This window comes from Staurois parvus, unplaced genomic scaffold, assembly GCF_062004578.1.
Source record: "Staurois parvus isolate SC_StPar_1 unplaced genomic scaffold, SC_StPar_1.0 ptg000136l, whole genome shotgun sequence".
NCBI lineage: Eukaryota > Metazoa > Chordata > Amphibia > Anura > Ranidae > Staurois > Staurois parvus.
In genome coordinates, this window is record NW_028317932.1 from 11,822,241 (window position 1) to 12,110,598 (window position 288,358).

The 288,358-nt window shown below is 41.1% G+C and overlaps 1 protein-coding gene across 2 annotated transcripts; it reads right to left on the minus strand.

Moving 5' to 3' along the window:
- Window positions 1–18,123: 18,123 nt before the first annotated feature.
- On the minus strand, window positions 18,124–186,125 carry AHR (aryl hydrocarbon receptor). Of its 2 annotated transcripts, none has more exons than XM_089673179.1 (11): window positions 185,767–186,125; window positions 125,310–125,497; window positions 77,314–77,420; window positions 51,584–51,673; window positions 40,373–40,496; window positions 32,858–32,988; window positions 31,063–31,265; window positions 30,316–30,425; window positions 28,379–28,520; window positions 24,789–26,037; window positions 18,124–20,867 (listed from the first exon to the last, which is right to left on the minus strand). In XM_089673179.1, the coding sequence occupies exons 1-11, from the start codon at window positions 185,820–185,822 to the stop codon at window positions 20,715–20,717; spliced, it is 2,553 nt and encodes an 850-aa protein (XP_089529305.1). In that variant the 5' UTR covers window positions 185,823–186,125; the 3' UTR covers window positions 18,124–20,714. The 2 variants fall into 2 exon arrangements, with proteins under 2 accessions (XP_089529305.1, XP_089529304.1); XM_089673178.1 differs by having other exon boundaries at window positions 18,124–20,870.
- Between the last annotated feature and the right edge of the window lie 102,233 nt (window positions 186,126–288,358).

Consider the following 288,358-nt stretch of genomic DNA (forward strand, 5'->3'; position numbering starts at 1 on the left):
CCATTTTCTATGCTTGGAAATTGTAAAACAGTCAGGGCCAAAATGTGGCACTTTGCCCAGGTCAGAATCTTTTCCACTTCCTTTTTGACTGCTTGACTTCTTGTGCCCCCTTGATGGTTGGCATTGTTTGCTTGAACCTGTTGGAGGTGGAGACATACAATGTCAGAAGGACAGCCAATTGGCTCTGAAATCCAAAATGTTTTTTTTTTTTTGGAATTTTGGATTCCTCCAACAAAATTGTAAGTACTGCTCCCTATTCTGAAAGGTTTGCATCCGCCCAGAGAATGCCAAGTTTTTGGGGAAATTACTTCCCTGACTCCATTGCTGGATTGGAAGTCCAAGTCAGGGAAAGGTGTGCCAAGGGAGACAGATGCATGGGATTGTGCAGAGACCGCTTCCACATGTCCCTCGCAGACAAGATGCCAAGTTGCAGCAGCCTGGAGCAGAATTGGGCATATGGTACTGCCTTGAATACCATTAGACCCATTAGGCTACCATTAGACCCATTATCCTCATGCAAAAGTGTACTAAGGGTTGACGTCTGGATAGGAGTAATCGAGCTTGAGAGCTTAGGCTCCTGATCTGTTCTGAGGGAAGAAAGATCCGAGTCCAGGATCAGTCCCAAGTACTACAGACTAAGTTGAATCCAGGACAGACTTCTGACCTCAAACCTCAGAGTTTGTTGCATGTTGGCATTCAAAGCCTGGATGGGATGATCCTTCAATGGCAGGCCATCCACAATGTGTACACAAGATAGGTCTGTAGAGAGTTGTATCTTGCCAACATTCTTATTGCAACTACACACAATTTTTTTTTTCCATGGGAATTTCAATGGCAGAGCGTCACAAATTTATATGATACAATACATATTTTATTTATATACACCGTTACATAAAAACATTGTTCTTGAACAGGGGTCACATTTTCACGGGGCATATTGTCATAAAAATTCTACAGTTGAGATATATGCTTTAACCCCAGCAGCAGGTAAATGGGTATTATAGTATTGCGTGTCACCAGATTGTAACATGATGCCAGAACAGTGTTGTTTTATGTAAATACAGTAAGTTTTAAAACTGTTGTATGAATAAAATATGTATTGTCTATAAATTTCTACGCATTTCTGAAGAGCAGCATGCAGAAAGAAGGCAGATTTGAAGGCATGAATCTGGGAGGAGGAGCAGCAAAACTACCCCCTCTACCTTCAGGACACAACATGCCTGACCCATAGATCCAAGATTGTGATGAATCTAGGTGTCCAAGAAAGCCAACAGACATCTCCCCCACTTAAAGAAGTTGGGGTTCCACATCACTTGAAGGGAGGCTTAAAGACAGGCTTAGCTGGTTTTGGCATCCAAGGCTTGCAGTGAAAGGAGGTGCTGGACTTAGACTAAGAGGAAGAAATCTGGAAGGGATGAATGGAACTCTATAAAAATCCAGCAGAGAGGGATTTGTTCACATAAGCCTTCGCTTTCTTTTTGCTAAACAAAAGCGTGTTATTTCCACCAGTGACTTCCTTAACTGAAGGGTCCAGATATTTGCCAAAGAGATACTGACCTGCAAAGAACATACACTGCAAGTTTTTGTTTTTTTTTTTTAAACAGGCATGCAAGTTTTTTGTCCACTGCGTCCCTAAAGACCGGGACATCCCCAAAAGCAACTGTAGGGGATCTATTGAGGCAGACAATAGCAGAATCCACAGAAGGAACTGCCCAGTTTATAAAGCTCCTCTTCCACTGCATATTACAGAGAAAAGCATTTCGGATGTATAAAAACTTTTTCCAGATGCGACCATTCGCCATTTAAAGCTTTATTTGCACAGAATGCATAGGAAAGGGCTTGATCAGCTTTGACACCTTTTTAGAACCCACACTGGTACTGGTAACTTTTAAACAGGAGCACGCCTCATCCACCATTATTGAAAAGGAAGAGGAGGCAGGAGGAGGATAGAGGTCTCCACTGTTCGAAGAAGAGTCATTAGCAGGAGAAAGAAACCCTCCTGCATAGGCAGGAAAAATTAAAAATGTGTCATTAGGGAACACAGTGAAAGTCCTATGTAAGGAATCCCTCTGCTGGACAAAGGAGGCACTGTAACTGAAGTAGCTCAAAGCTTCAAGACTTTCCTCTCCCACAATATGAAAAAGGCAGGGATAGTTTCACTTTTACAACAGCCTGGCTTATTCCCAACTTAAAGAATAGAGAGTCATTCCATTCACTGTACTCCCATATAAGCAGAAATGGATTGGCAATGGGACACAAATAGGTGGATTTTAAAAGGAACAGGTCCCTTACTCACAAACCTGCAAAAAAGAACATGGCTGCAATATTTAAAGTGGTAGTAATTTTTTTTTTTTTTTTTTACTTTTACCTACAAGTAAACTTACCTTTAGGTAAAATGAATATCTCCTAAACGTGCACCGTTCAGGAGATATTAGCATTTTTTGTTTTTTTTTAAGAGCCAATCCATGCAAAGGAACAGCATACCCATGCCATGGCCCGGTGCTCCCATGCACATGCGTGCAAGTGACATCATCGCTGCCTGGCAGACAGCCGGAGCTTGCAAAGCCGGAAGGTAGACCAGGTGAAAATGGAAGCATCTGCAGCGGTGACAGCGCACTGTTGGAGGGCTTCGTTTTCAGGTGTTTTACATAACGTGCTAGCATGCGATGCATACTACCAAACTGTGACATTATCTTTTTTTCTTTCCATCGGTTTACTACCGCTTTATGAAGGAATGCGGCACTTCCACTTCACTTGCTTTCGATGAATATACTCCCCAAAGGACTTCTGGGACTGTATAGCTCCCTGTTACTAACTCAATGTGTTGAACAATATCCCAAAAAGAGGAGCGCCTAATGCAGAATCCAGTGCCCAAAGCAACTTTACAAGCTGGCCCCACATCTTCCATCAAAACCTGAAAGACGTGGAAAAAAGAAAAAAACTACCATTCGAATGGATAGAAGAATAGCCAAAATGGCAAGGACTCAGCCAACAATCAGCTCCAGGAAGATCACAGAAGGTCTAAAGTTACCTGTGAGTACTGTTACAATTAGAAGATGCCTATGTGAAGCCAAGCTATCTGCAAGAAGCCCCTGAAAAGTCCCACTGTTGAAAAAAAGACGTGCTGAAGAGGTTACAATTTGCCAAAGAGCACATTGACTGGCCTAAAGAGAAATGGCACAACATTTTGTGGACTGATGAAAGTAAGATTGTTCTTTTTGGGTCTAGTGGCCGGAGACAGTTTGTCAGACAACCCCAAACACTGAATTCAAGCCACAGTACACTGTGAAGACAGTGAAGCATGGTTGCTCAAGCATCATGATATGGGGATGTTTCTCATACTACGGTGTTGGGCCTATTTATCGCATACCATGGATCAGTTTGAATACATCAGAATACTTGAAGAGGTCATGCTGCCTTATGCTGAAGAGGAAATGCCCTTGAAATAGGTGTTCCAACAAGACAATGACCCCAAACACACCAGTAAACGTGCAACATCTTGGTTCCAGACCAACAAGATTGACGTTATGGAGTGGCCAGCCCAATCCCCAGATCTTAATCCAACAGAAAACTTGTGGGGTGACATCAAAAATGCAGTTTCTGAGGCAAAACCAAGAAATAGAGAAGAACTGTGGAATGTAGTCCAATCATCCTGGGCTGGAATACCTGTTCACAGGTGCCAGAAGTTGGTTGACTCCATGCAACACAGATGTACAGCAGTTCTCAGAAACAGTGCTTATACAACGAAATAATCATTAAGTGATTCAAAGGAAAGCAAAATCTTCAAACATTTTTCAGTTTATATAGTGAATGTTTGAGTTTGTAAAGAAGAATACAAACACTGCTATTTTTTTGAAGTCTAATATTCACTTTTCTTCAATTTTTTAGAGGAACAACACAAATTTGATATATTTTTCTTCAGGTTTTGATTTGGAATAGAATGTGTAGCGTTCCCAATGCATTAGTGTGTATGGAAATAAAAGCTATTAGAAGGATTTTGAGCTTTATTCACTTTTTTCAACACACTGCTATTATTTTGAACACAACTGTACATACATGGTGCTGCTAGTAGTAGGAAGAAAGGAATATATAAAAAACAGGTTTTGACAATATGAAAAGGGAAAAAAACCCTCAAACTTCTGCCAGACTTCTACTACATGGGAGGTCTGAACTGTAAAACAAATGATTCTGGCCTGTAGAGAGCTTACATAAATTTATACTTGGCAATGAAAGGCAAAGGAATTAGTGTGTATGTTACTATAAATGATCTTCTAAAATTTCAAAAACTGAGGAAGAATTGTTCCTGAATGCTCATAATTTGTCTATTAATCTGCATCTACGTTATTGTAGGACAGTGTTACATCTACTGTGTAAGGACATTAAAGTGTTACTAAACCCACAGCAGTAAAATTAGTCTGTATATGCAGTAAAGCATGCTGGTTATACTCACTGTGGGAAAAGGATGTTTGATCCTGGCTTCTCTGATCCTCCCCTTCTTCCACAGTCCCCAATCCATCTGCTGATCAAACAGAGCCTTGGGGGCAAGCTGCACATGCTCAGTTTGGTGTGTATAGTTTTTTTTTCCCTTTCTTGGGAGAGTGGATGTGATCCCCACAGGGCCAATAAGCACTGCCCAGACAGAGGGTCAGGGGTCCTGCAGGCTCACAGGACAATCAGGAGAATGAAAACTCCTCCTACAAGCTTTAACCAGTGCTTGACTGGACATTATAGAAGTGACAAGACTGATATATACTGCTCATGAGAAAAGGTATTTAGCAGTTTATATTTACTAAAATGATTGCATTTCTATGTTCTGTGTACTGTGGGAGACCAGATATAGTGAATGCAGGGTCCTGGGTTTAGTAACACTTTAAGTGTCAATGGACAACATACACATATACAGCCTCAAGTCACCTCAGCTAGCCCCATGGCAATACTGTATCAGGCATAGGGGCTGATTTACAAAAACTGTAGAGAGCAAAATCTGGTACAGCTCTGCACACAAACCAATCAGCCTCCAAGCTTTATTGACAAAGCTTAGGTGAACAAGCTGAAGTTACAAGCTGATTGGCTACCATGCACAGCTGCACTAGATTTTGCACTCCAGTTTTAGCAAATCAGTCCCATAATATATTCATGTTGTTCTCCATGTTTGAGTGACTTTCCTCAAGGTGCTCCGCTTTTCTACCAATCCAAACACATACAGTTATTTTAACTGGCTTCTGCCCAAATTATCTCTACTGTGTGTATGTTAGAGAAGGTAGACTGTATGGTGCTTGAGAATAGTAAATGGATTACTGGCATATAATAGCAGTTCTTAGAGATCATTTATGCATGTATATTTGTTGAAGAAAACTAGTAATCACAGAAATGAGGATGCTGGCATTCTGAACACATTCTGAAAATACTAGTTTGACATTGCTTGTTGTTACACATTAACAGCCGCTTACTGATCCCAATATGCAGTGCCTGGCCTTTTTCTTGGCGAATTCTGCATACATTCTTGTGATCCATCAAGTGCAGATCCATCATGAAAGCCTTTGGTTGGGATGATGTGCCTACTATTTTGAGTTACATGTGAGTACATATGCTATTTTACCCCATGCTTTAATAAATGTACACTTGTGCCTTCTGTCTTGCAGTCTTCTGAAAATACTAATTGTTTGGCTATGTATGGTCACTGACCTGGACATTACCATCCAGTGAAATTAGAACACCTGAATGATATAGTTGTTGTAAGTCAATGATTCATAAAACATTAAAGCGACCATGACAGCTAAGCATCTAGCACAGTGGTTCTCAACCTTTCTAATGCCGCGACCCCTTAATACAGTTCCTCATGTTGTGGTGACCCCCAACCATAAAATTATTTTCGTTGCTACTTCATAACTGTAATTTTGCAGTGGGAGGAGTAGTGCCACGTCACTGGTGTCAGTGGGAGGAATAGTGCCACGTCATTGGTGTCAGTGGGAGGAATAGTGCCACGTCATTGGTGTCAGTGGGAGGAATAGTGCCCCGTCACTGATGTCAATGGGAGGAATAGTGCCCCGTCATTGGTATCAGTGGTAGGAATAGTGCCCCGTCATTGGTGTCAGTGGTAGGAATAGTGCCCCGTCATAGGTGTCAGTGGGGGGAATAGTGCCCCGTCGTTGGTGTCAGTGGGAGGAATAGTGTCCCATCGTTGGTGTCAGTGGGGGAAATAGTGCCCCATCGTTGGTGTCAGTGGGAGGAATAGTGCCCCATCGTTGGAATCAGTGGTAGGAATAGTGCCCCCATCGTTGGTGTCAGTGGGGGGAGGAATAGTGCCCCATCGTTGGTGTCAGTGGGGGGAGGAATAGTGCCCCATCGTTGGTGTCAGTGGGGGGAGGAATAGTGCCCCATCGTTGGTGTCAGTGGGGGGAGGAATAGTGCCCCATCGTTGGTGTCAGTGGGGGGAGGAATAGTGCCCCATCGTTGGTGTCAGTGGGGGGAGGAATAGTGCCCCATCGTTGGTGTCAGTGGGGGGAGGAATAGTGCCCCATCGTTGGTGTCAGTGGGGGGAGGAATAGTGCCCCATCGTTGGTGTCAGTGGGGGGAGGAATAGTGCCCCATCGTTGGTGTCAGTGGGGGGAGGAATAGTGCCCCATCGTTGGTGTCAGTGGGGGGAGGAATAGTGCCCCATCGTTGGTGTCAGTGGGGGGAGGAATAGTGCCCCATCGTTGGTGTCAGTGGGGGGAGGAATAGTGCCCCATCGTTGGTGTCAGTGGGGGGAGGAATAGTGCCCCATCGTTGGTGTCAGTGGGGGGAGGAATAGTGCCCCATCGTTGGTGTCAGTGGGGGGAGGAATAGTGCCCCATCGTTGGTGTCAGTGGGGGGAGGAATAGTGCCCCATCGTTGGTGTCAGTGGGGGGAGGAATAGTGCCCCATCGTTGGTGTCAGTGGGGGGAGGAATAGTGCCCCATCGTTGGTGTCAGTGGGGGGAGGAATAGTGCCCCATCGTTGGTGTCAGTGGGGGGAGGAATAGTGCCCCATCGTTGGTGTCAGTGGGGGGAGGAATAGTGCCCCATCGTTGGTGTCAGTGGGGGGAGGAATAGTGCCCCATCGTTGGTGTCAGTGGGGGGAGGAATAGTGCCCCATCGTTGGTGTCAGTGGGGGGAGGAATAGTGCCCCATCGTTGGTGTCAGTGGGGGGAGGAATAGTGCCCCATCGTTGGTGTCAGTGGGGGGAGGAATAGTGCCCCATCGTTGGTGTCAGTGGGGGGAGGAATAGTGCCCCATCGTTGGTGTCAGTGGGGGGAGGAATAGTGCCCCATCGTTGGTGTCAGTGGGGGGAGGAATAGTGCCCCATCGTTGGTGTCAGTGGGGGGAGGAATAGTGCCCCATCGTTGGTGTCAGTGGGGGGAGGAATAGTGCCCCATCGTTGGTGTCAGTGGGGGGAGGAATAGTGCCCCATCGTTGGTGTCAGTGGGGGGAGGAATAGTGCCCCATCGTTGGTGTCAGTGGGGGGAGGAATAGTGCCCCATCGTTGGTGTCAGTGGGGGGAGGAATAGTGCCCCATCGTTGGTGTCAGTGGGGGGAGGAATAGTGCCCCATCGTTGGTGTCAGTGGGGGGAGGAATAGTGCCCCATCGTTGGTGTCAGTGGGGGGAGGAATAGTGCCCCATCGTTGGTGTCAGTGGGGGGAGGAATAGTGCCCCATCGTTGGTGTCAGTGGGGGGAGGAATAGTGCCCCATCGTTGGTGTCAGTGGGGGGAGGAATAGTGCCCCATCGTTGGTGTCAGTGGGGGGAGGAATAGTGCCCCATCGTTGGTGTCAGTGGGGGGAGGAATAGTGCCCCATCGTTGGTGTCAGTGGGGGGAGGAATAGTGCCCCATCGTTGGTGTCAGTGGGGGGAGGAATAGTGCCCCATCGTTGGTGTCAGTGGGGGGAGGAATAGTGCCCCATCGTTGGTGTCAGTGGGGGGAGGAATAGTGCCCCATCGTTGGTGTCAGTGGGGGGAGGAATAGTGCCCCATCGTTGGTGTCAGTGGGGGGAGGAATAGTGCCCCATCGTTGGTGTCAGTGGGGGGAGGAATAGTGCCCCATCGTTGGTGTCAGTGGGGGGAGGAATAGTGCCCCATCGTTGGTGTCAGTGGGGGGAGGAATAGTGCCCCATCGTTGGTGTCAGTGGGGGGAGGAATAGTGCCCCATCGTTGGTGTCAGTGGGGGGAGGAATAGTGCCCCATCGTTGGTGTCAGTGGGGGGAGGAATAGTGCCCCATCGTTGGTGTCAGTGGGGGGAGGAATAGTGCCCCATCGTTGGTGTCAGTGGGGGGAGGAATAGTGCCCCATCGTTGGTGTCAGTGGGGGGAGGAATAGTGCCCCATCGTTGGTGTCAGTGGGGGGAGGAATAGTGCCCCATCGTTGGTGTCAGTGGGGGGAGGAATAGTGCCCCATCGTTGGTGTCAGTGGGGGGAGGAATAGTGCCCCATCGTTGGTGTCAGTGGGGGGAGGAATAGTGCCCCATCGTTGGTGTCAGTGGGGGGAATAGTGCCCCATCGTTGGTGTCAGTGGGGGAAATAGTGCCCCATCGTTGGCGTCAGTGGGAGGAATAGTGCCCCATCGTTGGCGTCAGTGGGAGGAATAGTGCCCCATCGTTGGCGTCAGTGGGAGGAATAGTGCCCCAACGTTGGCGTCAGTGGGAGGAATAGTGCCCCATCGTTGGCGTCAGTGGGAGGAATAGTGCCCCATCGTTGGCGTCAGAGGGAAGTATAGTGCCCCATCGTTGGCGTCAGTGGGAGGAATAGTGCCCCATCGTTGGCGTCAGTGGGAGGAATAGTGCCCCATCGTTGGCGTCAGTGGGAGGAATAGTGCCCCATCGTTGGCGTCAGTGGGAGGAATAGTGCCCCATCGTTGGCGTCAGTGGGAGGAATAGTGCCCCATCGTTGGCGTCAGTGGGAGGAATAGTGCCCCATCGTTGGCGTCAGTGGGAGGAATAGTGCCCCATCGTTGGCGTCAGTGGGAGGAATAGTGCCCCATCGTTGGCGTCAGTGGGAGGAATAGTGCCCCATCGTTGGCGTCAGTGGGAGGAATAGTGCCCCATCGTTGGCGTCAGTGGGAGGAATAGTGCCCCATCGTTGGCGTCAGTGGGAGGAATAGTGCCCCATCGTTGGTGTCAGTGGGAGGAATAGTGCCCCATCGTTGGTGTCAGTGGGAGGAATAGTGCCCCATCGTTGGTGTCAGTGGGAGGAATAGTGCCCCATCGTTGGTGTCAGTGGGAGGAATAGTGCCCCATCGTTGGTGTCAGTGGGAGGAATAGTGCCCCATCGTTGGTGTCAGTGGGAGGAATAGTGCCCCATCGTTGGTGTCAGTGGGAGGAATAGTGCCCCATCGTTGGTGTCAGTGGGAGGAATAGTGCCCCATCGTTGGTGTCAGTGGGAGGAATAGTGCCCCATCGTTGGTGTCAGTGGGGGGAGGAATAGTGCCCCATCGTTGGTGTCAGTGGGGGGAGGAATAGTGCCCCATCGTTGGTGTCAGTGGGGGGAGGAATAGTGCCCCATCGTTGGTGTCAGTGGGGGGAGGAATAGTGCCCCATCGTTGGTGTCAGTGGGGGGAGGAATAGTGCCCCATCGTTGGTGTCAGTGGGGGGAGGAATAGTGCCCCATCGTTGGTGTCAGTGGGGGGAGGAATAGTGCCCCATCGTTGGTGTCAGTGGGGGGAGGAATAGTGCCCCATCGTTGGTGTCAGTGGGGGGAGGAATAGTGCCCCATCGTTGGTGTCAGTGGGGGGAGGAATAGTGCCCCATCGTTGGTGTCAGTGGGGGGAGGAATAGTGCCCCATCGTTGGTGTCAGTGGGGGGAGGAATAGTGCCCCATCGTTGGTGTCAGTGGGGGGAGGAATAGTGCCCCATCGTTGGTGTCAGTGGGGGGAGGAATAGTGCCCCATCGTTGGTGTCAGTGGGAGGAATAGTGCCCCATCGTTGGTGTCAGTGGGAGGAATAGTGCCCCATCGTTGGTGTCAGTGGGAGGAATAGTGCCCCATCGTTGGTGTCAGTGGGAGGAATAGTGCCCCATCGTTGGTGTCAGTGGGAGGAATAGTGCCCCATCGTTGGTGTCAGTGGGAGGAATAGTGCCCCATCGTTGGTGTCAGTGGGAGGAATAGTGCCCCATCGTTGGTGTCAGTGGGAGGAATAGTGCCCCATCGTTGGTGTCAGTGGGAGGAATAGTGCCCCATCGTTGGTGTCAGTGGGAGGAATAGTGCCCCATCGTTGGTGTCAGTGGGAGGAATAGTGCCCCATCGTTGGTGTCAGTGGGAGGAATAGTGCCCCATCGTTGGTGTCAGTGGGAGGAATAGTGCCCCATCGTTGGTGTCAGTGGGAGGAATAGTGCCCCATCGTTGGTGTCAGTGGGAGGAATAGTGCCCCATCGTTGGTGTCAGTGGGAGGAATAGTGCCCCATCGTTGGTGTCAGTGGGGGGAGGAATAGTGCCCCATCGTTGGTGTCAGTGGGGGGAGGAATAGTGCCCCATCGTTGGTGTCAGTGGGGGGAGGAATAGTGCCCCATCGTTGGTGTCAGTGGGGGGAGGAATAGTGCCCCATCGTTGGTGTCAGTGGGGGGAGGAATAGTGCCCCATCGTTGGTGTCAGTGGGAGGAATAGTGCCCCATCGTTGGTGTCAGTGGGAGGAATAGTGCCCCATCGTTGGTGTCAGTGGGAGGAATAGTGCCCCATCGTTGGTGTCAGTGGGAGGAATAGTGCCCCATCGTTGGTGTCAGTGGGAGGAATAGTGCCCCATCGTTGGTGTCAGTGGGAGGAATAGTGCCCCATCGTTGGTGTCAGTGGGAGGAATAGTGCCCCATCGTTGGTGTCAGTGGGAGGAATAGTGCCCCATCGTTGGTGTCAGTGGGAGGAATAGTGCCCCATCGTTGGTGTCAGTGGGAGGAATAGTGCCCCATCGTTGGTGTCAGTGGGAGGAATAGTGCCCCATCGTTGGTGTCAGTGGGAGGAATAGTGCCCCATCGTTGGTGTCAGTGGGAGGAATAGTGCCCCATCGTTGGTGTCAGTGGGAGGAATAGTGCCCCATCGTTGGTGTCAGTGGGAGGAATAGTGCCCCATCGTTGGTGTCAGTGGGAGGAATAGTGCCCCATCGTTGGTGTCAGTGGGAGGAATAGTGCCCCATCGTTGGTGTCAGTGGGAGGAATAGTGCCCCATCGTTGGTGTCAGTGGGAGGAATAGTGCCCCATCGTTGGTGTCAGTGGGAGGAATAGTGCCCCATCGTTGGTGTCAGTGGGGGGAGGAATAGTGCCCCATCATTGGTAATAGTGACACCAATGATTGGGCACTATTCCTCCCACTGACACCAATGATACTTACCTTGCTGACCCCTGCTCCAGCCTGGGCTCGCTCGCTCCCTCCCTCTCCCATAGTACAAACACTTACCGGTCAGATGGCTTCCTTCTCCGGCCGCTTTCCTCCTCTTCACTCGCTCGTGCTTCGCGGTGCCGCTCGGCTCCTCCTTTCCTCCTTTCTTGAGCTACAGTTCCGGCGGCCAATCACCGACGAGGAAGGATTGATCCCGGGGGTGTGTCCAGATGACAGGGACGGCATGTCATCCCGCCCACACCTGCAGACGGATCAAGGAGCGGTGTCTCGGTTCCTAAGGCCATCGGAAATATGTGTTTTCCGATGGTCTTAGGCGACCCCTGGGAAAGTGTCGTTCGACCCCCAAAGGGGTCGCGACCCCCAGGTTGAGAACCGCTGATCTAGCAGATCCTTAATATCATGCGTTTGCTGTTCAGAATACAATGTTCAAAAACCAATGAGGATACAACTACAAATTTCCTACTTATGCTTTTTGCAGGAATACTGGTGTCTTGTGTACTTCTGCTACCACACCCAGACAAATACAATTGAATTAGAATTATTCACATTAGCAAATGTAACATCAAATGTCTTAGACAGCTCATAGGTAGCTGTGCGGAGGAGTCATTGCTATGACTCAATTTATGAGTGCAAGTTTCAGACTGAGCTTATCAAACAGACTTCTTTCATCAAGGCTGATAAGAATGGGCAGGTAAGCATGATAAGAAGACTCTTAGCCGTATAGGAATATACAAAGAGTTCATATTCAGTTTTTCCATATTAGTGTTCCTGTAACATACAGCAAGTATCAAAATGACAGCTGGAAGTCACCAGCAGTAGAGTTCAGGGAGCGGCATAGGGAGACAAGGAGCATGGCATGGGAGATATCTCTTAAAAGTTTTTCAAAGGTTTTAGGACCTCTTTTATGCCCAATGTCCAGAAGTGAAATCATACCTTCTATTGGCCAATGCAAGCTTTCAAGACAGCTCAAGGGCAGGCAGTTACTGATGTCCAGGAAGATGGGAGCACCCTCGCAATTCATTGAGCGCTACAATCCATCTGCCGCAATGACAGATGGTATTTGTAGTCCATTAATTCACCGGAAACTGTGAATGAATGATGCAACCGTTTGTGTGGAGCTCCGCACACGCACTGTTTTCAAATAGCGACAACAGGTGCAGGGCGAGGGTGGGGTGGGGGGAGGTGTTTTAGTAACATGTTACACCCAGAATATGGGTGTGATATTACTAAAAGTGAACGTATCCTCTAAATCTCATTACTTTTAAATATTTTTCACATATCATTCATTTTACGAATTTCTTTTTTTTGTTTTAGTAATGATGATAATAAATTTCAAGTTTACTGTAGGAAGGTGTGTGTATATATATTTTATTTATATATAAAGACTTGTGGTATACACATTAAAAGTCTGCCAACTTATTAAAGTTTTGCCTCTGAAGACATCATTGGTGTGCGACTTTCACTTTGGATTATACTGAGCTATGTGTGGAAGAGTGATGGATTCCAAGCCAATACCTAACCAAATCCGAAAACGTGGCTATATCAGAGAGGTAAAGTATCACAGGAACTGACAGGAGCCCAGCTGAAAGACAAACACCACTGCATGATAACTGCCAGAGGGTAGAGCTAAGCTCATTTGTTTGGGTAGACTCTCTCAGTGCATACCACATAAAGAAAGAGAAATTTCCGTTAGATGTTTTGAAACAGGACATAAGGAGGGAAGAATAATGTCATGATTGAAGTGGAAGGAGGAAATCACCTTGGGGAGAAAGGAGGCCTTGGACCAACAGAATCACCTTATCCTTGCGTAATGATAGGGAAGGAACTTTACAGGATAAGGCTGCAAACCCAGAGGCCCACTGTGCAGAAATGATAGCAACAAGAAAAGTCACCTTGAGAGAAAGGCTGGACAAGGCATATCCTGATTGGGTTCAAAGGGCAGTGTCTGAAGTTACAAAAAAAAGTTAATATCCCATGGTGGCACAGAGGATCGCACACAGAAAGCAATGTGTTCAAAACTTTGCACAAATACATTAACTAAGAAATAAAAGGCCAACAGTCTCAGAAAAAGAATGGCCAGGGCTGAAATTTGCCTCTTAATGGTACTACCAAACTAAGTGGCAGCCTTGAAAATCTGAGAAAGAAATTCTGGAAAATTCACAAGCAACAGATCTGATATATTGTGCCTTAACAAGGAAGGAAGCAATCCTATCCTTTAGATCAGGGTTCTCCAAAACTACAGCCCATATTCAGTTGGCAGCTAGAGTTAGTGGCATTCCCTCAATATGCACAGATTTGAGGATTTAGGCCTCAAACCCCCAATCCCTACAGGCTACTTCAGAGTTTTCCCCTGCTGTGATGTCATCATTCCTGTTGTTGGTTGCTAGGAGTGCTGGCAAACTAACAACCGAGGATGTGCTTGCACCAGCATTCAAAAGAGGATGGAACTACTCAGTAAACCTTACAATGATAAGGTGAGGGGGGTTCTGATGGAGGACCTGATGTAAAGGGGGGAAATTAGAGGGGGCCATGATGTAAATGGGGGGGGGGGGGGGGGGGACTCCAATGGGGACCTTGATGTAAAGGGAGGGTAATCTGATGGGGACCCTGATATAAGAGAGGGGGGACTCCGATGGGTGGGGGACTGACGGTGGGGCGGATGGAGAAGTGGGGGCTGGTTTCTCTGATGGAACCACGATGTAAAGAAGGAGGCGGCCTCTGATGGGGACCCAGATGTAAAAGGGGGGGTGGCTGATGATTTCTAAATTTTAATTGGCCTGCAAATATATTTATGATGCTCACTGATGAAGAAACCACCTTGGGGAGAAAGGAAGCCTTGAAATTTATTGAAATAAATCAACTGAAAATGGATTGAAATCCAGCCAGTTCAGCAGGGGCCAGCCTGAATTTTGATCCCTGTATGGGTAGGCTGGTTGTACAGAAGTCGATCTACTGATCAGCATCTGTACAAGTCTGCTGGAAAATTTGCAAACAGTGCCACCTGAAGCCTTGCCTATTGGGGAGGGGCTATGCCTAGGAGGATATTTCTTGTATTTTTGCCAGTGTCCAAAAACCTGAAGGTAGCAGCATAACTGCATCATAAAGGAGACGAAGGTCCCCTGTGTCCTGAGATGTACGATAAAAAAAAACTACTTTTGTTAATTTCATAGACAATACACAACACACAATGTAATCACTTTAACATATACATTTTTATTATTATTTCAAACATTTTGCACCAAACATTGGCGCATCTACAATTCAAATAATCTTTAAAGATAAAAAAAAAATACAAAGCTGTATTCTTTTAAAAATTTGATTTTTTTTTAAACCTTTGTGAAAGACAGGACTTATGAAAAACAATCAAAAAACAACATTGTGTTTAGAGAAGTCTTGACCTCACAAAAGGTCTCCGGAACAATACATGAACATATATTTGTGTTTAGGTTTTACATCTTACTTAAAATAAAAAAAAAAAAGAATACAATTCAGCAGGTATAATAACATGTAACAACACGCTGGTTATGCTCCACATCAAAGCAGCCTTCACTGTGATTTTTTTTTCCTTTTTTGTTTTAGCTCAGGACTCAACTTTTTTTTTTTACATAGTTAAATAAGAACATTTTAAAGTGTCTACGTCACCTACACACAATGGAGCCAAAAATGAGCTTGATAACTAATCCAAGCCTACCAATTTCACTAGGAACCAATATCAGTCATGCTGTGGTGATGTCACTGGTTCCTACTGATGTTACAGGCTTCTTTTGATTGGTTACCCTGATAAAATGCCTTCATTTTATAGAAGTAACGGCTACACTTTAATATATCTCTTGTGCTAGCAAACTGTGTACTTTGTAAATGGCAAAGTTAAACGCAAACATTTAGTACTATGTACAAGAAAACTCTAGGACGAGGTCATGATTTTATTTTGTTTTCTATTTTAATATATAAAAATGAAAAAAAAAAAAAAAAAAAAAAGTCTTGCATTTGGGCATTTTAGTGTAACAGGCCTAGGACAGAGCTACGTTCATCTTAATGAGGTTCATATGACAGACATCAACAAACAGTGCTGGAAACACAACTAAACTGAAGCTTGGAAGATTTTGCATACTATATGCAACCAGGAATCCTTCATTCCAAGCAAGCAAGGACTCCAGTAAGTGCAATTCTAGTGAAGGTTCCATATCTTAAATTTCAACAATAGATTGCTGCTTTCAAAAAATAGTAAAAGAAAGAAAGAAAAAGAAAAAAAGAAAATTCAGAACATAACACAATGTTTTACTTTCATTCATTACACTCTAACCAAAAGAAAAAAAAATGTCAATACTGTTTAATTTTCTACTGTACAAGCAAACCCTAATGCATATACTGTCCTTGGTGACTGGACAAGTTGACATGTTGAAAAACATTGCATAGAGTCAGAGATATAAAATAAAAAAAAATATTAATAAAAACACAAGATAAGGCACAGGTTGTTTTCCTAGTGCTTGGAAAGACGGTCACTATATCAATGTAATGTTTGGCTTCCCAGGCCGACAAGGAGAAACAAGCAAGCACAATATTAATATATTACAAAACTTTGCTTTCCTCAGCGCAAGTCATTTGACTTTAAACCTTGCGCTGTACAAACACAATGAACACAATCTATACATGAGGGGGGATTTCATTGGGATAAACAGGTTATCATATTAAACAAACAATACAAGTTTTACTTTTAAGGAATACAATGGCCTATGAGATATTTTTTCTTTATATAAATGGGGAACAAAAGGGTTAAGTAGGATTCTATGCCTCAAGCTTGACTGTATGTGGCTAATTCAAACGTATTCAAATCTCAAAGTCACTGTGGAGAAACACATTTAAAAAATAAGTGCAATCTAAAAACAGGACATTATCTGAGTTATTTGTGGTTTTGTCCCCTGACATGTATGAGTTTTATATAACCAGTTTGGGTTTTTTTTTTACCTCACAATTCTATCTATCCACAATGCAGAGCTACAAACATTTCCAGTTTTGTAATCTGTGAAAATATTTTGGGTGCCATTGCTAAAATGAAAATGCTAGTTTATAGGCTGTATCCGGCTTCAATGTTTTCTGATCACTGATCAGCAACAAATAAAGTAATAGTTCCAGCTTTGCATACTTGGTGATCAGAAAGAAATAAATGGCAGAAAATCAAGCACAGCAGCTAAAGAAGCAGCATTTTCAGAAGCAATGGCAGCTTATGCATTTCACTCATGATAGCTTTCTTTTCAGCTTTAGCATGTTTCATAAATGGCCCCCAAAGTAGTGCTATGAAACTGTTAAAGTTAAATTATTAACTAGCTGTACCCATTCCAGCACCAGTTTACTTTTTTTAATGGGTACATTTAAACTGCATGCTTTCACAAAATAGTTTGAAAAATATTTCCAATAAAGAAACATTTTAGTGATTCACTAATGTATATCAGAGGATGTCTAGAATGGTGTAAAGGCCCCCTGTGCCAGTCTTGATTTTAGCAGAGGGTGACAAGGCCTCCTTGCAGCACTGTACTATACATTGTTACTGTAAAAGAAGCCTGTACAGTTGTTTAATTGATAGCAACGGCCCGTACAGACATTTACTTCATAGATGTTTCTACAGCACTGAAGGCCAGGAACTCCTAAGAATGGCCATCCTCCAGAAAACTAGATGTGCTGAACCACCACAGCTGGTATTTCTTTGCATTTCCAAGACTCTGCTACTACATATACAGTTAACTGCTAATCAAGCATGAACCACACAGCTCCTACTGTTTTCTGGGCTGCTGGAAGCCAGCTTTCCACTGGTTCATGTCCACCAATGCAGACTTCCTTTTCTCATAGCAAACTCAGGTTAAAATGCTAGCTAAAGGAATAATCAGTGTTGAATGAATTTATTATGAGACACATGTTCATAGTGCACTGTATACAAATGCATTCAGTTGCTGCTGCATCTAAAAACTTCACAGAAAATATATTAACATGGGTGAGACAGAGCCGTAAGCATGCTTCACTCTTCATTCATCGGCACAAAATTTGTTCAGAACAATTGGCCCATCATTCACCAGTAACAGGACTTAATATATTTTGTAGGGGTCTAGAAAATACTCTACAACTGGACTTCCCATTAATAACCAGTCTAGTAAGATGAGAACTTCGCTGGTTTTGCATTAAAGTTTACCAAATAGGGCCCAATCTGGTTATACATCCCACATCCCATAAATATAAGAGAAAAAATAGCAACAAATAGGGGATTTTAAAGGCAGAAAAAAAAAAAGACAACATTAAAACCAGAACATTTGTTTGTTTAAAAAAGCAAAAAACACCATTCATATAAAAGCATAGCAAGAACTTGGTCCTTAATTATATGAACAAAACCACAGTGAGATACATAAGCATAATTATACATGTAGAAGCCCGACGTGTTTCAATTCTTGGCATGAATCTTCATTGGGGGTGTGCATCACTGTGGTAAATTAGAACCAATGTTTACCTAATCACCATTTCTGAAGGGGGGAAAAACCCCCAAAGCCAAAGAGGTTCAGAAACTTTTGGAACAGAATGGCCACATGGTGACCTCTGTGCTCCAATTGCCTGAACCTCTCTGGTTTTGGGGAGGGGTTCCCTCTGCAGGAAATATGATTGTGTAACCATTGGTCCTAATTTTCCACTGTGATGCACACTCCCTGCTGAAGATTCGTGGCAAGAATTGAAACATGTCGGGGTTCTACATGCATGATTATGTTTATATATCTCACTGTGGTTTTGTTCATGTCATTATGGACCAAGTTCTTACTATGCTTTTATATTTCTATTTTTTTTTTTGCATTTTTAAATAAAATGTTTTGGTTTTAATTTTGTCTCTTTTTTTAGTGCCTTTAAATTCCCTCTTTTATGCCGTCTTCAGAAACAGGTATATCCTAATATTCTATATTTTATGGAATAGGCTATGTTGGACAGGAAGAGTATGACCTGCTGCATTGCAATAAACTAGTTCATTTATTCAATACTTGGCAAAGAAAATGATTGCAGTTTGCACCAGATTATCTTTAAGCACTAGTCTATGTTAGGTGTTTTCCCCACTTAATTGTTATAAAGGAGAGTGGCAGTCTACAGATTTAAGCAGTTCTACAAATAACGGTGGTAAGCGAACTCTAGTAGTTTGGTAATGCACTGGGCAGGAGTAGAAATGTGATCACCTGGAGAATTCAAAATGACTGGTCTTCACTCGACACAGTTTAAAAAAAAATAGAAGGCCTTGCCGCTAAAGTTTATAGAACAACTTCGGAGAAAAAAATTGGGCTTTATGGCACATGGCCAGCTTTAGTGACTGTCAAAGGCTTAGAAGAAATCATCTAAACGGAGCCACCAACGTAATGGATAACCTTGTGCTCAAAAATAAATTCACACCTTAAACTACACACTGGTTGGTAGAACCCTACTGATCAAAAATGCAGTAAATGTCAAGCTAATACAAACCACACATACTGCAATATTGTATACCACACTCCACTTATTACTAAGCCTGTGATCTATAAAGCATTATCCACTGTAAAGATTGTTCTGACATATATAGGGGTTTTAAGAGGTTTGTGGAAGGGTAGAAGATGGCAAATCTAGCCATATACTAGATGTTACTGCCATTAATCAAATGTTCTAAACAAACCAGTGAGACTGGCAGTGATCCAGCCTGAGACTCAAATGCCTGGATCCATCTAGCAACCACATGTAGTAGAACCTGTCATTTGGCCAAAACCAAGGATATGCAACCAAACAGCCTGTTGTTTTACATTGGACTAAGAAAGCAAACATTAAAAATGAGAAACTAATGCTTTAAAAGACAATTTTAAACTAAAGGACACTGCATATGCTCAGACAGTGCACATTTCTTCCAGATAAGTCACTTGCCAGTTTCTCAAACAATAATGCCTTATAACTAAAGTTTAAAGAACAACTTCAGGGAAAATGTGGACTGCATGGCAAGTGGTCATACAACCTGGCTTATAAAACGGTTTCTATGCCTTATAAAGCTCATGTGCTTCTGTTTCTTTGCATTGTATGTCAATTCTGAGAAAGCAATCTGCAGCATATTCAAAACTCTGCCTTTTCCAAAGGAAAGACATGACCTGGAATTTGATAAGACAAGCAGCCATTTTAGTGTTCTTGCCTTGGCTGATACTGAAGAGTAATGAGCCACCTCTTTATTTCTAACCCATGTCTGACTTTATTCTAAATGAAGCATTGCATGGGAGTGAAAACAGACCCCTTGGATTTCTTCAAGAATTTACACAGACTCTGGTAGACTTAGATCATGGTCTGAATAGCAGCAAAAGGCAGCATTGTACTGGTTTTTCATGAAGAACCTCCAAGCTTCACAAGTACTTGGTGTTCTGTCTAACCAAATCCTATTACTGAGTTATCTTTACTGGGCAGAATTATTCTGTATGTAAATATCCTAAAGGGATTATAAAATCAGTTCTGAAGCACTATTTTTTATGGGGTTACAACATTTACATTTTCAGGGGCCCACGGGCATTCAGATGTAGCTACACCCCCTTTTATAAGCATAGCTCTAAAACCACATCCTAGATGTGCAGATGGTCATGTGTGAGGAAAAATATGCACACTGACATGAAAAAATACAACCTAAAGTTCATCAATAAACCTTATACAGTGAATGGAACTGCCATTTTAAGTGCTTCTGTTACACATTTTTTATCTTTGTAGAAGTCATAAAATTATAAAGGTAAGCAAATTTTATATAAAAGTATATATCATGCCATAGTACTCAAAGGGTTTAAGTGCTCTAATAAGAAACATTTTGATTGTACAGCAGTGAAGAGGTAAATAAAATTCTGCCTTATCTTGTTGTTTATGATGTTATATATTACAGAACTGGATAGCAAAAATACGATGACTTAAATTTCACTAAAAATAACATGAACTTTGAATAATGGGAAAAGCAGAGCCTTGCTCTGCTTTATTCCATAATATGCTCTACTTCCATGTATGGCCTGGCCAGCCCTGTCCAATGTGTAAGCCACTTGCGGCCTACAAAGTGCAAATAGCCCAAATAAACTATTTATGATGTAATGTGGCTTTTAAAGCATGTTCAGCATTAAGTCTTCTTTTATTGAGGCCAACAGGGGCGCATCTTATACTCACTATACATGTTACAATCTGACCATACAAATTTTGTACAATTAACTTTAGATATACCAAAACTATGTAATATGAGGACCTACCTAAACTATCCAAACAATATGTATCCAATCAGGCAGACTCTTGAACTACATAGCTGTTGGTAGATCTAAAGGAGGTCATATAGTCAGATCGTATTTTGTGTGGTGAGTTTCACAGTGCGCACATAGGTGGTTCTCCTCACATTAATCCACTTGACGGCATGTCTGGAAAAAGCTTGGAGCTTGCAGGAAGATGTGATGGTAAATGTGGAGCTGTTTGGGTGCTGTTTACCATTTCAATTGGTGCTGTATAGGTTTCATTCAGGTTTCCTCCAACAAAACCATTTTGGAACTGCTAAAATGAAAAAAAAAAAAAAAAAAACATTATGCATAATACACAACAAACAATTAAAAGAAGCATGTAAAATAAGTGTGTGTTGCTGAGGTTAAAGTGACACTAAAGCTTACTTTTTTTTTTACATTTTAACAAGCATGTCTATACTTACTTGCTCTGTGCAGTGGTTTTGCATAGAGCAGCCCCAATCCTCTCAAGCAGTGCCCCCAGAGAAAGTCGTTTGCCCTGGGGGCACAGCTGCATGCTTGTCCCCAAGCTGCTGCTCTATGCGTCCAAAAGACACATACAGGCGTGGCTCAGCCCTGCCTCCCCCTCTCTCCACATTGGCTCACTGGCTGTGATTGACAGCAACGGGAGCCAATGGGCTCTGCTGTCACATCCAATGAGTAGGAAAAGTCCCCAGACAACAGAGGCTGTCAAGAACATTGCTGGATCAGAGGGGGCTCAGGTAAGGATTGGGGGGCCCTGTGGGAGGGGGTGCTTTTTCTTTTCAGCCACAAGAATCCATTGACAGCTGTAACTGGATGTGTGAACCAAACCTTACACTGACTGCACATTGACAGCACAATCTACAATAAATCCACCAACGATTATGTAGTGTGAGGGCCTAAGCCTTTCTGGATGGATACAAAATTTGGATAGTTTAAGTAAGGTTCAACTGCCTCGGATTGAGGGACAGAACGTTATGAGCTGATAAAAGTCATATTCCACCTTTTGCAAAAAATGAGTACAAACATCCACATCTGAGGTTTTTTTTAAAAAAGCGCATTTATTATTTTTTTCCCCCATCATCCATTCACAGATCTTTGTGAATGGATGACGTGGCTGTGTGAGCAGAGCCACGCACAGCTGTTACAACAAATAAAAAAAAAGAAAAAAAAAAAAAGAAGGGGAGCTTGTGGATTCAGTAAGGGTGGGATGACTGTTGGGATTCTGAGCATGTTCCAGGTTACATGGTGTACTGTGAAAAATATGAATTTTGACCTGCCTGTAAATTCCATATCTTGGAATACAATACAAGGCAAAGACAGAATATTTGTATGCCATGGGTTATAGGCACGTATATTCAGGTGATTGGACACTGGCAAACATTTGGAGGACACACCCCCTGGGTGCCTTCCCTATAGGCCTACCCTAGTCCGAAAGTCCTGAGTTTTATAGTAAGCAATGAAGAGTAAACCAAGGAATAGAAGGGAGGGTGGCCTGTATCCTGTACGTCAAGATTTGTAACTTATAGATAAGTCAAAATTCCTCTTTTCTTAATTGTACAGTACAAGACACAGGCTGAATTTTCATGGGATGTTCCATGAAAAGGAAGGGTGGGCAAAAATACGGCAAAGAGAACTGTGCCAACAGGCCCAACAAGGGTCAGAAGACCAAACCTCAGAGAGCCGCTGAGAAAACTTTGCAGCCAAAAGCTGCATCAGCAGAAAATTGGACATCCATCTGGTAAAACTTTGAAAAAGTACAAACAGAAGAACAGGTGGCGGACTTACACAACAGATACTTGGTGCTGAAATGCCCAGGAAACTCTCCCTGTCTACTGGAATGGGAGTGTAAACGAGCTGGAGGAGATTTTTCTTTGGGAATGTAGGCTCTTGCATTTAGATTTCGTACCAAACATGCAATGACGGACTTTAAAGCAGGGTGTCCCTTGTGAGATCCAGAGAACAGGACACACGAGAAATCTGTCAGATTGGAGCAGTAGCCTTCAGGTATATCTTAATGGTTATAACCATGTCCAGGCAACGTAGAGAGCTTTCCTTTGGATGATTAGGAGAAGGGCATAAGGATGGAAGGACAATGTCCTCATTGAGCTGGAATGCTGAGACCTCCTTCAGGGAATGGATGGTCTTGGGTGTAAGACAATGTTGTCATTGTGAAGTATGAGGAAAAGATCTTTACATGACAGGGCGGCCAGTTCAGAAACGCATCTGACAAATGTGATAGTGATCAAAAAGGCTACTTTACACAAGAGAGAACCATTAGGGGGATATCCCCGATAGGTTAAAGTGATACTAAACATACACTGTTTAAATTTAAATTATCACTTCTCTTTCTGTATGTGGATGATGGCACAGTAATTATTTTAATTGAAAAAAAAAAAAAATGTAAGTACCTTTTTCCAAATCGATATACAGCGGTCACATGACCAAGCAGAGTAAAAATAAACTAAATCGTCATAAAAATATATATTTCTAATTTAATTTTTATTATTATGTGGAAATACCATGGTGTGGGTGGATTTCTGCCAGTCACAGGCTGTCACGCCCCTCAAGCCTGTGTCTTAGAATAAGAGGGAGATGAAGCAACCATTAATCTACATGTAATATCCTGCCCCCATTGGGTTAGTGGGCATGGAGGGGGAGGGAGTGGGCTCATTTACCACTCTGTATATGCCCACATGTGTGACTCTATAGTCACATGGGCTGCTCAAATGTTATAGGGAGGAAATGCTCAGCATAGAAAATCACTGAAAACTGAGCATGTGCAGAGTTGCCTCTACAGCTGTGAAGTCCCTAGCTGAATTGGGCACATGAACAGAAGGTGGAGATAGAGAGCAGCAGGATCAACCAGGTTTTTTGCAAATTACAGAAAAAGAATCTCAGTAGTGACTGAGTGAATACGAACAGCATGTAATACAGCATTTATTGATAGTTTTTTATGATGTAGGTTTAGGGACACTTTAAAGGGTGGTTTTTGCAGGGCAGGGAGACCCAAGTTGAGATCCCAAGGAAGCACAGAGTACTGCAAGTGAAGCACAATACGAGATGTGCCTTAAAGAAAAAAATTCTTACCAGGGAAAGTGAAGCTAAAGGTCTTTGAAAAAGAATAGATATGGCAGAGGTCTAAACTTTAAGCGTACTTTAGGCCAAAATGCAAGGTGCAGAGTAATCTCTGGGACTAAGGTGTTTCTTTTCAACACCAGACAGAAAAAGGATTTCCAAGTGAAACATGGAAGAGGCTTTTCTCGTTTTTTGCAAGGGAGGAATCACAGACTCGGAAATCCCTCTAGAGATCTATTTTGTACCCCTGCCCTTGGACAGTCTTTGATTAATTTGACAGAATAAAGCAGTGTAGAGGCCCGCATAAATGTGACAGATGCAGAGAATTGTGCTTTAGGCTAGGTTCACACCTGTGTGGGTGGTTACTGCTGTGGGACCTACACCTCTTCCTGCAATCCTAATGGCACGCCACCCGCACTGGGAGCTGCACTGTACTTGCTGCCATGACCGTGCAAACTGTAGCTCACAGAGCTGCATATATGCGAACCTAGCCTTAGTCAAACAGGATGCTGATTGTGTGCCTGAAATAGAACTAGAACCAGATGCCAACACTGGTGTTAGAGCCAATTCTTGCTCCAGTGCATTACAGGCTGAATAAAAATAACAAAAAATAATAAACTAGTTATGCGAAGGGTGATTTTCTTCATGAAGGAGAAAAGGTCTATCACCTTGAGACACTAGCACAAAACTCATTTTGTGGGGTAGGGTTATAGAGGAGGCATCCAAGGGGAGTGTCCTCTAAAGCTTTGCTACTGTCCAATCACATGAAGGTACACAGCTATAACCCATGGTGTATGAATATTCTGCCGAGTCCTGTACTGTAGGGTTAATATGAAATGCAGACTGCATGGACCCAAATAGGATTCATAGGGTATTTTACAAACTGCACAGCTGAGGACACAAAGGAGGGTATAATTTACACACTACAATGACCCTACTGGATTAATGAATTTGTGCAGATATGTCAATTAAAAGCCAAAAGAAAACCCACTTATCTATACAAATACATGATTATTTCAATACAAGATATTGGTCTATGTTTATGCATAGCTGTCCCCTAATGAATTACTTTGCCAATAAATTTGTAAGAAAGAAGTACTATGTTTTTATATATTTAGACATGTATGCTTACTTTATTTATTAACTGCTGCTGTGCTGGCATGACGGTATTATATTGCATCTGATTCATACAAGATGGCTGGGGTTCCTGGAGGCACTGATACATGGATACAGCACCGGAGTAACAAGGCTGGGCATTCATTAGTACTGTCCGTGCATTTACACCACAGTCTTGCATTTCAGGAGTCTGTGATAAACATCCCATAAGACCATCCATGTTTGCAGGTGCAGAATACACTGGCTGTTCTACATTTCCAAGATCAAAGTCCATCTGTGTAACGCTCGATGGCAGTGGCACTGAGGGTATTGTCTCCTGATAAGGCATATATTCCTGTTTGCAAGCATATGGAGTACTGGTGAGTTCAGATTTATAATAGTCTGGGGCTACACGGTTGAGGCTAGGAACATATTGCTCAGCTGGCTGATCCTGATACGTTAAAGGGACACCACTTACAGAATTCCAGTTCGTTAGAACACCATTGACTTGCATGTGTTTCATTTTTTGACACAGCTGCTGTGGGATCATTTGGTTAGGCTGTTGTGGGCGCATTTGTGCTGTGTTTAAGCTGCTTTGTACTACATTGCTGGAGTCTTGCATGCAAGGTATTTGCTGAACAGGGTTCATAAACATGCAATCTGGTTTCTCGTTTAGAGAATCCTGAACATAATTTAAAATTTCATCTGCCACATCAATTTCACCAATATCTGAATAATCAAATTCATTTCTGAAAAACTCTTCATCTTGCTGTATCATCTCAAGGTCCTCAAAATCAATCCCCAGGCTTCTCATAATGTTGTAAAGCTCGTTGTTTTTGCCCTCAGAGGTGACCTCTGCACGGTCTGACAACATCATTGTACTCTTTCCCTGGGAAAAGGCTGCTTCCCCTTGCTTTATATTGTTGTTTGCCAGAGGTAGCCGACTATCCTGGCAACCACTGGGAAAGCTGTTGCTCAGTTCATTCCTGGTATCTTTGAAAACGTTCTCAAAAGAGAAGGTGTTTGGAGCCGCAGGACAAATGTACAGAGGCTCATCTTGTTGTCTCAGCATGGCACCCAGGAGGGAGGCAGGATTGACGGGTGCCTCATTTGCTGTTGCTTTGGCAGAGGAGCCTTTACTTGAAGAACTTTTAGGTTTATTTTGCGAGGGGCCCATTAGGCCTGGAAAAGGAAATGAGGTCTCATACAACACTGCCTCGCCAGTCGCAAAAATGAAAGGCAGCTGTGTGCTTCGCTTTCTTAAGTGCTCTGCTCCCTCTTCCTCTCTGAAAACAAAAACAAACAAAAAGCATGCTGAGGATGTGAAATGAATTTAAAAAAAATGTGCTTTTAGCAAATCTTTGGTTATAAGTTGTGTATGGAACACTCTCAGACCTGGATATATACTACTTTTCAACGTTGACATACATATGAAAACATGTTCTATATGGGTGACTGTTGCAGAATGGTATACAATGTATCCTGGGTGCTTCTATAAATGCAGACTGACTTGAAAAGAGCAGAAAACAAGATAACTATACAAACTTTGCTTTGTAGAAGTTTAAACTGGTTACTGCAGTGGTCTCTTCCTTCAAGAGTTGTGAAAGTAATGTTTACAGTTACAAAATGCTGTCATAGTTTATACGGTTTCCAACCTGCTGACATGTGGACATGCAGAAGTTTGCCAAAGGTTACTGCTCTGGCTACTGATGGGAATCTTACACTGTAAAAGTCAATGTTACCGTGCACAGATTTGGGGAAATGAGTGTAGTGTTTAACAGTACGCTCACTGCGTATACAAGGACAACCAGTCCTGTTCACATATCCAGTAGGAGTTGACCCCAATGAGGTCTATGCTGAAATGTCCAACATCTCTAGAGAATAAAATGCAGGCTGCAGGTTCCAATCTGACTTGGCATAGACAAGGGAGAAGATAAAAGGAATTTACACAATAAATTTCATAAGTTTGTCAATTTTACTTTAAATGTTAGAGGCTTTTCTAGAGCTATCCAAATTATTTTCTACAAATATGGGATTCTCAGCTCTTAATAACAAATGTAATAATTAAAGCAGTATTAAACCCAACAGCAAACATTTCTTAACCTTACCAATTTTAGGCAGTTTTTTCTATTTTTATCTGGTGATCCAGCTAGTAAGTCATTTAAACAATGGCAGAGGTGCTTACAATGTTTAACTTTTGTTTAGTCATGTAAAACCTTTGGTTTGCTGTAACTGCTTATAAATTAACTGAAATCTGGCTTCAATTTGTTAGAGTTTTTAAATCTGCTAGTACATCCAACACTCCCCTCCCCCCAGACTGACAATGCTACTATCCAAATGTGCCCTCTTGGCCCATTCATCCAGAGCAGGGGCACTCTAAATACAGGAGGTGTATTACTGGCCAGATCACCAGGTGTAAACAGAGGGGAAAAACCTAACAAAAGAGAAACTAATGTAGCCACCACATCTAATGATTTGTAAGCTGCAATATATTACATTCTTAGTTTTGCGTTTTATACCGCTTTAAAAGATTATGGAAAAGCACTAACAAACTGTACTCCAATATAGAGCAGAGGTATAAAGTCCTCACTTCTAATATTTGTAATATGCACCTCTAGGTGCCTGCATGCCCAGTTAGGATCTTACAGAGATCGTCCCCAAATCATTGAGTGCTGTGGCAGATAGCATTTAACTATCTCCCACCCTCCGGCAAATTGTTGTAGCAATAAGCAGATGGCAAGGCGAGGATTTTAACCAAGAAACCAGGTCACAAACTGCATGCAAGAGCACCTTGGGATTCAGGGGACCAGGGGCACTTAATACGATATCTGACTGGATATTCACTCTGATCATACAAGTGAAGGATTAACTCCTTTAAATTAAAAAAAAAAGTTAAAATATAAGTACATAAGTTATATAAAGGCAGCAACTGCCAAGAATTCAGTACAGATTTCTGAAGATATCTGGCCTGCATCAGTAACACTTAAATCTAACCACACATAGCCTGACACTTACAAATATTACCAATTGAAGAATAGCCTGGGGATAATAAGGGTTAACTGAAAGGTGTGTGAATTGCAGACTGCAACTGTCTGAAGCATTGGTTACTGTACAATCATCAAGTTTAAAAATGTGATCATTCAGTAACTGTGTCCTATTCATCACTGAAAAAAGAGAATAGGTATGACTGCACCTTAAACGTACTGACTACACATTAGATAAAAGCAATGGCCATGTCGAATTTCGTGATAAGAAGAAGCACTGGTGGATCTCTCACTACCTGTTACTCTGAATATGAAATATGCCCATGTGTGTGGTCAGACTAATTCAGAAAAAGCAAAGAGCAATAATAATGTGCAAAACTTTAGGATATCATTTTACTGTAGTAAGATGTATGAAGGATGCCTTCTGACTAGTTGTTAGCTGCACAAAAGTTTTTCTCCTGCACACTGTTTTGGTTAGTGTTTGCTGAATGATATGACCATTGACGAGCTAGGCATGGCTTATTAGTCTGGGAATAACATCTAACAAGAACATTCTATTATTAGCTTGCAGAGCTGGAGAAATCCCACATGACATGAAATGCTGGTGACAATGCTAGCCAATATCTCAAAAACAAGAACTCACGTAAGAGGTCTTTGTGTTGCAATGATGTAATCTGGTCGCCCATTCTTATAAACAAGACGTGCATTTGCTTGTACCCAGATCCATATGTTATTTTTTGCAAGAAGCCTGAACACAGTCATACCACTCTCTCCAGTCTTGATCACTGTAATTAAAGAAGTGAATTGCATTGATAATCATAATAAAGTCTGTATTAGGAAACAAATTTCCAGCAACTACAGTGAAAGTAACAGTACAATCCACATTTATTAACAGGGAAACATGCACCTTCCACTGACTAATCTTTTCTGTTTTTTCAGAACACCAAATATTATTTATATTTTATCTTTGGAAACACACACTACATCCCCTCCCTGATAAAGTTCTTAGCTGTCATAATATCAACACCCATTATTAATTTATCTTGTGTTGACACATTCACATGTGACCTGAAAACTGCAGTTTTGTCTTTCTTGCAGCCTAACTAGCTAAATTGTAGAACTTGTGCAAACCTTATACCTTCAATAATGTGAGGCAATAAAGCCTACACTAGATCTTAGGAAGTACACAAAAACAATAAATAAAACAGTTTGCTTTAAAGCCTTAAGACTCGTGTGTATGTGTGACTGATTACTGAATTATAAATGTAGGGACTTTAGTAATGCGCAAGTCTAAGATTCAATCTAGTTATACTGCACAGTGAGAGCAAACTAACAAACCCAAAAACAGTAAACAAGAAGTCACCTGCTACCAACCCTGAACAGTGCTGAGTAAGGGGTTATTTATTGCTTGTCTCTCCATCGACCATTGTAGGTGGCAAAACTAGAACACTTTTTTGGAGAATATGCACACTTTATGGTTACCAAGTGAGAGAAATTAATAAGGAAATTCTCACTGGGCAATTTAGAAAGGCTGTATCCATTATCTGAACACAGGTTTTCTCAGAGGATTACAATACAGATGATATACTTGAATAGGATTTACAAAGAAATTTGGTTTTGGTAGGCCTCCTAAGTAAAGGCTGGGCACAGTAAGGAAATATGGCAAACATAGTTAAAATACTAAAGCAGAACTCCAATATTCAATTCTTTTAATGATTGTCTCCCCTTCTGTATTAAAAAATATTGCCAACTTCTACTTCCCCTCTCCATACTTCAGCTCTGTGTTTGGCTACCTTCTACGTTACGTTTCGCCTGTACTCTTCTAAGAAAGTTTAATCGGTTTTCTAATCATTAATGGGTCAAGTAATTGTTCTACTATAGTAACGGGGTAACTTGGAGTAGGATCGAAAATTTTCACTCAGAAATTATATAGCTCCATATATCACTCATGAAAATCTATCAGCTATAACACTACAACCAGCACTTCCTGCGTATGGCAAGAGCTCTTTGATTAAGCCTGACAAAAAAAAAACAAAAACAAAAACCACTGGAAGCGGATTGGTTTCTCTGCAGAGCTGCACCAGATTTTGCACTTTCCAGTTTTAGTAAATCAACCCCAAAGTGTGAGTAGCAATAGCCCATGGCAGCTTTGTGGCATGAAAAAAAAAAAAAATGACTCAGGTTCCATGCACACTGGGCGTTTTAATAACGCTGGTAATGATAGCTGTGTAAAGTCACATTAAAAACATGAGTTTATTAGTATTTAGCTGCGTTTTGTTGCGTTTTTCGAGGAAAAAAAAAAAAAGTCTAAAAACGCTGGTTTGGCGCGTTTTATCGCATTTTTCAGAGTTACAGCGTTTTTACAGCTAAAAAACTCCTCTAGAAACTCACTAGTACTTTGTTTTTTTTTCCAGCCAAAAAACTCTGATTACAGTCTATGTGTGCATGAACACATAAAAAACAATCTGGGGAGTTTACTGGCTGTAGAAAAAAAAAACCCCGCCAAATGCCAAAAACAGCAACTGTAAAAACGTCCAGTGTGCATGAGAACTAAAAGACAATTTATTTTAGGTGTCTTACTTCGGACATGATTCTCTGCACAATACAGCATATCTGCCGCATGAATAAACTGATATCCAGTTCCTCTAACACACAGCTCTGATTCTGTGTATCCCAGTACCACACTTCCTCTGTAAAAAAAAAAAAAAAAAAAATTGAACATAAGGGTTATACACTTCCAGAAAGAAAGGTCAAAAATAAAACAAAACAATAGCAAAGATGGCAGATTCTAAGATGTAAGCAAATCTGTAGAAACTAGAAATTATTGATTATATATATATATATATATATATATATTTATTACACACACACACACACACACACAGTATATATACACACACACCAACAAAAACAGAAAAAAGCAGAACAAACCCAACCACCTTTAGGCTTAGTTCACATCTGTGCGGGTGTGCCACTGTGGGACCCGCACAAATACCTGCAGGAGCACCACCCACACAGAGGAATGCGGGACCTGCAGGTAGTTGCCATTAATTCATTTAGTAAATATTGCCATATGTAATTAGAGGTGGTCACATTTCCAAGGAAATCTGCCCCCATCCACCCACCAAGAGGTAGTACCAGGATGGGTGAAGTTAGCTTCATGTGGTTGCCTCCTACAACATACCACCAAATGTATCATCAGTCAGTGCCACCCAAAAGTAAGGTTCTAAAGGTCCTGCCACACACAAAGAACAAGGCCTAACAGGGACCACACTGGCTGCTGGTCATTGGTGTAGTGATTTAAAGAAAATCATCTTCATATCTTACTTTGCATCACACCCTATTGGGGTGAAGTCTAGTCTGTGCTTTGTTCTGAAGATAAAGTTTTTGGTTCGGATCTCCAATATGGAAGGTGATTGCAGCGGTGTGGCCAGGGCAAAGAGTGCAAGCTGAGGAGGTACTAGCGCTCCGTCCTTCCCTTTGTTGTTTTGTCCATGGAGATACTTCAGACGTCCTTGAAAGTTCATAGCCTGGAGCACAACATATGAGAATATACTCACTATTACGGGAAACACAGAGGCACATGAACAGTAATTCTATTTTACCCATTTCCTCTGTGAACAGTCTGGCAATTAAAGAAAAACCAGAGAGGTCATAGATTGATATGAAAAGCGCATTCACAGATTTATGCATTTCTGTTTGCTAAATTAACAGTCGGGCATGAAAAAAAAAGGATTTTATTATTTTGCAACAATATGAAAGACATAGTTAAAGGATAACTTAACTGTAAATAAATGTCCATTTTTTTTTTTGCAGTTAAAACAAAAAAATAAATAAATAAAATAATGTGCATTTACCTTTCTTTTTTCTTTTCTTTGAACCTATAAAGCATTGGACTCGCAAGCAGCTGATCGTTGGTGCCATGCAGGTCTCCTGCAGACTGTCAGTGTAATCTGTGTACTGGTAACTCATACGGGCAGACAGCTTTACACTGACAAAAAGACCTGAACTATCACGGCGCTTGACAGCACCATGGTAGTTCATTGAGAACTACAAACCGAAATCTGCAAAGGATGTCAGGACTTGTAGTTCACTCATTCACAGAACTCTGTGAATGAAAGATGCGACCATATGGGTGGAGCCCCACTCTGCAGCACTGTTTATAAAAAGTGACAGCTAGTACAGGGACCTTCTCCTTGTACTGCTGTTACAGGGAGAGAAGGCATTGACTGCAGCATTGCGAACATGTTACATGTTTCACCATAAAAATGGGTGGAACATGTTCCCAAACGTTAAATTATCCTTTAACGCTATGAGGAAAGGTCATATGGAGCTTCTCAACACACAAAAACTTTAGAAAAGTGACGGCAGAAAAAGACAGCGTGGTCCATCGAGTCTGCCCATTTGTGGCTGTTTTGCACACATCTGTGTCATCAGTATAAAGACATACCTTACTCAACAAACCTTTAGTTATATCACTTACATATAGAGCAAATAGAACAGGGCCCAGTACAGAGCCTTGTGCTACACCACTAATGGTTGGTCTCTTTTCTGGGTAAACCCCATGTACAACCACACTCTGGTATCTATCCTTTAGCCACCCTCATATCCACTGAACCACACAAGGGCGAAGTCCTAGCTTGTACAACTTTTGTATTAGATCATTATGTTGAACTGTATCAAATGCCTTGCTGAAATCAATATATGCTATGTCCACAGCACCACCCTGGTCCAAAACATTGGTAATATAGTCAAAAAATCCAATCAGATTAGTTTGACATGATCTGCCCTCAGTAAACCCATGCTGCTTTGGATCCAGCAAGTTGTGCGCTTTTAAGTGAGCAATGATCCTTCTCAGTAGTGATTCCATTAACTTGACTACAACCGATGTGGAGGCTCCCAATTCCAGCAAGAAAAGTAGAAGTCATGCATTAAGTCATCAGGCTGCATCCAAGACATTGCACAAAGTTGGTGTCAAGTAAATGATGGAAAAACAATATGTTATTAATCATGAATAATCTGTAGTTTTCTAACCAACATTATATAAGTGGTTTACATTTTTTTTTTATTGGAAAAGTTATTCTATGATTTGTTTAGTGGCACAATTCGAGAGATCACATACCAAAAATCCAGAAGAATTATCTAAAAGACATCTTAGCCTGCAGACAAAGTTCCTTTCCATGAAGGATGAATTCTCAGGTGGAAGCTGGTCAGGATTATACATGGTCGTTATCATTGAGAACCCATTGTCACCTGGACACAGAAAAAAAAAAAAAAAGTTTTATTCGATTGGTAGACAAAGATGTAATCATAGGGAAATTATTTCTAAACATACAATATACATAGATTTAGTTAAAAAATAAAAGTTGTCCAGGGTAAATGATCACTTCTTCTAACAAGAACCCAACAGAACATACAGTAAGGAGTAAAAAGTTTGATAGTTTCTATGGGAAAACCGGTTCACATATTTAAATATGACCTACTACCACTTTTTACAGTTTCTAATGTTGGGATGGTGATGCTGATGTGTAAATTAGTAGATCTAAACTGCCAGAATAATTTGCCTGTGCCCATGCTGTAGGAAGATCACTGTGAAATAATGGAAGCCATGATGTGGACGCATACTGCCCATCCTTCAGTAGCAATGACAAATGGAAGAGTAGTCAAGCCCAGCTCCCCTTTTCATTCCATAGACATGTGACCAAAACATTATAAGTTTCAAATCAAGTACAACATATTTTACTGCAATTCTTTAAAAAATTCTGACAAAGGAAACCTGTGCTTAAAGAATAAGTTCACCTTTCAAAAAAATAATAAACGCACTTTTTTTGCAGGTAAATGTTTTGTTTTGGGAGCCTGTAAAGTATTGCACCAGCAATCAGCAGATAGCTGATGCCATGCAGGTCTCCTGCAAAACGGTCAGTGTATCTGCTTCCTCGTACAGGGAACCACAAGCTGACAGCCGCAAAGCCTGTAGGGACTTGTAGTGTTCTCATCACAAGGAATTGTGACAGCTAGCGGGAGGACAAGATTTACATGTTATAAAAGGTGAACTTATCCTTTAACTTTTCTTGGTCACAAGCTTAACCCATGGCCAGTGAAGCCTTAGATCCAAATTTGTCAGCATTTGTATGCATCAGTTATTGTGACTATAGCTAGGACTAGTTTTTGTTTGTTTAACAGAGGGGTCTAAACACTAAGACCATGCACAGGTGTGCATTCCTAGTCCCATGTTGCAACACTAATTCAGGTTCTCACAGCACAGGGAATTATGCACGAAGACATAAAAAGGTATATGGCATACATTATGTCGTTACAGAAATAAACAAACATTCTTAACCTCTGCTAAAAAGGCTACTTAACTGGATGCCATGCTATTCCCTTGGTTTTATTCCTTCCTGGGTGACTGAAAGAAAAGTATACATACTGGTTCTGCCTTCACTCTAACTTTGTTGTTGCACATCGGTTATGGGCAATCAACTCCAGAATGTAGTAAAGCTAGAGATAGCCAGCAAACTAGCATTTTCAGAAGAAGGTTAACAATGACAGCCTTATATTTCTCTCAGCACATTTCAGGGTAAACACAAAACATCAATCTTCTGGTGATGGGTAGGATGTGGAACTAGAAGTGACTCTATAGAGTACATCATAGCATCCCAGTGTGTTAAAGAGAACCACAATATATTCATACAAGTCTGAGAATTTATATAACGGAGTATTCAATAGTTAGGGCAGACAGCCATTGGCACTTTCTTACACTGAATCTTTTGTGACAGAATACATCTACACAGTTTGCATGAACTAAACTTCAACCTTCAGTTTTGGGTGTTTTTTCACCCACATACAGCCAAGCAAACCTAAGCAAATCACTTTGTGATTTATATTTTTTTAAAGAGCAAATATGCTCAGACAAACCCACCACACAATTAAGAGTCATTTAGCTATCATAAACAAGCCCTACTTAGTAAAAATATTTATATAGTTTATTGCACACTAAATTCCAGACAAATATGGTTTAAACTTTAAAGTAACACTGTCATCTGCAGTCTATTTGATCAGTCTTGTCCCAGTCCAAAACCAGAAGAAAATAGGAATTTTGATATACTCAAATAACACCATCTATCCCACAAGACTTGCAGTTCTTTAGCAAGCAGTATGGAGTGATCAAGACACTTGAAATTCCTTATAGAGAAGATATTTACAAGCAAAGCAAAATTCCTATAATTTTAATTTTGTAGTACAGTAGAGGACTTGTATTCATAGACCATAGGACATACCCAAACAATAAACTGAGGGGTGGACAACATCATGGCAAACAGAACTAGCACCATGTCCACAATAAAATAAAGGGTTATAGAGCACAAACAAAACACTTAGATACCAGCTTGAAGCACCTTCCAGCCGAAGCTTGATTCAACGGAGGCCTGAACATTTACCTAGTAGAGCTTAAAGAATGTGTGAACAGAGGGCCAGGCGGTAGCCTTGCAAATCTGGGAAGTGGATACGTGATGCTGAAAAGCCCAAGAGACAACAGCAGCCCTGGTAGAATGGGGTCAGAAAGGAAAGAAGGAACTCCTAAGGGCACAAACCCTGGCGATACCTGATCCATTGGCAATGGTGGAAGAGGAAGCAGGATGCCCTCTACAACGGCCCACAGGTAGTACAAAAAGGGACTCAAGTCTTGCATACAGAGGCTGTGGCCGCCAAGTAGACCCCTGACAGCTCTGACCACAATTAGGTAAGGCAGGACAAATTTTTTGTCATGTTTTGGAGCAGGAAAGGAAAAACTATGCTGTCAATTATGTGGAAAGAAGGAACCACCTTTGGTAGGAAACATGTTTCAGTCTCAAAACAACTTTGTACTTGCGCAAGACAAGAAAGGGCGCAAGAAAGAGAGCTGTCAGCTCAAACACCCCTAACAGTTGTAATGGCAACCAACCTTACATGTGAGGTCTTCCAAAGCAATGTCTCCAATCACTGGCTTCTTCTCTTGCACTATTTAATTGCACAGACAAGGTAGAACGCGCACTGGAGGGAAAGCACAGATTAGCCTGAACTGAGACCAGAGGATCATCAAAGCATCCAATGCCAATACTAAAGGATCCTTTGTTCTGCTCACAAACAGAGGTAGCTTGTTGCTGAATCTGGAGGCCTAGATATCCACATCCAAGATTCTCCATCTCTGATACATCAGGTGCCAGCTCAGGGATGATGGGTGTCAAGGAGCTGGCACCTGCTGAAATCCTAGCCACAACTGACTTATCCCTACCCTGCTCTTTCAGCTATTGGGCAGGGACTCCCTGCTGACAGGTGAATGTAAACAAAGCATCAGGGACAGTGCTGAAAACATGGAGCTTCCCCCAAAATCCATACCAGGCCCTTTTGGTCTGGTATGAATTTTAAGAGGACCAAACACACCCCCTCCATTTCCAGGTTTGCAAGACTGCCTGCTTGGATAAGGGCCTGGTATAGAATTTGAGGGATGGGGGAACCTCACACCATTTTTTTTTATATTTTGGCTTTGAGTCTCCCTCCCTAGTCTGGATTATAGGGGAACCCCCACACCATTTTTTAATACTTTCCCTGCTCTTTTGTTTACATTCATCTGTCAGCTGATACCTGCCCGCTGTCATCCGGTGGGTGCCAACTTTTTGACATCCACTTAGGAATACTACTGCTAAATGTTTCAATTCCTGCTGTGGGAGGTTTGGCTTGCAGTAAAATAAGGTGCGTTAAATACTGCAAAATAAAAAAAAACAAAAACAATTCATGCAGTATCTAACGCCTTTATTTTTTTTACGTGAACTGCCTGCTACTGAGATAAATATTGCATTAGTTAAATACTTCATGCATATTTGTGTTAATATATCTCTTCGTGAACTGAACCCTGGGTTGAGAAATCTTTTGCAGCCTCCTTTAACACTGCCTCTGGGTCCTCTTCATGCCTGTCTATGTCCAATTCTTCTAGGCTGAGCATATTGGGATACAACCCATGTAGAGATGACAGAGTTGGGGAAGAAGCCTGGCCTTTTGGAGCCCCAGAGAGAGATTGTTATGTTAAAGCGGAGTTCCAGCCGTTTTTGTGTTTATTAAAAGTCAGCAGTAAAAAAACTGTAGCTGCTGACTTTTAATAAACACACTCACCTGTTCCAGGGTGTAGCGACATGCTCATCCACACCATCTCTTCTCTCCCTCTTCTCTGCCCGACGCCAGCATCTCAACTTGGGGCACCAGGCTGTAACAGCTTGCAGCTTCAGAGCCGGGTACCCACTGCGCATGTGCGAGTCGCATTGCGCATTCTGAATGGTCCGGCAGTCTTCTGAGAACTATGACAGTTCCCAGGAGACTGAGGGAAGAGGGGGTGTGAATGTTTGGCCCACTTCGTCTCAGCAAACTGAGATGGAAGTGGCAGCGGGTACCTGTCAAAACCAGGTATCTGCTCCACCTCCCCCACAAAAGGTGTAACGTATGGCAGTGGAGGGGGGAGGCAAACAAGTGGAGCTTCCACAGAAAAATCTGTCAGGCAGGTCACTTGTTGCGTGCCAGAAATAGCAATAGAGTTGGAAGCAGAAACTAGTGAAAAAAAATTGGGTCCTTCTCTGGTGCAAGGGAAGCAGAAGTGCTACACAGGACTTTGACAGAGCGATAATTCGCTTAAGTTATTGCCATGGCTCCTCTTTGGCTAGTTTTTGACATTGCTAGGAATTAGAGTGATCGCCTGTAGTGTAATCACAGAGTATGGTGCAAAATATAGGGCAAGTGTTCCTGGAAGGAATATGCAGCAACCTGGTTGCAGACTGCCCTGCAGGGAAGTCCTCACATCAGAAGAGGGGAAGGAAGCATCTCAACACCTTAGAAAGGGCTCTAGGTGGAAGTGGCAGTAAAGTGTGTGACGCACATGTGCCACCATAGGAAGCGGCTTCCTATGATGGCACACAGAGAAGAGGAGGAGGAGACCAAAGCACTGGGGAGTGACCCCAAAAGAGGAGGCTCAGGGCTGCTCTGTGCAAAACCATTAGACAGAGCAGGCAAGTATGACATGCTTCCACATATATTTTCAAAATGTTTTGTTTACGTGACTTGTAAGACAGTTTATTTGATTTGTTTGCAGGCTATCCAGTAAGTGTTCTGGGAAATTTTTGTTTGTTTGTGATGTGAATTGCCCTTCCATGTGCACCCTACTGCAAAGGTTAACTAGAAATTGGGGTGGTTGCCATCTTTTTGTATACTGTGCCTTTGAAAAAGTATTCATACCCCTTAAAATATTCTACATTTAGTCATATTACAACCAAAAACTTTGAACAGTGCTCCATGAGATGTTCAAAGCTTGGGATATTTTTTTTATAACCTAATCCTGCTTTAAACTTCTCCACAACTTTATACCCGACCTGTCTGGTGTGTTCCTTGGCCTTCATGATGCTGTTTGTTCACTAATGTTCTCTAACAAACCTCTGAGGGCTTCACAGAACAGCTGTATTTATACGGAGATTACATTACACACAGGTGTACTCTATTTACTAATTAGGTGACTTCTGAAGGCAATTGGTTCCACTAGATCTTAGTTACGGGTAAAGGGGGCTGAATAGAAATGCACACCACACTTTTCAAATATTTGTAAAAAATGTTGAAAACCATTTATCATCCTTCCACTTCACAATTATGTGCCGCTTTGTGCTGGTCGATCATATAAAATCCCAATAAAATACATTTACGTTTTTGGTTGTAATATGATAAAATGTGGAAAATTTCAAGGGGTATAAGTACTTTTTCAAGGCACTGTACGTATGACATGTTTGTTCTTAAACAAAAAAAAAAAAAAATGTTTACCTTTACTATAACTTTATGGGTATTCAGGGCCAAACGTTGGTCAAGACCAAATTGAAGAAAGGCCAAAGTACAAGTGATAAGAGTATTCCCTGGGACTGAGCTTCCTATCCTCACACCAGGCAAAATAAGCCTTCCATGTGTGATGATAAATCATGTAGCAGCTGGAGTTTTTTTTTGTTCTAAGTAGGATGGAAATAATAGTCAAAAATACCCCCATCCTTACAGGATATCATGCCATTAAAGCCAGTGACACAAAAGCAGGATGGAACAGGACCAATTTATCTTGTCTGTTTGGAAGAGGCCAAGCTGGTCCACCAGAAGTTTTGAACACATTTATTACACTTATGTTCAGGAGACTACAGACAAATTTTAAAGCAAACGGTGAAATTGTGCAGGAAAACAGACAACAAACTGAACAGTCTCAATTTTGCACTTAAACAATCACTTTAAAATATGATGAACCAGTCAAAGAAGGAGCATATTGCTTACATTTTCATCAGAGAATTAGCATCTTGAATAATCAGGTTTAAGTAATAAAAATTTAACATGCAAATACAAGCTTAAAGTGTTACTAACCCCAGGACCCTGCATTCTCTCTATCTGGTCTCCCACAGTACACAGAACATGAAAATGCAATTATTTTAGTTAATATAAACTGCTAAATACCTTATCTCATCAGCAGTTAGAGCAGTCTTGTGACTTCTACCAAAAATAATAAATGCACATTTTTTTTACTTGCAAAAATGTGCATTTATTTTTTTGGGTCAAACTGTAAACTTATCCTATTAGACACCGCTCCATTACGCCAAAATGGAGAAGTCTCTTTTGATCAGAAGATTTCTTTAGTTGATCTTAAAGGATAAGTTCACCTTTTGGTAAAAAAAATAATACATGCACATTTCACTTTTTTTTTCCAGGTAAAAAAATGTGCATTTATTATTTTTTGCTGCAGGAGCCTGTACAGCATTGCACCAGCAATCAGTAGATCACTGGTGCCATGCAGGTGCTCTTGCAGATCCGTCAGTATATCTGCTTGCCCGTACGGGATGTATGGGCAAGCAGATATACTGACAGGAAGATTCAATTAACTACCTCGGCATTCCACAGCATGGTAGTTCATTGAGAACTACAAACTGACAGCTGCTAAGGCTGCCGGGACTTGTAGTTTCTCATTCACAGAACACAGTGAATGAGTGACGTGGACGGGTGGGTGGAGCCCTGCACGGCCACGTTTTTTTTTTTAATTTGACAGCTAGTGAGAGGAGAGAAGATCCCCTGCTAGCTGTCAAAGCAGGGAGCGGGGGCCAGTCTGATCATAACATGTTACACCTTGAATATGGGAGTACCATGTTATGAAAGGTGAACTTATCCTTTAAAGTTAGCAGAGATCTGAGCTTCCATGTCAGCGCACACTCAGCCCAAATCTATTTTTTATATTCTAAATCTCAATGGAAGTCAAGTTACTGAAGAATGAAGCAAAAATGGAAACTTCTTGCTTTAGTGGTCAAAATGAAGTCATTTTATGCCTCAGAACAACGGATTGCATAAAGGAAATAGCTTCAGTTTCGTTTTAATATATTTACCAAAATTTGCATAGAAATTTTCATGTCATTCAAGTGGTGCACAGACAACTTACAATATAATGAATATGTACTACTCCTCTTGAACAAAGGTGCTTTCCCTAAATACTGTATTTCTTTATAGTCTTACAATGTATAACCAATTATACCTACACAGTATTTCACACCCAGACCCATTTAAAACACAGTGTTTGTGGAAAACCAACTGAAGGACTGGGTGATTTCTGTACCTGGGGATCTCTGGGCATCTGCTGAAGGCAGAACAGGGTCCAACGCCCAGTGCAGTTGACGCTGAAATTCGCCTCGATCTTCTGTGTGAATCAGCTCAAAAACACTTTGGTGAATTACATCGGACTAAAAGTGAACATAAAAAAAAAACATTTTATTAGTAAGGTGCTGTATTAAAAACAAAGGCCAACTACATTAATATAATTCTTGGAAGGGTGGTAACAAGGTAACAATCAATCGATTTTAAAGTTGCACTAATTTCTGTAGATTTGTGCTATATGACTGCTAAATTGAAGCTCACCATTTTCCAGGGTGAACCATGTATTGCACCACTCAGGGTTGTGAAGGAGACATTCTGGTTGCTGGGCTGCATTATATGTACACTTAACAGTTCAAGTCCAGGTGAAGAATCACAGGCATAGCAGTAAGTTCCAATGTAATGTAATGGGGTTTTTTCCCTAAGGTTATACATTTTTAAACTGCTGTTTTATATCTGCCTTTTCTATACACAAACATATTTTTTTTTCAAATAAACATTAAATAAGAAAGGATTCAGTATGTGTTAGCTAGATAGCATATCAGACAAAGCTTGCTACAAAGCTTTGTCTAATTAAAAAGTCTCAGACTAAAGTTAACCAAAGATTGCTCAATCCACACAAAAGTGCTGCATGCTCCAGCCAACCATAGGAGTTTTGTGCTGGTACTAGGGATGCATTTAAAAAAAATAAAATACAGTAAGACCATTAACACCTACATGGATCCAAACTGACTTTATCCTATATTATATAACTGCCAAGTTCTACTTGTACTATACCACGGGTCGTTCCCCACTGATATCACACCTCTAGCACAAAGACTGGTCTTTCTCCAGTGAGATCCCATTTCTAACATAGACACACACTAGTCTTTCTCCGGTTTATCTTTTCCAGCACACACACTCTAGTTTCACATCCAGAAGCTCCTTAGTCTGCAGTCACAAACTGTAGGGGACAAACCACACCCTGCATGTCAAACACAGAGCACGCTAGAAAGCGAGCCTGCACGCCAGCCCCCATAGCAGGAACCTTGCTATGGGGGCATGCATAAGGGGGGAGGAGCAAGCAGCACCATTGACCCAGGAAGAGGAGGATTGAGGCTGTTCTGAGCAAGTATGTATCCACACTAGGCTCACTTGCTCCTCTAACGACACGAAATATCAGGCCCCAACAATTACAACCGTGGCAGACTGACAACACCAGAAATCTTAAGCGACATAGTCGTGCACTGGAGCGATTGTGGCGTAAAACCAAATCTCACCAAGAATTCACCCTATATAAATCTGCTTTCTTAACATACAATTCCTCCCTCCATGCTGCCAAACAAGCCTACTTTGTCAATGTTATTAATACCTTGTCATCCAGACCTCGTTGTCTCTTCTGTACTTTTAATGCTCTACTTTCTCCACCTCCCCCAAGTAACTCACTCACTGCTTACAAGATTGCAAATCATTCCAAAAACAAGATTGATACAATTTGTACAGGCATCTCCACTACACAAGACATATATCCCACTCAGCATACCTTATACTAACCGTCCCTCAACACTTTCCTCTTTTGACCTTGCTACTACTGAAGAGGTCACTAAAATTTTCTCAGAAGCCTGCCTCACCACCTGCCCCCTGGATCCTGTCCCCTCTCAACTACTACGGTCACCTTCTTCTATCCTATGCTCCCTCACTCACATTTTCAATCTCTCCCACGCCAATGGTACCTTCCCCACTCCTTTAAAGCATGCACACATCACTCCCATACTTGCTGAACTCCACCAACTTGAACAATTTAAGACCCATCTCCCTGCTCCCATTTATCTCTGAACTCTTAGAACGCTTAGTCTACAATTGCCTGAGCTCCTACCTCACTGACTACAACCTTCTTGACCCTTTACAGTCTGGCTTTCGCTCACTCCACTCCACTGAAACTGCCCTACTAAAACTCACCAATGATTTACTAACTGCTAAAACTAATGGCCACTACTCCGTACTCTTACTACTTGACCTCTCTGCGACTTTTGATACTGTTGACCATCCCCTCCTCCTAAAAAAACTCCACTCTCTTAGCCTCCGAGACTCTGCTCTCTCCTGGTTCTTCTACCTATTGCAGTGCTCCTTCAGCGTTCCCTATAACTGGGTCTCCTCCTCTCCACTTCCTCTTTCTGTCGGGGCCCCTCAAGGTTCTGTCCTTGCACCCCTTCTCCATCTACACCTCCTCCCTTGGTCACTTGATAAACTCCCATGGCTTTAAGTACCATCTCAATGCTGATGACACACAAATCTTTCTACTCCTCACCTCACCCCTTCAGTCTCCTCTCATATCACTTAGTAGGTTAGTAATGCATCAGCATGGATGTCACTCCACTTCCTCAAACTAAATCTTTCCAAAACGGAGCTCATACTATTCCCTCCAGCCCTTGCCCCCTCCCCTGACTTCTCCATCAAGATCAATAATACAACCACCAGTCCCTCCTCTCATGCCAGGGTACTAGGTGTAATCCTGGACTCCCATCTGTCCTTTCAGCAACAAATCCAATTGCTGTCCAAATCTTGTAGACTTCACCTCCGCAACATCTCCAAGATACACCTGTTCTTAACCTCTGAAACCACTAAGCAACTTATTCACTCCCTTGTTATCGCTCACCTTGACTATTGTAACTCCCTTCCCATTGGCCTACCTAATCGCAGGCTATCCCCTCTTCAGTCTATCATGAATGCTGCTGCCAGACTCATCCACCTTACTAACCATTCCATATCTGCCTTCTGTCTCTGCCAATGTCTCCACTGGCTTCCCATTGCCCAATTAATAAAATTCAAAACATTAGCAATAACATATAAAGCCATGTATAACTCTGCCCCAAGTTACATCATTAATATTGTCTCCAAATATCACCCAAACTGTCCTCTCCGCCCCTCGCACGACCTCCTGCTCTCTAGCTCCCTTGTCTCCTCTTCCCATGCTCATCTCCAGTACTTCTCCATCCTATTCTATGGAACTCTCTACCCCAATCTATCCGACTATCGCCTACTCTGCCAACTTTTAGGCGATCTCTGAAAACCTATGTCTTTAGGGAAGCCTATCCTGCCTTCAGCTAATAACGGAATATTCTATTCCTCCTATCAGTTCATCCCTCACAGTTATTACCTTTTGTACCATCAGCCCCTCCCTCTTAGATTGTAAGCTCCATGGAGCAGGGCCCTCCTAACCCTCTTGCATTGAACTGTCTCCCTTTATATTGTAAAGCGCTGAGCAAACTGTTGGCGCTATATAAATCCTGTATAATAATAATAAAAGTATGTATAACATGTTTGTTGTTAAAATCCTTTAGAATCACTAATGCCTGCTAAATATTATGTTTTTCAGACAAGTGTTTACAGGGTAAGATTAAAAACTCTCGCTTACTCATCCTTTCAATCCTGCTAAAAAATGCATTTGGAGATAGTTTGATGTCTGTTTGATGATCCATTTGGGATAGCTTTAAAAACCAATTAGTTTAATCTCCAAAGAACCCAGTTAATAAAAGTTGCTTTTTGTATCTCTAGTAAAGATTGTAAACGTAAGCTGGAACAGTAATCCTTTCTTCCCTGATATCTATATTAGCTTGCTTTTAATTAAAAAAGCACAAGGGAATACTTTTAAATTCATGCCTATACACCATTACTCTAAAAGTCGACCAAAGATGGTTTAAATGTTGGTCGGTTCAGCAGGGATCCTGTAATCCATCTATCGGCAGGCTGAATATACTGAATCAAATTCAGTACAACCAGTCTGTCGGATTTTTTGCATGCAATTACTGCCAACAGCTATAGCCGATAGTAGTGATCACTCTGTTCTGCTGGCAGGGAAGGCTCCCCACATGCAGAGCATGCGCTGCAAATGGGATTCTCCCATCAACACTGACTATGCTGATGGGGAAACCAAGTGTTTTTCTTTCCTTCAACCTGTTTTGAAAGGGAAAAAAATAGTATAATTTATGGCTTGCTTTAGTTTCTGTGCTCAGTTTTAGTATAACGTTGTCATTTACATATGACTAGTGCAGCATGATGCCTCAAAGGGAATCTACAAAGATAGATAAATAGAGTTGTCCATTGCTGTTTTTGCTTAAAGAATTCGTAAGGCCAACATTTCATATTCCTGACATGTGCCGTCTGTACCATGTACTTGTATGAAAAGGTATCCTATTCTCTTTGTATTGCTTCCTTTGCATGAAATCCCTGGTGTTCCTGCTAGTCCCTCTCCTTTCCTGCTAAAAACTGACCACACTAGGCAGGAGAACACGCCGTGGTTGGATCTCTAAGCTGTGCTAGGAACCTCGTTTGCTCTCCTCCAATGATCAGACTTCTAACACCTCCTCCTCCTGCACAGCCTTTCACTGAGATCAGTGTGCTCTGGTTTCTCCACCTCTAGCTTTTATGCAGCTGAGAACAGAGGGTATGTGATGACTTCTAAAAAAGAAGGGGGGGGGGGAGAAGGTATTTCTATTTATTTTTATATCTATACACAAATGTTTTGCCTGTCATTTCTATTTTAAACTGAATGAGTTTGCATATACTTTAAGCCCTGGGGCAATTATTGTAATTGTTGATTCCCTGTCACTAATTTAGATAAAAGCATGTAAAATGGGAGTTTAGTTGTCTTCATTGGCTCACATGTTTGACCCAGGCTATAGCCGCTAGCGATAATCATTGTGTTCTCTCTGGGCAGGAACAGCCCCCCGCCCTCCCACCGGGATAACACAATACGTCAGCAGAAGTGATTTTGCAGGAAAGAAAATCACAATCTATGGCCTGCCTTAGAGTTGAAGCCCAATTAAAGGTCTTCTTGCAAACCCCCAGTTGTAAAGTCAAACAGCCCCCAACCCCCCCACCACAACACCACACGTCTCCATTTCTGTGTATACATACTTTGGTTAGGTGAAGTCACAGCTACAATAATGTGGTGCTGTTCTCTGCAATATTCTCCTGTGAGACAGGGTGCTCACAAAATGTCCCCACAGGGGGTGTATGCTTGAAGCCCTGGGCTCACAGAAATCTGCTGAAGGATGACAGACCAACCAGAGTACATTTTGCAGCAATAGCATCTTTCATTTTAACATGGCCTGGGATACTTCATTTTTTCACTTAGGAGTCAAAATGGGCTTTAAAAAAAGTTCCAGAGAACCGACACTAACTTCAAGTTCTTTGAACTTCTGTTTGGGTAGTTGGCAGCACTGATATTATTAGCATTGGGTAAAACACAGTCCTTTCACCCTTGTACAGAGTTCTGTAGTAAAGGGTTGTCCCTTAAATCCGGAGAAGACTGGTCCAGCTACTGTAAGTGAAATCCATACATAAAATTATGGTGGTGCAGTGAATGTTTAAAAACTCCCCGAGGCTGCTAATAATTAACATGAATAAGGAACTTGAAGAAATCCACTGACATGACTAAGGAATGCTGGCATACTGTGCTGGTTTTACCAGTACTAGCAGGGTTTTATCCAATATCCTAAATGTCTGTTTACTTTACTGAGCTGCACTTACAACAAAGTTTGTAATGTTACTGACCTTGTTTCGGCTCTGCATTTTCCTGTAACTAGTATTGAGGGTAAAAGGGGTGTGCTATTTCCCTACTACTATTAAAGGGTTTTTTTTAGCATTCTTTACTGCTTCATTATCTTCAGATTTTTTTTTTTTATTGCTCAGACCTCCAACCTAGTGAATGGGATTTGTTGCTTTAAGAGTTGCTTCAAATGGAATCATTATTTTGCATACGGTATAATATTTCAATCCTGTCATTCTACTGACGCCATCTAATATAATAGAAACAAAACCCCGAAAAAAGCTCTGTGTTTTACTTGGCCTGTGAAAGCATCATCTGTGCCAGCTGATACTGAGGAAATACCAAAGCAATCAAAGTCATAGTTTTTAATTAGAACTTCACACGCAACTTTTTCAAGGCTTGGACGTTCCTGCCGGAAGAATAACAGGGGTACTGAGCTCTTTTTTTTTCTTTTAACCCTATGGGTGCATGGAGCAGCACAATTAGGTCAGTGAATAATTACCCTTCATGTACCAAACAGCTTCAAGCATTAATATTACTTAATGAATAATCTTTTAAAAAAAACATAAATCTTTAGTATTCTATCAAGATTGTGTGCCAACTAGTGGCTAATCTATAAATCTCTATACTTCGGCAAAAAATTGAAACAGCAAGTCTGCAGAAATGTGAAAGCCATAAAGAAAATGTTTATTTGTTTAAAATATCTTTGTTGTGAAAATCAAATTTTTCCAATAATAAACCATTTCTCCCAATCTACCCCTCATGAGTCCTAGATCATATACTCTTTGCTACGTTGTAAATAGTGCATATTTCAGGTTACTAAAGACTGTACAACGTCTATTTTTTTTAAACTAGTGAAACCTGATAGGTATGCTTGCATTGAAAGAAAGCAGCAGTAAGGCACAGCACTGTGCCAAACTACTAAAACATAGGCAGAGCCTGCTTTTGCATTCAACAAATATGGCTGCCCCCCTGTACCTATATGCTTTCCAACTATACAGAGACAATACACAGATCAAGGTTTTAACCCATTGGCTAAGGTTGCTGTCAATTCCATGTGTGGAAGGGGGGTGGCATGGAAGCAGCTCACACAAGTGCCCCCGTGGCAGGTGCCTTGCTATGGGGGGGGGCATACAGAAGGGAGGAGGAGCTAAGAGCACCGGTAGGGAAGGAAGAAAATCTGGGCTGCTCTGTGCAAAACCTCTTCACAGAGCAGATCAGAATGACATGTTTTCAATTTAAAATAAAAATGTTATCTTTAACACACTTTAACTGTAAGGTAAATGAAAAACACATCTAAATTTGTACTTGCTGAAAACACGGTATAGTTTTCCTTTACCATCAGAGCTTTCACATATAAAAGATACAACAGGGATAAAAAATTAAAAAAAGGGGGGGGGGGGTTAATGCCTGAAGTTTTGACATATAGCCTCAAATATGCCTGAAAAGAAAAAATCTACAGGGAAGAAAATGTCCATGTGAGCAGCACATCTCTGCAAACCCCTTGTAAGAAAGTGCAACAGCCTCAGCTTGGCCTACAGCCAGGCCACGCCCCCAATCCACCCTCCCCCAGAGGATATCTCCAATGGTTGAGCTCCGGGGGCGAAGTGGGATGTATTGGGGGTGTGGCCTGGCTGGAGCCCGGGCTGAGGCTGTTGCACTTTCTTACCTGGGGTTTGCGGAGACGTGCGGCTCACATGGACATTTTCTTCCCTGTATGTTGCTGTCTGGAGCCAGGAAGAGCTCCATCCTAACCTGCTCTCACAGTGGTTGGCTTTATTGAAAGGGATCCTTACAGTCTGAGCGGTATCCACAATTTCAGTTTGGGGGGGTCACAGTAAAAAAAAACAAAAAACAAAAAAAAAAACAACCTCTCAGATTCTAAATTTGAACAAATGAAGACAAATGACTTCTTCTTCATATACAGTCAGGTCCATAAATATTGGGACATCGACACAATTCTAACATTTTTGGCTCTATACACCACCACAATGGATTTGAAATGAAACGAACAAGATGTGCTTTAACTGCAGACTGTCAGCTTTAATTTGAGGGTATTTACATCCAAATCAGGTGAACAGTGTAGGAATTACAACAGTTTGCATATGTGCCTCCCACTTGTTAAGGGACCAAAAGTAATGGGACAGAATAATAATCATAAATCAAACTTTCACTTTTTAATACTTGGTTGCAAATCCTTTGCAGTCGATTACAGCCTGAAGTGTGGAACGCATAGACATCACCAGACGCTGGGTTTCATCCCTGGTGATGCTCTGCCAGGCCTCTACTGCAACTGTCTTCAGTTCCTGCTTGTTCTTGGGGCATTTTCCCTTCAGTTTTGTCTTCAGCAAGTGAAATGCATGCTCAATCGGATTCAGGTCAGGTGATTGACTTGGCCATTGCATAACATTCCACTTCTTTCCCTTAAAAAACTCTTTGGTTGCTTTTGCAGTATGCTTTGGGTCATTGTCCATCTGCACTGTGAAGCTGCGTCCAATGAGTTCTGAAGCATTTGGCTGAATATGAGCAGATAATATTGCCTGAAACACTTCAGAATTCATCCTGCTGCTTTTGTCAGCAGTCACATCATCAATAAATACAAGAGAACCAGTTCCATTGGCAGCCATACATGCCCACGCCATGACACTACCACCACCATGCTTCACTGATGAGGTGGTATGCTTAGGATCATGAGCAATTCCTTTCCTTCTCCATACTCTTCTCTTCCCATCACTCTGGTACAAGTTGATCTTGGTCTCATCTGTCCATAGGATGTTGTTCCAGAACTTTGAAGGCTTTTTTAGATGTCGTTTGGCAAACTCTAATCTGGCCTTCCTGTTTTTGAGGCTCACCAATGGTTTACATCTTGTGGTGAACCCTCTGTATTCACTCTGGTGAAGTCTTCTCTTGATTGTCGACTTTGACACACATACACCTACCTCCTGGAGAGTGTTCTTGATCTGGCCAACTGTTGTGAAGGGTGTTTTCTTCACCAGGGAAAGAATTCTTCGGTCATCCACCACAGTTGTTTTCTGTGGTCTTCCGGGTCTTTTGGTGTTGCTGAGCTCACCGGTGCGTTCCTTCTTTTTAAGAATGTTCCAAACAGTTGTTTTGGCCACGCCTAATGTTTTTGCTATCTCTCTGATGGGTTTGTTTTGTTTTTTCAGCCTAATGATGGCTTGCTTCACTGATAGTGACAGCTCTTTGGATCTCATCTTGAGAGTTGACAGCAACAGATTACAAATGCAAATAGCACACTTGAAATGAACTCTGGACCTTTTATCTGCTCATTGTAATTGGGATAATGAGGAAATAACACACACCTGGCCATGGAACGGCTGAAAAGCCAATTGTCCCATTACTTTTGGTCCCTTAATAAGTGGGAGGCACATATGCAAACTGTTGTAATTCCTACACCGTTCACCTGATTTGGATGTAAATGCCCTCAAATTAAAGTTGACAGTCTGCAGTTAAAGCACATATTGTTCATTTCATTTCAAATCCATTGTGGTGGTGTATAGAGCCAAAAATGTTAGAATTGTGTCGATGCCCCAATATTTATGGACCTGACTGTAGCATTTAAAATATAGGTAATGTTTACATATAGATCCTTTTAGGTTTCATTCACAAGGGTGTGCTATAAGCCTTTATATGACATTTCTAACCACATATATTTGCAATTGTAATGATTTTAGGTGGTGTTATTTACATGCGCATTCAGCTACATTTAGAATACAGAAATCTGTGCATTGTTTAGGGGCAGATCAGATGCTCTGAACACATCTAAATGCATGTAAATGTAGGTTTATTTAAATGCAGACAAATTTAATATGGGTATGCTTATGCTTTCCAGATCAATTTCTTCTGCATTTAAATAAAACAAACACAGGAGGTCTATGTGAATGAGGGCTTAAAAAGTGTATGTACAGCATAATGTTGCTTTCAGTTTAAGTTCAGGAACGGATTAAAGGCCCTGTCAGATTTTTGCTGTCCATTTTCTATCCCTTGATATCCTGTCCTGGAGACTCTGTAGGAAGTGAGAGGAAATTTGCCCAAAGTTATGGAAACAACTGAATGGGTTAATTGGTAACGCGTCCTGTCCTCATTGCCCCACTACCTCAGGATCCTGGGAATAATTGCTTGCACAATACCTGTGTGTCATTTGGGTTCGAATCCCACTTCTGACACCAACAAACATCTTAGATAGGTGTCACTGGAACAGGTATCACCTTGACAAACTGAAATTTTAGATTTCCCCTCATGGTGTTTTTCCCCCCAAGACTGTTGTCATGGGAACTCTGACAAATTTTATGACCTGACAGAGGGTTTTACCCTTCCCTACTCGATCACAAACTAAAAACTATAAACATAAAAGTTTTGCCTTTGCATACACTTAAAAGGAAACCTGTCATTTGGGAAAACATAAGCTGCCTTATCTGACCTCTATCTAAAAATTCAAGTTGTCTGACTGTCATGTTGACTCTCTGGCTTCAATACTTCTGAATCATGAACACAGAACAATGTATGACTTCACTGGCTGCAAAGTATATTTGTAACAAGTAAAATTCTGAAGCTAGGGAATGACAGCCAGGCAATTAGCATTTTTAAAGATAAATCCGCAAAGACAGATTTCGTATTTCTGTCATGGCAGCAGTCTTTTAATAGACATTAGCTTACATGCGCTTTGAAAACATAATTGGAGGCAGACATTATAAAATCATAATAAATCAAAATACTGCTATTAATAGACTGAAAAATATATTCAACCTATCAAAAATCAAAAAAGATTGTGTCAGGCTCCACAGATTTCAGGTTTCAGTTTTAGCCTGATAAGTTTGGTTTAAATTTAGCACCAAATTACCAGTTGGAGATTTCTTTCTACATTCTGAACTTGAAATTAAAAACAAGAACAAAGCTGAACCTAACATCTCGGCAATGTGAATCTTCAACTCCTGTGCAGCTCTTGTATAAGCCTGTGACACATGACTAAAGAGCGGACATAGGTGACCTGTTCTGTTTCCCGAAATGACACTGGAATGAGGATCAGGTCCTTTGGGGTTACCTTAGGGGTCGATCATGTGCATGTGTGATTGTCGGAAGTGCTTGTTATGGATTAAAGAGATTTCTGAGCTTGGAAAATCTCTGTGTGACCTGACTGATCCTTCCTCCCTCTGAATGAGAAGAAAGAAGGATATCTGTCAGGTAATTCTCAAAAGAAACAGTGGTAGCTCCTGCTGCTACTGCTAGCAGGCAGGTAACTCACAGGTTATTCTAAGAAAGACAACTGTCTTTCTTTGGATAGCCTAACTTAAACCTTACAGTATATTAAATAACAATGGAAATCCATATGCTGATAGTAAATGTAAATGACATCTGCCTCAAAGCAAAAACTGAACTAAATAAATGTTGTTCTGCAAAAAGAGCAGCTGATGTCAACCAGAGATAGAAGCAAATGCATTTTATATTTAGAGACAGCTCTCTAAAAACAGTGTCGATTCCATAAAATAGCAGAATTCTGGTCACCTTACCCAAACCTCCAAAAATTAAAAAAAAACAAAAAAAACAAAAACAAAACAAAAAAACAAACAATGGGTGCAAACTGAAATAGCAGGTGAACATGAATAACAATATAGCAAGAACACATACTTGCTGAAACCCAAGATAATCCTGAATGGTGGATGAGGAAAAGAAGACAAGGCCATCTGCAGCAACCACCAAGACAAATCCATTGAGTGCCTGAAAGAGATGAAATCATAATTTGAATACTCTGCTACATTTTATAATTATCACCACGGTCAAATGTAAAGTAACTTATGCAAGACCACATGATATGACTCTATATAGAATATATAGAACTCACAGATGTTTTTGTTTTGTCTAAAGAAAAGCAGGTTGTGCCCCCACGGAAATGTTTGGGAGCATTAAAAAAAAATATATGTTTACATTAACACTACTCCACGTTTATGCATTTATGGTGGCATTGTCCAAAAGTCCAAAAACAATGGGATGACATTTTAATTTGTATAAACAGAATAACACCTTTTCCAATAAGCAAAGATCCTCTTCAAATATGTCATGATACAGCAATTTCAGTAAAAGTGTACAAGAAGTGTTCTACTTTTTTTCCTCAAAGCAGCAAAAATCCTTTTACCTCGTTATTTGAAGAGTGATGTATGTCCTACCCTGTCTGATTAAAGTCTAGAGATGGATAGGATTATGGAGGCAGAATGCTGGGTTCATGAATTCAAAGGGAAATATGACATTTTATAAGACATGGGCCACATGGATCTATTACACCCAACAGATGTAAGTCCGATGGACAGGACTGCCAAATTCTATGAGTATACTCCATTCTTGAGATATTTGGCATTATGAGCTGAAAGACCTGTCTTATATACACCTCTGTTCTCAGCAGAAAGCATACCTATGAATAACTGGGCTTGTAAAACCCAAAAATTATTTGATGTACTATTTTCAAAGCGTAGTGCCATCTATGTAACTTCACCTTTCAGGACCCCCCCCCCCTCCTTTTTTTTGCATATTTCTGTGGGTACATCTTCACATCGGAATACATATACTACATGAACTGCACATAGGTTTGTTGATACTATCTAATGGTGTGTCAATACTGTCTACCATTATTAAAGTATGTAGAAGGTATGCATCTGTAGAAGCCAAATGCCAACACCAAAATCTGATAACCACAAGAACCTGGAATGATATACTATCCTTTTCCTTTGGTGGGTGCCAGTGTTGGGATTTACCCAGCAAAATGTCCAGTTATGCTCACTAGGTCACTGCAAAGATTTGTTATTCTCCCTGATGAATTCCCCATAAAGGTGAACAAACAAATAATTTGGGAGCCTAGTTAAGAGTGAGACACTTTCCTTGAGATATTGGGAGGGGGTACTCTAACAGTGCCAAAGTGAAGGCAAGTGTCTTTCATGAACCATAAATCCATTTCTGGGCTCCTAGGGAAGCTCTGGATCATTAAAAATAAGAAATAATCAGAAGCAGTACAACATGGTAAGGTAAATTGCTCATTATTATGTGGTAACTTACCATATTTCTCAAGAGGTTTCAACTTATGCATAGGTCCATAATTTCAGTTCATAAAACAGGGAGTACATTACAATTCTACTGTACCTTATTTTGCCATGGATCCAAAATTTCACAACGTTCTGGGTAAAGTTGGTGCTTCGTTGGGTGCTAAGCTAACTTTGCCTGCAATGTGAACTTTTGGATTTATGATAACAAAATTAAGAGATTCAAATCTAAGAATTTAATCTTCAGGTCCAATACCTACTAGTTATTAATGCCAATATAATAAAGCCTCATTAGACTTTAAATAAACTAAACAAAGCAAAAGAACATCTACAGCTCTGTAAAAATGGAAACTACAGATACAATGGTGACACCAGCAGCCTTTCTTGAGGGTGTCTTATGGTTTTAAAATTACTCAAAGTGGTTGTAAAGTCTACTCAGGGATTAGTGAACCACCCTGCCCTGTAATACTACAAGAAGAAGTAATAGATATTGTAGGACTTGTCTAGCAAAGAAAAGCTCAGGCAAAATAAAAGAAAAACTTTGCTCTCTTGTGCATCTTTGTTATTCCAAAACACAACAATTTTATGTTTCCTACACACAGAGCATTCTGCATACTTAGATGCCTGCCTAAGGTTCAAATACAAAAATCCATATTTTTTTTTTTTTTTTTACAGGTACCCATAAATGAGAAAATAGCTTGTGTTATTCCTTATTTTCATATACACGTTCAGCCCTAACAATATGATCGCTGACAGGTAAAGTGAATTAACATTGATCATCTCATTACAATGGCATCTGAAAGTGGGTGGGATATATCAGCCAGCAAGTGAACATGTTGACTCTGAAGTTAATGAGTTTAAAAGCAGAGAAATATTGCAAACGTAAGGATCTGAGCGACTTTGACAAGGGTCAAATTGTAATGGCTGTCAGAGCAACTCCAAAACTGCAGCTCTTGTGGGACATTCCCAGTCTGCAGTAGTCAGGACCTACCAAAAGTGGTCCAAAGAAGAAAAACCAGTGAACCAGCAACAGGGTCGCGAGCACCCAAGGCTCATTGAAGCATGTGAACAAAAGCTGACATGTGTAGTCCAATCCAAAAGAAGACCTACTGTAGCTCAAACTGATGAAAACGTTAATGCTGGTTCTGACTGAATGATTTCTGAACACAGTGCATTGAAGTATGTTGCACAAGGAGCTGTATAGCTGCAGACCGATAAGGGTGCCCATGCTGACCACAGCCAAAAGCACCTACAATGGGCACGTGAGCATCAGAACTGGGCCACAGAGCAATGGAAAAAGGTGGCCTGGTCTGATGAATCACATTTTTTTTTTCATCATGTGGATGGCCAGTTGTGCGTGCACCACTTACCTGGGGAAGAGGTGGCACCAGAATGCACTATGGGAAGAAGGAAATCCGGTGGAAGCTTAAAGAATCTGCTCCTGACAGCCTGGTGCCAGATACCACAGCATAACTTTAGAGGTCTAGAAAAGTCCATGCCTAGATGGGCAGGGCTCTTTTGGCAACAAAAGAGGAGCAAACTCAATATTAAGTGGGTGGTAATAATGTTATGGCTGATCAGTATATACAGTATTGCACTCAAAAACATAAGAGTGAAAATTGTAAACTGATCTGATATAAATGATTACCGTATTTGCCGGCGTATAAGACGACTGGGCGTATAAGACGACTGGGCGTATAAGACGACCCCCCTACTTTTCCTGCTAAAATTTAGTGTTTGAGCTATACTCGCCGTATAAGACTACCCCTCTTCCAATGCACACCAGTGGCAGGAATAGTGCCCCATCATTGGTATCAGTGGCAGGAATAGTGCCCCATCATTGGTATCAGTGGGAGGAATAGTGCCCCATCATTGGTATCAGTGGGAGGAATAGTACCCCATCATTGGTATCAGTGGGAGGAATAGTGCCCCATCATTGGTATCAGTGGCAGGAATAGTGTCCCATCATTGGTATCAGTGGCAGGAATAGTGCCCCATCATTGGCATTAGTGGCAGGAATAGTGCCCCATCATTAGTATCAGTGGGAGGAATAGTGCCCCATCATTGGTGTCAGTGGGAGGAATAGTGCCCCATCATTAGTATCAGTGGGAGGAATAGTGCCCCATCATTAGTATCAGTGGGGGGAATAGTGCCCCATCATTGGTATCAGTGGCAGGAATAGTGCCCCATCATTAGTATCAGTGGGGGGAATAGTGCCCCATCATTGGCATCAGTGGGGGGAATAGTGCCCCATCATTGGTGTCAGTGGGAGGAATGGTGTCCCAACATTGGTGTCAGTGGGAGGAATGGTGTCCCATCATTGGTGTCAGTGGGGGGTGGAATAGTGCCCCATCATTGGTGTCAGTGGGGGGGGGGGGAATAGTGCCCCATCGTTGATGTCAGTGGGGGGGAGGAATAGTGCCCCATCGTTGGTGTCAGTGGGGGGGAGGAATAGTGCCCCATCGTTGGTGTCAGTGGGGGGGAGGAATAGTGCCCCATCGTTGGTGTCAGTGGGGGGGAGGAATAGTGCCCCATCGTTGGTGTCAGTGGGAGGAATAGTGCCCCATCGTTGGTGTCAGTGGGAGGAATAGTGCCCCATCATTGGTATCAGTGGGAGGAATAGTGCTCCATCATTGGTATCAGTGACACCAATGATGGGGCACTATTCCTCCCACTGACACTTGCTGACCCTGTTCTCGTATGGTGCTGCTGCAGCCAGCATATGTGGTTGCAGCAGCACCTCTACACTGACCACTTACCTGCTGGTCCTGCACTCGATTTTCGCGGGGCCGCTCGGCTCCACCCCCTCGCCGGTGATTGGCCGCCTGTGTGCCTTTCCTGAGCTACAGTTCTGGCGGCCAATCACTGGTGAGGAGGCGGAGCCGAGCAGCCGCACGAACATCCAGTGGCCGAACTGAAGGTGCAGCCGCGCTTCCTGGACCGGATCGTCGTGGGACCGGAACCAGGTAAGAAACAGCCGCTGCCCACCCCTGTACTTAGTGTCCCTTCCATTGGGGGAAGGGGGGGGGGCGGCGGCGGCAACGCCCCGTCCCCCTAAAAAGTGTCAGTATGCCGTATACCGGCGTATAAGACGACCCCCGACTTTTGAGAAGATTTTCAAGGGGTAAAAAGTCGTCTTATACGCCGGCAAATACGGTAAATTATTCCCTTTTGATAACTTAATCTTCAGGTCCATTACCTACTATAACTTCCACATATATGCTGCTAAGTTTTAGTTACTAAGCAAAAGTACCAAAAATACTCGTTGCAAAAGTTAATTTGCATTAAAAGTGGTAATTTAGGTTAGACTTGCTTTAAAAACACAACTGAATGCTACCAAGCACAGTTATTAATGCCAATATAATAAAGCTTCATTAGACTTTAAAAAAACAAAACAAAACAAAACAAAACAAAAATCTACAGCTCTGTGAAAATGGAAACAAACACTATGGTCACACCAGTAGCCTTTCTTGAGGGTGTCAGCTGGTTTTAAAATTGTGGTTGTAAAGGCTCAAGGTTTTTTTGCCTTCATACATTCTATGCATGAAGGTATAAAACCTGTGTGCAGCTCCACCTCAGCTCCCCCCTAGTGATTACCTGAGCCCCATCTTGATCCAGTGATTTGTATGAGAGCCTTGGCTCTCTAGAGACTCTCGCTCCTCACTGGCTGAGACAGTGCTGCTGTCAATCACAACTAGTGAGCCAATGAGGAAAGAGAGTGGTGGGGCCAAACCGTGGCTCTGTGTGTGAATGGACACACAGAGCAGTAGCTCTTGAGCAAAGCTGCTTGCTCTGGGGACACTCAACAGGAGGGAGGGGCCAGGAGCACCTGCAGGGAACCGCGAGAAGAGGACGATCGGGCTGCTCTGTGAAAAACCACTGCACAGAGCAGGTGAGTATAACATGTTTGTTATTTTTAAACAAACAAAAAAAAAATTGTAATTGTAAAAAATGTAAAGAACTAAAATTACTATTGTTACAAACCACAGCAGAGTCCACACATGCAGTGTGTCATTTCAGCTCTCTGCCCCCTTTTTTTTGAACTCTCAGAAAAGATTTATAAATTCTGGACTTTGAAACAATGTAGAGAAGAGAAGACCGCAGATAAGCAGGTACAACTTATGTAGGAGGATTTGTTTCATTCCTGTGCAGTTTATGGTCAACAGTTTAGAACCAATTTAGAAGGACACAGGGCAAAAGTAATTTTGACACACTGGTTTATACTGGTATAATACCCAGGTATACCCCCTCCCACTCCCATCATGCAGCTCAAGTTTTGTGGAAAAGTAATATTAGGAATGGAAGGGGTAAAAGGACTGGTGTCCTTAGGTAGAACTGAAGGCGATTCTTTTGCATTTTGGATAGAGTAAGCGAGAGTTAAAACTTCTCTCAGTTTTTTTTTCCTTTCACCTGTGCCTCACTGGGGAGATTTCCCATCACTTCCTGTACCATAGCCACAACAGGAAGATAGGGAAATCCCTGGAAGTAACCAGAGTCACCACAACCAGTATCCCCATTGGAAAATTTCCCACTATCCCAGTTCTGGTGAACACTGAAAATATGACCTTTTTTTTATCTTTCACTTTTTAATTTAAAATGGTCACCAGAACAAATAGAGTGGATGAATTTCCATAAAGGGGACAGATACAGCAATATAAACCTGACGTGTTCTAAAAACTCTCCACTCTAACTAAATCTGAAGTTTTTCCTTCAGTTATACTTTAATGAACACTAAGAAAAGGATTTCAGTATTCAAAAATTCTGTTTTCTTAATAATTCATTAACCACTTTGCTACCAGCGCCATCTTTTACATTTTTGTACACGTGGTAAAATGCACAATTTAGGCTGAAGATTAAGGGGGAGATTTATTAAGACTGGAGAGTGTAAAATCTGGTGCAGCTGTGCATGGTAACCAATCAGCTTCCAGGTTTTATTGCCAAAGCTTAATTGTACAAGCTGAAGTTAGAAGCTGATTGACTATCATGCACAGTTGCACCAGATTCCAAATGCACCAGTTTTAGTAAGTCACCCCCTAAGATTGCTAAACCACCACACAGTATATATTTCTGAAAGCAAAGATCCTGGAGAATTTAATAGTGGCAGCTGTAATTATTTTTATGTAACATGATATTAACATGCGTGTTTATCAAATGCAAATTTTCAGTAAAGAATACACTAAAGTTTATGTAAGTGTACACAATATATCATCCAATTTGTTTGGTAAAAGATAACAGATGCGGTTGTATTGAGTAAATTGATACCCAACATGTCAACCCTCAAAATTGTACACCCACCAGGAAACAGCAACAAATGTTTGTACCCAAAATTTCCATAGGTGCCATTTTCAAATCCTTTACAGGTTAACAGTTCAGGGCTAATTGTGAATAATGGCCCTATATTTTTCTCTCTCTCAGGTATTTTTTTTTGGGGGGGGAATGCTACCCGTAAAAGGTTTTTTTTATACCTTTATTGCAGAGAATGCATTAAAGTAGTGGAAGGTTTGTTTTTTACCTTCATGCATCCCCTCAGCCCCCCCCCCCCCCCAAGTCACCTGGGCCCCATCTCGATCCAGTGACGTGCATGAGAGCATCGGCTCTGGGGATTCTTCCTTCTCTTGGCTGAAACAGCAGCTGGAGCCATTGGTTTCTGCTACTTTCAACCACAGCCAGTGAGCCAATGAGCAGAGAGCAGGGGGCAGGACCGAGTCATGCTCTGCTCCTGAATGGACACACAGAGCAGTGGCTCAGAAGCTATAGCAAGCTTGCTATGAAGGAACTCGACAGGAGGGAGGAGCCAGGAGTGCCCCTCCCTCACCTGCACAGAGCAAGTATGACATGTTTTACGTAAAAAATAAATTGATAAATCACCCTTTCGCTTTTACAACCACTTCAAGAAAGGCCTATTACTTGAGTTGCTTATCGCAGCACGTACCGGTATTGCCAGACACTGACTCAAACCAAACACCCCTCCATTGGTAGAGTAGGCCCATGAACTGGATGCTATATGTAATTTGGACAGGATGGTCTCTTGGGTCTGATAACTTTAGAGAAAGTAGTTGCAGGTTGCTGAAGGTATAAATATGTGCGTACTGAATCAATAAGAAATTAAATGCTATCCTTAGGAGTTATGTCAGCAAACTGAACCTCCTCATGTACCAACTCTTCCAAAGGTACGGGGCACACTCCTCAACATCCTCAGCTGAATATGCAGAATCAGTCGCAGACAGAGGGAAATCAGAGATTGACTCTGGAGAAGAAGGCATGGATGGCTGACAGGGGCCAGGGTAGGACAGTATGCACATACCAGACAGTCTTCAGCAGTGGGTATACTCCCAAAGCAATCTTCATGATAGGACTTCACTAGACAAGTACATTGAGGCCCTGGTGCTTCACATCGCTCTACAGATAACTTACTCAAAGCGTACACAAAGAGTCTGGGGAGCACCACAGCAGAGCCCAATGCCCGCAAATCACAGTATAGGCCAGTGACCTTGTCTTCCTCACACTAGGGTCCAGGTTCAGCCTCTGCAGCTATGCTGAGGCTCAGCCGATCTGGAAAGCTCTGCAGCAGCTGGAGAGACTGGATTGGATTAAAAGGAATCTTCATAAAATGCAGAAAAAAATAATATTTCGTTTTGTGCCTCTCTGAGGAGAGAAGACATTTTTTATAGGACAGTAGCAAAAAAACTGGAACATAATGGGAATAAAGAGGGGTTATACCTAAATGTCTGTGTTAGCTCTGTGTGCAAGTGTCCAATCTCCTGTAGGCCACACCATAACTTAGTGTCCCAAAATTACTTCTAGCTTATTTCCCTAGAGCTGCTGGCAGTAATCGAATGTCAAAAAAGCCAACAGTTTGGTTGTACCCAAGTCGAATGATGGATCAACTTGGATACAATCAGCCAGCCGATACATGGATCAAATCTTGGCTGGCCGCTGCTGAACTGGCCAAATTTCGATCCATGTATGGCTGGCTTTAACCTGTAAGTATGTTTGGCAATCTCTTGATATGGGCAATAAGCTTATGGTAGTTTTTGTTTACAGCTTTACGTTAGAGACAGATATATCCATCATCCTCTTTTGAAAAGAATGAGTCATTTGCAAGAGCAAAGGGAAAAACTGCAATCTGGCTGACTCCACATTATACTAGTTTTTATAGACAATAAATTCAAAATTTAAAGCAAAACTAAAGTAAATATATATATTTAATGCACGTTAAAATGTGTTCATTTATACAATGCTTGAAAATCTGTTTTACTTCTTGCATTAGACAAGTTACATTTTATCCACCTGCCATGTCAGTTATTCAGCACTACTGGGAGCCAGAGCAAGAGACTGTGAACTGAATAAAAATAAGAGTTTTAACAAATGCAGCAGCAGCCAGAGATAGGGCACACATCATTACAAATAACTTTTTACTGTGCAAATGTACAAAAATAGTTTTTGGACATATTTCAGCTTTCATGGTTTTGAAAACTGCAGCTGTCAACAAAAGAGAGGACAGGATTTGGAGGAGCCTTGCTGTTCCGTGTAGTAATGCTCTGTCTTGGCCCCTTATGCAACTACATGAACTTAAAGTGGTTCTAAGGCTGAAGGTTTTTTACCTTCATGCATTCTATGTTCCTGCACTGTTCCTACTCAGCAGCTGGGAGAATTTCTGGATAAGCCACATGATACAATGGGGGGAATTTACTAAAAATGGAGCATGTATCTGGAGCAGCTGTGAACCATACCAAATTTCTTCTAACTTGTTCAGTCTTTGAAAATAAAAGCTAGAAGCTGATTGCTTACCATGTATGGGTGCTACAGATTATGTTTACTCCAGTCCTAGTACATTCTTCTCATAGTTTTTCAAGTGTGCATGCATTGACCATTGTCAATTTGCATAACAAACTCCAAAAAACAAAACAAAAAAAAAAGTTAGCTCTGTTAGCAAAACAGGTAGCTTTAATATCTTGTCTACAGTCTATTTCATGAGTTTGGGGAAAATGTAAAGAACAAAGTTTAATTTGATCAATAAATACATAACAGGAAGAAAAATCTGATTCGGATAGGGCTGCCTCTCAGCAAACAAGTAGACAAGACGGCTCCTTTAGTGATAAGTCACGGAAAGTGCATTTATCTGCACATACAATCAACATAGCCTATGCCTTGTTGATAACAAACAAAACATGTAAAAATTGGCAGTACTTCTACTAGTTCCGATTAACTTCCAGTACGAAGAAGTAACAAAAGCCAAAAGAACTTGGACAGTTTTGTGATCCAGTTAGATGCTTGATACAATGCAACCTTTAAAAAAAGAAAAAAAAAGTAATCTAGGTTTCTAAAAGAAGGCGGCATGATCATGCAGTGTATGAACATATTTTCGCTAGGAACTAAGTAAATATAAAATGTGATGAGCTGAGTAAACAAAATGTGTAAAATGCAGCATGAACTTTTGGCTGCTAGACCAGTATAGGGGTTGAATGTAAGCAAGAACGGGGCTGCTTTCATGTGAAGACTGACTATATTGACCTTAAAGAAGCAGTAAACCTAATTTCTGGAGTGGTTTAGGTAAATTAACATTTTATTTCAACTGAATGGTTCTGGAAAGACATTTTTCAAATCATATGTCAAGTCGTACCCTACTGTCCGCTATTAGAGTCATCATATTGGTGCAGTTCTGACAGGTCGGAGCCGCACCGACTTCTAAAGCAATGCATGCACTACTTTTGTTGCGATTTGCATAGACATCTGTGTCAGATGTCTTGCAAATCGCAACTGAAATCGTCAAGTCACCTGATTTTGAAAAATGGGCTTTGATGTGACCGGGGCCTTAAGAGCCTCTACAGTAGAATTAGGGATGCAAAAAAAAAAGGCTCTAATTGCCAAGGGTGGCCATACATGGACTAAAATTCATCTGGTTCAGCAGGGACTGGATGAATTTTGATCCATGTGTGGACAGTCTGGTTGTACAGAAGTCAATCTAATTATCAACTTATGTACAACCAACCTGTCGGGTTTTCCCACGAACGATGAGTGCTGCCGACTATATTCGTGTACTCTGATGATGGGGAAGTCTACCCGTGGCCAGAGCACAATAGCACAGCAGGAGTCTGTTGAAAGAAAAATATGACCAGCTTTAGTCCACCCCGCACCAATGTATTAGTCCTAACCTGCCAGCTTTCATACAAAACTGTCAGTAGCCTTCTGATACCTCTTCGGTATCAACAGGGGAGAACACCTAGATCTGCCCCAAGCCATACAATGAAATTTATTATACAGGAACATTTAAATGCAACATTCAAAAGTAGCCTTAATGCATAAATCACCTGGTAATGCAATAATGTTTTAAGTGTGTAATGAATGACATAGTGGATAGGGAAAAAAAGGTTGTGTAATATCAGCTAATTCAATAATTTTTAAATTGCCACCAATACACATTATAAACAATGAAACTGACTGGAGTGGAATTGTGGTTTGAAGCCACCAGTTAAATTCCTCTTCCATGTAACTTTTTATGGGCAAAACTGCTATTTTTTTTGAGAAACTTGCCATTGAGGCCACCATGGCTGGCAAAACTATTAGTCCTCATGCACACTGGGCATTTTAAAAATGGCAGTAGTGTTAGCTGCATAAAGTCACGTTAAAAACTCAAGTTTTTCCTAATTTTTTAGCATCTTTGCATTAGCGTTTAGCCGCGTTTTTCCATGTTTACGTTTTTTAGTGTTTTTTTAACGCCCAAAAAGCAGGTTTGTGTTTTACCGCATTTTACAGCATTAGAGCATTTGTACAGCTAAGGAACTCTTCTAGAAACCCACTAGTTCTGGGGGTTTTTTCCAGTCAAAAAATGCTGATTAAAGCCTGTGTGTGCATAAACACATAGGATAACATGCTGGGGAGTTACCTGGCTGTAGAGAAAAAAAAACGCCAATTAAAGCAGCTGTAAAATATGAAAGAGTATCCAGTCTCTGTAATTTATGAGAATATATATATCTAAGCACATAGTTTAAAAGAGGAATTGTTTTTCTAACCCTAGCACTGTATTAGACATGGACTTTAGGAATTGCAACACTAACATTTTAGCAACTATTCACCATTCAATGTTCAGGTCAATGATTTTGCCATGCTGCCAGTTATGTGTTGATGCAGGGTCAGACCCTGAAAAGGACTCTATTCAATGCAATGAATGGAATCCATGTTACAACTTAAAAAAATGCATGTACTTAGCCACAGATCTGATATACTTTTCTTGTTCAGAACAGGACTAATTTTTGGAAATGCCAATTAACTCATGGAAAATGCATTACTATATATGCACATTCTTGAAAGTCTTTTAAGGTACATTTAAGTATTCAGCAACAAGTAAATAAGAAATAGTTATGGCAGGGGAAAACTTCCTATAGTCAAGGAATAGAAGACTTCTTACACTGGATGACCTTCTATGAGAATGATTTCAGCAAGATGTGCCGATGACTAGATCTTGGTCTAATGGCACTCAACAGACACCCCCAAGTGATCGTTCAACTAGCCAGGCAGTATTTTACCAAATCGCAAAATACAGTGCCTTGAAAAAGTATTCATATCTCTTGAAATTTTCCATATTTTGTCATGTTACAACCAAAAACATAAATGCATTTTATTGGGATTTTATGTGATAGACCAACACAAAGTGGCACATAATTTTGAAGTGGAAATTAAATAAATGTTTTTCAACATTTTTTACAAATAAATATCTGGAAGTGTGGCGTGCATTTGTATTCAGCCCCCCGAGTCAATACTTTGTAGAACCACCTTTTGCTGCAATTACAGCTGCAAGTCTTTTTGGGTATCTCTCTACCAGCTTTGCACATGTAGAGAGTGAAATTTTTTGCCCATTCTTTTTGCAAAATAGCTCAAGCTCTGTCAGATTGGATGGAGAGCATCTGCGAACAGCAGTTTTCAAGTCTTGCCACAGATTCTCAATTGGATTTAGGTCTGGACTTTGATTGGGCCATTCTAACAAACAAATATGTTTTGATCTAAACCATTCCATTGTAGCTCTGGTTGTATGTTTAGGGTCGTTGTCCTGCTCGAAGGTGAACCTCCGCCCCAATCTAAAGTGTTTTGCAGATTCTAACAGGATTTCTTCTAAGATTTCCCATCCATCTTCCCATCAACTCTGACCAGCTTCCACGTCCCTGCTAAAGAAAAGCATCCCTACAACATGATGCTGCCACGTGTGTTCAGGGTGATGAGCAGTGTTAGTTTTCCTCTACACATAGGGTTTTGCATTTAGGCCATAAAAATTCAACTGTAGTCTCATCTGACCAGAGCACCTTCTTCCACATGTCTGCTGTGTCTCCCACATGGAAACTGCAAACTGGACAACTTATGGCTTTCGATAATGGCTTTCTTCTTGCCACTCTTGCATAAAGGCCAGATTTGTGGAGAGCATGACTAATAGTTGTCATATGGACAGATTCTCCCACCTGAGCTGTGGATCTCTGCAGTTCCTCCAGAGTTACCATGGGCCTCTTTGCTGCTTCTCTGATTAATGTTCTCCTTGTATGGCCTGTCAGTTTAGGTGGATGGCCATGTCTTGCTAGGTTTTCAGTTGTGCCATACTATTTCCATTTTTTGATGATGGATTTAACAGTGCTCCATGAAATGTTCAAAGCTTGGGATATTTTTTTTTTTATAACCCAACCTATTTTAAACTTCTCCATAACTTTATCCCTGACCTGTCTGATGTGTTCCTTGGCCTTCATGATGCCGTTTGTTCACCAACGTTCTCTAACAAATCTCTGAGGGCTTCACAGAACAGCTGTATGTATACGGAGATTAAATTACACAGAGGTGAGCTCTATTTACTAATTAGGTAACTTCTGAAGGCAATTGGTTCCACTAGATTTTAGTTAGGGGTATCAGAGTAAAGGGTACTGAATACAAATGCATGCCACACTTTTCAGATATCTGTAAAAAATTTTGAAAACCATTTATCATTTTCCTTCCACTTCACAATTATGTGCTACTTTGTGTTGGTCTATCACATAAAATCCCAATAAAGTAAATTAATGTTTTTGGTTGTAACATGACAAAATGTGGAAAATTTTGAGGGGTATGAATACTTTTTCAAGGCACTGTATCTATAACCAGTTTAAAGAAAACCTGTAGTGAGCAAAATATGTAAGCTGTCATTGTTGACATCTTATTGAAAATGCTCATTGTCTGTCTGGCAAGTTGAGCTGGTATACCCTTTCCGATATCTGCTATACAGCAGATGTTAAGAATTGCAGCACCAATGGTGACACATGATAGTGCTTTAAATAGTAACATAAAATAAATATAAAATATAAATTGAAAGCAGTGGTGGTTTTGTATTCTCAACTGGACTCAAAAATGGGGAGACTCATAACTGATAAGTCATTATGGCATGAAGAGACAATGAGATCCACAACAGGTATACTGTACATTATCTCTGTAAACAAGATTAATTGTTCAGTCAGAGATCATTTAAAAAGGAGACATTTTAGGATGCCACACTGCCTAAAGTTAACGTAAACTTACACAACCTTAGAAGAGACGAACATAGAAAATTATTCAAAATGTTTCTATATTTACTCTGTACAAACTATAAGCAGAGGTGATCATTTCACTTAAGAGTTTATATATGCATAAACAGGTAAGCAAAAGTACATCTGAATCCCATGTCTTCAGTTCTATATTGTAACTACCGCTAAGGAAATTACAATTTTTGGGCTTTAAAATCAAAAAATAGTCAATGCTGTGATTTCTAGATGGAAGGCTTTTGGCAGACAAGTCAAAGGTGAATAGTATTGGTAGTAATATAGTCAAGAGTTTCAAATGAAAATCAGTATTTACTCCTAACATTAATATAACCACTACAATTAAGCTCTGATTAACCAGAACCCTGCAATGTAACCAATCTGAATTTTCAAATAATCCCCAAACCTCAACATACAGTACTACCAGGGGTGGACTTACCATTTGGAAACTCGGGCACTGCCCGGGGTCAGTAGGGGGCCCCATGAGATGCCCCTTGTACCTTTTTCATAGGCTTTTTTGAGTTTGGGCAAGGACACAGAGGCCCTATGATCCCCTATTGCCCGGGGGCCCTATGAGTTGTCAGTCCGCCCCTGAGTACTACCCTGACTAACTTTATCCAAATCCTTACCGAATTCTCTGAGATCAAGATAAACCCAAAAAAATAAAATTGGCCATACACTGATCGCATTTTGTTTGGTTCTTGATTAAACAGTCAAAATTGGCTTCCTGGGTGGCCATGTCAACAACCTCCCATCTGACATCCTCTGATTGAAAAAATTAAAGGTGCTGGGTGAGACAATTGTCAGTCAAATAGCGGCTACATAAATCCACCCCAGGCCCCCACACCCGGGCTATCAGAATACAAAAGCCACAGCAGAAGATTTGTCCATTCACACCATATAGTGTGTTCGTAGGAAACTGTTAAATCATTTTTATTTTTATTTTTATTTTTTTTTGTTTAGCCAGCATGGCTAGCCTTAGCATTTACATTCTTGGAAACCTTGACAACATCAAAAGAAAAGCATGAGTTATACTAAAATTCTTTACAATTATGAGGAGAAAGACCAAATAATGGTTGATAAGTTAGTAGAGCTTTCAGTTACAACCTTATTTAGTGCAACACAGATGCGGTGATCGAAAATTTATCAGTGGACTAGAAAAGAGAAAACATCATCTCTGAATAAGCAGGAATAGCAGAAGATAGAAAAGTCTGACATACCACTTTCAAACAATATAACCACTTGACGACCAGCAGCATACTGATATGTCTCTGTACTTCAAGCGGTTATACCGGGATGGGTCAAGAAAGCTTAAGAGGAAAGTACCTGTTTTTCATCTATCCAAAACTGTTGGATGGGAGTATCCTTTAAAATTTTTTTTTTTTTTTCAAAAAAAGTATTTGACGTAAAAGGCATATCAGGTCATATACAGATATGGAGCACAGTCCGCGTATATACATCTGGCCTATTCTCCCGTAACGCAGACGGGTTATCAGATATTCATTTGAAGTGTGAATCGTTCTGAAGCAAAATAACACATTATAACAGGTGAACGATATAAACCAGTAAAGTATTGATTATAAATGGTAGCCTAGAAATTAGGATGGATGCTGATCTATTGAGTAGGGAGTGCTCAGATAATAGGACAATGAAGCATAGGACAACGATATCATCTAAAGGCGTGCATATCATATGTGTCCATATCCGGGAAATGTAGGTTTCTTTTTATAAAGGACAAGCACACCTATATGCGAGAGGACACTCCGTCCCTTATAAGAGATATAGTCAGTTGGGTAAGAAAAAGGTGTGAAGGAAAAGAAAAGAGAAGGGCGCATCAGATGAAAAGAGATAGGAAAGGTAATGTCATAGAGGGGAGGGAGAGAAGAAGAAAAAAAAAAAAAAAGAAGGGGGGGTCAATTATTCAGTAGTGGCTGTTAAACCAATCATATTGTGGTACATTAGTCAAACTAACGTATATTATTCCTTTGATTTAAGATACAGTCCAGTTAGGCTCAATCCATGGAGCAATTCTGGGGGTGAGAGCTTTAAAGGTTGTTCGTGCCCCTAAATCTTGTCTCAGTTATTCATAGAAAGATTAAAATTTAATTTTCCTATTCTGCTCAAATTAAACTGTACTAAGTAACTTGCTTTGATACCATATAAAGTAAAGTTTTATGCATAAAGTTTATTCCTTTTTTAAAAAAAAAAAAAAAAATGTGCACAATAAATTATGCAGCACATGGGATTGGTGGCAAGTAATTTTCAGATATTTAAAAGGAAAAGTTCAACTTTTGGAACATGTAACATGCTTCTTCCCGCCCTCTGTGACAGCGAGTCGGGAATTTTCTCTCTACACCCGCTGCCAATATTTGAAAAGAGTTCGGCCATGCAGGGCTTTGCCCACACAGCTTCATTCATTCACAGTTTGCGGCCAACGGCTTGTAGTTCTCAATGAACTGCAAGGGCGTTGGTGAGTGCTCCCATAGTCCATTGAGGTTCCTGTCATTTAGTAATGCCTGCACATATTGGAGGGTACTGTTAAAGGTTAAAACGTGACTTATCCTTTAACTACTGAGAAACGCAAAGTCAGGCAAGGAAAACAGAAAAAACGAAAACAGTTTTTTTTGTACTCAAAATTTCAAGACACTGAACAGTAGATACCACTGTAGGCAAACCTGATCACACCTAACTTGCAAGATCAATTCTTTGTCAGTGCAACTGGATCTTTCAGAATTTCGAGTTCCAATACTGAATTTACCATGGCGGGTATTTGCATAGGTTTAAAAACACCCCCAACCTTTTAGATGTCAGGTGCCATATCACGGGAAAGTGTGTCATAGTATTTCAGAACATCTCCTAGGCATTGGCAGTGGGGGGGTTTTCTTAAGGAAAACCTACCACATGAAAAATATGGTACCATGATTGCTAAAAATGCTAGTTGCCTGGTTATGTTGAACCACTGACTTCAATACCTTAGCAGCTCCTGACCTAGAACAAGCATATCATTTATGAAAAGCAGAGATCAGACTTATCTGCATACATTCTATGAGTAGGTTGCTGAAAGTCCTGAATCAGTGTGACAGCCAGACAACTAGCATTTTTAGAGGAGGAGGTGGCAATGAAAGCCTTTGGCTGGCTTTGCACCTATATGTTCCGGTGCATTATAAACACTGCACTAGGGTGAATTTACAAAGCATGCCTGCACCTTTTTTCCCTGACTCACCAAATGGCACATGGAAGTGTATTATTTTGTTATTATTTTGTAATGGAGTGCTATTCAAAATGAACAGCCTAGTGACTATCCAAACATTGGCATTGCAGTAATACATGGTAAAACCATCAACTGTATGTGCATTGGTACACTGCTATTCATTATACACTCCAATGCACCTTCATGCACCAAAACGATCTACAGCTTAGTGCATATGCTTTATTGCCCTGCGACTGACGAAACTAGAATGCAAGTGTATGATCCAAACGCACACGTTCCTGCGTTAAAAATCGCTGTGTGTATAAGTGGGTGCTGCAGTGACTGTCGGCTGGAACCGAACAAAATCAGCAAGGAAAAAATGTCACCAGCACACCGAGGATCACCAATATGGGTCCAAAGGTTTTAATAAACCATCACATAGTTACAACAAGGCAACGTTTCGGAGTCTCGCAGGACCCCTTGGTCACATGCCTGATGAAGGGGTCCTGCGAGACTCCGAAACGTTGCCTTGCTGTAACTATGTGATGGTTTATTAAAACCTTTGGACCCATATTGGTGATCCTCGGTGTGCTGGTGACATTATTTCTTTGACGAAACTAGAAAACACTCTGCCGACCCTGGTCAGGTAAGGTAGTATGATTTCCTCTGCACAGTGATACTAGATTAATTACATTTCCAGAAGCCCTCTACAAAGCAGCAGTGCTTCCCATTTTTAAGTTGCCTGAAGTCAAGGGATTTTGTTGAGTATGCCAATTTACATTCAATAATATGTTTCTTCCATGAACAATTCATTAAGAAAGATAGTTAAAAATGTTTATTGTATCAGGGACAAATGTAAACTGCAATTTCCTTAATTGCTTGAAGTGGTTTGATGTACTACAAAAGAACAAAAAAACTGCATGAGTACAACAGAGCTGACCATAGGGTCACTTAAAGTGCAAAAAAAGGAAGATTTAGAATTTGATGTGGCCTTCAGAAGAAAATATACTCTAATCCATAAAGAGATCTATGCTCCGACATACTTTGTAACTGCTGAAAAATGCACCACTGCAGCTTATACATTTAAATCAGAATTAACACTTACAATCACGGTTTCACTTCTTGACTTTTGTCAAGTACAAAACTACACAAAACACAATGACCAATACAAGTGTTGACTAAATATAAACCTGGAATACAAATGGTCATAAAGGATTATAATTTCACTCTAACTTTTCTGATCTGCATACTTAGGTCAGTGATTCTGAAAGTTATGAAGAGAAACATCTAGGGAACTAGCATTTTCATAATTTCAATAATTCTCAACAGTGGACATTTTAAGCCTACCATCTTCTAAAAATGCAAATTGCATCCTGCTGATCCAACAATTACTGGATTCTTGACCCAAAGCAAGTGTGCTGCAGATAAAGTCGGAAGAGTCAGAATTCCTTGTTTCAGCTTAGTGACTCAAAACGCAGAGCCAAGAAGGATCAGTGATACAACCCCAATTCCAAAAAAGTTGGGAAGCCGTGTAAAATCTACATATAAGCAGAATGATATGAATTGCAAATCCCATAAACCTGTATTTTATTCACAACAAAAATTAGAAAACATATTAAAGTGGTTCTAAAGGCTGAAGGCTTTTTTATCTTCATGCATTCTATTCCAGGAGAACTGGCAGGGGACCAGAGAAGAGGAGGACAGGGCTGCTTTGTGCAATGGTGTTTTTTTATGAAACTGATCAGCAGTGATCCTAAGGATTGTTGCTGATCTCAGATCATTAGTGGTTCAGGAAACAGACGATGATCAGTGAAGAACATGTTCTCCGCTGATCATCTCAGCACACAGAAGGACAGTGTATGAAGGAGCGATGTCAGCCCTTCACTGGCGATCTGTGTGAAAATTCTACCTCCAGATTCTCCAGCCCAGATGTGGAGAATTGGGGGAGCAGCAAACGAAGCAGCGGTAATTTACAGCTGCTTAGTAAACTGTGTTTGACTGATCTCTTACTGTAATCTCGCGAGATTACAGTAACAGCAGCCGCTTTCCAGCATTCAAAGAGTTTGTAGATCGCTTCTCTCCCCATTAGGAGAAGCGATCTACACTTCATGAACGGGCATTCAGAGGAAAAAACTGTCTCCTCTGAGAATGCCAGAGAACTAAGCAGCGGCCATTTACCGCTGCATGATAAAAGGACACCAATACCACTGTATACAGCAGGTAAGTATAACAAGTTTATTTTAATTAAAAAAAAGTACCATTTTAAGAAAAAAAAAAAAAAGGTAATGTTTAAATTGATGGCAGCAACACATCTCAAAAGATGGGACAGGGCAAAAAAAAAAGCTGGTAAATTAAGTGGTACTAACAAGGAAGAACTGATAGAACATTTTGCAACTAATTAGGTTAAGTAGGTAGTAGGTCAGTAACATGACTGGGTATAAGCAGTTCTTAGCAGTCAGAGTGTCTCAAAGTAAAGCTGGGCAGAGGTTCACCAATCTGTAAAGAGATGTGTCTAAAAATTGGTGAACAATTTCAGAATAACGTCCCCAATGTAAATTTGCAAAGACTAAATACATCATTATCTACGGTACATATCATCAAAAGATTCTGAGAATCTGGAGAAATCCCTGTGGGCAAGGGGCAAGGCCGAAACGCAATATTGGATGCATTTGACCTTTAGACCCTCAGGTGGCAGCACATAATCCCATTCACACTTTGGGGTCCAATGTCGCATAACAAGTTACACCCTATGGTTCACAATGGTTACCTCTCATATCTGTGCGACTTCAAGTTGCAGCCACTTCAAAGTAGTTCCTGCACTACTTTGGTCCAACTTTCATGCAACTTACAGCTCTGAGCAAACCCTTTGGCACTATATAAATACTGTATAATAATAATAATAATACCTTGAGGGCCATAGACTTCAGACCCTCCGAAGTTGCATCTGAATGTTGTACATGTGACTTGTGTGTGACTTTGTTCAGCGCAAATAGTTATCCTTGATCAATGCCAAAGTCGCACTCATCAAGTTGCACTGTAAATTCGCAATGAAAAGCGCACAAGTTTGAAGTCACACAAGTGTGAATGTAGCCTTAAAGATAGGCATGACTCTGTGATGGACATCACTGCACGGGCTCAAGAATACTTCCAAAAATCATGAACACAGTCCGCTGTGTCATATTCGTATCTGAATATGACCCAGAAACACAACCATCTTCTCTGATCCAAAGCTTATTTAAAAAATGGTCTGTTGCAAAGTGGAAAACTGTTCTGTGGGCAAAACAAATCAAAATTTGGCACTCTTTTTAGCAACCATGCGTGCCGCGGCCTTCCAGCCTAAAGAGCAGAGAGACCTTCTGACTTATCAGTGTTCAGTTCAAAAGCCTGCATCTCTAATGGTATGGGGGGTCAATTAGTACGTATGGAATGGGAAGCTTGCATGTCTGCAAAGGCACCATTAATGCTGAAAGATATAGCCAGGTTTTAGAGCAGTATATGCCCCCATCCAGACTATGTCTTCTTCAGGTAAGGCCTTGTATATTTCAGCAGGACAATGCATACTGCATCTATGACAACAGCATGGCTTGGTATTAAAAGAGTCTGGGTGCTTAACTGGCCTACCTGAAGTCCAAACCTTTCATCAATTGTTGTATTTGCTCAAGATGCGACAGATATATTCAAAGAAGATTCGGGAAGATTGAGCAGTCAGAACCCCATATCAGCCAGGAATGGGAACACATTCCTCTTCCACAACTTCAGCAACTGGTCTCCTCAGTTTCCAGACTTTTACAAAGTTTATTGTTAAAAGAGGGGATTCCACACCATGGTAAACATGGCCCTGTCCCAACTTTTTTGAGATTTGTTGCCGCCATCAATTTCAAAATGACCTTATTTTTTTGTAAAATGGTACAATTTTCTCAGTTTAAACATTTAATATGTTTTCCATTTTCTATTGTGAATAAATTATAGGTTTATAAGGTTTGCAAAACATTGCTTTCGGTTTTTATGTAGATTTTACACAGAATCCTAACTTTTTTGGAATTGGTGTTGTATACCCAGACAACTACTATGTTCAGAAAGAGGTCAGCAATGGCAGACCATACATTTCTCTCTGTAAAAGTTTCACACAGCTATGAAAAAAAAAGTAATAAATCAAATTAAATCCAAAATATGCAATATTTTAAATCTGATAATGAATTGTGTGAATCAACAGATCTAATGTGTGTTTGCAGTGTATGATGAGATATTCTTAGTATTTGATTTGCTCAGGGTTGAGCACTTGTAGCAGAAAATAGGAATTTTGATGCACCTGTAAATTCTATATTCATAGACCATGGGTTATATAGAGCTACCTTCAGGTGAATAGATGCAAAAGATTTGGCCCCCCCCCCCCCCCCAGTGTATCCATATTATGCGATCAGTGGGGAGATAAGGAAAGAGGGGAAAGGACCGGTGTCCTGCATTGTATTTCAAGATTTGAAATTTACAGGTTCATTAAAATGCCTATTATCTTATTCGTACAGAAGGGTCAAAGAAACCCAACAGACAGGTGACAGAGGATAAAACACAGAAGGGAGAGAGAAAAGAAGAATGTTGGCAGGATTAGATCCAGGTACCACAGACAATACAAAGTCAGGGAGGAACTCAAGAAAGATCAATCAAAAAGCAGAAGTATAAGCATTAGCATTTGGGCTAATGGTTTAAAGAATCGGTCAAAGAAGAAAGGAAATCTGGTAGAAAAAAAAAAAAAAAAAAAAAAAAGGAGTGGACAGGCTTATATGGCTACACGGAGGGGTGGTCCCAGCAAAGCTTCTTCCAGTGCCCAATAACAAAGGTAGCAGCACCAAATCCATGGTCTAAGGCGGGCAACAGACGGTTCAAACCATTCAAACCATGTATGGGCAGGCTGAATGTACCCAAGTTGATCGATTGATCAACCTGTGTACAGCCAGCCTGCCTGATTTTACATGAAATTATGTGTTATAGCTGCTAGCAATCACTTTGTTCTCCTAATAGGGACAGCTTCCCCCACCGGGAAAATGGCTTGGTGTGAGGGATTTCTCTCTCAACAGTGTGGTTGCAGCAAATTGTTGGCGCTATATAAATCCTGCATAATAATAACATTTAATTCTAGTTTAGGGAGTGGGCAGTTTGCCCCATCCTTTGAGACTCACATGGCTGTCTATGAGGTGCAGTGCGGTATTGTGGGGCTTGTGTTTTCCTGTTTTGAAAATACTTTAGTGTGGGCAATGAATGGTGGTGGGAAGGGGAGGGGGGGGGAGCGTGTTCTATGACAATACTTAACCCTAATTTGCAGATTTTGAGACAGCTGTTGAACTAGTAATACAGAATTACAGAACACTTGGTTAAAAAACATCTGAAGTAATGATGTTTGGCCAACTGTCAAATATTCTTTCATTTCCATAAATTTGGGCCAATCACATATTAACCAATGAACGATATGCAAAATTTGAGGCACAAAAATGAAAAATGTTAAGTGCATGGTCTGCTTTAGAATAACCAGGTAATCTCTTTCAAACTGGCTGAAAGCCTTACAATTAAACAATATGTTTTGGTAGACAACTCTAAAACATGCAAGGTCAAATTCCATCCCCATCTAATTTTCATTTATTCTACAAAAACTATAATGTGTGACTTTACAGAGTCAAAACCCTTTGAATAGTTTTCCACTGCATTGTACATTTTGTTTTAATGTGTGTGGTGGCATTGCATGTACAGAGGGCAAAAAAGTATTTAGTCAGCCACCAATTGTGCAAGTTCTCCCACTTAAAAAGATGAGAGAGGCCTGTAATTGGCATCATAGGTAGACCTCAACTATGAGAGGAAAATGAGAAAAAAAATCCAGACAATCACATTGGCTGATTTGGAAAGAATTTATTTGCAAATTATGGTGGAAAATAAGTATTTGGTCAATATCAAAAGTTCATCTCAATACTTTGTTATATATCCTTTGTTGGCAATGACAGAGGTCAAACGTTTCCTGTAAGTTTTCACAAGGTTGGCACACACTGTTGCTGGTATGTTGGCCCATTCCTCCATGCAGATCTCCTCTAGAGCAGTGATGTTTTGGGGCTGTCGCTGGGCAACACGGACTTTCAACTCCCTCCAAAGGTTTTCTATGGGGTTGAGATCTGGAGACTGGCTAGGCCACTCCAGGACCTTGAAATGCTTCTTACGAAGCCACTCTTTCGTTGCCCGGGTGGTATGTTTGGAATCATTGTCATGTTGGAAGACCCAGCCACGTTTCACCTTCAATGCCCTTGCTGATGGAAGGAGGTTTGCAATCAAAATCTCACGATACATGGCCCCATTCATTCTGTCCTGTACATGGATCAGTCATCCTGGTCCCATTGCGGAGAAACAGCCCAAAGCATGATGTTGCCACCCCCATGCTTCACAGTAGGTATGGTGTTCTTTGGATGCAACTCAGCATTCTCTCTCCTCCAAACACGGCGAGTTGTGTTTCTACCAAACAGTTCTATTTTGGTTTCATCTGACCATATGACATTCTCCCAATCCTCTTCTGGATCATCCAAATGCTCTCTAGCAAACTTCAGACGGGCCCGGACATGTACTGGCTTAAGCAGGGGGACACGTCTGGCACTGCAGGATCTTAGTCCCTGGCGGCGGTGTTACTGATGGTAGCCTTTGGTATGTTGGTCACAGCTCTCTGCAGGTCATTCACAAGGTCCCCCAGTGTGGTCCTGGGATTTTTGCTCATCGTTCTTGTGATCATTTTGACCCCACGGGGTGAGATCTTGCGTGGAGCCCCAGATCGAGGGAGATTATCAGTGGTTTTGTATGTCTTCCATTTTCTAATTATTGCTCCCACAGTTGATTTGTTCACACCAAGCTGCTTGCCTATTGCAGATTCAGTCTTCCCAGCCTGGTGCAGGTCTACAATTTTGTTTCTGGTGTCCTTCGACAGCTCTTCAGTCTTCACTATAGTGGAGTTTGGAGTGTGACTGTTTGAGGTTGTGGACAGGTGTCTTTTATACTGATAACAAGTTCAAACAGGTGCCATTGATACAGGTAATGAGTGCAGGACAGAGGAGCCTCTTAAAGAAGAAGGTACAGGTCTGTGAGAGCCAGAAATCTTGCTTGTTTGTAGGTGACCAAATACTTATTTTCCACCATAATTTGCAAATAAATTCTTTCCAAGTCAGCCAATGTGATTGTCTGGATTTTTTTCTCATTTTGTCTCTCATAGTTGAGGTCTACCTATGATGCCAATTACAGGCCTCTCTCATCTTTTTAAGTGGGAGAACTTGCACAATTGGTGGCTAAGTACTTTTTTGCCCCACTGTATATAGATTACAATTCCAACATTAGTAAAAACTGAAATGGACAGGGTCACAGCAAAACCTGTGTAACAAACTGTGCTCACCCGCAGAAAAATGTCACTTGTTGTTTAAATAGCTGTGATGAGCCCAATAATGTTCTCCACTAGTGCAAAGTAATTGTCAGAGCCTAATTAGGATTGTGCGAGTGTGATGAAAAAAAAACAATGAAATCCTAAAAATGAGGCCGATAATAAATAAATCAGTTCAAGATTAGAATATACAAATACATGATAAAAATATACAGTGAAAAAGCAATATGAATATAATAATATCTAGGAGCCAAAAGCCTCCTTTTGTCACTGCAATGTACCCCAATAAACATGGACACGTTTCAAAGCAATCCTGGAAGTTGACAAAGAAGCAGAATTGCTTCAAAACGTGTCCTTATATTTTGGGTGTACACAGCGGTGACAACAGGAGGCTTTCAGAGCTTAGATTCCAGACCTTACAGCAGCTCCATCCATCTCTGCCAGCACTGTGCTTTCTCCAGCCAGTGGCCAAGGCTGGGATATGGGATAACTCATACACTGACTCTGGACTTGTCCTCTAAGCCAGTGTTTCTCAACCTTTTTTCAGTCAAGGCACCCTTTAAAGTTATGGACAGTCTTGAGGCACCCCATTCTAAAATATGAAAAACTATTCTAATAGTTTTATATATTACAGCAACATCTACACATGTAGGACACCCAACATTAGAGGTGATTTATTCTTCCAAAGCAAATACACTTTTGCACACTGGTACTGACTAATATTCCAGTGTTTTGCTTCTCCATCAGTTTTTATCCATAACAGAGCTAAAGTGACCCCAGCACTGATGAAGAGGGGCAGGGGAGGGTCAAACTAGGATATTCCTTATCAACTGATGGTGTCATTGGCTGTCAGGACGCCAGCGGCTAGAAGGTCGTAATGGTGCACAATGAAAACCTGTGGCTTTATGTAACTAAAAGATGGGCTTGTTCCACCTGCTGGCTTGTATACAAGTTTTGGGCAATTTTTAGACATTTCGCCAAGGCAACCCGGTTGAGAAAGGCTGCTCTAAGCCATCTGACAAGCCTCTATACCCCACAGTTGTTTGTGAGCCCAACTATTAGTTTTATTTTGTTCATTAAACTTCCTTATGCATGCTACATTATGGGGTTTGCGCTTTTCTCACTTTCATATAAGCAAAAGAAATGGCAAACAAAAAATAATGTCACAGCAAACAGTCTGATCACCATAAAGACTACTGTAAATTTCAAAACATACATACTTGTAACAAAAGTTCTCCTTCAAATGAACGCAGATCTTCTCCTGGTTTAATGGCTCTCCGATTGTCACCGATTCCATTGCCATCTGTCTTAGAACCTTGTAGTGCAACTGTGGAATAAATACAGAAAGATCACCAATATGCTCAATACAATAATTACAGCAGCTATAAGAACACAATGCATGAACAAGAAGATATTAAAACTAGAAATCTGCCAATCACAATCACACAAGTTTTCCTGAATTATACGCAGCTCAAAAACAAACAAACAATCAGCGCATACTAGAAATATGAAGTGCAAAAGGAAACACACATTGTAGATATACTTTAAGGGAAACAGACATGATGAACAGTCAAAAATGGGAGTCAAAGGTTTGTCTACCAAAAACAAATATTTTAGTAATAGTCAGTTGCTGGGACTCCAGCATTGAGGTGCCTAGTCATCACAATTCTAGCAGTGGGGTGCCCCACATCACAATTCCCAATGCTGTTCTCCACAATCTCCTACAAAGTGAGTGTTACCAAATGTTCCCATGCATCCTGTTACAGTATTCATAACAAAGTACATTAAAATCTTACAGATGGTGGGAGCCCAGCAAAACAACTACAGAAACTCAGGTATTTAAGTACAAAGATTTAGCCACTGGAGTCCCTATGAGACATACTGTAGTAAACCACTAGGTGCTTAACTTTTCAGCATCTATAGAAAACAGAAGTATACCTTTTTGTGGATTAATGTTTTAACACTACGAAGAACAGAGGGCCCCATTTAAAACAGAGAACAGATATCTTAATAAACTCTGCACTGGACAACACATGGTTTACTCCATACGGTATCAGTATTTTACAAGCCATTCATAAAATGCAAGCTATGGCATGGATACAGCAGTGCTCTTCGAAGCATTTTTCTGCGTAATGCTCTGGAGAACATTGCATGATTGGAGACAAGGCCATCACATGATCAGTGGGCTCTTTTCTTCCCATGACACACCCTCCCCCTGTTAAAGTATGGGGCTACACTTGATTTGGAGTAGTCTACAGTAGTGATTTGGTCTTTAATATGATAGCTGGGGAGATATAGTCTCTAATACAATTAAGAAATGCTTTGTGTAAAAAAGAAAAACAGTCACAACTATATTAAATTTTGCCAGAAGCCATAATGTCATTTTATGACCATTTCCTCTCACTCACAACATACAGAATATACAGCATGTACTCCATCCACTTATGAGATTCGTAGGCCATGAAGTGCACACAAAATATGCCCATCTATTGATTTTTAAGATCCTGAACTGGTAAGTGCACACTGTAAAGTTAAAATTACTGTGTACAACACACATTTTGCACATGTCATTTAAAAACAGTGAAAAGCTTTTTAGTTTTTTATAGGGAAAGTGAAAATGGTATAAAAAGCAGCGTGAAAAGGTGTAAAGTGAAATTCACTGTACAATTCAGCCTAAATATGTGTGAAGTCTGCCTCCCCTGTGTAAAGTGAAATAAAAATCTGATTTTAAAGAAAATAATGCAGTTGGTTTGGTCACAGAATTCAAGTACTACTAAAAATAAATATATACGAATAAGGCAAAACTCAGATATTTGCCATTATATCTGTTGCAGTGAATCTCTCACAGAAATAAAAAAAGGCCGGATATGTTAGGTATTGGTTCAGATTTTTTTGTTGTTGAAAAATCTTTTTAGTGCTGATATTAAATGAAAGGGGAATAGAGAAAAAGACCAGAGTTAAGGCAGTATTAAACCCAAAAATTTCATCTATTGCAGCTACCAATCAGATGCGGTATCTGACCAGTATCACACCTCTTGTAATAAGAGTTCCTCCACTCTGGATAAAGGAGCACAGGGGCAAAATTTGGACAGCAGTACTGCCAGTCTAGAGGGAGGGAAGTGTTAGATGTACTAGCAGATTTAAATACACTAAAAAAAAATTTTGTTTCCTTTTGGGATAAAGGTTTTACATCAATAAAAGCTTCCCCGTCAGTGGTAAAATTATTTTCTCAACACTAACTGCTATATTCGCAGTACAACTTGTTCTGTTGAAAAACAGACTTACTGGCCAGATAACCAGATGGAAATAAAGGAAAGAAAGCCTAAAAAGAAAACAAATGCATCCACCAAATCTAAGAATTGGAGGGCTGCAATCTAATAAAGGTTTGCTTTGGGATTTAATATGGCTTTAAAGCCACTCAAAGCTTTCTTAATATACGCAATATTCCCCCAAAATTTTGTTCCTGAATGTGTCTATACAGCAGAAAACTAGAGAAGACTGTGCTCTCCTAAAGGTTCATCACATGGCAAGATTCTTCATCCATTTCAGTGAAAGAAGTGGAATATGCCCAATAGTCTAAATGGAAATCAGTCATAAGGACATGTGAGGGTTTCCTTTGCAATCAGCTTTCTTTAATTGCTTTGTTTGGTTTTCTCTGGTTTCAAGGGCTGGTTCACACTAGCCCATTCAATAAAATGCAGTCTTTTATTCTGCAGGCAGCTGTCAGTGTAAGGTCTGCCATGGAGTGATGTGATATGCATTTCAGCGCATTACGCAGTTTGCTTTTTTTTTCTTTTTTTAAACTTTATTTGACGTGTCATATAGTGACACTTCCTTCAGTCTCAGCACAGCAGTACCATCTGGTGCGCTTGTAGAAAAATGCAAACATGCTGCATTTTTCCACACTGCTCCACACATTTCCCCAGCATCCTGATGTTATTGGGGTACAAAGAAAATAATTGTGGTTGTGGTGATCTGCATTTATCCAGTGCAGGAAAACCGCAGGGAACATACTGTGAATGAGCCCTTCATATTCTGAGGCACTAGAACAAGCATAAGGCAAGTGAAGTCGCAGTAAAATCCTGGTCTGAATATTTGTTCAACACAGAAACTCAGGATGTTCTGAAACTAGGATGACAAAGCAATCAGCATTCTCAGGTCAGCAATGGGCACCTACATGTTTCACTTATAACAAATGTCCTTTAATGATCATTGTGCACCTGAACCAGAGCTGGAAAATTCCAGGAGCCAAAAAAAAAGGACAAACTGCACCTAACTTTTCAGAGCTCTTTCGACCTCTGTCACTAGAAACAAATAATCATTGTTTGCTCCTAAACTAGCTCAACAGGCTGCTGGATTCTTCGATCATTTGTTCACCCCTCCACCTAAGCCCTGACCCGCTATCTTTACCCCTCAATGTGAAATTCTGCAGTCTAATGCAGAGTAAAGTATAGTTCTCGTGTTCTGTGAGTTAAAGATGATCTCCAGGTTTCCCATCACTTTAAATGGTTTGTTTGGACCAAGCTGGCCCAAACAATTTCCTTTCCTAACTGCTGCATTGGCTCAAAGTACTGTATGTAGCCTCAGCTACATACAATACACAGTGCTGAGTCCTGTCTGTGAGACAGAGACCATTCTCACACCCAGAACAAAATAATGTCGGTCTCAGCAGCGCTAAGCCAATTATAGACAGCTTTGTATTCTGTAAATAAATACAAAACTTCCCCTGATTGGCCGAGACGGAAAGGCAGGCTGGGAACAAAGGAAACAGTAAAGAAAGGAAGCTGCTGCATTGGTTCTAAGTGCTGTATATAGCTTCAGCTGCAGGCAGTACACAGTGCAGAGTTCCATCTGTAAGACAGAGACTTCCCTTCACACTTCTGAACAAAAAAAGAGCCGGTCTGCGCGGTGCTCAGCCATTCATAGGCAGCTTTGTGTTCTGTGAATAAATACAAGATTCCTCTGATTGACGGAATAGCGACATCATCAGTCCGCCTCTGCCTCAGTCAATCAGAGGAAGCAGCATGCTTGATAAAGAAGGCGGAGCATCGGAAACTGGTTGTAGCCCGTCCACCTGTCACTCATGACACCTGTCAGGAACCCCCGACCAGCTGGTGGGAGCGCACGGAGAGACGCCGTGGACTACCATCTTCAGCGGATCTCTCCCCATGCCTTGCAGTGATCAACGGCTCCACCACTCTGGATAGAGCTGTCTCTGCATGCTGTACCGACCTGGACGAGCGGGGTTTTTACATGTAAGTGCTCTTTGAACAAAGATCTTTGGTTTTACTCACGCTGGCCTGGTGCCCTGCTGTGTTCCTTTTGCATGTCTCCTGAGCGATTCCTCACATCCTTGGCGAGGAGCTGCCGGTGATGGTGCGTGTGCCATAGCTTTTCCATCGTCCACACCTCTCCTCATTCAGCTACCACCCGGAGGGACTGATCATTGTACACATGCAAATTTTCTGCGTGCTTGTAGGTCTGGTTACACTATATACAGTGACATTTGTTATATTATGCCAATCCATGTGGGCCCAGTCTATCTAGTCCATTATTCACATTACATCCCATCATCATTTGAGCACTGGATATGCTTGTAACTTTTACAAGGTGTTGTATATGCAATGGCAGTAACCAATGTCCACCAGGCCTGAGGCCTCCTTGGAATTGATTTATCAAAGGCAAATAGGCTGTTCACTTTGCAAGGGAATTTTCTCAGCTTAGTGGTCAAAGAAGGCCATCACCAGGGCGGTGTTTCACTTCATCTGGGGCTCCAAGATGGACAGAGTGAAGCGGGCAGTCATGTTCAAGGAACCCCTCAAGGGCGGTAAGGGCGTGCCCGACATCGCCACCCAGCTGAGGGTGTTCTTTGCTTGCAACTGCATCCGCAGAACTTTGCCAAGACGGACTACGGACTCTGGCGGGAACGCAATGTCTCGCTTCTTCCTGTTGCCTCTCTGGAGGTCCCTGGGGTGGGACACTTGGGATAGTTCCATCCCCTACAACTGGGACACTCCTTGGTTCTACTTGGATACCTTCAAGTTCATCAGGGAGCAAGGGCTGCAGGGAGTCAAGCCGGACTTGTGGAAGCCAAAGACGATCTACAAGCTCATCCGAGCCAGCGACATTTTGGAGTCGGTTCCAGGCCTGCCTTCAGACACCTGTAAGGTGGTCTGGAGGAATGTTTCGTCCAACATCCTCACCAACAGGCACAAAGACCTGGCATGGATGGCTATCCAGGGGGGACTGCCTCTCAGGACATTTATGCATGCCAGGAACCTGAGCAGATACAGACACTGCCCCTTCTGCATCATCCATGAGGAAACGTCGTACCACGTTTTCTGGGAGTGCTCATTTGCTCAGGCCCTGTTGGGGGCCCTGGAACCTGAACTCAAGGACTTTGTGCCACAGACAGCCATCACTCACTTTGGGGTGTTGAATGGACTGTTCTGTGGAACTTTTTCTTTGGAGGACATTGACGGCGCCTGGCGGGTGCTGTGCTGTTTTAAGGACGCTTTATGGTGCGCCAGAAAGCGCCTCATCCACCAGCGGGAGAGGATGTCCATTGAGGACTGCCGCAGACTGATCCTCAGTCTGCTCAGAGACTATTCCTTGTTGGACTTTAAGGAGGAAGAGGACGTCTGAAGATTTCCCCCTTCCCCCTACTCCCCCTTGCGTGTCTTTGTCCCTTCAATAAAGCTTCGGGCCTGTGTTTCCCCCCTTCCCTCCCCTTCCCCCCCCACACACCCGATGCCTATTGTTGATAGTGTTTTTTCAGTTATCGTTTTCGTGCATGACATAGAGACTAGGAAATGTATATTGTATTAGGATGCTACAGTTTTTGGGGTAAGCGGCGTCATGCATGACGTGGTGATCCGGGGGATTCATCCTCTGTGCACATCACGTCAGGCATCATACCGCTGAGCGAATGTATTTATTTGCCTGAATGTATTTATCGTATGTTTGGAACTGTATTGCCATGTGGTGCGCTGCGTCGCAGTACAGGGTGAGATGTACCCCGATTACACGTAACATGTTGTTTTTGATGCTTCTGCAATAAAAGTATCTTTTCAATCAAAAAAAGTGGTCAAAGTGAAGCTCTGCTGACTTCATCCAATCATATACAAGCAAAAAAATGTTTTTTATTTTCCTTGCACATCTTTGGGTATTCTTTGGAAAGCGACTATTGATCATATTCACCAAGCAAAGGAAAAATTCCCTTCACCCTGAACAACCTATTTGAGTTTAGTTAATCAACTCTTTAATCTCTTGCTTGTTAATGATTGACTACCTGATTATTGCTAAGTAGAATATGAGTAATTTAAAGATATTAAGAGACAACACCTTGGAATATTAACTTTTGAATGCAGCTATCTTTCAGGTTCATGTTATTGTACAAATATGAGTAAATGCAGGGATTCTTTTCAGCAGGAATGCGGTTCCGGCACTTCCATCACTGAATTTATGTAATGACAAGGGGTGCTGGGATGTCTATGGATGCTGGCTGCTTGGGGATCTATTGTTACTTGAGGGGATCTAAATTTGCGGGGCGTTCTATTGTTGCTGAGGAGGTCTATTGTTGCTGGGGGCGAATCTATTGTTGCTAGTGGTGGGCCTTATTTTTCTGGGAGGTCAAATGTTGCAGGGGGGGAATCTACTGTTAAGGGAGGGGTATATTGTTGCTGACTGTTGGAGGGTCTATTGATGCTGGCTGCTGAGAGATCTGTTGGTGATGGTCTATTGTTGTTGTGGGGGTCCATTGTTACTGGGAGGATCTATTCTTGCTGGGAGTGGGGGGTTCTATTGTTGCTTGCTGCAGGGGATCTATTTTACTGCTTTTCATGCTATCAACAAATTCCAAATTCAGGACAAAATTACTTAGCACCACAAAATGATACTTGGGTCTGTAATTCTTTGAAAGGGCAGTACTGGGAGGTGGGTAGGGAGTAGAACCAAGGCACAGTACTCTAAAGTGGGGCGGACACAAGGGGTGACTTGGAAAGGGAGAGTTCCTGCATCTATTCTCTGAGAAAATAAGCCCTGAGTAAAGAGTGCATACACATTAACTAAATAAAAAAAACAAAATGTTTTAGCAGGGTTCTACTCAATATACAACTGTCATCAAACCAGCTATTATACTACACAAGTATAAAAGCAGGCTTTATCCAATAACCCAATATCTGAAAATCTCTACTAAGCAATTATTGATAGTACAATTACCAAGCTAGCAATTATGTCAATACATTTTTATTCACATCACTTAAAAGTGCATCAGTTTCACATACATTTTACAAGCAGGGAAAAGAATTCACATAGGCTTTTCATTGAATATGGCATACTGTGAGAAACACTTCAGTGAGCAAGGCTCAAGCCTGAATCATAATTTCTAACTTAGAAAAAACCAAGTCGAAGATCGTTCAAAGGGCATTTTTGTCAGAGAGGTCATGCAACATGCATTTATTAAATGTGGTTCTTTTCAGAAGATTATGGAAATCCAAGAGCTAAAAACTTTGATTTTTGCCTTCATCATGGGCACAAATGAACATAATCTGATAGAACTCTTTACCGATCTAGCAAAAGATCAAACATTTTTAAATAACAATACCATCTGCAAAATGAAAATGGACGTTTGCCATGCAGACTATAAAATGTTCATTTTGTGTTTAAGAAAGCATCACATTATGATTGCACTTTAACTGTCATTTTCTCTTTTCTGTGTGTTTAAGGAAACTGCTAATCCATTCAAAATGGACTGCCTTAACGGATAAGTTCACCGTTCATAACATGTTATACCCATTTTCAGGGTGTAACATGTTACGATCAGACCAGCCCTCACTCCCCCCTGATCCCTGCATTAAAAGCTTGCTCATACAGGCTAGCAGTTATACGGACAGATCTGCAGGAGACCTGCACGGCACCAGTGATCTGCTGATCACTGGCGCAATGGTTTACAGGCTCCTGCAAACAAAAATAATAAATTCACATTTTTTACCTGCAAAAAAATGTGCATTTTTAATTTTTTTTCTAAAAGGTGAACTTAGTCTTTAAGAGCTGGTTCACATATTTGCAAACTAGATGAGCTTTGAATTGCACGTGAAAGAACATTACTTTCTACTGTGTCAGTACACATATGTCCAGTGCAGCTGGAGTACGGATTAAGTGCAAAGAGTCCTGTCAGTTTTCTGAGCAGTGCGGTCCAGTTCAGATGCGAAATCAGGCCCACTGACTTCTATGGGAACGCTTATGAATCGCACACATCATTCACTTGTAAACAGGATAAAATCCTAACCTGATCCTGATCTAAACCTGACCTCAACCACTGAATAAAGTCTATTCACAGAACAATGTCCTTGGACGTACACCAAGAGCGGGGAGAATCAAAGTATGATCACTAAGCCGAAATCACAGCATGGCCCATTAACTGTACATATGTACTTAATAAAAAAAAACTATTGGAAAATTTTAACACTTGCTAACAGTCTAAGGGCTCATTCAGATACGTGGCCAGGGATGAGTAAAAAGCAGGCATTTGTGCTGCGGTTTCATTTCCCACCTAAACAAAGACATATTCAGGGCTGTGCACATGCTACAGCAAAAATTAAACCCCATCACATTTGGAAAGAAGTACCGCCACTGAACTTAAGTTACAGGAACTGCATTGCAATCACTTTTCAGAGGGGAAACAAGGGCTGCCGCATGCAGTAACAAGCACGTCTCGACACAAAGCTGTGTGCATTCACAAAAATACATGCATAAAAATAAAACAAAATCTAAACCATATCATTACAATTAGGTTGTATTGTTTTTTTTGTCCAGTCAGACAATTTAGACTCCCACTGCAATTTGTATTGAACACAGTGGTGTCTGTATATGACGGCATTGTTCTAAAATATCAAACTCATGACTGAAGTAAAAAAATAAATAATTTAGTTGATGCAAACCTTCCCTAGTTGAATTGTTTTCTACTGAGTTCAGCTAGCAGCACAAATGATAAAATAAAGAAAACTGGAAGAGTTTTACACAAATGAAACATTATATGAGACAGACTCAAAATACTTGTAGAAGAGGCCTGTAGCAGCAGCAGTCTCTTAATATTGTTGTATCAACACCATCAATTATTTATCACTTCAGGGAATAAAGCTTGGCTTAGCAATTCACCACATTTTCAACAGCATATTCCACTCAGGAAGATTGTACTTTATGAAAATGCCCCTGCACACCTGAAAAAAAGGGCAATAGAAACATGCAAATTAAATATCAAGTTTGCCCAACATGAATTCATTCTAAAGTAGATCGAAACCCTAACTGGATGACATTGTGTTTGCAAAGGCACCATGTATTATAAAACTGTCATTTTGTGGCATGAAGTCTCTATTTCCCCCCTAATTCAGTGCTGCTGATCTCCTCCAGTCTCTTGAAGCCACTCCCTGTCTACACACACTTGCTCCACCATCGCTTGAACAACATTGCTCAGCACCAATGTTCTGGTAGAGACAAGATGGACCATACCTACACATTCTTTTGTAGCATTTAGAATTAACGTTTTAACAGTACAAAAAGCTAGAAAAATGCTGTTAGAAGCATTTTAGTAATGTTAAGGAGCATTTAGCATATTTTTCTGCTGGAAAAACACTAAAAAAAAAAACTCTGCAAAAACATTTATTTCTGCTCCTAGATGCTGAAGCTCACAAAATGCTACTAGCCTAAGTAGTGTTCATGGACACCTAGGATAACACTATTTAGCTTCTAGGAGCTTTAAAGCTGAAAAAAACACTGGATAAAGAATAGTAATATCGTTTTTTTAGCTGCATTTGGGAGCATTAGCATTTTATCAGCGTTTTTACAGTACATGTAGAAAAAAAAAGCTGTTAGGAGACTTTTAGTAGCATTCAGTATTTTTTCTGCTGGAAAAACACTCCAAAAAACTCTACAAAGGAAAAAATGTTTTCTGCTCATATATGCTGAAGCTCAAAAAAATGCTAATATTCTAAAGTCGTGTGCATGAACACATAGGAGAATACTAGTTCACGTCTAGGAGCAGGGAAAAAAAATAACAGCTTCTAGCAGCTTAAAAAAAAACACTAGCGTGCATGGAGCCTAAAGGTGGTGAAGATTCATGAGCTGCATATGGTAGCCTATGTGAGCTTTAGGCTACATTCGCACAAGTGATTAGCCCCGGTGTGAATGTTAGTGGCAGGAATTGCTGCTGATTTTGCCACCTGTAAGCGGTTTGCTGCAGCTGCTGAGCCCTGCACTCTTCATTGACAGGTCACCAGCGGCAGCAGCTATCCATGACTGTGCACACAGGCAGCAATGACCTGAAGTGAACGCTGCTGGATGCACTTTGTGCGTGTTCAGCAGCAATCACTGCAGGTCATCGCTGGCTGTACAGACAATTATGGATAGCTGAGGCCACCAGCAACCTGTCATTTAAGTGTACAGGACTTGGTAACCACAGCAAACCGCTAACAGGTGGCAAAATCAGCAGCAATTCCTGCCACTATCATTCGCACCGGGGGTAATGATCCCGTGTGCATGTAGCCGTATTTTTCCCAGTCTGTTGTAAATGTTTCAGTCTGCTACATGAGACTGAATAGACATACATGGCAATACTGTGAAAATGGCCTCTGTGCAGGTTAAAGACAAAGCACATGTCCCAAAACAAGGACGCAAAATCAGGTTCTTGTGTCAATAATAAAAAAAAAAAAAAAACACCATCTAGGTGTGTTTCAATGTATATTTCCAGTTAAAGTAGTAGATAATGTGTCACTGTACTATGGAAAGACAAAGTAAACATTCACAAATGCTGAGAACTGGAGACACTCTAGGTGCAGAAGGGGTTAAAGGTTGCTCTGCTGCACTCTGAAGGAATTCATTTCCTGTAGTGTAACCTATGTACAGTAAAAAATACAACATCTAGACAACTATCAAGGTAAACTCACATTTCCGAGTTCTGATTTTAACTCTGCACATTTTCTCTCAACACAGCAAGGAATTATTCAACATGACAGATATTTCCTCCACTTCTGCAATGCATATTTCCTCTCATTTTCCAAGAAGATGACAAATGAATGGCTGATCTAGGCTTACGTAAGTGGCAAAGACATCTACTCAATAGGATCTTGCATTTACATTACTATGTTTGCCCAGTTTTCAATTTTCAATACAATTTAGGTGTAATCTGTGCATACCATGCACATAATTACAGAGGACAACACATAGGGGGGAAATACAAAATCTGCAGGGGCTCAGATAATTAGGTTTGCCCACTTACAAAGAAATGAAGGGTCTATCATTTTTATCATAGGTGTATTTTAAATGATAGAGACAGAATATCAATGAATATCAACGAAAAATCCAGAAAAAAAAAAAACACATAATACAAATGTAATAAATGGAGTTGCAGTCCAGTGAGTAAAATAAGTATTTGATCCCCAAGCAAAACACGACTTAGTACTTGGTGGAGAAACCCTTGTTGGCAAGCACAGAGGTAAGAGGTTTCTTGTAGTTGGTTACCAGGTTTGTACACATCTCAGGAGGGATTTGGGTCCACGCCTCTTTACAGATCTTCTCTAAGGCTGGCCATACATTATACAATTATCTGCAGATTTTTGGTTTAGATTTACCAAAAACCATATAATAGGAGGACAAACCTAAACAACACTTTGTTGTATCCAATTAGGCAGGCCCTTGCACTACATAGTTGAAGGTAAATCTAAAGGAAATTGGGCAGAAAATCTGCAGATAATTGTATAATGTATGGCCAGCCTAAGTCTTTAAGGTTTCTTGGCCGTCGCTTGGCATCTCGAAGTTTCAGCTCCCTCCATACATTTTCTATAGGATTAAGGTCTAGAGACTGGCTAGGCCACTCCACAATTGAAAGTGGTTTGCTATATCTGAGATTAAAAAAAAAAAAAAAATCTGCTAGTCATGCCAGCAACCCAGTGCTGCCCATTGCAATCTGCAGTGTTCTTTCAGATAATGTTATTAGGAAGTGTGTACAGAATACCTCCCTCTATAACAATTCAGCCACCATGTAACAGTCTGGCCACAGGGGCTTCTCAGACTGCAGTAGCATTAACTACATTCAGTAAATGGCACTGTGTTCCGGCAGCAGTATGGGCAACTTCCCCTCTGCTGCAAGATATAAAGAGAATTGGACTCATTTTTGCCATTTAGGAGAAGCCTTGTGATTTACCACTGAAAAAAAGGGTTCCTTTGATAAACAGAAAATTAATCTGTCGAAGTCTTGTTTGTATGAGTATTAGACAACCTGCAGCTGTTACACACATTGTACTAATCTAATTCCAAATTCTTCCAATCTATTGTCTGGCTGAAAGCACTCTCTTGTGCTGCAAAGGGATATGCAACCTTGAGAGCTAATGCACACGGTACTTTAACGCTGCTCGTAGGGGCATCTTTCTGTTGCTAAATGTCCCTGCATGTTAGCCTATGTGCCCATGCATATATAGGGGTTTAGAGGAGTGTAGAGGTAGGGGCATTTAGAGGCAAGAAAAAAAAAACACTACCTGTGTGTCCAGGAGCAGCAGAGTTCTGGCAGAAAAAAAACCTGCGTGACGTGTGTAAACACTAGGCACGATTAATGCCCAAGCAATTGACAAGTGTAAACAAATTACAGGTTTACAAGCATTTTTTTTTTATTCCAGATGTCTGCTGCCAGTAGGAAAGGCATCTAGGAGAGATAGCAAAAGGACCAGTGTGCATGAGGTCTAAAGTGGTTCTAAAGGCAGAGGGTTTACTAATGCATTCTCTGCATTAAGGTAAAAACCCTTCTGTATGCATTTCCACTGACCTCCCCACCCCCTTTAGCGGAGCTCAGTTTCAATCCAGCAGTGGCTCTCTTTCACTTCATAGGCTCAGAAACAGCAGTGGGAGCCATTAATCACAGCCAAAAGAGGAGAGGGCGGGGGCAAGGCTGAGCCGCACTCTGTATCAATGGACACACAGAGCAAAGCTCGGGAGCAAGCCTGCATAAGTGCCCCCATAGCAAGTGGCTATGGAGGCACCTGTCAGGGGGGAGGAGCCAGAAGCACCAGTGGGAGACCTGAGAAGAGGAGGATCGGGGCTGCTCTGTGCAAATCTACTGTGCAGAGCAGGTAAGTATAACATGTTTTTATTTTTTTAAAAATTACAATCACTGATAAGGTACTGATAAGTTAAAGAAATGTATGCCAAATGCATACAACTTGATATTAAGTAAATATGTTGACTATGTTGATCCCTATCTAGGAGTCAGGAAACACATCTCCACTTACATCATATGCAACAAACCAGGCTTTCACAAGCTAAAAAAATGACCATAAATTATCCTAAATTCTGCTCATCTTTTAACAAAATTAATAAATGACCTCAATGTGTCTTCAGCATGTCTAAATAGTGACAAAAAAACACACGTAGAAATAACTACTAAATGGAGAAATGGTGTGCAGAAGTTGTACTATTGTGTTCAGATTATTTGTGATAATTAATTAGCGATTAACTCAAACTTTAAAAATGCCTGAGCTGTTTTTTTTCACACAGCTTTCCAAAAACTTCACTCCAAAACTCTTACCAACACCTGAAATAGCCCTGAAAGTTTTCCCAAACAGGTTAGAGCCTTGACATCACAAAATATAAGCAAACAATTTCATAATCTAAGAGTCAAAAGTTCAATGTATCTGAGATCACGCAAGCTTCCCTAGTTTGTTTTATGTAGTCATCGAGTGAAACCCAGCTGCACCCATTATTATTAAAGAGAGGGTGACAAAAACAAAACAAAACAAAAAAAATAAAAATTGAAAATTAACTTTTACTTCAGTTATTTTGGCTAGTTTTTTTCATAAACATTTTAAAACGTTGCCGTAGTATTAAATCCATGTAAAAAAAAAAAAAAAAAAAAAACTTTGCAGAGAATTTGTTTTTAGTTCACCGAGGCCTCATTCACACTGACATTGACACCTGCAAATATATGTATTTATAAGACATTGTAAGCACATACAAATGCATATAATGATCCTTATGAAAACATTTTTGTTGAAATTAAAGGTTTGGTGACAGGATTTCTTTAAAGAGGAGTTCCAGGTATGGATATTTTTACATAGTTACATAGGTGAAGGTTGGAGGTCTCCCACTTGGCATGGGTGCCATTCAGTTAATGCTTTGCATTTTCTCAATAAATGCAAAGCATGACCTGATTGGAAAAGGTGGAGAGTGTGACCATCCCACCTCTCCACCTTGTGGAACCAGAGAAAGCTTTACATGAATTGAGAAAATGCAAAGTGCAAAGTTATTTCTGAATGGCACTCGTGCCCAGCAGCCAACTTCCTGTGGTTATAATGCAGCTGCCTGGCACAGGACCTGGAGGCTAGTGGTGATCACTGTAGTAGCGGTGTCTACTTCACTGATTTCCAGCTTCCACAGAGACCCAACAGGTATTGTATGTGCATCATTCCAATGGTCTAAGCTGGATCAATGTAACCATGGTAAATATCTATATACCTGGAATTCTTCTTTAGAAAAAACCTGTATTGAGATATTATGTTCCTACAGTGTTTTTTTTTTAAGTTCTCATTGGACCACAGGTGAAATGTTGTTCTCTGGCACAGCATACCAATTCAATTAAACCTATATTGAAAGAAATATGAAGTCTGGAGGAAAATATACTAGCTACTCACAAAACAAATTATGCAGTGCCACAAACTCAAAAGGTAGATTCATGCAAACCAAAAAGAGCCTGAAAATGTTACCTAGTACACACCGAGAAATGTGTCTGTTTAGAAACGCTAAATATGAAAATGTCTACTATTCTTAGTATGCCCCCTAAACTTCTATCCCACCTCAACGAGCCAGAGTTTTTAGATGGAAAAAAAAAGGAAAAAAAAAAAAAAGGAAGGCAGACCTGTTAAAAGCTCAGCAGAGCGATTTTCAAGAGTTTTTCTATGAGCATTTTTAGTGTTTATGCACGTGCATACAGGCATTTTTAGAAGACTGTTAAAGGCAGTTTACCTGTGTATTCAAGCTTCAGCCTTTTTGTTTTAGCCAATGGAAATTACTAAAGGGGAAATGATCAGTTAATATAGAATAAAAATGCCTTGAGAAATGTTCAAATCAAGCAATTTTGGGTGTTCTCATTAAAGTCTATGGGGCCCAAAACACTCAATTCTGCCTGAAAAGTAGCTCATGTACTTTTTGAAGTGACAGGCATTCAGTTACAAGCAACAGGGGGCTCAGATGTAAACAAGGGCTATTGAATACAATGGGTTTTTTGCTTGTTTAACATTTTGGAGTTTTGAATTACAAGCTACAAAATGCTAAGGTGTGAACGGGGCCTAAGACTTCTTTGCCTGGCTGGAGATACAAGCACTTAGGAAGCGCCTGCTTTAAAAGCTGAGACAATTTATTCATTGTAGCATAGGTAAACATACCCATTTATATTAATGGCCTAAGCAACTATATCAAAATACAGTAAAACCTTTACCATGAAATTACTGTCTAACATTAACTGTATCTAAATCTATTTGGAGAACAAAATTAGCAAATTTACATCAGACCAATATATCATCATAAATACCGGGGCAAAAATGACCAAGATGTAGGCCAGAGTGAGTGGAACAGAATAAAAAAGGTCTACACCATTTTACACATCTTCCAATGAAATCTAATCTGTCTTGAAAATGAATAATTTACTACACTGTCACTGACTTTTAGTTAATCACTGCTGTTCATGTTACATTTTACATGAGAGCAATAAAATTCAGCCTTCTCTAAGAAAAGGGACTTCCAATGCTGGCTCATATCCTGTACTAATAAACGCAGTTTATCCTTATGTACAAATCCATGTAAGCTATGAAAAATCATTAACACAAGACTTCCAGCTTGGCACAAATGCAGCAATAACTCAACTAAAGTGCCCAACAACTGAATATGTGTACATGAGCTTTTTGTTCCACCTCTCATCAGTGCTATTTTTGATGGTAATGGAACAAATGTTCAGGAGCGGTCTGTTTTCTTCAATGAGTCACTTGTTTTTTCAGGGTTGTACTTTCTCCTGTGCTGAATTTCTTACCAATATTGTGGAGGGGGGGGGGGGGGGGTGCAACTGGGCTAGGTGTGGGGGTATTGTGTATGATTTTGTATACTGTTTATCAAATAAACTTTTCTAGAAGACAAAAAAAAAAAAATTAAAAATACACTGGTGAGAAAACAACTCCGCTGCATATGGGGCTTAGAAAGCTGGGGGTGGAGACTGCAGGGGGGGGCTGTCAGCAGGAGACAGAGAAAACAGCAGTACACTGATCTTTCCAGTGAAGAGCTGAGCAGGGGAGCGTGTCAGTACAAGTCTGACCACTGGAGTACAGACAGGCTACAAAATAGAATGCAAAGAAGAAAATGGACCATGCTGGATGGATGTGCTTCCATGTCAGGCGTGGTCAGTTTGAAATAGAAAAGCAGGTGGGCCTGGCAGGATCACCAGGTACCTTGCACAGAGAACAGGATACTTTTTAATACAAGAACATAGTACAACAAACATATCAGAAATCTGAAATGCATACACTTTAAACTTTAGATACCCTTAAAATGTTCCACTGGAACCATTTTAAATCATGGATAAAAACTGTTAAAATCCATTCTGCAAATATTATACAATGTCCTGTGAAAGTATCCCCCCCCCCACTGATTAGTTTTCCTGTTTTGTTGCATTACAATCTGAAATTAAAATTGTTTGTAGAATTGCTGAAATTACAGCTGTAAGTCTCCAAGGGGCATGTCTTTATTGTCTATATCCACAATCATGGCACAGATCCTTAATTAGATTGAGGTCTGGGCTTTGACTAGGCATTCCAAGACATTTAAAATTTCCCTTTAAACCACCGCAGTAGTATATTTACCCTCCGTTCACATCAAGCCCAACTTTGAAATCATGCGACTTACAGTGAAGGCGCATGATTTTGAAGTCAGGGGACCCGCCAATTTCAGGTGCAATTTGCAAGACATCTGATACAGATGCCTATGCAAATTGCACCAAAAGTAGTGCATGTACTACTTTTGAAATCGGTGCCGCTCCGACCACAATCGGAACCGCACGGATATAACCGATCCAGTTGCAGACAATAGGGTGTGACTTGGCATGCGATTTGAAAGTTGCAGGGCATGCAAAGTTCCATCCAGTGTGAACCAGGGCTTAGGATCATTGTCCTGCTGGATGAACCTCCATCCCAAAACAAGTTTTCTTCAAAAATTGCCCTGTATTTAGAGCCATCCATCTTTCCTTCAATCCTGACCAGTTTTCCAGTCTCTGCCAGGGTGAATATATTTGCAAGAAGTTTGAAAAAGAAAAAAAAGAAAAAAAAAAAGAAAAAAAAATCAAATATAATTTTTAATTCCAGATTTATTTGTTGAACTCAGCCCAGTGTTTCTTTATACATTGTATGCTCATTTAAGTAAGATGAAAGGTCATATGTGTGTTTACAACACTGCATGCCTTAGGAAACCCCAAGGAAAATCTCTATATTTTCTTTTTTTCTATACACTATTGTATATCATTGGTCAGTCATAAAAATGTAATTTGAGATGACAAGTTGCGTTTCACAAAGGTCTTTACTCCAAACAGCACACCAAAGATTGCCATCTTACTCAATGTAATCTTCTATGGTATAAGATTTAGCAAAATAATGTTCCTACTAACAGTGGTTTACTTTCATGCATTCTCTGCATTAAAGTGATTGACAAGGATTTTTAAAAAAAAAGAACCCATGCACACAGCGTGGCTTGGCTCCGCCCTCCGCTCTGCCCTTACAGGTTGTAACTGACAGCAGCAGGAGTCAGTGAGCTGTCAGTTTGAAGGCTGCAAGGCTTGAGAATGAACTACAGCTCATCAGCATCCTCACAGTTCATTCAGAATTACAAGCTGTCTGCTGCAGTGGCTGACAGTACTTTATTTATTCACAGGAAACTGCGAATAAATGATGCGGCCTGTTTTAAGATGAAAGTTGCCTCTGTCAACTGCCTGACCTTACACAGTTTTCTTAACCTCCAAGTCTTCCATGTATGAAGCCAGATTTTGGCAAAGCAGCAAATGGCAAAATGCAGAGTACTGACTTTCTATAAGATTTAAAAGAAATTTCAGCCCAAATAAGTGGTCCCGACTGAGAAGACTTTAAGAGACTGTGCGATGCAGAGCCAAGGTTTCATTCAATCAGTGACATATGGGTATAAGATTCAGAGATGGCAAGCATCACAGATGTTTTAATGTAGTTGTATTTTAATATTTTTAAACCATTATTTTAAATAGTTTGCCTTTTTTCAACTTGTTTTACCTACAATCAAGCCCCTATGTGACAGTGTTCTATATAGACAACGGTGGTGTAATATGCCTCCTCTGCTTTCAACTAGTACAGATCAAGAAGAGAGTTAATTTGCTTTCCTGTTGCTGCTAGCAGTATATAACAGCTCTGAAGCCAGATATGCTCAGAGCCTGGCACTTTCTGGTCTAATCAGCCCAAAGAAGACCAATGAACAGAAGCTCAGTGATCTCCACCCTCTCTTCATACACATTCTTCCTGTAGCACAGCTCTTTTGCTGGGAAAATAATACATTAGAAAAGATTTTTTATATATAATACACATATTATACACACACAAACACACAGTGAAGGAAATACGTATTTGATCCCTTGCTGATTTTGAAATTTTAAACGTTTGCTCACTCACAAAGAAATGATCAGTCTAAAAATCAAAATGGTAGATGTTTTGTAACACAGAGACAGAATAGCAACAAAAAATTCAAAAAAATGCATGTCTAACAAATTGTACACTGATTTGCATGTTCATGAGGGAAATAAGTATTTGATCCCCTATCATTCAGCAGGCTTTCTGGCTACCAGGTGTCTTTCATACAGGTAACAAGCTGAGATTAGAAGCAGTCTCTTAAAAAGGAGTGCTGCTAATCTCATTTTGTTACCTGTATAAAATACACCTGCCCACAGAAGCAATCAAACAATCAGATTCCAAACTCTCCACCATGGCAAAGACCAAAAGAGCTGTACAAGGATGTCAGGGACAAGACTGTAGACCTACACAAGGCTGGACTGGGCTACCAAACTATCGCCAAGCAGCTTGGTGAAAAGGTGACAACAGTTGGTGCAATCATTCGCAAATGGAAGAAACACAAAACAACTGTCAGTCTCCCTAGGTCTGGTGCACCATGCAAGATCTCAACTCGTAGAGTGTCTGTGATCATGAGAACAGTGAGGAATCATCCCAGAACTACACGAGAGGATCTTGTCAATCTCCAGGCAGCTGGGACCACAGTCACCAAGAAAACAATTAGTAACACACTATGCCAACAAGGATTGAAATCCTGCAGTGCCCACAAGGTTCCTCTTTTCATGAAAGCACATGTCTGAGCAGGCCTGTCTGAAGTTTGCCACAGAACATATGAATAATGCAGAGGAGGACTGGTTGAAAGTGTTGTGGTCAGATGAGACCAAAATTGAGCTCTTTAGCATTAACTCAACTCGCCATGTTTGGAGGAGGAGGAATGCTGCTTATGACCCCAAGAACACCATCCCAACTGTCAAATATGGTGGTGGAAACATTCTGCTTTTGGGGTGTTTTTCTGCTAAGGGGACAGGACAACTGCACCGCATCAAAGGGTGTGATAGACAGGGCAATGTACCGTCAAATCTTGGGTGAGAACCTTCTTCCCTCAGCCAGGGCACTGTAAATGGGTCGTGGATGGGTGTTCCAGAATGACAATGACCCAAAACACACGGCCAAGGCAACAAAGGAGTGGCTCAAGAAGAAGCACATTAAGGTCCTGGAGTGGCCTAGCCAGTCTCCAGCCCTTAATTTGATTGAAAATCTGTGGAGGGAGGTGAAAGTTCGAGTTGCCAAATGTCAGCCACCAAACCTTAATGACTTGGAGAGAATCTGCCAAGAGGAGTGGGAAAAAATCCCTCCTGAGATGTGTGCAAACCTGGTGACCAACTACAGGAAATGTCTGACCTCTGTGATTTTCAATAAGGATTTGCCACAAAGTACTAAGTCATGTTTTGTGAAGGGGATCAAATACTTATTTCCCTCAAACATGCAAATCAGTGCATCATTTGTTAGACATGCATTTCTTTTGATTTTTTTGATTTTTTTGATTTTTTGATTTTGCTGCTATTCTGCCTCAGTGTTACAATACACCTACCACAAAAATGATTGCTGTAAAGACTGTACAGCTTGGAATTTCACTCATATTTTTTCCACTGTTTGCTGTGGAAATGCTTTGTTGAACTTTTCATTTGCGAGAAATATTCTATATGAACACTCTTGTAAAGATGTGGATATTCTGGGCATTCCTGTTGTGCCAGTATTGCATGCTTTAACCACAGTTCCTCCTCTGTATAAGTTACTTTGTGTCAATACTGCAAATCCTGTTTTGTACTTAATTGCAGTGATCCCATCAGAACTAAAAAAAAAAAAAAAAGATGAGAGGGAGACCATAACTGTGCCCAAAAATAATTTGTTACAGAAATGCAGAGTAATAAAGCACATTTAGAATCAGAAAACGTCCATGTCAGGGACTCATAGTATTAAAACAAGAAAACTAGGTTCGTCCTAAGAGATGGACATATGCTGAACTACTGCCACTTGGCTAACCAAAGCTAAATTTGACAGATTCAGAGTAAGCATACCTGACTTTGTAAGAGCAAGGGATAAGACGGATCTGAGTAACCCTTGTGATCACTAGGTGATTATCAGGCCATGTAAGGACCGACTAGAGCACATGTATCAAAACACAAGGCCCACTGGCCGAATCCAGCCACCTAAGCCTTTTCACGCGGCACTCACATCCAGGGCTTTCTCTGACAAAGTGAAGACCGCTAAAGGACCTCAAAAAGCACATCATGCAACAATCTAAAGAAATTCAAGAACAGATGAGAAAGTAAATGACAAATATTAGTCTGGAAAGGGTTATAAAGCCATTTCTAAATCTTTGGGACTCCAGCAAACCACGGTGAGAGCCATTATACACAAATGGAGAAAACATGAAATAGTGGTGAGCCTTCCCAGGAGTGGCCGGCCTACCAAAATTACTTCAAGAGCACGACGACGACTCATCCAAGAGGTCATAAAAGAACAACATCTAAAGAACTGCAGGCCTCACTTGCCTTAGTTAAAGTCAGTGTTCATGATTCAACAGTAAGAAAGACTGAGCAAAAATGGCATCCATGGCAGAATACCAAGGCGATAGCCACTGCTGACCAAAAAGAACAAAGGCTCGTCAAACATTTGGCAAAAAAAAAAATCTTGATTATCCCCAAGACTTTTGGGCAAGTATTGTGGACTAATGAAACAAAAGTTGAACTTTTGGAAGATGTGCGTCCCATTACATGCGGCGTAAAACTAATACAGCATTTCATTAAAAGAATATCATACCGACCACCAAACATGGCAGTGGTAGTGTGATGGTCTGGGGCTGGTTTGCAGCTTCAGGACCTGGACGACTGCCATAACTGATGGAACCATGAATTCTGTGCTCTACCAGAAAATCCCGAAGGATGTCTGGCCATCAGTTCGTGACTTCAAGCTCAAGCGCACTTGTGTTACGCAGCAAGTCAATTATCAGAAACATCTACCTCCGAATGGCTCAAAAAAAAGCAAAATTAGGGTTTTGGACTGGCCTAGTCAACGTCCGGACTTGAAACCAATCTAGATGCTGTAGTAGAACCTTAAACTCATGCTCAAAAACCCTCCAATGTGGCTGAATTAAAACAATTCTGCACACATAAGTGTGCCGAAATTCCTTTGACAGCAATGTCAAAAGACTCAATGCCAGTTATCGCAAATGCTTGATTGCAGTTGTTGCCACCAAGGGAGGCACAACCAGTTATTAGGTTTAGGGGGAAACTACTTTTTCACATAGGGCCAGATACAAGTGGGAGGCACATATGCAAACTGTTGTAATTCCTACACCGTTCACCTGATTTGGATGTAAATACCCTCAAATTAAAGCTGACAGTCTGCAGTTAAAGCACATCTTGTTTGTTTCATTTCAAATCCATTGTGGTGGTGTATAGAGCCAAAAATGTTAGAATTGTGTCGGTCCCAATATTTATGGACCTGACTGTATGTAAAGCACTGCGTAAATTGATGGCGCTATATAAGTGCCTGTAATAAATAAATACATTTGCATAATAAATGCATGTAAAAGCTGTGTGATTTGCGCTTCCTTGGCAAGGCTATCCTACTTAAAGGATAAAAGTATATATCTGGGTGTAGTAAATACATTCAAAACCTAATCATATGGGCATCAAATAACTAGAAAGGTTTTCAAAGTACACCAATAACTTGCTAGATACAGTCTACGTGAAAATGTACCCAAACAGTAAGATACAGACCATTAAATGAAGTGATATTCTCCCAGCCAAACAAAAGTAAACTTTGAAGGTTATTCGTTTTGTAATAAATGGAGATTATCTACCATAAACAAAGCATGCTTGCTTTATTTAAATATTAACAACAGCTAGACTTGATATTAGCAAGTATAGCTAACATCTGACCACAAAATGTTAGTAGATAAACTACACAAAACCATAAAATAATCAGTACAAAAAACACTACACAAATGTGCTTCAATATCAATACGTGACTAATGTTTATATTACTAATGCTAAAATGGCTCACTATTGATGTATGTGATGTTGTTTTCTTATTTGAACTGGGCTGAATCATAGGTTAAGTAGTAAATATTCATCCCTGAATGTGTTTTAGTACTACTGCATTGAGAAGACACTGCAAACAGGAAGTTATGTGCGGAGCAGCTAGTGCAGAGCTTGAATCTCAAACATTATTTTATTAACCTCAAATTGCATGATGTACATTTTAAACCACACCATAATAAAAACAAAATTGTCTTGCTCACTAATTTGTTTTTTCTCAAATTACCATTTTCTGACCTAATAATTAGACTTTTTTAATCAAATGTTTTATTACACACACAGTACCTTTAAAACAGGAGAAATTAGGCTTCTGGTTAAAGGCACTGGCAAGTTTTGGGGGCTGCAGGTGTATATACAGACTACATTTTTCCATAGCAGTAGGCCCCTTTCACATGGGCGATCCGATCAGGTCCACCTGTCAGTTTTTCAGTCCATTGCTCATTGACCCATCACATGTAATCAGACTACCGCCAATCCGATCCAATCCACTAAAAAGAAATGGAAGGGGATTCATTCTCCTTCTGTCCAGAAAATCAGTGTGCAGTCACATGTAGGGGTGAAACCTGGTCCGTTTACACCCAAATGCCTATAAAGAAGAGTGGGATGTGCATAAACTGAGCAGACACAGTCCTAATAGACGCCTGCTCTGCTCAACAGATATATCCCCCATAGAGCAGAACGGATTCCGCCCCATGGGAAAGGGGCCTTACAGAGCAATATCAGACAATAAGTAACTTGACCAAGGAAAGAATGTTCACTTAATTCCATTTAATCCCCCACAATATAACCAAACACATCTTATAAAGAATCAGTAAGATAGTGAGCAGTATTGCGTTAATTCCAGAAGCCTGTACTGTGGAACTTTATTATTGCCCTTCTGGCATCAATAACCACATTCAGAATTCCAAGACACCCTGCAAATGTGGAGGTTGTGAGAAACTTCCTAATACTAGTGATACTTTATAACAGTCTTTACAGCAGCAGTGAGGAGGGTTGCAGCATCCCCAGCAGCTGTGTTCCTGGATCACTTGGGGTGCAATGCCCAGACAAACTACTTAGCAGGTAGGTTGTTCTTCGTGCATGCATCTCCAGGTTTATTAGTTTGACCTACATTTAAAGTAAGTCATGATGTCATATTTTTACAGTTGAGTTGCGTTATTTTTCATAAAGCTAGTCTACACAGAGGCATAGAGATGAAATAACTTTATTGAAATGTCAAAATGACAAAAAAAAAAAAAAAGGTGCTTTGTACACCAGCTTGTTTTAACATGTGTTGTGTAAACATGCTTTAACATGGTATACAATTTGAAAGGTCATGTTCAATATTTTTATTAGGCGGCTTTCATTAGATTATCCGGTGATCTTACTATAAAGATCTTTGTTCAGACCCGTTATGGAGTCAAAGCTGTCTTTCAATTTGGCTCCTGCATTGTCACCCTGTCACAAACGCCCCTTGTAGAGACTACAATTGCTGTGCTGACACATTACGCAAACATGATCTATTGTTGCAACCATTAGGAATCTGCTCCAGAGCCAGAAGTTGTGCAGCCAACAGTGCAGGGAATGCATACAGACAGGAAGTGGCTGTGTAGGTATCAGCAGAACTGAAATGCATACAAAGGATGAGAAAAGAGCAAAGTATTTTAATTGTTTAAGATACAAAGTGCTTTAGCAAACTAAAGGCTGCATTCACATCTGAGCAGAGTGATTTTTAGGTTTTTTCAGATTTATTTTTTTTTTCTGTGTTTCGTGACATATATAAAAGCATTTTAGAAATGTATTTAGAGCATTTAGCATGTGTATTCAAGATTCAAGTGTTTTCTTTTATCCAATGGCTAGGGAGAAGAGACCAGTTCTTAGCCACCTTCTGCCACTACTCAGTGCTCAGGTTCTGACATTCGTTCAACATTAACTTTTTCAGCAATTTGAGCTACAGTGGCTCTTCTATTGGATCAACAAATATATGTTGCGCTCCTAAATACTTCTCAATAAATAATTAAATTATTACCATTAAATTAATTCAAATTATGACACAAATAACTAATAAAAAAAAGTGTATAAATAACAAAAAATATTTAAATAGATAATTTCAACTAATCAATCTCCTCCAAATAAATATCAAAATAATTCCACATAAAATACTCCTCTGAAAAAATATTTTGCCAAGTGCTCATAAATCATTAGTGGCATGATGTACTTACTAATACCCTCAATTTAATTTATATTCATAATACCCTCATTTAATATAACAAAAATAATAAACCAACTAATAACACTCAACTAAAACGCATTTAAATGATCCCCATAAACAAAAATAACCAAATGCTCATAAATAACTAGTAGTGATTAGTATGAATCCAAACACCATCAAAATAATAGTCCCATTGAATAAACAATTGTTTGTATATAGTGACTTGGTGCTTGTTGTTCCTCAATTTGTGACTTTTGTGAATCCTTCAAATAGTGAAGATGTGCGCTCACCTCCTTTGATGCCTGCAATTAGGCTATACACGCTTTCGGTTCACTTTCCCTGGAACCTGCTGGACATATACTTTTGCTGGTAAAATTGGGAGATCCTTCCTTTAGGAGTACTGGATGTATCCTCTGGTGGCCGATTATCCCCTCAGGGATTACACACTCCTTTTGTTATCTCAGACCTCTTAATTATCCTCTCCTTGTGTTACTCCGCATGCAGGAAGAAATAGAGGACATAGTGCTTTACCTTTTAAAACTTTTTTATTCCCACCATCCAAGTATTAAACTCACATTAGACAAGTTTAAATAACGCAATATCCCATTGGAAATCCTCTGCTGGCCTCTGAGTCATACACCTGCCGTCTATCGTGTTGTGCAGCTCCTCTCCGAGTGATGACGTAGCCCCTCCCCTACGCGTTACGCCTCCAATCACGTGGCTTTATCAGGGGGTTGTGATATCAACCCCCTGATGAAGGGGGTTGATATCTTGGATGGTACTTGGATGGTGGGAATAAAAAAGTTTTAAAAGGTAAAGCACTATGTCCTCTATCACGGCAGATCGGGAACATGCCAAGGAAGCTGCAGTTTTGGAGATGCTCTGACCCAATCTAGCCATTACAATTTGGCAAATCCTTATGCGTGACCATTTTTTCTGCTTTCAACACATCAACTTCAGGGAAACCATGTTCACTTGCTGCCTAATATATCCCACCCAGTTTTAGGTCCCATTGTAACAAGATAATCATGTTATTCACATTACCTGTCAGTGATCATAATGTTATGACTGATTGGTGTATGTCTCTATCTAATATCAGAAAGAGCCAAAATAAAAAGCGTCCTGTCCGAAACGGTACCATACAGCTCTTTGTGAGACCATCCATTTTGCAGAATCACACTCACCACAAATTTATGACCTCCAAACTACAGGTAGGTCAACTGCACCATTAACAGGGGCTTTCTCCAAAATGGATCCCACCGGCATAAATCTCCATTTATCTTCAGATGAGCAATACATTTTTAGAAAACAGCATCCTCATCCACAGTATTGCTTAAAGACAGAAATAAACACTCAGTGTAATCTAGCATTTATTATACTAATAAAACTAAAGTGCCAATAGTAAAATTCACATGTGCAAAGTACACACGTGCAAAATCACATTGGTAAAAGTCTATTACAGAGACCCATAGGCATAAATGTCCAGTTATTTTTGCTCTTCTGATATTAGATGTGGACAGCATTGTTTGATATCTGTCATGATACTAAATCACACATCTCATTTGTTGGGTATTTTGAAACTTTCTACATATCTTTCTTATTGTATGTGGTCTGTTTAGGTCATTGATCATATTTATAAGGATTTATTGCACCTTAACATTTCTTCACTAGAAGTGAATCATTAACAAAATAGGAGTTTTATTATTTGATTGGTGTGTGTGTGTGTGGTGTGCGTGTAGTGTGCGTGTAGTGTGCGTGTAGTGTGCGTGTAGTGTGCGTGTAGTGTGCGTGTAGTGTGCGTGTAGTGTGCGTGTAGTGTGCGTGTAGTGTGCGTGTAGTGTGCGTGTAGTGTGCGTGTAGTGTGCGTGTAGTGTGCGTGTAGTGTGCGTGTAGTGTGCGTGTAGTGTGCGTGTAGTGTGCGTGTAGTGTGCGTGTGTAAACACATCATTACTGACCTCTCCTGAAAATGCTCCTTGCATTGTGTGCATAGAGAAGTGGACATGACCAAAACTAACATGCACTGCTTGTTCCAAACAAATGGAGGTGAGGGTGAAGAGGAGGGGTTTGGGACAGAGGACATTACAAGGGGGCAGAAAATATAGTAAGAAACAATTTCATGAACAATGGAGTACAAGGCCATTAAGAACTGGATGCGTATGGAATATTTTTAAAGTCAGCAGACAACCAGCATTTTGTGAAAGCTGATGACAGGAGTGCCATCACTGTTTCCTCTGATGACAGATGTACTTAATAAAACCACTCAAAGCTTATCAAATACTTACTGACGCATTTAAGATTGTCCTTTAAAAACCTTCTGTGTGCTGCTTACTCACCTGAGCCTCCTCTTGATCCAGAGATGTGCATGGGAGCCTTAGCTGTCCTGGGTCAATCAAAGCCAGTGAACCAATGAGGAGAGAGCAGCTGAGCCATGGCTTTAGGAGTTTTTATGGACACAGTGAGCGGGACTCGGGAGCGAGCACGCACCAGTTCCCCCATAGCTTGCTACTGGGGGAGGAGCTAAAAGTGCCGGTGAGGGACCTCAGAAGAAGTGGATCGGGGCTGCTCTATGCAAACCATTGCACACAGCAAGTAAGTATGGCAAGTTTGTTATTAAAAACAAACAAATCAAAAAACAAACCTTTGGAATCACTTTATTACTCCCAACAACCCTTACATCACTACAGGACATAATAGTGACATAGGGGTTGGCAGACTGAAGGACCTAGCTTCTGGAAGTTGCGGATTCTGTTAGTTGTCCAGGTAACAATTCTCTTCAATATAGTTGAGATCATGGTTTGGGTGGTGGGAGAGGTGAAGACTTATTTTAGCAACAGTCACTAGAAGGCATTCCTAAGGAGTGAAATGTCTTTTACCAGCTCTAGGATTTTATGAGAGTTACCACTGGTGTAAAGGTTTCACTATACCAGAATGCCACCATCTACACATGCACATAAATTATGGTGACACTGGCTGGTAATCTAGTTTTGACAAATTAAACAAAAAAACTGGAGAAAAAATATAGCCACGCAGTAGGCAATGCGCACACAGTATCTGGGCTAATTTCCTGGGTTTTTTGCCCCCCAGAGATGGAGCCAGGCTAGTTACATGATTGGAAAACTAGTACAACATGTCCAACCCTGTGGAGGCCAAGCTTTTTCCCAGATACATATATTCTAGAACTTAAACTATTATCAGGTATCATTTTTAAAAAGACAAATGATTTGGTAAGAGAGGTATTACAATCAAACATTGCACTGCTACGTCCAATGTATTAAATACAATGACAATGAACTTTATTATTATTTAGATTAATATAGAGCCAACTGTTTGTGCAATGCTTTACAAAATAAAGGGAGGCGGTACAGTTACAATACAATAGAAAATGTTTAGGGGGTTCCCAGCTTACAATCAAAAGGGAAGAAAATGTGATACAAAAAGGTAGCAACAAAAACAGATAATACAAGAAAGAAAATTAAGTTACTCCAATATTGTAAAATATATATTTATGTTTACAATGCATTAGTACATTATTTGCATCTGTACAGTCTGAACCAATTTACTGTTCAGTCTGACCTTGGGAATACTTGCACCGTGGATATCTTCATCTTAAGGACAATTTTATGTTCTTTGGGAAAAAAAAAACCTAGCAACAGCTAGACAGTACACTGAATCAGGAATTCTATAAAAAAAATTCCCATCCAACACAAGAGATTGCATTGGCTGTGTCCTATAAATAATAGATGTATTTTTCTACTCCAGTGAACTCACTCGACCTACATTATATGCTGTTTCTAACCTTGCCAAGGTTAGAGAGTAACCTATAGCATCTCTGCTTACCCTTCTTTATATAGACTTTTAATAGATTTCCTTTTCTATTCTAGCATCAAGAGACCAGGAAAATGCATCTTCCTTTGAGGTTTCATTGCACAGTAATAAAACAGAAAAAAAAAATAAACAAGCATGAACTGGTATAAAACAGGAGTGACATTGTGGTAGACAGCAAGAAACGCCTGGCCAGTCTGAAAATTTAATAATTTTACCCACAATGGAAAGCTTTATACTGGAAATGGTTTTGTAGATGATAAACGCACACATTCCAGAGCACATCATATTTCCCAATACTCCTGCTGAGTGAGAGCAATAGGAAATATATATCATCTCCTAATAAAATTATCTATATAAACTCTTTATCAGCCATTCAATACAGTCTGACTTACACTGCACAAAAAACGGTAAACGACAAAAAGGAGTGTGTTACATTAATAGTTATGCAATAAAACATGGAATAATCCCTTCTTCTAGCAACAATAACTGTTACATATTATTCAAGAAATAGCTTTGAAAGAACATAGAATTTTTATTTTACGGTAAACATAAACCACCATGTGTTAGGTGATAGACTGACATTTTTACAAGCAAGGTCACATGACATCAGTCTGAACCAAACGGAAATGTCATAAAAAGGGACTGCTGACTCAGTGCAGTTTTAAAGAATGTGAGGGGAAGCTAATACAATGGTGTACAGAAGCAAAGCTTCATTACAGACTCACCTGCTCAGTGTTTTTGTTAAAAAAAAAAAAAAAAAAAAAAAAAAAACAGCTTAAAAGAGATGTATAGGCTGTACACAAAAAAAAAATTATATATATATATATATAATTGGTGGATTGGTGGATGTAGCATTGATCCAATGCTGCATCTGTCGCCCACCGGCTCTGCAATGCGAACGGATTAATCAAACACTGCTGATCACTCAGTTCTCCCCTCCACTCTGAGCAGAGAGCCGTGACTATCAGTCTCCAGCTCTCTGCCATCGCCGAGAGGCCGAGCCAGCTGTCCGTCCAGGCTTCTGGGTGGATCGCAACCATATGGTTGGGATCTTTTCAGAGCCTGGACTGGCTCTGTGACGTCAGCGGACAGAGGGCTTCAGCCAACTGTTGGCTGTGAATGGGTCACAGAAGTGCAGAATGAACTGCACTCCTATGATTCATAGAAGTACAGCCAAAAAGCTTTGGTTATGCTTCTCCTTTAAGAAATTGCTAGTTACAAATTGATATACTGTATAGTTTTATCCTATGTAGGGAATTAACATCACATTGGTCCTGTCTAAAAATCAGCAGTTTAGGAACAAAAAACATTTGTAATTTCATTTTGAAGCTGAAGGTTTCGGGTATGAATTTTATTGCATAGATACATTGGTCAAGCTTGGATCAATATAAGTATGCAGATCTCATACATGCAGTTGGTGCAAAAAACGCAAAATCACTGTAGTAATCTGTACTACAGTAATAACAGCAGTCTTTTGAGCCAAGTGCTGACTGTCTTCCCTTCTGCATAGTAACCACAGGAGGACACTCACTTTGCACTACTGTCAACCACAAAATGGCTTGTATTTTTTATTTTTTTAAAGAATACAAGGCATTCTCTGATCAGACAAGTTTTAGCGGCGGGGTAGTGACGTCATGATCTCTACCTCATTTAATCAGAGAGCGAATGTGAATTCATTAAAAAAAAAAAAAAATACAAACAGTGTTCTGTGAACACGAGCGACCTCCAGGTTCCGGGTTAAGAGCTATGCAGGTGCTCTGAAACCGGAATATTTCTGCTATTACTACGCGAACTGCTATAGTGATTTGCAGCTTCCACAGGGATCCCTCAAGTATGAGATATATGCATACTTACTATGATCCAAGCAGTACCAATGTAGCTACTGTATGCAATAAAATTAATGCCTAAACATCAGTTATAACTTGAGAAATATTCCCTTATTTTAAGCAGGCTGCTCTTGCTACATTATCAACTGAGCAATGTAAAGTGAATCAGCTGGCTACATAGAAGGCTAATTTAAACAAAATAAAGCATTTAAAAAAGTTCTCGGGCTCATGCACACTTGTGTGTGCACTATTGCACACATGTCGAGTCGGCACATTGTGTGGACTGTGCACACTCATTTTAAAAAAAAAAAAGCCCTTCATGCATTATCGATGGGCCAACAAAATTTTTTGTACTCACCAAAAATCCTTTAAGTCCATTGAGGGAATTCTAGAAGTGTTCAAATAGTCAGGCTACATAGTGCTGCCTTCAGAAGGCTGGGACACTAACAAAAAAAAAATTAAATTATGCTAAGCTCCTTAAGGCCTCATGCACACTGCAGCTCAAAGAAGCTGCTCCTACAGGAGTCTAAGCTTTTATTTTTCTGTTCCTGTTAATTCCCCTCCATTTTAGCCTATATGTCATGCACACTATAGGAGTTTTCAGGAGTTTAGTGGCAGCAGAGTTTACAGATAGAAAAAAAAACATCACTTTCACATTCTCTCATTCAGGAGAGAAGCATTTGAGCATACAAATGCTCAAAAGTAAAAAAAACGCACGTGTTAACGCACATAGAATTCTAGCCAATAGAATGCATTAACACCAGATGTGGGAACACACATGCACAAACGTGGCTTTTTACCGCATTTTTGATTCTGTAGCTCAAAAATGTTTTTGAACTTCACAGTTTGCATGGAGCCTAAAATTCTGCCTCCCTCTGTCATATCTCAGTGTCATTTCCCTTGGGTGGCCCATTGTTGAAAAACAAATGGAAAGACTGCACCATGTAGCCAGCAAGCCTAGAATACAGCAGAAATAATTCTTACTCAAAATGGCCAAAAACTACAGATGTTACTAAAGAAAATACTATGTAGGCAGCCTCCATATCTAAAAACAGAGGAACCTCAACCTAGCACAAGCTTGCTAGGAGCTCACAACAGTGAGCTGCAGACAGAGGAACAGAAAAACTGCCTTGGCTCTACACTGGTAACTCCACAGACATATAACAGACATACTGATCTGAGTACCACATATAGAACAGACAGGTGGTCATGGCTGACTGCAGGGCTGTAGCAGAGAGAACACCTGTGTAGATAACAGACTGGAAATTTGCACTGAAAGAACACCAGTACAAACTGGGAAAACCTGTGCTTGGTGGCTAATTGGAGGGGCTTTCACAATTTAACATATCAGGCATGACTCTGCCAGCACGTGTTTGCTGACTGGAAGGCCTTCCAGGATTTTAGTAACCAGCATGAATCTACCAGCAGCCGCTGATAGCAGAAACAACTCCCAAAGGAAGAACAGCAGAGCTGAAGAAACCTGTCCACTCTTCTGGGGACACTACCAATAAACTGAAGAATGATGGTTGTGGGCAGGGTTTTCTGTGCTGGCCAAAAGGTTCTTTTGTTGCCAGTATCCATTTCTTCTATAGGTGGCAGTATAACAAATGTTATATCCTTCAACAAAAGAGAAAGAAAACATACTGATAGCTTTATTTCAATTGCAGCACAAGGCAATGCATGTGTTTTTATTGCATGTGTGCTGAGGGTCAGCTGTGTTTGTTTTGTCCATATATGCACATTTGGGTGCCACAGAAAATGAATGGAAATGCATTGCGTCACTGTGAATTGTTGTACTGCATGATTAAGCACATAAAACTGCATGAGTAAATGTGGCCTTACATCACTTTTGTAAACACGGTATCCTGTAAAACAGTGCCATGTAGCATATACACGATAATAAAAGCACAAATCTCTTTTTAATGCAGTACAACTGTCCAAAACAAGCAATAAGCGGTTACATTCTGAAAACCTTGTTAGAAAATGAAAGTTAACAACTAAAACATATTCAGAAGTAATATAAAAACTACAGCTGTGTTTGCAGATTGTACAATTATACATTGTGCTACACTTCATGAAAGATGTCTCTAATTTACAGGCCGATGTGGTTGTTTGGACAGCCACATGGAATCCAACACAAAGTTCTGCATATTGGGGGTGAAATGCGCGTGCGATATACAACATGCAGTTTTGCTGAAAGGGGGAGGGGGTTGGGTAGATTCATGATAGAGAATGATCTACTTATTAGATTGCACTAAGGTAACACTTACAGGTCTTGTCCCTCTTAAGCCCATATATCAACTCTAAAGTAGATACTAAACACAGAAGTGTTCATTGCCATTATTCAGTCAATTAAATCATAGATCAATCCAGTGTATTCTCTTTTTTGTATTACTCTAAGCACCTTATTCCTGCAGCACTGTTGTGTGGTCACATGATCTTTCCCTGTTCTTTGTAATTGCAGAGAAAGATCCTTGGGAGGAGCTTCTAGTACTCAATGTATGCTCTCTACAATATAAGTGTGTCCGCACAGCCCTGATTGGTGCTGTGCCAGTCACATGACTAAACACATAGATAAAAACAATTTCAGAAGAGTAATTCAAATTAAATGATAAATATAAAAAAAGTTTTATAGCCCTCTACAAATTTTTATTGAACATCAAATGTATATTTTTTTTTGTGCAATAATATGGTGTAGGCAGAGTCAAAGATGATTGGCACTGGTTTTCATTTTGTTCAGACAGTATCTGCATCCATTTTTTTTTGCTTTAGATGTATTAGCAAATTACATTTGATACATATTTTAATCAAACATTTGATATATTTAATACGGATTTAAATCAATACTAAACTATTTTGTGAGTTTCTTAATGTAATCAATCAGCATTCTATATCCAAACCCCATAGTGTTTATCCATAGGAGGGCATGGAGGAGGAGGAGGAGGAGGGAGGGGAGTGTCATTTACTATGGGTATACGCCCACATGTGTCTCTATAGTCATGTGGCCTGCACATATTTAAAAAAAAAAAAGGAAATTAAGTGATTAGAACTGAAATTGGAGCATGCTCAGTAGATAACAGCTGGTCTACCCATCTCAGGCTACAAAAGGGAACAAAGAGGAGGTGGGAGGGGAAGATGAAGGCAGATTCAACCATGCATATTTCACTCTACACAAAATGAACACTTTAGTGGCTTTGTGAGCATGTACACTCTGTTATAGAACATGTAATGAGAGTAATTCATAGTCCGGGTTTAAAGACACTTTAAACTGAAATGGTGAAGATTTGCTGTTAATAGAAACTTCTAGAAACCGTCATTGTGCCAAATCAGTACCCCAAAAATTGTCCGTTGCCTGGAATTCTACAGGGAAAAACAGTGGTGCGTTTTCTGGTATGTGAGGGTGTCTAGGAACTCCTGTGCCTTAGGCTCTCATAGCTGTATATCTGCTGGGAAACATCTAAAATATTGTGTCTCTTACTGCTAGTGACAGGAGATTTGGTGATCTCAATTGTAGTGCTCACTATTTTTTGTTGTCTGAAGTTCTGAAATGTGGAAGAAAAGCCCTACCTCTATCAATATGGCTGTCTCCACAGACAATACTAGCAACTAGTTATTTCACCTCTGCCTGCCATTTCTGGGCACAGCTGCCATAGTTCAATTTCTCTTTAAAGCAAGTATTTTCTCTGCCATTGTTTACAGAAGCAGCAGCCAAATACAAACAAGTCGCTGGTTCTTAAATAGTACAAAAATTCTACTCTTGTCCTTACACCAAGACTCATTTGCAGCCTGAACATCAGACACTTCCATACTTCCTGGCAAAAATAACAAGAATAGTTGAGATTTGAATATATCAGCTGACTATATCTTAGTCTGTTGAATGTTTTACCATGCGGTTTCCACTAATATTGTCCATTTATGCATTTTTCCTTCATATGTTCAGTTTGATTTGACCAGGTTTGTAAAAGCTTTATTTTACGTCATTCTTGGGAGCTACCATTGCTGACTCCCTACTGAAACTGCCAGTTGTCTGCAGAATATCCCAGTCAAGTTACAAGTATAGGTCGTTCATGTTTCCCTATCACATTTACTACACTGCATTAACCTCCCTGGCGGTCTAACTAACCAATATTTTTGAATGTCAAAGCGGTACATCGTTTTGCATGGAAATTTGTTGTTTTATATTGTAGGCCTGTAATTCTTAGAAATAACTCACTTAAATCTGTCCAAACAAGAGTCTAATAAACATCCTGGGTATGATAAAGTATGAAACACGAAATCATAAATAATATAATAAATAATTATAAAAAATAATAATACTAATGAATTTAATTCAGTAATGTAATCAAACCAAAAACACTGAAATTTAAAATACATCACCAAGTTCAGACATCGCTAAGCTCAGTCGCAGAATCGTTTTCAGTGTCTGATGACGAATTTCCCCACGAATCATCACTCAATTCTGCAAGTGATTCTAATTCACTGTTCTCTAGCTGGTCTAAAACCGCTTTTGACATAAAGGGACACTTTTTGGATGCCATGGACGTTCAAGTTTCCAGGCAGAAAGAACGGTAAAAGTGCAGGCAGGGCACAGGACAAAGCACTAGGAACAAAATTTAAGTGAAATGGTTTGATACAGTAATGTAATACTAATAGATTACAATGTATTGTGTGTATGTCATATTTTTACTTTTTTTAATCTCCCGCCGGTTCCGCCCCCCTGCGTAACGACACTAGCAGGGAAGGGAACCCGGAAGACGGATGCCGGCATCAGCTGGAGTACATGGTCAGAGGACATAGTGGGAGGACATCGGGGGATCGCAGGACAAGGTAAGGATCGGGGGATCGCAGGACAAGCACTACAATATAATCCCGAGTGTGGCTCGGGGTTACCGCTTTTGGAACTGTAAATTAACCCCGAGCCACACTCGGGATTACCGCTAGGAATGTTAGGAAAACTGGAGGCTATGTGATAGTTTAAAGTGGAACCTCACTCTCTCAATCAACATTGACTATTTTTAATCCTTATGCTGATAGTGTTTGTAAATAGACAGGAATGGATATCATATTTACTTGATTTAAACTATTTTTTATTGTTTGTTTCTTCAGTTGCTTCCTGGTTTCCTGCCTAGACAAATGATGTCATACAGCCTAGAAGTCTTCTGGAGGGAAGGAGGGGTTTTCTCAGCGAAGCACACCATCCTGCTTGTATGTTTGAACTAAGTGCAGATGGATTCTAGGAAGTTAATGCTACATGCATCATCTGCCCTTACTTAAGATGGCCATGGTCAGAAATGCTAGAGGGTTGTTTTCAAAGTGATTTCTCAGCAAAATAAAGCATGGAGACATGGATGGAGGAGTTTCCTTTGAATATTACAAAATTAATAAAATAGCATTTTTGCTTTGTGGTGCGTAGATGCTCTGTAGTTCCGCTTTAAAGTATATAAAAAGCCCACATTTCATTTACACTTTGGATACTTTAAAGAACACTCAAGAGATGTCTGTCGTAGTGACCATTGTCACTGGGATAAAAGGTGATAGAAAAAAACAACATTTTATAGACAAAGGGAGTAAAGAGAATTCTTCTAATGGGAAACCTGATCTGGTGACAATTGTCTAAAGATGGTCATAAATGGAAATAAATTCAGCCAGTCCCAAATTTCAATCCATCTATGGCTGGTCCTGTTCGGGAGCAGCTGCTCCCCTGAGTGATGGCTCATGAACAGGCTTACTGGAATACTTTAGTTCAATCAGTACTGTAGCCAATAGGCTGCAGTGCTGATCAGTGTATTCTGACAGTGGAGTCCCACAGAATACAATGACACAGTGGGGAGGATTCCCACACCCCCCTTGAATGTGTGGATGGGGTGTTGATTCAGTTTTTTTCATTCAGCATGCTGGCTGAACAAAAAAAAAACTAAGCCATGTTAGGCCAGCTTAAGAGGTCTTCCCTGTTTGGTGAGATTTCCTCATTTCCTGTTATGTCTCCAGGATGGAGACAGCAATGGGAAAATCTCCCCAACAGGACACTAAAAGAAAAGTGTAATGAAATCTATTTTTAATTTCATACCAGCTGCATGAAATCAAATTAATGTGTGTTTTAAATCTAGAAGAAAAAAAAATATAAGTTTGGATTCTGATGAGACTTGGTGAGTAAATATCAAAATTATTCCTTCATTCTATGGAAAATCATCATTTCCAGTAATTTCTTCTCAAAGCCAGCCAACTGCATTTTAATCTGCTTGACTTTTCTGAATATTTTACAAAGCTATTCTGTCTCTTCAAAGCTTTACCACGCTGTCATTAAATTAAAAAAATAAACTGAACATGTGGCTTTCATACAGTCAGTTCTGGAAAATGCCAGAAAAGTTTCCATTTTTTTTTAGCAGCACAAAAGCTAATGGAAATGGCCGTAGGTTCTAGAAAGGTTTTCATGTTGTGATTTTCATCGCATGTCTTTATGTAAATGATGGATCACCCAAACTTGTCCTGTTACTTCAATGGCCTATTACTTTCATGAGTTAAAAAAACACAAACAGATAACTAAAATTAAAAATATTTGAGGTTCCCACTCTAAATAAAACTGACAGTCCCAGATGGAAATGAAAGCTGAACTATATTCACCTCTGCTCCAGCCATGAGTCTTCCCCCCACTCCCTGCCCAGCCGCTCACATCTTTGCAGGTGGCTTCAATCACAGATCACAGGCCACTGTCATTGGCCTGGGTGGGGATGACATCACTCCCATGCATGTGTGGGATTTCAGTCAGATTCAGCATTGCTGAACTTGTACAGCTCACTGTACAGAGGAGGACAGGCAGGTAAGCAACTTTAATGCAGTTAAATGCAGAAGAGACAAAGCATGTGTCTTCTGCATTAAAATCCCTGCCTGCTCACAATTTTGTTTAACCTAAAGTTCCACTTGAACTAGGGTAATATTCACATACACTTTGTGAAAGATGGGAAGCATTCACCACTTCTGCATCACTGCTCGTACAACCATTAACTATTTTTCTAGGACCCCCAGTAAAAGTTAGCCATTCTGCTTGACCCCCAAAATATTAGGTCTCTGGATATGCATCCTATTGCTCTCAAGCTCCCTCATCAACTCAAGGACATCTATACTTCCTCTCTCGCATCCTCGGGAAGTCCCTACCCCAATCTGCCTGGCTATTTCCTACAATGTTCACTTTTAGGCAATCTCCAAAAACTCAACTCCTCAATGAAGCTTATCGCTGCTTCTTAACAACTGAATCTTTACTTTCTTCAAATCATCCCCACACAGCAACATTTTGTATTGCTTTCTCCTAGTGTAAGCTCCCACAAGCAGGGCCTTCCCAATTCTTTTCTCCTGAATAGTACTGTACTGACTCCCTTTATATTGGAAAAAAGTGCTATGCAAACTGCTAGTGCTATATATGAATCCCAAGCTTTAGTTACGAGAGCTGCGGCTCTCCTACAGGGAAGATATAACATTTAGATGCCCCCTCTCTTCCTGTCCTTTTACAGAACGCTTTGTATTTTGGGAATTTTTTTTTTTTTTACAGAATACAAGCAGCTCTGGGAAAGGAGAAAGGAAGAGGGGGATGGCTACCACACAATCACTTCCCTGTATGAGAGCCGCAGCAAACAAGAAGTACAGCAATAATAGTTGTAGTATCTGGCATAAATAAAAAAGTGGATTTCACAGTACACAGCAGCCAACTTTACAACACATAAGCAAAAGTAACTTATTTTTTTTGTACAAAAGAATTCACAGAAAGTCTGTGCCTGGAGTTCAGCTTTCATTTATTAATGTAAAAGCACAGTGTGCACTTTAGTCATATCAACCAACCAGAAATACTCTATTATTCTCAAATGGACGTAATGAGAGGTTTCCATGGGCTACGGAGGATCACTGCATTGCTAAAAAAAAAATTCTGCCTGTACATACACATTTGCACCTCACGCAAGGCATGACAATGCAAACCTCAGCAGATTAGATATAGTTCAGTGAAAATACTGTAAAAAGTTAGAACACCCCCTTTAAAGTGAAACTTCAATCTACAGAAACAAAGCAAGTAATGAGGTTCAGGAAGAGTAGCACAAGAAGCAAAGAAAACTATTTGTACCATTATTATACAGGATTTATATAGCGCCAGTTTGCTCAGCGCTGTACCATGAGGTATTGAATATATGCTGAATAAATTCTCTAGTAAATTTGTATGTTATTGTGTCGGAATGTTAACTGTACAATACTGCTGAGCACAGTGAAAATGTGTGTGCAAATAAGATAAATAAAATGGCCCCATTTGAAAAGGAGGCAGTTGTGTGGAATGCTTTCAGCCATTGCTAAGTAAGACTGTTTACCAAACAATGGGAATAGTGAGGTACCTGATGACAGGGGAGGTGCTGTATATCAGCCATCCACCGAGTACATATTTTGGGTCTAGAGTCCAGTAATAGTAAAAAGAAAACAAATCTTTCCACAAACAACTTCAGGCCCAAAAACGGCAACATTTTTCTTTCATCAAGTTATAATTAAATACAGGAAGCCATAACGACCATCCCTTCAAAGTAAAGAAACCCAAGTACAATTTACAAGGGACTTTAGTTTTTTTCCAATCCCAACCCCCACGCCTACTATCGTGCATCAAAAGATTCCCATTAAAAGGTCAGGGGTTTTTGTTTTTTAGCCAGAACATGGCGGAACTCTGTGCTTGCCGCTCGCTACTGTCACTTCTAAACAAAGAGGCCCAACTTCTGTGTTTAGCAGTGACAGGCTCCTCTCCTGAAGGTTGCACTGAACCCTCCTTGCCCCGCCCCTCCTAGATTGTAAGCTCCAAGGAGCAGGGCCCTCCTTTCCCTCTTGTATTGAACTGTATTGTTGCTGTATTGTCTCCCATTCTATTGTAAAGCGCTTAGCAAACTGTTGGTGCTATATAAATCCTGTAGAATAATAATAATAACAATGAAAGCAGAGGAGGGGGCAGGGGATGCACACAGCAGCACTGGTCTTGCAGCAGCACCTCCTGAAGCCCGTGTCTGCTTCGCAGCTACACTCTCCACTCTCCTAGCGAGGCAAGCTGCAGATGCTCACCTATTAGGTACTGTCAAGGAGGAGGATTTGGGGGTTGGAGGAGAATTCTGTACAGGGGAAGGGGGCGATCTGGGGGAAAAAGGGAATCATTTTTTGTATAAGTGACCAATGAGTTATGCAGTCCTGACCTTTGCAGCCTGTACACACAGTGCACTCCTGAACTCTGCACTCTGTATGCAACACACTCCTGAACCCAGAGGAACAGGCAGAGGGATCCTGGATGAGTTCCTGCACCTATTCATCACGTTTGTGTGGGCACAGCAGCCCATTCATTTGAGTTCCTGCACCTTTTTAAGAACGCAGTCGCAGGGAAATCGCATGGTGATTTTGACCATGCGATTTCCCTGCAGTTCCTGCACTCACAAACGTGCTGCATTGTTAGATGCGTGGGGGTCCCATTCAGAATGAATGGCAGACCTGTGCACTTTGACTGAGGGTGTGGGAATCGCTGCGATTCTCACACCAGCAACCACCTGCATAGATGTGAACCTAGCCTTACTTCCCACGTTACCCATGGCTGTATAAAAGGCCACATGTAGAAATAAACAGTAATCAGCTTTAACAAAGAACAACTCTGTTCAATAATTGCAATTAACCAGTAACCAGCTAATTCTGTCTAACAATCACTGCCATACTGCTAAAGACAAAAAGACCACTCCAGTTCTTCTAAAAAGCATGCAAACCCTAATATGAACTTTTTCTATTTGTTTCCTTTTGGTCTGTTCAATATGCACTTGAACATGTTTTGTGATAACTGTGAAAAAAAAAAATTCTTTCAGAAATCTTGGGAGCTGATCATACTTTCTGCGTTTTGCCTCTTTTGCACGGTTATCAATTTATCAGTTAACACGGTTTCCTGAAAAAAGAAAACTAACGCAGCCACCACTTTTAAGGACATGTAAGCAGCAATAATATTTATTTTCTTGGGTTCAAAGAAAACCATGAAACCTGCCCCTGCCTCCTGTCAAAGTGGCTTATATTCCACCTTATTTCAGATAATTAAAAGGTGAGCCAGTTAATAGCTGTAACAAGCAGGCAGCTGAGATATTTCCCTCAGATTATTGGCTAAAACCTGCAAAACAGAGATCGAAATTCAGCTGGTTCAGCAGGGACCAGTGAAATTTCAACCCTTGTATGGGCTAGCGAATTGTACAAGAGCCGACCTATCGATCGACTTGTGTACAACCGATCTGTCTGGTTTTTCCCGAACAATCAGTGGCGCTGGCCATAGCCAGAAACACTGATCACTGTATTCTGCCGGCAGAGAAGGCTCCCCACAGGTAGAATACAACAGCGCAATGCGAGTAATTCCCCCATTCACACTCTGGATGTATTCAGTTAATTTTTTTTTTTTTTTTAACCACTGGTTGGGGGGGGGGGGGGGAATAAAACATGTATGGCCTGCCTTATACAAGAGTTGTTATCCTTAAATTGTTGTAAATGTCATGTCACTGGCAAACCCACAAATAACTTTAAAAAATGCTGATATACCAATTGTTACTTTTAAAAATATTTAGAGGAAGTTGAAAATGTTTTATAGGATAGGAAGACACTGTATAAATAAAGCAGCTACAGTGGTCCTAGAGACAAAAAAACCCTGTAAAGAGTCTCATGGATGAACAGGAACATGCTACAACTTGCAGTCACTGTATGAGAAGGAGGAATGTTAAACAAAGCATTCTTTGTAATGACTTCTACACAGACAGAAATGCATGCAGCTCACTGCCAGCATTAAACAACTCATTTTTGTTTGCCTAGATTTCTCATATTTCTAGGATGCCGGTATGAGAATGTTTCTGCCTGAACACAGGGCTGATTGTGAAGCATGTAAAAGTATTGTGCACAGAGGCCAATAATTCCATATTCTTCTTGCTTTCCTTTAAAAGCATTCCCTAGACACAATCACTCAGTCCTTCTGGTTCACTGCACAAAGTGCTCCTCCAGCAACGCATTCTGTGGTATTTCTGAACAAAGCCATGTGGTTTCCTAAAACATCTCATCACGTGTCCAGGGCCAGAGATTGTAATATTAATTTAGAAGTCAATCTAACAATCATTTAATACAGAGAGTTGGACAGCACATCAAATCAGAAAAAACAGTCCACAAATAATAAAGAAGAATATAAAAAGCAACTGAATACAGGCTCTAAAAAGAGGCCAGGGCAACCAATGCTCTGTAAAGGAGCTATGCCCAAACACACAAAAAAAACACAACTAATCTAAAATTGCTTTATCAGTACTCAGCAATGTAAAATAGAAACCTATGATCTTTTCCATCTAGACCACAAAAAGGGAAGTACAGCTATGCCAAATGGTACCAATACACCATATCAGTTCCCCATAATGTAATCTGAAACATTAGCATTAGAAACAAGTATTCGAATTTCAATACAGCACCAGTTTACTGTTTTTTAAATGTGGTGACTGCGTTTCCTTTTTTTGGGCATTTTTTTTGTTTTCACCTGGTTTACTGCCTGCTTAGGCCCCTTTCACACGGGCGTTCAGTTGTTTTCATCAGTTAAGTAAAAAAAAAAAAAAAAACACGGACCAGTTCACATCAGTTTTTCATCCGTTTTTTCATCTGGTTTACATCCGATCCGTCTTTTTAACAGAACAAAAAGAGGGTTTTCTTACGTTCAAAAAAAACCAAAACATGTTAACGGATGTAAATAGATGATCATCCATTTACATCCGCTAGTCCATAGAAATACATGGGTGTCCGTTTTTCATCCGCAAACAGACAGATGACAAAACGGATATATGGAACGCCCGTGTGAAAGGGGCCTTAGACTTGTTTCACACAGTCCTCAGCTTGCACAAGAGCAGTGTGAAGCTTTTACAAAGTATTTGCATAGCTTTCAGCAAGCTTTGTTGAAACATTAAAGTACCAGTCAGCTCCAGTTTTTAAGTGACAATTAGCACTACTGTTAGGATCTGTGTATAACACTTCCAAACAGGAGCTGAAAGGCAATTTAAAGGTCTAGAGAAAGCTGCTCGAAGCTTGTTGAAAGCTTTCCAAACATTTGCTGAAACTTTCATAAACGTTTGCTGTTCAGACTGCTCTTGCATGAGCTACAGCTGCTGTGAAATAGGCCCAAGTCTATTATTTTTCAAATTCCGTACCAAACTGTCCAGCAAAAGTAGCAATAATGGAGTGAAGATACCATTAAGCACTGACAGGGGTGCTTACAACAGTCAGCTTTTATTCATTTCTGTAAAACCTTTATCCCACCACTGTTTCTGTAACTGCTTAAAAAATGTTAGCTGGAGTTTGAATTTGATTTGTCAAGTGCATCTAAATCTGCTAATGCATCTAACACCGCTCGTCCCCCAGAGTGACAATGTTGATGTTCAGAGGTGTCTCCATTGTTCTTCCAGTGAAGTGGTGACTCTCTAAGACAGGAAGTGTCTTGCTGGCCAAGTCACTAGGTTAAAATAAATATGCAGCCACCACATTTAAAGAAAAGCTATGGTCATTTTTTAAAAAAATCAAAAGTCATCAGCTACAAATACTGTAGCTGATAACTTTTAATAAACAGTTACCAGCGTCCAGCATGGTCTTCACCCATGCTGCTTCTTCTTCTCTGGTCTTCAAATCCCCAGTGTCAGCATCTTGACTGTGGGAAGCTGATTGTGACTTCCTTCTGTTTCACAGCTGGCTCCCCACTGTGCGAGATGTGCTGTGTTCTCAGACCTTCTGGAAGTGGGGGTGGGGGTGTCAACTACAGCAATTCTCACCTAGGTGAGAAATGTGAAAGTGGGAGCAGGTATCTATCAGAGAAAGCTACTCACTTTCAGAAGAAAAAGGGGTAGGAGAGAAGTTATCAGCTGCAAACATGACAACCTGTTGCACAATCTACACAGAGAGACACTCTGGCTTTCTCTGTATGCTAAGCTTGAGTAGGTCTTTATTACCTCCACTTTCTTTATCTACAAACTGGAAGTAGATTTTTTTTTTTTTAATTATTGCAACTTTGTAAAATTCTGTGACTCGTGTTAGTAAAGCTACTGGAACGGACAGCACAGAATTTTGAATTTGGAGCAGGCCATACTGAAATCCTCCCAATTTCCCCTGACTAGTTTGTCCCCAAATACAATCTATTTTGGAGGAATGAAACTGGGCAAGAAAAGACTAGGTTCTACTGACAACTTAAGGTCACTGATGGCAGTAAAATATAAAAAAAATAAAAATCTTACAAAATGCCAACACTGAGCACAACAAGAGAAGGCTGGTCTTACTGCATCAACAAGGTCCCACATGCAGAACTTACAAGGAAGACAGGCGTTTGCAGATGTGCTGTTCAAGCTCTCTTTTTTGAAAGTTCAAAGAAAAATCAACCTTGAGGACCAAAAAACAAAACAGTGCTCAGCCAAGAAAACTTGTAAAGACAAATCATGCTTCCCTTCACAATCAGAAGATGTCCAGTAGCGCCATCTGCTCAGACTTGGCAGAAACCAGTACAGCTCTGGTACACTTTGTACACTCTAGGAAGGTCTGATCAGAAGTGATCTTCGTAGAAGACTGGCAGCTAAAAAGCCATAACTCCAACATAGAAGCAAGGCCACCTATGTATAGAAATACAAGAACTGGTGTGCATAAAAATGGAGGCAGGTGCTCTAGACCAGTGTTTCTCAACCTTTTTTCAATCAAGGCACCCTTTAAAAATTATGGACAGTCCCGAGGCCCCTCATTCTAAAATGGGGTGCCTCAAGACTGTCCATAATTTTAAAAGGGCACCCCATTCTTAAATGTGAAAAACTATTCTAATAGATTTAGATAACGCAGCAACATCCACACAGCAACATCCACACATGCAGGACACCAAACATTAGAGGTGATATATTCTTCCAAAATACATTTTTGCACACGGACAGACTAGTATTCCAGGGTTTCTCTTCTCCCTCAGGTTTCTCCATCACTGAGCTAATGTGACCCCAGCACTGATGAAGAGGGGCAGAGGAGGGTCAAACAAGGATTCTGTGCAGGCAGCTGACATCCTCCTTATCAACTGATGTCATTGGTTCTCAGGACGCTAGTGGCTAGAAAGTCTTAATGGTGAACAATGAAAACCTGTGGCTTTGTGTAACTAAAAGACAGCCTTTTTCCACCCACTGGCTTGTATACAAGTTTTGGGCAATTTTTAGACATTTTGCCACGGCACCCCTGAAGAAACCTCAAGGCACCCCACCCTGGTTGAGAAAGGCTGCTCTAGACTGATGAGTCCAAATTTGAAATACTTAGCTGTAACAGAAGGTAGTTTGTTTGCTAAAGGTTTGGAGAGTGACATAAGGACAACTGCCTGAACGTAAAAGTGAAGAATGGTAAATGTTTCTTCGGGTTTGGGGCTGCATTTCCACACATGGAATTGGGGTTTTTAATCAGAATGCATGGTCTCTTCAATGCAGAAAATAAGCCCATGCCAGTGGAAGAATCAAACCCAACAGCCAACACTGCAAAGCTAAATAAATCTGGTTACATCTGACCGCCCCATAGAGGACAGAGGGCTGTGTCTGTTCTGCACAAGCAGTGCAGACACATACCTGTCATCCTCCTGCTCAAAGTGGATTGGGATCAGCAGACAAATCCCCCACTGAGCAGGTATATCTGCTTGATGGGAGTCCGCCCAATGTGAAATGGAAGAATGGTTTCCGAAAGTCTACAATGCTCTTTATCTTAATGTTCCCCTTGATATTATTATTGATATTGTTCAGGATTTATAATGCGCCAACAGTTTGAGCAGCACTTTACACCGGTCAATTTTTCCTCCACAAAACATATTTTTAGTTGCACTTGCAAGAAATCTGCAAGAAATCTGCATAACGGTAAGCAAATACAAGCAAACATTTGCCATTTCTCCGTAGCATACTAAAGCTGACTATACACTGATCCAAATTTTGCTGGTTCAGCAAATTTCAATAAGTGTGTGAGCATCCCTGCTTGACAGAAGTCAATCTCTTGATGGACTTCTGTCGAAGGAATGTGTTGAAAAAGTTTTTTGAATCAGCAGCTATCTTTGCATTTGGTCATTTGACCAGCACAAGAGACCACTTCAACAGGATAGGTAAAGCAATCCTATAGTAAAAAAATACATAAATTACTAGCACTCTGTAGAAGATGTTGCATAATACCTTCCAACTGGCAAGGTTGGAGTCTGAACCTGAGCTTTATTGTCTTACAGAGCTACTGGTGCCTCTGGCATGTGACATTTTCGAATGCAAGTTACCTAGTCACCATCGGGGCACTACCCTGCCAGCCCATATTTTACTACAGAACACCGTTGTGATAACTGCAAGCAGGAGAAACCACAGTGACCTTTTAGAGACCAAGTATCTGATAGCTCTCTTTTTCCTTAGTCTCAGTTTTCAGAAATCAGTCCCAAGCAGATCGATTATTTACAAGCACATAACAGCCATTTACTTTGAAAGCATGCAAAAATCAATCATTATAACACTATGCTCAATCAATACGGTCTTAATTTTACCTAGTAACTGGCTACACTCTGTGACGCAGGGGAATACCTTGACTCAGTAAAAGCTTGCAGCACAACACCAAATTAAGCTTTCATTGATAAATACTTGGACTGTACTTCAAAGCATATGAAACGCCACCAGTCTGTTTCATAGCTCTCAGCAGGAGAAAGAAAACCAGGTCATATATCCTCTGGAGGCTGTAGCTAGGAGGCAGCTGCTTCTAAATTAAAACTTGGTAAGCTAAAGGAATATGGATGGAAAATGCTCTCTTTTTTTCTTGTAAGTCCTTCAGCTTTATTTCATTTCACTAACTTTCCTATTTTAAGGCATTGAAGGCTAGTTCAACTTTCAAAGAAACACAAATAAAATGCATATATAAGCAAGTATATGTTTCAAATTTGAAATCTCAGCTAAGAATAAAAAGTGCACCAAAGACAGCAACTGACAGTCGATTAGCTTTCAGTACTGGGAAGTAGTAGTGACAGTTTTCAGTATGGGGTGGTCAGTGGCAAAAATAGATTTAAAAAAAAAATAAAAAAAAAATGATGTTGTCCAAATGCCCAACTTCTAAATTTAGCCTACCCCTAATCTAATCCTGAAATTTAAAGCCCAACTCAGGGAAACTATAAAAAATTATCTGTGCAGTGAGGCTACACCCACACTGCAAGAGTTACCTGCTCTTTTCTTCAGTCAACAGGAGAAGCTTACTTACTTGACCTTCCACTCTTCCAGTAGATGGCGCTCCCCTACACTCCAGTGGTGGACTGTCCATTGGCCTCCTCATATCCAGTACAGGACTATGGATTCTGCACTGGTCTTGATGATGTCAGAACTTTTGTGTCCCTTACAACTAAATGAGCAATTAACTCTTGCTGTGCAGGCACAGCCATCTTTCACTCTGTGATCTGTCTTTACCGGATTCTTGACGCCAGCCCTAATAACAAGGCACAAGGTCCTCCCTCCAGTGTTATGTGTCCCTGTTCCTACAGCCTGGCCTTGTGCACCACTACATACCCACTGTGTGATTTTTCTTTCCTGGAAAGTTTCTAAGGAGCTTGCAATGATTTTGTAATATTCTACAGTGCAGAACTGGATAGCCAGTATATAGTTGATCATACAACATCTCTGTCAGTGTTCCTAATTAAGTTCCCTTCTGTGAAATCAATTTATCACAATATCTAAACCGGACACACATGAACTGGTTAAATAACAGCCTTCAACTTATTTCAACTCAGATTAAAATGTTTTTCTTTCAAAAAGATATCTATTGTTACTGGCAGAAAAATAGGCTTCCTTCCAAGCCAGATGATACGATTGCACATTTATATTTTACTTTCCTCAGGAATTCACACGCCCCCTGTTCGCATCCTGTTATTCACAGACCGCTTCATCTTAGCTCCAGCTATAGTTTCAGCAATAAATAGAGCCAGTCAGTGAGTCCCTGCATCCTAGCCAACAAATTACAATCCCTGTACAGTATATACTTACACAGGAGGTTACATAACAAAGTGGCTTCAGGTAATTATTCCTGGGAGATTACATTTTTTTCAACCTATTGTGAACATGCACACCTTGATTATAAACACAAAAGTCTAAACAACAGTTCCGCCCTATGTTTAAGGTGAACTGCCCATAGTATTTGGTTCCTGCACAGGGCAGCTACATTACCTAACAGTGTACATTATTGCAGTTCAACAAGTCATAGGGAAACTATAAGTGATTTCCTCCACTTCCTTCATATTTCATCTAAGTGTAACATGAGGATGATAAAAGGAAATGTTAAAAGAGGTTTACAGATTTGAAAGGTTGTGTTTGGAAGCAACCTACAAAATACAGCATAATGGGCATGGTACAAAGCTGGAGCTGTCAATGTTATGGAAATTGCTCAACATGGTTGTAGTTCAATAGAACATATCTTCCTGAGCTATAGAGGGTCAGCTGGTACCAATAGGCCTTAAGTTTAAATGGACTCTGCCACTGATCTAAAGTCTGATCCTGGGAAATAGCATTCTGAAGTCTGATGAGAATATCACATTTCCGGATGTTTTTCCATTTTTTCCTAATGTTTAATATAAAAAACAAAACCCCATATCTGAAAAAATCATAAGTTGTAACTTACCTTCAAAAAAGCCCTTGGCCCTGAGAAAACTGACACTTAGCCTGAGCACAGAAAGTTTATCAAGTTTAGATATGATTTCATGCGGGAAGGGCAAGAGGCTGGCTAATCTGTCAAGTTCGGTATTGAGACGGTCCCTGTGCCTCTTTGACGGGTTTGACTTGACTCCATCAGGCGGTGTTGGCTTGGCTCTACCCAGAAGAAAAAAAAAAGATAAATATCTGATCAGTAACAATATTCTTTGCAGAAAATACCAAATGCATCCCCCTACAGCCCAAAACCTGTTTATCTGATATATCTACAAACAGTATGGCGTGAAATTATCTTTCGACTGTACAATACATTCCAAAAACATCTTAATTACTTTTAATCATTAGAATATTTATTCAAAAATACACCACATCAATTTGATTTTACTACTTCTCGCGATTTTAGGTTTTATAATCCTGTTTCAACTTGTCAAAAATCTAGTCCCTTACCCCATTATTTCATCATATACCTAAAGAGTATGTATAATTGCTGGTTAAGAACCCCTTCTTTACAGCTTTAGTAAATTACCCCACTTGTATACTCATCAAAAACCATGTTTGAATAGGTGATTGAATACCAAGAAATGAGTGGATACATATAGGGAATGTATAGAAAGTTCAGGAATGCAGCACCATCAGGATTTAAATGTATAACATATAAACAAATATAAATGCTACTTCAAATTGACTGCATAGTCTCCCCTCCACAACTGAACCCTTTCCCAACACCCAGGAGCACCAATTCTATTCATGAAAGTGAAAAACCTTCTGCAACCCCCCCCCCCCCCCACCCCCTATCTCGATTAACCAATTTACACAAGAGACTCAGCTCTCCAGGGACTCTCCTTCCTCACTGGCTGAGACAGGAGCAGGAGCCATTAACTAATGCTGTTGTCAATCACAGCTGGTGAGCCAATGAGGAGATAGGGGGGTGGGGCCGAGCCGCAGCTCTGTTTGTGAATGGATATGCAGAGCAGTGGCTTGGGAGCGGGCCTGCATGGGAGTGCCCCTATAGCAAGCTGCTTGCTCCTTGGGCAATCAGCAGGAGGGAGGGGCCAGAAGCCGAAAAGACCCACTGCACAAAGCAGATATAGATATATATATATATATATATATATATACATACATACATACACACGTACACACCAAAATTGTGTAGCAATAAGATTACCATTCCATTAATGCAATTAAAGATATTGATGTCCTGAAAATTAGGTTTCTTTCAAGGCAGAGAGAACTAAATTTTCCTTGTAAAAGGAAGATTGTTTTTGCTCCCCCTTTCTCTTTCTAGATTAATTTCATGTTTCCAAGCATTCGTGGGCTTGGTTGCTCGGTTTTCCTATGGATGAGTACTGTACTGATTAAACAAACAAAAAAAAAAACAAAACAAAAAAAAAAACAACCATATTCTCATCGTGTGTACTAGACATTTCTTCATCTCTATTACTGGACTAGTGGATTACAAAATAAAGAAGGTTCTTTGTGCTTTCTTTTAAGTGACAAGGACACTGCATTTCTGGCACAATTTAAAGGTATATTATTTCTGTATGTACAGAAAATGTCCTTAGCCTGAAAAGTGAAAATTAATGCAGCCACCACATCACAAGAACCGTTTTATTATTGGGTTTAGAAATACTTTAACTATGTAAAATCACTGCTGTCACAAGTGAATTTGTTTGCAGTCATAGTTTCAATGGAGGCTCTTCCCTTTACTACTTCCTAGTAGGAAGAGTCCACAGAAACTATTACTGTACGTAGCCCTTTTGCCAAACTGAATTTATACAATGTGCCCAAGTTAGTCACAGCTAGTACCCAAGTTTGTAAACAAATCCCTTCTGGCACCATTTCTAGTTTACTCTGAAACTGGCCTGACAGGCTCCTGAATTCTATATGAATTTGTCCATCCCTACTATTAAATAAGATGGCTAGAAGGAAGCCCGAGTATGTAAAATATATATTAAACAACAGTAGTTTAACCTTATGTTAAATAAGGACAGAAAAAGCTTTATCATTCGTATCAGAGAAGGAATTTTACAGGTATTTTCACTGTTACAGTCTACATTATGTGTTACAAACTCACACAAACACCAACATTCAGCTGTTACTGTAGAAGGCAGAGAGAACTAAACTAAAAAGGAAGTCAGATTGTACAACTTACTTGATGATGAAATATTTACTTATTCATATTTAGTAAAATAGTATTTATACAGAAGCAACTAGCAAAAGAGAGTGTAGGAATATATTTGAATAGAAATATATATATTAGCATTACAGCATACTGTATCTGACATAGAAAAAGTGGCTGTGCTCTAACTCAGTCTTGTGAGCAATGACACAGCAATATAGTTTTGTTTGAACAAAGATTACGGAGATTCAAGTCCTGCTTTATGTTTGTAATGTCCTCCAATTAAGTTCAAAGGAATGTTACTATAATGGGGAATTCCAGGAGCCAATGTTTGGAAACTACATGGTAAAAGTTACTCCAGATTGGTGGGGCACAAAATGTTGAGATTTAAAAGCTATTAAAGTGGAATTAAAGTTTCTTTCTGAAAACCTGCTTGCAGGTAGCTTTTCAAGACAGAAGGGTCTATATGTCGTTTCGACCAAAAAGTTGGTTCTCTGCCTGCTAGCATGCAGCTTCAGCATGCCATGAGTGACTGGAAGTTACATAATCTCTTGTTGGACAATCAAGGCAACTGAAGATTTAGAACCAAGAGGAAGAATAAGAAGATGGCCAGAATGGAGCGCCAAGAGAGAGTATGGATGTCTCATCATTTGAGGAGGGCACAGGGGTAAATCAGCTATAATGTGAAAATTTTCTGTGCATTTGCTGTTGCACCTTGTAAAATGGTCCCTGGGGTTCTTAACTCATGAACACCCAAAGAAGTCTTGAGTGATATTCTGGTGCATCCGTGGCTTATAGTGCCCAAGAGAACTGCCAGAGTTGTATGTATTAGTCAACCCGAGTCCTAGGATTAGCAGACAAAGAACAAACAAAACAAAAAAAGTTAATTTCTGAAGATTGTCCTGGGCAGTATGTATCAATTCCTCTATTTTGGCAATTTTGTTTGCTCAAATGCTCCATTCCTTGAGAAATGGTACTTTCTGCATGCACTAATGATTTGGGGTGCACATCCGAGCAGCCGTGAGTAAATGCATGGCCAAAAATTTGTGGCAGAAGGTCTTCATAGTGGCTGAATGGTGAAGGAGGTATTGGGTTGGGGTAATGTCAGGATCCTTGCAATTATGTTATGTACTTTAGACCAACATGACTGAAGGGTAGGACATGGCCACCAAATATGTAGCATATTGCCTGTCCCCTTATCACACCTCCAACAGTGCTCAGTAACAGTCGGGTAAATTTTATGAAGAAGGTCAGGGGTTCTGTACCATCTGGAATATACCTTAAAGTTGTGTCCTGAACAGACACTTTGCATGTTCCTTTATGCATCACAGTCAGAGCCTCTCTCCAGTCCTCCTCTGAAAGTGATGTCTAGCTTCTTTTCCCTCGTTGAAATTTACTGGCGTAAGAGTCCCTGAGTGCAATAAAAGTCAAGTAGCTGTCTTCTCGAAAACATTGTAATGTTGACCCCACCAAAGGATGTTGTAGTGTGGTACAGAGAATCCAGAACATATTCACAGCGCTTAACGTTTGCCACATGTTATGTTACAGCCATAATGACAACGTGAAAGAAGTTCATTTTGAAATCTTTGCAATTTATTAAAAATAAAAACCGGAAAAAAAAAAAAAAAATCACATGTACATAAGTATTCACAGCCTTTGCTCAATACTTTTTTGAAGCACCAATTACAGCCTCAAGTCTTTTGAGTACGATGCTACACGATTGGCACACCTATTTTTGGGCAATTTCTCCCATTCTTCTTTGCAGTACCTCTCAAGCTCCATCAGGTTGGACGGAGAGCATCGGTGCACAGCCATTTTCAGATCTCTACAGAGATGTTCAAGTCTGGGCTCTGGCTGGGCCACTCCAGGACATTCACCGAGTTGGCCTGTAGCCACTCCTTTGTTATGTCGGCTGTGTGCTTAGACTGGGGCGATATTTCATCTTCCAACAGGACAACAACCCTAAGGTCCAGAACGCTCTGGAACAGGTTTTCATCAAGGATGTCTCTGTACATTGCTACATTCATCTTTCCTTCAATCCCGACTAGTCTCCCAGTTCCTGCCGCTGAAAAAAAACATCCCCACAGCATGATGCTGCCACCACCATGCTTCGCTGTAGGGATGGTATTGGCCAGGTGGTGAGCGGTGCTTGGTTTTCTCCAGACATAATGTTTGGCATTCAGGCCAAAAAGTTCTATTTTTGTTTTATCAGACCAGAGAGTTTTGTTTCTTGTGGTCTGAGAGTCCCTCAGGTGCCTTTTAGCAAACTCCAGGCGGGCTGCCATTTGCCTTTTACTGAGGAGTGGCTTCCGTCTGGCCACTCTACCATACAGGCCTGATTGGTGGAGTGCTGCAGAGATGGTTGTTCTTCTGGAAGGTTCTCCTCTCTCCACAGAGAAACGATGGAGCTCTTTCAGGGTGACCATCGGGTGCTTGGTTACCTCCCTGGCTAAGGTCTTTCTCCCTCGATAGCTCATTTTGGCCGGGTGGCTCGCTCTAGCAGGATTCCTGGCGGTTCTAAACTTCTAAAGGCCACAGTGCTCATTGGGACCTTCAATGCTGCAGAAAAGTTTCTGTACCCTTCCCCAGATCTGTGCCTTGATACAATCCTGTCTTGGGGGTCTACAGACAGTTCCTTGGACTTCATGGCTTGGTTTGTGCTCTGACATGCACTGTTAACTGTGGGGACAGGTTTATGCCTTTCCTAATCATTTCCAATCAACTGAATTTCCCACAGATGGACTCCAAGTTGTGGATACATCTCAAGGATGGTCAGTGGGAACAGGAAGCACCAGAGCTACATTTTGAGTGTCATCGCAAAGGCTGTGAATACTTATGTACATGTGTTTTGTTTTTTTTTTTATGTTTAATAAATTGCAAAGATTTCAAAACAAACTTCTTTCACGTTGTCATTATGGGGTATTGTTTGTAGAATGTTGAGGAAAAAAATGTAATTAATCCGTTTTGGAATAAGGCTGTAACATAACAAAATGTGTCAAAAGTTAAGCGCTGTGAATACTTTCTGGATGCACTGTAGGCTACCACCTCCCACTGTCCATGGAAGTGATGCCAGTGCGCTCTGGACACAGGCCTGTTCAAGGGAAACTTTTAAAGCTCTTTTACTGCTTGTTAAGAATATATATATAGTTTAACCACTTTAGAACCGCACTATAGCCGAAAGACAGCTACTGCCCGGTTGTCTAGTTCTGGGAGGGCGTCATATGACATCCTCCCAGAGCGCGCCCCCAGCGGCGTGCACCTGGCGCTGTCAGTGATCACTGTGTCCTACGGACACAGCTGATCACATGACTAGGTAAAAAGGCCAAGCACAGCGGCCTTTCATCACATTAGCTGTGTCCCATGACACAGCTGATCACAAAGTAAATACAGTTGCCAATTATAGACAGCACTTTCCTCACGCTGTCACAGCATGAGGAAAGTACTGCCGATAACTGTCAAATGTCATGGGGAGGAGGAGGAGGGAGGAGGGAGGAGGGAGGAGGAGGGAGGAGGAGGGAGGAGGGAGGAGGAGGGAGGAGGAGGGAGGAGGGAGGAGGAGGGAGGAGGGAGGAGGGGGGAGGAGGGAGGAGGGGGGAGTAGGGAGGAGGGGGGAGGAGGGAGGGGGGAGGAGGGGGGAGGAGGGAGGGGGGAGGAGGGGGGAGGAGGGAGGAGGGAGGAGGAGGGAGGAGGAGGGAGGAGGGAGGAGGAGGGAGGAGGGAGGAGGGGGGAGGAGGGAGGAGGGGGGAGTAGGGAGGAGGGGGGAGGAGGGGGGAGGAGGGAGGGGGGAGGAGGGGGGAGGAGGGAGGAGGGAGGAGGGAGGAAGGAGGAGGGAGGAAGGAGGAGGGAGGAGGGAGGAGGAGGAGGGAGGAGGGGGGAGGAGGGAGGAGGAGGGAGGAGGGGGGAGGAGGGAGGAGGGAGGAGGGAGGAGGGAGGGGGGAGGGAGGAGGGAAGAGGGAGGAGGGAGGAGGGAGGAAGGGAGGGAGGGAGGAGAAGAAGAATTCCAGTCCGGCAAAAAAAGTGTCCCTGCAGAGAGCTCCGCTATTTCTTTGACAGTTCCTTGACATGTATAGCGGTTGCAACATTGTATCTATTTGTTTCTGAATAAAAACATCTGTATCCTAAATGGATACAAATAGATACATTGTTGCAACCGCTATAAATGTCAAAGAACTGTCAAAGAAATAGCGGAGCTCTCTGCAGGGACACTCTTTGCCAGCTGTAGACGGGATGAAAAATCGGCCGATTTTTTTTACCGTTCCTGGTAACGTCGGCCGCTTGAACGACCGATTTTTCGTTTTTTTAAAGAAAAATCGGCCGGTTTTCTCCCCATCTATGGCCTGCATTAGTTAAATTCTGACATGTAAAAAAATGCTACAGAACCATTTTTCAAAAATACATAATATTGCCTTTTGCAAAAAAATTTATAAAATATACCCACACTGACTTTTTTTTTTTTTTTTTTTTAAAGTATTTGTTTTCCAGCAAGGGATAAGTAATACGTTTTTAGTTGCCCAGAGTGTAGGGCTTTAAGTTATTAGCAGGGTGCTCCCATAACTATTGTAAAAAAAGATAAATAAAAAGGTAAAGAGGAATATTTTAACACAATCATATTGTGAAGTTTGAAACCATTTGTGAGGATCTTATCCGTCATGATTAGCTGGAGTATTTTGAGTTCTAGAGTGTAGATTAACATGATTTACATAACTGTGACATTTAGCGGACATATTTGAAGCTATGTAGATGCTGATCTGACCATAGAAGACACCTTGTCCAACATGGCACTGGCCTTCTGGAGAAAGAAGACTACTATAATCTCTGGAAAAGGAAATAAAATACCTGCACCTGTTAGGTTTAGACACTACTTATCCAGCATACATGAAACATGACAAAATATATCTAAAGATACAATATAATATATGACTCTGTGCCACAGTGTATACTAAAAAAAAAAAAAAAAAAAAACAGTCAACCCAATATGACTATTGAACTCACTAACTTACCACACCTCAACAGGGGGCACTATTTAACAGTGCTATCTTGTGATATCTGAATGTGTTGCTATATTGTACTGTCAAACATGTATTTTAGATCGGCGGAGTCATCGTAATCATCCATTAATAAAGTACAAAATAATTTATATAAAAATAATAAAAAGGAAAAGAATTCAGTGCAATAAAACTAACTATTTCCTTCACCAAGTACTGTCTCCAAGCTCTGTATTAACTGCATGTAGCTTCAGCAATCTACAGTACACAGTGTTGGTTTCTGGCTGCGAGACAAACTTTCCCTCTCACACCTGGAACAAAACAGAGTTGGTCTGAGTGGCGAATTCATCGGCAGCTTTGTATTCTGTGAATAAATACAAAGCTTCCTCTGATTGGCTGAGGTGCAGAGGCGGGCTTGATGATGCCACACTCTCCGACTCTCTGATGCGGAAAGCATGACATCATCAGCCTGCCTCTCTACTTCAGCCAATCAGAGAAACCTTTGTATACATTCACAGAATAATACAAAGCTGCCTATGAATGGCTGGGCACAGCTCAGACCAACTCTGCACTGTTCTGCGTGTGAGACGGAAAGTCTTTCTCGCATCCAGAACCCAACACTGTGTACTGTATGTACCTGAAGTTACCTGCAGTTTACACAGTGCTTAGAGCCAGTGCAGCACTGCTTAAAGGAAATACCGTATTTTTCGCTCCATAAGACGCACCTAGGTTTTAAAGGTAGAAAACAAGAAAAAAAAATATTCTGAACCAATGGACTGCAGACACAGTACAGGACATGACATGACCAGAGACTGCCGACACAGTACAGGACATGACATGACCAGAGACTGCCGACACAGTACAGGACATGACATGACCAGAGACTGCCGACACAGTACAGGACATGACATGACCAAAGACTGCCGACACAGTACAGGACATGACCAGACCAAAGACTGCCGACACAGTACAGGACATGACCAGAGACTGCCGACACAGTACAGGACATGACCAGAGACTGCCGACACAGTACAGGACATGACCAGAGACTGCCGACACAGTACAGGACATGACATGACCAGAGACTGCCGACACAGTACAGGACATGACATGACCAGAGACTGCCGACACAGTACAGGACATGACATGACCAGAGACTGCCGACACAGTACAGGACATGACATGACCAGAGACTGCCGACACAGTACAGGACATGACATGACCAGAGACTGCCGACACAGTACAGGACATGACATGACCAGAGACTGCCGACACAGTACAGGACATGACATGACCAGAGACTGCCGACACAGTACAGGACATGACCAGAGACTGCCGACACAGTACAGGACATGACCAGAGACTGCCGACACAGTACAGGACATGACCAGAGACTGCCGACACAGTACAGGACATGACCAGAGACTGCCGACACAGTACAGGACATGACCAGAGACTGCCGACACAGTACAGGACATGACCAGAGACTGCCGACACAGTACAGGACATGACCAGAGACTGCCGACACAGTACAGGACATGACCAGAGACTGCCGACACAGTACAGGACATGACCAGAGACTGCCGACACAGTACAGGACATGACCAGAGACTGCCGACACAGTACAGGACATGACCAGAGACTGCCGACACAGTACAGGACATGACCAGAGACTGCGGACAGTACAGGACATGACCAGAGACTGCAGACAGTACAGGACATGACCAGAGACTGCAGACAGTACAGGGGATGACCAGAGACTGCAGACAGTACAGGGGATGACCAGACACTGCAGACAGTACAGGGGATGACCAGACACTGCAGACAGTACAGGGGATGACCAGACACTGCGGACAGTACAGGGGATGACCAGAGACTGCGGACAGTATAGGGGATGACCAGACACTGCGGACAGTACAGGAGATGACCAGAGTTTGTGGACAGTACAGGAGATGACCAGAGACTGCGGACAGTACAGGAGATGACCAGAGACTGCGGACAGTACAGGAGATGACCAGAGACTGCGGACAGTACAGGAGATGACCAGAGACTGCGGACAGTACAGGAGATGACCAGAGACTGCGGACAGTACAGGAGATGACCAGAGACTGCGGACAGTACAGGAGATGACCAGAGACTGCGGACAGTATAGGGGATGACCAGACACTGCGGACAGTACAGGGGATGACCAGAGACTGCTGACCCTTGGGGAGGGAGTAATTTGACAGGTACCCGCTCCCACTTCTGCGGAGTTGTCCTCCCTGTAGTGTTGGCTCTCGACTTGACAGCCGGGTGCCCAGTGCACATGCGCGAGAAGCGCTGCGCTTTGTGATTGGTCCAGCATCTTTTGGGACCTGTCATGTGTCCCAGAAGACACCGTACCATTCACAAAGCGAAGCGCTTCTCGCGCATGCGCACTGGGCACCCGGCTGTCAAGCCGAGAGCCCGCACTAAAGTAGCCGGTGTGGGAAGACTGCACAACGCTGGACCGAGGAACAGGTAAGGTCCTGCTGCAGAGCTGAGCGGCCGGCCCGGTATTCTGACACGGCGGCAGTGGAAATACCGGACCAGCCGCTATATATTCGCTCCATAAGACACACTGACATTTTCCCCCCTTTGTTGTGGGGAAAAAAGTGCGTCTTATGGAGCGAAAAATACAGTAGTTCATCTGGACCAGCTTGGCCCAAACAAACTAAAGTCACAGGAAACCTGGAGATCTGTTTTAAAGAAAAAGGCTCCAGTGTTGTCCTAAGGGCCACTAACTTGGTACTAAACTAGTCCTGTCACAAGAGGGCATTAATCTTATGTCCTATGGCTTCAGTTCAGGTGCTCAAAGAAAAAAGAAAAAAAAATACAGGACATATTGCATGTTTGTGCAACATGCTTCGACACAGCGCAATATGTAGCAGCATGCATCACAGTATAGACTTTCAGTTGAAAAGCTGGAACTGTCAAACTACAAATTCCTTAATCAGCGCACTTGTAGACCACTGAGAACTACAAGGCAATTTTAAATGTGACAATGGCTGCAGGGGGGAGGAAACCCCACCTGCTGTCACAAGGGGAGGCTCAGGGGGTGAGGAGGATGTACTGGAACATGTTACACCCTAAATAAGAGTGTAAAGGTTAACTTCGCCTTTAAATCAGTGGGTTTAATTTCCCGTTAAGCATGGTATGACCCAATGGGAGATCACACTAATATACATTATATTGGGTTAATTTAATAAGGCAAAAGGCTGTTAAACTTGCAAGGGAATTTTCCCCTAACTAAATGAATGGGGTGAAGCTCTGATGACCGCCGTTATCCAATCATGCGCAAGCAAAAATACAAATTTCAGCACATTCACCGAGGAAAATTTTTCTTTGCAAAGTTACCAGCCTATTTTGCTTTTAGTGAGTTCCTATGTATTTAGGACATTCACTATTAAGGAGACTGCAAGTCAATTAGCCTTCTGAAACAACATCAGCTCCCTCCAATCTTCAGTGCCAGTTTGGGCATGCATAGACAAAATGAAACAGACATGTTTTTGCAGGCAGCATTAGGCTCAATTCACTGAGATGAAGGAGTTATTTTAACTTTCTTAGCTTGTGTATCTCATTAATTTTCTTCCAAAAATGTTCAGTTTCCACACATAAAATTCCTTTTAAATGTGAAATAATTTTTTTATCATGAAACAGCTGTAAAGCCTCCTTTTCTCACAAACAGTTATTTTATCTCAAAGTGTTATTTTATCACCACCTGAAAGTTTCATTTTCCTGACCTCCTTAAACTCAATACAGTATGGCCAGCCTGAAACTAGTGGTATTTTAAAATAGATGTAAAGGCTGAAGGTGTTTTTTACCTTTGTGCATTCTATAGATTAAGGTAAAAAAATAATATCTTCTATTGTCAGCTTTAAACCCCAGCCCACCCCCAATTACTTACCTGTGCCTGTTCTCCATCCAGCGCTGTGCCCCAGTGCAGCACCACTGCTCTTTCTTCCTTCCACACTGGACTCGGTGAAAATAGCCATTGGCTCCTTGCTGCTGTCAATCAAAACCAGTGACAGGGAAGAGGAGCTGAGCTGCACTGTGGACACAGAGCATGACACAGGATCAAGCCCGCATGTGTGCAACCATAGGAAACGGCTTCCTATGAAGCCTATGAGAGGAGGAGGCGCATAGAGTATTGGCGCGGAATCCCAGAAGAGGAGGATCAGGGCTGCTATTTGCAAAATTATTGTACAGCAGGTAAGTGTGATTTGTTTTTTGTTTATAATGAGCTCTACAATCACTTTAAAGGAGTGAAAACCAGTGCGATAACCTTTGCAAACTTTTTTACAATCAAAATGTTCCAAAACTGATAACATACACATGCAGTAAATTCAGCCAACCCAATTGGTAACAGGTTTGGAGAAAAAATATCCATGTTTGATCATACAAATAAAAGCAAATAATGGATGGAAATGAAAACACAGCATGTATTATGCTTTTGTGAATTAATCCTATTGCCTGGGTGACATGCAAGACACAAACAGACAAGAATAAACACATGCATGTAATTGAATACATGACCATATTACCATATTAACATACTGGATTTACTTGTTATTTAAGTACTGAATGCATAATTAAAGGATTAAGTTATAATGAGTTAAAATGGACAATAAAAGCTTCAAAACAACTATATTAAACAAATGATGGCATTAAAACGGCAAATTACTACGGTTTTTCAGGTTTCACTATTTTTGCTTTACGACACAAACACCTTGTCATACCATATAAATAAGGTACCTAACCAAAGACTCAAGATGGTAGGATGCTGTGAGGGTATATATCCTAGTAGCCAAGGCTTCATCTACATTCCAGACTGGAAGACTGCATAGGTAGTAGATGTTGATGCTTGTATTTATTGCAGTGGCGTGCACATTTACAATTTTAATTATGAAAAGAGATGCTCAAGGAATTGATCCACATATACAGTATATATGTCGTATATCACTGAAACAACATCATAAGCCCTCCTTGTGCATAATTCACATGTCTCTTTCCCCTAAAATCGTGGTGATGCTATGACCCATCTGATGTGCGACTGTAGAAAAAAATGCACTCTGAATGTGATTCCTTAGGCACCCCTCCTCTCCCAGCCTGCTGGTTTATAGCCAAAAGAAAATCCACAAATGGGCAAACTATAAGGGCTCATGCACACTGGGCATTTTTACAGATGTTTTTGGCATCAGGCATTTTTTTCTACAGCCAGTAAACTCCCCAGCATGTTATCCTATGTATCCATGCACACAGGTTTTTATCAGCGTTTTTGGTAGGGGCGTTTTCAGGCTGGGGAAAAAAAGAAAAAAAAAAAAACAACACAGGACTACCACATTAGAAAAGGAGATTTTCAGCTGTAAAAATACACTAATGCTATTAAACGCGATTAGGATTGTTTTTGAGCCTCAAGCAATGGACACTGGCAATTTTCAACGTACAGTAAATTCCTACCTTTTCCAGTGTGCTTTGCTGCTCTTGCTTTCATTGTCTGACCTGTGCTGTGTGGCTCCATGCAGACGAAACATGAATTTATTTTAGCTGCGTGTAGCTCACGTATGCAGTTTGCGTGGAGCACAAATATGCAGTTGGTCATGCTGAAGAAACTGTTCTCAAAATGGTGACTAAACAACTACACAATGACTATTCCAGGATGCATTGTGGGAAAGTAGGAGTTAATAATATCAGAGTGGTGGGGTTTTCCGTCATATTGCTAAAAAACCCCGCTAAAAAAAACGCTAACACGGCAAACTCTGCATTTTTAATGCAGCTTTCTACAGCTAAAGCGACTGGCATTTTTATAACGTCCCGTGTGCATGAGGCCTAATGATTCAGGTTTAATTTTTTGTTGCTACTTTTAAATTTTATATGGTTTTAAACATGTTTTTGTTTACCCATTAGAAATAAAAAAATGTAACTAAAAGACAGCACAGCAAATAACGCTTGCTTTGCAGCTCTCTGTGCGCATACACCATATACTAATCCATCTGATAAGGGGCGAGTGAGATATCTCATTGGAGCCATGTAAACCCTGGAACTTCTTTCTGCACTGCAGAAAATTCAAATAGCTGAAAATGTGAAAAGAAATCTAGAGGTCCATTTGCTGGTTGGATATTAGACTGAATAATATTAATATAAAAAATGTATAATTTATCAAAAAAAAATTTAAAAACTATAGTCCTGGATATAATAAACAAATATGTACAAAAACACTATGTTCCCTATAGACACTGCACAGTGCATAGAGCAATGGTATCAGAAGGGGTGGACCTGAGGAAATATATGATCATTATAATTAGAAGAAGCTTAGTAACTATTACAGCAGAGCAGAAACCAATCCCTTGATAAATAGGAAATGTATATTCCCTATAGACAGTCCATCTAGCAACCCTGAAACAACAAGTGAACAACCTTATAATTTACTCCATAGGCAGAATCAGAACACTGATCTGGAAGCAATATTATGGCGTTATGATATTAGAGGCTAATTGTAGTGAGATTCTGAATATCCTAATTAAAAAAAGAAAAAAATGAATTGCCCTAAACCCGATATTTTCTTCCATATTCTAATCTACAATCTTCATTCGATATTCTAATTGCCACTACATAATAAACTATAGAAGTCTGATTGCTTGCTGGTTACTGCCAGTCAACTCTACAGAATCTCTATTAGTTACAAATAATAAACAACAGTTAAAGCCCAACTCCTGGCACAAGAAAACCATTACACTTCCAGCGGGGTCTCTTCCACACTGCAAGGGATAACTGCTCATTTAAATCTAGGGGCACAGGGATAGGGAGTAATACTTACCTTACTCCTTGCTCCTGTGGGCTCCCCCTCCATCTTTTGCTCCCACAAAGCCTCCCAAGGCACTCCAGGCCTGCCTCCTGCATGTACAATGCTGGGTTGCCCTATATTGTGCGAGATGACAATGAGTAACCACCCACAGCCTTGAGCGTCATGGAAAAGAGAACAGCACTGGAGTGAGAAAAGGCAAAAAACACTGCCACTTTCTCTACTCCTAAAACAGACTATGCACACATGGAGTTTCTACAGATGACAGCCACCCCAATCCATAACTAGCCTTTGTAGCAAGGAGCATATGGAAGGGTAATGCACATCAAAAACCAAACAAAAACTCTCAGCTCACTTACCAGCTAGCCTGCAACAAACCGATTGTCGTTATCTAACAGTACACGTTAGAATAAGGGGTTTAGTCACACACATTTGCAAATATATTTATATGTAAGCCGCAGCTGCCACGTCAAGGCACCCCAATGTACTGCGGTCCTAATTCTATAGTTTGAGAGTCTCCCAAATAGGAGCACATACAGCAGAGGATAGATTAAGGGCAGGTATTTCTGGAGGGAGCTCACTCTTCCTTAACCCCTTCCTGCCGGCGCCTCCCAACCCTTTAAGAGTTTAAGACGCCGGGAGGCGGGGCGTGGTTTAGGGATCATGTGACCGCCGTGACGCGTTGTCATGGCGGTCACATGATCGGGAAAGGTCCCGATCGAAAGAGCGGACCGGGACCTTTCCGTTAGTACTGCACATGTGTGGTGGGAGCGTGCAGGGTGCGCGCTCTCAGCACGTTTTTTTGTTACACGAACGCAAATGTGCGGCCACTCTGCATCTAGGCCCAGACGCAGGGAGGCCGCACATTTGAGTGCGGCCGGCGTAAAGGAGTTAAAAAGGTACAGAGGCGCATGGGACACCCAGCAAGAGCATAATGGTAGCTGAAGGTATCCAGTACATCCCCTCACCAATTAACTAATTGTACAAATGGCAACCACCCCAATCTACAACTAGCCTTTGCAGCAAGAAGCACATGGAAGGACAATACACATAAAAAACAAACTCCCAGCTCACTTACCAGCTAGTCTGCAACAAACTGAATTGTCCTTATCTAACAGGTCATGTTGAAATAAGGGGTTTAGTTACACACATTTTATTTATTCATGCAAACAGCTTTGCAATGCAGGCTTAAAAAAAAAAAGCTAACAGATTCCTCCATCTATGCATCTGAGTGGATGAAAGCATTCAGCTAACAATTTTCTACTTGGCTCCTTTGATTTTTCAATAGAAGAATGTCAGACCAAGTGGTGCAGACAGGGAAACCTATTGATCAAATTTCAGACAGTTCTTTAGGAACTGGCTGATATTCAGTGTATGGCCAGCTTTAGACTTAAGAAGCATAAAATCCCAGCAATGCAGGGGAGCTCCACTGCAAGGATTTCTCTCTCGATTACAGGATTGGCCTTTAAAGTAGAATTCTTTGCAAAACCTAACTACTCTTAAAAATACTCTCTCCCCTTGCAAACACCGATTCTGACTAACCTGTGTAAAAAAATCTGCATATTTGCCTATTATCAGGCAGCTCCAGTCTGTTCATGTGACCTCTCCATATCAGCCAGCACCTTCCGCAGGGGAGATGAGAGAGCACTTGCCAATGGCTGGTAATGCCTGGGAGGAGAGACCTCTCTGCAACAACAGTCACTGGCTGACACAGGGGAGCCATATCACCTGATTGTACCAGAGCAGCCTTACATAGGTTAGTTAGAATAAGTGTTAGGAAGGGGAAGGGAGCATTTTTAAGAGTAGTGAGGGTTAGTATGGAATTCTACTTTAAGTCAGCTTGTTTTTTTTTATTGTGAGGTTCAGCAATACTTGAAATAAACAGTGTACATTGTTTACATGAAGTTCAAGTAAAGTCCTCTAATCCCCATTTCTTGTTACAGGTCCATCTTTTTGTGGAACTTTATTTTCCCCTACAACAATAACAAAACAAACCAGCTACAGCTAGGCTTGGTTCACACTAGCCATCGCACCATTTTCAGTACAACTTTGGAGTCTGACCTTGAAGTGACTTTGAAAGGACTTTTACACTGTATGGCACCGAAGGGATATCAAAGTAGTGCCGGAATTTTCTGAAGTCGCAGCGACTTCAGTAGTGTCAATTGAAACTGCTCTCATAGCGATACAAGGCATTTCACATGTCCTGCGACTTTGGGTCTCACAGGTCCACAAGTCAGATCCACAAGTTGCAGGAGTGTGAACCGAGCCGTAAACAGATTTTAAATTTGTGGATTGAATTATTACTAATTGTGCCAAGAGTTCTCCAGGCCAACAGCTAAGATAAAGAAGAAATTCATATACCTGGCCTCCTACCTTTTGTAATTGGTCAGGAAAAGGTCTCCACTGTTTCTTGGTTCACTTTTGCAGCTTCCCATGTCACCTCAATCATATTAATGATTCATGGTCTAATGATCAAGAAGGTACCAAGGGAGGTTATAATGCTAAACCAGAAAATATAGGTGGAAATTGCTAAAGAACTGAGCATTTTTTAGTAAAATATTTTAAAATCTGGGTTTTTTTTCCCTTCTTGTATCTCATTGCTGCCAATGTCCTGCAGCCACTTCCTGCCTCCATGTGCTTCAGTGATTGCTACATAAAAGGGCACGTTTGCCAATAGTGACAACATTGGACCATGTCAGCCCAAAGTGTTCAGGAACAACAATATTTACAATCTTCATAAGAAGTCTTTGTGGCGATGCAGGCATCTGGGACATACCTTGTCACCCTCTAACAGAAAGTGACTGCAGAAGGACTTTCACCCCACATTATTTGCAGATTGCAAAATACAACCTGGGGAAAACATGCAGCCTGTGCTTCAGTGCAAAAATGTGGAAAGGCTGTGGAAAATCTGCAGCACCGAAGAAGAAACAGTATTTTAATTCCAAAATGGCAATTGTCTATAACACACAGTGCTCTGGAAGATTTTACCCCCTTCATGACCAGGCCATTTTTTGCTATTCAGCACTGCGCACCTTTGGCAATTGCATAGTCATGCAAAACTGTACCCAAATTAAATTTATATCTTTTCCACACAAATAGAGCTGTTGGTGGTATCTGAATATATAAATAAATTACATACATACACACACACATACATACACATATATACACACACACACACACACACACACACATATATATACACACACACACACACACACATATACATACATACATACATACACACACACATATACCTAAACACACACAAAAAAAATTTGTTTACTTTCTGCTATAAAACATATTCAATAAAAATAAATTTAAAGAATTTCTTCATAAATTTAGGTCAAAATATATTCTGCTAAATGTCTTTGGTTAAAAAAAAAAAAAACAATTAATTGGTTTGCGTGAAAGTTATAGCGTCTACAAATGATGGTATAAATGATGGACTATTTAATTATTTTTATACTAGTAATGGCAGCAATCTTATAGGGGACGGGGATAGGACAATCTGACACTTTGTGGGAACGGACATTGACATTTCCAGTGACACTAATACAATAATCAATGCTAATGATAAACACGGTCTCTATACTAATGACACTGGCTAGGAAGAGGTTAACATCTAAGGGCAATCAAGGGGTTAGAGGTGTGCCTAAAAATGTGTAATATATGTGCTGCTTTTTACTACATGTTTCTTTTCCCTGGTTTGCAAGGAAAGGAAACAAAGCAATCATTTCCTCTGTATAGAGCCCTGTGTTGTTTGGGTCAGGGCTCTGGGCTGTTTTTCGACACAGCCGATCAGCAGATCCTGGCCATGAATCATTGGCCGAGATCTGTTGACAAACTCCCAATTTATAAAATTACAGGGGAGTAACCAGACTGCAGGTAGGTCACTGTGCCTGTAGGAGCTACCTGTGTCTGTAGTGGTCAGCAAGCAGTTAATGAACTAAAAATATAATTCAGTGAAAGTTTAGTCACTTTACAAAAGTGAATACAAATGGGGTTGAAAACTGGATAGTGAAAAATCTGGTGCAGCTGGTAGCCAATCAATCTCCAACTTCAGAGTTAGCTTCAGCTGCAATTAAGCTTTGACAAAAAAAAAAAAAACACAACAACACAGGAAGCTGATTGGTTTCTGTGCTGAGCTGCACCAGATTTTGCACTCTCCAGCTATAGTAAATCAACGCCAATGTTTCCAAAATGTTCTATTCATTATAACTTCCAGCACTTATCCTATAATCAAAGCTAACTGTGAGGACTAATCAAGACACACAGATCTGACAGAACAGAATACCGAATTGTGTTTCATCAGACTGGTACAATATTGGTGCTAATTATCCACACTCTACAGAACAATTTGTGCCCTCAATTAAGTGTCCCAATTTATTCTGTACACTTTTCTATTTCTTTTTTTGCAGAGTACTTTAAGGACAATCAAAATTGGCTACTGAGAGCAAGAGTCAACGAAGCGAAAACATAATGAGAGATGAAAGGGCTTCTGATAAGAACAAGCCATTTCAAATGCAGCTATTTATGGTCTTTGAAGTGTAATTTTGTGAGCCCAAAGAACTCTGCAATTTGCTAAACTCGTCAATTAAATAACCCAAATTAATCGCACCACATTTCTTTGATTGGATAACCGATTCAGAACAAACTCTGAAATGGTCTCCTATAGTTGAATGCAAGTCAGAGACTGTATAAAGCTAAACCACAGATGTACATTTGAATGAGGTCATCACCACCAGAACAGCCATAGTTGTCTTGTCCAAAGGCTTAAATCATGTCACAAATATTAGTTCCAACCCATTTACCAACACATTATATCAACAAATATGCCTAAAATAATCCTTGAGAGAAAGAAAAAAAAAAAAAGTCAATACCAATTTAAAAACGTAACCACACATTATTTCTGCTTCTTTTGTACCGTGTCCTGACTAACCTTAGGAGTGATATGTAATTTTGTTTATTCAATGACACAAGCTTAAACATGGCTTGTCACCTTCACACAGGTGCACATAATCTACATAATCTTACAAGCAATATGTACACAAAAGGTCAAATTTAATTTAATACAGCTGCACTGTTGAATCCATAAACCGTTCTGTGCCCCAAAATTTATACCATGTTCTTAGCAAATTAATCTCTTTTGCTGACCTCCAATACCAGCCGTATACCCAATGACTCTGTCCTACCTCTCTCCTACAAACCATTTGGAGTTGTTGCAACTTGTAGTTTATGAACAGCTGAGGATGCTCTCCCTGCCCCATGTGACAACACTGGGTGTCTGAGCAGCCAATTGCAAAGCATTAGCACTGCTACTCAGAGGGAGGGGTGCAAGTCACATACAGCCCCCATAACCATAAGGCCAAACAGAGCAGCATGGGAGCAAAGAGAAGGGTCTGTTCAATTATTAAAAGTTCAACTCTAGGTTTTAATAAAGAATCTAAAAAAAATATTTCTCTGCAGCAGACTCATCCCTCTGCAATCCTGCTCTGGTCTTCTTCCAGACTAAAGGACACCCAGCGTCATTCAACCCACTCCTTGTGAGATCCAGGCAACAAGAAAATGCTACCATGGAGCACTTAATCATGTCAACTTGAGAATTGATTTACGGAAAGTGGCAAGTGCAAAATCTGGTGCAGCTCTGCATGAAAACCAATCCGCTTCCAGGTTTTTATTGTCAAAGCTTAACTGAATAACAGAAGTTAGAAGCTGATTGCATGCTGCAGCCACTCTCCAGTGTTAGCAAATCAACCCCTTGGACTCGCAAGGGAAAGTTGTAGAGAATTTCCATATTTTTTCTTGCAATGCTGTTCTCTACAGTGTCTATGGTAACAGCATCTTTTTTAAGCCCCCAATTGAACTTGCAGTTTAAAATCAGCTAAACGCGTTTTAGGTGCACAAGAGAGAATTCATAAAGGCTGCCATCGACACCCTTCAGAACAGAGTTTCTCAACCTTTTTTCAGTCAAGGCACCATTTAAAATTATGAACAATCTCCAGGCACCCCATTCTACATGTAATAAACTAAACTAAATCGTTTTACATAATGAAGTAGCATTACAGGTGAGATTTATTCTTCCAAAGCAAATACACCTTTGCACACTAGTACTGACTAGTACTCCGGGGTTTGTCTTCTCCCTCAGCTAATGTGAACCCAGTGCTGACATATAGGGGTAGGGAAGGGGCAAGCAAGGATGCTGTGCAGGTACCCAACATCCTCCTCATCAACCAATGACATAATTGGTTGCTAGTATGCCGATAGATGGAAGGTTTTAATGGTGCACAATGAAAACCTGTGGCTTTGTCCAGGCAGGCTTGATCAACCCGCTGGTGTGTTTGTAATTTTTAGGCATTTTGCCACGGCACCCCTGAATATATTAGGGTTGCACATTCATTTTCTATTAGTGGAGCACCGAAATGAAAATTCTGGTGCCGAAACCGAAAATTCAAAATGCACTTGACCGAAAAGCGCAGTTTTTTTGGAAAAAAATATGATTTAAAAAAAAAAAAAAAAACCAATATATACACCCCAATTTTTTGTAAAATATGAAAGAGGGTGTTACGGCGAGTAAAGAGATACCCAACATGTCACACTTTAAAATTGTGCATGCTCGTGGAATGGCGTGAAACTGCGGTACTTAAAAATCTCCACGGGGGATGCTTTGAAAATTTCTACAGGTTAGTAGTGTAAAGTTACAGAGAAGGTCTAGTGTGAAAATTATTGTGCTTGCTCCGACATTTTTGGCGATACTTCACGTGTGTGGTTTGAACACCATTTACATATGTGAGCATGGCCTACGTGTGCGTTCACCACTACGCGCGAGCACAGGGGGACAGGGGCACTTTAAACTTTTTTTTAAAAATGTATTTAATGTTTTTTTTGTGCACTGTCCCTTTAAAAAATATTTTAATCACCTATTCTTATCACAAGAAATGCATGCATCCCTTGTGAAATAATTAGGTCTTCTTTATGGAGAGATATGGGGTCAATAAGACCTCACATCTCTCCTCTACAATGTAAAGCATTGGATCAAAAAAAAAAAAAAAAGCATTAATCTAGTGCTTTTAAACAAAATGGCCAGAACGGGAAGTGGGGCATAGAGATGAGGGGCGGCCATCCTTCCTTCACTCATCTCTATGCCCAGTGCCAGGATCGATGGTCTCTCAGGTAAGGCTGAGAACTAGTGAGCTGAGGCCGGGCAGCGGCGAGGGGCGGGGTTTTTTTTGGCACCTGGATCTGTTTTTGTTTTTTTTTTTTCATTTCGGCCAACGGCCGAAAGGGGTGTTTTCAGGCAAAATATTTCAGCCACCAAAATTTTGATGCATCCCTATTTTCCATGGCTCAAATTGTACTGCAAATCCCACCGCACTCCCAGTGAAACCGCATTCCTGTTCAAATCACATGCAATTCTTTGCAGTGGGCTCAAATTGCACCACACAGGTATCAATAATTGGTATCAGCGAGCACTTGAGCACAAGTATCGGTACTCGTACTCGCCTATATAAACCGCTATCGGTGCAACCCTAAAATATACCAAAGGGTGCCTGGACATGCTGGTTGAAAAAGGCTGCTTTGGAATTCTGTTGTGCCTCTGCACCAAAATAGGTGCTGCTTGTGCCAAATCTGTGCGAGGCTGGCCTGAGATCACAGAGTCCATAATGGACTCTTCTTCCTGTGTCTACTCCCTCCCTGGCCACTGAGCCTGTCACACAGACATTCACATGGCCAGGGAGTTTTGTAGTGGGGTGAACAGAGCCTGAAAAAAGAAAACTAACTTAGCCACCACATAAGCACTGGCAAGCTGCATTATATTACATTTCTGTTCTTGGGTTTAAAAACATTTTCATGTCAACACCACACGCTAGGGTCAATCAGAATTTTTTTTAAAAAAAATCAAGCACTAGCAACTTTGCAAATGTGTGTTCTATTTTTTAAATACATGTAAATTAAAGTTTTGCTTAAAAAACTTGAACACAAAACAAACAGCAACATATTTGCAAACAGGCTAAATTATATGAAAAGCAGAAAAACCAATGCTATGCAAACCAGTATTACAACAAAATAATTTGTACTTGTATATATCAGGCCTCCCTGCACACTGGGTGTCTGTGAGCCCCTCTAATGCCAAATCTCCTGGCAGGAAAAAAAACGCCGGCTGGCGTTTGCGGTGTGGTTGCGACGCGGTTGCAGGGCGTTTGCGGAGCGGTAGCACCATTCAAACTGCATTATAGGCATTTGAGGGGCATTTTTAATGCTCAGCAAACACCGAGCAACCGCCACTAAACCGTGCAAGCATTAAAAAACGCTCCGCAAACGCCGGACCAACACTTGCCAAACGCTATAGGGGCGGTTGGTAAAACAAGCAAGTGTGAACGAGCCCTTAGACCAATCAGTTCATCGTGTCTGCCTTTTGTCCAAGAGTAAATCTACACTTCTCCCAGGTAGTTTTTAATTACTTACTGTTCCTATGTTCCCTCCCTATGTTGGAACTTTGCTCCAAGCATCAACTACTCTTTCAGAAAAAATACTTTTGAAGGTTAGCTTTGAGCTTTCTTCCTGCTAGTTGTCCCCATGTTCTTGATCTTGGCTTCATATTTAAAATACTGCCCTCCTGAACCTTATTCGCACTCTTAACGGATTTAAAGGTTTCAATTATGTCCCCCATTCCCTTCTTTCCTCAAGATGGTAAATATTTAGTTCCTGCAGTTTCCTCTGATACGTTTTATTCCTCAGACCTTTCACCATTTTTGTAGTTCATCTTATGTCTTGTTCTTTCACATCAATATCTTTTTGTAAGTGGGGTCTCCAGAACTGGACACAGTATTCTAAATGAGGTCTTATTAAAGATCTATATAGGACAATCTTGACCTCCTTCCTCCTGCTAGGGATCCCTCTAGAAATGCATCCTAGAATTATATTTGCTTTTACCAATGCATGGCCACAATGTTTGCTCATTTTGCAATCATCTGCAATAAGCACCCAAAATGGTTTTCCTCTGTATTTCTGGCCAACACTTCCACAACTTTGTACTCTATCAGAGAATTCCTATTCCTTAGGTGCATTAGTTTGCTTTTAGAAAATTGGAACAGAACAGCAGTTTCCCCTGCTTTGATCAATTTAACATGAACGGCTATACTCGGCTATTTATCCTTTAGCTAACTGCACATTCACTGAACCACCCAAAAGGTTATGTACTAACTTGTACAATTATTTATTTATTTTTTTTAAGCGATTAGGTGGAACTGTATCAAATGCTTTCCTGAAATCAAAATAGACTATGTCCACAGTGTCTAAAAAATTAAACCAGATTTATCTGGAATGCCCTCAGTATAGCCATGCTGCTTTGGGTCAAGAAAGTTGTGTTTATTTTCTTTTTTTTTAAATGATCAATGATCCTCCTTTTTAGGAGCTATTCCATTAATTTTACTACTACAGATGTGAATTAACCACTTCAATACCAGGCACTTTCACCCCCAATTTTCAGCTTTCAGCGTTATCACACTTTGAAGGACTATTGCACGGTCATGCAACACTGTACCCATTACAAATTTTTATCATTTTTTTCACACAAATAGAGATTTCTTTTAGTGGTATTTAATCACTATTGAGTTTAATTTTTGCTAAATAAACAAAAAAAAAAAAAAAAAAACTGGTTTCATTTAGGTTAAACATTTGAAAAAAAATAACCCTTTTTCATACGTTTAGGTCAAAATTTATTCTGCTACACTTCTTTGGTGAAAATAACCCAAAATCAGTGTATATTACTTAGTCTGTAGGAAAGTTATAGAGTTCACAAACTATGGTGTATATATATCGGCCAATCTAATTTCTCGAGCCCCGAACAGACCAGGATAGTACAAAAAAAAAAAAACAAATTACCAATTTTTGGTAAATAGTCCAAGGTAATTAGTAAGAGCCATAGCGAGTTTTTTGAATTTGTAATTTTTTTTGTAATATTTTTTTTTTTTTTTTACATATTGTCACCAGTCCAGTGCAGCGTTATCATGTAACTGGCATGGCGGTGATCAAGGAAAATGACTGGTGACAGTAACAAAAAAAATAAAAGAAAAGAATTCTCTTTTTTTTTACTATTTTTTTTTTTTCAACACACTGTGACCAGAGCAATACAATGTTACCATAGTAACATTGTGCTACTCTGGGCCAGTGATCAGGATTTTTTATTTTTTTTTTTACACATTATGATTGCTTATACCAATGTATTCCGAATGAAACGGATTCATTCAGTCTTTTGTTGCGATTAGCTGTGATTGGCCAAAGCTCATCACATGGTACAGATGGCCTGTGATTAGCCCTGTCTGTACCATGTGACCGATCACATCTAACACCACAACTGTATACAATGGATGGCATGAAAGGAAGCCATCCATTGTATATAATGGTCATGTGATCTGCTTTGAGTGGCCACAGCGATCACATGACACTGGCAGCAGGCAGGTAGTGATCTGTCATCGGTTGTGTCCAGTGAACACAGCTGGTGACAGATCGCACCGATTCGCGGCACCTACTGACAGGACATCATATGACATCCACTCAGAAGTAGGAGTGGCCCGCCCAGCCGTCAATCTACCCAGGCGAGAAGGTGTTAAAACTCATTGGCCTTTAGTTGCCAACTTCTTCCCTACTACCCTTCCTGTGGATATGTACAATATTAGCTGTCCACCCATCATGGGGAACTTCTGTTAAAAGAGACTAAATAAAAATATTAAAGATGAATTACGGGTATTTTATACTTATGTAACTATGTATACTTGGCTAATCCCGATTTTCAATTGAATCCAGGTCCTGAGCCGAGCAACTGACCTGCTGCATTCTGAACACAGGAGGTTGCTACAGTTAGGTCCATATATATTTGGACACAGGCACAATTTTCGTACTTTTGGCTCTGTATGCCACCAAATTTATTTGGATTGTTTCATTTTAATTTATTCTGAAGTGCAGACATTCAGCTTTAATTCAAGGGGTTGAACATATATATCAAGCACACATTTTAGGAACTGCAACCATTTTTATACACAATCCCTCCAATTTCAGGGGCTCAAATGTAAATGGACAAATGAATATAATCATAAATAAAATGTTCATTTTTAATATTTTGTTGAGAATCCTTCACTGGCAATGACTGCCTGAAGTCTGGAACCCATGGACATTATCAAAGACTGGGTTTCCTCCTTTCTGATGCTTTGCCAGGCTCTAACTGCAGCTGTCTTCAGTTCTTTGTTTGTGGGTCTTTCTGCTGTACATTTTGCCTTCAGCAAGTGAAATGCATGCTCAATTGGGTTGAGATCAGGTCATTGACTTGGCTATTGCAGAATATTCCACTTCTTTTCCTTTAAAAGCTCCTGGGTTGCTTTTGCAGTGTGTCTTGGATCATTGTCCATCTGTACTGTAAAGAGCTGTCCAATCAACTTTGCTGCATTTGGCTGAATCTGGGCTGACAGTATGGGGTTTATTTACTAAAGCTGGAGAGTGCAAAATCAGACTCACTTCCGCATAGAAACCAATCAGCTTCCAGGTTTTATTGCCAAAGCTTCATTGAACAAGCTGAGGCTAGAAGCCGATTGGTTTCTATGCAGAAGGGAGTCTGATTTTGGACTCTCCAGCTTTAGTAAATAAACCCCTATATGTCTAAAACACTGCAGAATTCATCCGGCTGCTTCTGTCTTCTGCCACATCATCAATAAATACCAATGACCCAGTACCACTGGAAGCTATGCATGCCCATGCCATCACACTGCCTCCATCATGTTTTACATATGACGTTGTGTGCTTTGGATCATGAGCTGTTCCAAGCCTTCTCCACACTTTTTTCTTGCCGTCATTCTGGTACAGATTAATCTTAGATTCATCCGTCCAAAGAATGCTTTTCCAGAACTGGTCTGGCTTTTTTAGATTTTTTTGGGCAAAGTCTAATCGGGCTTTTCTATTCTTCAGGCTTATGAATGGTTTGCGCCTTGTGGTGGACACTCTGTATTTGCTCTCGTGAAGTCTTCTCTTGATTGTAGACTTTGACAATGATACGCCCACCTCCTGGAGAGTGTCCTTCACTTGTCTGGATGTTGTGAATGGGTTTTTCTTTACCATAGAGAGGATCCTGCGATTATCCACCACTGTTGTCTTCCGTGAACGTCCATGCCTTTTTATGTTCCTGAGATCACCAGTGCATTCTTCTCTTAGAATGTACCAAACTGTTGATTTGGCTACTCCTAATATTGCCACTATCTCTCTGATGGATTTGTTTCATTTTTGAAGCCTTACAATGGCCTGTTTCACTTGCATGGACAGCTCCTTTGAACGCATGATGTAGGTTCACAGCAATAGATTCCAAATGCAAATACCACAGTTCAAATCAACTCCAGACCTTTTACCTGCTTAACTGATGAAGAAATGAAGGAGTAGCCCACACCTGGCCATGAAACAGATTTTGATTCAATTATCCAATTACTTCTGGTCCCTTGAAAAAGGGAGGAAGGCTACTCTTAAGAGCTGTAATTTCTAAACCCTTCCTCCAATTTGGATGTACATATCACACACACAGTTGAAAATTTGATTACGTAGCCTCGAAGACATGCAATGGGAAGCGTCATTGATCAGAATGGCCATGTGACCACAAATGACCAATAAGATTCTTCTTGATCAGCAGAGTTGTGTGGCTATGCTGCTCAGTGGCAGCTTCCCATTGCATGCTTTGTGATGGTACACAGGCTCCAGGGCTATGTAGTGAAATTGTCAAGTGTGCAGACCATTACTTTGGCTGAGTGGGAGGCAGGAGATCATTACCAGAACAGATAAGTGCAGCAGGGTCTGGAGAGGGAGCTGTGAGCTAGTTCACTTTATGAAAACATAACCTTAGCATTTAATCTAGTCAGTTAATCTGCTACTTCTGTTTCTAGAAACTCTTTAAACAAACTTTCACTGCTAGAACCAATATGATCCCCCACCTTGTTTTTGTTAGTGCCATTTATTTCAGAGAATACTAAATGACACCAAGAAAAGCAAGCTGGAGGAGCACATTGGTTCCAGTGGTGAAGGTATTATTTTCCTGTTTGGGAAATATACCATATGTGGGTGAGACTAAAGCAGAGAATCATTGATGTTTACAAGGAGTAGGGTAGCGTACAGCCAGTCACTTGTATGGCCAGCTATATGTACCCACTATGGCTCCCCAGGTGTGGGAAAGCAAAAAGAATGTTATGCTTGGATTCTTTTGAGCCTGTAAATGTCCAGATGCATAGGCCTAAAAGAAAAATAGATTTTTAGGTTAAGTTCACAGTATTGCGACTTGTCATGCGACACAAAGTCGCATGACAAGTCAAAACCATTAACTTCAATGGTACCCATTCCAATCTACATGACTCAAGTCACAGCGTCTTTAAAAAAAGGATGCTGCACTACTTTGATGCGACTTAAAGTCCCATAAACTCTAATGTTGCATAAAAGTCACAAGCAAATTGCACTGCATTGTCACACTAGAAGTCGCACAACAATGAGGTCACAACCAGTGCTTACACAGAATTTTTATAACTGCTTTCAAGGGTTAGGCTAGAGAGTTATTGCATGAGAGAAAACAAAAAAAAACAAAAAAAAAAAAAAAAAGCTCAGACTCCAAGCACAGGCATGGTTATATGAGATAGAAAGAGCAATGGCAGTGTGCTTTACACTTTACATAATCAAGGTGTTGTAGGTGGCTGGATTTATTTCAGTAATGAATGCTGCAGTAAAACACAATTTAATCTGTTAATTACATAGATACTATATTATTCATAAACTAATTTACTTGTGCAAATGACCCAACATAGAATGTTTGTATCATATTTCCTTTAAGGCTACTTTGAGGACAGCATTGACTATCTGTTTAGAGCCCATTCATAACAGTGCGATTACACATTATGTGTGTTGCGGTGCTTCAGTGCGCTCTGAATGCCACCCGCTTTTCAGCGCACCACAACATGCAATAACACACTGCCTTGCATTGCAGTTCATTGGCAAAAATGCAGCAGGTACGATATTTGATCTGTTGTGTGTTGAGCAGCCTATTCATATTAATGGCCTTACTGGACCTGACTGGTGTGAATGGGCCCCTAGGCTAAGGCTGCACAGATGATTTTTTTGTTTTTTAGTAGCTCAGACACAATACTTAAATTGCTGATGAGTAACTGCAAATAGTAGCGATTAATCACTAAACAGACAGAACAAAAGGGTGGCTATGGTGTAAACTGCAAATGTTACATGTATTAGCAATTAACCCTTTGACTGCCAAGGACATATACTATTGTTGTCCCTATCCTAGACAGCCAATGACTGAAAGAAAATGCCTTAGTAATCAAAGCATTAAAACAAGCTCATGGCTGCGATGGGAGGCCTGAACTTGTTTAGAAGTGGTTATAAAGCCTAAACATTTTCACCTTAATGCATTCCTTGCATTAACATAAAAAAAATGTTTAGGCATCAGTATTGTCTTCTCATGCACCTCCCCTACTTACCTAATCCCTCATTCTATCAAGCGCTGTGTCCATCTGCAGCTCTTCTCTCCACTCAGTTTCTGGTATCTTGGGCTTTGCTGAGGCAGAGGGAAGTACTGGCTCCCACTGCTGTCAATCAAAGCCAGTGACATGGGAGCTGGGGGTGGTTGTCAAGTCCCAATGCCTGTACCTATATCAACAACATCTGGTTCACCTGAGACATCTCATCAGAAAAAATGGGGGGATGCACATGATCTCTCCTAAGGGGAGAAATGGAGCCACACACCTGATATAAAATGTCACACCTGCAAAAGTTGGTTCGCTAGGCTGTGAACATCTTTGTATATCCTTTCCCATCTTTATAAAGTTCCATTACCTTGCAGTTCCAAGACCTTGCAGGTCTTTTGACAGTTCTTTTCTGCTCCCCATGACTCAGTATCTAGCCTGCTCAGTGCATCCATGTAAGAGCCAACAAATTGATTGACTTTTTATACACAGACGCCAATCGCAATTTACAAAAGCCACAGATGTGGGAAATTAACCTTTATTACCATTTTAACCTGTGTATGTCGCCTTGTGTGTCTGTACCAAGGCAAAACATTTCAAGGTATATAAACTTTTGATCAGGGCCATTTGGGTGATTTCTGTTAATATGATTTAAAAAGGAGCCAAACAACAATGTGATAAACGGCTTCATATGATCACTATCCTTAAATAAAAAGCAGGTTTTTTGGCATGATCACTCATATTTTCAATATAAATGTCAAAAATGTCAAGGTTTCTGCCAGGATATGCAAAATTTTGAGCACAAGTGTACAAAATAAGAAAAAAAGGAATGGGAGGAACAAAAAAGTTGTAAACTGTAAAATAAAAGAATGAAACCATTAAATTAGCACAGCTTATTTTCAACCTTTTCAACACAGAAGAAACCTTGAAATAACTTTCTGGTCTCAAGGAACCCCTGCTAAAAAGGACTATCTACAAATCATGATACATTAGAGTGATGGTCAATGGGACGAATGCTCCTTACACTTGTGGTTATTGGAAGAATTACACCCTTATATATAGCTAGAAAGAGCAATGGTGTCAGTGGGAACTGACACTATTGGAAGAAATCGCTCATTTCTCAAGGAACCCCTAACAACCTCTGGAGGAACCCTGTGGTTCCATGCAACCCTGGTTGAGGAACCCTGAATTAGCAGGTGCCAGAATGATTAATGTTTTCACTAACATTCCTGGCCACGGCCATCTGAGTAAGGGCAGATGATTCATGTAGCATTTACTTCCTGGAATCCATCTGCGCTTAGCTCAGGTATACAGGCAGGAGGGTACACATAGGTGAGAAATCCCCTCCTTACCCTCTGAAAACTGCTGGGATGTATGACATCATTTGCCCAGGCCTGGAGACCAAGAAGTAACCAAAGAAATGTAGAAACAAAAAGTTTAAAAGAAGTAAATATGATATACTTTCCTATTTACTAAGACTAGCAGCAAAAGGATTAAAAATAGTCCATGTTGATTGAGAGAGTGAAGTTCCACTTTAAGCACCAAATAAAAAAAAAAAAAAAGTGAGCACAATGATCACAGTGGGTCACCACTTGCTCTGCAGTTCCTCTATTCATGAACACAACTTGTATTCTTTTCAAAGGTGTTCTCCAACTGGACAAATGGAAATTGTTACATTCATATGCCCCTTGTCCAATCACAGAATGCCTTGTATTCTTTGAAAGAACAAGAAATCTTATGAATGAACTGCAGAATGAGCAACCTACTGTGAATTCTAAGCTCCAACCCCAACTGTACGTTTTAGCACTGAAACTTCAGAGGCGAGATCATTGCCAGAGGCTGCATGTAAGTAAATTTTTAAAAAGAAGCAGTAGCCACCAGCAGGATACACATCATGACGTACCTTATCCATGTTTCAGATTTAAATAATGTGAACCCAAGTGATTAATGATTTAAGGATACCTGTCATTAAATATATTGCTTGCAATAACAGATTTCCTGATGATTCAAGATCTGTGGAAAATGATGCGGATTCTCTTGAATTAGTAGCTGAAAGTATTAAATCCAAACAAGTATACAGACCAGGAGTTCTGACACCACTTGCAGCATGCTTGTTTTGAATCAGTGACTCAAAGGTATTCCAAAAGTATCAGATCCAAAGTTGGAATAAAGCGTTTACTCTGTACTGATTATCCCTAAATTCTTTTGAAATAAGCTATCCTGAATCATATGGGTCCACACCAGGATGGCATTATGCTGTTACAAACTGGGACATTCAACTTCACTTCTATCTCAAGTCAAAGTTTTCAGCCTCAACAGACATTATGCAGCAGACGTTCCTAAACACACAATACATTCTTCCAAGGATAATGAAACTGCTTCTGTCTCTTCTAAGCTGCTATGGAGCAAATTAGGGCAAGTTAAGAGTTTCATGGGGCGAGAAGCAACATGACTTTTTTCTTCAGCCTACAAAGCTCTTATTATCTAGAGAAACCAGGATTAACACATTAAAGAAAATAAAACAGACTCAAGTAAAAGAAACTTGAAGGCTATTTAATGGAGAAGCCCCTTAATTCCCGAGTTCCTAGATCATGCCTGAGTATAGGTTCTTAATGCACAGAACAAGCTCTGCAACATAGCTGTGAAAAATGTAAACGCATCAGAGAAAGAAAAAAAAATATAGTACAAAAAAACAAAACACAACTCCTATGCAGCTGCAGCCTTCAGAACAGGCTCATTCACAAATGCAATGGGATCCAAGCAGAGGACTGAGCTCATCTCCCTGAGAGGCACAGGTGGTCTGTGCAACTGGCCTTTTCAAATCAATGACAGGCTGATGGCTGCATGCATCTTTACACACCCTGCCTGTACTTCTGTGCAGACCGAGAAAGTCTGTCTGCGTTCAAAGTCTTGCATCAGGTAAACAGACAGATGTGCACAGCAATCTGTGCATTCATCAGCCAGTCACTGATTTAACAGGCTGGCTGCATGGACCACCTGTACCTCCCTGGAGGAGAATTATGACCCTGTGTATGAGTGTACAGATCGGTGATCCCGTGTGAATGAGCCCTAACAGCAGCTCATCCACCCGTTCAGCAGCAGGGCTCTACACAGTACACTGAACACTGGTCTGTCTACTCCGTTGTGATGCATTAACGTGTTGTGCTAAAACAGCCTACTGAAATGAATGGGCTGCCAATGCATACTACAGTGTCAAAAATCAGATGCAGCTGGTTTTTTTTTGATACAACATGCACAAGAATAGGCACCACAACGCAGTGACATGTTAAGTGCATTACTCTGATGTAGATGTCTAAATGGGCCTAGACCCTTTGTTGAGAATCTTCATGTGGGTAGATAATAGAGTTCACCACATATTTGAAGAAACCAATAGTCTTCACACACATAAAATCTGGCTGAGCATTAAAGACCCTTTTTAAAATTATACTTTTTTTACCAACATTAGACACTTTCCAGAGTCTTGTTTTTCAGGTGGAAAATGAGGTGAATGTAAACAGTGAGGAATTCTCCATATAAACATTTTCTATAAGAACTGTCGGGAATCTGTCAAGCAAAGTTACCTGTGGTAGAAGCCTCAGATAGAAGCTGTCGATCTCACTCTCCTGGGCTCACAGAGGCTACATTTGCACTGAACAAAAATAGGCTCAGATCTCTTCTCAACCCTAGGTTCACACCTAAGCATTTTCTACAGCGTTTTGCAGAAATGCAGTACAGTCCATTTAACATGATTTCCTATGGGACATGTTCACATCTGTGTGTTTTCACCTGCTGCGTTTTTTGGAAAGGGTCAGGGACTTTTTTGAATGCAAATAGTTGCATTTTTCGTTCTATAGACTTCGATGGCAACAAGAAAAAATAAAAAAATGGAAAAAAAAAATGCAAAACGTGTCAAAAACACAAGCGCAAAAATAACAGGCAACGCAAAACGCAATGCAGAAACGGCTCAAACGCAACCTGCATAGGTGTGAACCTAGACTTACAAAGGACCAACCACCCAGCTGTGCAGAAATGGAAGGATTTGCAAACAGGAGAATTAGTAAAAGGTTTGATTTTGGATCAAATTTAAAGTATAACTAAACAGTGGAACTTTTTTTTTTATTTTGGAGTTTTGGATGGAGTAGAGAGGGATTAGGTCACCTGTCAGGTTTTTATTGCTGTCTGTGTCCCCTTTAGGAAAATTCACTGTGTCCATTTATCCTGTTTACTATTATCATTGAATTGAATTTTTGGGCTGTCACCAGAATAATAGAGGGGAAATCTTTCAGTGTGGGCACTAGTTCTGGTGACATCCAGGGATTTCCTCTTACTTTGTTTTGGCTATGGGATAAAATGTGTAGGGAAATCACCACATTAGGACATAGATGGCAAGAAAATCTGGCATAGGTCATAACTCTTCCACAGTCTATTTAAAAAAAAAAAGTTTTGCTTTTTGTTCTACTCGAAGGTCTTATTTATTCCATTGCAACCATTCAGGGATTTTGTAATTAAGTGAAAAAGAACACAAAAACTAAACAACTGCCATGTATAAGCTGTTACCAAAGAAAAAAAGCAAGAGACAAAAAAAGCTAATTTTGTTAACTAAGTTTATGTAAAAAATAAATAAATAAAATGCTCAACTCCAGCCAATACATTTATTTTGTGTTTGATTAGAGTGAGATTGGGTAATACATGCAGGAGATGGAACAAATGGGGAGTGTCTCAGAGTCTTACTATAGTGTAAGTTTCTGTGTCCATTGCTATAGTGCATGTGTGGCTTTATCAATTATCTTGGGAAGCAGTGAACTCCTTATTATGACCCTTGCTGAGGTCAATTACAAAATCCTCTCCCACTAGTATCTGGTAACCACCAGACTCACCCAAATCTACCCCAACAGCCCTTCAATATGCTTCAGGGGGTGTGGGCAAATGGGAGCGATTTTCCATACTTGGTGAATATGCCCCAAATTAAATGCTATAGGACAAGAACACATACCCCAAAATATTCTGTAGTTGGCATTATTGATCCCAAGAATTCCTGCAATGCTTTGTTAAATGAGCCAATCCCCAGACACTCTCAGACACTCGTCTTTTACATAAGCTTGGCTGAGAAAACAACAAGAGCATGGAAATCATCTAATGAATATCACAAAGACTAAAAACAAAATTTCCTGGATCATGCTACATGAAAAAAGTTGGCCGGGATCTTAAAAGATAAACAGGCAGGTTAGAGAATCCTGAACCCTTGGATATACAGTGCCTTGAAAAAGTATTCATACCACTTGAAATTTTCCATTTTGTCATGTTACAACCAAAAATGTAAATGCATTTTATTGGTATTAGGTGTGATAGACCAACACAAAGTGGCACATAATTGTGAACTTGAAGGAAAATTATAAATGGTTTTCAAATTTGTTTTACAAATAAATATCTGAAAAGTGTGGTGTGCATTTGTATTCAGCCTCCCTGAGTCAATACTTTGTAGAACCAATTACAGCTATGAATACTTTTTCAAGGCACTGTATTGGGTAAAATCTCCTTTCTGAGCCTAGCTCCATGATTTATGTGGTCATGACAGGATAAGGTGGTCTCCTGGCCAAGAGGAAGGCTTACTTTCTTCTTTTCTCTTACCCTTTCTACTTTCCCTTCTTTCATTGGTAAGCTAACCTCTTTTTGCTGACCTTGGAACTTCAGATACAGTATGTTTACAGCTCCTTACGGTTAAATGTAGGTTGTTACTACAGAGGCAATGTTGCACTGTTTATTTTGGAGGGGACCTTGAGCGTGTCACGCTATTCCTAGGCCAACAGGCCTCATTAGACCTGTTCTGGCACTTTCTATGTAGCTAGATGAATAGTAGGGACTCAGCTCCTAATCTCTGCAATTTTTGCTGGCCTTCCATAGCCTGTACACTACACAAAATCATTATATACGTCTTATTGAAAAAAAAAAATAAAAAACAATTGCAACAGATTGGTATAGAGTGAGATTTTCCCCTCACTTTCTGTCATAAGAAATCTATCCAAGGGTAACACAGACAAAAGCAAAAACATCTACAAATAGTGTATGGAAGAATTATGATGTTATTAGTGCTGTCCTTGTCTTTCTGCCCCAGTGGCAACCACTCTCACTCCTGTCTTGGTGTCATGGGGTGGGGGGAGGGCAAATCCCTCAAAAGGGTTCACAGACAGAAACAACAGAGCAAATCCAAAGTGGTCAGCTAAGAAAATAATATAAACATCAGGCAAACAAAACTTTGGGCGTTCACTCCCAAAAGGGGTATAGTACGCTGGTGTAGGTCACCAGACTGAAGAGCAGTAAATTTGACATTACTTTACTTTCTATGGACTATGGCATCTTAAATTTTACACAAATGACTTTAACTCTAAATGTTTTCTAAATATTAGATTAGTCACTTTACTTTTTTTTCTACTTATCGTATTGCAGATCTCATTTTTTTCTCACAAGGTTTTGAAATATAAAAAAAGAAAAAGAAAAAAAATGTTTTTGTTTTCTTTCTTCATTTTCCAAAAACTTGTGGCAACAAACAAGATCTGCAAAATACTCACCATGCTTCTTATCAAATTCCTTGGGGTGTCTACTTTGCAAAAAAGGGGTCATGGTACTATCCTGGCATTTCAATTCATTTTCCAAAAACTTGTGGTAAAAAAAATAAATTGTTCTATTGACTCAACATGCCTCTCAGCAAATAGTTTGGGGTGTCTACTTTCCAGAAGGGGTAGTTTTGGGGGGTCGGGGCATTCTATGCCCAGCATTAGAAGTTTATGCCACACATCACTCACTCAGCTAACCACCTGAAGACCAAGCCTTTTCTGACACTTTTTGTTCACATGGAAAAAAAAAAATCTGTATTTTTTTCTAGGAAATTACTTTGAACCCACAAATATTATATATTTTTTTTAAAGCAGACACTCTAGTGAATAAAATGGTGGGTTCTGCAATTTATGTCACATAGTACTCGCACAGCAGTTTTTCAAATGCACATTTTTTTTTAAAAATACACTTTTTTTTACTTTTAATGCACAAAAACACAATATATTGGCCAATTATTTGGTGAAATATTAAATATGATGCTATGCTGAGTAAATAGATACCAAAAATGCTTTAAAACTACGCATGTCCGGTGCAATGGTGACAAACCGCATACAATTTTAATATCCATACGCTTTAAAAGCCTTTTTGCAAGCTACCATTTTAGATTTACAGAGGAGTTTTAGTGCTAGAATTACTGCTCTCGATCTGACGTTCGGAGCGATACCTCACATGCATGGTGCAACATACATGTGGCACAGGGTCAACACTCGCGCATGCAGGTACGCACATGTGCGGGAGGGCAAGATTGCTTTTTTGTGTGTTTTTTTTTTATCACTTTTAATGCTATTACAGGGAATGCAAATGTCCCCTATAACTTCAATGGGCATTATCATATATTCTTTTTGAGAAATCTGGGGTCTATCAGACTCTAGATATCTCCTCTGCCCTTACATTATGTAATCTCACCAAGATCGGTGTGATCAGATGCTTTCCCAATTTACAAATGGCGCTGTTTATATCCTACGAAACTGAAGTGATGAAATGCTCCTAGCTTCCGATTTCTTAAGACCATAGAGATGATTGGCACCATTCCGGTCTCCAATCAGTTCTATGGTCAGCTGGCAGAAACACCGGCTGCATCCTCAGGTTCCCCGATGGCACGGGACTGCCCGAGAAGGCCGTGGAAGGCAGCGGGGGAGGGGGGCATCATCTCCTGGTCCTTGTTGGGTATATATGCTATGTTTTTGGGGTTTTTTTTTTATTTTATGCAGCTTGTGGGCTGAATGGAAAAAAAAAAAAAGTGAAGAAATCTCTGCCAAAAAAAGTGCGTGGTATGCCCACCATTAGAATATACCGCCCTGCATCCACCCACTTCTAATGGTGGGCACACATTAGGTTGCACGGTGCCACATGCACCAATTCCAAGATTGTACAAATGTCTAAATAGTGGCACGCTTGAATAAAAATTGTCCACGTATAAGTGGTACCCCATATGGAGAAAGGATGACACCAAGTCCCAAACTATCTTACCACTGCTCCCCATGTAGTCTGGGCAACCAGGGGGCTCCACGTGACTATCTTTTCCCTCGTAAAGTCGAAACATATGTATAACTTATGAAAGAATAGTGCAGCGCTCAAAAATGATACAAATGACAAAAAAAACATTCAACAGTGATAAATATTGATGATGATGATGAATAAAGCCGTGACTGTGTCAAAACTCCTTCCATAAATGGCTAAATTGCCCCCTCACCTCCTCCTACTGACCCCGAAGGGCCAACAGGCTTGCAGGATCACCTGGATCCTTATATTTGTAATGGCCAGCAGCTTCCTTCCTTCCCTGGATCTCCTCAGTAGAATTCCAAAGAGCCCCTAGTCAGTCAGGGCAGTCCTGGGGAGTAGTAGCTCACCAAACCAGTGAGCCAAAAAGAAACTCTCTAAGTGTAGTATTAAATCCACTTGATTTTTATTTCCAAAGAGTAAAAAAGGATAACACTCACATTGCAGACAATCTTCCCTCCTCACTAATGTGTGGGTGTACTGCATGCGAATGGGACCTCTTGGGTGTAGCAAGATGGCGTCTCCCGCCGGAAATGCGTCACCACGCACCGGAACTACGGACTCGCGTACCTACGCGTTACGTCACCGTCTACTCGTGACTTCATCTGGGTAACCTTATTATTTGCAGAAACATATGTATAGCCTGTTGCTCTCTTATACATCTTGACCCCATATCTGGCACGCTTGCTGGGGAAAAATTGTTTGAATGCAAGGCGGCCAGAAAAATTAAAGGGACTTATCAACACAGATGTTTTGCTGGGGAGTATAGACTTCTGCAAATTTTTGGGTAAGGTGATTTACGAGGGGCCGAATTTTGTGGAGCCAGTCAAATTCAGGGTCACCCCGAGGACAACAGATTGCGTTGTTGTTGAAATGCATAAAAACACATTATACTCTCATATCTATGCCTGGCAATGGCAGCAAAGAACACGGGCATATGATGAATCGGGTCTGTGGATCAATACAAACGCAATTAATTTTTTTTCAGTAATGCCCATGTTGAGGGTTAGGCGCAAAAAAAAAAAAAAAAAAAATTCAGAAACCGTAGGACAACTTCCGCTTCTGATTGCCTAGACGATCGCAGCAGAAGTGAGAGAGGCTACCTGTCAAATTCGGGTACCCGCTCCCCAGAGGTGCCAATCTTTAATGGAGAGCAGGGGACAAGGCTTAAAGCGGAACTTCCTCTTTTGGGTGTAGCTCCACTTTAATCTTTATGATGCTAGCATTAAAATAGATAGGAAAGTATATATTTATTTGTTTTAAACTTTTTGGGGGTTTTTTTCACATCTTTTCAGTGACTTCCTGGTTTCCAGGCTTAGACAAATGATGTCCTACAACCCAGGAGTCTCTAGGAGGGGCTCTCAGCTAAGCACACCCTTCTGTCTGCATGCCTGAGCTAAGGGCAGATGGATTACAGAAAGTAAATGCTACATGAATCATCTGCCCTTACTCAAGATGGCAATGCCCAGAAATGCTAGGGGGTGTGTTTTTCAAAGAGGTTTCTCAGCAAAATGCTTGGAGATGTGGCTGAATGGGCGAGTGTGCTTTGAATGTTAAAAAGGAATTAAATATCAATTTCAGAAGGAATTCTGAAGCACTATGGTAGCCAACAGATGACCTTTACCATGGCACAGGTCACATGATCTACTAATGTCATGAACTAAAATCACTAGAGTCTTCACACAAAGCTGCTGCATCTCACTATGAAGAGAAATAACAGTTCTGCCTCATAACTACTGACATCAGTGCTTCACGGTGCCTCACATTGGAGGAGAGGGTGTCATTTGTTAATGTGAATAGTTTACAATCAAAAGCTTTTAATGAGCTATCAGAAGACTGTATATGCCTTGGAATGCTGAAGGTTCCATGCACTGAGAGGGCCCAAAAAAAAAAAAAATCAGCACTTTTAAACAAAAAATTTTTTTTAATCACAGCTGTGTCCCTTTCAGACTTTTAACATCAACCAGTCAAAAGCCCAAACATTATTAAAAAGGCAATATGCATATCTAAATAGACCACACTGCATATCCTCAAACAAATTTCACCACAAACACAGCCCTGTGACAATATACTTTTTCCCCATTCCCCATGCCAAATACATTTCAGTTCCTGTTCAAATTTCAGCTCCCATTTGTGTCCCCCTCCCACTTCCTGTTCTGACCCTGTATGAACCAAACAATATATGCAGGGTGGTAACGCATAGTATGGCAAGGTGTCAGCTGCTCTCCAGTCACAATGTAGCAGACATATGTGCTCACTGGTTATTTTTAGATTTAAGAGACAGGGAAAGATATGAATGAATCTGAAGTATTCTGTAAAGTGCTTCATAGTATGTTGAGGATCTATAAATTAATATGATACCATTTATTTTATATAGTCACAACAGCTCTATATTTTATGATAAACAACAAAACTTTGCTATTATATGTATTTATAAGTGTGTGCATAACACAGAGTACTAAAACGGTCCCCAATATTCAGCAACCTGCGGAAGAAATGTAAAAAATGAGGACCCCATGACTCACATCTGTGCAGGTTGGAATTATAAATGTAACCCTCATATGGCTCGCTCCTCAAATTAAACCAGGTAGTTTAACCCCTTGATGACACATGTGGCGTCCAGAGATTATTACAGGTACTTATATAGCACCATCAATAACGCAGCGCTTTACATACATATATATGATGGGCTTTAAACCTGGGTGCTTCCTTTGTTCCTGTGTTTGTGCTGAAAGCACGCGGCACAGCACACTCCTAAGACAAGGACCAGACTCTCGTACTAGGTCTAGGTTCACCCCTATGCAAGTTGCATTTGAGGCGTTTCTGCATTGCGTTTTTGATGCATTTTGCAGGTTTTTTTCTATTTTTTTTTTCTTGTGGCTAGGCGGATTTTAAATGCAAAACGCGTTAAAAACGCAATACATGCTTTTCTGCAGTGTTCCCATTGAAGACTACAGAAACAAAAACGCAACTTTTTGCATTCAGAAAAGTCCCTGACCCTTTCCAAAAAACGCACTAGGTAAAAACGTGGAGATGTGAACATATCCCATAGGAAATCATGTTAAATAGACTGTATTGTATTTTTTGAAAACGCTTAGGTGTGAACCTAGGGTAAGGGTATGGAACCAGGACTCCCATTTTCTGGTCACCTAATTGCTATGATAGCCTCTGATTGGCTATCATTGATCAGCCCGGGTTCACACTATGCGGTTCAGGACACAGATGTAATTCGCACAGGAATCACATCGCATTCCTGTACACATTACATGCAAATCTCTGTACAGTGTGATTTGAGCCATACATTTTGTATGGCTCAAATCGCATCCACACCAAAAAGGTGCAGGACCCTTTTTTAAATCCACACCTGAATCGCGGCAATCACATCGCGTTTTGCTATTTGTTTCGGGATGTCATTAATTTATCACTGACACCTGCACCAGATCGCATGAACGTGATGTGATTGCAATGCGGTGCGGGAACGCACAGGATTTCCAGCATTTCCAGCACCTCATAGGTGTGAACCCAGGCTGAATGGCGGGAAAGATCCATTGTATCATTATATACTGTACATTGTACTGCATCTTTCTCTCCTTGCCAGGGGAGAAAGATGTAAACAAACGTGAATTTTTTTTTTTTTTTTAAATCTAGGTCAAGGTTAGAGTTAGGGTCAAAGGTCAAGGTCAGGTTCCATAACTTTTAGATAGGATTTTTTTAAAAAAATCAAAAAAAAAAAAAAAAAAAAAAAAAAGAGGATTGTCAGTGCCAGTATATTTTCAGTAGATATCCAATACCATTTACCACCAAATGAAAGCTCAATTTGTCCTGGGAAAAAAAAAAAAAAAAAAAGTATAATCCATGTGGTTACACAAAGTAGTTGCGATCATATTTACTGTTTTACTAACACATGTCAAAGTTGCAATATTGGGTCTTGGTCATGTAGGGGTTAAAATAGGTATATTAGAGGGGAGCATGCACAGCCACGATCCAAAATGGCCGCTCCGTAACTGAGCTCTGCTGCCACTCTGCACAGTAAGCGGCATCCAGCCCGACTCAAGGGACCCCGTCACCCTAAAACAAGGGGTGAACCCCCCCAGAATCACCCAGTACCATGCCGAGGAGACGCAAGTCCCCGGAAGCTCCTCAGCGCCTCATAGACTTCTTCCAGGCCCGGGACACATGCTGCCAAGATGACGCCGGCCCATGCCTTCACAGCAGCTCCAGCCATCCTGCAGAATCCAGCTCCTACACTCCAGATCCCAGACTAAGAACATCTCTATACTACAACTCCAATCCACCATTGAAGAATTCCCAGGTTCTGACCAACCAGTTTCTGAATTAGTGATGAAAAATATGCTACTATCTCTCCGCCAAACACTACACAGCAATATAACAACCTTAATATCCCCAATTTCTAACGCAATCACTGAACATGCAAATTGGCTGCATCATATTGAAAATCAGATGTCTACAATGTTCACAGTACATAATACACTAGTAGATGCTTATGCCAACCAAGAATCCAAAAATCAATACGTTTAAAAGCAAAATAGCTGACCCTGAAGACCGCTCAAGACGCAATAACATAAAAATCTGCGGTAGACCAGAAACAGTGTCTAAGGAATCTCTTCACTCATATATGCAACAACTCATGAAACTTTTTATCCCAACCATTACTCCTACAGAAGCCTCCATTGATAGAGCGCACAGAATACCAAAGCTTACAATCCTACCAGCGTCAACTCTGACAAATGTTTTAAAAGGAGTTCACTTCTACCAAATCAAGGAAAAGCTCATGTTGGCGCCTAGGAACTCACCAGCACTTCCCACTCCATTCGCGGGTATTAAACTTTACACTGAACTATCCAAAGAAACCCTTCTCACATGGAAAAAGTTGATACCCATCACAAAAGCCCTAAGATACCACAACATCGCCTACCAATGGGGCTTCCCCCACTAAACTCCTCATCAAACACCAGGGGAAGACCTTCGCCATCAGAGGCCTAGACAATGGCATAAACCTACTTAAAGAGTGGAGTATACTTCCTGTAGAAGACCGCCGTCAATATCCCAATCAACATCATCCCCAACAAATGGAAGGAGACCGGACCTGAATACTGATCCTAACAGTTGGAATTTCAACTTGTTTCTATTTTTGCACTCCATCAATGCAGAGTGAAAGACTCTTTACGCCTTCTCCACACATACTGTAATGTTAACTGCTCCCACCCAGCTGACATCCGGAGACTTCTTTGGTCATCAACGAGCTACTCAATGTCCCAATCTGACAGTAGTTCACCAAACTACCCACGTTCCTTGCCTTTTGCGCAAGATGTTTTTAACTGTTTCCTAGTTATATTTTTCTGTTATAACCAGTCATCACTACTCCAATTTGATCATACCCTCGTTCTTCAAGATTCAACTACAAACCTGCTTATAAGTGCCTTCCACTAGTCTTACATATTAAAAAGACCCTCCAAGTCACCCCTCTCTTCACACACCATCAGAAATCAACAAGCCACATTCTTGATCTGTGCAACTAAACAAACTTGCGAACCCAGGGGTTATCACACCTTCACCAGCATTTCCAAATACACTAATGATTAATATCCTATCAATTAATGCTAGAGGACTCAACTCCAAATTTAAAAAGATCATTTCTGAACAAAGAAATAACATAACGTGCTGATATCGTGTTCGTCCAAGAGACCCACTTTGCTTTATCTAAAACACCAGTATGCAACCTCAAAAATTTTTCAACAACATTTTTCACCTCTCACCAAAAAAAAAAAACAAAAACACATATAGCTTCATGACAGTTATAAAAGACTCACTCCAGTTTTCACTCTCTAAAAGAATATGCAGACCCAGATGGGCGTTTTCATATCGTTGTGGGTAGGATCAACAATACTACCTTCACCCTAGTAAACGTATATGGTCCCAACTCAAACCGAATCCACTTTTTCAGACACCTCATCTCCAAAATTGCCTCTTTAAAACAAAGGTCAGCTGATAATAGGAGAGGACTTAAATATAGTAGGCAATGTCCAAATAGACACAACCTCCACCAAAAGATCCTTAAAACAAAGTCTCCACCAACTTCTACATGACAATGATCTCTTCGATATCTAGAGATGCCAACATGGATCAGAAAGAGATTACTCTTATTATTCACCATCACAACTGTCCTATTCCAGAATAGACTATTTCATTACAGACAAATGGACTCAACGCATTTCCTCCTCTTCAATAGGCACAATAACTTGGTCTGACCATGCACCAATCAACATCGTCCTAAATCTTCAAAACAAGGACATCCTCAACCATGCCATGGAGACTCAACTCTACAATCATCACGGAACCAGAACACAAAAAAATCAGAACTGGACACCCACAATCTCTTCATCGAAACCAATACCAAAACCTCATGGGCCACATACAAAGCCTATATGCATGGTGCACTTATTAAAATCTCGTCTCAAATATCCTACCGAAGAAAACATCAAATAAATGTCCTCCTAGACTCTATAAATGCTAAAGAGACTTTAAATATACAAAAACCATCACAACAGAACTCAGACGACCTCCTTAGAGAAAGTGAAAAGCTATTTTCTCTTCTTCTATACAAATACGATCTGAACCTAAAAAAGGTAAAAGGCCATCTATTACTCTCTAAACAATAAGGCGACATCACTCTTAGCTAGATCAGTCAAACAACAATGGATTAAAACTAAGATCCGAACAATCCAACACCCTAACTCAAATACACACCTAACTAACCCAGTAGATATAGCAAACGCCTTTGCAGATTACTATGAAAACCTATACAATCTTAAAAACGACCATAACACCCCTCAACCGTCTCCATCAGACAGCACAACATTTTTACAATCAGTTAACCTCCTGTCCCTTATGGAAAAACAACTGCAAGACATCCCAGACCCATTCACTACGTCAGAGGTCAAATTAGTTATTCGCTCCCTACCACTTAAAAAATCTCCAAGTAGCGATGGTTTCACCAACGAATACTATAAACAATTTGCAACTATTTTGTCTCCCCACTTAAAATTTATCAAATGAAACATCTAGGGGTAATATACCTAAGAAATGCTGCAATCCACCACGACAATACCTAAACCAGACAAAGACCCCCAAAAAGTACAACACTACAGACCAATCAACACAGACGTTAAACTGTTTGCTAAACTCATAGCACAAAGACTACTACCAATCCTCCCCACATTGATCCACCCAAACCAAGTAGAGTTTATACCTGGTCGCCAGGGTCCAGATGCCTAATATCACTACTCAACAACCACCAAACTCCTTCTCTGCTCTTTTCGCTTGATGCAGAGAAGGCATTTGACCGTGTGCATTGGGGTTTCATGCACAAAGTACTACAAAAGTTTGGCATCACAGGGCGAATACAATCAGCAATAATGTCCCTATATTCAGCACGCTCGGCAAGAGTACTAACGGATGGGATACTATCACGCCCATTTGATATTTCTAATGGAACTAGACAAGGATGCCCCCTATTACCCCTAATTTTTGCATTGCTAATAGAACCTTTAGCCGCAAAAAATAAGACAGGATCCACTTATCACAGGTATTTAATGACAGAACACAAAATAAGCTTATTTGCAGACAATATCATCCTTATGGTGACTAATCCAACCAAAACCTTATATAAAATAAGAAAATTACGATCCCAATATCTCATTCTACAAACCAGGGTGGATAAAAATCAATGATTTTTTTTAAAAAATCCAAAATAAAAAAAAAAATAAAAAAACAAAAAATCTGATTTTTTTTATTTAAATCAGATTTTTTTGATTTAAATCGGATTTTTTTAAATAAAATGCTTTTTGAGGAAAATATATTACCATCCAAAGGTTATTCCATCATGAAATAAAGAGTAGTTTTTTAATTATGTAGAATACGGCTGTATATGTTTAATTTTTTTGGTAAATAAATTCCATGAATCCATTCACAATGTCATGCTCTTCCAGAGGTTTTTGTAAGATTATTGGGCAGTTTCTCTGCCTACGAGATATTATCACAGATGCTTGGTTTACTTTTGCAGTTCTCAAAACTGAATTTGACTCAGTGGAGATCACATGACTCTTCTTCACAGCAAAAATTTTATAACATGAACAGAGTTAAGAAAAAGACCTTAATCCTAACTTCTACAAACCTATGAATACAGAATCAACCCCTTCAGTGCTAAGTTTCAAGAAGTTCAGTGAATAGAATAGAAACAATATTTTTCTGATTGTTTGGAGTGGAATAGATCTGCACAAGAAGAAAGTGAAACTAAGTGTAAGGAGGAAGGGGCTGACAGTCTAAGTTTCTTAAAATACATATATTTTGTTTAGCCAAATTAGTTAACAAACATGGATGTTTGTTTAAGCAAATAATATATGCTGTAATGTTATTGTTTCAGTTGAATAAATCTATTTAAATTGTTATTATTAAGGTAATAATTATTTTTCTCCTTCCTAAGTACAACAGAAAAGTTGTCCAAATATGAATGATTAACCTATTAAACTGGGGATAAAAAAACCAATATGAAAAGTTATTCTAAGAATCTTCATCTACTTGCATATTAAAGTTATACCAGCAAGAATTAGTCTTTATGTAGAAAACTAGGATTTAAATCAAGCCATACTGACTAGTGATTTAAATTGTGATTTAAATCAAATCCACCCTGCTACAAACTCAACGAATCCAAATATCTCATCCTTAACCTATACACTCTAACAAAAACTCAAGCTCGCCTATCCAAAGACCAAGTCCTAATCAACTATATAACTACAACAACAAATTACTCCTCCAAACCAACATAACATCATTGAGAACATTTGGCCTCTCCAAAATAGGCCATATTACAACACTGAAAATTATTATCCTTCCAAAAATTCTCTACATATTCAGAACTCTTCCCATACCCATACCAATGAATTTCTTTCATAAAGCTCAAAGACTTTTTTCCCAGTTTATATGGGAATCCAAAAGACCTAGATGTTCCAATAACCTACTTATACACACATACCACAAAGGAGGTACTAACCTTCCTCACCTTATTTAAATTATTACTTAGCCTCCCTACTTGATCAAACCTACTTTTGGTGGCACCCATCTACACAAAAAAACTTGTCAACCTTAGAAACCCAACTGTTTACCCCAGCCACACCACAATTCCATCTCCTTCTCTATTCTGCTAATAAAAAACTTTTAACGACTACACACCCCTGCATTAAAGCCTCATTAGAAGCCTGGTCCAAAATATTATCCTATTATATACCCAAACCCAAAGAAATCCATATCCCTTTTAGAATTCTCACTATCCTAATCACAGATATCAATCTTTTATCATGGGAACATCTAGACATATCTCTCATCTCTGACCTTTTCACCTCCCACAAACTAACCACCTTTCACCAACTACAACAAAAATATCAAACACATCTCCAAATTGCACACGGTCTTAAATCCAACGACATCCCATGCACTACCACACTCCCTGCCCCAGCCTTCCATTTCCTAAACAGATATAAATACCCGGGCAAAGGCATCTCTCTATTCTACTCACTTATATTAGATTCGAAACATAAAACTTTAGAACTACATCGTTAATCAACTGGGGAAACTCTCCTCTCCCAACAATTCTCAGAAACCACATGGCAAAGAGCTTTTTCTATTTCATATAAAGCCTCTCGCTGAGCTACGCACTGGGAATCCTACATAAAAACTACTACACCAATGGTACCTATCCCCATATAGACACACCAAAATGTACCCAAAACACATCTCCACAATGTTGGCGAAATTGTGGCAAACTAGGAACCTTATACCATATCATTTGGTCCTGCAAATCCTTTAAATCCTAATGGAACGGCATTTTCAAAATAATCTCAGAATTATCCGGTAAGCCAATAACTCCCTCTCCAGAATTGGCACTCCTACATCTAGATATTGACAGGTTTTCCATAGAACTCCGCACTATTATAATACACCTTCTCTACACTGCTAAAAACCACATAACTAGCCTATGGAAAACCACAGAATCCCAGTCTCTAGCAAGAGTAATCACCAACCTCAATCTCCAGTGTGAAATGGAACGGAGATTTTCTAACTCCAACCTCTCATACCATAGATTCCACAATGCCTGGCATATATGGGCACTTCACCCAAAATGCACAATTAAAATTTGATAGCATTTACCTTTTTGGTTCTTGGAGTACTACTAGCAACTACATAATAACCTTGCTGAATTAACTGGTTTGTTCAACTGTTTGTTTTCAACTATGGTTGAGTTAAAGCAGTTGAAGTCTCTGCTTACTCAAAAGCCACATCCCATAAAGCACCATCTTTTAAATTACGCAAAACTACTTGTCAGGTGGAAGTATAGCTCCCAATGCACTTCCATACTCCAGGCTCCCTTTTTGTGATTGGTCAAAAGAGGGGGCAGGAGATGCAATCATCTATGAGACCTGCAGTGCCCCAGCAGGTATGGAAGTACAGTACATCAGTAGCTATGCTTCTACTCGCATGTAATCAAGAAGATTTGCAGGATTTAATAGACAGCATTCATCACGGGAGGTGGCTTTTTAGTAAGCAGCATCTTCAGCTGCCTTAACAGAAGTATGTACATTGTGCCCAGAGTTGAGCTTTAAACTACACTATATTACCAAAAGTATTGGCATGCCTGCCTTTACACGCACATGAACTTTAATGGCATCCCAGTCTTAGTCCATAGGGTTCAATATTGAGTTGGCCCACCCTTTGCAGCTATAACACCTTCAACTATTCTGGGAAGGCTGTCAATAAGGTTTAGGAGTGTGTCTATGGGAATGTTGGACCATTCTTTCAGAAGCGCATTTGTGAGGTCAGGCACTGATGTCGGACGAGAAGGCCTGGCTCGCAGTCTCTGCTCTATTTCATCCCAAAGATGCTCTACGGGGTTGAGGTCAGGAATCTGAGCACGTCAGTCAAGTTCCTCCACCCATATCTTTATGGACCTTGCTTTGTGCACTGGTGCACAGTCATGTTGGAACAGGAAGGGGCCATCCCCAAACTGTTCCCAGAAAGTTGGGAGCATGAAATTGTCCAAATTGTCTTGGTATGCTGACACCTTAAGAGTTCCCTTAACTGGAACTAAGGTGCCAAGCCCAACCCCTGAAAAACAACCCCACACCATAATCCCCCCTCCACCAAACGTTATACTTGGCACAATGCAGTTAGGCAAGTACTGTTCTCCTGGCAACTACCAAACCCAGGCACGTTGATCGGATTACCAGAAAGAGAAGCGTGATCCGTCACTCCAGAGAACATGTCTCCACTGTTCTAGAGTCCAGTGGCGGCGAGGTTTATACTACTGCATCAAACACTTTGCATTGCCCTTGGTGATGTAAGGCTTGGATGCAGCTCATCTGCCATAGAAACCCATTCCATGAAGCTCTCTGCACACTGTTGTTGTGCTAATCTAATGGCCACACGAAGTTTGGAGGTCTTTAGCTATTGACTCTGCAGAAAGTTGGCGACCTATGTGCACTTCAGCATGCACTGACTCCACTCTGTCATTTTATGTGGCCTACCACTTCGTGGCAGAGCTGCTGTTGTTCCCAGTTGCTTCCGATTTGTTATAATACCACTAACAGTTGATCGTGGAATATTTAGTAGCAAGGAAATTTTCATGGATGGACTTAATTCAGGAGTGTTATCGTGATAGGTTGCCACCTGTGCAATAACGGAGCTCCTGAGAGCAACTCATTCTTTCACAAATGTTTGTAGAAGTAGTTTGCATGTCTAGGTGCTTGATTTTATACACCTGTGGCCATGGAGGTCATTAGAAAACCTGAATCCAATAATTTGGAGGCGTGTCCCAATACTTTTGGCAATATAGTGTGCTTCTATGCTTTTCTCAGCATAAACCTTTAACCACTTCCCGACCGGCCATTGTATATAAACGTCCGGATGGTGGAACGGCAGGGTTGGGTGGCCGTTTATAAACGGCCTCCCGCACCCTGCTTCTGTGTGCTCCCCGGGAGCGCGCAGTACTGCGATCCGGTGCCCGCTGTGTCCTCCGGACACAGTGAAACACCGATCGTCAGATGGGACCTCTGTACTAGATCCCAATCATGTGATCACTGATTGGCCAATCAGTGATCACATACAAAGTAGTAAGCAAGATGTCACTTCTGACATCATTGCTTACTACGTGTGAAATCTGTGAATGATCACAGAGGTCACATGGTGCTAGGCTATTCACAACAGCCTTGTACCATGTGACAAGCTGTGACCAATCACAGCTCACTCAGTAGTTCTCAATGGCTGCAAGTATTCTTGTATTCAGACAGAGAGAAAGAGAAATGATTGCTTTTACATCCACCCCCCCCCCCCCCCAAAAGTAGTACAGTGTCACCATGGTGACACTGTACTGCTAGGGTGACAGTATGTAAAAAAAATAAATAAATAATAAAATAAATATTAAAAAAAATAAAAATGTAAAAAAAAAGTTTAAAAATTATAATTTTTGGTTATAAACTAATTTGGCTTTTTTTTTTTTACTAAAAAGAAAACAGAATAAATTTTGGCCAAGATTTATGATGAAATATTATTTGCTAAATTTTATAAGAAAAACACTTTTCATAAATTTCATTTACATAGCAAAAAAAATAAAAATCCCAGCCGTGAATAAATACCACCAAAATAAAGTTTTATCTGTCTCAAAAAAAGGTAAAAAATTCATATGGGTACAGTGTTGCATGACCGCGCAATTGTCAAAGTGTGATAGCGCTGAAAGCTAAAAATTGCCCTGCTCAGGAAGGGGGTAAAAGTGTCCGGACTGGAAGTGGTTAAAGCTTCTCTAAGGGGCCTAGGGTGAGAACCTTTATTTACCTACCCCTCCCTGCCCCAGCAGCCAGCACTCTCCTCTTCTCCCTGGCACTCTGGGTTGTAGGCAGGCCTTTCATGTCCTCAAGTACAATACAGAGACATTGGCCCTGCATCGTACTTGCTGACATCAGAGTACCTGTGACTGACAGAGCACTTTAGAGAAGAGGCTGTGAGAGCTGGCTGCAGAGTGTGAGTAAAATCCCTTACTTGCACAGGCTTTTTAATGGTACCCTATCCTGAAACCTTTGCAGTGCACGAGCGCTCCACTGCAAACGTTCCAGTTTCTAGGAAGTTCAAAATTAAAACAAGCCATCCCTGACCTCTCTAGCTGCATTTACTTTGATGTTATTCTTTCACAAAGATCCTGAAAGATCACAACTAATGCAGGCCATACATGGGTCAAATTCTGAACAAATTTTCTTATGAAAATCAGAAATTTTGTGCATTTTGTAATCCGATGGTGCCACCATTGATTATGAAAATTTGACCAACCAAACCTTCAATTTCACCTCATGTTGCTATAGAAAAGAATTTTCATGGCGCTCAAGCGCATTTCTTTTTCGATTATATTTCTCTCACGAATCTTCCATCATTGATTAGAAATTTGTTTGTCTTTCCAAAAATTGCCAACTTGCCCGATCACTCAAATTCAATGGTCGCATGAAAATCAGATGATGCTGCGGCCCACTAGTGGTGCAAAATTTTAACAAATTTATGATTTTCAAAAGAAAATTTGTTTGGAATTCAACCCATGTATGGCCTGTAAATAATGACTGGAGTCATTTTCAGTTTGTTTCTAACCGCTTAAAAACACCTGTTGTGTGTTTACACTAGAGGACTGGCATCCTGCGAGATCTGGTTTCATAACAGAAAACACATGGCATATGTTGTGACACGCACATAGATGTCTTTAGGGCCGGTTTACACCACATGTGGTGTGGGAAACATGCGTTTCCTGCACTACATGGGAACATGCTGCCCACTTTAAACATGCACAGATGCCATTAATTGTTATTGGCACCCCAAAACACATTTAGCAAATTTGAGTATGCTTGCGACTACCAAAATGCATGCGGGGTGATTTTAAAAGTCACGCCTACTGTACTTTTTGCATGTGGCAGCTGATTGAACTGGATGGGCTGTCTGGAATGTGGGCAAACTCCTACATCATTTTGTGAACTGGCCCGCATGGGGAAAAAAAAAAAAATCTGCATTTTCCTTTGCCCAGGGAGCTGCAGGTGGGATGTTCAGCCTGCCACAGAAGTGAATGACTGTATGCCTCTGTACTTGTACATTTACCTACACATGCATTTAAGAATTTTTTTTTTAATTTAGGAAAACACATATGTGCATGAACAAGTAAATGCAGACAATGACATCAGCATTTACACATGTACAGGGGAGTATAGTCTTTCACTTCTATGACTGGATGCACGTCCCATCTGCAGCTCCCGGGCCAGGAGAAAACAAAGTTTTGATTTGCTTTTTTAAAGCTAGGCATATTTAATGCCTAAGACCTCATGTACACGGGCAGTTTGCCCATCAGTATCAAACTCTGGCATTTCTGGGCACCCAGGAGGCACAGGTGCAGTGTTCATCTTTTCTGCCAGCAGCCTGTCAAAATCTATGACAGGCAGAAATATGTGGCAACCAGTCACTGAACTGAGCAGTACTCACGTTTAGGCCACATGCATTGAATGCAGGAATTTTCAGTTTAGGGCATATTCCAGAAAATGCCAGGGTTTGAAGCTGCCAAGCCAAACTGCCCAGGTGCACAAGGCATAAAAATGTATTTCTTCACAATGCTTCTAGATAATGTGGACTTGTTTTAAAGTGCTTTTCCTGTCTGTCCAAAACATGTAAATACTTTAGTGTTTATGATCTGGACAGAGGTTTGCTTTATTCAGTGTCAGAAAGGAGGAGATTTACTAAAACTTGTGCACATTGATTACTGTGCACAGCTGCACTAGATTCTATCAGCTTTCAGGTTTTACCCCAGGTTCACGCCTAAGGCAGGCCATAGACGGGCCGTTTATCGGCCGATAAACGAAAAATCGGCCGGCCCCGTTGCCGATGCTGCCACCAATGTCCATGAAAAACTGACGTTTTTTGTGGATTTTCCAGCATGACCGATAAAAATAAATGAGAAGATCCGCGAAAAACAGCCGAAAGGCTGGCCCGACTTACAGAGTGAATATTGGATAAACTACCCGTTTGTGGCCTGCATAAGCGGTTTCTGCAACAATTTGCAGAAACACAGTACAGTGCATTTAACATGATTTCCAAATGGGACATGTCCACATCTGTATGTTTTCACCCGGTGAGATTTTGGAAGGGGTCAGGGACTTTTTTGAATGCAAAAAGTTGCGTTTTTGGTTTTCTAGACTTTAATGGAAACGCTGCAAAAAAGCATGTATTGCTTTTTTGATGCGTTTTAAGTCTGCCTAGCAACAAGAAAAATAATTTTAAAAAAAATTAAAAAAAAAAAAAATGATCTAAAACACAGGTGCAAAAAACACAATGCAAAAAGCAATGCAGAAACAGCTCAAACGCAATCTGCATAGGTGTTAGCCTGTCAAAACGTAAAGTGCTACTAAACCCAGGACCCTATATCTGGTCTCCCACAGTACACAGAACAGGGAAATGAAATTATTTTAGTAAATATAAACTGCTATATATATATATATATATAAATACCTTTTCTCACCAGCAGTATATAGCAGTCTTGTGGCTTCAGCAGAGCACTGGTTAAAGCTTGTAGGTGGAGTTTTCTTTCTGCTCTAGGAGGATGTGAAAACTTTGACCCTCTATCTGGACAGTGCTGATTGGCCCTGTGCTGATCACATGTACCCTCCCAAGAAAAGAAAAAAAAAAACCTCTCTAGCAATACACACCAAATTGAGCATGCGCATGTGACCAGGAGTTCAGTCTGTATCAGGTGGTCATTTCAACAAGAGGAGGGGCAGAGAAGAAAGGATCAAACAGCCTTTTTACACAATACAGAGGATTAACCCCTTAGGTTCCACAGTGAGCATAACAAGCATGCGTTACTGCATATACAGAGTGATTTTACTGGTGTGGGTTTAGTAACACTTTAAAAGGAGAAGCACAGCCAAAGCTCTTTTGGTTGTACTTCCCCTGTGGATCACAGGAGTGCAGTTCATTCTGCTCTCCTGTGACCAGTTTTCAGCTGAACAGCAGGCTGCAGCCCACTGTCAGCTGATGTCACTCAGCCAGTCCAAGCTGGGGAAAGATCCCGACGTTAAAGTCGGAATCCACCCCAGAGTCTGGAGTGGCACCTGGCTCAGCCTGTCAGCGATCTGCTGAGAGCCTTAGCCAGCTGTTCCCTCCCCCTCTATAGCTCAGCACTCCAGTGAGTATGGGGGGGGGGGGGGGTATGGGGTGGCTGAGCAGACAGCAGTGAGTGAAAGCCTCTGCTCAGAGTGGCTGTGAGAACTCAGCGGTCATGTGATTGCTGACTTCTCACCCATAGAGCCGGCAGAGGAAAGATGCAACATTGGATAGATTAATTGAACAAGCTATTTCAGTAAATCTCCCATGGTGTCAGCCTCTCTTAGTTACTGCAAGAAAAAAGCAGAAAAGAAGAATTTCTGTGTTTGGACATCATTTTAAAAAGCAATATCCAATGTATTTGTTCGAATAAATCCCAGCTCTTTAAAATCTAAACACCTCAATTATCCCAACATTGTAAAATTCACACATACAGTATGTTTAAAAATGTACATCTATATAGCGTTTTCAATGTATGCAAAGAACTCTATTAAACAGCATGTCTCTTTAGTGAAAAGCCTGCTGTTTTCCACACCCAGATGAGCCAGTTACAAAGCAAAGCACAGCTAATTGAATATAAAGAGACCTTGGCACTGGATGAGTTCAGAATAACTGATGTCATGTACAATGTCAAAGCACTAAATAAATGGAGAACAGGAACTCCTGAGCAGAAGGAGAGGAGGGTCTATAAACAGTTGATTTAAAGCAGCCGTTGATGTACTGGAAAATGACCTGCGAAGAGCTCTCCCACTTGCTGCAAGAAACAAGCTCTCTGCACTCTGCCATAGTGAGGTGTCATCCTTTAAAATTCTAATTCCTGAAGATCCTTCTAAATAAAGACCAAAGGTCTTCTCAATGTCCTTTAAAACATTATTTGGCATTCATCCCACTCTTGCTGCATTTTAACATACCACTACTATACAAAAACCACTGCACTAATCAGTAAATGTTTCATACGGTCCAGGACCATACGAGATGCCAAATATGCATACCCCATGAGCTTAAATAACTACAAAAAAAAAAAAAAAAGTTTGGCTGCAAGTTTAATTAAACTGATTAAAATATTCACGATCCTTCAGATGCCAAAATCTAGAAAGTGCAGGTAAACGTATGCATAACTGCCAAAACAAGCCTCATCACACACACTTGCAAGCAACAGACAAACACGTTACTCCAATCCTAAACATCAGGGGGCAAACACACACACACTCGAAAATTACCAATGTTTCAAACAAAAGTCAAAATAATGTGCTGTATGCTGGGAGGTTTAAGACTTCTGTCAGGTTTTACTGCTCTCTGAAGCCCTGTTAGAAAGATGTCCCCTCACTTCCACAATAGCAAAGAAAAATTTACAAAACTGATAGTAGGGGGAAGTCTAAAACCTCTAACTAAAATTAGGAAACAAATTAGACTTTGACTAGTGGAAATGGCAAAAGGAAAATAAGTACACAGGCTCTAAAATATTACCAATCAGTTATCAAAAAATAGTTGTTTGCGGCAGGAAAATACCACTGTTTCATGTGAAATGTTCTGCTATATTTTGGAGAGTTGAAACACATTGGATATTTCTTTGCACTTGGTTAAATATTATTCTGTGTATAGTTAGAAATACTTTTCCTTCTTTTTTTCTAAGGGTAAAAGTTCACAATTCAAACGGCAAAAGAAGAAATACATTGGAAAACATTAATATTAGGGAAGCTGAAGGCCAGTGCATTTCTTTAATAAAAATACACAATTTTCCTTAATTTTACTTTCCATTGGGTAAAGAATATACAGGATATGCACTAAAAGTAAAACAAAGCAGGGAAAATACAAGCAATGCAAAGAAAAATACCATGCCTTCAATTCTGCACACAATTTGTAAAGATCTAATATTCTTATGAAAACCAACCTCCTCGACTACAAATCTCAAAGCGTGAAAAACATTTTAATGATGTCTTAAGTCAAATACCATAAGTATTCAAACTTTGAAATAAATATTTAAAAAAGGAGAATCAACAACACAAATATTTGTTTTCCATTATAAAAGGGGATCTACAAAGTCAGGATGAGTCATCATGACTCGCATTATAAACTCTGTGAATGCTCTCCATACCCTCATTATATTCATTGTTTTGCAACTCCATCCAAATTAAAGTGATGGAGTTAAATTACAATGTTTTGAAATGTTCCCGTCAGCCCACCCTCCCAAGTACCGTCACACAGAAAACTACACAAGATCTCTAAACATCAGGATGACTACCGAAGTAGTATCATCCAACATGCACAAACATGCAACGCTCCCACCGCTGTCTGTAACGGTGGCACGAAACACATTCAATGTGCTACCTCAAGGAGACTATAGAGTGTCCTGAGTCTCACACCATATAGAATTTTATCACAATTCAATACGTTAAAATATTGTTCTACTTTATACATCTAGTGGCAACCGGTTCTATTATAAGATCACAAAATTTAACACCTCAAGAATAGAATGAAACAATGCAAGGGCCCTAACTTGCATTGTAAAGGATATCAGGAAAAGGGGGGGATTGACACAAAGAGCAAAGTTTGCAATCCAAAGAACATGAGATGCGAATCATGAAGATCAAGAGCTTAAAATCGAAAGGACAGGTGGGACATAAGTAGCAAAAGCTTACAATCTACACAGCACAGGAGACAAGAGCAGTCAAGGAGCAGCCAAAAGTATGAGGAGCAAGGCCTAAGTCTGCACAGATCACCAGCCATATGCAATTACAAACCAGTCTTCTTATATCCATGTTACAACACCAGATTCTGACAAAGTATACGTTGATAAAATTATATATTGGTCAGTTATCAATTTACTAGCCTTATTTTAACGCATTTTTTGTTCAACGTGTTAATCAGAGGCAAGAACACAATTAAAACAATCCAATATCTTTTAGTCTATTGAGACTGCATTAAAATAAATCCACTATACAGCTTCCTTTTAAACTGTGCCTTAAAAAGAAAAAAAAAAAAAGCACACACCACACACACTTGTTTCCAGGCTTTGGTTGTATGAAATCTGAGCCTGCAATGGATCAGTCTCTCTAGACTATAGACAAAATATGAGTGTACATTGCACAACTATTTCGTAACTTCTTTGTTGTGATAATTACATTATTCATCTTCCAGTTCTACTAGAGAAAAAAAAAGTTATATACACATGCTCCAATAAGCCATGGTACTGGCAAAAGAAAAAAATGATAAATAAAAGAAACAGGCAGGGTGAATACCTTATAACACAAACATCACAGCTAAAAAAGCAAATCACAGGTAAAGACATTCCAGGTGTGCAATATGATAAACAGAATGATCCAAATCAATTCATAGCTGCTTTTATGGACAAGAAATAAAAAAAAAAAAAATCTCTACCAAGAATGCTCTCACAGAAAAAACATATAGTACGTTTTAGGAATACAAGAAATATTAAAGTAGTATGGGAAAATATTCTATAACTTCATACTATATTTTTCCCATTAATGGCTGAAAGATCCTCTCCTAGAAAACCACCAGCACAAAAAAAATGCTCAAGCAGATCTAATTTACATTTTATTAGGGTAGGCCAACAAGATAAAAAAAAAAAAAAAAAAAAAAGTGTTGTTGGTGCAACAATGTGGCTATATATACATATACACACACAGTAGATGCAAAAGATGATGTATGATATGATGCTTTGAACATCTACAATTACTTTACAAGTCTCAAATCAAAAAAAAAAATAGGATTTTGAAGAAAAAAAAAAAAAAAAGTGTAAATACTTGCATGGCATGGTGTGTGTCACCATGGGTTTAGAAAACAAATTGCTGCTACAAAGTCATCTGTGTAGCCCTTGACTAAAGGAGTCAACGCCTCTATCAAGTATGGCAGACAAGGATGTTGCAGTGAAAAGGGCTGACCACATGAGATAGACAAAACAGATAATATCTGGGTCTGCAGTTTCAAAACACTCAGGAAGAAAAAAAAAAAGTGAAAAAAAAAAAAATGTTGTGGCTGACTGAACTATGGGAATTAAAATAGGGCAGAAAATAAGTGTGCCATGGTAGTAGCATTTGTGAGCCAGAAAGAAGGAAAAATTAATCTACAAACAATAATGGGTAGAACACATAAAATGTTGTAAAATGTCATGTGTACATTATGTGCTTCTATAGTTTAAAACAATACATTTCATATACGCTTGTACTGGATGATCGGCAAACATGGCCCCCATCACTGAATTCCTACTACGTATTTACAGCACATGAACAATCCGTTTCTGGCGATGTTAATGCTTCATATATCCATACAGTAATGCCTTACTTCCTTCCTAAATTAAGGGACACTTCTAATGTATATGACAGTCACTCCACGTTATTTCCACTAGAGTGCAGCTTGTAAACATTAACCCTTCACCGTCTCCCGAGCTTGCAATGTGTTGCCCAAGATCTATTATATAACAAGACGGTTCATGGCAATACTGCATACGTGTGAGAATCCCTCAGCTCAGAATTAACACGTAAGAAATACTAAAAATATATTTTTGCAAAAATGTCTGGCCCGATATCTGAACCAATTTAGCCAACCTACTATAAGATGGATTTATACAATTCAACACGATCTCATTTTCCTCATTATACACACAAAGCACTAGAATGGACATTACAACATGTTATCTGAAAAGTTATCACATCTGTATATAGACCCTCAAACGTGCTTTATGTTAGTGGGAATCTCTTCAGTAATTATGGCTAGTAAAATGGGCTACTGTGATAATAAAAACGTATTAAGAAGATTTCTGGCTGCAAAACAAAATATTTTCTTTGGATGGGCAAAGCAAGGTGTAGGGGGGTAACACGTTATATAAAAAAACAGTAGGGAAAATAAACGTATGTGGAAACACAGGCGAGTATTGTTCATCCCTAGCTGTAAGATGAAACTTGCTCTAAGTAGTCCTAACTTCATGCCACCAGAGTGACTCACATCTTGAAGCAGCAAAGCTCTAGGCAAGTCATTGTGAGAGTAGCCGGAGTCCTAGCTGTCAGTGCTATGTGACAGCCTCTCAGGTCAGAGACAAACGTTCCCCAACCATCAGACCATGACTGGCCAGCTGGGCTCATCCAACTGGACACACACCAACACAAAGACTGTTTTCATTGTCACTGTACACGACATACTTTATTTCCATGAACAGTTCAGGATGAGCCTTCCAGGTCTTCCCTCTCTTCTTCATGGTCCAAGCCGTACAAACGTCTGCTACAACCCTGTGTATCAGTACTGACTGGACCAAGAAGAAAAAAGAACCCTTATGGTCAAAGCATGTTACACTCATACAGTCTCAGATTTACCAATACTATGAAGTAGGAGGACCTTTCTAATCCATTTGTAGGCAGGCTGTCGCACTACATAGTAGATGGTACATCTAAAGGAGATTGTTTTTAATTTGAAAGTTACAATCTGATTGTACAAAGTCTCCCATGCACAGAACTGTTGGTGTAAATAAACTCGTGTCCATCATTCAGCTGTGCCGTTACAAATGCACTGATATAACTAAAGGCAAAACATTATTTTTACATTTGGACAGAGTGAAGAGGGATTAGAACCCCAGTCAGGTCTTTGCCCCCAAATTAAAAATTGCAGCTTACTTTTTAACTTTTTTTTTTTTTTTTTAAAAATGAACATTTGCCCCCCTTCTATGCCCCTTTATTTGTAATGTTATTAGAGGGCTGGGAAGTTGTGCATGTGTGTCATAATTAACCTGACTGTGCTGGCAGATCTCATTATCAGTTGTAAACTAGCAGTGCACACCGTCTGTTCTACAAACAAAAAGGGGTTAAAGATCCTCTTTAGTTCATTGTAGGTTAATGGACTTTTAGAAAACAAAAACTCCCTAAAATCTGTCTCCTAATAGCACCCTGCCCATAAAGTCCCGAGTATAAATAGCACCAAAGGGACACTTAGAAATACATCTTTTTTTTGGCATGCTGTGTGAATGGGAACACATAACCCACATAGTGTTGGGGGGGGGGGGGGGGGGGTTGACTACAATAATGGAAATACATTAACTTTTGTTGAAAAGTGTTTTTATTGTCAAAGTGACCACAACTGCTATATCAACCCCATATAAACGAAAATGCTGCAAAATGTGTAGTAAACAGTATTGAAATATAAGATTGCAATAATGATGCCCCCCCCTCCCCCAGAACACAGCCGCCCATAGAGCAGCGAGTGGGAAATTAAAGGGACCGGGCACCTGATGTAAACAAGTCACAGCTGAGAGGTGTACAGAGCTCATGACATGCTGCATCCCTGATGACACCTGTGAGACCCCCATGTAGAAGGGACCCATGGTGTTCCCTGTAGAGAAGGGGCCTCTGTTGTAACCTGCTAGGCTCCTATGTGGAAGGGGCTCCTGGAGACATTTGTGAGGCTCCTATGTGGAAGGGGTTCTCGTGCTGTCACTTGTGGGGCCCCCAAGTAGAGGGGGTCCATGGTGTCCCCTGTAAAGAAGGATGCCCCTATGTAGAAGGGGGCCCCAGGTGTCACCTGTGAGGGTTCCTATGCAGAAGGAGGCCCCTGTTGACACCTGAGAGGGTTCCTCTGCAGAAGGGGCCCCGGTTTCACCTTTGAGGGTTCCTATGCAGAAGGGGCCCCCGGTTTCACCTTTGAGGGTTCCTATGCAGAAGGGGCCCCCGGTTTCACCTTTGAGGGTTCCTATGCAGAAGGGGCCCCCGGTTTCACCTTTGAGGGTTCCTATGCAGAAGGGGCCCCCGGTTTCACCTTTGAGGGTTCCTATGCAGAAGGGGCCCCCGGTTTCACCTTTGAGGGTTCCTATGCAGAAGGGGCCCCCGGTTTCACCTTTGAGGGTTCCTATGCAGAAGGGGCCCCCGGTTTCACCTTTGAGAGTTCCTATGCAGATAGGGGCCCCAGGTGTCTCCTGTGAGGGTTCCTATGTTAAAGGGGCCCCAGGTGTCCCCTGTGAGGGTTCCTATGTTAAAGGGGCCCCAGGTGTCCTCTGTGAGGGCTCCTATGTTAAAGGGGCCCCCCGGTTTCACCTTTGAGGGTTCCTATGCAGAAGAGCCTCCGGTTTCACCTTTGAGGGTTCCTATGCACACGGGGCCCCTTGTGTCCCCTGTGAGGGCTCCTATGTTGAAGGGGCCCCCCGTGTCCCCTGTGAGGGCTCCTATGTTGAAGGGGCCCCCCGTGTCCCCTGTGAGGGCTCCTATGCACACGGGGCCCCTTGTGTCCCCTGTGAGGGCTCCTATGTAGAAGGGGCCCCCCGTGTCCCCTGTGAGGGCTCCTATGTAGAAGGGGCCCCCCCGTGTCCCCTGTGAGGGTTCCTATGTAGAAGGGGCCCCCTGTGAGAGTTCCTATGTAGAAGGGGCCCCCGGTGTCCCCTGTGAGGGTTTCTATGCAGAAGGGGCCCCCGGTGTCCCCTGTGAGGGTTCCTATGCAGAAGGGGCCCCCGGTGTCCCCTGTGAGGGTTCCTATGCAGAAAGGGCCCCGGTGTCCCCTGTGAGGGTTCCTATGCAGAAGGGGCCCCCGGTGTCCCCTTTGAGGCACCTATGTAGAAGGGGCCCCTGTTGTCCCGTGAGGGTTCCTATCTAGAAGGGGCCCCTGGTGTCCCCTGTGAGGCTCCTATGTAGACGGGTCCCCTGTGAGGCTCCTATGGGGAAGTGGTCCCTGTTGCCCCCCTGCGGGGCCCCTCTGGAAAAGGGTGGGTGACTTACGCCTTCTGGACGGGTTTTCTCCTCTTCCTGCTGGCATACATGATGTTGGTGTTCATCTCGTCTCGTCCACACAGGAAAGCCTCCTAAATATTTAATGTCTTTCTTCTTTCCCCTCCTCGCCTTCCAGGCCAACAACGCTTTTAAAGCTAAAAGAAATAATCCCGGTCCGGGCGGGCAGCGGAGAAGCTCCGGCTCCAGTCAGTCTCTGCACGGCGGACTGGTGGAGTGAGTCCGAGGTGGAGGTATGGAGAGGTGCCGTGACTGTGGTAGTGGTGGCATCAGATACGGGTCCTGCCCAGCGCTCCTCCGTCCCCCTGCCTCAACTCTTCTTCACTACTGCTAGTCCAGCCACCGACAGACTTCGAGAGCTCAGTGCGCAGACGCGGCCCACACTTCCTGGCTCCTCCTACAGCTGTACTGCGTGTGCGCAGAGGGCCTCCTGTCACCGGTAATTGCGGGGGACGTAAGAATGCTCAGCGCATGCGTAGAGAGATGTGCGCGCTCCCATTTTGTGTTGTGTGGGAGTGTAGATGGAGGGAGGATGGTGGGGTGAGGAGCGAGGAAGGGAGAGGACGTGACAGGGGAGAGAGGTGGAGGAGCTATGTGTGTGTGCGCAGTGGGATACACCGGGACACGGTTATTCCAGGATCAGAATACATAGCAGTGACTGCAGAGTGCCATGGATTGCTGTGCTACAGCTGTCATCACATACAGATGGTGCTGAGCACAAAATACACCCCCTCCCCCACATGGAGGTTATTGGAGGCTTCAGAAGTCGGTCATTAGTTCCCCTCTGTCGTCCTCAGAATTTCCGTCACACCGTGTCCTCAGCTGTCCTCCTAATCTGGGTCACCTAACCTCACCCATCCCTCCTCCTGCCTGTCATGGTGATAGATCTGCCTCCCTGTCATCGGATAGATCTGCCCCCCCCTCATCATCATCGGATAGATCTGCCCCCCCCCCCATCATCGGATAGATCTGCCCCCCTCTTCATTGGATAGATCTGCCCCCTCCCCATCATCATCGGATATATCTGCCCCCCCTCATCATCGGATAGATCTGCCCCCTCCCCATCATCATTATTATCATCGGATAGATCTGCCCCCCTCATCATTGAGTAGATCTGCCCCCTCCATCATTGCATAGGTCTGCCTCTCTAGTATCTTCATCTAATACATCTGCCTCTTCCTGTAACCATCTGATTCCCCCCCCCCCCCCCCACACCGTCATCAAGATCTGCCTCCCCCCATCATCAACATCCTCCCAGGTCAGCCCAGCACTGTCATCTCTCATCGCTGGATTCACTGGGTGGCCAAGCCTGGCATTCCTTAACCTCAGCTTCACCCATCAGCTTTACCTGACATCTCCAGTTTTAACCTGGCATCCTCAATCATCCTTCACCTGACACCTCCAGGCATCCACCTTCACCTGACATCCCCAGTCATCCTTCACCTGACATCCCTGTCATCCATCACCTTCACCTGACATCTCCAGGCATCCATCACCTTCACCTGACATCTCCAGGCATCCTTCACCTGACATCTCCAGGTATCCTTCACCTGACATCTCCAGTCATCCTTCACCTGACGTCTCCAGTCATCCACCTAACATCCCCAGTCATCCATCACCTTCACCGGACGTCCCCAGTCATCACCTTTACCTGACGTCCCCAGTCATCCATCACCTTCACCTGACGTCCCCAGTCATCACCTTCACCTGACATCTCCAGGCATCCATCACCTTCACCTGACATCTCCAGGCATCCATCACCTTCACCTGACGTCCCCAGTCATCACCTTCACCTGACATCTCCAGGCATCCTTCACCTGACATCTCCAGTCATCCATCACCTTCACCTGACATCTCCAGTCATCCTTCATCTGACATCTCCAGTCATCCATCACCTGACGTCTCCAGTCATCCATCACCTTCACCTGACGTCCCCAGTCATCACCTTCACCTGACATCTCCAGGCATCCTTCACCTTCACCTGACATCTCCAGGCATCCATCACCTTCACCGGACGTCCCCAGTCATCACCTTTACCTGACGTCCCCAGTCATCCATCACCTTCACCTGACGTCCCCAGTCATCACCTTCACCTGACATCTCCAGGCATCCATCACCTTCACCTGACATCTCCAGTCATCCATCACCTGACGTCTCCAGTCATCCATCACCTTTACCTGACGTCCCCAGTCATCCTTCACCTGACGTCCCCAGTCATCCTTCACCTGACATCTCCAGTTTTCCTTCAGCTGACATCTCCAGTCATCCACCACCTTCACCTGATGTCGCCAGTCATCCTTCACCTGACATCTCTAGTCATCCTTCACCTGACATCCCCAGTCATCCTTCACCTGACATCCCCAATCATCTGTCACTTTCACCTGACTTCCCCAATCTTCATTTCTCCCGACATCCCCAAATCTCACTTTCATCTGACATCCACAATCATTACCTTCACCCAATATAATCATCCATCACCTTCACCTGACATCCAAGTCATCCATCACCTTCAGCTGACTTCCCCCAATCTTCATTTCTCCCAACATCTCCAGTCACTACCTTTACCTGACATCCCTAATCATCACCTGACATCCCCAATCATCTACCACTTTCACCTGACTTCCCCAATCTCCCATTTCTGCTGACATCCCCAAGTCTCGCCTTCATCTGACAACCCCATTTATCTATCACCTTCACTTAACATCCCAATCATCCATCACCTTCACCTGACTTCCCCAATATTAAATTCTCGCAACATCTCCAATCATCACCTTCACCGAGCATCCCCAATCTGCACCTGATATCCACAATCATTCATCACCGTCACCTGGGTTCCCCCATATTAATTTCTTGCAGCCTCTCCAATCATCACCTTCACCCAGCATCCACAGTCACCATCTTCACCTGACCACCTGACATTCTAAATCATCAGCTTCAGCCATGCAAATCACTTGTACTTAGAAATGCTAAAACTCAGGAGTATAACTCGGATACAGATCACAGGGCCTCATAGCAAGAATTTGATGAGGCCCCTTAGCGATCTCCCTCCCATTGATCTTCACATACCGTATGGCTAAATCAGGGATATGGATTTTTACAGTCTAAGGAAGACTGCATTAGGCATACAGGATTAATTTCAGTGCTGGCTGGGATGACCAGAAATTTTGAGGACAAAAAATCTCAACTAGTAATCTAAACAGATTTTTCTTACTACACAGCCTTCAAAGGGGGTTCTATAACTCGCAATACTCTACCTGTGTATCTGATGTCATCCTTTTTTGACTGGAATGTCACAGGGGAACAGTGTTTGTGTCAACAGCAAACTCTGCAATCCTTAAAGTGGACCTTCTCATATGACACTGTCATATGTCATCTAAATAAATAGATCTGATGATAATTTATTCCTAAATTGATTTTAGAGTATATATATACAGTCAGGTCCATAAATATTGGGACATCGACACAATTCTAACATTTTTGGCTCTATACACCACCACAATGGATTTGAACTGAAACAAACAAGATGTGCTTTAACTGCAGACTGTTAGCTTTAATTTGAGGGTATTTATATCCAAATCAGGTGAACGGTGTAGGAATTACAACAATTTGCATATGTGCCTCCCACTTGTTAAGGGACCAAAAGTAATGGGACAATTGGCTTCTCAGCTGTTCCATGGCCAGGTGTGTGTTATTCCCTCATTATCCCAATTACAATGAGCAGATAAAAGGTCTAGAGTTCATTTCAAGTGTGATATTTGCATTTGGAATCTGTTGCTGTCAACTCTCAAGATGAGATCCAAAGAGCTGACACTATCAGTGAAGCAAGCCATCATTAGGCTGAAAAAACAAAACAAACCCATCAGAGAGATAGCAAAAACATTAGGCGTGGCCAAAACATTCTTAAAAAGAAGGAACGCACTGGTGAGCTCAGCAACACCAAAAGACCCGGAAGACCACGGAACACAACTGTGGTGGATGACCGAAGAATTCTTTCCCTGGTGAAGAAAACACCCTTCACAACAGTTGGCCAGATCAAGAACACTCTCCAGGAGGTAGGTGTATGTGTGTCAAAGTCAACAATCAAGAGAAGACTTCATCAGAGTGAATACAGAGGGTTCACCACAAGATGTAAACCATTGGTGAGCTTTAAAAACAGGAAGGCCAGATTTGAGTTTGCCAAACGACATCTAAAAAAGCCCTCACAGTTCTGGAACAACATCCTATGGACAGATGAGACCAAGATCAACTTGTACCAGAGTGATGGGAAGAGAAGAGTATGGAGAAGGAAAGGAAATGCTCATGATCCTAAGCATACCACCTCATCAGTGAAGCATGGTGGTGGTAGTGTCATGGCGTGGGCATGTATGGCTGCCAATGGAACTGGTTCTCTTGTATTTATTGCTGATATGGCTGCTGACAAAAGCAGCAGGATGAATTCTGAAGTGTTTCGGGCAATATTATCTGCTCATATTCAGCCAAATGCTTCACAACTCATTGGACGCCGCTTCACAGTGCAGATGGACAATGACCCAAAGCATACTGCAAGAGAAACCAAAGAGTTTTTTAAGGGAAAGAAGTGGAATGTTATGCAATGGCCAAGTCAATCACCTGACCTGAATCCGATTGAGCATGCATTTCGCTTGCTGAAGACTAAAACTGAAGGGAAAATGCCCCAAGAACAAGCAGGAACTGAAGACAGTTGCAGTAGAGGCCTGGCAGAGCATCACCAGGGATGAAACCCAGTGTCTGGTGATGTCTATGCGTTCCAGACTTCAGGCTGTAATTGACTGCAAAGGATTTGCAACCAAGTATTAAAAAGTGAAAGTTTGATTTATGATTATTATTCTGTCCCATTACTTTTGGTCCTTTAACAAGTGGGAGGCACATATGCAAACTGTTGTAATTCCTACACCGTTCACCTGATTTGGATGTAAATACCCTCAAATTAAAGCTGACAGTCTGCAGTTAAAGCACATCTTGTTCGTTTCAGTTCAAATCCATTGTGGTGGTGCATAGAGCCAAAAATGTTAGAATTGTGTCGATGTCCCAATATTTATGGACCTGACTGTATATATATATATATATATATATATATATATATATAATATAAAAAGTCTACACACCCCTGTTAAAATGTCAGGTTTCTCTGATGTAAAAAAATTAGACAAACATAAATCATTTCAGAACTTTTGCCACCTTTAATGTGACCTATAAACTGTACAACTCAACTGATAAACAAACTGAAATCTTTTAGGGGGGAAGTAAACATAAAAAACTTAAATATTGTGGTTGCATAAGTGTGCACACCCTCATAACTGGGGATGTAGCTGTGTTCAGAATTAAGCAATCACATTCAAAATCATGTTAAATAGGGATCAGTACACACCTGCCATCATTTGAAGTGCCTCTGATTAACCCCAAATAAAGTTCAGCTGTTCTAGTAGGTTTTTCCTGAAATTTTCTTAGTTGCATCCTACAGAAAAAGCCATGGTCCACAGAGAGCTTCTAAAGCATCAGAGGGATCTCATTGTTAAAAGGTATCAGTCAAGAGAATGGTACAAAAGAATTTCCAAGGCATTAGATATATCATGGAACACAGTGAAGACAGTCATCATCACATAGAGAAAATATGACACAACAGTGACATTACCAAGAACTGGACATCCCTTCAAAATTGATGAAAAGATGAGAAGAAAATTGGTCTGGGAGGCTGCCAAGAGGCCTACAGCAACATTGAAGGAACTGCAGCAATATCTGGCAAGTACTGGCTGTGTGGTACATGTGACAACAATCTCCTGTATTCTTCCTATGTCTGAGCTATGGGGTAGAGTGGGAAGACGGAAGCCTTTTCTTCTGAAGAAAAACATCCAAGCTCAGCTAAATTTTGCTAAAACGCATCTGAAGTCTCCCAAAAGCATGTGGGAAAATGTGTGAAATCAAGGTTGAACTTTCTGGCCATAATTCCAAAAGATATGTTTGGCACAAAAACAACACTGCACATCACCAAAAGAACACCATACCCACAGTGAAGCATGGTGGTGACAGCATCATGCTTTGGGGCTGTTTTTCTTCAGCTGGAACTGGGGCCTTAGTCAAGGTAAAGGGAATTATGAACAGTTCTAAATACCAGTCAATATTGGCACAAATCCTTAAGACTTCTGCTAGAAAGCAGAACCTGAAGAGGAACTTCATCTTTCGGCATGACAACGACCCAAAGCAACAAAGGAATGGTTTCACCAGAAGAAGAAAGTTTTGGAATGGCCCAGCCAGAGCCCAGACCTGAATCCGATTGAAAATCTGGGGGGTGATCTGAAGAGGGCTGTGCACAGGAGATGCCCTCACAATCTGACAGATTTGGAGTGTTTTTGGAAGGAAGAGTGGTCAAATATTGCCAAGACAAGATGTGCCATGCTGATAGACTCATACCCAAAAAGACTGAGTTCTGTAATAAGATCAAAAGGGGCTTTTACAAAGTATTAGCTTAAGGGTGTGTATACTTATGCAACTATATTATTTTAGTTTTTTATTTTTACTTCTCTCCACCTAAAAGATTTTGATTTGTTGTTCAACTGAGTTGTACAGTTTATAGGTTACAGTAAAGGTGGAAAAAGTTCTGAAATGATTTATCTTTGTCTCATTTTTTACATCTTTTTAATAGGGGTGTATAGACATTTTAACAGGGGTGTGTAGACTTTTTATATCCACTGTGTATATATATATATATATATATATGCTCACGCATGTCCAGGCATGCACTAAGGGCATATTGCAAAACATTTGTGGAACTGGTACAGTTAAGCTGGATAGATCCTACCTTGAAAGGCTATAAAAAGAGCCAGCATGCGCAGATGCTACTCATTTAGTTGATATCAGTTTCCGTGTATTATGATGTGATTGTTTCAATGCATAGCAATATGTACATGTAATATACATAACAAGCCAGTTATAGACTTTCCATAGGAAGATTTGTGATAGCAAACGTGTTTTGCCCATGTCAAAACAGCCATGATACATTCTGCTACATTTGTGGCTGGTACACACTTAAGTCTCAAAGACATGTAACACCCTCCTAGTTGGCTAGGGGGAGCTAGCTAATTTTTTTTTATCTAGAAGACTGAACAGCAGCTGGGGTAATAGAGGGGTCAAATTCGGGTCAGGGCGGAGAGGCTCTGCAGATCAGCTCTATGATACCTCCCCCTGATCTAGAGACTTGGAGAAGTCTCTAAAACTTAGTGGACGGGGGTGAGGAGGAGTTGATCTGCACTCTTGAGGGGTCCTGACTAATCCATAGGCAGGAGGCTTCTCATGGGGTCAGAACAGCCCTTAAGAGTGACCAAGTCAAGAGCAGTAGAGTTCAGGTGGAAGATGTAGAGAAGGCTGAGATGCAGAGGCCTGGGAGGGGGCTCAGTGGGAAGAGGCCTACCTCCAGGCAGAGTTGCTGGAAAGGAAGATCACTCAACCTCAGGAGAGGATGGCCTGAGAGAGGACCACCTGTGCAGCAGGCAGGGAGCCAGCCCAGCTGAAGGCAGCCACCAAGCACATAGGAGAGGAGGAATGAGTAATCTTACACCCCCTGGGCCAGTTAAGGGATATGGGGCATTCTAATGGGAAACCTGACTAGCTCTCTACCTGGGACTGTTCCAACTTTAAAGCGGCAGCCACTGGATCCCCTTGCCCAGATAGCTGGATGAGAAGAGGATAAATCTGGGGTCTGAGGTGGTACACCAGGAGAGGCTGGAGAGCTCTTCAAGAAAGAACGTTTGCTGTGAAAACATTTATACATAGTTACCAGGACATTGTTCTCAGTTTACTGTTTCTTGGACATCCCATACACCCCTTAGCCCATCCAAGTTCAAATACCCCTAATAAAACTTAAAAACCAAGCTCAAGGACTGTTTACTGTCTCATGTATTCAAGCTGGAATGCAAGTGTGAAGAAAATGTGTGTTGACTGGTTGTGCAGGACTATAGGGGGACCCAAATCTTTAGCAGTTCCTAAGGGGGTAGTGCTACAGACACATAATGACTGGACTTGTTAAGAAAGCATATGAACTTTACTTTGTAAGATCGATGTCCAAGACAAGGTCTAGGCTCTTTACATTTGTTGTTAATGATGTACAGTTGATCTTAGACCTTGGCTCAGAGGAACTTGGAGGTCAATGCTGTTTGCTGTCCCAATGATATGGTGAGAACAGAATGATCATGTTACTTCTGTCTGACTAATGTTACAGGTTTCTCTGCTAAAAATAGGAAATCAGTCAAATACCTCAATCTGCCTTCAGCCATGAGACCAGTGCCACATGACAATAATCTGCCAGTACTGAAGCCACCGGATAAATGGAGCTTAGAAAAATTAGGCAAAGATGCTGCAATGCACCTACCAGGCTTGGACAATGACAATGATCATGATTTTGAACTGTGTACAGTATGTCTGGTGAGCCTCATCTCATAACACCGTCAGAATTAATCAACTTGGTCAGGGCCTTAGGTTTGTTAAAATCAGTTAAAGTAGAACTACTAGGTTAAAAACTGCAAGGATGATGTTTGCTTTCACCAGGTACAAACATTTCTGTCTTTTAGAGCTGCCAGGATGATTTATTAAATTTCTTAGCACAGGTTGACAATCTCAATTTCAGTACTGAAATTGATGGCTTGTTAACAACTTGGGTTTGTAAGTATAACCCACTAGAATGGCATCTCTTAATTGATTTAGCAGAGTTAAGCCTCAAGGCTGGCTTGCTACACAATGGCATTGTACACCCTTCAATCCCTGTTGGCTATGCTGTACACATAAAAGAAACATATGAAAACATGAAACTGTTGTCGAAGCACATCTAGTGCACCAAGTACAACTAGAATTTCTGTGGAGATCTGTGGCTCTGCTGCTTGTAATGCAGCTCTGATGTACCAAGTATTGTTGTTACATACAGTCAGGTCCATAAATATTGGGACATCGACACAATTCTTACAATTTTGGCTCTATACACCACCACAATGGATTTGAAATGAAACAAACAAGATGTGCTTTAACTGCAGATTGTCAGCTTTAATTTGAGGGTATTTACATCCAAATCAGGTGAACGGTGTAGGAATTACAACAATTTGCACATGTGCCTCCCACTTGTTAAGGGACCAAAAGTAATGGGACAAAAGTGGGAAGCACATATGCAAACTGTTGTAATTCCTACACCGTTCACCTGATTTGGATGTAAATACCCTCAAATTAAAGCTGACAGTCTGCAGTTAAAGCACATCTTGTTCATTTGATTTCAAATCAATTGTGGTGGTGTATAGAGCCAAAAATGTTAGAATTGTGTAGATGCCCCAATATTTATGAACCTGACTGTATGTGAATAGGACAGCCATGCAAGAGAGTCGCATTACATTGAAAGAAATGGCCTCTCCGAAAGAATTTGGTTCCAGGACAAAAATACATGGCAAATTAATCACTTGTTTAACAACAAAGATATGTTTGCCTTCATTTAACATAAATCCCAGACTGATGAAAAATTTTGTGAAAACGATCAACAAGGAAGGTGAAAGTGTTGATTTTGTGAGACAGATGTTTTCCGAAATAAATGATGCCAAGATTAAAGAACACATTTTTGATGGTCCACAGATCAGATACTTCATTAATGGCAAGTGGTTCGAAGATCTGTTAGTGGGGCCAGAGAAAATCACATGGAAAGCATTTAAGGATGTTGTTGAGAATTTTTTTGCCAAATACAGAGCATCAAACAACATTCAGCTGGTTGACAAACTTCTTACAGCATAAAAGACCATGAATTGTAACATGTCCCTAAATATTTGTTTTCTGCATTCACACTTGGACTCAAAAATCTGGGTGCAGTCAGTGACAAACATAAGGAAAAGTGTCACCAGCGCATTGCCACAATAAAAAAACTGTATCAGGGCAACTGGAATCCATCAATGTTGGCTGACTATTGTTGGACACTGCAGTAAGATGCACCGGATACTGGGTGTAATGGTTGTGCACATTAGGCACATGGAAGTTTTATGTGACATTCATTTTTTTCAGGTCTCAGCCATTTTTACATGAGAGAGGCATGGCACAGTCACCTTTCCCCCTCCCTCCTCCTTCAATTCATGGAATTCATAGCCTTAAATTTTAACACACTTCAAAGAGCCTATTATCTCAACTTAGGGACAACAGACACCAGCACACAGGCCTTTGCCAGAGCTGTAAACAGCTAATTAAAGTTCTGGCAGGATGTCTGTTAATTTTTGCTGGCCATAACAAATCTACAGATTAACACTTCCCTTCGACCTATCATAAGACTATGACAAAATCCTTCAGTTCTGTCACCCATGGTTTGTAGGGCAATTATAGCACTAGGAACTCACAGCATGCCATAAAATGGGGATCGTAAAGCAGTCAGGCTTGCAGGGACCTTTTGGAGACCCCTGCTCTGCCCAACCACACACATTGCATAGGATCAAGACACATCAATATTAAGTATATATTTTAATGGGGAATGTCATACCGAACAAATCAAGATCATTCATTGCTAAACTATAGTATACAGAAGGTCAGATAGGTGTCAGATACCTCCTGGATGACAGGTCTATCTGATATACTCTGTGTTTGGTATCCCTGGACATGAAATATAATGCTGAACAACAATCTATCAGTTTCCAGAATGCAACCTATACATTTTGGAGGATAATAATATTAGTATAAAACTGTGTGTAAGAGAGGGCCATGATACAGTCATGCACACAGTGACACCCCCATGGCCACTCCTCGACCGCTTAATTGGTCAGATGGTCTCTGACAACACCTCCTTGATATCAGAGAAGAGACTGCTCCAAAAGCTGACCAGCTCTCATTTTAACAAATCATAATCACCAAAAGATTTTCAGGAAGCATAACTTTTGAAAAAAATTGTTGTCCAGTGTATATTTCTCATTCCTTCTGGTCTTTCTTCTTCCTCATTTTTAGTACACTTATCTTTTTCTGCACCCCTTCCCCATCACATATACACACTCTGGCCACTTTATTAGGTACAGTACACTTTACTAGTACCAAGAAAATATCCCCCACACCATTATACCACAGACACCACCAGCCTGAACTGTTGATACAAGGCAGGATGGATCCATGTTTTTTCTTACCCTACCATCTGAATATTGCAGCAACCAGTCTGCCCATTCTCCTCTGACCTCTGACATCAACAAGGCATTTTTGTACTCACAACTTGTCAGGGCAGGAGCTGAGGAACGGACAGGCAGGCCTAAACAATGTAACGCACTGGCTGACGACAACCACCACCCACAGACCGAAGTCCCTCAGGGCGCGGAGTCTAAGTCCCAGGCTGCGCTTCACCAGGGCCCCTGATGGTGGGGATGGACTTGACGCAGCCAGGAACCAGGTCGCGGCCCCCGAGACACCTCAGTTGCGGTAATGGCCGCCGCCAATGGCGTGTAGCTGGTGGAAAAGACAATAGAGTAGTCAGGCAGGCTGGGTCAACAACAACGGGACAAAACAGTACAAGACAGCAGACGAGAATCACAGGTCACAAGCCGGGTTCAGCAACAGAGGGTCAGATCAAAGGAGAATGCAAAGAATAGTCGAGTCACAAGCCGAGTCAGATTCCAGGAGAGTCACGAGAGTCAGAACAGAGTAATAGCAACACAAAGACACAAGACACAAGTGCAAAGAGCGTGTGTGGATCACAGGCTTATATGTACTCAGCCACACCCCTCTGGGGGATGGACCTCAGAGACCTGAAGGCATAAAAGATTCCCACCATGCTCAGCAGAAATCCAAGATGGATGCCAGCACATGGAGTAACATAACCTCTGGGAAAAGGTAGGACCTTGACAGTACCTCCTCCTCAAGGGCCCCTCCCCCTCCGCGGCTCAACAAAAGGTTTCCGAGGAAAGCGGGTATGAAAAGCACGGAGGAGGGCAGGAGCATGGACATCCGCTGAAGAAACCCAGGAACGCTCCTCGGGACCATAACCGCGCCAATGAACCAGGAACTGTAATCGACCGCGCACCATTCAAGAGTCCAGGATCCGGCTCACCTCATACTCCTCATGACCGTCAACCCGAATGGGATGGGGCCGAGGCAGAGAGGTAGTGAAGCGATTGCAGATCAGAGGTTTCAACAGTGATACATGAAAGATATTGGAGATCCGCATCCCAGGCGGAAGGGCAAGGGCATAGGCCACCGGATTCACCTGGCGGAGAATGCGAAAAGGACCGACAAAACGGGGAGCTAGTTTGGGTGTGGGCACCCGAAGATTGAGGTTGCGAGTAGACAACCACACCGATCGCAGACCTGGTATGAAGGAGCGGGCAACCGTCTGCAATCAGCCTGAAACTTCTGGCGCTGAGCTGAGTCCCTAAAGGCCCTCTGGATCTGCCCCCATGAAGAACGCAGGGCAGCAAGATAGTTCTCCAGAGCCGGAATGTCCTGTGGTGAGAACCTCTCAGGTAATACCGCGGGTTGGAACCCATAGTTGGCCATGAAGGGAGACATCCCGGAGGAGGAGTTGACCGCTGAGTTCCTGGCAAACTCTGCCCAAGGCAGGAGATCGGCCCAATCGTCCTGATGGTCCGAGATATAACACCGAAGGAATTGTTCTAAGGCCTGATTGGAACGCTCCGCAGCCCCATTATGTGGGCAGAGTCTCGTGGGTAACCTGCGGCGGTTGCAGGGGCCTGCCAGCTATTGCTTCGAGAACCAATGAGGTAGCACGAGCCTGCAGGGGAATGGAGTGCTGTGCAGCAAACGAGCTGTCCAAGAACAACCCACCGGCCCCAGAATCTACCAACGCCTGGGCCGTCACCGAGCCCTCCGTCCAATAAAGGACAACGGTGATCAGTGGCTTATCCTTGCGGAACGCCGGGGACGAGGAAACTCCACCCAAGATCTGTCCCCGACATGATCTCAGGTGCGAGCGTTTCCCGGACGGACCGGACAAGACTGCCGAAAGTGCCCACCGAGGCCACAGTACAGGCAGCGACCCTCCTGACGCCGAGCGGCCTGCTCTCCCTCGGAAACGCGAGCAAACCCCAGCTGCATGGGCTCCCCACCAGACAAGCTATCCCCAGGAGGCGTGGGAGGAGAGGGAGAAACGGGTGGGACAGAAAACGCAGGTGCCAGTCGATTGGAAGGCCTCCGCAGGCGTTCCTTGAGTGAAGGCCTCTCCCTGAGCCTGGTGTCAATCAGGATCAGGAAAGAGATGAGCTCCTCCAACTCCACAGGCAGTTCCTTAGCTGCAATCTCGTCCTTCAATGTGTCAGAAAGACCATGGGAAAACACAGCCACCAGAGCCTCATTGTTCCAACCCACCTCTGCCGCCAGGGTACGAAACTCTATGGCGTACTTGGCCACGGTCCATGAACCCTGATGCATGGTCATGAGCAGCTTGGCCGCCGAGGCGGAACGAACCAGTACGTCGAATACCCTGCGGAAGGCATCAAGAAAACCGGAAAAATCTTGATTCACCGGGTCGTTCATCTCCCATAAGGGATTTGCCCAGGCCAAGGCCTTGTCTGAGAGTAGTGAAATTAGGAACCCCACCTTTGACCTCTCAGACGGAAAGGCGTGGGGTATTAGTTCAAAATAAATACCCACCTGGTTGAGGGACCCACGACACTGACTCGGCTCACCCCCAAAGCACTGTGGAAGAGGAGCAGAACCAGTCATACCTCTGGGCGCTGCTGATGCAGCAGCCGAGGTGGTGGACGCAACAAGCGGAGAAGCAGCGGGAGAGACCACCGGAGTGACTACCGGCCTAATAGCACCAGGAGCAAGGTGTGCAGTGTGTGCAAGCAGAGTTTGCAACGCCTGAGCGAACTGATCCAACAGGTGATCCTGTTGATCGAGTCTGGCGACTAGCGGTGGGAGCGAAGGCATGCCTGCACCCTCAGGGTTCATGGCACTTGTGCAATGTCAGGGCAGGAGCTGAGGAACGGACAGGCAGGCCTAAACAATGTAACGCACTGGCTGACGACAACCACCACCCACAGACCGAAGTCCCTCAGGGCGCGGAGTCTAAGTCCCAGGCTGCCCTTCACCAGGGCCCCTGATGGTGGGGATGGACTTGACGCAGCCAGGAACCAGGTCGCGGCCCCCGAGACACCTCAGTTGCGGTAATGGCCGCTGCCAATGGCGTGTAGCTGGTGGAAAAGACAATAGAGTAGTCAGGCAGGCCGGGTCAACAACAACGGAACAAAACAGTACAAGACAGCAGACGAGAATCACAGGTCACGAGCCGGGTTCAGCAACAGAGGGTCAGATCAAAGGAGAATGCAAAGAATAGTCGAGTCACAAGCCAAGTCAGATTGCAGGAGAGTCACGAGAGTCAGAACAGAGTAATAGCAACACAAAGACACAAGACACAAGTGCAAAGAGCATGTGCGGATCACAGGCTTATATGTACTCAGCCACACCCCTCTGGGGGATGGACCTCAGAGACCTGAAGGCATAAAAGATTCCCACCATGCTCAGCAGAAATACAAGATGGATGCCAGCACATGGAGTAACATAACCTCTGGGAAAAGGTAGGACTTTGACACAACTGCCGCTCATTGGATATTTTCTCTTTTTCGGACCATTCTCTGTAAACACTAGAGATGGTAGTGCACACCTTGGAGAAATTAAATTTTAGGTGAATTAAACTCATTGTGATTGTGCTGGAGGACATGCTGAACAAAGTAAGTACACATATACTTTAAAATCCAAGTTTAGAATACAACTTTCTAATTGTCCTTTTCACTGACCAAAAGCTGCAGTCTCCTCTAACACAGAGCCCTTTTTCTCTTTGTATACTTCCTGCTGTGGTCATTGTTCCAGGTGTCCACGTCACTGCCTGTGTGTCAAACACAATTTTCATTTGGCTTTCCGACAGAGGGGTCCTTTCTTGATTCAGAAGAGAACTAATGTAAACCTGAGGCAAGTGAAGGAAACCAGTAGTTTCAGGTTTATATGCGGTGCTGAACTATCCATCCCCACAGGCAGAAACTGGTTCATGGAGGGAATTGGTTAATTACTTGGGTTAAAATACTGTATACCCAATCCCTGGCATGCATCCGAGTTAATGACTGCATTTCCATCCCCTTCTTTATCCTTTGGGGGACTAGACAGGATGTCCCAGTGCCTCCTTATGTTTGCTTTTGCAATTGAACTGCTATCAGAACTCATTCGAACTTCATCATTGTTGAAAGACATCCAGATGGGTGTTTTGGAGGAGCAAGACTCTTTATACACAGATGACATGCTGGTGAAAAAAAACAGACAAGGGCGCACTCTCATCGTGCATTACCGTGGTATACCACGTGTTTATTAAAAAGACAAATAGATGTATGCTCACAAACCAACGATATTAAAAGCAGTGTAAGTGGTCCACAAAAACAGTCACAAAGATATTGTGTCCTTGACGCATTTTGGGAGCTGAACCCCCTTCCTCAGAGCTAAAATGTATGCCTGCTGGTCCCATGCCTATATACCAAGGAATGTCAAAAAAGGTCAAAAGGGCCCTCCCACCCACTCCCAGCGGCCCTATCCCGGAGAAGGCTGACCTACCCAAAAAAGAAAAAAAAATGTATATAAATTTAAAACGCATTCATGTAGCTCTGAGGAAGGGGGTTCAGATCCCAAAACGCGTCAACTTATCCTTATCAAGGACACAATATCTTTGTGACTGTTTTTGTGGACCACTTACACTGCTTTTAATATCGTTGGTTTGTGAGTATACATCCATTTGTCTTTTTAATAAACACGTTGTATAAACACGTTGTATACCACGGTAATGCACGATGAGAGTGCGCCCTTGTCTGTTCTTTTTCACCAGTGGTCAGATTTCCCGATCTTTGAAGGGCAGCACCTCTTCGTCTGGCATCCTGATATTTTTTAAGTCTGCATAAGGATTGGAGTGCCGGTTTCGTTTGTGTGGCAGATAACATGCTATTATACCTGACAGATCCACAATGTACTTTACATGAGATGTTATGTCTTGTTAAAAATTTTGGCAATTAGGTCTCGTTCAAAGTTAATTGTTCTAAATCACATATCTTTTCTATGGGTCCAGATTTCTCTTTTAGTATGCCAACTGACTGATGCACAAATTCAAATACTTATGGCTAGATATCCAACTACCTCTATCTAAATTTGTCAACAGTAAGTTAATTCCATGTATTACCTTGCTTAAAACAAGGACCGCATCATGTTTAAAACTTCTACTAACATTTACAATGGTTTTCTTACCCAAAATACTGTATATTTTATCTAACTGTCCAATTTATTTTACGAAGAGTTGTTTAAGGACATTGGCTCTACCCTCTCTATGTTCCTTTTGCACCCAAAAAACCCTAGAGTCTCACTGGAGACTGCAGCTTCCCTATTCTCAAGGTGGTTTAGATTTAACCGAACCTCCGCTTTATTACTATGCCTCACAGCTGATGTACAGTGGGTATAGAAAATAATCCCCTTTTGTTGCTTTACAGCCTGAAATGAAGACAGGCACAGTTTTTGTTTTATCCAGCTGTATTTACTGTAATTTATAATATCCAAGTGAAAGATATTACACAAATCCAAAACAGAATCACAGAGTTGGAAAAAGGAACACCCCCTTGTGTCAGTATTTTGTTGAACCACCTTTTGCCTTTAATCTGTTGGGATATGTCTCTGCTAACTTTGTACATCTAAACTTTGCAATATTTGCTCGCTCTTCTTTGCAGAACTGCTGAAGTTCAGTTAAATTTAATGATGACCATTTGTGGACTGCAGTCTTCAAGTCATTCCACAGATTTTCAATGGGGTTTAAGTCTGAGCTCTGACTAGGCCATGTAAGGACATTCACCTTCTTCTCCTTCAACCACTGTGTAGTAATTTTTGCTGTGTGCTTTGGGTCATTGTCATGTTGGGAGGTAAACCTTCTTACCATTGACAACTTTCTGCCAGAGGGCAGCAGATTTTCCTCAAGAATTTGACGGTATTTTGCCTCATTCATTTTTCCTTCTATCTTGACAAGTGCTCAAGTCCCTGCTCCAGAGAAAACCCCCATAACAGGATTTTACCACATCCATGCTTTACTGCAGGAATGGTATTATTTCGATGGTCAGTTGTATTGGATTTTCGTCAGACATATTGTTTGGTGTTGAGGCCAAATAATTCAATTTTAGTCTCATCTGGCCATAACACCCTTTTCCATGTGGCTTCAAAATCTTAAAGGTGCGTTTTGGCAAAACTCAGTTGTGACTGCATGTGGCCTTTCTTGAGGAGTGGCTTTTTTCTTACAACCCTCCCATGCAAGCCACATTTGTGGAGAATTTGTGATATTGTTGTCACATGCACACAATGACCACTCTCATAAATTCTTGCAACTGCTTTAGAGTTGCTGTACACCCCTCTGGCCAGTTTCCTCCTTGCTCTTTCATCCAGTTTGGAGTGACGTCCTGATCCAGGGAGGTTTTGTGTTGTACCAAATACCTTCCACTTCTTAATAATAGACTTCACTGTACTTCACAGTATTAATAAAGCCTTTGAAAATTTTTGTATCCATCTCCTGACTTGTGCCTGTCCACAACTTTATCCTGGAAATCTTTTGACAGTGCTTTGCCACCCATAGTTGATTGTTTGCTTTGGTTGCACTACCAAGGACTGAAATGCCCCAGGAAAGCTCTTTTCATGCTGAGCTAATCAAAATGAGCACAGCTGATAACAGTTGAAAGTCAAATGGCTTTGTGTGCCATTGAGAAGGTGTTTAGCTACACCTGACTGAGTTTATTTTAGGAGGGGCGTGATCCTTTTTCAGGCTCAGTGATTCTGTTTTTGACATTTTGTTTCTGATATGTTGGTGTTATATCTTTCACTTGGAAGTTGGACTAAATACAACTGGATAAAACAAAAGCTGTCTGTTTCCATTTCAGGCTGAAAAGCAATAAAATGTGATTACATTGGTACCTTGGTTTACGAACACCTTGGTTAATGTAATTTTTGGTTTACGAATGAAAATCCATTGAAAATAATGCCTCGGTTTACAAATTTTCCCCAGGATGCATTGCACCTGGGAGGTTTATAGCGCCGCCCCCATGCATGCTGGAGTTTGTGGGTAGTCTGTGGCTAGCACATGGTATCGAGTGTGGAGGTGTTTTTCAATGCATTCCTATGGGAAACCGCGTTTCGGTTTACAAATTTTCCGCAATACAAAATGTCCCGGAGAACGCATTAAATTTGTAAACCGAGGTACCACTGTATTTTAAAGGGGGTGATTCTTTTCTATACTCATTGCATAAACTGAAAGATACATAACCCTAACTGAAACTAATGTGGCTTTAAAGGCACCATACCACAAAATTAAATACTCAAAGGATATAACAACTACAGCTTTATTAATAAAATTCAAACCACAGTTGTGATAATGAAAGTTGAGCAAATAACACATTCATCTTAAAAAGCATGTATTGCTTATAACAGACAAAATCAATGTATAACATTGCAAAATATGGCCTATGATAGCATGAACATCATAATTGGCATAATCGTTCCAAGTTGACAATTTGCTTGCTTCTCCGACGCATTTCACAGGACGCAGCCCGCTTCTTCAGGGAGACAAAGTATATAGTTCTAAAATTGTACAAAAATAGGCCAAAGAAATAAAGATAACTATATAGCATATTGAAAAGGTGATAATGAATCTAACAAACGCTCTATTAGCATTTACTCATTAGTGACATCAATGACTTTGTAGGAGGCCAGAGGAAAACATGAGCATTGGATCCAGACAGAAGGAAAAGAGGTCCATTAATCAGAAATGTAGATGTCCGCCAATTGGACAGAATTACAAATCCACAATAGGAAGCTGAAAAATCGTCAAAAGATCAAGATATTTAAAGTGTCCCAGGGTATTACAAACTACACCCCTACTCTCCAAACTAGTTATATATTAAAACCCTGAGTTTGAAAGACAAGTGCAGAACATTCTGAATTACATCTTGAAATGGACACTGTAGGCATGGAGGCACTGTACAGAACAATAGCCAAAGCTGCCAATATTAGACAATCAGCCTGGAGCATTTGCTATAAGATACCATGTCTACAGTATGTGTTATACACCTTACTCTTTCTATTATTTAGGACCTGTACTTATGGGATTTTAAAATAGTACCATGACTGCCTGAACTTTTCCTCAATAAAAGTGAGAATAGAAATGTAGCTGTTACTCCCTTGTCCCAACTTGTTTTGGGGGATTCGGGCTTACTCTTTACACAGGCCTTGTACTGCAAAGTGATGATGTCATTGCTACTTTTACATGTTATTACCTGAGTTTGCAAAGGTATTTGATGCACACAAAGTACGCATATATTATGGCATTTTCTACTAAGTGATGCTGCCACGCACAGTAGTGATTGTTAACTTATGTATGGGTTACTTTTCTTAGGGAAATGTTATTACACTACTCTATATTTGGTACTCTGGTAATCTTCTACATTATGTGATATATTCTCTTAGGATAGCAAGAAAGAGACAATGTGTAATTAGGAGCCAAGTTAGAAGTATCCACATTATGGTACCATCCCAAACTTTCAATCAAAACAAAAGAGCAAGCATAAGTAACCACACCTAAGCATAAATATGGAACTATCTTGCTCAGAAAAAAGGGACTTTATATGTACGTCACAATGGGATAAATATACAACACAAAACTAGGTTTTGGTCCCTAGAGTTCAGCTTTAATGAAACTGTTGGATGGCCATTACAGAAGCTTCTATCAGTGTTGAATGCTCCTCAGATTCTGCAGTTACAGCATCTAAATGTAGCACCCTCCTAAATAGGTGCTAGGATTAGGTACATTCAGGGGCAGACTGACAACTCATGGGGCCCCCGGGCAATAGTGGATCATGGGGCCCCTGTGTCCTTGCCCAAACTCAAAAAAGCCTATGAAAAAGGTATCAGGAGCATCTCATGGGGCCCCCTACTGACCCTGGGCCCTCAGGCAGTGCCCGAGTTTCCAAATGGTCAGTCCGTCCCTGGGTACATTTAGTTCTGGGCTCACTGTAATCAGTGTGGATGTTTGTGGTTGTTTAGGTCTATTTTGTGTTTCTCAGGCTACAGGTTTGATTGATTCTCCTGCAATCCAGAGCTTTCTGGAACATAGGTGTAGAGAAAGACAAATGGGTAGCATGAATATTTATACTGTCTCAGCCTATCCCTGTGGGAGACTGCATAGATGGTTGCTAGGAAGGTGTATAAATAGTCTGAGACCTGAAAAAGAGGAGGAGACCTTGAGGAGGAGATCACAGCCTAAGGGGGCTGATTGCCCTCTGGGCAAGCTTGCCATGTGTCTGTTGGTCTTCGTGGTCCCGGCAGGACTGGCTGGGGGGCCGATTCTGCTGAAAGTTGCTGAAGCTGACAGAGGGGCTTGCCATCTGAGAATTTAGTCTGGTATCACTGGGAGAAAATGTCTGGAAGATATTGGAAGGAGGCAGCTAATCATCTAAAGACATTAATGAGTACAGACTAGTGTGAGAGATCCTAGAGACTGTGTGCTTTTGCCACCCCTCTGGTGCTATAGAGTCAGCTGTGTTAAAATGGTACATTATGTATGGTGTCCTACAGAGCTTAATCTATTTAATTCCTAGTGAAAGGGATCTGCTCTGATTTCTTAGGTTGCTACTACAAGGCTTAGTCTACCATTTACTTGTGCAAGGACTCGTAGTTCTAAGAACGAGTGTCTCCCTGTTTGTGCAAAGTTTTGGAGTATCCCATACATTTCCCTATCCAAGTTACCTAAAAATAAAAAACACCCAAAAGAGAATACCCCTGGACTATTCATTGAACCAAAGGAGTGACTGTGTGCCTGGCTGTGGGCAACAGTTGGGAAAGGAACCCTAGGCATCTACTCAGCGGCTCCTATGGGGGTTCCACTAAATAAAATTTGCTCAGCACAGAGATAAAAACTGTTCTGGAAATCTTATTGTTCAATGCAGATTTCCTAATGTTGTATAAGAGTATTCATGGGAAAAAAACTGTGTTTTTGGTACAATGACAAGAATCACCTTTTTTGTTCACCTGATACATGGTACTGAATTAACAATCTCACTTACATAACTCAAGAGGAATGTATTACAGATTAGATTAGACATGCATTGATATGAAGATCACATAACATTAGCAACTTGTTTTCCTCTAGTTTCTTTTCTTCATTACTCTGCCAGGTGAAAAGGGCACTGAGATTTGTGTGCATTCTTGTTATGAATTCCTGATACATTTCTAACCTGTATTCTTAGAAATAATAGTGTACAGGCCTACAGAAATTTTTGGAAGCCACAGAAATGACCGCTATTTTGTTTTTCATGAATGTTTATACCAAAAGCTTTACAATTATGATGGTACATACCATAAAAAGTTACAGAAATAGCATTCTGAAAGAAAGGAATATGAGGGCCTTTCTAAATATAGAAGTTATCAGCCAGAAATAGGTGCATTTTTATATGGGCCGGAAAGGCTGCTGGTCAGAATTGGAAAGTTCAAGTACGGTAAGGTGGTTCAGTAACTGGAACACAGAGACTTCAAAGTAAAGTTAAAAAAAAGTGCAGTCTAAACATTACATGTAGTAATACAGTTGAAATACAGTGAGTTTTGTGCTGTGAAAGTTACAAACTCTCCTTTGGCAACTGTTTTACTTACCATATCGTTTGTAATCCTGTTTGGCCAGTCTTGTGATCCAGGCACCTCTGCAAGACAGCATATCCATATCCATTTTTATAGTAGTACAGCTTTGTCAAGAACAGACCCTAGGGTGCTAACTCACCAGTTGGGATGGGTCTTGACTTTCCTTTCTCCTTTTTTCAGAACTTGTGCACTGAAAAAGAGCCAAATTACCTTCAAATGTTGCCTCAGTACTACTGTACAGGGAACTAAAAAAGAAATATCACTACAAATTAAAAATAAATGTTTAACCTCCTCAGAGAACCTAGAGTAAGGAGTACTTGGTCCCATTTCAAGTCATGCTGCCATTGCTGAACAGCGTAGTGAGACAGCTTCCCCCTTCCCTTCTCCAACCACTATCATACAACGCTGCTTGCAAGGAGACATAGGTGTGGGTGACAATGCTTGTCTCTGCCAGCAAACGCCACTGGAGAGGAGCGCTGTCACTCACAACAGCGGGAATGGGGGAAGCCTGTCAGCACGAGGTTCCTTGTGTAGGAGAAATTCCACCTGCTATGGCAAAAAGAGTGAATGAGCAGCTCTGGGAATTTAGATCCTCAAACTTCTACTCATTTATTCTGGTAGCTGTGGCTGCTTTGAGAAAGAAGAAGTAGGTAATGTTACAAAGAACTGGAAAACTTTATTACTCCTGTGCTTGGGGAGTGGGCCTGGAAAAATGTCAATGAAAGCAGAAATTCCAAAAGCGCAGAAAACCCAGATGTGTGGAAGCCACTTGCCCTCAGCTGCTAGTAACAGACTGGGTAGAGTGATGGGCAATTTCCAAAAAAGAGAAACCAGCGCAGAGGGAACTCCGGATTAAGTTAAATAATAACCCCACAATACGCCTCATAAGGGGTATAGTTTATTCAAAGATGATACATTAAAAACATCTGGAACTAGCGGTGAACCTCTGGCTGGGTGGAATATCCGCTCACCCACGTCCCCGGATGTGTTGTATTTGTGATCACTGTATGCGGCTGTCTCGATCGGGGGCCACGGTGCTCTGGAACTGACGTCACGAGGTCCTGGGAGGAAGTGGAAGTTGGCCGCTAAGCCATATTGGACCACAAGCTTTGCTGGTAACCACAACGCATTTCACGTGCATGCGCTTTCTAAAGTAATGGATTTCAGTGGGTACCAGCTAGCTTATATAGGGGAACACTACAAATGGGCCGGTGCCGACCAGGGGCGGGGCCAAAGAAGATATTCCACCTCCAATACATTTTTTGAATCCACCTTAAAGCCAATTTTAATACACAATTATCTACATACATAGATAAAATAAAAAAGTTTCTGTAATGACAAGAACAGCCGCTCTCTCTCTCCCTCACACACACATATATATATATATATATATATATGCACACACACATACGTATACATACACACACACATATATATATATATATATATATATACACATGACTAAACACCAAAGTGGAATTATATAAAATGCTAAATTTAAACAATACTGTGGATCTCAAGATCTTCATTGAGCCCATTTGGAGACATCAAACCCAATTTGAATCTCCAGAACATCTCTCTCTTACATAAGAGGGAAAATCTTTCATTGTCTGTCAGTGAACTCTTCTCAATGTGCTCAATTGCCATGACTTCAAGGCCTGAAAAAAAAATTCTGTGCTTATGACATCCATCTTTAATAAGCCTACAGTGTTCACCAATACACTTCCGTAGGGGAAAAATGTCGGTAGGCTGAAATCATGTCCTGGCTCTCACAGGATGCTCTCACCTTGCTGCTCTCACAAGACTGGGGAAGTCTAGAGATACTTCAAACACAAACATAACAGAGGGTGCACTGGCCTAGTGCATTATCCTTAAAGTATAATTTTATTGTATGAAAAAGATAAGTATTATACTCACAAAATCAGCTAAAAGTACAAGCTCATCGCATGGAAACAGCACAGCATAGCGTAACAAAATGATGGAATCTCAACAGGCTGACGCGTTTCGAGGACTTAGCCTCTTCCTCAGAGGTTGAGCTGTGGAATCTCCTCCGGAAGGTGAAGGGAAAGACAAATCAAGGGTAGTGACTGGGCAGGGGATATGAAAACAATTAGGGAGCAAAGAGGAGCAGCACGCTGATCTTCTTCTTGTGTACAGTACATAACACAATACAGTACACAAGTGCAGTGCAAAAATCAACACTGCACTTGTTGTGTATAATACTTTGTGTATGTGTTCTGTGCAATGTACCTATGGTTAGGTCATTCAGAACAGTTCCATTGTTCCTGATCATCCTAGACACATTATTCAAAGTAGGAAGCACACAAACAGACAAGGGCATCAGTGCAGGCTGTTCCTCCACCCACAGGAATGCCCATAAATGTGGTTCTGCCTCGGGTGGAGCTGCAAGCAGCGCAAATTGATATAAAATGTGCTTTTATTTCTTAATGACAGCATGGATCCACATGAGACTGAATACTCCATATACTAGGTCTGGGGATTTCAAAAATTGTTTATAATTTCTAGCAGTAATAATAATACTTTCATGGAGATGGGAATCACATTCAGGTGTGTATGCTAGCTGCATTTACAGTAGATATACAGTACATTGAATATGTTTTAATGGAAATAACTGCATTAATTGCATCAATTTTTGATTCAGCTTTTGATGTCCCATTAAATGTGCCCACACTGTAGACAGCAGTTGGGAAAGGCAACCACTGTAGAGCTTGCGCTGGAAAATCCATTGATAATCAATCTTTCCAGGTGCCTGAGATGGCTTAATTACTTATAAACATTGTGTAGTGTTTCCATAGCTGTATGGTCTTGTGCATGCAGATATCTGGCGTGCTCCTGTGAATCATTTTTAACAGATATGGAATGCAACGTTTACATTTTGAATTTGTCAAATTGGTCAAGTACACACCCCAGTCTTTTGATTGAACAATGAAGGAGCAGGGTAGGTTCATCTTCCTCAAGTTTTAATGCACATAGGCATGTGTGCTCTGCTTCTGACCTGTGACTCTGAAGAATTTTTGAAGGGTTTGTAATGCAGTGTCTGGATTTAGAACTGGGTCATCTGAAGCAGTATTCACTTCCATTTATTACTGCTTTCCCCAATCATCTTCACATGACAAAATGACTTCTCCTCCATCTAGAACAGGGAAGGTGTGCAGGTTAACTCAAAGGGTTGCACCACCTGGTGTCTGCCTTCCAGGCACAATATTTTAGTGTCAAGCAAAGTAAAATATCTCATGTGGGTCCCAAAAATTTCATCAGGGTTTGGGGTGGTAGTAGGAACTCGATTGCAGTTGAATTATCCTCTTTTCAATTTAGCAGATTAATTAATCAGTTCCAAAACTGGAAGGGGTGGCCTCTTGCCTATCCTTAAATACTCTATTAATAAGAAGGTGGAGTTATTACTCATAGAGAACTAAGAGTCCTCAAAACTTCCACCTAGGAAGTGTGGACTTGTTTATCTAGGTAAATTACAGCTAGTGGCAACAGATTTTCAAATATTTCTCTGTCTTTCTGTCTGCAGAACAAATGCTTTGGGTAAAATAGTCTGGAGGATAATGGAACTGCACCTCAACAGCATTGCTCAACACTACAGTTGATTTACTAAAACTGGAGAGTGCAAAATCTGGTGCATTTGTGCATGGTAGCCAATCAGCTTCTAACTTCAGCTTGTTTGACAAAAAAAACCTGGAAGCTGATTGGATTCTATGCAGAGCTGCACCAGATTTTGCACTCTCCTGTTTTAGTAAAGCAACCCTAGTGTGTTTAAAAATCTGGGTCAGAGATTTCTCAACCAAGTCCAAACTGTGTGGTATTTCTTTTCATTTGTTCACTTCTGACTTAGAGACAATCCTGAATATACAGCAGACAAGAAAAAAGAGTTTTGTGAAACACAAAGGGAAACCCAGGAAAGATCCAACAACTCTGCATAATGAGAAAAGAAAGATATACTGTAGCCAAATAATTTATTTTGTTTCTCAACCTCAAAACTCCAAACAGATATATCAAATATAATTGTTTCCAATACATTCTGTATACATAATTTGATTGTGTGGTCCCAAAACTGCATGGTCTTTTTTAATTTCTATGACCCCATTCAAGAAATTAACCTTATCAGAAATGTTATCACCTAGCAGTGAGAAATAGGGACTGAGACACCTGTGTTTTTTAGTTTTTCTTTTAATACAAGGAGATGTCATTTATATTATTTTATTGACATCTGATAATTATATCTGGTTATTTTGTCCAAAGCATTTTCTTTGTGGATACTATCTCTAGGATGAACCAAATGGTCACATATGTTCAGTCCAACCAGACAGTTTATTTGAGGAAGAAAGTCTCCAGATTCATAACTACAACTATTCCAGTGTTTCTCAACTCCAGTCCTCATGGACCCCCAACAGGTCATGTTTTCAGGATTTCCCTCAGATGAAACAGCTGTGGTAATTACTAAGGCAGTGAAACTGATCAAATCACCTGTGCAAAATAATGGAAATCCTGAAAACATGACCTGTTGGGGGTCCATGAGGACTGGAATTGAGAAACACTGAACTATTCCAACAGTATAATGGACACAAAAGCATTTGAGACTCCTTTAAATGTATTGCTATCATGCGCGGACAAGGATTAAATTTGTGTATTTTGTCTATTCCTGTTTGCAGGACCTAAATTGGTGAATGTACCCTGAGAATGTATCCTAGGATCATCCTTGGACCTTCCCCAGTCCTTTATACATTATCATGATTGCTAGTTCTTCAGACTGGTAAGTGCTCCTAAATAGTCTAGTGCTGAGGACTTCTGGTTCAAACACTTTACCTCACATTTGTCCAAAACCTAATGACCTTACCAGACAATGGCTTATGTAACGCATTACACTAATACTGATTTCAGGGTGTTAATTAAACACAAGATAGCAGTGTTCTGTGGTTCAGGTATCCAGATTTTATGGAAGCAAAGCCTTGTTGAACATGTATGCTGGTTGCAGGACATTGTCACTCAGACAAGGAGTCAACAGACTACATTTTCCCAGAAAATCTGGCAAAGGGGCGGGAACATATATATTGAGAAGCCTGGGAATGAAGTAGATGGTGAGAGGCAAAGGACATGTTTGTGTGCAAAGAGGGCCGTGCAAGTCTCCAGGGATCCAGTCTGGGTCGGGCCACCTCTCATAGAAGGAAAATGGGACTGCAGACTGCTGGTATCGCTGATGAGCAGGACAGTCCATCGGGGGGGGGGGGGCAGGTGGATCATCCTCCTGCCATCGGTATCACTTCTTAAGAGAGGGATCAAGAGAACATGGGGGCCCCCAAATAGAGAGACTCACACTGCAAATACTACAAACCGGGTGGGAGGGTTCTATAACCCAGATCATCAGTTCCTAGGATGAGATAAGGGGGAGCAGACAACGCTGAGGACCAGCCCCAGGAGTCCAGCATGTATGTGTGCCTCTGTGACCAAACACAGCTGGGCGGGGCGAAAGGCATCAGAGGGCGTAACTAGCACGGTGCTGAGACCACTCTACACATATATGCTGGACTCCTGGGGCTGGTCCTGAATGGCGTCCGCTCCCCTTATCTCATCCTAGGCCCTGGAACCGAATAGGGATGCTGCTCCCTTCATTCTCATGCTGGAGGGGTGATCTATATTGCTTATCTGGCTTCAGAGCGGCGCCGTTAAGCTTCACATATGGTCTCCAGATCATCTGAACAGTCTGTATAGTTGTAAAGTGCCAAGTGACTGGTAGTCTCAATGCTGGTGCTCCGTGGGTAATAGTAGAATTGCGCACTCACCAGAAATATAATAATAATACGTGTTATATAATTTATCCAGATGTCTCCTCATCAGGTATAGGTCTGGTCAAATATGGTAGTCCTCCCTCAAGGTGGTCATCATCAGGTGCCCAGAAGTCAGGATTAATCGGATCCCGATAGCCAGAGGTTCCTGTTTAGGGGATGGATGGAGCTGTCTGCTAACAGCAAGTCCTCCTCTTCTTGGCTACGCCGCCAGAGCAACGTGGAGGTCCGGCGGCCATCTTTGATTTGCTACGGGTTAGTTTCACTCCTATACCCTAATGCTGTTCTTAGCTCCTGTTTGTTTGCAAACAAATTCTTAAACTATAAACATACTATTTTCAATACTACACTATGGGCATCCTTCCCTGACTCCCTGAGAGGAGTATTTATTCACAGAGCCCTTGCCACTCACTTCTGGTGTAGAATTGCCACTCACTTCTGGTGAGTGCGCAATTCTACTATTACCCACGGAGCACCACCATTGAGTCTACCAGTCACTTGGCACTTTACAACAATACAGACTGTTCATATTGAATTATATTTTAATCATTGCGAATACTTATTGTCTATTTTTTAGCGCTGCACTATCTATTCTTTCTGTTATTTAAGATTTGTGTTGGTTACCTTGAGTGCTGAGCAGCTGTTTGGATAGTGCTCGCTTTCACCATTGATTTTTATTCTCCAGATGTTGTTCAGTTCAGTACACTTTACACCACAAATTATCACATTGAGACCCAGACTGCCTAACCCATAAAGTATTACAGTCTACTGCTTTAGTGTCTCACTATTATCCTGAAACTGCAGGACTCTGGTCCCTGCAGACAGGATTACACTAGTATTTAATTTCAAGCCGCTTCCAGCTCCCAAGCAACTTGTTTCACCAGATTAGTTCACCATTCTTTGGGGTTCAACCTCTGCTAAAGTCTGCTTCCGCCCCTTTCTTCGGGTATAGCCAATCCTTGCCTTCATCATTTGTGTTAAAGAGACTTTACCCAGTTTCAACACCACTCAAACGGGCAATCTTCCTGTGGCTATACCATTTTGAGGAAATCTTGCTTTTACATAAGAAGGGATCTAAACCTTAATGTGCAACAACTAGTTTATAATAAAAGTTTTCATCTCAAGAGTTAAACCCAGTTACCAGCTATTAAGAACCCAAAAGTTGGCTAGCCTGGCATCTTGATAGTTCACTTCTGCCCACTTGGGGAGAGATATCTCAGAAGCTGGAATTGATGTTTAAATTCTGATCTTGCAGGACATTTAGGTTTGCTTAAAGTGATTCTGTGCTTCATTATTTTGTTAGATCTTTTAGGGTGTTTAAGTTTTATGCACATCTACTGTCATTCTTGTACTTGTGCTCTCCATGCTCAATACAATTAGAATATTTTCTCACCTTTAACTGTGTTTTTATTTTATGGTTCTAAGCCAGGGAGTCCTCTTAGCCAAGGTTTCACGGTGGTGTTAGCAGGGGCTGTACTTCCAAAACAGGCTCAGAACAGACAGGGAACCCAAAAATACTTAATGGCTCTTAACACCTTCCCTATTATCCTGGTAGGATGTCATATGACATCCTCCCAGGATCAGGCCCTGCATGCGCCCCCTCGGGCTGCGCCCCAGCGCAATCTGTCACCAATGCCGGTACCATGTGATCGCAGTAATCAATCACATGACAGTTGTAAACAATGAATGGCCTCCTTTCATGCCATTCTTTGCTAACAATTGTGTTGCTGGCTGTGATTCATCACAGTAAGCACATGGTACAGACAGGGCCAATCACAGCACATCAGTACCATGTGATCAGCAGGGGCCAATCACAGCTAATCGCAACAATAACTACTTAATGAATCAGTTTCATTCAGTAAAAATGGTTGTTTGTACCAATTAAATTCACTGGTAAAAACAATCATAGAGTGTAAAAAAAAAAATCCTGATCACTTGCCCAGAGTAGTACAATGTTACTATGGTAACATTGTATTGCTCTGGTCACTGAAGTTAAAAAAAGAAATCATACTTTTTTTTAAAAGTATTAAAAAATAGAAAACATTGAAAATTAAATTATTATTAATATATATATTTTTTTACATACTGTCACCAGTCAGTGTCCCTGATCAACACTACACCAGTTATATGATGATGCTCTACTGCATTAGTGACAGTGTGTAAAAAAAAAAGTGAACATTTTTTGTAATTTCTTCATTTTCGGCAAAATTATGACAAAAATGACATCTTCAAAAAAACTTGCCATGCCTCTTACTAAATACCGCAGATCAATTGGGGGTATTTGTACTTACCTGGCATTTTTGGATCTCAAGAAATGAGATCAAGAAATGAGCCATCAGTGCATCAGGATTTACCGATTTTAAAATATATACCATACTACCAACTAAATAATATACACTGATTTGGGCTATTTTCACCAAAAAAAGAAGCAGAATACATTTTAGCATATATTTTAGAAGAATATCTGCTTTTTTTCAAAAATGTCAGTCTTTTTTTGTTTATAGCGCAAAAAATAAAAAAACAGTGGTGATTAAATATCAGCAAAAGAAATCTCAATTTGTGTGAAAAAAAAATTATAAAAATGTCACATGTGTACAGTGTTGCATGACCGTGCAATTGTCATTCAAAGTGCGACGGTGCTGAAAGATGGGACTTGGCCTGGGGAGGAAGGGGGTAAAAGTACCCAGTACTGAGGTGGTTAAGGGGGTAGTGCTGCACATACATCAACTGTCTTGGGAGTTTCAGTTCATTTTGCTTTATCTTGCTTACTACAGAAAATGTATTATGGGCAGAGCATCCCCCTTCCTTGCTGTACTATACCACATGAATTACAAAAAGTTCTGGTGGATGTCTTACAAAGGCACCAACATCACTCAATGATTGATCAACCAGATTGTATGTAGATGTGACAAATCAAAAGTGGACCTTTTTTGCCTCTTTGGAAAATTCCATTGTCAGGGCATTATTTCCTCTAAATTCTCAATACTTTTTGGGAGGAGATAATCTGGTCTGTCCGTGGGAGGCCTCCCCTTGGATATGCATTTCTTTTTTTTCCAATTCTTTTATTTTCCAGAGTGCATACAGACAGATAATGAGACATGGAAGTCATCTAGTTCCACACAGTACTCATTAATTAACAAAAACAGTGCAGTTAAACAACAGAGGTAAGGTTTAGGAAATAGAGTTAAACAACAGAGGTAAGGAAATTATCTTGACGTACAGTATGTAATATAAAGCACATTGAAAGAGACTTTTCTACAAAACACTGGATAATTTAAAGGTTTGGATATACATTTCACATACTGATCCCTCTAGTTCAGGGGTCTGCAACCTTTAAGACATAAAGAGCCACTTGGACCCGTTTCCGAGAGGGAAAAAAAGACTGGGAGCCGCAAAACCATTGCAACATTTAAAACAAATCCGACACTGCATATATTGCAAAAAGCGCTCTGGTCATGAAGGGGGTTTAAGGGCCCAGTAAGCAAAGGGTTAATCAGGGCCACAGTGTATCGTCATAATCACAATCATAGCCTTAGGTCAGTGGTGGGCAACCTTTTTTTTCAACTGAGCCAAATCTCGCCAAAACCACGATTGAAATTTATTTTGAGAGCCACATTTTTAAAACTGAAAATACATCCCCCATATAGTAATTCATCCCCCATATAGTAATTCATCCCCCATAGTAATTAATCCCCCATAGTAATTCATCCCCCATATAGTAATTCATCCCCCCCATTAATTCATCCCCCATATTAAGTCCCCAAGTCCCCCCTGTGTCAATTCACTTACCTTTGCTCCGCGCGTTCCTCTCGCCGTGTTCCCGCGCCGTTCCGGTGTAGCATGAAAATCTGTCTCCTATGAGGATCTGTCCCCCTCGACGTATCTGCGCATGTGCCAGTTTCAGGCATTAGCAGCCGGTCGGCGATCTCCGGCACATGCGCAGATACGTCGAGGGGGACAGATCCTCATAGGAGACAGATTTTCATGCTACACTGGTCTTCAGGGCGGACTGTGAGAGGAGCCTAGCGGGAGCCTAGCTCCGCGGGCCGGATTAAAAGGTCCGCCGGGCCGTATACGGCCCGCGGGCCGTAGTTTGCCCATTGCTGCCCTATTGCCTGTCACCTGGTGGGCAGTGTGCTCCGGAGCCGCAGCCAAGGTGAAAAAGAGCCGCATGCGGCTCTGTAGCCGCGGGTTGACGACACCCGCTCTAGTTCTATAAAAATTAGTGATGAAAAATGCAAGTGTTATGCTAATAGCACTGTTTAAACAGGGGGAGTCTAGTTTGCCTCTCTTTAAAAGAAGGTTATCACTTCTGCTTTGTTACTTCCTACTAGACCAGATCTCAGTTTTCAAGTTCAAGTTCTTACACTCACAAGTTGACTAGTTACTGAGAATAACTTCATGAAAAAGAAGTGTCCAAAGATCTCCTCTTTTCCAGCTGTGGAAAGGTTACCTGTATTACTGACTTTAGTTTCAATCTTCATGTATGTTGGCCTTGTTTATGTTCAATGTTTAGGTTTCTCCGAAATGAAGTATTAAAGGACCAAACCATATGTACCTTTGAAGTCTGAATGCTGCTATGAGCTCAGGAAAATCACCTTACTGAAGATCCACACTTCAAAAAATTATTAAAATCTCTTTGTAGGTTTGTCCTCTATTCTTGATGCTTAGTTGGACCTCCTGATAGTATTTTAGGGCCTTACATTTCCTTCTGCTGCTTTCTCCTTTTTAAAATGCTAGTTAGCTGGTTCATTCTACTTCAATGACTTCCACACTGAGGTATTGAGGTTGACATATTAAAGGCAAATAGATGGTTTACTTTGCAAGGGAAGTTGCAGTTTGCAAGAACTTAGTGAATGAGGTTAGGCTTTTCTGACTTCCCTCATCCACTCATGTGCAAGCAAAAATACTGTTTTTTTATTAAATTGTCCTTGCTCATGACTGGGCATAGATTGCAAAGTGAAATCCCATCTCATCCACCAAGCTCTGGGGAAAATTCCCTTGCAAAGTGAACAGCCTATTTGCAGTCAGTAAATCAACATTTCTGACCTAAAACGAGTACACAAGATTTCTGGCTTCACGTTTTTTTTTTAACTTAAAAGTGCTCATTTTTGTCAGTACAGGTCTCCAGTACAACTCTGGGAGGACCGCAGGTCATGTTGAGTTGGATAGCAACATGTGTTTGCTCCTAAAGACAAATTCTGCCAAACAGTCACATTTTCTTTACTGTAATGTAATGAGATCATAGGCATAGCAGTTATTTGTAATTATGCTTTGCAAAGCAAAGTCGAACATTATATACTTTGTACAATAAACAAAATGCATTTGAAAATACATACAAAGATTGTTTTGTTTTCAGGCATTCCAATAATGTAACCAGTTAGCAAAACAAATGTACTTACATGAAAAAAACTGTATTTACACAGCCTTTCATTCATAAAAGGAAAATAATAGATACTTTAGAGCCTTAGACTTGATCATACCAAACAATAAAGTTATGATGTGATGAGTAGAAAAAATTGTGAAAACTAATTGTAAAAACAAGGTCATCATTTTATGCACTTCTAAAAGGTTCCCTTCCTGGGTCAAGCTTAAGCTTCCCTATGCTGAAAATGATGGCGGTTATGTCATTTGTCACCATTTTCATCATTATACTGTATATTAATTTGGTACATTTTTAGAATTCAACCTTTAGCTCCTACTTTCCTGCTTTTTGGTACTCAGCTCCAAATGACACAGCCTTGTCCATAGTGACTCCCAGCTCAGTGTGATACTTGGTACTGGATAAAGGAGACAACACTGACACCTTCGTATATTTAGCAGGCACTAAAGAAGATATACATGACAATCCATAGTCTTAAAATGTTCACTTTGAGGGTTGCATTGGTTGTACTGGAAAGACCACTGACCTTACTGCATCTCAAGTATCTGCACTAGGCACATCACTTACTTTGTGGTGCACATAAGATTAATAAGAATACCCATCAAGAATAATTGGAAATGCAGGTAGGTGCTTTTGGACACCACAAAGGAGCCCTGTCACCACCAAAATTTTTTTTTAAAATGCTGCCTTTAAAAAAAGTCTTTAATATTTACCTGCTTCATGGTCAATCATCTCTCTTTAATGCTGCTAACATATCTTCTGCATCGGAAACTCTTCAGAGTATGTCAACGACACAAAAACCAAGAGAAGTGTGGTCTTCACCAGGGTACCCCTCATGGGGCAGTGATTGTGTGTGGCACACTCTCAAAGGTAGGGAGCCCTAAGGCTCACCCAAGGCTAGATCAAATGGAGAAACAACAGGAGCAGGGGAATCCACTGCCACAGGTTGGTCCGCTGCGAGCAAACCATGACCCACCCATTATACAGGTCCCCAACACAGGTTTAGATTGAAAGTCAAATTTTGTACGTTGATGACATGATACTTTGGATCCAGCAATGTTATGTGAAAGCTGTGAGAGTAGACATGACATCAAGAGAACAAAAGCAGACAAGGGCGCACTCTCATCGTGAGTTACCATGGTACACCACGTATTTATGGTGTAGACAAATAGATGTATACTCACAAACCAAAGGAAATTAAAAACATAATATGTAGTCCGCAATGACAGTCAATACAATGCTGTGCCCTTAATAGGGATAAGCTGACGCATTTCGGGAGACGAACCCCCTTCCTCAGAGCTAAAATGTATGCCTGCTGGTCCCATGCCTATATACCACGGAATGTCAAAAAAGGTCAAAAGGGCCCTCCCACCCACTCCCAGCGGCCCAATCCCGGAGAAAGCCGACCTACCCACACAAAAAAAAAAAATTATTGTATATAAATTTAAAACGCATTCATAAATAAACAAAAAATGCACAAAAAAATGCACAAAAAAACAATCCTGGACAGTCCTGATGCAGAGATGCTGGTGCGATCTGGGTGTGGCGATTAGCACCACCACTCTACTGGACTGATGTGCAGAGTCCCACAGCAGTAGGCCAGCAATCTGTTTCTGAAGACAGCAGTCCCTCTGTGTTCACCTCTGAATCCCACATCAAGAGAGCAAGCCAGTCCCTTGCTGCAAAATATATCTCATTTCCCTGCATCCTTCTCATTCGCCAGCTCTCTGGTAGTTGTAGTTCAATCAGCCCTCAGGAATACAGGATGTATTGGCTATAGGACTACAGGTCCCAAGATCCTCTGCTGTCAGAAAAACTGAATCCAGTCTGGTAACAGGAAGTGATGTAGCAGTCCCAGTACTGGGCACTGGGGGATTAAAGTGGTAGTAAACGCTTTCTCTTAAAAAAATGCAAAGGGTAATTTGATCTGAGCCATGCATGCGTGCTGCGGTAAAGTGACATGACCGCAGCCCAGCCATTCAAGTGGCCAAAGATGTGGAGCCCAGAAGGAAGACTGGGTTAATATAGCAGCCCCTCGGACAAGAGAGAGCCGTGACAGCCCAGAGCTGGACGGCTTAGTCTGTAGGTACAGTAAGTCTCTCATAATGTACTAGTATACGATGCATACTAGTATATTATGTCCTAAACCTGCAGGGGGACACTTTTTTCAGTCTCTTAATGAGACTTTACTACCACTTTACCCATAGTCTGATCGGTAAATGTCCCTGGATGGCATAATGATATAGTTAGCACCTGACTACAGACATATTAAAGAATAATATAATTTGCAAGCATCCCACAAAACATTTAAACGTGTCTGTATCTTAAATTCACCTGTCCTTATAATGTTTTAAAAATACATGTAAAGTATATTAAAGTACTTAAAGTGGAAGTTCACTCTTGGTCAATATTGACTATTTTTAATCCTTATGCTGCTATCAGTAGCCTCCCTAGCGGTCTGATTATGTCCATATTTCTGTGCTCAAAGCGGTACATTTTTTTGCATGGAAATATGTATTTTTTTTTATTGTAGGCCTGTAATTTTTAGGAATAACTCACTGAAATCTGTCCGAACAAGAGTCTAGTAAACATCCCGGGTTTGTAAAATTTGAAACACGAAATCATAAATTATAATTTAATAAATAATCATAAAAAATATTAATAATAAATGTAATTAAATAATATAATCAAACCAAAAACACTGAAATTTGAAATATAGCGCCCAGTTCGCACATCACTGAGCTCAGTCATAAAATTGTTTTCAGTGTCTGATGACGAATTTCCCCCACGAATCATTATCACTCAATTCTGCAAGTAGTTCTAATTTACTATCGCTGTTCTCTAGCTGGTCTAAAACCGCTTTTGACCTAAAGGGATACTTTTTGGACGCCATGGACATTTCTCAGTTTCCAGCAGAATGAACAGTAAAAATGCAGCCAGGGCACAGAACAAAGCACTAGGGACAAAATGTATGTGAAATGCTTTTATACAGTAATGTTTTACTATGTGATTTTAGTGAATTTAGTAAATGTCACTTTTACAACTTTCAAATTTCCCGTCGTTCCATCCCTGAATGTCCCGACATCGCAGGGAACGGAACCCAGAAGACAGATGCTGGCATCCGCCGGAGGACATTGCTGGGGACACTGCAGGAGGGACATCGCGGGAGCGCAGGACAAGGTAAGTGAAGAAGAGATCGCGGAGCAGCGTTGCAGGGTATTCCCGAGTGTAGCTGAGAGTAACGGCTTGTGGTGCTGAAACTTTACCCCGAGCTACACTCGGTAATACTGCCAGGGAGGTTAATAAATAGATAGGAAGGTTTATTATATTTACTTGTTTTAAACTTTTTTTATTACATTTCTGCAGTTACTTCCTGGTTTCCATGCCTGGGCAAATGACGTTATACATCCCAGGAGGGGGTAGGGGGGCAATTGGTGCACCTTCCTGCCCGCATGCATGAGCTAAGGGATGAGAAATCCAGGGCTACATGAATCATCTGCCCTTACTTAAGATTGTCATGATCCGAAATGCTAGGGGTTGTTTTCAAAGTGATTTCTCAACAAAATAAAGCATGGAGACATGGATGGATGGGTGAGTTTGCTTTGAATATTAAAAATTAATGAAATAGCGTTTTTGGCTTGTGGTGCACAGATTGAGTATTGTTCTGCTTTAACTGAATGAGATGTTATCTGCTAAAGCACTGTATATCATAAAACAACTACAATTTTATAAATAAAATACTTGTTTTCATCCTTTGCTGCATTTAAAAGCTGCTGCTAAATTTCCTACAGCCTCTTTTGCATCCCCTTTCTGTCTACATATTTTGCTGCAAGGATGTCTGCATGGCATTTCTCAGGCTAGGTTTCATGGAGGTGACAATAGTAGATAATCCCTGCCTATTGTGTGTTGAAATGGCCACATATAGTCTCATTCTGAAGCCCCTTTAAAAAGAGTTAAAGACACAGGAGCACAATTGAGAGACATGAACAGAGTGTTGTCAACCTATAACAGGAAGCGCCGAACAAGAGCTTTCATGTCAGGATCACCAAGTTTCATTTTAATGAAAGCTGAAAACAGCTCCTCAGCCAAAAGGTTTATTTTTGTTTTGGAAAGAGCAGGGAAGTGTTAAACCTGGTGCACAATGCAAGAATTTGGGGGGGGGGGGGGGTTTGGATCAACCCAGCAGGTTGTGGGGGCCAGTCTGTACTGGCACAGACTGCAGTCCTAAGTCACAGGTAGCCATTTCTGGTTGGCAAAGTACAGTAAGTAGAGAATAGCTTCAGAAGTTTTTTTTTTTTTCAAAAAGTTTGTGAATGGCTGGGGAAGGGGGGGGGTAACTTTTCCTGGGCTTTAGAAGCAAAGCTGTGCTCCCTGTATGCATTTCAAGGTTTAGCTTTACATTTTCAGTGTAAAGTGACTTTAATATTTTAGCACAAGTGTGTGCTACACTCTGTAACCTAGAAATTGAGCTCAGAGCAGTCAGACTAACAAAACATTTCCTAATTGGTTAAAGTATATGTAAACCCTAACAATGAATTTCTTCTGGATAAATATGAATATGGTGCAGCTCTGCAAAGTAGAATAAGAGTACTATAATACATCTCTACCATTCATCAAATACATTCCAGGAGCATTTAATGCTTCCTCTTTGTTTAGGACACTATGGGATTTATTTACTAAAGGCAAATAGACTGTGCACTTTGCAAAGTGCAGTTGCACTCTGCACGTGCAGTTGCTCCAAAGTTTAGTAAATGAGGTAATGCTTCACTTTGCAAAGAATACCCAATCACGTGCAAGAAAATTAAAAAAAAAACATTTCTGCTTGCACATAATTGGATGATGGAACTCAGCAGGGCTTCTGCTCATCTACTAACCTCTGGAGCAACTGAAGTTGAAGAGTGCAACTGCACTTTGCAAAGTGCACAGTCTATTTGACTTTAGTAAATCAACCCCTATAATTTCTACATGGATGTAAGTGCAATATCTATTTTTATGGTATATAAATAAAGTGGTATCATACTATCATCTGCTATCTTCCCAGTCTCTTTCCTAACACTCTCTGGCTGTTAACCCTTGAGAGGAGAATAGGTGGGGGGCCACTTAGCCCCAAATAGGTAGTTTGCTAATCTGGTATCAAAAGGCTGCAGTCCATATAAAAGCACAGGAGCTTGTGAGCACTTTTATTAAGTGGTCACGTATATCTGGTGAGTGAGAGCCACATTGGGGGAGCATGAGTGTGATCAGTTTAAAAAGATGAAGAGTCACTATTTGCAGTGTTTGGATTGCATGAAAATTGGGAGTTTCCTGACATATACTGTATTTTTATATAAATATTACTTTTGTAGTGGATTTTATTTTTTGGAGTGGACCATGTGAATTTGCAAACATTGGATTTTAATGTGTAATTCCCCCCAGGTTAGCCAGATAGGCTGGGTTTTTGTTTTTTTTAGGCAGAGGCTGAGTAGCAGCCTGGGATGAGTCAGCTTTGGAGTGAGGTTACCTCAGGACAGGCTAGGGTGGGTCTGAAGGTCAGAGCTTCTGAAGATCTCTCACCTCTACAGAAACCTGCGAGCTGTCTGGAGGAGGGGAGGAGGCTCAGATCTGCATACTTGAAGGATCCTGGCCAATCCCCTGGCAGGAGGCTGATCATGGTGATCAGGGCAACCCTTATGTATGACAGAGCCTGGGGAGTGAGTCATTTAGTGTCGGTTGGAAGATGGAGTGAAGGCTTGAGGGTGGAGCTTGGAAGGGGACCCAGGGAAGGGGGCCTACCTACAGGAATTTGCTGGAAAAGGAGCCAGCCCAGCAGAAGGTCTTAAGGCAGCCACCAACTCAACAAGCTGAAAGGAAGGACAGTGTGACTACTTTTACACCCCCTGGGCCGGATAAAGGGAGAGGGCAGTAAGATGGAAAACCCATCTAGCTTCGCATCTGGGACTGTTCTATATTGGCAGCTTCTGGGCCCCCTTGCCTAGGAAATACCCGCAGGCAGCATGGTAAAGAAGAGGATTCATCTGGAGTCTGAGGAGGTATATTAGAGGGCTTTGAATGCTCTACGAGGAGAGACAATTTCTTTTTGTCCACTACTTTGTACATAGTTGCTCTGGGTTGTCCTCAGGTTTCTACAGTTCCTTAGGCATCCCATACACCCCTCAACCCAATCCAAGTTCTAAACCCCTTAATAAAATTACAAAAACAAGCTCAAGGACTGTTTACTGACTCCACTGTGCAGAGTGTGGAAGAAAATGTGTGTTGCCTGGCTTTACAGAGCTTTAGGGGGACCCAAATCTCAGCAACTCCTAAGGGGTAGTGCTTTAAATGTAAAGATAGAGGAATTGATTTATTAAGTGTATGTGATTGGTACATTGTGAATTGCAATTAATTGCAATTAATTTCTTTTATTTATTCCTGTGCCTTGTTCACACTTCCTTTGTTATCTCAAGAAGTCTAATTATCCTAACTAGTTCTGATCTTGTACTAGAGTACAATTACGGTCTGTGTTGTAGTGATGAGGTTAGTGGGAGGGATTCAGCAGTTTAGCAAAATACAACTGGGCAGGGCTGACACCATTCAGTGCACATAAATTGTGATGTCATCAGCCCACAGAAAGGAATTAGGAGTGGACAGCATTTCTGGCACATCAATAAGTATTTTGTGGTACCTGCAGTGTCCTTATAAAAGGGAATACATTTATTGCAGAGGTGCACTGCATACATATATTTTTTTACCTCACATACATTGTGCTTATGAAATAACTACTGTAATCTCTCATATATTTGCTTTTAACAGAGCACTGTAAATATTTCCCTCATATATTGTATTGGAGCTTAAACAAAGTGTTCTTCATTTGAAAGTCGATCCTGCTAAGTCAGTGCTGATACACCGCAGTAATACTGATCATATACAGATCCTCCTTTTACAATTATATTGTCATCACTTACCTATCCCTACTACCTATCCCGAATAGGAAGCATTACCTTCTCAGTAAGTTATGCTCATTGTTGAAACAGACTCTACATGTTTCAGCCTGTTCCCACAGAACTATTTCAGTGAAGCCAGGATATGTGTATGTTATTATTATACAGTTGTCATTAAGCTCTTCAGTTCCACTTCATTATTAAAGAATTCTTTTGGGAAGTAGTGGGACTAGCTAATAACTGGAATTCATCTCAAACTTTTCATTATGCTAAATCCAGTAAAATGGAATAGTTTACACACGCATGGCCTGGCCATTTAATTATCACCCACAGGCTCTTTGACCTAATAGGTATGAAGAAACATAACAGCCCCATACAACAGACATCTTGGCAACATGATAAGATGAAAACATGCAGACATATTAAATTTCCTCCAACCAATCTCCTGTTCAAAAGTTTATACAGTATGTGTTAAATTATCTCTAAAATAAGCAAATCCCATTTTTTCACTCTGGTGTTCTTACCAATACCTTAGTGAGTTGGTCTGTATTGTTCAAGAACCCAATTAAAAGGACCAAGGTGGCCACATAAGATTTAGATGGAAATAACATTATCTGAAGTGTATTAAGTTAAGGCATTCAGTTGGTATCCACGTTCTGTCCCCATATTTAATTTGTGAACTTTTGTTAAAGGCTCATCTAACCTCAAAATTGTATTTACATTTTGAGTGGAGCCTGGTGAGTTCAACCATCCCCTGACTACTTATATACCTTGGATACTTCAACAGCATGATCTCCATGCCATAGTTGGTAACTATGTCTACTTCGGATTTCTAGGTGTTGTTGCTCACCTTTGTATGTTTCAGTTCTTGACATTTCCTTATCTATAATGTAAAAGAAACTAAAAATCTAACAATTGGAGTGGGATCTCCTCATAATGGTCATTGCAGATGTGCTGACCAAAGAACCCAGACACAGAAATCTCACTAATAAAACCATCTTGGTGGTTAATGCTCTTGCATCAGCTTTGAGTGCACTAACACTTTAGTGTCATAAATCATAAAGTATAGTTCATCCCCATCGTTGAGGAAACCTCCAGAGTCATGAGCCTACCTTTAATTTATATAAAAGCCAGAGACAGGGCACAATGACTGGGTATTTAAAAAATATACTGTATACTTTAGTGAATAACAATAAAATGCACTCACAAACCTTAGAGAGTGGTACAGTGTAATCTAAGGTGATAGTGAAATCTTAAGAAAAAAAAAGTACCACCCCCTGCAAGTTAATGGTATAATGTGCTAGTATGCACTGCATACTAGCACATTATTTTAGACTTACTTGTGAAACGGATCCCTCAAATGGCACACTGTCACCACTGCCAGGGCTTCCATCTTCACTCAGTCTTCCTTCCGGGTTTGCGGTCTATGACCATTTGAATGGCTGAGCCAAATTCACATCACTCCCGCACATGTGCACGGGAGTAGCAATTGTGGCACATTGCTCTGGATTGATGGCACATTTAGTGTGTCCTTAATTCAGAGTGCAGTATGCAAGCTCCAGTGATGTCACTGGCTATAGAACTTGGGAATATCTCCTAAATGGTGTGCTGTGCTATATTATAAGCTTACCTATAGGTACAAGTGACGTAGTGGTATTTACTACCACTTTAAGCCTGTACAGAGGATCTTACAGCTCTCTGTGGCAAGCAGAGGAGCCACGTGGGAAAGAAAAGCTGTACTGGATCCTTTCCTGGATGTGTAGATCACACTTGCCAGACCCACCATATGTAAAACACAGCAAGGTGTCTATAGTGTCCTCATAGCTCGAGAACCACTTTCTTCTGTTACTCAGGGAACTTCCACTCTCTAAAGTTTGTGAGTGCATTGTATCTTTACTTATTAAAATGTACTGTATATGTTGTTTACTAAACAAGGTCCTCGCGCCCTGTCTCTTGCTTTTATGCATTCTGCTCTGGTTGTGGATTATTTGTTGTGGAAAGGTGCTTCATGACCAGTGTTCTTAGGGCCATTTAAGGGTTCATTATCTTGTGGACCTTATCCCCCCATTCTCAGGAAAAATGTGATTGGGTAAGTTAAAGCTGTTTTCTTCTTATGACCATTAATTTATAGATCAATGTAAACTTTAAAAGCAATACCAGTATCCAACTTCATTTTCTTGTAGACTTATTGAGTAATGACTTTCCTTCTTTTAAGCAGAGTAGCTAAGTGGGTGGTACATCTGTCTTGGAGCACTTGGGTCCTCAGTTCAAATACTGACAAGGACACTATATTTTATCTATTTATTTCAGGTACTTATATAGCGCCATCAATTTACACAGTGCTTTACATATATATTGTACATTCACAACAGTCCCTGCCTTCAAGGAGTTTACAATCTGAATGCATGTAATTTGCATGTTCTCAGTGTGGCTGTAGTGTGGATGCTCTAGTTTCCTATCATTCCTCAAAGGTATGTTGATAGTTTTTTTTACTCATAGTGTGTATGCATGTGTGTAGGTACGGTGAGCACCTTAGACTGTAAGCTCATTGAGGACAGGGACTGATATGAGTGTACAGGATGTTAAGTGCGGCATGAATACGCTATATGAATACCTGTAATAAATAAAATAATGGTCAGAACATTTTGCTTGTTAAAGTGGATCTAAAGCCAAAATGTTTTTTGTCATCATTGATATAATGGGAAAGTCCAAAAGTGAACCTCAACTCAATATTTCTTTGCTGTAGGGAACATTTAGAAATGTTAATTGTGCCTAAACAATATCCTGAAATATTTACCCTTTTGTCTTGTCCTGAAAAATTGCAATGCACTTCCTGTAATGCTGATATGTGATAGTTCCTAGGCACTTCTGTGTCTACATCCTCATAGCTGTGTATGTGTGGTGTGTGATCTAAAGCAAGGGTCCCCAAACAATATAAATTCTAGATTGTAAGCTCCAAGGAGCAGGGCCCTGAAATCCCTCTTGTATTGAACTGTATTGTTGCTGTATTGTCTCCCGTTATATTGTAAAGCGCTGAGCAAACTGTTGACGCTATATAAATCCTGTATAATAATAATAATGAAGGGCCAGTTTACTGTCCTTCAGACATTAGGGGGGCCGGACTGTGGCCATTGGGAGAAGAAAATGTCTTGGCATCAGTGGGAGTAAACAATGCCTCATCATTGGTATTAATGGTAGATATAGTGGCCCATCACTGGTATCAATGGGAGGAATAGATTCCCATTGTTGGTGTCAGTGAGAGGAATAGTGACTCATTGTTGTTGTCAGTGGGAGGAATAGTGCCCCATCATTAGTGTCAGTGGGAAGGATAGTGCCCCATCATTGCTGTCAGTAGGAGGAATAGTGCCATATCATTGGTTTCAGTAGGAGGAATAATGCCCCATTATTGGTGTCATTGGAAGAAATAGTGCCCCATCACTGGTGTCAGTGGGAAGAATAGTGCCCCATTAATAGTGTCAGCAGGAGGAATAGAGCCGTCATTGGTGTCAGTGGGAGGAATAATGCCCCATTATTGTTGTCAGTGGAGGGAATAGTGCCCCATCATTGGTGTCATTGGAAGGAATAATGCTCCAATATTGGTGTCAGTGGAAGGAATAGTGCCCCACTGTTGGAGTCAGTCGTGGGAATTATGCCCAACTGTTGCTGATGGTGGGGGGGGAGAATAATGCCCCAAGGGCTGGATAAAAGCAAGCAAAGGGCCACATCTGGCCCCCAGGATGCAGTTTGGAGAACACTGATCTAAGGCATTGCTGCCTTCACATGTCATGGCATAGTATCAGCTGCAGGGACACCCCAGAAAATACTGAAGACTATTCCTTTGCCCTCTGCCTTTCTTTTTTTTGTGCACAGCTTTCAGAGTTCAGTTCCTCTTTAACCGTCTCCCGTCCACCATATAAGGTAATGACGGGCGCAAGGCGGTTCTCTCGTTCTGGGAGGACGTCATATGACGTCCTCCTACTCTAACCGCGTATGTGCGGCTTTGGGAGCGTGCAGCGATCGGTGGTGTGCTGTGTCCCTCGGACACAGCGGATCACCGATCAATGAAAAGAGCCAAAGATCTCAGCTTGGTCATGTGATCAGCTGTGTCCAATCACAGCTGATCTCATGTAAATAGGGAAATGCTGGTTATCGGCATTTCTCTCCTCACGAGCTGTCACGCTGACAGCTCAAGAGGAGAGGAGAGCCCGTAATCAGCATTCCTCGGAGGGGACATGTACACTGATCATCAGGGCACTAATGATCAGTGTGCCCTGATGATCAGTGTAGCCCCAGCAGTGCCACCTGTCAGTGCCCATCAATGCCAGCTGTCAGTGCCCATCAGTGCCACCTTCCAGTGCCCATCAATGCCACATATCAGTGCCTACCAGTCCACATCAATGCCACATATCAGTGCCCAGTTGAGCTGCCTTTCAGTGTCACCTATCAGTGCCAGTCAATGCCACCTTTCAGTGCCACCAATCAGTGCCACCTATCTGTGCCAGTCAGTGCTGCCTATCAGTGCCAGTCAGTGCCACCTATCAGTGTGTTTCAGTTCCACATATCAGTGCCCATCAGTGCTGCCTATCAGTGCCACCTAACAGTGCCAGTCAATGCCACCTAACAGTGCCAGTCAGTGCCGCCTATCAGTGCCGTATATGAGCGTCGCCTTTCAGTGCTCATCAGTGATGCCTGTCAATGCCCATCAGTGCCACCTACTAGTGCCTCCTCATCAGTGCCCATCACTGCAGCCTCATTAGCGCACATCAGTGAAGGAGAAAAATCACTTATTTACAAAATTTTATAACAAAAACTAAGAAAAAACATATTTTTTTCCAAATTTTCAGTTGTTTTTGATTTGTTTATCAAAAAATTAAAAACCCAGAGGTGATTAAATACCACCAAAAGAAATCTCTATCTGTCTCAAAAAAATTATAAAAATTTCATATGGGTACAGTGTTTCATGACCACGCAATTGTCATTCAAAGTGCGACAGCTCTGAAAGCTGAAAACTGGCCTGGCGGGAAGGGGCTATAAGTGTCCTGTAAACTAGTGGTTAAACCTCTTGTCAGATTTAATTGCTAGCTGTGTCATTGTTAGGAGAGTTCAACCTTTTTATCCTGGGGACAATGGACAAAGTGTTGCAAAATCCAAACTGTTACACTTTCCACCAGAACTAGAGGCAAGAGGAAATCTTCCAATGTTGAAACCTGTTATAGTGAAAACTATCTAAGAGGGGATTTCCCATTACTTTGGAGAGATTTCCTTTTGTGCATTGTTTATTTTCTGAAACAGTTAAAAAAATTAAAGGGAAATCTTCTCACACTAATGTATCATAGCAAAGACTCTGCAATAATAGTAATGTTACCCATGATTGTAGCTGATAACTGCTGCAGAACTTCTTCCTTTTTAATTGTAGTATTATCCTTTTGCAGTACCGACAGGGTTAAACTGAATATTCATCAACACAGAAGTGCAGTAACCATTTTTGTGCAATAACCATTTTTAAGGAGACCACTTTGCAATGCAGGAAGCAGCCATCTTGGCAGGGTCTGGATTGATCCTGGAGGACATAGAATGACTGAGGTAACAAAGCAATGAGAAATGTGTCTGCAAACTGCCAGAAGGAAAGAAGAGGACAGTTTAAAAGCTAGCAGGGGGTGAAAAAAAGACTGGGCTGCTAGCTAAACATAATCCTGCCATAGCTGACCGCAATTGGGTGAGACCTCAGAGAAGCAAAGAGAGTGCTCATTGCATAGGACATTGTATCCAAGACTAGTGGGAGCCTTCTCCCTGGAAGGGTGAGAGGTGTGCTTTGGATGCCTGGTGAGATCAGACTGTAATAGAGAGGACTCCTACTAAACAGGGACTCTATCAAGATGAAAAAAGACATCACAGCAAACTCCAATCCCTGCATTAGGACTTGAAATGAATCACGTGTCTGGAGACCCAGAGGTGGGTACCCTGTGTCGGCAACAGACTAACATTGCACAACAATCTGTTCTCTGCAAGGGCCTAAACTTTGGCAACCACCTTTTTTTAATCATTCACCCGTGTGACCATTGTGACTGTTATAGCAAGTTAGGACTGTCTATATATTGTTGCTAGGTAAATGTAGTTTTGGTTCTGTTAATTGCTGTTATTCACAATACTGCATGTGTTTAACCATATCACTCAAAGTAATGTTATAGTCTTATTGATTGCATAAGTACACTTCCTAATCCTCTCTTCTTTTGAGCTAGGCTTCACCTAATAAATTCTTTGAAATAGCTCAAAGTTTACAGAGTTTAGTTGGAATGAGGATGCAGAACAGTATTCATGCAACCAGCAAACACAAATGCTCCTGCGCTTGGGGATGGACTCGATGCAGGCTACAACCACATTAAGAATGTCCTGGAACATGCACACCTTGCTGCCCTCAAATAGACCGGGGAAATCCAAATATACTGAATGAGGAAAGACAAAACAGAGGGCGCACAGGCCTAGTGCATTACCATAAAAAATGTTTAATAAAAAATAAAGTAGGTGTTGTACTCACAAACGACAATACAGTCAAGGCACATCATAAAGAACAGCTGGGTCAACACCGCGCTGAGTAACAGGCCGCAATAGGGAGTTTAGACATCCAAAAGGCTGACGCGTTTCGAGGACTTGCCTCAGGGCTCTGAGGAAGAGGCAAGTCCTCGAAACGCGTCAGTCTTTTGGATGTCTAAACTCCCTATTGCGGACTGTTACTCAGCAAGTATTCATGCAACAGCTGTGGACACTGATAGAAGCAGATCCAGCATCAGGTGGGAGGAAGCTAGGACAACTTAAGGTAATTGCATTCTTTCTCCTACTTCCTACCATTATTGTAGCAGCTTTTAAGAGAAAGACTCCTCATAATACAGTTCATACCAAGTTTCCAAACATAAAATTCTTTTTTAGTCCACTGAATGTGAAATATTGCATATCAATATATTTCATATTTATATTTACAGCCAGTGGGTGGTGTTTTAGGCTCATTTCACATGTTTAGCAAAGTAATCCTAGCTGCTTTGCTTAAAAAAAAGCCTTTCAACAGTTCTCAATAGCGCAAGCTCAAAATGCACATATGATTCAGAGAAGTTACTTATCCACTCCTCCTGCCCTCCCTCTTCTGTACAGCTCCATACAGATTTTTAATTAATGAAAGACAATAAATAAAGCAAGCAACTACTTTTGTGCTTTCGTTTTAGAAAACCTGTAATGTAGGTATCATTTCTGCACTCTGAATTCAATACCTATTTTTAAAGTATTTTATATAGATAGCTAAAAGATAAAAAAAAATAGTTTAAAAATGTACTTTATAAAATAAAACTGGCAAAAAACTAATAATGTATCTCTTTACAGACTACAAAACAACAACCTAAATAAAAAGCAGAGACAACTTAAGCAAAAATTTCTGAATGGGCCCAACAACTATGGAAGCCAGTATGCCTTATTGTTAATTGCCTATTGCCTATTGTCTATTGTTCGTACATTAGCTGCTATGTATTCCCTTGTCTCTGAAACTTACTGAAGCTATGTTGTGTCCATTTACCTTGTAGAATGTATGCTGACCTGTAAAAGCATCACACATATTGGTGCCAATAATTAACTCTTCAAGATTCTTTCTTCACATTTGATTGCTATGTATAGGGATGTTTTTTCTGTGTGTTGGCCATCATTCACGCAAAGCTAAATCAGACTTTTTTTTTCTTTCTGCATTCCGTCTTTATTAGTTTTTGCGAAATGTTACAAAAAACAGAAAAATGAGCAAGTACAAAAAATAATACAAAAGGGGTTAAAAAACAAAATATATGTCAACATTAGACATTTCTAGGATACAATTAAGTACTAAGCTGGGTTCTCAAGGGTAAGGGCCATGTCAGTTAGGTACAGAGACATATGGAGAGACAGAAAGCATACATCAGAATAAGACTCTTCCAAACAGAGACCCCTATAGGATGAGAGCCAACTGACCCGTTGCAGGGAGCCCAGAGATTAAGAATGTAAGGGAGCCTAGGTTAAAAAAAAAGGGGGGGGGGGAGGGAGAGGGAAAAGGGGTGGAAGGGAAGGGTATTCGGACCGTCCCCCTTGTATAGACTCCGTCCACATGTGTTTATGCAGCATAGATACCCAGCAGGGCAGGATCTCATTACCTCTGTGGCAGCCAAGAGTCTGATCCCATCCAAAGCCTCAAATGCATCAATACCAGGACTCCAATATACAGTCAACTGGCTAAAATTTTTGGAAACTCTGAGGTACAAGAGTACGCCGTCTAGTGCAACCACCTTTTATAAGTTTTTTCCTCTGTACCTCGCACAACACTGGTTAAGGTTTCCATTGTCTTTACATATTCAATCTTCAAAAAACAGAGTGTTAAGGAGTGCACTGTGGAGGTTTTCCATAAGGCAGGTATACAAGAGTGTGCAGCATTGACCAGGTGGTGCACAACTGACTTTTTGTACACTTTCAGCGGGATATTAGAGAGATGTAGATGAAAAAAGACAGGAGTGAAGGGGACAGGGCGATCAGTGAATTTCTGTGTTATAGAGTGGACTTGTGTCCATAATAATTGAAGCAATGGGCAGGACCAAAAGACTGTGCATGTCAGCCGTGTCTGTACTACAACGCCAACAGGTATCGATCACCGCAGGATTCATCAGGTGAAGCACCACAGGTGTACAGTACCACCAAGTCACTATTTTATAGCCTTTCTCCTGGTACTTCCTACTAATGGAAGATTTGTATGAAAGGTTAAACATTTTTGTACGGTCTTCCAGTATAAGTGTAAGTCGGAGATCTCCTTCCCATTGTTTCAAGAATTTTAAAGAGGCGGAAGAAGACTCTGTCAGTAAATGTTTATAGATGAGAGACAATGCATGTCTGCTTTGGCCTTCTACCTTACATTCTCTTTGAAAAGTCGTCAGGGCAGGTAAACAGCGACGCTGGTAAAGATATTTAAAAATGGGATAATTGAAGTAGATGAAATTGGTTAAGGTGGGAAAATAATGGTATCTGCATCATCGGTTATTTATTGCAGGTACCTTTATAGCACCATCAATTTACGCAGCGCTTCACATATATATTGTGCATTCACATCAGTCCCTAACCCTCAAGGGGCGTACAATCTAAGGTCCCTAACTTACATTCATACATACGCACAAGGCCCAAGTTAAACAAGATCCAATTACGCAGGCACAGAGAGAACATGCAAACTCCAGGCAGGTGGTGCCTTGGTTGGGATTTGAATCAATGACCCTTGTACTGCCAGGCAGAAGTGCTAACCACTTAGCCACTGTGCTTACTGTTGCATAGTCACCCATTGTGAGTGACTTATATAATGTGTTGCAGAGTGCAGGTTTTTGTCAGCACACTAAAAAAGTTGCATCCTGTAGACCTGAAGGAAATTTAGGGTTGCCCATAACGGGATAGATGGGTGAAGGAAAAGGAGATAGGTCATAAAGGCCTGTGCACACATTTTCCAGGTTGGGGCGATGGTCGGATGATTGTGTAAGGATAAGGTAGGTAAGGCAGGGCTCCATAGTAGTACTGAGAGGGGTGTAGGAGAGTACTGATTTTTCATGGTCACCCATTGCTTAGTTTTTGAGTGTCTATTCCAGTCAATGCCTCTAATGCAGCGGTTCTCAACCTGTGGGTCACGACCCCTTTGGGGGTCGAACGACCCTTTCACAGGGATCGCCTAAGACCATCGGACAACACATATTTCCAATTGTGTTAGGAACGGAGACACCGCTCCTCTATCCGTCTCCAGGCGGGTCCGCCCACATGCAGATAGACTCTATGAGGTAGTGGTGAGGGCGGCTGGAGGGGCTCGGCAGGGTGTCCCGCACTCCCGGCTTGCTGCGAGCCTCTCACGCTGAACTAACACCAGCACACTGACTGGCCCGCTCCCTCTTCCCTGTGCATTATAAGTGGCCGGCCAGGCTGGAGGCTCCTCCCCTGCAAGGGGCGGGTCGGAGGTTCCCCGCTGCCGCTTATTGGTCGCCCTTGCACTTGCTGCATGTTTCCCCGGGCGGGCAGCTGCTCACAACAGCTGGATAGATGTGAGCCGGATCCCCCCTCCGCTTTGTCTCCAGGGGGGGGGATCTGGTTACCTGCAGAGCTTGTGCCCTACAGCCATTCACCTCCCATGGAGGCTTCTCCACACAGCACTTGTACAAGGGCTGGCTCCGGGGCACACAGCCCGCTAGAGGGAAGTACACAGTGACCAGCAATCCCAAACTTTTCGGGGTCATACAAGGAGCCTCATGACAGATATCCCTGGGTGGGAGGGGAGGAATACTGGCCATACACACTTCAATTGTACTGTCAGATCCAATTGGCAATCAGATTAACTTCCGTTCCCATCAAATTCCTTCAGTCGATTGACCAGGGCGCAAAATGATCGACCGTTTTGCAATACTTTTATGGTTGGGGTCACCACAACATGAGGAACTGTATTAAAGGGTCGCGGCATTAGGAAGGCTGAGAACCACTGCTCTAATGTGATATGTTGCTATTTGGTAAAGTCTCAAAACATCAGGTATTGCCATGCCACTATCCGTTTTCCAGTGTTTTCTAAGTGTCTTATGTTTAAAACGGGCTTATTAGCCCATACAAACTGATTCCAGAGCGATTGCATTGATCTCAAATAGGAAGATGGAATGGAGATCAATAGGGTTTTGGAACAGGTAAAGTAGTTTAGGAAGGAGTTTTGTTTAATGACATTGCATCTTCCCATCAAAGAGAAAGTATGCTGATGCCCACTGGCTGCGTCTTTCTAAAGAGAGGTGAGAAGTGGCACAAAATTCAGAGAATACATTTTGGAAAAGTAATTCACCAGCTGGATTCCCAAGTATCAAATCCTGCAGGGGGCCCATTTAAATGTGTCTCTGTAGCATTGCTCCCAGCACAGTCAGGTTTAAAGCCTCAGATTTCTGGAAGTTTATCCAGAAATTAGATAGGGCTCCATAGCGTTGAAACTCAGCCATTAAATTAGCTACTGATAGGTCAGGTTGACTAATGAAAAATATAAGATCATCTGCAGAGACCTTATGCCAGTTCCATCCGACCTTCTTTCCATTAATAGCAGAATTTGCCCATATTTGTCATAAGAAGGGCTATAAAGTCAATATAAAAATAAGGGGTGACAAGGGGCAGACCCTTCGCATCCCATTGTTGATATTCAATGATTGGGAGACTATGCCATTGGCTCTAACTTGTGCCGTTGACATGGAGTACAGAGACTCAATCCAACCCATCATAGATTTACTAAAACCCACAGCTTTTAAAGTGTGTTCAAGAAAAGTCCAGTCCACCCTGTCAAAGGTCTTTTCAGCATCTGTGAAGAGTATGAAAGTAGGATTAGCCTTTGACAGGGCAGAGTGGATCACATTTAAAGCTCGAATTCTGACATCTCTCGGCTCTCTCCCGGGCATCAAGCCCTCTTGTTCCACATTTAGAATATCTTGTAAATGTGGGATCAAACGGGTCACCAAGGTTTTGGTGAAGAGTTTAAAGATCACACTTAAGAGAGATATAGGCCTACAATTTGGGCACAAGGCATGATCTTTTTCTTCTTTGTGTATGACAGTGATATATGCTTTCAGTGTTTCGAGTCTAACATTAAGCTTTTGAGTAAGAACATTGAACACTTTAACAAAGTGTGGAGCCAATTGAACATGAAAATGTTTATAATAAGCCAAGGTATAGGTCCAGGGTCCCTATGTGGTTTGATTTAGTTTGGTTCTTTTAATGGCCTGTAGAAATTCTAAGGGTGTAATAGGTTTATCCAGTTCAACAATGGCATCAGAATTCAAGGTAGGGAGGTTAGATTGTCTCAAGTATTCTCTAATCTTTAATTTGTGCAAGGTAAGTTCAGTAGGTGAGAAGTCCCCAGTAATGTTATATACAATAGGTCAGCATTGTATGTTCTAAATTTAGCTGCTATATCAGTGGACAAGTGAGCATAAGCGCTGTTAGGTTTGTGTATTTTGGGGATAAAAGTTTGAGCTCTACGTTGTCGCAAAGCATTGGCCAAGATTCTACTGCACTGGTTGCCATATTCATAGAATGCTTGTTTGCACTTAACAAGGGTAGCTTTTTTTACATCTAGCAAAATGTTTTTAAGGCTGTGTAGTAGCGTAGTTAGTTCAGTCAAGATAATCAGTGTTTGTCTTCTTTTGTGCTGGGTTTCCAAGAGAGCTATCTTGTCTAGGGTATCTACTGTATGTCAAAGCTGTTCCTTTCAGTTTTTAGTCAGGAGCCTTGTTTGATTAAAACTCCCCTGGTAACCGATTTATGTGCTTCCCATACACACATAGGGGAAAGATCAACTGATGTATTGGAGTCAAAATAGGCTTTCATCTCCCTTTGCAAGTCTTGCATTGGCATGGGGTTTTGTAAGAGGGATTCATTTAGTTTCCAAGTCTAGGTCGGCAGGCTAGAGAGTAGGATTGGGGCATTGTCTGAGTAGGTATTGTTAACGTTACTCATGGCGGAAGGCCTGTGCAAACGTTGCCACATATGCTACAGGACTTACAAGGGACTGAGTGAGTAAGTTCTACTTATGCACCCCCCAAAGCCTATAGGGGAGAAGCAGCCAAGTGCATTACCCAGATAGTCTTCTGAGGGGACAGGCTACAGTTAATTTTCACCCCTGCTTGGGAAAATCCTGAGTTTGGAGTCAGGAGCATTTATATTCAAGTCAAAGTGCTGTAATCGGTGCTGAAGTTGCTTTTTACCAGTCTGTCTGTACAGTTACCCATGGGAACACAGTCTTGAGTTCTTTGCTGAGAAGTCAGAGTCAGTTGCAATTTATCCTCAAAGTTCTAGTTCTGGGCATCCCATAGCACCCTAACCCCATCCAAGTTGTTTCCCCCAATAAACAAACAAAACAAAAGCCCTTGGACTTTTTTTCTGACTACTGTGTGCCTGCTGAAAATGCATATTGCCTGGCTGTGTAGACAAAGGGGGACCCAAATCCAGCGGCTCCTAAGCTGGTAGTGCTACACTTGACTATTTTCGTTATGACAAAGCCTAGGAAACCGATTATTTTTCATTGGCCTTAAAGCTGGCTATGTTGTAGAAGGCCATGTGGTGGTAGCCTTGGGGGTGACAACCAATGCTGGTAAACAGTTACTCAAAAGGAGTTTGAGTGGAGAGACCCTTATTAATAAGAATTAGGTGTATTAAAGGTTTTTCTGATTTTAGTCTCTCTTTAAGAGAAACTATCATTTTTGGGGCCAGTTTCATTGTAATAGTATTTTCTTTCTTTTTTTTTTACAGTTCACATATTTTTAAAACTGTTTCACAAAGATTTCATATTTACCTGACAAAATTATATTTAGGACTGGACTGATAGAATTGAAAGTTGGTTTTGTAATGTATCTACCGCAAAGTGATTTTTTTGTCAAAGAAGCAGATCCGTAATTAAATATAGTATAGGTGGACCCTGTTCTGGTCCTAGGCTGCTACCACTCTGATAAAATTAAAGGAAGCACTCACCAGATGGTAAATTCTTAGACTTTTTGAAACATTGCCTTCAAAGAGATTTTCTTGTTTACCTGTAGGTTCCAGTTCCAGGGCTATCTCAGTCAGAGCAATGTCCGGCACTTATATACCAAAAATCACACAGTCACCAGGATTCAGTTCTGGGTCATTACTCACAAGTCCCCAGGACAGCTGCCACCTTCCAGTTTCCACTGTATACCTCCCAGTGAGTGAGAAAAAAAATCCTTCTTAAGACCAGATTCCTTTGGTGAAGTCCTGCAGTCAATTCCAGGTCCCTTCTAGGTCTCCAGCCTCGAGACCTCAGAGAACAGCACCACAATCCAAGCTTTGCCTCAGAGGGGCAACTGTACCCTTTAAGGCTGGGAACTCGCCTTGCTGGGGAAAGACCACCTCTCCAGGGCTCCAGTCTATTTACCAGCTTCCCAGCCCCCATCTTTGCACACTTCCACAGGGATTGGTTAGGCTCTGATCAATATTTAAGCTGGTTATTTCAATCTTTTCTCCTTAAACTCTGGAAGTTTCTCCCAGAGGCAGGAGGAAACAATCAAACTCCCAGCCTGTCAAATCCCAAACAGTCTAGAGCAAACAATTACTGCTTCCTTGACTACAGCAGGAGGAAAAAGCTGCATTTACCTAGCCTAACTAGGAGGGTGCTACATATTTTTACAGCTTTGTTTGCCTAACAAAATATACACTCACTGGCCACTTTATTAGGTACACCTTGTAAGACCGGGTTGGACCTCTTTTTGCCTTCAGAACTGCCTTAATTCTTTGTGGCATAGATTCAACAAGGTGTTGGAAACAGTCTTCAGAGATTTTGGTCCATATTGACATGAGTTACTGTTGCCTTTCTATAATCTCAAACTGGTCTGTCTATTTTCCTCTGACCTGTGACATCAACAAGGCATTTTAGTTCACACAACTGCCATTCATTGGATATTTTCTCTTTTTCAGACCATTCTCTGCAAACCCTAGAGATGGTTGTGCATGAAAATCCCAGTAGATCAGCAGTTTTTTAAATACTCAGACCAGCCCATCTGGCACGGACAACCATGTCACATTCAGAGTTTCTTAAATCCCCTTTCTTCCCCATTCTGATGCTCAATTTGAAGTTTAGGAAGTTGTCTTCACCATGTCTAGATGCCAAAATGCATTGAGTTTCTGCCATGTGATTGACTGATCAGAAATTTGTGTTACCAAGCAATTGAACAGGTGTACCTAATAAAGTGGCCGGTGAGTGTACAATGCCAAGTTAAACATTTGACATTCCTCTAGGGCAGGGGTCTGCAACCTTTAAGACATAAAGAGCCACTTGGACCCGTTTCCGAAGGGAAAAAAAAGACTGGGAGCCGCAAAACCATTGCAACATTTATAACAAATCCGACACTGCATATATTGCAAAAAGCACTCTGGTCATGAAGGGGGTTTAAGGGCCCAGTAAGCAAAGGGTTAATCAGGGCCACAGTGTATCTTCATAATCACAATCATAGCCTTAGGTCAGTGGTGGGCAACCTTTTTTTTCAACTGAGCCAAATCTCGCCAAAACCACGATTGAAATTTATTTTGACAGCCACATTTTTAAAACTGAAAATACATCCCCCATATAGTAATTCATCCCCCATAGTAATTCATCCCCCATATAGTAATTCATCCCCCATAGTAATTCATCCCCCATATAGTAATTCATCCCCCATATAGTAATTCATCCCCCATAGTAATTCATCCCCCACATAGTAATTCATCCCCCATAGTAATTCATCCCCCATATAGTAATTCATCCCCCATATAGTAATTCTTCCCCCATAGTAATTCATCCCCCATATAGTAATTCATCCCCCATATAGTAATTCTTCCCCCATAGTAATTCATCCCCCATATAGTAATTCATCCCCCATAGTAATTCATCCCCCATATAGTAATTCATCCCCCATATAGTAATTCATCCCCCATATAGTAATTCATCCCCCATAGTAATTCATCCCCCACATAGTAATTCATCCCCCATAGTAATTCATCCCCCATAGTAATTCATCCCCCATATAGTAATTCATCCCCCATATAGTAATTCTTCCCCCATAGTAATTCATCCCCCATATAGTAATTCTTCCCCCATAGTAATTCATCCCCCATATAGTAATTCTTCCCCCATAGTAATTCATCCCCCACATAGTAATTCATTCCCCATAGTAATTCATCCCCCATAGTAATTCATCCCCCACATAGTAATTCATCCCCCACATAGTAATTCATCCCCCACACAGTAATTCATCCCCCACATAGTAATTCATCCCCCATATTGTCTCAATTCACTTACCTTTGCTCCGCGCGTTCCTCTCGCTGTGTTCCCGCGCCGTTCTGGTCTTCAGGGCGGACTGAGAGAGGAGTTCGTCACTCTGCCCCGCCTACATCCTGGCTGCCCCACCTACATCCTGACAGCCAATGTTCCACGCTCCGCGGGCCGGATTTTTGAGGAGGGAGGGGAGCGGGCGCCCGGCACACAGAAGAGCCGCATGTGGCTCGCGATCTGCGGCTTGCCGACCACCTGGTGGGCAGTGTGCTCCGGAGCCGCAGCAAAGATGAAAAAGAGCCGCATGCGGCTCTGGAGCCGCGGGTTGCCGACACCCGCTCTAGGGTTTCAACCCAATATAAGATGATCTAGTTTTCCCTTTTACACTTCATCTGTCACAATGAGGACATAATCAGTAAGTGAGTCAGTAGGGAAAGGAAGAACAGCAGAGATTGAAGAACACCACCCAAGAACTGTTACATTTTATGCATAGCCAAAACGTTTTTCATTTTGGACACAGTATGGAAGCCTTAGAAACCCTATTGAGTGTTTTGGATTTTTTTTTTTGCTGTCTGTGTCTAGCTAGATAGATTTAGCTTCTCTATTTGTCATAGGGACCTTGGTCATCAAAATGAAGAGTGGTGGTAAATCCAAAAGGTAAGAGTAAATCTTTCAATTTGGATACCTGTCCAAGTAGGGGGAATTTTCCTAATTTGTGGAAAGTTTTTCTCACGTCCTGTTTCATATCTGGGACAGAAAATAAAGGGCAATCACCCTACTAAGACACAAACAGCAAAACATAAACTGACAGAAGTATTAACCCATCTGTAGTCTATACAAAACTAATATATATATACAGTCAGGTCCATAAATTTTGGGACATCGACACAATTCTAACATTTTTGGCTCTATACATCACTATAATGGATTTGAAATGAAATGAACAAGATGTGCTTTAACTGCAGACTGTCAGCTTTCATTTGAGGGTATTTACATCCAAATCAGGTGAACGGTGTAGGAATTACAACAGTTTGCATATGTGCCTCCCACTTGTTAAGGGACCAAAAGTAATGGGACAGAATAATAATCATAAATCAAACTTTCACTTTTTAATACTTGGTTGCAAATCCTTTGCAGTCAATTACAGCCTGAAGTCTGGAACGCATAGACATCACCAGACGCTGGGTTTCATCCCTGGTGATGCTCTGCCAGGCCTCTACTGCAACTGTCTTCAGTTCCTGTTTGTTCTTGGGGCATTTTCCCTTCAGTTTTGTCTTCAGCAAGTGAAATGCTCAATCGGATTCAGGTCAGGTGATTGACTTGGCCATTGCATAACATTCCACTTCTTTCCCTTAAAAAACTCTTTGGTTGCTTTTGCAGTCTGCTTTGGGTCATTGTCCATCTGCACTGTGAAGCGGCGTCCAATGAGTTCTGAAGCATTTGGCTGAATATGAGCAGATAATATTGCCCGAAACACTTCAGAATTCATCCTGCTGCTTTTGTCAGCAGTCACATCATCAATAAATACAAGAGAACCAGTTTCATTGGCAGCCATACATGCCCACGCTGTGACACTACCACCACCATGCTTCATTGAAGAGGGGGTATGCTTAGGATCATGAGCAGTGCCTTTCCTTCTCCATACTCTTCACTTCCCATCACTCTGGTACAAGTTGATCTTGGTCTCATCTGTCCATAGGATGTTGTTCCAGAACTGTGAAGGCTTTTTTAGATGTCGTTTGGCAAACTCTAGTCTGGCCTTCCTGTTTTTGAGGCTCACCAATGGTTTACATCTTGTGGTGAACCCTCTGTATTCACTCTGGTGAAGTCTTCTCTTGATTGTTGACTTTGACACACATACACCTACCGCCTGGAGAGTGTTCTTGATCTGGCCAACTGTTGTGAAGGGTGTTTTCTTCACCAGGGAAAGAATTCTTCGGTCATCTACCACAGTTGTTTTCCATGGTCCTCCGGGTCTTTTGGTGTTGCTGAGCTCACCGGTGCGTTCCTTCTTTTTAAGAATGTTCCAAACAGTTGTTTTGGCCACGCCCAGGGGCGGACTGACCATTTGGAAACTCGGACACTGCCCGAGGGCCCGGGGTCAGTAGGGGGCCCCATGAGATGCCCCTGGTACCTTTTTCATAGGCTTTTTTGAGTTTGGGCAAGGACACATGGGGCCCCATGATCCCTTTTTGCCCAGGGGCCCCATGAGTTGTCAGTCCGCCCCTGGCCACACCTAATGTTTTTGCTATTTCTCTGATGGGTTTGTTTTGTTTTTTCAGCCTAATGATGGCTTGCTTCACTGATAGTGACAGCTCTTTGGATCACATCTTGAGAGTTGACAGCAACAGATTCCAAATGCAAATAGCACACTTGAAATTAACTCTGGACCTTTTATCTGCTCATTGTAATTGGGATAATGAGGGAATAACACACACCTGGCCATGGAACAGCTGAGAAGCCAATTGTCCCATTACTTTTGGTCCCTTAACAAGTGGGAGGCACTTATGCAAACTGTTGTAATTCCTACACCGTTCACCTGATTTGGATGTAAATACCCTCAAATTAAAGCTGATGGTCTGCAGTTAAAGCACATCTTGTTTGTTTCATTTCAAATCCATTGTGGTGGTGTATAGAGCCAAAAATGTTAGAATTGTGTCGATGTCCCAATATTTATGAACCTGACTGTATATATATATATATATATATATATATATATATATAGTTTTGGCTAGACAAACAGTGGGATTTAGGTGCAAGAAACTGCATGGTGTTTATGCTTTCCACTGTTTAACACACGTATGATCCAAATAAAGTACAATTTCACTTCAACTGCTGGTGATCTTTGGAAGTTTTTATCTCATTTTGTCTCATTTCAAGGTTTTCTTCCCAGCAATTACAAAATTTGAGGCAAAGCATGCCCATGTCATCTTCCTGGATTTTTTTATTCTCTCTTACATAATATGCCTAAGAATCATTGTACCTATCTTGTCAGAAGGGTTGATTTAGTTATCCTTTTCTAAACTCTTCAACAGCTGTACATTCTTTCCTAGTAAGTAGACCTCTCCTGTGTTTTCCCATTGGACTCCAGATTCACTGTAATAATTTAGGGCTCACATATAATGCATATGAGTGAAGGCATAAAATTGCTACTTTATGCTCATAAAACGTAGATGAAAATTGGAGGCATTGTGACCTGAGATAGTGTAACGGATCTTTTAGACAGAAATTATCTATAACGGAATTAAAATGAAATGCTCAGTCTATGACATCAATAATATTTTCCATCCCATTTAAGAAGATGTCCTATTCACTTGAGAAGAAGGATATTCCGAAAACCAAGTAACTTTTTAAATGTCCAGTCTACTTAGCACTTACCTGCCTCTGTGTCTACCCCCTCCACTGCTTCATAATAACTGACCAAATAAATTAAGTCTTATGTTTCACTGTGGCAAATGGTTTATTTTCTTAGTTCATACCTACTCATTAGTGACATACCGAGGGTAAGCACTGACCACACACAGGAACAAAAAAAATGATACTCTTTAAACAGAGACATGGCTACACCACTGGTAGTAAGTTTGCTTTTATTGAAACGATTATACGTTTTACAGACTTGTAATATGTTTTTTAGGGAATCATTTGACATACAGATAACATAATACATCAGAGCCTGGTGCTGTTCCTCAAATAAAAAGACACAGATGTTTTTCATAATAAATAACAAGAATTGAAACTGGTTAGTCTTTTGTCTGTGATGCTTTTTTCAGATGACATACTGTATGAGTCAGCAGAGAGAAAGAAGCAATACAGTCTGTTGAGTCTTATCCCAGGTTGGTGCCAGAAAGCTGGCACTTAGACCTCCTGCTTGCTATGCACATATGTATAGTATGTTGAGCGCATGGCACTGGAACACATATACCTCCCATTACCTTGCCATGGACATTTTTGGCCAGAGCAGAGGGGCATAGTCAAATTATATAAGTGTCCGAATTGATATATTTGCTTGCACTAAAAGAAAAACAGAACTTGACTGCCCTTCACACATTAGCTGCTGGCTGGTAAGTCTTCTGGTCCAGTAGTTAACTTGCTTATAAAGATTTACACTTGAAATCCTTATTTTGAGTCCATTCAAGTTTTTGATTTTAACTGAAGCCCTGATGAAGTGGAAGTGTTTTCTGTCCCACAAAACATGTTAGCTGTCTTTTAGTGATGCTCCTTCTATTGATACATGTTTTTTTCTGATAACCTGCTGGATACCCTCTGTGGTGAGCAGCCTAACCTTCTCCAGTGAGGTCTCCAAACACTTTTGTTTTCTTATTACCTCATATGAACTAAGATTAAAGTCTCACTTCCTCTTGGATGCTTTTTTCATCACTTTACTTCGCAGTGTCATGTAACTTTTAATTACTTTCCACCTGCTTACCCCCCACCCCACCTCACACCCAAGTCTGCTAATCACCAGACCTAAGAGCTGTGCTTTTATAGTCTGTTTAATTTCTGACAAGTTGAAACTTGCATCAGCAACAGAGTGGGATGGCAAGGGGAATGAGCAAAAGGTGCTAATATTGCCTCCTGTAAAGCAAACCCATTACTTTCATTAAGTCCCTTATCTCAATATCTTTTTTTGAAATAATGTCCCTTGCTAAAATCCTTACAATCTTTTATCCAAAAGCCAGCAGATACACTTAATGTTCCGAGTGATGGGATAGTTGTTTTAATATTGATATAGCGTCTTTTTACTGCTTAATAAGACAAGAAGATGGACTCTGTGTGGTCTGTTCCTTTGTTCTAACCAAGTAAAGTGGTGGAAGCCAGTATACTGTATATTGTAATATTGCTGACCTCCCCACCAATAACAAGTTTACATAAAACTCTGTCCATGATAGTTTGCTTATTTGCATTAACATCCATATTTTCAGGACAAGCTTGGTAAACCCATATTCAAGGTCCAAACAATACTAATAAGCAAAGTTTAGCAGAATGTTAATAAGACAATCTCTGATTAAAAAGAAAAAAAACATACACAGCAATGGTAATTAAACTTGGATAGTTTTGAGATAAAGCAGGGTGAGGTCTATAAATTGGGTGGGGCAGGCATGGACAGTAACAGAGGTGAGGGGGGTTAGAAAACTGTTGACTAGTGATTTAGATATCTCAGGTCCAACTTTTCTCCATTATCTTTTGTGTCAAATAGGATTATCATTCTTAGGTCAAAGGTTTTAGGTTTTCCTTTCCTGAGTAGGTTTAAAGTTCTCTTTAAGAACCAAAACATTCATGTCTTCCATAGTGTGAGAAGTGACGTTCCTCAGGTGCGCAGAAATCATCATCCTTATGTTCTCTTTTGGTATGTTCATGTACTGTAAATTCATTCTTGTTTGTAATTTCTGTCCTGTTTTGCCAATGTAAGATCCTTTGTTGCATTTTTTGCATTGGATGAGGTACACAATGTTACTGGAGGTACAACTCTGTGATCCTGTGATATTGAAGTTCCCCTAAACAAATTTAATGGATTGGTTTGGCTGCACAATTTGCAGTGTTTCAGTTGCAAGGCTTAACAATATACTTATCAGGACAGCGCAATAATGTTGCAATACAACAGATTCCTGTCAAAGACCTCACAACACTGAGAGATAATGTATCCATTTGTTTGACTGAAATCCTAATACAGGTGTACTTCAGTTTACAAACGCCTCGGTTAACAAAATTTTCCATTTTACGAATGAAAATGCATTGAAAATAATGCCTCAGTTTATGAATTTCTTTCGCAATGCAAAGTGTATGTCGGTGCCGATTTTTAAATGCAATTGCATTTATTCTTCACTGTAGCTCACAAAGCTGTCACTTTCCCCAGAATTAAAGGAAGCTTTTTCTTTTAATAAACTAAAAGAAAACATTGTTTCTTTTAACTTGGGGAAATAAACTAAAAAGAAATGTTATCTCTTAGCTGGGGGGAAAGTGACAGCTGAATCTCTGAGCTATAGTGAAGAAAAATAAACGGTAATTACATTTAAAAACCAGAACCAAAATAAAAAACAAATGACGTGGGGTCCCCCCTCCCATCTATACCAAGCCCTTCGGGTGTGGGGAACTCCCACACTAAAATGTTTTAAAAAATGGCGTGGGGGTCCCCCCCAAAATCCATACCAGACCCTTATCCAAGCATCCAGCCTGGCAGGTCAGAAAAGGGGGGGATGAGTGAGCACCTCCCCCTTCCTGAACCACTCCAGGCCACATGCCCTCAACATGGGGGAGTGGTTTGGGGCAGAGGGGCTCCCCCCCAAAGCACCTTGTCCCCATGTTGATGGGGACAAGGGCCTCTTCCTCACAACCCTGGCCTGTGATTGTGGGGGTCTGTGTGCAAGGGGCTTATCGGAATCTGGAAACCCCCTTTAACAAGGGGGCCCTCAGATCCTGCCCCCCCATGTGAATGAGTAAAGGGGTACATGGTCCCGATACTCATTCACAAAAAAAAAAGTATAGTGTGAAAAAAGACAGGACACGGTCTTTGACAAGTCCTGTATTAAAAGAAAAAACTAAAAGAATGTCCCTCACAGTAGATCCAACGTCAATCATGATGCCCGCCGCTGCCACCCCCAAAAAACTTTTTTTAAAAAAGTCTCCGCTTCTGACGATGGCTCCTGCAGTCTGCCTGCTCTGGTGGTTTGACGGTTCTTAAATAGGTAAGGGGCGGGGCCACCCGGGGACATCACACATGTGACCCCACCCCATGTAACATCAATATTGTGTATATCCCATTAAAGTGGTTGTAAATTCTAATTTCTTTTTAAATAATGATGACATACTTACCTGCCCTGTGCAATGGAAATGCATACAGTGGCCCCAAACCTCCACTTCTTGGGTCCCCTGCTGGTGCTCTTATCTCCTCCTCTTCTGAGTGTGCCCCCATAGAAAGCTGTTTATCTGTCCTCAGACACAGACAGCACAGCTTGGCCACACCCCCTCTCCCTTGTTGCAGAATTTGACTGACAGCAGCGGGGGCCATTGGCTCCCACTGCTGCTTGTCAGTCTGTAACTTACCTGATGGTGGAATCTGAGATGAAGAGGAAGGCCTCTCTTACAACTCTGGCTCAGAAGCGCTTGTAAAGTAACAGGGAGCACAGAGTGGCATGAGTGCCTGGTAAGGCTTTTGCTGATGTGCATCTGGGTACGCAGGAGCAGATAGCACACTGACAGAAGTGCAGGAGCTGGATTCAAGCAGAGCTCAGCTGGTTCAGGTGCAGGGAGCAGGATAAAAGGCAAGGTCAGACAGTCCAGGTTGGCAACTAGCAGGCAGATCAGGCATGCAGAAGAATAGTCTAAGGACAAGCCAGGGGTAGGTACAGGCAGCATTCAGGCAGCCAAGAGCAGATCAGGTTGGCAACAGGAAATCAATACAGGAACAGATGCATGGATGCTGAGAACGTAGAAGACCAAACAGCACTGATACAAGAAACTAGTGCAGCTTAAATAGCCGACGTGGTACCAATGAGCCGTCATGCATGCGCACATGCTCGTGCCTGTGTGTGTGCTCGCGCACCCGCTTATCAGCCATGAAATGCAAGTTGCTTATATACATCTGTGTCTTATATTCATCTGTGTTTTTGCATTCATAAAAAAACAATGGAATAGGCAAATATCTGTATTTGCTGAAATCTAGTGTTCTACAAAGTAACAGAAGACAATCTGGTTTATCTGTATACCCAGACAATTTCAGAATAATCAAGTGGAACTTCACCCCCTTGTCTCTCACCTAGTTTCCTAGGTTATCCTCAAAATCCATAATCACACATCCAGCATTGGCTAGCTATAATCCACTGAAGGCCCCACAATCCGGGTCCCATGCCGCCATCTTCTTTGTGTCATCATAAGCTGTCTGCTCCTTCCTGGGTTCTTGCGGCTGGCACCTGCTCATGACATACAGTATATATCCTACATTGCACCCAAAGCCCCCTAGGATGCGTGACATGAGTATCCAGGGAGGTTTAGGCTAGCTGCAGATGTAAATTTTTGCTTAATCGAGAAAGGAGGAAGTGTAAGCTGCACTCCCAAAGAAAGGTATTTAAAAATGTACCTTCATTATACTGTATATACTGTATATATCTGTGATTATCTTTAAGGAGTGAGGGAAGGAACATGACTTTGTAAAGAAGAAAAAGGGAGTAAAGTTCTTCTTTAAAGTTATTGCAAGGATCTTCTAATTAATGGAAAGGGCCTGAAAATATTTATATGCCGTGCATATTTGTTGGATCTGCACGGCAAGGGTATTTTCAATTTTAGAGGAGTATAATTTTAACTAGAACGAATTGTATACCTACATTTCTTGTACTCTGGGTGCATCTAAAGCTTTATGGGTCATGATATATGTGCACCCTTGTGAGTATTAACATTAGCAGAGTATTTATGTAAAGTGAACCTGCACTTTGACCATGCAGGATAAAGTAATGAGTTAATTTATTTGAACACACACACACACACACACACACACACACTCTCCTTCCCTTTGCTCCTTTGCTGTTTTAAAGTGTATTTCCACTTTTGCAGTCAAATATGAGAAAACCACACCATATGTTTGTTTTGTGTTCCCATTCACACAGCATACAAAAAAATATTTTTTTTAAAAAAAATGTTTCTTACCTTTCAGATGTTTCTCAAGAGAAGGCATCATGGCTGACTTTAAGAACTTTTGAACAATGTCAGAATGAGTCTGTCCTAAAAACAAGCTGAGTCTCATTTCCCTTTTAGTATCTTTCCCACATTGCACAAACATTGTTCAAAAATGTTCTTTTCTATCAGATTTAAAATTCCAGATATTGTCTATCTACCTGGTCCCACCTCATCCACATAGCTGAAATAAATATTGATAAATTATGAAATAAAGTGATTTCTTTTGGATAGAATGAATGAGTATAGCTCCAAAGATGGAGTTCTACAGTAGGAGCAAATTAGTAAATCCTGAAACAATTGTAAAATGGTAAACTCTCATTAATTCAGAAGTTCTCCAATTTGGATGTCTGTTTTGTTGAGTGCTTATAAGGTATGGTGGATTATCAAGGACTCACTTTAAAGGAAACCATGTAGTGAGGGAATAGGTAGAATGCCACTGCTGACTTTCTGCAGATGAAAGTTTTACGTAGATCCATTATCTATAAGATACTATCCAGAATGACTAGACCAATCCACTATTCATGTTAAAGTAGCTGCAGCTTGATATAGTTGTATATTAGGTATGGGAATCGTGCCACTTTAATTGAATCGAATTATCAAGGATAATTTTAGTCTTGTGTCTTTTCCTGTACATATAAATTGAATATGAAGTTAGTTAATTGTTCAATAAAAACTGACAAAGAAATGTACTGGCAATGTCTAGAAGAGGTATAAAAAATGTAAAACATATTAATTATATTTCCTCTTCAAAACAGGATACAGGAAAAAAACATTGCTTACTGTCATTTAAAATAAGGAAAGGCTATGATGGGGCTAAGGTCACTTTTAGGAACATGTTACACATGTATTTAGGGCACACTCACACCGCCCCAGAGCCCCATTCCTATGACAACATACCTGGGTCATTCTCCCCTGCAGCCATTGTGACATTTAAAATTGGTGTGGCTGTGCAGGGCTCCACCCACACAACCATGTTATATATTCAGGAAGATCTGTGAATGAATAAATTACAAGTCCCATCTGCCTTGCAGGCTGTATGCTCAGATAAGAATCTAATATATGTTTTGGGGGACCTCTACAGATCGACTTCTGTACAACCAGCCTGTTGGATTTTAGCCACTCAATAAGTGCTGCTGGCTATAGACTGCAGCACTGATCTGTGTATTCCGACAGCAGGGAAGTCTCCAGCTGTCAGATTACAAAAGCTCAGTGGGGAGGATTCCCCCATCCACCTCAAATGTGTAGATGGGGGAATCTGGTCAGTTTTTTTCATTCAAACTGCTGGACTAATGTATGGGCAGCAGGGCCATCTATAAGGCACAGCAAAAGGGGCAACTGCCCTGGGCCCAGTCATTTTTGCAGGGAATAACACAGCTGCCGCATATTTGCCAATTGTCCTGGTTTACATACCTTTGTCCCTTGAAGTCTTCTTCCTGTGCGGTGTCCCGATATCTCAGTGTGAAGTGCTGTCACTTATACTGCCCAGCTCTTCCCTGTTGCAGTGTACAGATGACCCAGATCATGTCAACATTCACATTTAAATAACCGGCATTCACATGTAAATAACCAGCATTCATATGTACAGTAGATAGTGGAGGCATTCATATATTATGCCCCCCGAGGTTCCATCCACCATCACCTCTGCTGAATGCTGCCCACTGGGGTTGTAAACAGGGGCATGCTTGAAAGTTCTGCCTGAAGCTGTGGTCACTGAGCCTACCATCAGTCTGTTCTGCAAAGGTAAGCAAAGTGGTATGGGTGGGGTGTGCAAAGGGAGGCAGAGAAGGAATTACAGCTTGGCATGCACAGGTGAGCAAGGAGGAGATGTGCAGAGGTATGGAATGTGGGCACATAGATGAGCAGAGCAGGCATGTGGAGTTAGCTTGGGGGGGGGGTTTGGGGTGCAGAGGTTGTCAATCAGTGACCCATAATGACGTGCTGTAACCTCTAGCAACCAATCAGTGAGCTGTAATGATGTGGCGTAACTTTTAGCAACCAATAAGTAAGTGGTAATGGTGCACAGTACACTATAGCAACCATTGAGCAGTAATGATGTGCAGTAACCTCTAGCAACTAATCAGTGAGCAATAATGTTGTGCACTAACCTATGGAAACCAATCAGTGAGCAGCAATGTTGTGCAGTAGTCTCTAGCAACCAATCAATGAGCAGTAATGATGTGCAGTAACCTCTAGCAACTAATCAGTGGGCTGGAGTGTGTGCTGTAGCAACCAGTCAGTGGACAGCAATGATATGCTGTAACCTCTGGCAAGCAGTCATAATCGCTGCCTGATCTGCTGCAGTAAACTGATCCTGAGTCTAGCTGATAAGTATTGTTTGTCTCAGAGGAGGTGGAGAGCAAAATTGCATGGGGGAGATGGGGGGGGGGCAAGATAATGTTTGCCAGGGTCCAATTAATATGAAAAATGGCCCTGACGGGCAGGTTTACATGATTTTTACCTGGGCATTACAAAGTGCCATTGTATAACAATAATTTCCAAATCTGTCTGTGATACTTTCGCTAGAGGAATGTTTCACATGTGTACAATCTAAAATATAGATTATACAGTATATTAAATAAATGTACATTATATCATTTTTGGCCAACATACATCTTTAGTCTAGGTTCAGACTTTTGTGTTTTTTGCTGCATTTTGCGTTTTGCAGAAATGCACAGCAGTCCATTTAACATGATTTCCTATGGGCACTGCAGAAACAGATCAAACACAAACTGCATAGGTGTGAACCTAGCCTTAATGTTTTTATATTCATATCAAGATCTCGTATATAATGTCTAAAAAATAATATTTAACTTTATATGTAAAATGTTTACTTTGTTCGTCCCTCACCATTGTAAGTTCTGCCAATACAGACTTTGCCAGTAAACCATTATACTGTATAAGCTCCAGAGGCCTTACACATTTCATTCATTTCTATTCCGAAATAGTCCACCTCTTAAATCATGCATATGTGCCTGACAGATGAACACTGGGTTACAATCATATTTTGTATTAATATCACCATGACATATACAGTAATTGCCTGCATTATCTGTTCAGGGTCTTTAAAATAGAATAATCTCCAGGACTATAGTTTGAATATTTGCTGGATAAAATACTGACCAAGGACAGTGGTGCATAATCCAAAAAAAATTACAAACTATCTTAGAGTTAATTTTTTGGGTTAGGTTATAAGAGCAAAAAAAAAAAAAAGTAAGTGTCAATAATAAGTTTATTTGTTTAAGCAAGAATTCATAATTCAACAACCAGTAGAGCTAATAGGACTTGATGTTTCTATCTCCATGGTAAGTCAACACTCTTGATGTTGAGATTGTTGTGGCTAAACGTGCGAGGGTAGGTATGTCATTGGGTTCATTGGGTGGGCACCCACTTTTTTTGGTGTTTGTTGAATATGTAGTGATATGTAGATATAGAGGGTTTAAAGATGGTTTCTGGTGTCCCAGGTACACCCTCCACTGTCATCTACCCCGATTGCTTGTTGGAGGGAGTGACCCCCCTTCTGATTATCTTTGCATGTATCTTTGTATTTCTTTATTAAATGATTATTATTATACTGGATTTATATAGCGCCAACAGTTTGCATAGTGCTTTACAACATGGAGGTAGACATTCCAGTTACAATACAATTTGGTACAAGAGGAAACAAAAGGCCTGCTCATTAGAGCTTACAATCAAGGAGTTAAATCTCTATGACCTATGAAAGGGATGATTTACCCACAAAGGAGATGAAGACGCCCAGAGTCAGATTAAAAAAACATCTCCCGAAAACTAATCAGCCTTCTTTAAACAGTACAAACTATGAAGAAACTCTCCTATAGTCCTCCATTAGGGCCTATTCACACAGGTACTGTACATTTGGGTGCACTGGGCAGTCTTGCCCATACACAGTCCCAGAACTTAGACAAGGCAAATTGTTTATGTCCTATTTGTTCAGTTCACACCACTGGGCTACAAAAAGAAAAGTAGGACATGCACTACTTTTGTCACTGCAGCAAGTCACAATGCACTACACTAGACATGTGCGCTTTGTTTAATTTCTCATACAAAAATGTCATTTTAGGAGATTTGGATGTACATGAACCCTTGAATGGACATAGTAACAAATGTCAATGAATCCCCAAAAAAATAACGGAATTAACAAATGCATTAATTTCATTCGGATGAAGTCACATGATGCGATAGTAGTTCGGGCCCATGAGAAAATTCATTTAATATTCAAATTTGTTAAATAATTCAGATTCGGATATCAAATGGATCTGAATTTTGTTCTATTTGTTACTTCGGATGCACGTGACGCCAGTCAATCTTGTCCAATCAGCTCATGCAATTCCTCTTGGTTGGGCTAGCATTTGAAAAGAACGAATCCTTTCGATTCAAATCTATCCAATTCGATAATATATTGAACATATAGCAATCTTAGCGAAAAGCTGCTATATTTTTTTAATCCATCGGACCAACAAATATATGAAACAAATGCTGAAGATATGAAACAAATTTTAAAAACGGATCGGTTCAACATAACGAATATGACAAAATGACGTGGATGCATGCATGGCGTGCACATGTCTACACTACTTTGCATTGCAATGAAAAAACATGAATGAACTATATATTATGACATTCCAGAAAAGTAAAAAAAAAAAAAGAAGAAAAGAAAAAACTGTAAACAGTGTGATGCGCTATAACAAAAGTATCAGCACTGTATACTGTGCAGTACATACCAGCTGCCATGTTATAATGTCAGTAGGCAATTCATTGAAAGGGTGTATATATAAAAACTTATATAGTTAGTCCATACTTCTTCTGTTTAAAAGCAATATACATGGTATTTGACATATAACAGAACTAAAAGTATTTTTTATTTTCAATTTGGAAAGAGTAAGTGAAGGTTATACTCCCTGTTAGCATTTTCTTTTTTTTGTCATCTGTGTCCCATTGGGGAGATTTTCCTTCACTTCCTGTCCCATAGCCAAAACAGGAAGTGAGCAGAAATCCCTCCAAAGCTGGCTGTCACCAAAACTAGTGTCGACATTGGAAGATTTCCCCTCTATTCCTGTTCTGATGGCAACTCAAGATTTGGGATTTACTTTCACTTTTAGTGATAGCAGTAAACAGGGCAAATAGAGACGCTGAATCTCCCTAACTGGGACCCAGATAGCAATAATGGCCTGAACGCAGTTCTAATCTCTCTCTGCTCCATTCAAAACTAAAAAAACCTAAAAGGTATTGCCTTCAGTTATACTTTAGGATCTTACAGAGCTATTAACCTTCCCTTCTGGCAACTTAGGGTGCACTCACACTAGGCAGGTCTGTGTTCAACTGATCCCAATGCAGTTTGCAGCACTCACACTTCACACTACACAAATGAACCGGCCTAAGGGGGTGAACTGTGCTTGGGACCAGTTAAAACTGTTACTGTGAGTACATCCTTTGTTTGATTTCATATATCTATATTAAATGGTATTACATTTGCAATCTATACAGATAGAGGGAGAGAAGGAAGGGGAATGAAGTCACATACCCAACTGGCTGCAAAAGCATTCAAATAAAGTTAGATCCCTGGGCATGGGCGGACTGACAAATCATGGGGCCCCCGGGCAATAGGGGATCATGGGGCCCCTGTGTCCTTGCCCAAACTCAAAAAAGCCTGTGAAAAAGGTACCAGGAGCATCTCATGGGGCCCCCTACTGACCCCGGGCCCTCGGGCAGTCCCCGAGTTTCCAAATGGTCAGTCCGTCCCTGCCCCTGGGTTAGTCTGACTTTCAATCAGTGGCAGTGCATTTCACACCTAGGCCTTCAGTTATGTTCTACCTGAAAATAATTCAGCAATGTTTGGCTGTAACCTTCAAAATTCAGTACGGAAAATATGAGGACAGGGTTGACTGTATAAAAAATGCAAACAAAATACTTTATATCCACCAAAACTATTGATTATTTGTACACAAAACCTATCCTCCTTTCTTTCCTCAAGAAAAGTTCAGTTTCTGTGTTTTACAGGTTATCTAGGTGTTTCAGTTCCAACAATAAGTTCTCTTCTATTGCCTTAGAGGCTAATGCTGTCCTGTCATATTTTGGCATATGTTTTATTTCACTTTAGGGCTGAGAATGTCCGCTCAACAGAAGCAGTGGACACAGGGACTGTATGTCTGCTAGATGGCCCCAAAAAAATAAATTCAATTTCTTTACTTTTTTTCAGATAGGTACTGTACATATGGAATATTGCAAAGGAATATTATCCAAATGTCTATCCAAACCACAGGAGGAGCTTTTGGCTCCTATATACTTTTACGTGATTTGTCCTCAACTTGTTGGATGAGTCCAACATTAACATAACATTCTCATTCCAAACTTATTTTTTGCTGCCAAGCTATCAGGATTTCACCAAAAACACATGTTCTTTACAAATTAGGTGTTAACTTGACCTTTCCACAGCAAAGCAAATTATCACACTAGCCAAAGTTTAAGTGCTCATAATATTTGCCAGGGGATGTTTAATGATAAGCATTCAGTGGGATAAGAAAAAGTCCTCCATTGCAGTGGGGCCTCACTGCAAGAGTCAACTGATCATTTTTGCCTAGGGGTTTACTTAACCATTAGCCGCCCGGCCTATAGCCGTTTGGCGGCCGCAAAAATGCTTTAGCTTTCCGGGGTGTACACCATTTGGCGTCCTCCCGTACATGCGCAGTTTGCGTGGTTGCAGAGCCGCGCAGTGGCGCGATCTGTCACCGGCCGTGTACCTCGGACACGGCCGATGACAGATCTGAGCATTGCCGGTACCATGTGACCTGCTGTGACCAATCACAGCAGGTCACATGACAGTTGTATACAATGGATGGCTTCATTCATGCCATCCATTGTATACTAGTGTCTAGCTGTGAATGGTCACAGCGATCAAATGCACATGTCATGTGATTAGCTGTGGCCAAATCACAGCTAAGCACAAAAAAAACCAAAAAAAAAACCTTGAATGAATTGATGTCATTCAGGTAAATGCTTGCTTATAGCAAAGTAATTCTTTGCTATAAGCAAATTGTGTAAAAAAAAAAAAAATACTGATCACTTCCCCAAAGTAGTACAATGTTACTATGGTAACATTGTACTACTTTGGTCATAGTAAAATATGAAAAAAAATCTTTAAAAAAATAAAAAAAATGTAATAAAAAATTAAAAATAATAAAAAAATATATATATATTTTTTTTCATACTGTCACCAGTCAGTGTCCCTGATCACCGCCATGCCAGTTATATGATGACGCTGTACTGCACTGGTGACAGTATGTAAAAAAAAAATAGTGAAAATAATTTTTTTAATTTTTTAATTTTTCAAAAAATTATGACAAAAAAAAACTCGCCATGCCTCTTATGAAGTACGTCGGACTGTCTACTTTGCAAAAAGGGGTCATTTAGGGATATCTGTAGTATTCTGACATTCTTGGACCTCAAGAAATTAGATTGGCTGTCAGTACTTCAGGATTGATCAATTTTCAGATCTATACCATAGTTTGTGAACTCTATAACTTTCCTACAAACTAAATAATACATCCTAATTTGGGTTATTTTCACCAAAGACATGTAGCAGAATACATCTCGGCCTAAATTTATGAAGAACAATTATTTATTTGTAAACTTTTATAACAGAAACGAAGAAAAACGTGTTTTTTTTTCAAAATGTTTGGTCTTTTTTTGTTAATTTAGCAAAAAATAAAACCCCCAGCAGTGATTAAATACCACCAAAAGAAAGCTCTAGTTGTGTGAAGAAAATGATAAAATTTTAGTTTAGGTACAATGTTGTATGACCGCGCAATTGTCATTCAAAGTGTGAGAGCGCTGAAACGTGAAAAATGGCCTGGGCAGGAAGGTGTAAAATTGCCCGGTATTGAAATGGTTAACTGATCTTTTGCTCTGGCAGACTTCTCCATGCAGCTGGAAAGTTCCCTGAAGACTGTAATCTCCCACGCTGCAGCAGTCCTTTGACATCATCAAGAACAAAGCAGGGCCCCTAGCCCTGCATTGGATGTGAGGATACTTTGTAATAAGGTAAGTAAAAGTGCTTTTCATGTTCCCTAAACTAGACAAGCAGATAACACTTGCAATGCAGATAAAACCCTACTGCAAGGGAGGACTTTTTCGTTTTCTAATACCCTTACCTTCTATGTTGAGAATCTGACTCCAACTCCTCATGTTGCCTATTACTGTGATTGGCAACTTTACTGACCAATAGTGAGGCTTAGCAAATATAAGGGTTGGTGCCAGGCTCTCAGCCAAACCAACTAAACATGCAAGCTTATTGGCTTGAGCATGAATGAGCTTATTGTTTACGTGGCTGGAGCTGCCTGAAATGCACACTATCGGCCACTAAACAAAAAACTCATGCACGCTGTATGGGTCCCGTCGCCCTTGTGAATGAAACCACGAATTCTGAAAGCTCACAGTTGAATGACGCCTCTCACACCAATGGTAGAAGAAACACAAACAAAATGAGGGGACCCCATTTAGGGTAAGTGATAACATGACAATCTCAGGAAAGCCATAGATGGTTTGATTTTCTTCACCCTTGGTGGAAGGAAATAAAATCTCCTGATTTCCCCATCAACACTGACTGTCCTTCCCGCAGCGCTATTGTGTTTTGCTGGCGGGGGGTCTTCCCTCCTGGCAAAACACGATTGCTGCTAGCTATAGCCGCTGGCAGTAATCGCATGTAAAAAATTCAACAGACTGGTTGTACCCAAGTCGAACGATGGACCAACATGGGTACAACCATCCTGCCCATAGATGGATTAAATCTCGGTTGGTCCCAGTTGAACTGGCTGAGATTCGATCCATCTATGGCCAGCTTAAAGGCTGTAAAAAAACAGGATCATTTATGTTGTAAAGCTGAACTCTGGAATAAGCACATATAGTCTATCTAGTAAGTAAGCAGTGTTCTAGTGTGAAACTTCACCTCTGTGCAGAAGCTTCTTGTAATAAAGACCGGTCACTAGTATATAAAATGGAAGCTGCGCTCCAAAACTTAGCTCTTCTTTCTGTGTTTAATAATTGTTAAAAAAGACTGCATAAACTAATGTCTCCACCTGAAACCAACCTTCATTGATGCATTTCACCACTGTCGGCTTGCTCACAAGGATAGAAGAAGACTTCCCCTATCCTTGAGAACAAGCTAGCAGTGGTGAAACACATCAAGGAAGGTTGGTTTTGGGAGGAGACATTAATATATGCAGTTTTTTCATAATTATTAAACACAGAAAAAAGAGCTAAGTTTTGGAATGTGACATACAACTTGTATACTTTTGACAGATAGTGGAGACAATCTGTGCTAGCCAGCAGTTAGGTTGTCTGTGTGGGATGAAAGGAGCAAGTCTGGAGTGGAGCAATAAGTTTGGGTATGTTCTTGTCAAAAGACCAGCCACTGCTGCTCTCTGTGCTTGTGTTGGGTGACTGGTCTTGTCTCCGCCTCTTCTTGTAGTTTATTACAGACAGTTTGGGAATGTTCTTGTCAAAAGACCAGTCACTGCTGCTCTCTGTCCTTGTGTTGGGTGACTGGTCTTGTTTCCGCCTCTTCTTGTAGTTTACTACAGACAGCCGGTAGTGGATGGGCCTGCTGGGTACTTCCCACAGCTTTGCTCTCTGTACAGCACAGTGATGATGTCACTTCTACTTTTACAATGCAATCCAGGTTTGGAAACGCAGTGCAGTCCATTTAACATGACTTTCTATGGGACATGTTTACAGCTGCATGTTTTCACCTGGTGTGTTTTTGGAAAAAGTCAGGGACTTTTTTGAATGCAAAAAGTTGCATTTTTGGTTCTATAGACTTCAATGGAAATGCTGCAGAAAAGCATGTATTGAGTTTTTGTGGTGTTTTTAATGCATTTCTGCAGCGTTTTTGATGCGCTTTGCTTTTTATATCTGCCTAGCAACAAAAAAAAATTTTTGAAATGAAAAAAATAAATAAAACACAAAATGCGTCAAGAAAATGGCAAAAACGCAAAACGCAATGTAGAAACTGCTCAAACGCAACCTGCATAGGTGTGAACTTCAGATTAGTACATATAAAGTGGATTTATTTGCTTTGTGGATAATGAGGAATGTATATACTGTAGATGATAGTTCGTGTGCCCAGAATCCAGGTTTAACTGTAACAATGTTGACTGGGTAAATATAAAGGAGAAGAAGAAAAGTCTTTTAACTGGCGCCATTGTTTCAGCAGCTCCTAAGATTAAAAAAATAGTTTCTGTTAAAATGGAGTTCTTCTTTAACTTCTTTGTTACATAGAACATTTTAGTAAATTAAAATAAAATAAAAGCTTAAACAGCACATTATTATATTCACTATACAAACAAATGTTAATGTTTAAGGCTGTTCTCTTGCATCCTGTACCTTGGAGTGGAATGTTGTTAATTTACTTTGACTAACAATACATTGTTGCCAAGTTGGCTTATAATATTAACAAAAGCTGTGTTTTAGGCAGCTTAATACAAGCTTACAATTACAATGTCCTACTCACTGAGCTGTAGTTCCCTTTCTGTTCTCATTAGGAGCTAGGGTACTGGCACACAGTAAGATTAATGAGTAAGAAAAATTATCTAAATTAGAAATGACAAAGCAGCTTTTATGCCAAAATGTAATTTTTGTACCAACAAGCCTAAGCTAATTTTACTAATTATAGAGAAATAGTGGTGATTTAAACTGTTCTGTTTACTGTTATGATACTTAAATTAGTCATCCCTCAAATAACCAAAGTTTTCTGCGTTAATTAAAAGGAAAAAGTTCCTTAATTGCGCTTTGGAAGAAGCAAAACAATAGGACGGAATGCAGTTTGCTGGAGTTTATTATTTTCACAAATTCAAGTTCGTATGCTCAGAGACGGCCTTTAAACATGGGGAAGAATATTCCTGCACTGCGAGATTACCATAAATCAATCTCAACACATAAATCTGCAGAATAGTAATAATGCCATAGTCTATTTCACCATAGAGAAACCGGATAGACAGGTTTCCTAATGCATAAACAGATCGAGCACAAAAGGAAAGCTGATTTCCATTATAGTCTGCTGCATAACAATGATGAATGAACCGCCTGTCATGTGACCAGGAGTGTTGAGTGATTAGAAGTTCTGCTGTAGAATGGTTTTAAAGAGATACACACACAGTTAAAGAGAAACTAAAGTGTATGTGCAGTACATACATGTTCATTGTAAATATGTTAAAGCCTAAATTTAGGTAGGAAAAAAAAACATCATAAGGGTGAGTACTTACATTTAATGAGAAGTGTCCCTTGTGCTGGTGCTAGATGAAATTTGAAGCCCCCCCACCCCACCCCCATAACCCTGCAGTTGTAATCAGGGGTGTATTTACCACAAGGCAAGCAAGGAATTTTCCTAGGGCGGCATTTTTCAGGGGGGGCAGCACCGCTCCCCGAAAGGAGGGATAGAAGAAGGGACACAAACGGCATGGGGACCAGGTGGAATCCTAGAGAGGCTGTGGGCTGCTTGACTTTCATTCCAGGGGATGTCTGGAGCTGTGAAGATGAGTGTCTTTCTCTCTCTCGCTGGGGGGGGGGGGGCAGTGTATGGAGGGTAGTGGTAGTGGAAGGGGGGGTGGTGTTGGCTGGTGTCAGGTTCTCTCCAGGGTGGGGGGCAGTCAGTTTCTATGTTACCTAGGGCAGCAGAAAACCTAAATACACCACTGGTCGTAACCTAATACAGCCTCTGGACCTGTAATAGGCATTTATCAAGAATGCCAACTATGCCTTTCCGCCCCCTCCCTCCCTCCATTCATAGAAGCTCTACTATAGCTTCCTCCAGGACTTCTCCATAGCCTCTCCCATCCTCAAGAACTCTGTACCTCAATCTGTCCAGCTATCTCCCACTCTTGTCGCCTTTAGGTCTCTCCTTTAGGCGCACCCTGAAAACCCACCTCTTCAGGGAAGCCTACCCCACCCCCTGCTAATTTCCGACCTCCTCCACTCTTCCTACCACTCCATCCCCCACAGCTACCTCCTCCTGTACCACTATCCCCTCCCTCCTAGATTGTAAACTCGAAAGAGCAGGGCCCTCGAACCCCTCGTGTATCGCATTGTATTGTTATTGTACTGTCAATGTTCTGTCTCCCTTTACAATGTACAGCACTGAGCGAACTGTTGGCGCTTTATAAATACTGTATAATAATAATAATCACTGAAAACTCATCTCTTCAGGGAAGCCTACTATTGCCTCCACCTAACAACTGAACTTTTCATTCTTCCATCAGCTCATCTCTCACAGTTATTACCTTTTGTGCCACTTGCCCCACCCTATTAGAGTAAAGCTCATATGAGCAGGGCCCTCTTATCCCTCTTGTATTTTATTTTAACTTTACTGTCTCCCTTTATATTGTAAAGCACTGCACAAACTGTTGAAGCTATATACAGTAAAAAAAATGTAAAATAATATTAAATTTATGAAGAGTACACTATGAATGGTGGAGGCAGGCCTTTCATTGATCCATCCTCCATTTATAGAGTGCTTTTCAATGATGGAAGCTATAATACATGCTTGAGGAGTGCCTCTGACAGGGCCAGTGGTTGTATTAATTCCTGCAGCACTAAAAGATTGTGGCAGCGGGGGTATGTGGAGGGAAGGGGGAGTTACATAGTTAGTCTGGCTGAAAAAAGTCCATCCAGTTCAACCATTAAAAAAAAAAAAAGATATCCTATACCCACAGTTGATCCAGAGGAAGGCAAAAAAACCCAGCAAACCATGATCCAATTTGCTCCTGCTGGGAAAAAATTCCTTCCTGATCCCCCGAGAGACAATCAGATATTCCCTGGATCAACTTTACCTATAAATGTTAGTATCCAGTTATATTCTGTGTATCTAAGAAACAATCCAGGCTTTTTTTAAAGCAATCCACTGAGCTGGCCAGTTGAAGAGGACTTTGGATTTCAAATTTCACAGCTGGCACAAGCACAAGGGACACATCATTTAATGTAAGCACCACTGCCTGTGCAACCTAAACTTAAAATATATTTTTTTGAAAATTCTCCCTTGTTGAAGTATCTCATAGAATAGCCTTTTTCAAGCAGGGTGCCTTCAGGTTTCTTCAGGGGTGCCTTGGCAAAATGCCTAAAAACTGCCCAAAAATTGTATACAAGCCAGCGGGTGGATCATTCCTGCCTTTTAGTTACCACAGGTTTTCCATTGAACCATTGCAACCTTCTAGCCGCCGGCGTCCTAACAAACAATGACGTAGTTGGTAGAAGGAAAACGTCAGGTTCCTGCATGGCATCTTTGTTTGCCCCCCCCCGTCACCCTTCTCTGTCAGTAGTGGGGTCACATTAGCTGAGTCAGGGAGAGAAACTAAGGGAGAAGAGAAACATTGGAATACTACCCAGTACCAGTGCGCAAAGGTGTTTTTGTTGTGCAAATAAATCACCTCTAACGTTGGGTGTCCTATGTGTGTGGATGTTGCAGCATGATGTCAAACTAGTAGTTTAGGGTTTTCTTACATTTTACAATGGGGCGCCTCGAGATTGTGCCTTGATTGAAGAAAGGTTGAGAAACACTGTCATACACGTAAAATGGAGGTCAACTGATTCAGCTGTTTTTGGGCAGAGCAGGTAATGATCTCATTCCTGTGGTTTTTACAAACTTCCGACAAGAAGACCTCTTCTGATTACAATTGTTCCTCTTTATATAAGCAGCACAGGCAGAATCAGACTGCTCTTCCCCATTCCCTCTACATGGGCACAAACATGAATGCCTGGCTAAGCTGAGAGCTCCTGTTTCTTTACCTGGTTGACGGAGGTTTCATCGTACCCAAATGTGGTTATAAGAGTGGTCTAATAATATATTTCTGTAAAAGAAGGCTTCTTGCACTATATATCAGCCATAATATTTTAGGTTTATTAAAGTGTTACTAAACTCAGGACCCTGCATCCACTATATCCAGTCTCCCACAGTACACAGAACACGGAAATGCAATTATTTTAGTAAATAAAAACTGCTAAATACCTTTACTCTTCAGCAGTTAGAACAGTCTTGTGGCTTCTATTAGTGTTCAGCCAAGCACTAGCTAAAGCTTGTAGGAGGAGTTTTCTTTCTGCTCTAGGAGGATGCAAAACCCCTGACGCTCTGTCTGACCAGTGCTGATTGGCCTCTCAAAAAAAAAACAAACCTCTAGTAATACACACTAAACTGAGCATGTGCAAAATGCCTATAATTCAGTCTGTCTTATCAGGAGATAAGAGATGGTTCCTTGAAAAAGGGGAGAAACAGAGAAGAAAGGATCAAATGACCTTTTTACATAATGCAGAGGATTAACCCCTTAGGTTCCACAGTGAGTATAACAAGCATGCTTTACTGCATATACAGACTGATTTTACTGTTGTGGGTTTAGTAACACTTTAAACTCTGATGTTGTATAAAACTTTTTCAGTAAATGTTTTGTGAGAGTTATTCTCTTCTCTGTGCCTCCAAAGTCCCCATCACCTATCTTTGTATGTTTTCTAAAGCTATAGGGAAGTTAGCACATAGCAGCATGGGATAATCCTCTATTACTGCCTATTCATTTTCACGTTTTACTTAAAGATGGTTTATCACTTTTATGTACATCACCCGCTATATGTCAATATTTTCATACTTAGAAACATATTTGACCTCTTGAACCGCCATCCGGTGGCCTATTAAGAGGTTTTCTTAGCGATGGGAGTGGAGTGGTCTTCTAAATGTACTGACAACTCGGTCCCTGTGTTGAGAGCATGTGGTGGGCATGTTCTCAGTACAAACTGCCGTTTCCCCATGAGCTCATACATGCAGTTGCTGGGTGTTGAGAGCCACTTGTCCTGCCACTGCATATGTGCATACAGGTTAAATAGCTGTATTATATTCCAATGGCTTCTGATTGCCCAGCAAATTATATTCAAAAAACTAACAACATACAAAACCGTCCACAACGCTGCCCCATGCTACATCACCAATCTTGTCTTCGAATATTACCCAAACCATACTCTTTGCTCTTCCCAAGACCTCCTGCTCCCAAGCTCACTTGTCTCCTCCCATGCTCATCTCAAGGACTTCTCCAGAGCCTCTCCCATCCTCTGAAAGTCTCTACCTCAATCTGTCTGATTATCTCCTTCTCTGGCTGCCTTTAGGTGATCTCTGGAAACTCATCTCTTCAGGGAAGCCTATCAGTCCTCCAACTAGCTGAACTTTTAACTCTTCCATCAGCTCATCCTCCACAGTTATAATCTTTTGTACCACTTGCTCCACCCTATTAGATTGCAAGCTGTTATGAACAGGTCCCTCCCAACCCTCTTGTATTTGTATTGTAACTGTGCTGTCTCCATTTAGACTGTAAAGCAGTTGGCACTATATAGCAATCCTCTATTATAATAATAATAGTAATTATTATTATTATGGATTTTAGGGCCCATTTAAATCTATGCATGTGCATAGAGGTGTTTAGGTGTGTTAGGCAGGCACCCTGTTGTGCATCAATGTTGCTTTTTTTATTTGTGTGTTGACATGCAGTGTGACGTGCGTTAATGTATGTTTTGAATGTTTTTTGAATTTAGAATGTGAAGTGCATAAGGGATAACAGTCTTTGACCAAGGCTTAATAACTGCTGCCAATACATCATAATGCATGTTATGCATTTTGCATGCATATGCATTTTGATGTGTTGATATTGACTTCTAAGGCCCCCAATGCACCAAAATGCAAGGGATCTTAGATTGTAAGCTCCAAGGAGCAGGGCCTAACCCTCTTGTATTGAACTGTATTGTTGCTGTATTGTCTCCCATTATATTGTGAAGTGCAGAGCAAGCTGTTGGTGCTATAGAAATGGCTAAGTGGCTAGCACTTCCACCTGGCAGTACTAGGGTCATTGGTTCGAATCCCAACCATGGCACCGCCTGCCTGGAGTTTTCATCTTCTTCCTGTGCCTGCGTGGGTTTTCTCTGGGTACCCCGGTTTCCTCCCACACTCCAAAGACATGCTAGGAGGTTAATTGGCTCCTGTCTAAATTGGCCCTAGTATGTGTATGTATTAGGAACCTTAGATTGTACGCTCCTTGAGGGTTAGGGACTGATGTGAATGTACAACATATATGTAAAAGAGCTACGTAATTTGACGGTGCTATATAAGTACCTGAAATAAATAAAATAATAATAAATTGTATTTTTAAGAATGCTGCAGTGCTGGGTCTTTATTATAGGAAACCATGACATATGCATTTTAGAACATCGGAATGCGTGTGTGTAAGTGGGCCCGTGATTTTTTATTTTTTTTTCATTTTACCTGTATAAACAAAGGAAAATCTTTGGTACAGCTCTCTAAGGCCTTCTTTACACTTGCTATCAGAGGGCGGTAAAAACAGGTAGCTGTGTCGTGGTTTTACCCCCCTCCTTAATCAAACACCGTGGCCAAAGGGGTTGTACACATGCCACAGCAAAAATTATACTCCCTGTCAAGTTCGGCAGGCAATACCGCGGCTGAACATGACCCATTCAAGTGAATAGGGCTCCTCTGCAGCTTCCCTGCAATCGCATGCAAAATTCCATCTGAAAAGCAGTCCACCATAGCTCACTTTTCAGAGGTGTAAATGAGCCCTAAATGTAGATGGTGAACTTTGTATTTCTTTCTTTCTAGAAGAATGAGCACTGTGGGTTTGTTTATTTTGCTTCCATAAGCCTTAAGTTGTTGAACAACTTTTAGAAAGGTTCCTGAGGTTGTTTGGAGTTGCTGTTGGCAACATTATTGTTCTCGTGACTGCCGAGGTTTCAAATATCCAAAATATGCAGCAAATGTGTGTGTGCTTGTTTCTGGAAGTGGATATAAGGGCTGCGTTCTGCCATCACCTCTTCCATTTACATAGTGATTTTGTACAAGCTTGTACCACATCATCTGTCTCTGAATAAGATGTAAACTTAGACAAGTCTCCACTTCTCCTAAAACAACATGGATTCTGGAAGCGAATGAAAAGGAGTATTCTCTGCCTGCAAATCCAGTGAACTTTAGATGCCAGAGATAGAACTTGTTTCCATGATAACATGAAAATGCTCTTGATGTACAAATACCATTAAAATATATAAATACGTCTGATCCACAGAGCTGAGCCAACCTGCCATTACTTGCCCCAGCCAGTGCCATTGTTATGGCTTGTCATTTTGCAGTGCAGGTATTTAGTTAAAGAAAAAGACACACGTTGTTTATATTGCCGTATCCAACCCCTTGTCTTTCAAACAATTTCCGCTTGAAGAGAAGAGTAATCTTATAACTCACATATCATATACTGTGTGAGTCACTTCAAGAAGGCGGTGCATTGCTTGACAACATATTTCCAAATCTTCAAAATGTTCAAGCGCTAACTTATGTCATGTTGACATTCGGAGATTAGAGGATTTGTATTTTTTTTCCTTCTACGCAGCTCAGTTTACAACTCTTACAGCTGAACTCCAGGCACATCTCTTTTTTTATATCTTTGATTTATGCTGCTTTACTTGCTATTGTTGCTTTGTTAGTTTTCTGTGCTTTGATAAAAAATAGGGGGTCAGTCAAACAACGTGAGCAGAAAAAGGGGTCAATCGAACTTCAAAGTAAAGGATAGATTTAGACGTCCATTTGAATTCAACATTAGATTGGAGAAGTTATGTTGTAGTTGTTGGCAAGCTGATGTTTAGGGCTAGGGGGTTGTTTCTGTTAACCGAAAGGCCCAATATAGTGGTGAATGTCGTAATAGCTTAACCACTTCCCGTTCGGCCCATGTATATAAACGGTCGGACAGGAGCAGTGCAGGGGCGGGTGGCCATTTATAAATGTCCTCCCCGCCCCCTGCTTGTGCGCGCTCCCTAGGAGCGCGCAGCACCACGATCCACTGGCCGACACAGCGGAACACCGATCATTGTACGGGACCTCTGTGTGAGGTCCCGATCATGTGATCACAAATTGGCCAATCAGTGATCACATGCAGAGTAGTAAGCAAGGTGTCATTCTGACATCATTGCTTACTATGTGTGAAATCTGTGAATGATCACAGAGGTCACATGGTACAGGGCTATTCACAACAGCCTTGTACCATGTGAGAAGCTGTGACCAGCGGCGGACTGACCATTCGGGAACTCGGGCACTGCCCGAGGGCCCGGGGTCAGTAGGGGGCCCCATGAGATGCCCCTGGTACCTTTCATAGGCTTTTTTGGGTGTGGTTTGAGTGTAGGCGAGGACACAGGGGCCCCATGATCCCCTATTGCCCGGGGGCCCCATGAGTTGCCAGTCCACCCCTGGCTGTGACCAATCACAGCTCACACAGTATTTCTCAATGGCTGCAGGAATGCAGCCAGAAAGAAGAAGAAATGATTATTCTTCTAGCCTTTATGGGTGTAAAAGCGATCAGCGTATAAAAAAAAAAAAACTTCATCACCCCCCACAAGTAGTACAGTGTCACTAGGGTGACACTGTACTGCTAAGGTGACAGTATGATAAAAAAAATCATAAATAATAATATACAAAAATAAAATAAAAATGTAAAAATATTTTTTGAAAAATTATAATTTTTGGTTATAAACTAGTTTGGGTTATTTTTCTTTCACTAAAAAGAGAGCTGAATACATTGTGGCCAAGATTTATGAAGAAGGATTATTTATTTGCAAAATTTTATAAGAAAAACACTTTTTTTCAAAATGTTTTGACTTTTTCATTTATATAGCAAAACAATAAAAATCCCAGTGGTGAATAAATACCACCAAAATAAAGTTTTATCTGTCTCAAATACTAACAAATTCATATGGGTACAGTGTTGCATGACCGGACAATTGTCATTCAAAGTGTGATAGCGCTGAAAGCTAAAAATTGGCCTGGACAGGAATGGGGTAAAAGTGTCCGGACTTGAAGTGGTTAAACTGCGCAATGTGTAAGGACTTGGTTTTTTTTTTTTTATTATAAATATTTATTTATTTTTCACATCATATATAAAACAATTCAACATTTCTATTAAAATAGTTATCTGAACAATAATTCTCCATTATATAATTTATTTATATATATAACTTCCTTTTCCGTCCCCCCCACCCATACACCCCCCTCTTTCTCCCTTTCCCCTCCCGTCCTCCTCACTCCCTCCCACGCTCCACCTTTTCTTCTTGTCTCATTAACTCCAATATATTTCTATTATTTCTAAACCTCATTCTAAACCTACTTCCAGGAGTGTTTATTTCTTCATGTATTTCACCTTTACTTTGTATTTTTCCCAACCTTTCCATTTTTTTATTATATATTTCCAACTTGTCCTCATACGTATAGTACAATCTTTCTGTCCCAGATATCTGATTTACTCTATCCATCCAATCCTCCTCAGTTGGCACCTCTCTTCTCTTCCAGTACCTAGGGATCAGACTCTTTGCTGCGGTCAAGTAGTGCCATATCCCCGAACTCTTATATGCTTTCGTTGAGAGTTCTGAGATATGGAGGAGACATAATTCTGGATCCAATCCTATTTTGATTTCAGTAATTTTCCCAATCAAATAAACTATCCTCTGACAAAACACCTGTATTTCTGAACACTTCCACCACATATGATACCACGTGCCCACCTCTCGACAACCTCTCCAACACATCTGTGACATTTCCGTATTCATCTTGTGCTCCACGTTAGGGGTAATGTGCCATCTATTTAAACACTTATAGTTTATTTCTACTTCCCTCATACCAATATTTTCATGAATTAATGTGAACATTTTCCTCTGCTCCTCCTCCTCTATTTTTCTTCCCATGTCTCTTTCCCATTTCTCTATGTGTGTTAATTTTGTGTCGGTGTCGAGTTCCATTAATATCTTGTGTATTTTTGCCATTCCGTGTCTACCATTTCCCCGTGACTCAAATATTCTCTCAAATGGATTCCAGTCTTTTCTAGTTCTTATAGGCTTTGGGAGGCTCTCAAAAAAGTACTTCAGTTGGTAGTATCTTAATCTATCCATCTTATTAAAGACTTCTCCCGTTCTTTCCTCCATGTCTTTATATGACCCAATATGTGTAAGGACTTGTAATCCTTCATTATATTAAAATAAAAAAATGATTGTAAGTTATCCTATCTTATCCTATCTTACAGATCTATCCTTAGAAAACGACCCAGCTGTGTGGCTCCTGCACCTCAGCACTCTTTCAAAATGGAGGTACTAGAAATGTCTGGTGATCCACTGACTCAGTACTGGCAGGTCATGTATCCCCTCTAACTGGAAGTCTACACAGGCTCCTTCGATATGGCAATGGATCAAAGCAGTAACGGTAGCAGCAGTAACAGCAGTGATCAAAGCAATGTCAGCAGTGACTTTAGTGCAATGGAAAACCTCACAATGTTGCCAAGAGGAACAATATTGAAAGATCTGGTTCTACTGGACCCAGGTCCAATATTCTGCAACCTACGAGGCCCTATTACCCACAGACATGCCCCGAGTAGCGGGTTGAGGATTGACCCTACCCCCCTTGCCGTTGTGCCTAATCCCCCCCCCCCCCTCTCCTTTTTTTCTCTTTTTCTTCTTTTTCTTCCAGTTCTCTTTTAGACTTCCTATCTTTTACAATTTATAAAACTTACACGGGGCTTCTTTTTTCCCCCCTGCCAACCTATATGTATAACTATTCTCGGCCTCTGGGCAGTTTCTTATACATTTTCAAGGAATGACTAAGTGTCCTATACTATGTTATGCATTTCTATTGAGGCCTTGTACTATGGTTTTGTTTTGTGACTATCATTTGTTGTTTCGCCGACAAAATAAAATAGATTATTTAAGAAAATGTCTGTTATCCACTGACTTTTCAGAAGTTGAAATCTGGAACATACGTTAGGCCCTGTTCACGCCGTTGCACTGTAGTAACTCTCATGAAGCACATTGCATTGCAGGGCACCACAACCCACATTTGTACAATGCTGTGATATTTGTATAACTTCCCCCAAGGGCCAGTCCACTGCTTGAATCAGGGTTCTTGAGAGGAGAACTGAGGCAGGGGGCTGTGATGTTTTCAGAAAGTTAAAGTGTAACCCACAACAGTAAAATCAGTCTGTATATACAGTAAAGCATGCTTGTTAAACTCACTGTGGAACTTAAGGGGCTAATCCTCTGAATTGTGTAAAAAGAATGTTTGATCCTGTCTTCTCTGATCCTCCCCTTCTTTCACATTCCCCATTTCATCTCCAGAACACTCAGCTTCTGGGACACTCTGCACATGCTCAGTTTGGTATGTACTGCTAGAGTGTTTTTCTTTTTCTTGGGAGAGTGCAAGTGATCAACACAGGGCCACTCAGCACTGTCCAGACAGAGGGTCAGGGGTTATGCCATTTCCTAACGCAGTGAGAGGAGAACCAAAACCCCTCCTACAAGCTTTAACCAGTACTCAGCTGGACACCTATGGAAGTCACAAGACTGATCTAACAGCTGATGAAAAAAATCTGTTTCTATTTACTAAAATAATTGCATTTCTATGTCTGTTTATTGTGGGAGACCAGAAATAGTGAATGCAGGATCCTGGGTTTAGTAACATTTTAAGTTTAGTAACACCTTGCTAGCCACTTCCGCCAGTCATGATCTGCCTGCACTGCATAGAAGAGTACAGAGACCCAGCAATGATGTCACTGGGCTTAAAATAAGGTATTTAGTGAAAATAGTAAGGTTTTATTTAAAGTGATTTCAAAGCTTCCAATTTTTTTTAAATTAAAATAACAAACATGTTATACTAATCTGCTCTATGCAATGGCTTTGCACTGAACAGCTCCAATATTCCTATTCTGGAGTCCCCAACCAGTGCTCTCGACTCCTCCACTTCTCTATGTGCCACAATAGGAAGCTGTGTCCTGTGGTGACACACATGTGGGCTCGCTCCCAAGCCCTGCCCCCACTCCTTTGTTATATGATTTGATTGACAGGAGCAGGAGCCAATGGCTCCTGATGCTATCACTCTGCCCAGTGAGCAGGACAGAGCTGGGAGAGCTGCTGTTCTCGTGCACATTGGTGGATCGAGATAGGGCTCAGGTAAGTATAAGGTGGGCTGGGGGGATCCTCTGCAACAGAAGCTTTTTTTTTTTTTACTACAATGCATTAATGTAGAAAACCTTAAGGCTGTAGAACTACTTTAAGAACTGTATTAGCATGTTTATGAGGAGAAAGGGAGGAAACCTGGAAAGCAGAATATAAACAGATTAAACTTCAGCTTTAGCCACTTGCCCTCCAGAAGATGTACCCCTCCCATGACCAGGCCATTTTTTGCTAAACGGCACTTGTCTACTTTAACTGACAATTGCGCGGTCATTCAATGGTGTACCCAAATGAAATTTATTTTTTTTTCACAAAAATAGAGCTTTCTTTTAGAGGTACTTGATCACCACTGGGTTTTTTCATTTTTTGTATTATAACCAAAAAAAGACCAGCAATTTTGAGAAAAAAAACAATATTTTCTACTTTTTGCTTTAAAACATATCCATTAAAAAAAAATTTTTTTTTTAAAATGTCTTCATAAATTCAGGCCAAAATGTATTCTGCTACTGGTTTGCGGTTATAGCTTCTACTAATGACAGCATATATACTGGAATTCTTTTTTTACTAGTAATGGTGGCAATATAGCGGGACTTTGATAGTACAGCTGGCAATCTGACACTGGCTAACTAACACTGACATCACCAGTAACACTAATACAGTGATTAGTGCCAATAAAATGCACTGACACTGTACTAATGACACTGGGAAGAAAGGGGTTAACATCTGGGGCAATCAAAGGGTTACCCGTGTGCCTAAAAAGTCTTAATGTGCTAACTGTGTGATGCTTTTAATAAGCAATGTGCTGGTTTTTATTCCCTGCTTTGCAGGCAGACAAAAACCAGCACATCGCCGCTGTCAGTAGAGAGATCTGTGTTGGTTACCAACATCCACTCTGTTGATCACCTAGTCTCTGCCATGATTCATTGGCTGGGACCCACTGATTGGCAAGTACTGTAGTGGATGACAGTCCTAGATCATGTATATATAAGTGATCCTTCGCATAGCAGCCACATTGTAGCAGTAAAGCTTCAATGTGCTGGTCCTAAAGTCGTTCAACTTTACTATATACAGTGAAGGAAATAAGTATTTGATCCCCTGCTGATTTTGAATATTTGCCCACAAAGAAATGATCAGTCTAAAAATTGAATGGTAGATGTATTGTAACACTGAGAGACAGAATAGCAACAAAAAATTCAAAAGAAATGCATGTCTAACAAATTATGCATGTTTAAAGGAAATGCATGTCTAACAAATTTGCATGTTCATGAGGGAAATAAGTATTTGATCCCCTATCATTCAGCAGAATTTATGGCTACCAGGTGTCATTCATACAGGTAACAAGCTGAGATTAGAAGTGGGCAAACATTCAAAATCAGCAGGGGATCAAATACTTATTTCCTTCACTGTACTATATAAAAATTTAAATAAATCTCTCAGATTGCCAGATGAGATAGTATTGTAACAAGGGTTCCAACAGCAACAATGGTATTATGAAGAATAAAAAAATTAGCAAAACACACAATTTTAGTTTAGATAGATGTATATTATGAGTTCAGAGGCAAGTACGGTAGATAGAATATATTTATACATTCTTTTCATCTGGGAAAGCATCTGTTACATCTATATAAAGGTGAGTATCAGTTTAAACATAAACACTGTTCATTTGTTACTTCAAACGTAATATGGGTTTCATCAGTCATATCTGGTGAGAACTGAAGCAGTAAGGCCAAGCTTCAGGTTCGTAGTAGGAAATCAGTATTTGCATATGAGATCACCCCAAGTATGAGATCACTCCAAGTATGAGATCACTCCAAGTATGAGATCACTCCAAGTATGAGATCACTCCAAGTATGACATCACTCCAAGTATGAGATCATACTCAAAGTTTTAGGGTATCCTGCACACTCTGATAGTTGGTCAGACAAGGAAAACTACCCCATGCAAATATTTTAGTGGTACATTATATATCAGCAAGTCAGTACAGAGTAACTTACAATCTACACCTTTTACTGGTTGAGTACAAAAGATCACTAGAGCATTAAAAATCTGGTTTGACTAGCTTTAACTGATTTATGATGACTAGTGCTGCAACCTTAAAACCTGTAATTGAGTGAAGATATAGAAAGGTCACTTTTCATATGACAACTTACAGGACTTGACCTTTGTGGTGTCAGTTCTGGAAGTGAATTGAAGTCTCCTGGGGCCAGAAAATCTTGTACTAGAGCTTTCACTTGATGCATGTACATTCCAACAGAGGAAACAAAATAACAACTTCCAACGGCTTTTAAAACCTTAGGGCATTCGGGTCCTGCTACAGTCTCTGCTATTATATGACTATTTGGTGGAAAACATACTAGTTCCATTAAACATCCCTCTTTAAAGGTTCAGGAATCAGGAGTGTGTGGAGGATACAGCTGATCCAAAGTAAAACGTGTTCCCACCACAGTTGTCAACTGTTGTGAGACAGATAGGGCGAAAATCTGTCTCATCTACATTGTGAGGGTTAGTTCACCATTACCAAAAAAAACTGCCTATGCAGGGCATCTGTAAATAAATGAAACAAACTGTACAGCTTTGACCTTGCAATGGCATAGCCCATTTATGTACTGGCCGAAGCTTGGCTGAAAAAATCCAAGAGATTACATCATTCCACCCTGCCTTGTTTCTAGGACATCGCTAGGACTCCCCCAGCCCATTCAAACCCCCTCGCATGCTCTCTTTCTCTCTTGTCATAGTAGCTCTGAGCTCAGCAATGCTCAGGAATGGAGGAGATAGTGGACTACACATGTGCAGGGGTTTGAGAGCTAGCACCTGTGAAGGAGAGGGTGAGCAATAATGGCTGGGGCATGTCTTAGCAATGTCTTAGCAACAAGACATGACAAAACTATGTCATCTCTGGGAGTTTTTCAGCCAGGCTTTCAGAGGTACAGAAATAGCTTATAGCAAGGGCATTATTCAACGGAGTCAAAGCTGCACAGTTTGTTCTTATCTACAGATGGGGCTTACCCACATAAAATTTTTTGGTAAAGGTGAACTCTTTAATTTTTCTGCAGTGCTATTAAAAAATGTGTCAGTTGGTTGCCTAGATGGCATACGCAGTGGGTGGCAAATATATAACAAATCAATCACATTTTGCAAACTGGGAGTCAGCCATATTTTCATCTAATTTTGCCACTAGAGAGAAATATGAATTAGTGCCAGTCCTTAACTTTATATGCACCACTTCCCAATTCATGTAGAAACAATGACACACAGAAAAACATTTTATAGGGGCTTTTCAGATGCTACAATGATGATAATATACATTTTCTAAAATAAGAAATAATAAGAGATCTCCTGAGGAAGCAAACATTGTAGTTTGTGAAACATGTTGAACAGAGTATTGGCCTCTTCCCGACAGTTTGTCTATACTTGAATTAATCACACATTATTTAAATAGCGAGTTATGGGGCAATCTAATGCATGAGTTAATCTGGTTCTGATTTGGTGAGCATACCAAATCTAATATAGATATCTACATAATAATCTAATATCTATATATCTACATAATAATGACTGGCTGACTTTTTAAAGCAGAACTTCACCCATAAGGGGAAGTTCCTCTCTTCCTCCTCCCCCCCCCGCTGTGATATATCTGGCACTTTTTTTCGGGGGGGGGGGGGGAAGGGGAACCTGGCTTTGACAGCAGTCACAGCCAGCTGCCCACAGTTAAGATGCCGGCATGGGGGAACAAAGACCGGTGAAGAAACTGTTTTGGGTGAGCACAGCGCTGGATCCTGGGACAGGTGAGTGTCTGTTTATTAAAAGTCAGCAGCTACAGTTGTGACTTATAACCACTTGCCCTCCTGAGGATTTACCCCTCCTTCCTGACCAGGCCGTTTTTTGCTATTCAGCGCTGCACTAGTTTACCTGACAATTGCAATGAAATTTATGTCCTTTTTTAACACAAATAGAGCTTTCTTTCATTGGTATTTGATAACCTGTGCGTGTTTTATTTTTCGCGCTACAAAAAAAAAAGACCAAACATTTTGAAAAAAAACATTTTTTACTTTTGGCTATAAAAAATATATAGTAAACTCAAAGTTAGTCATAAATTTAGGCCAAAATGTATTCTGCTACATGTCTTTGGTAAAAAAAATCCCAATAAGTGTATATTGATTGCTTTGTGTGAAAGTTATAGCGTCTACAAACTATGGTATAGATACTGCAATTTACACCGTTTTTTGCTATACAGCGCTGCACTAGTTTAACTGACAATTGCGTGGTCATGCAATGCTGTACATAAACTACATTTATGTTCTTTTTTTCACACAAATAGAGCTTTCTTGTGGTGGTATTTGATCACCTGTGCGCTATAAACAAAAAAAGACCAAACATTTGAAAAAAAACCCAGTATTTTCTCATTTCTGTCATAAAAAATAGCCAAAAAACTCAAATTTCATCATAAATTTAGGCCAAAATGTATTCTGCTACATGTTTTTGGTAAAAAAATCCCAATAAGTATATATTGATTAAAAGTTATAGCATCTAAAAACTATGGTATATATAATGGAATTTACACAGCTTTTACTTTCTGACTGCCTATCACATTTCTTGAGGTGCTAAAATACCAGGACAGTACAAACACCCCCAAATAACCCCTTTATATATAAAAGATGATGATATTCCTAGTAAATAGATACCAAACATGACATGCTTTAAAACTGTGCATGCTCCATGCAATCGCAACAAACTGCATATATTTTTAATATCCTGTAGAATTACCTCACATGCATGGTGCAACCACTGTTTACATACTGACATACTGGCACAGGGCCTGGTGTGCGCGGGGGTGTGTGTGCTTTTTTTTAAGTTATTTCGATTTTTTTAATTATTTTTACACTGTCCCTTTCATTTTTTTTTTATTACTTTTAATGCTATCACAGGGAATGCAAATATCCCCTATAACTTCAATGGGCATTGTCATATATTATTTTTTTGAGATAACTGGGGTCTATCAGACTCTAGATCTCTCCTCTGCCCTTACATTATCTAATCTCACCAAGATCAGTGTGATCAGATGCTTTCCCAATTTACAAATGGCACTGTTTATATCCTACGAAACTGAAGTGATGAAAGCTCATAGCTTCTGATTTCTTAGACTATAGAGATGATTGGCCTGTGGGCTGAATGAAAAAAATGAGAAGAGATCTCTGCCAGAAAAAGTGTGTGGTATGCCCACCATTAAAATATACTGCCCTGCATCCACCCACTTCTAATGGTGGGCACACATGAAATGTTCTTTTTTTGTTGTTCAGCCCGTGGGCTGAACGAAAAAAAAAAAAGAACCTACCAGATTCCTCTATTCACATCGGTCAATGTAGATGAAGAAATCTCTGCCAAATTTTTTTTAATTTAAATATATACCGAGGCATAGGGGCCATCCACCCACTGGCCACACCAGGCCCTACCTTGTTTATGAGAGAATAAACAAGTCGGTGCTGCAGCTGAATGGCATTCCTGAAAAGAAAACAGCAATAGTTAACAATAAAACAGTAACTCAATAAAACAACTTTTTTATTGAAATACGTGCCCAAAAATTTTGAAAAATACATATGCCGAAGCATAGGGGCCATCCACCCACTGGGCACCCCAGGCCTCCATGCTTCAGCATATGTTTTTTTAACTGCGGATGAAAAATCTCATACAACAGCACTGACCACACTGATTTATGTATATTCTGAGAGAAAGTTCCTGTTGCTGCCAGAATAAACAGATCAGTGTGCAGCTGAATGGCATTCCTGCAAAGAAAACAGCAATGGTTAACAATAAAACAGTAACAATAAAACAGTAAAATCGTAACAGTAGAATAGTAACAACAACTAAAAAAAAACTACAATAATTTTTGGTTTTTAAAATGTTTAATTTTTTTTGGACTTGTACTTTTTATTTATTTTTTTTTACTTTTCTTTTTAAACTTTAACTTTTTAAACCAGATTGTAGGGTCTCTCAAAATGCGATAGCCAGTTTCCTGACTACCTAACATCTTTTATGACCCTGTGTAAATATGAGCCCTGAACTGTGCCATGCTTTACCCTATACTAATACTCCACTAGTGTGTGGTAGCGACGGAAGCAGTCCATGTTGGCCAAGACAGGAGGGACGAAAAAAGCGGGTGTCACTCCTAATTCTATGTCTGCTACAGACAACATCCTTTTTGGGGTGTCCTTTGGGTTAGGGTACCAGGAACAGCATCAGGAAAATGCCTCTCATGCAGCCGGCTAACCGCATCTTTGTTGGGGGTTTGGGCCACAGCACCTTCTGGATACAAAACGGCCGTGATGATCTCTTCCTGGAATTTTAGGAAGGATCCAGTTCATCCAGTTGCTTTGTAAAGCACAAAAGCATTATATAGAGCCAATTGAAATAAATAAACAGACACTTTTTTGTACCAGCGTCTAGCTTTTTGGGAAACGGCTTCATCATCTGGTCATTGAAGTCCACCCCTCCCATGTTAAGGTTATAGTGGTGGACACAGAGCAGCTTCTCAACAACATCAGCTGTCGTGGCAATTTGGATGGTCATGTCCGCGTGAATAGAAGACAGCACGAAAACATCCCGTTTGTCCTTCCACTGCAAGCAATTCCTCATTTCTCAAGCAGGCTTTTTCCCCCTTCTAAGACAGCTATTTACAAGCCATTGGGGGAAGCCCCAGCGATTAGGTCGCATGGTGCCACATGCGCCAATTCCAAGATTGTACAAATGTTTAAATAGCTTGAATAAAAATTGTTCACGTATAAATGGTACCCCATATGGAAAAAGGATGATACCAAGTCCCAAACTATCTTGCCACTGCTCCCCATGTAGTCTGGGCATCCAGAGGGCTCCACGTGACTATCTTTTCTTTCATAAATCCAAAACTTATATATATAGCCTGTTGCACTCTCACAGGTCTTATACATCTTGACTCCATATCTGGCACACTTGCTGGGCAGAAATTGTTTGAATGCAAGGCAGCCAGAAAAATTAATGAGGGACTCATCAACGCAGATATTTTGCTGGGGAGCAAAGACATCTGCAAATTTTTGGTTAAAGTTATTTACGAGGGAACAAATTTTGTGGAGGCGGTCAAATTCAGGGTAACGCCGAATGTATTGTCATTGAAATGCATAAAACGCATTATATTCTCATATCCATGCTTGGCCATGGCAGCAGAGAAAACGGCATACGATGAATCGGGTCTGTGGACCAATACAACCGCAATTAATTTTTTTTAGTAATGCTCATGTTGAGGGCATTAAATTCGGAAACTGTAATGGCTTTCCATGCGAATAATCTGGCAAGGTTTGAATTTGGGTTGGCGACGATAAACTGTTGTGCATATAAATTGCTTTGATCCGCAATCAATGCATACAGATCTTCCGGGAAAGACAGCTCCAAAAAATCAAGGTGAGTAATTAAATTTGCTGTTTCCGCCTGAATTCTGGGTTTGGCAGTGAATGGGGAACCGTACTGGGTGCTGCAGAACTTGTGGGCTGCCAATTGGGATTTACAAGCACATCCGGAAGGATACTAGGGGCTCTATGGGCCTGTGTGCTAATTCTTGGTGGCTGCGGGATACTACTTGTGCTCGCCACCGCACCAGCTTGTACTGCACTTATGGGACTCGCCACGTCACCAAGTGATACTGCAGTGCTGGTATGTGAAAGACCAGGATGTACTAGGCCGCTGGTGCTCGCCAGTTCACCAAAAGATAGAGCGGCACTAGCACTGGCACTCTGCTGCATATGAGAGTCATCATGCGATTGTAACATCTCAGCAACCTGAGAACAGGGTCAGGTACGTCTGAACTCAGCAGGGACCTCTTCTCCATCATCTAAGCTATCTGTCAGGGTGCCGCTGCTGTCTACAGGTTTGTATTCTGAGGCTGATTGTGACTGTGAGTCTTCCCCTTTGCTCTCATCTGACATGCTCAGAATCCTGTAGGCCTCTTCACTAGAGTACCTTTCCATTGACATTTTGGCCACAAAATTTATAGGTACCTAGTGCAACTCACGGGAAAAAGAGCACCTGGCTGTCAGAGACTGCTTGTACCGCTACAAAAATATTTACTTGCAAGTGTTAACAGAGATCAGGTCTGATTCTGCGAACACTGCGGTTTTGTGTGTAATATATCAAGTGATAGTGACCTACTGACACTGCACTTGCTGAGGGAGAAAGGGGGGTAAGCGTAAGGAAAAATCACAGGTGCTGGCAGGTTCCAGGGCTGATCCCACTAACGCTGCATTTTTGGGGACACTATACTAATGTGAACGCTGATATAGTGCTGATCTGATCAAAGATATTGATGCTTTCAGACACTATACTAGCAATGGAGGTTTATTGTGTATGTGAGCTTGTTCCTGGCAATCAAGGGGTTAAATGTGATTACTGGTGTACGGAAGAGCAATCTGGGAGGGGCGCTAACTGATGCTAACGCTATCTGAAATCACCGGCGACAGTAATAACATTATATTATATATTTATATATATATTTATTATGTGTTTCTTGCAGGTGGCAAGTCTTTGAAGGCTCTTGTCTGATAGCTGTTCTGTAAAAATCTGACCTGAGTGGACACACCACCCTTGTGCTAAGGACTGAAGCATGACAAAGTTAAGGACTCCCCTGCTATCATGTGACCGTGCTGGTATCTGGCAATTAGCCATTAAGGCACCCAGTGGTGCATCATGGTAGGAACAGAAGAGAGTTACATGTTGCCATATCCTGAAGTTTTGGTATTTTACAGGACATAGGTGAGCAAGTACGTTGGGGGGAAGAGTGGACAAGGTGAGTGTGGCAGGGGGGAAATGTGAGGTAATTATCATCAGTGGAAAGGGCAGCCTGTTAGTGCCCATTGATATTATGTCCATTGAGCTTTGCTGATATGCATAGAAGTAAGCTGTATTAATCCACATTTACGAACTCAGCCTCAACTCAAGGACACATAAAAAACACTTGTAGTCTCCATTGGGAGTGCATGTGACAGAATGACAATGCCAGAGACCAGTTAGGATACAGGAACAGAGTGTTGTCTTCCTATACTGGAAGTGCCTGCATGGACCTTCATGGAAGGATCATCAGGTATTTCTATAATGAAAACACAGATTGAAAAATATTGAAAATACTTTTAAAATTGCAGTCATATATGAAAGCTTTTATGAAAGTTTAGTGGTTGGGTTTACATATACATATTATATTGTTTTAGTGTGTTTATGGAAAGATTGTCAGGTATTTTTATAATGGAAATATACACTCCCCGGCCACTTTTAGGTACACCTGTTCAATTGCTTGGTAACACAAATTGCTAATCAGCCAATCACATGGCAGCAACTCAATGCATTTAGGCATCTAGACGTGATGAAGATGACTTGCTGAAGTTCAAACCGAGCATCAGAATGTGGAAGAAAGGAGATTTTAGTGACTTTGAACGTGGCATGGTTGTTGTTGCCAGTTGGGCTAGTCTGAGTATTTAAAAAAACTTCTGATCTACTGGGATTTTCACACACAACTATCTCTAGGGTTTACAAAGAATGGTCCGAAAAGGAGAAAATATCCAGTGAGCGGCAGTTGTGTGGACGAAAATGCTTTGTTGATGTCAGAGGCCAGAGGATAATGGGCAGACTGGTAGGAGATGATAGAAAGGCAACAGTAACTCAAATAAACACTTGTTACAACCAAGGTTTGCAGAATACCATCTTTGAATGCACAGCACTTTGAACCTTGAAGCAGATGGCCTACAGCAGCAGTAGACAACACCGGCTGCCACTCCTGTCAGCTAAGAACAGGAAACAAAGGCTACAATTCACACAGGCTTACCAAAATTGGACAATAGATGATTGGAAAAATGTTGCCTGGTCTGATGTGTCTGGATTTCAGCTGCAACATTTAGATTGTAGGGTCAGAATTTGGTGTAAACAACATGAAAGCATGGATCCATCCTGCCTTGTATCAACAGTTCAGGCTGGTGGTGTAATGGTGTGGGGGATATTTTCTTGGCACTAGCAAGGTAGACGTAATAAAGTGACCGGTGAGTGTAGATTTAAATGATTGAAAATACTTTTGAAATTACATTTGTATGTTAAAGCAGTTATGAAATTTTAGTTGCTGTGTTTACATATACATATTTTATGTCCATTCCATCCTATCTTGTTAATGTGCTTCTACAATTATGTCATTGTTATTCGGTATACTCATTGAATTTTCTGCACTAACACGGCTTATCTGCTAACATTTCCTGCTAGTCATCAACAATGAAAACCTTCTTTATGTTACAGGTGACTTGTGGCATGACTGGAGGGTTATCTGTGAACAGGACTGTTTCTTCCTCCACACACCCAACTGTACAATGACAGCTTCTTATGCAATTCTGCAGCTTTGGTTTTGTAACACAGATCAGGCTTATCACAATAGTCAACACCCTAGGGCCTGTTTACTTTGGATAAAAATGTGATATCATACCTGCAGCTTTTTGGAAATCATTGTCATTCACTTCTTCTTCAATGACAACAATAAATGTCACTTTCAATGTAAATATATTCTAAACTGTATATGGAGTGTACATTATTTGTGTCTGAAAAAATTTTGTGGAAGCTGGGAAACAGAAATAAAGAGGAAAATTGCAGATGAATGTGCTTTTACATTGTAAAAATATCAGAATGTGTGAAACATTTATCCTATGAGCGATTATTTAGGAAATACAAAAATAAACATTTCACAGCTAGGCACATGTGTTATCTCCCAGACTATTTTTTTTTAAAAGGTATAATGAAATGAAACATTACATTTTTAAGTTAAAGGCTGAAAAAAACACAATTTAAAATGTATGTCAGGACAAAAAAAATAATATGCAGCACATCTCTACAGTACACATTTCCCATGTTTTATCACTTGCATGTAAATACCTGTTGATGTGTCAGAAATGCATTCAGCTCCTAATTCCATGTTCTAGATTTACAATGCACAGTAATGTTGTTCTGTAAGCCAAGAAGAGAACTAGGAGGATTATTTACCCTCCTTGAGATAACACAAGAAGTGTGCACAGGACACAGGACACCTCCAAACTTCTGACAAGATCAACGGATATTTGTTTTACACTTTGTAATGGTAAGAGAAGTTCATTGTTAGTCCTCATGCACATTGGACGTTTTTACAGCTGCTGTTTTTGGGCTGGAGGGGATTCTGTGCACAGCAGAGAATGCATTAAGGTGAAAAAACCTTTAAGTACCTAATATAGTTGTAGTATCAGCTTTCTGTAATCCTCTTTATAGTATGAATCAGACAGAAATGCAGAGCCAGTAGTTTCAGACAGTTGGACTTCTGAGAGTTGCAGTAGGGTATATATGCAGAGTTATTTTTCGTTCAACCAGCTGGATGAATGAAAAAATAAAACTCACAGATCTGTGCATCAACATGCGATGTGCATGGGAATCTCCCCCACCGCTCTATTGTATTCTGACAGCAGGGACTCCCCCCACAGAACACACAGATCACCATTGGTCATCATTGGCTGCATGCACTGATCGAATGCTGGTATTCCAGCATTACCATCCAGTAGCAGAACTGTTCATTAGACCTGCTTCTGGTGAACAGGTACACACGGGCCGAAATTTGTCTGGTTTCTACCAAACAGGCTGAATTTCAGTATGTGTATAACCAGCTTAAGACAGTCTTTCTCTACCTTTTTACCCCAGAGATACCCCTAAAATAATTTTCAGGTCTCAGGTAACCCCTGCTAAAACTTGAGGAGACTGATCACCCAGTGCACAGCTAGCAGACTTGGTTGACTGGTCTCCTTAACAGGAAATTCTTCCTCTACAACATATAGGGCCCATTCACACCAGCAGTATAAATTACCACAGTGCTGCTGGCATTCGCTGGAAGGCAGCGGAGGTCATTGTGTTAAGACTGGTGCATCACACTGTTTACTTTTCGTGCAAACTTTATTGAGATGTAACAAAAACATTTCATTAAGTTCTATTGGCCACAGTGTTGTGCGTTGCGGTGGATTGTGTTGCCATATGCTGTGCTGAAAAAAAGTACTGCATACCCTATTTTTCATAGCACACCACTGCGGTGAGTTGTTGTGTACTGAGATGATAAGGAACAGGAAATTTTGCCTTGTTTATGCATTGGCCCAGTGCAGCCCAGTGCATCTGATGTGAAAAGACCCTTAGCTGGTAACATTTCCTAATCAATTAAAAGTAAAAGGAGCCCATGGCTGCATGAAGAGCCCAAGAATAAAACAGAGGTGCTTGATTTAATGCCCAAGACATCAGTATTAAACAAAGTCTAAACTTTCATTTATGCTCTCCTAAAACATCAAGGTTCAATGCACCTGCTTCTGTTTGTATTTTCATGCTGGCATTGATCATCTGTGCTTGGCTGTCTCACAATATCCAGTATATACAGTTGTGCTCAAAAATGTGCATACCCTGGCAGAAATCATGAAAATATGACTGATCAGGCCAAAAAACTGTCTTTTATTTAACCACCTCCCGTCCGGTCATTGTATATAAACGGCTGGACTGTGGCAGTGCAGGGTCGGGTGGCTGTTTATAAACGGCCTTCCTGCCCCCTTCTTGTGCGTGCTCCTTGGGAGCGCGCAGCACCGCGATACGGTGCCCGCTGTGTCCTCCGGCAGTGGAACACCAATCGTCGTATGGGACCTCTGTGCGAGGTCCAGATCATGTGATCACTGATTAGTCAATCAGTGATCACATGCAGAGTAGTAAGCAAGATGTCACTTCTGACATCATTGCTTACAAAGTGTGGAATCTGTGAATGATCATAGAAGTCACATGGTACAAGGCTATTCACAACAGCCTTGTACCATGTGACTAGCTGTGACCAATCACAGCTCACAGAGTAGTTCTCAATGGCTGCAAGAATGCAGCCAGAGAGGAGAAATGATTGCTTTTACAGTCTTTTTGGGTGTAAAAGCAATCAGTGTAAAAAAAAAAATCTTCATCACCCCCCACAAGTAGTACAGTGTCACCATGGTGACACTGTACTGCTAGGGTGACAGTATGCAAAAAAAAAACCCTATAAATAATAATATAAAAAAAAAAATAAAATGTAAAAAAAAATGTTTAAAAATGATAGTTTTTGGTTATAAACTAATTTGGGTTATTTTATTTTTTACTAAAAAGATAACGGAATAAAATTTGGCCAAGATTTATGATGAAATATTATTTATTTGCAAAATTTTATAAGAAAAACACTTTTTTTTTCAAAATATTTGGACTTTTTCATTTACATAGCAAAAAAAATAAAAATCCCAGTGGTGATAAAATACCACCAAAATAAAGCTTTATCTGGCTCAAAAAAATGCTACAAAATTCATATGGGTACAGTGTTGCATGACCGCGCAATTGTCATTTAAAGTGTGATAGCACTGAAAGCTGAAAATTGGCCTGGACAGGAAGGGGGTAAAAGTGTCCGAACTTGAAGTGGTTAAGGGTAGGGATAATATGAACCATTAATAATCATCTAGATGCTCCTTTCTCCTTTTTAAATCATAATGATAACATAAATCACTCAAATGGCCCTGATCAAAGGTTTACACACCCTGGAATGTTTGCCCTTGGTACAGACACACAAGGTGACACACACAGGTTAAAATGGCAATTGAAGGTTAATTTCTCACATCTGTGGGTTTTTAAATTGCAATAAGTGTCTGTGTATAAATAGTCAGTGAGTTTGTTAGCTCTCATGTGGATACACTGAGCAGGCTAGATACTGAGCCATGGGGAACAGAAAAGAACTATCAAAAGACCTGCCAAACAAGGTAATGGAACTTTATAAAGATGGAAAAGGATATAAAAAGATATCCAAAGCCTTGAATATGCCAGTCTGTACTGTTCAATCACTTATTAAGAAGTGGAAAATTTGGGGATTCCTTGAAACCAAGTCAGAGGCAGGTAGACCAACAAAGATTGTAGCCACAACTGCTAGAAAAATAGTTTGAAATGCAAAGAAAAACCCACAGGTAACCTCAGAATACATACAGGCTTCTCTGGAAAAAGACGATGTGGTTTTTTTGAAGGAGCACAAAAAAACGATCAAAAATTATCTGCATGGTCAAATTGCCAGAAACAAGCCTTTACTTCACCAATGCCAGACCAGTAAGGCATGCTAAGCTGTTGTCAGGCATATTGTAACCAGGCTTTTTTTCTGGCATTGGTGCAGTAAAGGCCTCTTTTTGGCCACTTGGTGCATCCACTGAAACCAACGATGTGACTCTATTCCTCCCACTGACAACAACAATGCAGCAGTATTGTTACCAATACCAATGATGGGGCACTATTCCTCCTACTGACCACAGGTGCAATAGACATTTTTTATTCCTACTGACCACCAAACCTGAGTCATTGTGTAGTCCCCCTGACTCTGGGGCATTTTTTACTCCCACTTGCCATAGCTCAGCCCTCTAAAGTCTGAAGGACAGTAAAATGACCATTTGTTTAGAAAGTTTGGAGACCCCTGAACTAGGACATTGTAATTATATTTCTCAATAAAAAAATAATAAGGAATTATCCAAAATACTAAAACAAAGAAGGGGAATCTGATTTTCTATGTGTATTAAATAGCTACAGTGACCTGCATAGTTTGCAGAAGCTTAGAAATTCTACATAGATACAACCTTCGAAGAATTATATAATACAGCTGGGGAAATAGCTGTCTTTTGGGAAAATCCAAGTGAGCAAAATTTACCTAGTAGTAGACATTTGCTGTCTGCATTCCAGCTGTTTAATGCTCTAAAGTTTAGCATAACTTAAAGTTTCTTCTTACTCCTCAAAGTTTCTACATGCTTACAAAGCCCAGTGTAGATGTATTCAAAGAAGTGAAAAGGTTCCTGATTAAAGTATATGTAAACCCTAACTGAATTAAATGTCTTGTTCTTCAATAAAAACTGCTGTCTGTTTTTGTTGCATCACAGTGCTGCTGATTTCCCACAGCATCATTACAGCCACTTCTTGTCCATATGCGATGGGTTCAAGGCATTTCTCAGAACAGCAACAGTGAACTATGCCTGCATAATGCGGGTTTAAATAGCTACCTGTAGACTCTACTGGGAGCATGTGAGGCAGGATGACAATGCTGGAGAATAGTTGGGAGATAGGGACAGAGATTTGTCACCTTAAAACAGAAAGTACCTAAACAAGGACAAATAAACTTGCAGATTTAAATGAATGAAAGTGACATAAAATGACCTTGAAATTTCAGTGATAAGATTTACATTCAATATTAGTATCTTGCAGTGTGCGGGATGTGAAAGATAACAACTAAAGTCTTCATCAAATCATCAATTATTCTGCTTTTGAAATTATTATTACTTTCTTACAATCAGTGCACAGATAAGCCTGCAGCTGTGTTTGTAGCATGTGCTCAGATATTTAAATATATGTCTGTCAATATAACTGATTGATTAAAAGAGTAAAGAATGTTCTGTTAGCAAGGTAAATGTTCACTTAGCTTAGTAAATACAGTGAAACTAAATCCATTTTGAATAGCCAGTCATGTAAATGGGAAATTCAAGTACAACTGAAGTCTTGCTTTTTATAGCAAGGCTTCAGAAGAATATATTTTTTTTAAGATTATTTTTTTTTTCTTCATGATTAAAATTGTAAAAAGCTGCTCTGTGTTGGCAGCACACTGGAAAGCCTGACTACTACTGTCACACAGCACAGCAATCCAGTGATTCCCTGGGCCACATTGTTGTTTGAAGCACTATGCCGTATGGAGCCTGTTGGACCACTTTGGCCGTCATACTCTGTGTGAGAGCAGCAGTCTGGCTATCCTGTGGGCTGCCACAGTAAAATTACTAATACATAATTTAAAAAAAAAAACATATTCTTTACTTAATATGCCGCCTGAGTACAAAACAAGAATAAAAATCAAGAAGTTAGCTGGGATTTAAGAAAACTGGATTTTTCATTTTTGTTGCGTGCGAATGGATGATTGAAGCAAATATAGATTCGCAAACTGAAACATTTCTATGACTTTAGTAAATCAGCTGCAAAATATTGTGATCAGCAAATTCTCCTAAATCAGAATTCAACCTGGGTTGGAGAAATGACTGTAACATGGATTCCTCTCCTAAAAAACTAGTCAAAAGACGATTGAAATGTTAGAGTATATATCCCTTTAAACAGAACACCCAGAGGGGTGGGAAGGATCGGTGATCATGTGATCCCTGTCACAAGGGTCACATGATCAGAAGCCAGTCCCACCAGATACCAATATATAGCCTGGACTAAACGCTGTATTTGTCAGCTCAGTCTTTTAGCTGAGGATGAATTCTCAGCACATAAAAAATGGTTG

What these genes read in the sequence shown, in the direction of transcription:
- AHR (XM_089673178.1), bottom strand. Translation starts at nt 185,822, where the DNA reads ATGAACACCAACATCATGTATGCCAGCAGGAAGAGGAGAAAACCCGTC. An exon ending in AAGGAGAACTTTTGTTACAA is followed by an intron (nt 51,674 to 77,313) that starts GTATGTATGTTT and finishes CATCTCTTTCAG; the next exon opens with GCACTCAATGGATTTGTCTT. An exon ending in TGCAGAGAATCATGTCCGAA is followed by an intron (nt 28,521 to 30,315) that starts GTAAGACACCTA and finishes CTTTAATTACAG; the next exon opens with TGATCAAGACTGGAGAGAGT.